General features: G+C 46.7%; 6 protein-coding genes and 1 non-coding gene across 22 annotated transcripts; 4 read left to right on the top strand and 3 right to left on the bottom strand.

The window, feature by feature from the left end:
- Nucleotides 1-31,878: 31,878 nt before the first annotated feature.
- On the bottom strand, nt 31,879-62,703 carry TEKT5 (tektin 5). 3 transcript variants are annotated; one of them, XM_088657425.1, is made up of 8 exons: nt 62,109-62,703; nt 50,628-50,711; nt 48,864-48,934; nt 47,992-48,135; nt 47,331-47,553; nt 41,768-41,922; nt 37,063-37,312; nt 31,879-32,014 (listed from the first exon to the last, which is right to left on the bottom strand). In XM_088657425.1, exons 1-7 carry the CDS (start codon nt 62,673-62,675, stop codon nt 37,096-37,098), a joined length of 1,461 nt encoding a protein of 486 aa, XP_088513551.1. In that variant the 5' UTR covers nt 62,676-62,703; the 3' UTR covers nt 31,879-32,014; nt 37,063-37,095. The 3 variants fall into 3 exon arrangements, with proteins under 3 accessions (XP_088513551.1, XP_034987380.1, XP_034987379.1); XM_035131489.3 differs by lacking the exon at nt 31,879-32,014 and adding an exon at nt 34,423-34,554; XM_035131488.3 differs by lacking the exon at nt 31,879-32,014 and having other exon boundaries at nt 36,910-37,312; nt 62,109-62,700.
- Nucleotides 62,704-65,999: 3,296 nt separating this feature from the next.
- Nucleotides 66,000-78,683, top strand: NUBP1 (NUBP iron-sulfur cluster assembly factor 1, cytosolic). The gene is made up of 11 exons (XM_035131491.3): nt 66,000-66,071; nt 66,164-66,268; nt 67,433-67,566; nt 69,965-70,033; nt 72,385-72,417; nt 72,800-72,890; nt 73,779-73,933; nt 75,618-75,728; nt 76,634-76,736; nt 77,219-77,302; nt 78,522-78,683. Exons 1-11 carry the CDS (start codon nt 66,026-66,028, stop codon nt 78,572-78,574), a joined length of 984 nt encoding a protein of 327 aa, XP_034987382.1. The 5' UTR covers nt 66,000-66,025; the 3' UTR covers nt 78,575-78,683.
- Nucleotides 78,684-79,015: 332 nt separating this feature from the next.
- On the bottom strand, nt 79,016-99,463 carry TVP23A (trans-golgi network vesicle protein 23 homolog A). Of its 2 annotated transcripts, XM_035131492.3 has the most exons (10): nt 99,390-99,463; nt 98,425-98,546; nt 96,923-97,030; nt 92,033-92,112; nt 86,846-86,990; nt 86,028-86,117; nt 83,642-83,770; nt 82,250-82,378; nt 80,642-80,732; nt 79,016-79,205 (listed from the first exon to the last, which is right to left on the bottom strand). In XM_035131492.3, the coding sequence occupies exons 3-9, from the start codon at nt 96,932-96,934 to the stop codon at nt 80,673-80,675; spliced, it is 645 nt and encodes a 214-aa protein (XP_034987383.1). In that variant the 5' UTR covers nt 96,935-97,030; nt 98,425-98,546; nt 99,390-99,463; the 3' UTR covers nt 79,016-79,205; nt 80,642-80,672. The 2 variants fall into 2 exon arrangements, with proteins under 2 accessions (XP_034987383.1, XP_088513552.1); XM_088657426.1 differs by lacking the exons at nt 80,642-80,732; nt 99,390-99,463 and having other exon boundaries at nt 98,425-98,564.
- A 1,982-nt stretch (nt 99,464-101,445) lies between these two features.
- CIITA (class II major histocompatibility complex transactivator) lies at nt 101,446-148,537 on the top strand. Of its 6 annotated transcripts, none has more exons than XM_088656943.1 (20): nt 101,636-101,749; nt 103,685-103,724; nt 110,321-110,422; nt 112,757-112,867; nt 115,021-115,080; nt 115,196-115,252; nt 115,748-115,789; nt 117,788-117,919; nt 126,924-127,061; nt 129,602-129,670; nt 130,589-132,272; nt 132,442-132,615; nt 135,528-135,599; nt 138,626-138,706; nt 140,478-140,570; nt 140,675-140,758; nt 141,604-141,687; nt 142,977-143,060; nt 144,817-144,936; nt 147,663-148,537. In XM_088656943.1, the coding sequence occupies exons 2-19, from the start codon at nt 103,694-103,696 to the stop codon at nt 144,890-144,892; spliced, it is 3,174 nt and encodes a 1,057-aa protein (XP_088513069.1). In that variant the 5' UTR covers nt 101,636-101,749; nt 103,685-103,693; the 3' UTR covers nt 144,893-144,936; nt 147,663-148,537. The 6 variants fall into 6 exon arrangements, with proteins under 6 accessions (XP_034987827.3, XP_088513069.1, XP_088513068.1 ...); XM_088656942.1 differs by lacking the exon at nt 101,636-101,749 and adding an exon at nt 103,092-103,260; XM_035131936.3 differs by lacking the exon at nt 103,685-103,724 and having other exon boundaries at nt 101,446-101,749.
- Nucleotides 148,538-149,703: 1,166 nt separating this feature from the next.
- On the bottom strand, nt 149,704-158,944 carry DEXI (Dexi homolog). Of its 5 annotated transcripts, XM_088656947.1 has the most exons (4): nt 157,726-158,481; nt 152,629-152,650; nt 152,110-152,247; nt 149,704-151,235 (listed from the first exon to the last, which is right to left on the bottom strand). In XM_088656947.1, the coding sequence occupies exon 1, from the start codon at nt 158,337-158,339 to the stop codon at nt 158,064-158,066; it is 276 nt and encodes a 91-aa protein (XP_088513073.1). In that variant the 5' UTR covers nt 158,340-158,481; the 3' UTR covers nt 149,704-151,235; nt 152,110-152,247; nt 152,629-152,650; nt 157,726-158,063. The 5 variants fall into 5 exon arrangements, with proteins under 5 accessions (XP_088513073.1, XP_088513074.1, XP_088513071.1 ...); XM_088656948.1 differs by lacking the exon at nt 152,110-152,247 and having other exon boundaries at nt 157,726-158,911; XM_088656945.1 differs by lacking the exons at nt 152,110-152,247; nt 152,629-152,650 and adding an exon at nt 152,785-152,917.
- A 3,863-nt stretch (nt 158,945-162,807) lies between these two features.
- Nucleotides 162,808-260,751, top strand: CLEC16A (C-type lectin domain containing 16A). 4 transcript variants are annotated; one of them, XR_009558548.2, is made up of 24 exons: nt 162,808-163,244; nt 169,257-169,385; nt 170,744-170,877; nt 172,114-172,262; nt 173,628-173,733; nt 176,243-176,366; nt 177,973-178,147; nt 179,962-180,015; nt 182,000-182,113; nt 186,882-187,092; nt 188,845-188,950; nt 189,456-189,556; nt 195,259-195,381; nt 198,358-198,467; nt 199,994-200,038; nt 201,278-201,328; nt 201,819-201,947; nt 206,241-206,361; nt 213,319-213,470; nt 215,105-215,309; nt 217,018-217,185; nt 243,944-244,084; nt 251,603-251,729; nt 259,575-260,751. XR_009558548.2 is itself a non-coding variant. In XM_035132315.3 (24 exons), the coding sequence occupies exons 1-24, from the start codon at nt 163,165-163,167 to the stop codon at nt 259,898-259,900; spliced, it is 3,177 nt and encodes a 1,058-aa protein (XP_034988206.1). In that variant the 5' UTR covers nt 162,808-163,164; the 3' UTR covers nt 259,901-260,751. The 4 variants fall into 4 exon arrangements, 3 of the variants coding, with proteins under 3 accessions (XP_034988206.1, XP_034988210.1, XP_060138642.1); XM_035132315.3 differs by having other exon boundaries at nt 251,607-251,729; XM_035132319.3 differs by lacking the exon at nt 251,603-251,729.
- On the top strand, nt 194,442-194,515 carry TRNAI-GAU (transfer RNA isoleucine (anticodon GAU)). Its single transcript has one exon. It is a non-coding gene; the product is annotated as a tRNA-Ile (tRNA).
- Nucleotides 260,752-285,336: the final 24,585 nt, after the last annotated feature.

Genomic DNA, 285,336 nt, shown 5'->3' with positions numbered 1-285,336 from the left:
CTGAAGAATTGATGCTTTTGAATTATGGTGCTGGAGGAGACTGTTGAGAGTCCCATGGACTGCAAGAAGATCAAACCTATCCATTCTGAAGGAAATTAGCCCTGAGTGCTCACTGGAAGGACAGATCGTGAAGCTGAGGCTCCAATACTCTGCCCACCTCATGAGAAGAGAAGACTCCCTGGAAAAGACCCTGATGTTGGGAAAGATTGAGGGCACTAGGAGAAGGGAACGACAGAGGATGAGATGATTGGACAGTGTTCTTGAAGCTACGAACATGAGTTTGACCAAACTGTGGGAGGCAGTGCAAGACAGGAGTGCCTGGCATGCTCTGGTCCATGGGGTCACGAAGAGTCGGACACGACTAAACAACAACAACAATTATTTATTTTAAGATGGTTGGGTGGCGCCTTGCATGCCTCCTTCCGGCAACTCTTGCAGCCCAGCTGGTGCCAAACATCTTGCTCTGCTTTCCTATGGACCACATCAGCAAGGCTGAGAGAGTTTCAGTTTGCCTAGGCAGCCCAGGACCTCTATATACAGTGCTCACGCAACGGATGGGGTGAGTTCCCGTTGCTCAGTCCCAGCTCCTTTCAACCTAGCAGTTCAAAAGCACCTCAAAGTGCAAGTAGATAAATAGGTACCACTCTGGCGGGAAGGTAAACACCGTTTCTGCGTGCTGCCCTGGTTCGCCAGAAGCAGCTTAGTCATGCTGGCCAGTGGCCACATGACCCGGAAGCTGTACCCCGGCTCCCTTGGCCAGTAAAGCGAGATGAGTGCCGCAACCTCAGAGTCGGACTTAACTGTCAGGGGTCCTTTACCTTTACTTTTCTTTTAAGGTTAATATGGCTTGGCCAACGCTGTGGCTCAGCAGCTGATGTTGAACTCCCATCATCTCTGACCATCGGCCGTGCTGGCTGGGGTTGACGGCAGCTGGAGTTCACCAACATCTGGAGGGCACCTGCACTCATGAATGAATGAATGAATGCCTTGCCACTCCTACAGTGTCCCCACACCTTCTGCACCACTCAGAATGCATTTCCTCCTGCCATGTAGACAATAGGCGCATCGCACATGCTTTCCGTTCCCACCCCTCCTGTTTCAGCCACACCAAAACCTTCTCTTCCCCTTCTTTTCTTCTCTTCTCAGGCTAATCCTCCTGCCCCAGTCCAAACATGCCTCGGATGATCTCCTGGCTTAAGTGCCCTTCGATCACATTCCTTCTGTACGTGCTTCCCCTACGCAAACGGAACGGGTGCCAGCACAGCAGAAGCTGGTTCGCCAAACTGGCTTTGCTGCGCGAGCAGAGAGGGCTTGCCTGTTGGGAAAGTAGAGGGAGAAATCTGTTTTGGTTTGATTTCACAGAATCATGGAATTGGAAGGGAATTCAAGGGTCGTCTAAGCAATGCAGGAATCTCAACTAAAGCATCTCAGCTGAAGATTTAAGATGACCCTCTCTAACTCACCTTTTAAAAAATGGTATGCAAGCCATAACGTAGCCACCCATTCTCTGAATATTGGGGGGGATCCTGAGGGCCTGGTAGCATGGCTTGGAGGGCCACACTTGGCTTCTGGACCTCCAGACTTGTGAGATATATTCTCAGCACCTTGAGAGACTCCCCTCACTGAAAACAGACCATCATCCACCTGGTCTGAGTGCTCCATGACAAACTCCCGGAAACGTTGGTATTTGTTTTAGCCACCTGGCTTTGCCTTGCACTATCAAACTTTCACTTAGACGTGTTCCGACAACTCTTTCTCTTTCTCTCCAAATCCCACCCTAAAGCTGGCAGAGCAGATGAGGAGCTCCCTCTGGCCGCTTGCTGGTTTGGACAAACATCGCTATCACCAACTGCCTCCCATGCAGATAGAGAGCCCTGTTGGGTCAGACCAAAACAGTGCAGATGGAGTGCTGTGCTTTGTGCCAGCTGTGTGGGGCAGGCTGGCAAGCTTCGGAGTCCCACAGAAGGCCCTACTGCTGAACTCAAAGTTGAGTTGGGGGTGGCCCGAATGCATGGGCGTAGCCAAGGAGGGGCAGGGGGGACAGCAGCCCCCCCAAATCAATACAAATCTAAGGTTCTGGCCCCCCTAACAAAAGCCTTCCATCCCAACAAAAATCCTGGCTATGTCCATGTCCAAACATGATTGTCATCGGGGTTCCAACTTGAATAAAATATTGAGGGGGGCAGGTAAGCCTTGCCCTGCACAATCGATCACATGACACAGTGCATGCACACCATTTGAATGCCAATGCCCATCAACTTTGGATGGGGGGCCCTCATATATTTTATGAGGGGTGGGGAGCAAAGGGACCTTGGCCTCCTATGATTGTCATATAGGGCACCCTGTTGCCATGGGGTATGGTAGTTTGTAGTGCAATTAAATATAATAGTGTAAGAAGATCCTGGTGGATCGGGCCCATGGCTCACAATGTCCAGCATCTCTTTCCTCACAGGGGCCAGCCTGATGCCTCCAGGAAGCCCCCAGGCAGGTCTGCAAGGCTGCAAGGCTACCCAGCCATCCCATGGAGCTGAATGTTTGAAGATCTAGGGCAGCGGAAAGGAAGGACTTGTTCACCTATTGCTGCAGGGAACTTATGGCCCAACTTTTGTAAGAATACTCTCAGAATCAGGCCCAGCCCAACCGTCCACAGAGGGAGAGAAGAAAGCCGGTTGCAAACAATAGCCTGTCTTTTCAGTTTCCCCACGACAAAGACAGATCCTCCAAGTGTGCCAATTTTCCATGGGTGCTCCTGATTTAGCGAAGGCATTCCGGTTTCTGATTTGATCCTGGAATGTGCTGCTTATCCTTAGGATGTCCCTATTTTCACTGGAGAAATGTTGAAGGGTATGGAGTTATCCAACATCTGAACCATCTGCAGGCAACCCTGTATAGCAGTGGTGTCCAAACTTTTTTCAAAGAGGGCCAGATTTGATGAAATGAAGGGCCGCGAGGGCCAACCAAAGGGCCAACCGAAGTTGTTAACCTTTTTTTTTTTTAGGATGTTGAGTTTCTTTTAGGATTGAAGTTGTTGAGGGGTTTTTGTTGTTGTTGTTGTTTTAGGATTTTACCCCAGGAAATAAACTGCCGCACGGGCCGGATTGAACCGACCAGTGGGCCGGATTAGGCCCCCGAAACAGACTTTGGACATGCCTGCTGTATAGGGAAGGGCTTTTTATTTTTTTATTTTAAGTGTTTAATGTTTTCTAATGTTTTTATATATGTTGGAAGCTGCCCAGAATGGCTTGGGGGCAACCCAGTCAGGTGTGTGGGGTCTAAACAGTAAACTTATCATTATGGAATGGGACGTCCCCATTTTCATTGGAGAAATGTAGGAGGGTACGCGGAGACCCCTTTGAATTTTCACTGGGAAGACACCAAGCGCTTTAACCAACGGATGATGTCGCAGCTTGTTGGCTCTCGGATCATTACCAGCCTGTAAACCCAAGACACCTCCTCTGACCACACAGCCACAGGTCCACGCCTTCCAGGATGCAGGCTGGTGTTAGCTTAAGCAAAGTTAATCCCCGGCAGCTCAGAGCAGAGCCTTCCCTGGCCAACTTGGAAACAAGACACAGAACAGGTCGGCCTGACACTCTGTGAGTTACCTGGCCTGACTCATCATCGCTTTGGGCAAGGGAGCCATAAAACCACCTCTCTTCTACCCCACCATCCCCCACCACCACCGCCTCACCTCAGCCAAGCTCTTCCCAATGCCCAAACCGGCTTGGCAAGTGCTGGAACAGGTTCTTTTGAGGGTGCCTCCAGCCCCTCCAGGTGCAAGGAAGGTGTGGCTGGCCAGGTAGGAGGGTGGCAACTCTGCAAATCCTCCCCCCCCTTGCTTCAAAGCTGGGCGTGGCAGAGATGAAGGAGAATTCCTCCCGAAAATATGCAAGCTCCAAGCATAGAGGAGCCTTCTGCTACACCCGCAAATCTAGGCCTTGCTCAATAGCGATTTCTCTCTTGCCAGAGCTGCTCCAGTCCTATTTTTCACACCGCCTTGCAAAAGACTAGGATCACCAAGCGGTTGCAGACTGAGAAGGACGGCCTCCACCCACCGCATTCTGGAACCGGAAAAGCCACAATTTTGCAATGGCAGCAAATGCAAACTCTTGCATATCGCAAGCTTAGCATGGGCAACTCTGCCAATCTCGATTTCTTCCACATTATGCAGTCTCTGGCTCTCTGCAGCTCTGCATGAATTTGCAATGGATTTTTTTTTTAACACCCTCGCAAAAACTCATCTTCAGCAGAGTGTGAATTTCTCGCAGCCTACACAATTCTTTAATGCTGTCTTGCCAAGCAGGAAACACGTTTTTGCAAACGTCTCGTGCATTTTATCTCGTGTGAGGAGGCAGTGCGGTATAGTGGTTAGGGTGCTGGACTAGGACCTGGGAGACCAGGTTGATATCTCTTTAATAAGCCAAGGGGTTATGGGAATTGTAGTGCAACAGCGTCTGGAGGGCATCAGCTTCCTATGATGATATATACAGCTCCATGTTCCCTCAACCTCATTGGAAATGTCCTTTCATATGTGGTGGACTTATAAAAGGGTAAAAAAGTATTGGGAAATGATCCATAATTAATTGGAAAAAAATGTTTAAAAGTACTTTTCCAAAAAAGGAGAGTCCTTTTTGATGGGGATAATTCAGACAGAAATTCCCAGGTGTCAAAAAAGGTGATTTACGGTATGTATGCCACTACTGTGGCCTGTGTTTTGTTAGCCCCAAAATGGAAAACAAGCGAGGTCCCAGGCAAAGAAGAATGGCAACTTAAGTTGACAGAATATGCACAGCTTGGAACCTTAGGCATGTGGGCCGGATGCGGCCCAATTGCCTTCTAAATCTGGCCCCTGGATGGTCCGAGAATCAGCGCGTTTTTACATGAGTAGAATGTGTGCTTTTATTTGGGTTATTTGTGGGGGCTGCCTGGTGTTTTTACATGAGTAGAATGTGTGCTTTTATTTAAAATGCATCTCTGGGTTATTTGTGCGGCATAGGAATTCGTTCATTATTTTCCCAAAAATATAGTCCGGCCCACCACATGATCTGAGGGACGGTGGAGCGACCCACGGCTGAAAAAGGTTGCTGACCCCTGGAATAAGAGAACGGGAAGAACATACAGAAACATATGGAAAATGTTTATTGAATACATGGGGGAAACTTGAAAATGTTGGCAGAATTAAGATAAATTCAACAGTGTAGATAAGTTTTGATGGATGCAATAATGGAATAATGAATGGTTTAGTTTATGTAAAATATGAAGGGAATTATGATATGCAAAATGAATCATGGAAAGAGAAGAAGGGAAGTCAGTGATACTTTAAGGATGTTTAAATGAGTATTATAAATGGTAAAACAGAAAATTTAATAAGAATAAGAATATATATATATACACACACACAGAGAGAGAGAGAGAGAGAGAGAGAGTGTGTGCTTTTTTCTAAAAAAATATTTAGGGGTACTTTCATTTTGACTCAAGAAAATCACCATTCTATAGTTCAAATTGGGAAACAGTAAAAGGACAAAAGGACAAAGATTCACAAAATGTTTAGGGGTATGCATACCCCTGGCACACACACACACACCCATAAAAAAGCACTATCTATCTACAGTATCTATGTATCTATCTATCCATCCATCCATACACAGCTCCATGAAGGAGGGATGGAATACCCCATGTGGGTGATCCAGCAAATAATGTCCAGCATAGAAGGCAAAGGGTGGAGCTTTTTCCACTTCAAACTTATTTAGCTTTTTTTAAAAAAAAAATCCAGCTGAACCAGGTGAAGATGAAAGCAAATGTCAGCCTGTTCGCCAACAATCATTCCACTTAATTTGTTTGTTTTTAAATAGATCTCTTAAAAAAAAAAAAGTAAGGAGGATTTCTTTCACTCTTCACATAACACCCTACCCATCCTTCAGGCCAAAACAGCAAAGAGCTTTTTTTTTAAAAAAAAAAAAAAAAGTACGGTATATGGCTTCCTCTTGTAGAACCTGCATTTCCAAAGAAACACCTTGATGGTTCCTGTCTAACCCGCCGTCCAATCTCACCGTGACGGATGACTTTGGGTCACTGTTGTACATCATCGGACCTCCCCACAGACTACCTGTTTATTGAGCGTTCAACCTGATCTGCTTGCACAAAGCTGTGTTCGTGCAACAAAATTTATATGTACCAGTTGGTTGGAGGAAAACCCCAAGCGGTTTACAAAGAATGTTACAATTATCAATTAAAGAAGAAGAAGCTTAAAACCATTTGATACATGCAAAACACCATTAAAATTAACAGCAACAGAAGGCAAAAACACGTCAGCACCTACATGCCTGGATAGGCTTGCCTAAACAAAAATGTTCTTAGCAGGTGCCTAAAAGGGCACAGCGAAGACGCCTAGTGCTGCCACACTAAGTGATCGATTGATTACAAATGTGGAATGTGGCACCTAGGGCAATCCCCGTTCTGCAGATTGAAGGGATCAAATGGGCATATACGGGGCAAGGCAATCCGGCAGGTAAACTGGTCCGAAGCCATTCAGGGCTTTACATACCAATAAGGTAAAGGTAAAGGACCCCTGGATGGTTTGTTGTTGTTTAGTCGTTTAGTCAAAGTGTTGGTGCTGACCTTTAAAGCCCTAAACGGCCTCGGTCCTGTATACCTGAAGAAGCGTCTCCACCCCCATCATTCTGCCCGGACACTGAGATCCAGCGCCGAGGGCCTTCTGGCGGTTCCCTCACTGCGGGAAGCAAAGCTACAGGGAACCAGGCAGAGGGCCTTCTCAGTAGTAGCACCCGCCCTGTGGAACGCCCTCCCACCAGATGTCAAAGAGAAAAACAACTACCAGACTTTTAGAAGATATCTGAAGGCAGCCCTGTTTAGGGAAGCTTTCAATAGATTATTGCATTTTAATGTTCTTTCCTGTTGGAAGCCGCCCAGAGTGGCTGGGGAAACTTAGCCAGATGGGTGGGGTATAAATAATAAGTTGTTGTTGTTGTTGTTGTTGTTGTTGTTGTTGTTGTTGTTGTTGTTGTGTCCGACTCTTCATGACCCTATAGACCAGAGCACACCAGGCACTCCTGTCTTCCACTGCCTCCCGCAGTTTGGTCAGACTCATGTTCGTAGCTTCGAGAACACTGTCCAACCATCTCGTCCTCTGTCGTCCCCTTCTCCTTGTGCCCTCAATCTTTCCCAGCATCAGGGTCTTTTTTCAGGGAGTCTTCTCTTCTCATGAGGTGGCCAAAGTATTGGAGCCTCAGCTTCACGATCTGTCCTTCCAGTGAGCACTCAGGGCTGATTTCCTTAAGAATGGATAGGTTACGTCCCGTCAAAGGCGTCTCTTGGGTTACGGCTCTCATCTCACTTTCAGGCCGAGGGAGCTGGAAACCAGAGCACACGGAAACACCTTTTACCTTCCGCCGCAGCGGTATCTATTCATGTACACTCACTGGTATGCTTTTGAACTGCTAGGTTGGCAGGAGCTGGGACAGAGCAATGGGAGCTCACCCCGTCACGGGGATTCGAACCGCCGACCTTCCGATCAGCAAGCCCAAGAGGCTCAGTGGTTTAGACAACAGCACCAGCCGCGTTTATATACCAATAGTAACTCTTTGGCCCAAGGTTAGCAACATCCTCTGTTGATTGAGCATGTGTTCTGATTTATTTACAGGGCTATGTTCTGCTTCTGCCGTCAGAGGAAACCGTAGAAGGCGAGAGGGTTGTTGTTTTCATGTGCTGCTAGAGGGATTCCCACAGGAATCTGGTTGGCCACTTTGAGAACCAGACGATGGACTTGATGGGCCACTTGCCTGATCAAGCAGCAACGCCTTCTGTTCTTACGAGAGGCCATACGACGTTGTGTCGAGCAAACGTTATATCACACTTTCCTGTCACTTTCCTGGTTGAAAAACGTCCAATTCTGGGAAGGAAGTGCGATCGGCTTTAATTGTGCTACCTGAATTTGCCGGTGAGCGACGAAATTCCACTCGAAAACAGCGAAAGTCTGGCGATGACCTGAGCTAACACCGCCACTAGCCCAAATGCAGAGGGTTGTTAAATAAAAATAAATCAAGGTCATTCCCTTTCCCAAACGCTGCCCCCCTAGTTCGTGATTGTTCATCTTTTCAAGGCAGCTGTCTCCTTTGTAATCACTGGCCAAGCTCAGCGGAATGTTTTGGAGTCTGCTTTTAGAAAGTTAACACGGCTTGCAGTATTTGGGGGTGTATATAATTAGTTTTCCATTTATTCTAAGCTTGTTCTTTAAGGCTGTCACCTTTATTAAAAAAAAAGTTGTCCTCTATAGAGTTTTTCGCGACAGCTCAACAGGCAAAAGCCATTCTACCTTCTTAGGTAAAATATTTCCGTCCCGCATTACTGTACAAAGATAAAAGCCTTGCAAAGTGGCTAAGATTATTGTTGTTGTTGTTGTTGTTATTTATTATTTATGCCCCGCCCATCTGGCTGGGTTTCCCCGGCCACTCTGGGCGGCTTCCAACAAATATAAAAATACATTAAAGTATCACAGATTAAAAACTTCCCTAAACAGGGCTGCCTTTAGGTGTTTTCTAAATGTCAGGTAGTTGTTTATCTCTCTGACCTCCGATGGAAGGGCGTTCCACAGGGCGGGCGCCACTACCGAGAAGGCCCTCTGCCTGGTTCCCTGTAGCTTTGCTTCTCGCCGTGAGGGAACCGCCAGAAGGCCCTCGGCGCTGGATCTCAGTGTCCGGGCTGTTGTGCTCAGGCTCAGCTTTGGGGCTTCCTCTGGGCGTCTGGCTGGCCGCTGTGAAAACAGGAGGATGCGTGAAATGGGCCACTGGTTTTTCTGATGTTCATATGTATAGCAAAGACCCAGACGCAGCCAACGAGAAGACCAAGCTGAAAGCCATTCAACAGCAGCCATTAAAAAGAAACCAGTACTGTGACAGAACGTGGGTGCCACACTGACTCTCTGCCAAGTAGTAGCAGGATTTCAGGGGTCCCAGGATTTATGCCCCTTTGGAGAATTGAAGATGCGGAGGAGACTGTCGCAGCTTTAAGAAATATAATCTATCCACATATTTACACCTTCAGACTACATGGAGGAAGTCCTGGTCTTACAGCTTGGTCCTCTTAGAAGGATCTTTTTCTCCACAGCAGGGCACCCTGGAGTCCAAGGCATCTCTCCCAGCCAGCCTTCAGCCAGCCTGCCCAAGATGGATCCTTGTCTTTCTTCTTCCTTCTTCTTCTTCCTTCTTCCTTCTTCTTCCTCCTCCTCCTCCTCCTCCTCCTCCTCCTCCTCCTTCTTCTTCTTCTTCCCAACACACCTTGCTAAAGACCCTTTTTTCCTGTCACTTCGCACCCAGTTACCCTAAAGTCTCTTTCAGCCTTGTTAAGTTTTAGTGTATGAACATATTGATGAAGTCCGTCCCTTGAAGAAACTGTACCAGTGAAACAGGGATAACACAAGCTGGCCGCCCGTCGGAGGACAGACAAGGACGCCTGAGAGACTTGAGCACCTTATTAAACTGGACTTTTTGCACACTGAATGTTGCACTTTTTGAGCCTTATCCACCTCTTCAGAGACATTTGCATATGTGTTATGTATTCCATCCCCTCCGGTTGTACATATATATGACAACTCTTAGCTGTCCCATGCAATGTAAGGAGGAGGGCATGGGAGAATGGAGGTGGGACAATGGTCTGATGTGGTGTAAGGCCTAAGAATAGTATTCCTCCATATATATTCCTGTTCTCCCCAATCCCACCCAGCCACCCCTCTGCCTCCATTAATCCAACGTGTCTCCCTTGCTTGTGTTCCCTCAGGGGATGAGTTATTTCTGCCGCATTATCCTTCAGCTGCTTTATGGCGACACCACACACAGGTCTCCACAGCAACAAATTTACAATGTTACAGGAGCAACTCCTTGACTCCTGGAGATAAATCAAGGCCCCATTTGAGGGCCGCGATCCTGTCGCCAGGCCACCACGAGCTATAATTTTCCTTAGCCACAAATCAAGTGAGGCCGTTTACACCCAAGTAATCTGTGGTTAAACCACTGAGCCTAGGGCTTGCTGATCAGAAGGTCGGCGGTTCGAATCCCTGTGACGGGATGAGCTCCCGTTGCTCACCTTGTGGAGATTCCGCAACCAATCCTCCAACAAATAAAGGCTATACTACTACAGTGGTAGGGACGCGGGTGGTGCTGTGGGTTAAACCACAGAGCCTAGGGCTTGCCGATCAGAAGGTCGGCTGTTCGAATCCCCGTGACAGGGTGAGCTCCCGTTGCTCGGTCCTAGCTCCTGCCAACCTAGCAGTTCGAAAGCACGTCAAAGTGCAAGTAGATAAATAGGAACCGCCACAGCGGGAAGGTAAACGGCGTTTCCATGTGCTGCTCTGGTTTGCCAGAAGTGGCTTTGTCATGCTGGCCACATGACCTGGAAGCTATACACCGGCTCCCTCGGCCAATAATGCGAGATGAGCGCGCAACCCCAGAGTCGGCACGACTGGACCTAATGGTCAGGGGTCCCTTTACCTTTTTAATCCTGTCAACTAATGGCTTGGCAGAAATGGTTTTCCCGGAACACACCACGGCTGAATCTGTTTGTCTTCTGTGGCAGTCTGTGGTTATTGTCAGCACGAGAGAATTCACAGGGACGTCAAGCTGGGAGATGGATGGTACCCAAGTTTGCCAAGGAAATCCAGCTAACACTGTGTAGGAATCAGTCCTTTGGGTGGGTTGTTGATCGGGATGCGGAAGGAATTTGCTTTGAGTTCTCATTCTCAGAGGAAATTCAGACCTGCTGAAAGAATATGCAATAGCAATGATACACTCTGTCCTCATTTCATATAACATACTGGAATATTTATACAAAATACTTTTAAGTACTCACCAATGAGTACTCACTTCGAAGTGAAGAATGTTAGAGTTGCTGGAGCTTTTTTAAGCTATGGTTTAAGTTTCTTGTTCTTTATTTCCATTGGTGAGTAATTAAAAGTATTTAGTATAAATATTCCAGTACGTTATATGAAATGATGACAGAGTGTATTATTGCTATTGTTTTTGAAGTTAGAGTTCGTTCCTTTGAAGAAACTGGAGTCCAACCAGTGAAACGGGAAGACTTCCAGCTAGCAACCTGTCAGACAGACGAGAAGAAGAAGAAGAGTTTGGATCTGATATCCCACTTTATCATTACCCGAAGGAGTCTCAAAGCTGCTAACATTCTCCTTTCCCTTCCTCCCCCACAACAAACACTCTGTGAGGTGAGTGGGGCTGAGAGACTTCAAAGAAGTGTGACTAGCCCAAGGTCACCCAGCAGCTGCATGTGGAGGAGCGGAGGCTCAAACCTGGTTCACCAGATTACGAGTCTACCGCTCTTAACCACAACACCACACGAGGACAACTGAGGAACTTTGATTTAAACAACATATCCATGAGTGTTCATTTTGTACAATCACCAAAACACGATATAGGATTTCAAAGTGAACTTCTGCACTTTAGAGTTGACTATCCTTGGAATGTATGCCATAGGCCAGGCAAGTCCAACAGGTAGATTGTGATCTACCAGTAGATCACTGGATGTCTGTGGTAGATCACTGCTAGATCACTGGCACCCCTAAAAAAAGCTCACCCAAAATTTTCCTCCTCCCTAAAAAAAGCTGAACTATGACTTGAAGCCCTAAACAAAAATGGGCCTCCCTCCCTCCTAAAAGAAGCTCAACAAGTTTGATCTAAACCCCCAAAAACGGGGCTTCCCTTCCTTAAAAAAACTCAACAGCTTTGACCTGAACCCCCAAAAAGGGATAGATCACTCCCAGTTTTTAACTCTGTGAGTAGATCAGAGTCTCTTGGGAGGTGGCCACCCTTGCCATAGGCTATAGCCATTTAAGTGATTATTGTTAGCTCATGTTATTTTCTGTTACATTTTTGTAATAATACATTTCATATTTTTCATAGTTTTTTGCGTTTTTTGTTTATTTTGGATTTGGTTATTATTTCCATGATTGTCTGTTTGCTATTGGATAGAAAGAATATGCAAGGCAACCTGCTTTCTCCACTTTTCCAAATTTTGCAAAGTAGTGATTGTTCTCCAAACAAGCAATGTACCCCCAAAACCTAGTTACAGGGTATTATGCATAAAATGCATCTATTTTAATGAAAGCTATGCCATATGTTGGAGATTTGCTTGCAAAAAGATGGGTCCATGCAGATAAATCCGAACTAAAACGCTGACAAAATTTCATGAGAATTTAAAAAAGAAATTACAAGCTGATGCAGAACTGTGGCATGCTGAAGATTAAGAAACGGAGGGGAACCAGAATGGATACATTTGACCATTCCTGGTTGTCAGAGCCTTAGTGAAATCCATGGTGTAGACAGGAGATTAAATACTAGGCACGCTGATTTAGAAGAAATAAATCCCAATCTGTTCAATGAGGCCTGTTGTTGTTTAGTCGTTTAGTCGTGTCCGATTCTTCGTGACCCCATGGACCATAGCACGCCAGGCACTCCTGTCTTCCACTGCCTCCCGCAGTTTGGTCAGACTCATGTTCGTAGCTTCGAGAACACTGTCCAACCATCTCTTCCTCTGTCGTCCCCTTCTCCTAGTGCCCTCAATATTTCCCAACATCAGGGTGTTTCCAAGGATTCTTCTCTTCTCATGATTTGGCCAAAGTATTGGAGCCTCAGCTTCACGATCTGTCCTCCCAGTGAGCACTCAGGGCTGATTTCCTTCAGAATGGATAGGTTTGATCTTCTTGCAGTCCATGGGACTCTCAAGAATCTCCTCCAGCACCATAATTCAAAAGCATCAATTCTTCGGCGATCAGCCTTCTTTATGGTCCATCTCTCACGTCCATACATCACTACTGGGAAAACCATAGCTTTAACTATACGGACCTTTGTAGGCAAGGTGATGTCTCTGCTTTTTAAGATGCTGTCTAGGTTTGTCATTGCTTTTCTCCCAAGAAGCAGGCGTCTTTTAATTTCGTGACTGCTGTCACCATTAATTTCGTGACTGCTGTCAATGAGGCCTATGCTCTTCTAAATGTGTTGAGGATTCCAGCCAAAAGGAAACTTTCTGTTTCTGCTACTGCTTTTACTTAGATTCACAAGGGGGGGGGGGCAGATTTTCAGCCAAGGAAGACGTTTCAGCCAACCCAGTGCAATTCTGCAAGACCTTGTAGGGATGTCCAGGTAGATGTTGACCTGCATCTACGGACCAAGGAGGTGGATCAGGGTCAGGGAGCAAATCTTGTCCCCCAACATCACTGTGCGCATCACCCCTTGCAATCAGTCCCCATACCAAGTGGGGAAGACCCACAGGGGACGTCTACCTGGGTTTGCTTGAATGTGAGTAGAAATGTCCATGCAATCGGGGTTCCCGATAAAACAGGTCCCCTGATTGTTTGAGATGAACATGAGTAGAAGAACCCTGGTTGACTTTCCCTACTTTCTCGGGGACCAAGGAGGGAGAACGATGTGCACAAGGACCCCAGGGGAACGGGGCTTCCATGTCTGCCTTTGCCTCCTCCACACTGACTGGCAGAGGCTCTCCTGGGTTTCAGACTAAGAGTGTCTGCCAGCCCTACCTGCATCGAACCTGGGAGCTTCTGCATGTAAAGCAGATATGCTCTACCACTAAGCTACCGTATTGCCCTTCCTTTGTTCATGGGTGTTTTCAAGTCTTTCAACAAGGGCTGATGCAACACCTCGCTCGGTGCATGCAGGGACAGGCACCAACCCTCAAGCACCACAGAGCTGATTGAGAGCCTCTCTCCTTCTGTGAAGAACACATTTGTATTCTACTTCGCCACCTAGTGGAGATTCCACAACCAATCCTCCAACAAATAAAGGCTATACTACTACAGTGGTCTCCTGCCAACCTAGCAGTTCGAAAGCACATCAAAATGCAAGTAGATAAATAGGAACCGCTACAGCGGGAAGGTAAACGGCGTTTCCATGTGCTGCTCTGGTTTGTCAGAAGCGGCTTTGTCATGCTGGCCACATGACCCAGAAGCTATACGCCGGCTCCCTCGGCCAATAATGCGAGATGAGCGCGCAACCCCAGAGTCGGTCACGACTGGACCTAATGGTCAGGGGTCCCTTTACCTTTACCTTTACTACAGTGGTAGGGACGCGGGTGGTGCTGTGGGTTAAACCACAGAGCCTAGGGCTTGCCGATCAGAAGGTCGGCTGTTCGAATCCCCGTGACAGGGTGAGCTCCCGTTGCTCGGTCCTAGCTCCTGCCAACCTAGCAGTTCGAAAGCACGTCAAAGTGCAAGTACATAAATAGGAACCGCTACAGCGGGAAGGTAAACGGCGTTTCCATGTGCTGCTCTGGTTCGCCAGAAGCGGCTTTGTCATGCTGGCCACATGACCTGGAAGCTGTACACCAGCTCCCTCGGCCAATAACACGAGGCTCCCTCGGCCAACAACGCGAGATGAGTGCCGCAACCCCAGAGTCGGTCACGACTGGACCTAATGGTCAGGGGTCCCTTTACCTTTACCTTACTACAGTGGTACCTTGGTTTACAACCATAATCCATTCTGGAGGTCCATTTGTAAACCAAAACAGGTTGTAACCCAAGGCGCGTTTTCGCCAATGGGGCCTCCAAAAAATGTTTGTTCGTAATCCAAAAAAAATTGAGTTGAAATCCAAAAAAAGTTTGCAAACCAGGACACACACTTCCGGGTTCAACATGTTTGTAATCCAAAACATATGCAAACCAGACTATTTGCAAACCAAGGTACCACTGTATAAGGTTGTGCTACCAACCTTACTGTATGCTTGTGAAACGTGAGCCACTTACCAACACCATCTCCAACTCCTCGAAAGATTCCATCAACGGTGTCTCCGAAAACATTTACACATCACTTCGAAAGACAGGCGAACTAATACCAGTGCACTGGAAAAAGCAAAGATCACCAGTGTCAAAGCAATGATTCTTCAACATCAACTTCATTGGACTGGTCATGTTGTGCAGATGCCTGATTGTCGTCTTCCAAAGCTACGACTCTATTCCGAACTTAAAAAATGGAAAGCGTAATGCTGGTGGTCAACAAAAAAGGTTCAAAGACTCTTTCAAGGCAAATCTGTAAAATAAATAAATAAATAGTATAAACACCGACAGCTGGGAAACACTGGCCTGTGAGTGCTCCAGTTGGAGAACAGCCTTTACCAAAGGTGTCATGGGCTTTGAAGATACTCGATGAAAAGGTGAAATGTGCTAAGAGGAAGGCACGCTTGGCAAACCCTCACCGTGATCAATTCCAGCCCGGAAACCTATGTCCCCACTGTGGAAGGACGTGTGGATCCAGAATTGGCCTCCACAGTCACATTCCACGGACTCACTTTTAAAACTGTGTTTATGCAAGACAATCTTACTCAGCTAGGAGGGATCACCAAAGAAGAAGTCGTCCGCCTCGTTTAAACCAACTTTCATGCAAAAACGCCGATTTCCGATGGGAAAGGAAAACGACACATGAAGTTTCGAGTACTACGTGATGGGTCTTGTGGAAGTGAATCTCGCAACGTGCTTCTTCGCCCTGGCTTTTGACCCTTGTGGTGCAGGTTTTTAGGATCCACCTTTTTTTTTGTAGTTGCAAGCTGCTTAAAGCCGTTTTCAATATTACGTGATATAGTATCTTACTATCAGTGTTACATTTTAATGGTCGTAACTTTCCTAGGGGTCTTAGCGGAAAGGGCAGGCAATAATAATAATTAATTCCGAAAAGGTTCTCTGAGGAGACTGGCAATTACAGGCGATATGTGTGGGGTTTTTAACAGTTCTGTGACAAACAGAAATTCAACAGGAGAAGTCCCTCCTCCCCTTACTTGCTCAAGGAAAATATTTGCCTGCTGAATATATTACTTCCCACACAGCTGTTAGAGGCCTGGGAAGCTAGCCAGGAAGCAGGAATTGGGGGGGGGGGGGGGGAAGGCTCATGCTGGCAACCCTGTTTTATAAATACTGTATAAATGGTAAATATTAATGCTTTCAGATTAACAACTGCCAGAGCAATTTCAGACACTGGATTTGCTCTGTAGCTTTTGCTGTGAGTAAGCATAGGGATGTCAATTGTAATTTATTTTGGGGTTTTTTGTTTTGTTTTTTAAAGCAATCCACAGTCCTCAGGGATAAGCTTCTGTTACGGCCACCATCTCTTTATTTGCAACCAACAGACCATTTAAGCAATTTTATGACAATTGACAATTGGTAACATCAATGGGGTCACGAAGAGTCGGACACGACTAAACGACTAAACAACAACAACAACAACGTCAATAAAGATGTGCATTAGTGCAACTGGAAAACACACAATTATAATGCTAAACAACATGTGTGTGTGTTCATGGATCAAGCAATCATAAATCACATTCAAAAAATTTGCCATTTGCTCTCTGACTGACGTATTCCCTTTGTCCTGACCAAACCTCAGCCTTACAGCCAAGAATCACGGGATCGTGAGGGACCCATCAGGTGACATCTCAATTAAGACTGTGTAAGTGTAACAGGAAGAATGCTGAGGGCATCTGAAGGAGCCCCTGAAGTAGATTTTGGCCTTTTGCTTGCTAAGCAATGACAAAAAATATATTTTAAAATGTTTTTAAAATACCCTTTGAATTACCACCATGTCCATGTTAGCAGACCTTGCAGCTTGGGTGAATTAGATTGGAATAATTGCTTTCAGTTTCTGGGGTTTAAAGGCTTTATTCATGCAGGAACTATTTGCATGATAGGTAGAGCTGAGAGAGAGAGAAACAACAACAACAACACACATATTGTCTCAACAAGTTGGGAGAGAACAATAAGCAAAATGGCTCAGCTTTTAAGATTGGAGTTAACTTACAGAGCCACAAACAAATGCTAGATAGATTGCTGTACACAGAGTGGTTTAAAGTAACACATGCATTAACTACAAACACAACAGAAGGAAATGCTATTGCATTTCTCCAACAGTCCAATGGCAGTGAGTTAACTTTGCATCGCTTGCTGGGCTTTTCTTTTGTTCATTCTGAATAAACCAGGGTCAGTTTCATTGGGCCAACCCCAGTTTTGAGTATAATGAGAAATGGAGAAAAGCTTCTGTCTGTCTTCTTTCTCTACACCGTGAATCATTTTATAAACCTCTAGCATGCCCTGCCCCCTGTGTCCTTTTATTCTCAGAGTGTTTAATCGGGGGGGGGGGAGCGGGGGGAAGAGAGGAATTGCTCCAAGATCCCTGATCCTTTTGGCTGCCATGCTTTGCACCTGTTTCAGCTCCAGAATATCCTTTTTTTGAGATAAAGCAATCAGGAATGCGTACAGTATTCCAAGTGTAGTTGCAGATTTATTTTCCATCTCTTTCCTAACTGATCTCCAACGTGGAATTTTCTCCCTCCATGCCCTCCAAGGCCCATAGCAGCCACTGAGTTGATATTAGCCTCCTGCTCTTCAGCCAAAAAGACTTGCAGAGAATCTGTTAATATAGTCCCTGTCTGCAGGCTTACAGTCGAAATAAACACAACACGCCAGGGGAAAAGGTCAAGGAGGGAAGGCGGGGAAAGAAATCAAACCCAGACACCATTTCTTTAAACAGTAGTTGTTATAATGAACAGCTGGCACAGTTCAGAGGCAGGATGTGCCAAATGGACCTGGTTTTTTGGGGGGGAAAGTGATGGAGTGAACCTTTTGCTTCTGCTTCCCATCTCTTCCACCAAGATGGTCCGATGGAATGACTGCCCCCAGGTGAAAGGAGAGAGGAAAAGAGGCCAGATGGAGCTGGCCTGCCATGAAGAAACTGACGGAGGTTTAAGATACCATATTTTTCGCTCCATAAGATGCATGGGCGTACCCAGCATGGGGCAGGGGGGCAGCTGCCCCCAGAAGCAAAAAAAATGTGGTATTAGGAAGTCAATACAGAAAGCTCTTGCCGTTTTCCAGTGTCTGTGAGCACAAATACTGTTACCATAGTTCCTTAGATGTCGCTTTGATGAGGCTGATTGGTTTTATTATCCCGCTAATGCATATGGAGAACGGAAGCTGAGAGCTCAGAGTTTACCTAGGGCTATTAAAGCGTTAATGGCTAAACCGCCCCTTGCCTTGCCTCCACTTGCCTTGCCTTTGACCCAGGCTTGTTCTTGCCGCGGTGACAAGGCGTGCCCCCGGCTTGCCCCCCCCCAGTTTTCATCCTGGGTACGCCCCTGATAAGATGCACTTTTTTCCTCCTAAAAAGTATGGGGAAATGTCTGTGCGTCTTATAGAGCGAGTGTGTGTTCCCTGGAGCCGAATTGCCCAGGGGCGAAAAGTAGATCGTGCTTTTTTTTTTTTTAGAAAGAGGTAAAGGCTAACAACATGAGTTTGACCAAACTGCGGGAGGCAGTGGAAGACAGGAGTGCCTGGCGTGCTCTGGTCCATGGGGTCACAAAGAGTCTGACACGACTAAACAACCAAACAACAAAAACAAAGGCTAACAAGAGGGAAAGTGGAAGCCACTCAGCTAGCAGCTGATTGCAAGAGATCGGGGAGGGAGATAACGGACACTATCTCCCTTCCGCCCCGCCCCCTTGCCCAGGCCTCCATTGTTGAATGTTCTGCAGAGGGAGGCTGTTTGTTTCCCCAGCAATATGTGACTGGCTGATTGGATTATCTGGCTGATTAGATTATCAGAAGCTGCAGAACTGTGAGTTGAACAGGACTTTTTCCCTTTGCAAAGTAAACGCAACAACTTTGAGCTGATCCTTTAAAAATGGGGTTTTTCCTCTTTGCAAAAGAAGCTGCACAACTGTGAGCTGATCCCTCCCCCCAAAAATGGGGCTTTCCCCCTTTCCTCCTCTGAAAACTAAGTGCATCTTATGGTCAGGTGCATCTTATGGGGCGAAAAATACGGTATTCTGATGGCTTTATCACCTTGTGCGTTCTCCGCCTTGGGCTCCTCCGGGAGGAAGGGTGGAAGACGGTTCAGAAACTTAATCCAGCGCAGAATTCATTGACCAACCAGGTTGCTCAATGGAGCAAGACGGTTTGAGCATTTTACACCGATCCTGGTCCGACTGCACTTGGCTACCAATTAGTTTCCAGCCGAATTCAAAGTGCTGGTTTTGACCTATAAAGCCTTAAACAGCTGAGGACCGCAATACCTCAAGGACCGCCTCTTCCCATATGAACCTACCCGGTCCCTGAGATCATCTTCTGAGGCCCTCCTTCGTGTGCCTCCTCCTCAAGAGGTCCGGAGGGTGGCAACACAAGAACGGGCCTTCTCTGCAGTGGCTCCCCGTCTGTGGAATGCTTTCCCCAAGGAAATTCGCCTGGCGCCTTCATCACACACCTTTAGGCGCCCAGCAAAAATGATCCTTTTTAACCATGCCTTTGGTTGATCTTATTGACATCCAACACCGTTTTAGAATGTAGCTTTTTTGGGGGGGGGGTATATTGGGTTATTGCTTTTGGTTTGATTTTATATGTTGGGGTCTTGTTGTCAACCGCCCTGAGACCTCTGGGTATAAGGCGGTGTATAAGTTGAATAAATAATAGTAATTATTTTTATGTGCAATTCTCACGCCACTGTTAAAGGCGCTTTTTCCTGCTCAGCTGGCAGCTCTTCTGAATGTTGTCAGAAGTACAGGAGCATGTGGCCAGCTGCTAGCTCTACGCCCTCCCTAAAGAGAACGAAACCACGGCTGTGGTGGGTTTCGAATATTCCAAATGGCAGGGCACCGGAAGGGAAGCACGGCAGGGAGGTGGGTAGGAGGAATCTGGCCTCAGCTGTGTTTCCTGATTCCCCCCCTGCTTGCCTCAAGACAGCCTTGCACTGGACTGGCTTCCCCTTGAGTGGGCAGAGTTTGTTTGCGATCAGAAAGATAAAACGGGGAGCCCGGAACAGGATGCATAATAGGCTACAGCTGTGAGTCAGCTTTGCTGTTCCACTTAAGGATGCGAGGGGAGTCCCGCTGGAACGGCTGTCTTGCTTCCAACAGGAGCCGGCCAGGTGCCCACAAAGCGGGGCTGGAGGGCAGCTTGCCCCATTGAATCTGGCATGCATAAGGTAGACTGCCTCTGAACATGCGGACATTCAGCCCCTGTATATCATAGCTGCCAAGTCTCCCGTATTCCCCAGGAAACCCCCGTTTTTCCGGCTGTTCCCAGCCGAAAAAACAGATTTTTTTGTTTCCCCCCCCCAGTTTTTTCTGGCTCGGCGGCCATTTTGGAACTGGGTGGAGCATGCTCAGAAGCGACTTTTGATGCTGCTTTGTCCAGTTCCAAAATGGCGGCAGCGCTACTTCCGGTCTGCAGACTTCCGGTCCAGTCCCTTATTTCTCAGGCCGGAACTTGGCAGCTATGCTGTATATTGGAGAGGGTGGCTGTATTTAAGTTCTTGGGTGTTATCATCAAGCAGGCTATGAGCTGGAGAGCAAATACCACTGCTCTGGTAAAGAAGGCCCAGCAGAGAATATATTTCCTCAGACTTTTAAAAAAAGAACAAGCTGAGTGAGAGACTGCTGGCGTCCTTCTACCGAGGCGCTATAGAGAGCATTCTTACGTACTGTATCTGTGCTTGGTTTTCCAGCTGCACAGTCATGGAAAAGAAAGTGCTCCAGAAGGTCATAAACACAGCCTGAAAGTTTATCGGTCATCCTCTCCAATCTCTGGAAGAACTATACAGTTCCCGTTGTCTTTTAAAAAGCAAATAATATTTTGCAGGATTCATCTCATCCTGGATATAGTCTTTTTGCACCGTTGCCTTCGGGCAAGAGATACAGAACAATTAAATCAAGAACGAATAGATTAAAAAACAGTTTCTATCCAAGAGCTATAACCATCTTAAACGCTGCAACTAAATAATATGCTTACCTTCCAAGTCCCGGACTGCAGAATCCGGGACCGGCAGCCGTGTGACACCGGAAGTTGCGTCGACGTAACTTCCGGTGTCGCTTTGCCCTTCTATGGGCACCAAAAATGGCCGCCGCCGGCTTTGAAAGTCGCTTCTATGCATGTCAGGAAGTGCGTCGACGCAATGTCCGGTGTCGCTCCGCCCATCTATGGGCACAAAAAATGGCCACCGCCGACACTGGAAGTCGCGTCTATGCACTTCCGGACATGCGTAGATGCGACTTTTGAAGCCGGCGGCGGCCATTTTGGGTGCCCATAGAAGGGCAAATCGGAAAGGAAAAAAAAGGCCACCGGCAGGAGAAAATAACGGAGATAAACGGGAGTCGAAGTGATACGGGGGACCACCGGGAAAAGGTAAATAAAAACGGGGGTTTCCCGGGGAAAACGGGGTACTTGGCAGCTATGAATATGATCTTGGGGAGTTGTGATGGGTGTGTGTGTGTGTGTGGCTGTAATAGTGTTTTTGTTTTGTTTTTTATGGGATGACATTCAATTTTGTTGTACTACTGCAGTATGCACAATGACAATAAAGTATTTATCTTATCTTATCCATTGTGAAGTGGAGGTTTGGTGCAAAGAAATCCAATTGGGCCTAGAGAGGAAGGAGCTACTACCGATGTAGCAGCTAAAAAAGCCAATGCAATTCTGGGCTGCATCAATAGGAGTATAGTATCTAGATCAAGAGAAGTAATAGTACCACTGTATTCTGCTCTGGCCAGACCTCACCTGGAATACTGTGTCCAGTTCTGGGCACCACAGTTCAAGAAGGATACTGACAAGCTGGAACGTGTCCAGAGGAGGGCAACCAAAATGATCAAAGGCCTGGAAACAATGCCTTATGAGAAACGGCTTAGGGAGCTGGGCATGTTTAGCCTGGAGAAGAGAAGATTAAGGGGTGATATGATAGCCATGTTCAAATATATAAAAGGATGTCATACAGAGGAGGGAGAAAGGTTGTTTTCTGCTGCTCCAGAGAAGCGGACACGGACCAATGGACTCAAACTACAAGAAAGAAGATTCCACCTAAACATTAGGAAGAACTTCCTGACAGTAAGAGCTGTTCGGCAGTGGAATTTGCTACCAAGGAATGTGGTGGAGTCTCCTTCTTTGGAGGTCTTTAAGCAGAGGCTTGATAGGCATATGTCGGAAATGCTTTGATGGGGTTTCCTGCTTGGCAGGGGGTTGGACTGGATGGCCCTTGTGGTCTCTTCCAACTCTATGATTCTATGAATCTACCGCTCCAAGCTGTAGTGAATCTTTGCTGACTATATAATGACAGGGAGGTGTACATTCAGGAGTATTCAGAGCCTGCTGGATCAGGCCAGTGGTTCATCTAGTCCAGCATCCTGTCCTCCCGGTGGACAACCAGAATCTCTATTTACTAACTTACATCTTGCCTCCTTTATATGTGCTCCTCCTTCCGGCAACTCCTGCAGACAAGCTGGTGCCAAACTATTTGCTCTGCTTTCCTTTGGCACCGCCTTCCATCAGAGAGTACGAGAGGGGAATCTTGACATCTGGGCAGCCCAGGACCTCCATACACACTGCCCAGATTTGATCCCCAGGGAGGTCCCTTTGGTGCTGCTACTGCAGCGGCTGGACTTCACCCCTGGAGGCACGCTCCATTTTCTCTCGAGACAGACAGATGCCAACAATATCCCACCTTTCCCACTGCTGTGACTCAAGGCGGCATACCGATAAAAACAAGAACTGCTAAAATTATAGGAAAAGCCGTAATTAAAAAAGAATAAACATTGATAGAATTAAACCAGATGCTCATGGGAATCCCATAAGCAGAACCTTTGCCCAGGAGTAGAGCTCTCCCCGCCACTGATTCATAGCAACCTACATTGGCTCCCAGTACATTTCTGAGCACAATTCAAAGTGTTGGTGCTGACTTTTAAAGCCCTAAACGGCCTCAGCCCAGTATACCTGAAGGAGCGTCTCCACCCCCATCATTCTGCCCGGACACTGGGGTCCAGCTCCGAGGGCCTTCTGGCAGTTCCCTCCCTGCGAGAAGTGAGGTTACCAGGAACCAGGCAGAGGGCCTTCTCGGTGGTGGCACCCTCCCATCAGATTTCAAGGAAATAACTACCAGACTTTTAGAAGACACCCAAAGGCAGCCCTGTTTAGGGAAGTTTTTAATGTTTTATGTTTTATCGTATTTTTAATATTTTGTTGTAAGTTGCACAGAGTGGCTTGGAAAATCCAGCCAGACGGGCCAGGTATAAATATTATTATTATTATTATGATCATGGGTGCCTCATGATATTCTTGTAAAGAAGCTGGTAAAATGCGGGCTAGACAATACTACCATTCAGTGGATTTGTAACTGGCTTACTGACCGAACCCAAAGGGTGCTCATCAATGGCTCCTCCTCATCCTGGAGAGTAGTGACTAGTGGGGTGCCACAGGGTTCTGTCTTGGGCCCAGTCTTATTCAACATCTTTATCAATGACTTGGATGATGGGCTTGAGGGCATCCTGAGCAAGTTTGCAGACGACACCAAATTGGGAGGGGTGGCTAATACCCCAGAGGACAGGATCACACTTCAAAATGACCTTAACAGATTAGACAACTGGGCCAAAGCAAACAAGATGAATTTTAACAAGGAGAAATGTAAAGTACTACACTTGGGCAAAAAAAATGAAAGGCACAAATACAGGACGGGAGACATCTGGCTTGAGAGCAGTACATGTGAAAAGGATCTAGGAGTCTTGCTAGACCACAAACCTGACATGAGTCAGCAGTGTGATGCAGCAGCTAAAAAAGCCAATGCAATTCTGGGCAGCATCAATAGGAGTATAGCATCTAGATCAAGAGAAGTAATAGTACCACTCTATTCTGCTCTGGTCAGACCTCACCTGGAGTACTGTGTCCAGTTCTGGGCACCACAGTTCAAGAAGGATACCGACAAGCTGGAACGTGTCCAGAAGAGGGCAACCAAAATGGTCAAAGGCCTGGAAACGATGCCTCATGAGGAACGGCTTAGGGAGCTGGGTATGTTTAGCCTGGAGAAGAGAAGGTTAAGGGGTGATATGATAGCCATGTTCAAATATAGGAAAGGATGTCATATGGAGGAGGGAGAAAGATTGTTTTCTGCCGCTCCAGAGAAGCGGACACGGAGCAATGGATTCAAACTTCAAGAAAGAAGATTCCACCTAAACATTAGGAAGAACTTCCTGACGGTAAGAGCTGTTCGGCAGTGGAATTTGCTACCAAGGAGTGTGGTGGAGTCTCCTTCTTTGGAGGTCTTTAAGCAGAGGCTTGACAGCCATATGTCAGGAATGCTTTGATGGTATTTCCTGCTTGGCAGGGGGTTAGACTGGATGGCCCTTGTGGTCTCTTCCAACTCTATGATTCTATGATTCTATTATTGGTATTCAGAGGCACACTGCCTCCGGGAGAGGAGGGAGAACGTAGCCATTGTGGCGAGGAGCCACTGATCCTCTTCTCCACAGATTTGATTATTCTCTTGCCAAGCCATCCAAGTTGGTGGCTACCCCTGCTTCCTGTGGCAGTGAGTTCCGCAGTTTATTTGCACGAAGAAGCCCTTTTCTCCACCCTGGATCTTCCAACATTCAGCTTCCTTGGATGCCCATGAGTCCTGGTGTTAGGAGGGAGGGAGAAAATGAGAATATAATCACATGGCCCCATCTCCATTTGGAAAATGGGCGGTGTGGGAGGTGGGCTCTGAAAATGGAGGGCATCCTTCCCTGCGCCTTCTGCACCGTCATCTCCACCTCCTTGCAAATGGGCACTAACTTCTCTCCCAGGTCCTGCCACCTTGGGACTCTTCAGAAGCTGGAACGCGGCCTGGTTTTAGAGCCTACTTGAAGGACCGGCCGTCCTCCTTCACTGCAAGCCTTTGTTATGCCCAGCCCACCCACCACAGCTAGTGCTCTGCATATTTGGTGGCAGGAAGACAGGGTGGCAAGAGGTCCGCTTTGTCCAAACGCCAAAGCCAATGACGCCAGATGACATTTTGCAGAAGGACAAACCTAGCAAAGTCTCTCCACCCACCCTGGCCATTCCTCCTTCCCTTCTTCTGTCTCCAGCACCCACTACGGGTAGGAAACTTTTGCACACACACACACACACACAGAGAGAGAGAGAGAGAGAGAGAGAGAGAGAGAGAGAGAGAGAGAGAGAGAGAGAGAGAGAAAGCTCACTAGATCCAACACAAACAGCTGGATGGGGAGACCTTTCTGCATTTTTGTAGATGATCTATTTTGCATGCTGACGTCCCCAGGTTCGGCCATGCATCTCCAGGTTACAGCTGGGAAAGCTCCATTCCTGAAAACCTAGAGAGCCACTTCCGGTTCTTGCATCAAGAATACTGGACTCGATGGAGCCTGACTCAGCATATTGCACCTTTCTGCTTTCAAAGGACAGGCAGTTCTGACCTGCAGCACCCAGTCCAGTCACCCCATTGAAACCAAGGCGTGGCAGTTATTGTCGCTGGCACCTGTCTGCCTTGAGAGACAATGGAGTGCGCCTCCGGGGGTGAAGTCAAACCGCTGTGTTAGCAGCGCCAGAGTGACCACCCTGGGGTGCAAGCCTGGGCAGTGTGACTGGAGGTCCTGGGCTGCCCAGACAACAAGACCTCCCTCTCTGCCTGGCTGATGGGGTCCTAAGGAAAGCAGAGCAAGACATTTGTCACCAGCTCAGCAGCAGGAGTTGTTGGAAGGAGGCATACAAGTTGCCATCCAACCATCTTAGGGACTCCACTCCGGATTTGTGTAGGATTTACTCCTGAGCCTTTTCTTCTCTCAAGGATACCCTGCAAAGTAGCAGAAGTTTAGGACCAGAGTTTTTCTTCTCCTACATGGGCGTACCCAGCGTGGGGCAGGGGGGGCAGCTGCGCCCCCTAGTAGCAGGGCTGGCGCAGCCGTGGGCGAGAGTGGCGCTGCCCGCGGGGCTGGTGGGCGGAGGTGGAGCAAAGCCCGGCGGAACGAGAGTTTGGCGTTCCCGCCCACCGCGCCGCGCCCTTCCTCCAGCTCCCCGTCGCACCCTCCGGCAAGGCCAAGCGCGGCAGGGAACCAGAGTGCGACGGGAAGCTGGAGGGTGCGGCACGGCGGGCAGGAACAGCGAACTCGCGCTCCGCTGGGCTGTGCTCCGCCCCCACCCCCGCCTCTGCCCACCAGCCCCACCAGCAGCGCCGCTCTCGCCCATGGCTGCACGCTCCACCGGGGTCCTGGCCATAGTGCACCGGGGGCAACCCAGCGGGCCAGAGCGAGCGCCCTGGCTGTGTGCTGTCAGCGGAGCCCCGGCGCCTCCGACTGCAAAAAGCTTCGCGGCGCCTAGGTGAGACCGGAGTCAGTTTCACCTGGGTTCCATAGCCCCGCCCACGTTCCCACTTTGTGGCCCCTCCCATGCCTTGGCCCCGCCCCTTGCCCCCCTAGTTTTGATTCTGGGTACGCCCCTGTTCTCCTAGATGAGCAACCTTCCCAGGTGGACGAGCCCCATCGGCCCGTCACTCCCACCTACTCTTGGTCTTGTTCGCCAGAGCCTGTCTTCACATGCAGGGGAAGTCCATAACCCACTGAGGGTTTGAGACCGAATCAGCTACCCTCACCTGGTTTAGCTGACCAGTCAAAGCCTTTCCTGGGGCATGGCCACTGTTGCATGCTGGCAGCTTCTAGGATCCACAGGTGAGAGCTGAGTGCAGGGTAGGGACCAACCTACCCCAGAAGGAACACAAAGTGTCTCTCACCAAAGGTACAACCCCATGGCACATAATGTCACTATTAATTTCAGCGCAGGCAGGAGAATTTCCCTGCGGACTGTGCTGTATGTTGAATGGCGGCACCTGTATTTTCCAACTCAGTTACCCAAAGGTCTTTGGCCCAGCCGTTCCTGCTACATCAAAACATCAAACAACACCTCCCGTCTTCTGGAGGGTGGGGAAAGAATCTCCTGTCTGCCTCACTCATCTCTCCACGGACGATGAATTTTCTATTCTGTCTCGGACCGAAGGGAAAAAGAAAGGGGGGGGGGAGTCTCAAAAGATCAGAAACAAGTTGCAGTTCAGTAAATAAATTCTCTAGGTATTCCTGGCAGCAATGGTTCCTTGGACTAGAAACGGGTTAATGTTACAAGTTGAAACTCCAAATGTGGTTTCCTTGCTTTCTCCATGGTACCAGGTCCTTGCCAGGCTCGGCTGATTCATTCCTTCTGTACGGAGCGTTCTGGGCCCTTCCCTCTGGAGTTTCGAACACCAGTCCACCTTTTTTCTGAGCACCAGCTAGAGATGAGTTCAAATATTTGGCTCCGCTTGAAGGCCTAAACAGCTCTGGGAGAGAGAGAGAGCTTTCTTCATCTGTGGCATAGAAACAATCCCTCCATCGTTAATTTATGGCCTGAATCGAGGAGGCTACCTTGAGCTCCGGCCCAGCTCTCTGTCTTCCACGGACACTGTGTTCTTTCTCGACCTGTGCCTTGACATAAGGAGAGTTGGAGAAGAGACAGGAGCACAGTTTTGCATCCACAGCAGTTGCTAAGGGTGGGCAAGAAATCAGATTTGGTTTGTGTTTCCGCATGAACCAACTCTCCATTCATAGCTGCCAAGTACCCCGTTTTCCCCGGGAATCCCCGTTTTTACTTACCTTTTCCCAGTGGTCCCCTGTATCACTTCGTCTCCCGTTTTTCTCTGTTATTTTCTCCTGCCAGCGGCCATTTTTGGTGCCCATAGATGGGCGGGGCGACACCGGAAGTTGCATCGACGCACTTTCGGTCATGCGTAGAAGCTACTTTTGAAGCCGGCGGCGGCCATTTCTTGTGCCCATAGAACGGCAAAGCGACACCGGAAGTTACGTTGACGCAACTTCCGGTGTCACACGGCCGCCGGTCCCGGATTCTGCAGTCCGGGACTTGGAAGGTAAGTCTCCATTCCTGGAAGGAAAAGCAAACTGAAACTTACCCTTCTCCGAACTTTGCAATGCTTCCTTCTGGTCAAATAAAAAAAAGAAAATGGATACAAACGTGCATATATAAATGGTGAAATGTGCATAAATAGGATTAGAATAGTGCAAAAGGTATATTGTATTCAGAGAAGTTTCATTCAAGATGTGTGCATTAGGAGAAATGCTTATGGTGAGAACTCTTAAAACTATTTTAAAAAAGCAAATGGGCAAAAATGTGGTGAACTGAGCTTAAGATGGCTGGAGAGGAAAGGAGAAACTGAAATTGACAGATTTGCGTATTCCTAGTAGATGCGGGTTATAGTGAATGGTGGGAACAAGATCAGCTATTGAAAATGCCTACACTGCGGGTGGAGAAGTTCAGGTCCGTTCGTATCTGTACGTAACCGTATCTGATGTTCATTTCCTGAAACCATAATGCAGACTGAATCACAGAATTGTAGAGTTGGAAGGGACCCTGACGGTCATCTAGTCCAACCCCCTGCATTGCAGGAATCTCAACTAAAACATCCATGATAGATAGCCACCCAAACTCTACTTAAAAACCTCCAAGGAAGGAGAGTCCACAACCTCCTGAGGGAGTCCATTCGACTGTCAAACAGCTCTTAGTGTCCAAAGCAGGAGAAAACACGCTTGCTCCCTCTTCCATGTGACAGCCCTTGAGATATTTGAAGATGGCTATCCTGTCTCCTCTCAGTCTCCTCTTTCCCAGGCTGAACATACAAGCTCCTTCAACCATTCCTCATGTGGCTGGTTTTCCAGGCCCTTGATCCTCTTGGTTGCCCTCCTCTGCACACGTTCCAGCTTGTCAATATCCTTCTTAAACTGTGGTGCCCAGAACTGGACACAGGACTCCAGGTGGGGACTCAGCAAGGCAGAAAAGAGTGGGACTCTTACTACCCTCGAAACACAGCCATCATTCAAAATGTGCACATCTCTGAATTTTTCAGTCCACATCTCCAGTCAAGTAACACGTACAAACATTTATTTGTTTCTTACATTTATAGACCACCTTTATCTTCCAAGGAGCTCGAGGTGGTAGACATGGTTCTCCCTCCTATTTCCATCTTCACAACAACCCTGTGAGGTAGGTTAGGCTGAGTGTGAGTGATTGGTGAAAGGTCTCCCAGGTCATAGGCCAACAGTCTCACTATTACACTGTGCCGATATACGCTAGGTGAGAAGCTTGCATCAAAAAGCATGAGCTAGTGAAAACAGCACACAAAAGGCAGTTTAAGAACTTGCGCTTGAGCTTGCTTTTTTCCTCCTTCCTCTCCTCCCATTTTCCTCGTGTGCTGTGCCTTTTCCGATCCCAAGTCTAAGCAAAAGCTGCTCCACAAGTCTACAGGTGAAACATTTATTTCAGTAATGCAACTTATTATTATTTTCTCTTTTAATTTTGACAAATGCTTTCTTTTGGAAATTCCACAGTAATAAAACAAATAGTTACAATAATACAAAAATAAACATCGCTATTACATTTCATTAATTACGTTCCATTTACAATTGACCCACCTAATGACAAATAATTACAATTACAACAAATAAAGGCTTGAGATATCTTGCTTTGCATGTCATGCATCTATCTCATATATTGGTTTCACCTTTTAAGTTGCATTACTGAAATAAATGCACTTTTCGACGATATTCTAATTTTCCAAGTTTCACCTGTATTAGCATAAGTACCATGGATAAATCTTAAAAATGGTGGACGCCTTCCTGAAATCTTAGAAGGCTGCTTCTAAAACTAGAATGCAGCAGCCGAACGGGGCTGTGAGGATCAATGGTCTGACTCCCCGTGAGCACGCCGCAGATGGTAGGTTGGATTTATCTTTTTTTTTTTGCATGGAGGTGTGAAGTATTTGGCAAGCGACTGGGGGCGGGGGGAGCCCGGCTACGAGCTCTCCACGTTCCAGGAGACTTCGCTTGCATCGAATGGGTGTTAGCTCTGCAAACCTTAGAAGAATGTTCTGTATGCAGGAAGTCTGACAACATTAAGAGGAATCTTAATTGCTTATTTTGTCCCTTTCCCTCCCTCCTTGCCCCACGTGGCCGCGAAGTGACTACTTGTTCCAGAAAGGGGAACAAAATGCCACTTTGTCCTCCGCTCAGACCCTGACATTGCTGAGGAAGGGAAAGAATGCAGCCAGATTATGGAAGAAACAGCAGTCCGCAAAGACTATATCTGAAGGCCATCTCGCGATGGCACTGCTTGGCTAAACCTGGACGGGTTGCTAGCTGCAAGAAGCACTGGAAGGCTTTGCCCGCATGATCCAGACTTGACTGGGGACTGGGGGAGAAACTGGATTTAGTTCATGCTTAAAAGCCAACCTATCTATCTCATGCTTTCTGAAACACAGCCATCCTTTTACCTAATTTTGCAACGCAGTTCTCCAGCCAAGCACCGTGTGCAAAAATGACTCTGTTATAACGGAAGTAACATGCCAAGATGCAGTAGATCGGGCAGAATTCCTTTGCAAAAAGGTGTATATTCTAGGGGAAATATTCGCCAGCATGCTGGTGAATTTTCACGAAGTCTTTTCTTCGGGGGGGGGGAGGCAAACCGATTCGGGGATGTGGAGAACTGAACCTGAAAATGGGAAAATGGCAAATGGAGAAAAACTGAAATGGACATGTTTGCCCATCCCCGGTTGTAACCTAATCAAACTCGAATGTATATGTGTGAGTGCGCATGCACACACATCGCTGTGCCATCTGTGTTGAATAAAAAATCAGAAGGATTAGAAGGAATCAGAGGCTATTTTGCTGTAGGTGTAGATATGAAACTCCTCATGAAATACTCTGGACATTTTTTGTGTTCATGTTGGTGGGGAACAAACTTGCCAAAGTGTTTATTTAAAAAATGAAAACCCTGCAAAAGAAGTTTCTAGTCCTCATGGCTGCAGTGTCCTCTCCCACTCCCCTTCCCACACGTTATAGCATGCTGCTTGGGGAAGCCTCTTGAGCCTGAGGCCTCCAGTGTGGGTCACAGACCCTCTCAGCCTATTATTCACCAGGCCTGGACACCATTTGTCTTGTCGGTCTGGTCCTCCCTTCTTCCTATTCCATCTACTCAAGCTCCTGTCTGCCCTGCACATTAAAAAACAGTATCGAACCACTTGAAACAGCTGTGGCTTCCCTCAAAGAATTCTGGGAGCTGTAGTTTGCCAACAGCGCCGAGAGTTGTTCATAGACCCCCTTTGCTTCTCACGGAGGTACGATACTCAGTGTGGTTTATCGATCAAACCCTCTTTCCAGGGAACTTGGGGAATTGCAGCTCTGTGAAGGGAACTCCGGGTGTGGGTGTCTCCGAACAACTCTCAGTGCCAAACTACAGCTCCCAGGATCCTTTGAGGGAAGCCACAACTGTTTGAAGTGGCATCATAGCGCTTTAAAATGAACCGAAAGGGCCTCACAGGGCTCAGCCTGAATATTTGCAAATAGATTAATGAGCAGGCACCATAAGAGTCTCCGGGATTTCGCCCTCAGAAGGAAACTAATCCTGTAAAGATTGCCTTGTTTTTGGAAGGGGGGGAGGTGATGAAACGGCCCTTTGAGTCCAGGGACGACGACAACAACAACACAATAGTTCAGGATTGTGTGCTTACAAATGCCACAGGATCATACAGTACCCCAAGCCAGGTGATACTCCTTTGCCTGCAGCTGAGATGGCAATTTCAGGTGTTGAGCTGGTCGCCGGTGTACCATTTTGGCCCGAATATAAGTCAGACCCGATTTTTTAATATATATAATAAATTTTTATTGTGGTTTTATAATTGCAAACTCCATATATCACATACCAGTTATCCAATCCTACCTTACCGTTACATTTACAATCTTCTCCCTCCCCACCCGACTTCCCTCAACTTCCTCTTCTGGTTTGTCACATTGTTTGTTATATTCTGCATGTATATATATATATATATATATACTATTAGGTGTTGTTACAATGTCGTCTTCCATGTTTAAACTCAGTAAAATTGTAAAAGTTTATTCAAATCCTGCCAAGGAGCCCATTTCTTTTTGTTGTTTCTGCAAATAGGTTGCAAACAGCTCCCATTCCTTTTTGAAGTCACTGTTATCTTTTTTCATGCAATTTGTCTGTTAACTTTGCTAACTCTGTGTGGTTCATCCATTTTTCTTGCCATTGTTCTTTCGCTGGTATTTCTCCATACTTCCAGTTTTGAGGTTTTAAAGTTCCTGCCACAGTTGTCGCATATAAAAATAAGCCACACCTGAATATAAGCCACACCTGTAAAATTCAGGGGGGGGGAGGGAAAAATACAATACCCAAATATAAGCTGCTCCCTTAAAATTCCGCAGGAACTCACACCCGTTCCGTTTTACTGTGTGTCTGTTTCAGCAGCGATAGCATAAAAGCCAATTTTTGTAAGGTCGCGAATTTAAGCCACACTTTTAACTTTTCACGGTCGGAATTTGGAAAAAAAAAAAGAGAGGCTTATATTCATGCCAATAGGGTAAGTTGTAAAGAAGGAGGTGGGGACTTGATTCTGTTCGCATTTTGTGATGGATTTATCCGATTTGCCTTTCTTGAAACCAGATAAGAAGCGAAACACAGTCATCCTCCACAACTTGCGCTTATCCAAACTTTGCGATGCAGTTTGCCACCCAAATCAAAGGTGTGCATTTGTGGGGAAATGTATACAGAAACGAACACGTCAGAAATTACATTGGGAGAAATTTCTTGCAAAAAATCCATACGTACAAGTGAGTCAAAACCGCATAGGAGAAACGCCGAATGATTTCAGGAGGATTTTAAAAACAAACTGCTGCAGAAATATGGGGAAATTAATTTAAGACTGGCAAATCGGGTCCTCCCTAACCAGAGGGCACATGTTAATAATAATAATAATAAATATTTATACCCTGCCCTCCCCAGCCAGGGCCGGGCTCAGGGCAGCTAACATCAAATATAAAACAGTTAATTAAAATACAGCTTAAAAACAAGATTAAATACAACATTTAAAATGCAGCCTCATCAGAAAAGGAAAAAGGTGGAGGGGTTCAAGTTGATTCCAGGCCAAAGGCCAGGCGGAACAACTCTGTCTTACAGGCCCTGCGGAAAGAAATCAAATCCCGCAGGGTCCTGGTCTCACGAGACAAAGCGTTCCACCAGGCCGGAGCCAATGTTGAAAAGGCCCTGTCTCTGGTTGAGGCTAATCTGACTTCCTTAGGGCCTGGAATCTCTAAGGTGTTGCTATTTACGGACCTTAAGGTCCTCCGTGGGGCATACCGGGAGAGGCGCTCCCGTAGGTACGAGGGTCCTACGCCGTGAAGGGCTTTAAAGGTCAAGATTTGTGTTAGCAAATCGTCAAAACTTGTAAGGTTGCGGATAGGCTCTGGTTCAGGTTATAAGGGTGGCAGAGCGGTCTGGACATCCCTGTGCGATGGCTATTCCGTTATAGGAATCCTGGGACTCTTGGTTGGTCAACCCTGAGAGGGGTTGTGCCCAGAGCCAGGGTCCTGGCTGGTGGACTGGCTTGACCCCGCTTTCCACTTTGCCGGGTGTTCACCCAAGGCTGACCTATGGTTGGTGCCCAGGGTCAGCGCTGCCTGCAAGAGTGCAGGGAGCTAGTCGAACCAGAGCCTATGCAACCACTCACTTTATTGTAATCAATAAAGTTGTGGCCTAAATTCTGCCAAAAACCAAACCTAAAATTTGAGTCTTGTCTGAATTTATTTGAGGGTGGTTAAAGGGTCTACAAGGAGAAACTGAGAGAACCAAAAATGGCAGATCTTTCCATCTTTCCATCCCTACTCATGCCTTAAGATGACCCTACAAATATGGGGGTAGAGAGGGAGAGAGTTTGACTTTGCAGTGGTTCCCAGCAAAATAAGTCGTCACTGCTCCCCAAGCATATTGTTGTCGATTTGGGGGGTGGGAGGTAGGACCCCCTTAAACCCTAGAGATCAGGGCCGTCTTAAACGCCCCTGCTGCTGTGGTGCGCCGGATCTCTCCGGCGCCCTCCCGCCCTGTTTCCCAGCGCGGTGGGCGGGTGGGCGCAGCAGTGGGCGGGCGGGCAGGCACAGCGCGATCTCTCTGGCGCCCTCTCGCCCGGTTTCCCAGCGCGGTGGGCGGGTGGGCGCAGCGCGGCTCCCACAGGTGCAGCTGCGCGGCGGATCGGCCGGCCAGCGGGCGGGCGCAGCTCGTGGCGCCTTTCTGGCGGGCCGGCGCCATGGTGCCCTGCGCCACCGGGGGTCTACCTAGAGCCGGGCCTGCTAGAGATTAATAAATGGCACGATTTTGATTATTCGGGATATGAAGGGAGAAATACAAGCTGCAGAGGAATTCCTGGGCTAGCCTATGCAAAATGACCTGGCCAAGCTAGGGCCATCAAGAAACAATTGAGGGCCATTGGCAAGGCGGGGGAACTGTCCTCCCCTGCTTGCCTTGAAGTGTGAACAAAGACTGGGGGTTCACAGGAAAAGAGAGTATCTGGAGCTAGGTGTTCTGGAAAGGAGGAAGAAAGACTGGGGACTCAACACATTAGTAAAAAAAGAAGAAGAAGTGCTTTGAATGCGTAATAAACATGCAACACCAGAGGGCGCTGGAGAGCAAAGAAAATTTCTTGGTGACTTTACATAGCATTTTGTTATAATGATTTCATTTCTGACTTTTTTTCCTGTGCGTAGATCCACCCTGGGGTCCACTTTGGGCAGGCTGGCTGCAGAGCTGACTGGCAGAGATGGACTCCAGGGCTGCCCAGCTGTGGGAGGACCAGCTCCTCTCGAAATGACCATTATGTAAGATCTGGACTCCCTCCATGCAGCCTGAAGGTGTAAACAGGCGAATAAACCATATTTCTTAAAACTACGACAGTCCCCGCCGTGTCTAAATTCTCCAAAGGAACACAAACCCTGGGCGAGTGCCGGGAACCCCTTGGAATTTTGCTGCCACCCACACTTTTGTAACATTATGGAATCCATTTGCACTGTAAGTTTGGAATGCGCAGTATCTGAACTTGGCGGAGGCCCAGCACAGCATCTCTTTTCAGAAATTTAAAACAGACGGTTTTAGAAATGAAAGTAAGGCTATATATAGAGACTCGGAGGTGGAGGCCTGGGGCAAGAGAGTCTCTTTCAACAGGGCACTGGAGGAAACAATGATCTAATGACAGGTTCCCTGTGAGTATGTTCCTGCGTGACATATAAGGATTTGACTTTTTGCTCTGCGCTGCCTTTAGATCAGAACGGGGGCGGGGGGAGGGGAGGGGAGGGAGGTAAGCGCTGAATTGCTCTGTGTTTCTGCACGCCCCGTCGCAGGCATGAAAACAAGTCTTGGAAGACGACATTGCTTTCTGCACTTTGTCTGGGCAGACTCAAAGGGGGCGCCTCCTGATTCTTGCTATTTATGGGTGGGAATCAACCGCACATTGGCAGAACCAGCGGGTTTCGGTGCTTTTGTGCATCTAATAAACTTCCCCACAAAACTGGTCTTTTGGCAGTAACTAAAGGGATGGGGAATTGCCACACACACAAACCAGAATCAAAGCTCAGCAGAGAGCCAATGTTATACAATCTCTCCGTAAACTTCATGCAAACAAATCCTGATGGATGCTCAATAAACCATCCATCTTGGAAAACACCATAGTTGATTTTATTATTAATAAATGTCATCCATGTTTTCCCCCCTTTAATGTCAACTTTACCCCCAATAATTCCCGCCTCCATGCTAATAGTAAGTTCTTCCATCCATGTCCATATGTGATCACATTAAAATATTCAATTTCCAAATGTTCCACAATTCTTTTCTTGCTAAAAATCCTTTAATTCGCACCCAGTGGACTGTGATCTGGAAGACCAGCATCCAAATCTCAGAGATGAAGCTCATTGGATAGCCTTAGGCCATTCGCTGCTCACATCCAAACCATCCATTTAAAGCACATGGCGTACTCCCCAAAGAATGCTGGGAACAGTAGTTTGTCAAGGGTGATGGAATTCTAGCTCTGTGCAGGGCAAACTACAGCCCCCAGAACTCTTTGGGGGAAAGCAATGCACTTTAAATGTATGTTGTGGATATAACCACCGTCTCTCAACCTAGCCTACCTCGCAGGATTGTTGCGAGGATGAAAATGGGAGCGGAAAAACCACGAACACTGCCTTGATCTCCTTGGAGGAAAGGAGAGGTAGAAATGTAATAATACAACAAAGGACTTGACTATACAGCTGCAAGTATAACATTTTAAGTATGTTTTGAGTGCATTATACAAATTTCTTATTTCTTTCATGATCCCTCGTAGCCAAGTAAGATTGTCTTCCATGAAAACGGTGTTAACAGTGAATCTGTAAGTGACTGGGGGCCAATTCTGGATCCACACATCCTTCCATAGCGGGGACATAGGTTCCCATAGGGCAGGAGCTGATCACAGTGAGGGTTTGCCAAGCATTATACAAATGTGTCACTAGATGGTGATGGTGAGTTAATGGCAAATTCAATATACAGCGGTACCTCGGTTTTCGAACGTAATCCCTTCCAGAAGAGTTCTGAAACGTTCGAAAACCGAGGCGCAAAAGGTGGCCTGCAAATTTAATTGAGAAAATTGAGAAAAACACAGCGGTACCTCAGCGGAAGCCATTCAACTTCCGAGGCACATTCGAAAATGGAAGCATTTACTTCCGGGTTTATGACGTTTGAGTTCCGAAACATTCATCAATGGAGATGTTCAAAAACCAAGGGACCACTGTATATTTTTAAAACTCCGCTTAAAAAAGCATTTTCACAGCGGTTTTTAAAATATGTGTCTAGATTCTGCCAAAATAACCAAATAAAAAAATGAAGCTGGGACTTCAAAAATCTGCACCGCACAGGTGGCGTTGCCTCTTGTCGCGTCCCAAATGCCCTTTCTTTGATCAAAGAGCCCGGAAGCTGAGGAGGCAGTTGGGCTTGCCAGCCCCCTGCCAAGCAGGAAACACCAAGAATGCTTTGATGGTGTTTCCTGCTTGGCAGGGGGTTGGACTGGATGGCCCTTGTGGTCTCTTCCAACTCTATGATTCTAGGACAGAAAGGTGAGCCCCAGTGCCCAATTCTTTCCCAGGATGCATTGCGTGCACTGTAGCTCCTCCCACAGCAAGAGACCCCTCCCCCCCACCTCGCATTTCCCCCCCAGCAACAAAAACCCGCAACCCTTTTTTCTCCGGTTTGGTTTCTCTTATGCTTTATTGCCATCCAATTTCTTTCCTCTCTTTTGTTTCCTTTGTCAAGCTGGCTAATGGAGGAAACAAAAAGGGGGGGAAAAATAGCAATGAAACGAGCAGAACGGTCTCCCATCATTTGCAAACCTTTTATGTCAGAGCAGAGGTCGGCGGGCAAGCTCAGGTGTAGCCGACCAGGCGGGGGGTGCTGGGGAAGGTCTTCCTCATCCCCATGCACTTCTCTTTGTCGATGAAAAGGGAGTTGGCTTTCACCAGCAAGTCGTGCTCCAGCTTGGACTTGTTGAGGATCAGCAGCTGGAGGGTGTCGTGAGCCTCGCGCAGGCGCAGTTTCAGGGTCTGAAGCGTGTCGTCGATGGTGTAAACCTCGTTCACCAGTCTGAAATTGGGGGGGGGGGGGAGAGAGAGACACAGATACTCAGAGCCTCAGAAACATTTGTGGGGGGAGCGGTTTGCAAATCCTTGAAGGACGGGGCGAATGAACCAAACACCGGCTTCCGCCTAAACGTGACATCAGCAACCCAGAATAATAACCCCTGCCGGATTTACGTATGAGCTAAACAAGCTGTAGCTTAGGGCCCCACTCTCTTGGGGGCCCCCCAAAAAAAATTAAAGGAAAAAAAGAACTGGTTGTACATTTCCAAAATATAAGATAAAAAAAACAAATCAGAAAAACCGACATACAGCAACAGTGTTTTGTGTTGTGTAGGCTCCTATGGTGTAAGTCATGGGCCCTGCCTGCTAGCCTGCTCCCTAAAATATCACTGGTTTGCTCCTTTCTATATATAGGGTGCCTACATTCTGCATGGAATGGTAGCATGGCAACATGTGCAAATGGCTTGAGATACCTATTAGGTCCATCAATTACCATATAGCCTATATTCAACAACAACAAAACAGCGACAATTTGTTGTTGACAAAGGACAGCTGGACATTACCTTCAGTAGCTTAGGGCCTCATCAAACCTAAATCCAGCCCTTATTTATTTATTTATACCCCGCCCATCTGGCTGGGCTTCCCCAGCCACTCCGGGCAGCTCCCAACAGAATATTAAAAACACGATAAAACATCAAACACAGGCTGTGCTGCCAGATCAGAGCCCTGCAGCCCTTCCCTATAAATAATAACAGAACCTCCAAGTGTCCCTATTTTCCAGGGACAGTCTCAGATTTACAGAAACCGTCCCCATTTCTGATTTGATCCCGGAATGTCCCGCTTTTCCTTAGGACGTCCCTATTTTCATCAGAGAAACGTTGGAGGGTATGGAGCTTCCTGCAGCCAATCAGAAGCCAGGCTTTGGTTTCTGGGCATTTTGGAAGTCGGACGGACTTCCGGAACGGATTCCGTTCGACTTCCAAGGTACGACTGTAATTATGATAATAAGCCACCAATCTGACTGGGTTGCCCCAGTCATGCTGGGCCCGGCTTCCAACAGATATAAAAGCACTGTAATATCTTTTTATGGGGACCCAGGTGGCACTGTGGGTTAATCCACTGAGCCTAGGGCTTGCTGATCAGAAGGTCAGCGGTTCGAATCCCTGTGACGGGGTGAGCTCCCGTTGCTCGGTCCCACCTCCTGCCAACCTAGCAGTTCAAAAGCACGTCAAAATGCAAGTAGATAAATAGGAACCGCTACAGCGGGAAGGTAAACGGCGTTTCAGTGTGCTGCTCTGGTTTGCCAAAAGCGGCTTTGTCATGCTGGCCACATGACCCGGAAGCTATACACCAGCTCCCTCGGCCAATAATGCGAGATGAGCGCGCAACCCCAGAGTCGGTCACGACTGGACCTAATGGTCAGGGTCCCTTTACCTTTTTAATATCTTTTTATATCTGTTAGAAGCCACAGATGGGTGCCCTACAATTATTACAGTATTATTATTTTTCTGAAACCTTGGAGAGCTTCTGCCAGTCAGTGTAGAGAATACTGAGCTAGCTGGACCAAAGCTCAATATAACAAGCCTGCTTGCCGAGTTCCTATTGTGTGCCGGTGTGACACTTCTTTTCTTCTCTCTCTTTTTTGTCCCTGCTCTTGCAGAGGACGGAGCAGATGCTGTGTTTGCAACTCTGCTATAAAACCCCTTTGATGCTTAGCCAGATCCTGTAAAATGCTTTGTGCTGCTGGAGATTTTATCACTCCCACTCACTGAGGCTCATACAGGTGCACTAGGAAAAGATGAGTCAACTCTCTCTCTCTTTTTTGGAGGGGGAGGGTGGCTTCGAAAAAACGATTTCGGCAAAGAGCTTCTCCGACCCTTAACACGATAGGCTGCCAGCGCCTGGTGTCAAAACATCCTGTATCTCCCAACTTTATGAGAAGGGAAAACAGGGTGGGGATGTACACTGGGCCCCTTTGTAACTAGAAAAAAAAACCCAAAGAGAAATGGAACAGAAGCATTGAAGAAACATAGGACACGGTTAGCCAACATTGTGGTGCCATCTGTATATCATTGGATTTCAACTCCCATCAGCTCCAACCAGCATGGCCAATGGTCAGGAAGCGTCTCCACCCCCATCGTTCTGCCCGGACACTGAAGTCCAGCACCGAGGGCCTTCTGGCGGTTCCCTCACTGCGAGAAGCCAAGTTACAGGGAACCAGGCAGAGGGCCTTCTCGGTAGTGGCACCCGCCCTGTGGAACACCCTCCCACCAGATGTGAAAGAGAAAAACAACTACCAGACTTTTAAAAGGTATCTGAAGGCAGCCCTGTTTAGGGAAGCTTTTAAAGTTTAATAGATTATTATATTTTAATATTCTGTTGGAAGCCGCCCAGAGTGGCTGGGGATGAAGAATAAATAATAAATTATCATCATCATCATCATCATCAGGGATGATGGGAGATGTAGCCTACAACAGTCACACCCACGCCAAAGCGGAGGATTTCTCCCACAACAAAGAATCCTGGGAACTGTAGTTTGCTGAGGGTGCCCCTGGGAACCGTAGTTCTGTGAGGAGCAAAGTATAGTCCACAACACTATTCTATGAAATGCACAGAGAAACACTCATGGAGCTATCGGGGCAGTCGTACACGATCACCCCTTCAATACTATTTATTTATATTTATTGATAAAGATCTTTATATGCTTCTATATATCACAGCAGTTTACAGTAATCATAAAATTGTACAATAAACATCATAAAGAAGGTTTAAAGCAGGCATTAACTAGCCATTGTGAAAGGATGTGTTCTTAATTGCCTGCACTGGCCTGGCAGAATAAAAAAGCTCTCAGCAGGCGTTTAAAAGTTGGCAGGGAAGGGCGACTTCTGCACCTGCAAAAGTTTTGGAGCAATCACACTGCTTCATTTCCAACCACTCCAACTCCTGCAACTTCTTGCCGAAGTCCCATAACTTTTTATTGCGCAAATATTCTGGTTTATTCATGTTCCACTTTTGTTACGCTATAGCTCGTCCAGACAGTAATAATCTACTAGCATATTTGGAAGCGTTGCATAACAAACATAAAGCAGAATAAATCCACCATTATTATTGGGCCCATCCACACTCCCGTTTATCCCATGATTTCTTAGCCAGGGGTCCAAACTCTTCTTTCTTTTGGTCCTGCCCCTTTCCCTGGGAAAACCCACGGTTTGCTGCTGAATTGGAACAAATAGGGGTTTTCTGTATATTGGCATGTGTTCCAATTCAGCCATAAACCATGGGAAAGCAGTGGGATGAGAAATGATGAGAAATCACAGGACAAACAGCAGTATGGACAGGGCCCTTGCATCAAGGACATCTTGCATAATATTCCTGCAATAAAGCTGGTGGGTGATGGTGTCCTTAAGTCATGTAAACAGAGGTCTAGGAGACTTCACTAGGGACCACCAACTGGTTTGACCACTTCTACCGGCACTGTGTTTCTCAAACACAGGTCCCTAGCTGCTGCTGGACTACAGTTCATACCACAGCTCCTGCTAGCTAGGGGAGGAGGAATGGGGGGCGGGGGGCGGCGTGCCCCGAATGTCACCACTGAGGCGGCTGACAAAATGCCAGGCGGCACTCACCACGGGGCCTGCAGTGCACCTGAGCCACCCATCTCTCCTGGGAGTGACGCAGTGGCTTGGGCACCCACAGGATCTGCGCTGCCCCAAATGGTCCGCCTACTGCCTCCCCCTCAGCTGTAGGGCAGCTGAGTGGGAGGAGGCAGGCAGACTCCTCAGAGGCCCCGCAGAGCGTCCTGCCCATAGCTGCCAAGTCTCCCGTTTTCCCCGGGAAATCCCCGTTTTTCCAGCTGTTCCTAGCTGAATTTTTTTTGTTTTTTCCCGGTTTATTCTGGCGTGGCAGCCATTTTGGAACCGGGCGGAGCATGCTCAGAAGCGACTTTTGATGCTGCTTTGCCCAGTTCCAAAATGGCTGTAGTGCGACCGCCATTTTGGAACTGGGCAAACAGCATCAAAAGTCACTTCTGAGCATGCTCTGCCCAGTTCCAAAATGGCGGCAGCGCTACTTCCGGTCTGCTATTTCCGCCCGGTCCCTTATTTCTCTGACAGCAACTTGGCAGGTATGGTCCTGCCCCAGGTCACCCCACCCTGCAGGCAGCTGGCCACCCCAGGCGCCCAATTGGCTTGCTCCGCTGCTGCTAGCTAGGGATGATAGAAGTTGTCGTTCCACAAAAGGTGGAGGGGACCCAAGTTAGAGAAACGCTGATTACAGAATTCCATCTTGTAGAAATAGAAGCAAAAGGGAGTTCAAAGACGGCATCCAAACCAACTCCCCGAATCCTGTAACACTAATAATCCTCGATGCGATTTGCATCACCAGCAAATAGATCTGGAATGTGGTAGCCCTTCAGCCGGCAATATCTGGAGGGCGGGAGATGGGGGGGGGGCTCACTCACTTGTACTGGGGTACGTCCCGGCACAACTCCATATTTGGTCGCCATGTTCGGGCTTCAAGGCGTGTCTGGGCCACCTTGAGTGGGCTCTCCTTAGCCATTATGGCTCTTTCCAGCAACATTATTGTATTTTCTGTCTGAAAGATTTCTTGCAGTGTCTGAAAGGAGAAGGAGGAGAAGAAAATGATAGGGTTGTTTCGCTCCCCCCTCCCCCACAGTGCTTTCTACCTCCTTGACTGATGCGACATTCGCCACCGTCCTCTGGTGTCAGGCTTCAGGGAATCCAGCCAAGAAGCAGATAAACGAGAAGAGTTCTTACCAAGTTTTTTATTCAATAGTCACAGAGAGAGACGTAGAAATGTCAACTTAGACAATGGTGTTGCTCCAAGTAAAGTCCCGCCCCCTCCGTCTTCTCCTATTCTACATCACCCCTGCGCCAGCTGATCTGTGCTTTCTGCCTTTGAGCTTTCTGTTCTCCTACTCTCAATGCCCACTGGGTCCGGGGGGGGGCATCAGGAATGCTGTCTAAAGACACTGAGTCTGTCAGCTGCCTCTCCCCTGGTGCTTATTCCTCCTCCTGCCCCTCTCCCAATATTTCCCAACTTCTCCCTTCTGCAGTCTCTGAGCTTTGACCTTCTGCAAACCACTGTTGTAAATCTATGTCACCACCATTCCTCAGTCCAGTCCAGTCCCTGACACCTGGGGCCATTCGAATGGGAAGTATTTCTTTCTTAGGGCTTCTTTGGAAAGAAATGTGCCTGGGGGGGATGGGGGCAGGAGAATACAGTGGTACCTTGGTTTTCAGACAGCTTAATTGTCGAACAAATTGGCGCTCGAACACCGCAAACCTGAAAGTAAGTGTTCCGGTTTGTGAGCATTTTTCGGAAGCCGATCGGAAGCCACGCCTTGGTTTTTGAATGGTTTTGGGAGTCAAGCAGACTCCCGGCATGGATTAAGTTCGAGAACCAAGGTACTACTGAACATCGGAATGGGAAATCTGCGTGGATGGCAACCACCACGGCAGCATGAATCAAGCCCTCCAGCTTTTAGTTAAGTTTTATGGTTTTAGCTCCATTGTTTAAGATGCTTTTAAATGTTCCACGGCCCACCTTATTTTACTTTACATTGCAAAATTCGGGGAAATACAAGTTTCAAAAGGGGGCTGCGTTTTGGTTCAAACTCAGACGAGTTCGGCAGATTTGAGATTAGATGTGAACCGCGTCAAATCTCTCCCCCGTCCCTAATTCAGAATCGCAGATATGTCCGCCTTTTTGGCCCTCTTGCAAAGGACCGGTTTGTTCCCATGGGGCTTCTGCAGGAGACCTTCCTGCCAGATGGTGCCCCCAGAGGAAGAGGATAACTGATAACGGAGCCAGGAATCTCCTCCCTTGGCAGCCTCCGAAACAAAATATTGTTCGAACCTTTATGTGAACTCCCAAAGCAAACACCGCCTCGTCTTTTAACCCACAACTCGGAGTTTAATAGTATGTTTGGTTTTAAGGCCATCCTGCCTTCCTGGCTGCTGTCTCCTGTCTTCTTCCTTTTCCCCCCGCTTTGAAAGTATAAATAAGAATCGGGGAGAAGCTGGGAGAGGGACAGGGACTTGCTCTGTAGAGGAACTACCCTTAACACCTGGCAGAAACTTGCTACAAGTGGCCTTGGATTGCACACTGTGATTTACACATTGGTCCAGATTAAACTTGCATCACTTGAAAGGACTTGAACGGATTGGTGGGGGAAGTCACCAGATTCTATTGCACCAAACTACATTGTTTTGTGGCTATATTCCGAGAATTAGGAAGCAAATCTCTCTCTCTCTCTCTCTCTCTCTCTCTCACACACACACACACACACACACACAAGCACACACTCCAGAGGCTGGGTGGAGATCAGTTCATATATATATAGCTGCCAACCGTACACCCATCTTTTGCCGAGAATAAGTACGAGTCTGCCCTCTGGCATTCTTCACCATTTCTGCAAATCCCCACCACCACACCTCCATCGTAGGCAGGGACAAAGTGCAACTTGCAGTCAATTTTTATGGTAATGCCCCTCGTTTTAAAATATTCTGCAATGGGTGAGTGCAGCACATTTCATTGAGGTGTACACCCAGGATATTTTGTTTTTGGTTTGTATTATTTCAACGAAGGAAGAAGGGAGGTCGAAAAACGACAAGGCGAGCAAGAAAGAGGTAAAAAAAGGGGGTGGGGTGGGGGGAAGCAAACAAAACGACCAGAACAAGAGGGGTCAAGAAGCCGAAACAGGAGATTTTAACTTCAGAGAAAAAGACCCGTGCCAAGATTTCAAGAGGCAGGGCAGATCTGGAGAGGGCTGAGGGTGCAATGCCTCCTCCTCTTTGCTTGTGCATCTCAAAAGCAACTTCTCACCCCCCAATCATATCTGCCAAGTCTCCTGTTTTCCCCGGGAAACCCCCGTTTTTCCAGCTGTCCCCAGCCGAAAAAACGGATTTTTTTGTTTTTTCCCCGGTTTATTCTGGCGCGGTGGCCATTTTGGAACTGGGCGGAGCATGCTCAGAAGCGACTTTTGATGCTGCTCTGCCCAGTTCCAAAATGGCTGCAGTGCGACTTCTGGTGCGGCAGCCATTTTGGAACTGGGCACAGCAACGTCAAAAGTCACTTCTGAGCATGCTCCGCCCAGTTCCAAAATGGCAGCCGCACTACTTCCGGTATGCTAATTTCGGTCCGGTCCCTTATTTTTCAGAGAGGAACATGGCAGGTATGCCCCCAATATCTCTCTCTACAAAAGGTGGCCAAGGGAGCTCAGATGCAGACAGAGCCACGAGGCAGAGACAGGTGCAGGCATAAGAAAAAGGCTGGAGTGGATCTGCAGCTTCTGCCTGCGGATAAGGCAGACTCCTCCTTCCTTACTGCCTGCCGCTGCTGGAGCTCCCAATCACCCCCATCCCACCGCTGTTTCCAGAAGCTTTCTTCTCTCTCTCTCTCTCCCTCTCTCGTTCTGTTGTTCCCCACCCCCTGTACACAAGCGTTCACCTTATACAAAATTCCACACGGAGCAAGAGCTGTAGCGTCATGCATACACAAAAGGGGTGCGTCCTCAGTGTGACTAAGGAACCACCTAGCAAATTTGGCATTCAAATTGGGTGGCTAAAATGTGTCAAGTGGTATTCGAGATGAGGGAGGTTAAAGAATGCTGCTGGCCTGGGCTCTCCCACTCCCAACAATCCATGGCTTCGTTGTTTCAACTGTGCTATTTTTTGTTGATTGTTTTTAAGAGAACAATGACTGTAGCAACTATAAAAATTGAAAACAAAACACATAAATATATCCACCAGTGTTACAGAGTCCATGCATCTTGCTTGGTGATTCTATATATTGTCTCATTAAATGGGCTTGTTATGCATAAAATATAATCTTCGTATTCGCGGCATACAGATTGCAGAGGCAATTTGCACCAAGGAGCCTCTTCCAGAAATGGCACCTGTGGCGCTTTGACTCGGTATTCATGCTTTCTCACTTCCAGTTGATCTAGCTATTAATTCCATCGAGGTGTATTTAATTTTTTGCACCAACTTTGCAGGAAGGTTATACGGCATCCACAGTTCCTGCGACATTTGTCGTGATTTGTTTTAACCTTCTCCCTCCTGCGCACAAAAACGTTTTTTAAAACAGGAAGGGTTTTTTTTTAATGGGGGGAGATGCTCATTGAATATAGGTAATAAGAGTCAATATTGGGTGACACAAGATTATCAAAGATCTGGAAACCAAGCCTGATGACTTTACACTTGAGAGTGCTGGGTATGTTTAGCCTGGAAAAGAGAAGACTGAGAGGTGGCATGATAACTATTTTCAAATATATGAAGAGCTATCACATGGAAGGTGGAGCAAGGATATTTTCTGTTGGCCAGGGCAGTAGGAACTGAACCAATGGACCCGAATCAAAAGAAAGAAGATTCTGACTAATCATTAGGAAGAACTTTCTGATAGTAAGAGCCATTTGACAGTGGAACGGACTCTCTTAAAAGGTGCTGGACTCTTCCTCCTTGGAGGTTTTTAAGCAGAGGTTGGATGGCCATCTGCTAGGGATGCTTTAGCTGTGATTCCTGCATTGCAGCAGGGGGTGGAAATAGATGGCTTGTGGGGTCCCTTCTATGAATCTATAATTCTGTGTCTTTGCCTTAGAGAAACAGCGTCAAAATCATGGCCAATACTGAACAAGTTTTACTTGAAACCAGCAATTCACTGTCGTGCTGTCGCAATTCACTGAGCCTGGAGAGCTCAGTTGGTTAGAAACATGGTGCCGATAACGTCAAGGATGCAAGTTCGATCCCCGTAAGGATCAGCTGCATATTCCTCCATTACAGGGGGTTGCACTAGATGACACCCCCAGGGTCCCATTCCAATTCTATGTGCCTCCTCTCCCACACTGGGAGCAAAGATGGAGCAGAGGATATGATAGCCACACCTCCTTTTCATGTCAAGCCCGTGCTACCCAACCTTAGTGTTGCTTGCCACATTTCCCGTGCTCATGCCTTTTATGACTGCCCATTGTTGAGTCTTGTCCGGGTTCTGTGGCATGGTGACATCACAGTGCAGCTTGGGTGGTCTACACATCCCTGAGCTGACGAATCCACAAGGCCAGCTCACTCAACTGAAAGGACGGCACCCACCCTGCCAAACATAGCAGCCTTCAAAAGTTATCATCTAGGACAGCTGCCCCCCACTGCAACATGGTAGGAGAATCCTTGGTCATGGCCCTCAAGGCCTCTTTTGGCTGCCCTCTCCAGCCTTCATGCTGCCTTCCCAAAGCCCGGTAAGTGAGTCCTAGAGTTTCCCTCCTCCTTCCCAAAACCTAGCTAGAGTTTGCCCAGCTAGGGAAAAGATGTGGGAGAGCTCTCTTCTTCTTCTTCTTCTTCTTCTTCTTCTTCTTCTTCTTCTTCTTCTTCTTCTTCTTCTTCTTCTTCTTCTTCTTCTTCTTCTTCTTCTTCTTCTTCTTCTTCTTCTTCTTCTTCTTCTTCTGTGATCCCTCGTAGCTGAGTAAGATTGTCTTCCATAAACACGGTTTTAACAGTGAGTCCGTAAGTGACTGTGGAGGCCAATTCTGGATCCACACATCCTTCCACAGTGGGGACATAGTTTTCTGGGCAGGAGTTGATCACGGTGTGGATTTGCCAAGCGTGCCTTCCTCTTAGCACCTTTCTCCCTTGCGTCCTGAGTTTGAGCGTCTTCAAAGCCCATGACACCTTTGGTAAAGGCTTTTCTCCAATTGGAGCGCTCACAGGCTAGTGTTTCCCAGTTGTCCATGCTTATACTACATTTTTTACAGCTAGTGAAAGGAGGTGTGTTTATACAGCTAGGGAAAAGAGGTGGGAGAGCTCTAGGGCCACCAAAACAAAGGATCATAGCAGCTGGGCAGTTTCGTGTTGGGAAATATTGGTGGTATTCACTGGTTTGGTTTCCATTCTGGACCCACGCAATTTCCACTCCTGCCTCCATTTCCACCTGAAGTCTCTTCCATCCCCAGCACACAGCAGAGAAGTCTCTGCTTAACCCGCCCAGCCTCTTGAAGACCAATGCCCTCCTACCTTGGCCAGCTGTGCCTGCAGCTGGTTCTTGGAGTCCGCTATTTCCGAAATGCGGGCGTCAAAGGCTAAATTCGTGTTTGTCCACTGCCTCCACATATCGTCGGAAGTGGTTTCCAGGGTGTGGTCTGCTTCGTTGCAGAGGGTGGCTGTGTTAGCACGTGCGTTTTGTGAATACCGGATGTTGTCATCGCTAAACTTGGCCCACGTTTCGGGGACCGTCACTCTGCAAGGTATAAGAATCAGGTTACTGCTTAATAAACTGGCACGACGTCCAGTGTTCCAGGGTGCTGTGGGACACTACTCAAAATAAATTACGTGCTTTTTTTAAAAAAAGAAATTTATATATCCATGACATCATACAATTTGTAATTATACAAAAGGATTTTGTATAAAAATTTCTGCATGTTCAAAGGCCGAATTCACAAACACACTAAGTGTATCCACTTGGAAGCAAAAATGTTGTGGCCTTCCCCCCTCTGAAGCTTTGTACAATAGGTACAACTGCTCATATTTGGAAATCCAGGAAGTTTACTTTCTGTTTATTAGGATTGCTTTCGCACTTGGATTTTAAGAGGTGCGGGCTTGGTGCCTGCCATATAACCAGCATGCTCAATAACCCACTCTAGTAATGGCTATTATAAGCAGAGTGCCCCAGACTTACGTTCCATCTATTTTTTCCACTCCGTGGTAGAAATTGATGCTGTCGGAAGTGTTCCTCAGGTTATAGCACTTCTCATCGATGAAATGGGCAGAGTTCTTGTCTCCAAGGTCCCTCTCGAGAGCATGTTGGGCATCTCTGTTAACACTATGTAGGAGGATGAGGATTTCTGTTATAGCAGCATATTTACAATTTTAAAGCATTTTGCAAGAAAGAAGAAGTCTTGGAAATTCCATTTCCACATTCAAAAACCGTGGAAACAAGCTGTCATAGCTGCCAAGTTTTCCCTTTTCTCGCGAGGAAGCCTATTCAGCATCAGGGAAAATCCCTTAAAAAAAGGGATAACTTGGCAGCTATGCAAGCTGTGGATTTCAGCTGAAAATATGGGCGGAATGTGCCTTTTACCAGGCAGAATCTGAAAAGGTAAGGAAGATTCATCAATATTATTGCCAGTAAATGCCTTACCAGTTGGATTTCTGCCTGCTGCTGAAGTTATAGAAACCCCATGGGGGGTGAGGTTAAAGAAAAACCCAGTAGTACCAACAATTATGCTTCCGTTTTTTAGCAGCAAGGAAACTTTTGCCGTTCCTCCCTTTGAGGGTTGGGTGTGACTTCCTGGGTAGTGTTGTGAATTCTGGGTCCATTCCAGATGGTCGGGCAACCCAGGAAGGTTAAAGGGCTTTTGCTGTTGAGAACTGATGGCTGTCCATTGGAGAACTATACACTAAAGGAGGATTTCTCGAGGCAAAGGCTGCTGAGCTCTAACTGTGGCTGAGACATCGCAAATGCCCAACTCACCGACCACCTTTAAAGGCCATGTGTATTTTGTGTGTGTGTGTGTGTGTGTGTGTGTGTGTGTGTGTTTAAAAACTTACTTAATTTGTTGTTCAATCCTTTCTGCAAGCTTCCTCATTCTTTCTTGGCATGCTCTGATCAGATCAACCTCCTGTAATGGAAAATAGACACCTGCTGTCATTGATCCTGCAAAAATGCAGGCTGAAAGAGCATCCTTTATCGGACATTCTCAACATCCACCAAGCCTCCCTGCCCTTCCCATTGTTGCTGTTGTTTGGTTGGGATGTTGTTGCTTTCTTGGGGAGAGGGATTGCCTGGTTCTTTAAGTTTGTGTTTTGTTTCCTTCCCAGGCTGGAGATGTCTTGCCTGTGCTTTGAAGGGGGTATGTTGAGCACCTGTGTTTCGTGGTACCCATGACAGTTTTGTACATTTCCAAATTTGTCCCCAGACCCCAGAAATCAGGGGACTGGTGAGCAATGGGAACGTGAACAGATTTCTGATTGCATTCTGCTTCTCGTACTACAAAAGTTGCTTCCCACACATGTCTTCCTCAGTAGGGATCTTAGCACGAATGAGTGATTTGTTGAAAGCTAGTCAAAAAATTCCTGAACCAGGCAGTTTGATTCTACAGTTTGAATTGAGACACACAGGATTCCTCCCCCACTACAGCTGTGCATCAAGGCAGCAAAAGAGGTTTAAAGACATGTGCCACCTTGAACATCTTGGTAGGATAGAAACGCAATAAAAATAAATGCCCATTGAGGGAGGATAGCACATCTCAAATGTGATAAAACGAGTCCAAGTTCTCCATCCATAAATCATTTGTCCTTAAATTAAGTTTTTTAAATATGTTTTGATTTTTGCTTTAATGGACTAACTCCGGTTAAGAACTTAATTTGTTCTGGAGGTCCATTCTTAACCTGAAACCGTTCTTAACCTGAGGTACCACTTTAGCTAATGAGGACTCCCGCTGCCACTGCACCGCAACCGTGCGATTTCTGTTCTCATCCTGAAGCAAAGTTCTTAACCCGGGGTACTATTTCTGGGTTAGCAGAGTCTGTAACCTGAAGCGTCTGTAACCCGAGGTACCACTGTAAATTTTATGTCAGTTTTGGTTTGGGCCAGTTTTCCTAAACCTGTTTCTGGCGTGAAAATAGCATAATGCTGAAAAGAATCTAATCCAGCTAAACTTTAGACTTCCGAGTAACAATGCACAACCCCCCCCCCCAAAAAAAAGGAATTTAAATGCACTTTGGCGATAGGGAAAAAGCTTTAAAACCTGGCCTTGGCTTTTCCCAGGGTATACCTGTGATGTACATCTCTTGAGCTTTTAAAAAATAAAAATAATTAAGGAACACAACTATCTCCTTCTATGTACTATAGTCTGGCTTTAGGTTCAAATTGTGCTTGGCTTATTCCTATGATTTTTTACCATATTAATTTTGGACCTTAGGTCTTCTCTGCCACCAGATCGCGGTTCCCAGGTCTTAAGATGCAAGACACTAGCATTTCTTCTGTTTGGTGACAAGTGTAAACACAGCACGACCATATGCCGACAAAACAAAAAGCCCTAAGTCACAAGCCATAATTGTTTTGGGCTTACTCCTAAATCCCCCGATCCACTCGCCCAGGCTTCATGAATCCACTTGCGGGTTGTTGACCCAGAGGCTGGACAATGCTGCTCTGAAGTTTCAGGTCAAACTTGGACTTCCCTGAGCAAGATATAGAGCCAAGGGAGAAACCAAGAAATGGGTTTTATCAAGAAAACGGAACACGTGTCTCGAGTGCTATTTCTGGCTGCCTTCTGCAAACTCATTCCCCAAAGCCGGCAAGGCTTGCTGTACCTGGATGAGATTCTTTTCCACGTCATCATGGACCAAGTCGATCCCCATCCGTTTCTCCCGATTGTATAAGCATTCCAAAGCCACCTGAAAGCACACAAGAAAACCAGGGGTTCAGATAACTCCTTCAGAGGGGTAAAGACTCGTGGGGAGTCTTTGGGAAAACATTGCAAGGTGTTTTTCTTTTCCCGCATTCAATCTCCTAATAGAGGAAGAAAACTGTTCCAAATTTTATCTGTGAATGGTTAACCTGTAACTAAACCATGTGGATGAATGGATGTTGATTTGTTGCTAGGACCCAAAGCGCTGGATGATCAAAATGGCAATTAGGAGACCCATTAGCGGCTAAATTACTGGACTTTCCCCCCCTCTGGGTCAGCCTAAGGACACACAAGGAATTTTACTTTTTTTGTTGTTGTTAATTTTGACACACAAAAAACTATTTGACCCACCCTTCCCCAAACTGAGGTGTAGAACAGCGCTGAGGCTGCAAGCCTAACCCTACTTATCTGGGAGTAAACCCCATCAACGAGACTTATTACTCTTTTTAAAAAAATAAAATTATTTTGCAATAATGTAGAAACAAACAAAAACAATAGAAAAAAGAAAAAGAAGGAAAAATAACATACATACATAAAGAAAAAACCCACAATAAATACAGAAATACATATATACATCTTATTTTTTACAATTTGTCAACCTAAACTGGTGCTCTGCCGAGCCTGTGACTTCCTTCTGTTGTAAAATTTAAGCTGGTTCCTATGAACCCAGAGGAATGGATCTTGACCCAGGGAGAGCTCAAGGATCCAGGCAAGCAGACGAATTTAAGCGTCTCCTGCCCACCAAATAACAGAGACCAAACCAGGACTTACGAAGCAAGGCACTTTTATTTTTGCTGTTGCAACAGGGTCCTTCCTCTCACACAGGAGAACAAGGAAGGAACCCCAAACAAAGATGTCTTGCCCTTAAAAAGAAATTTGAAATTGGTTTCAGCCCACCCCCCAGAAGCATCATCCATATGTCACAGAAGGGGTGTAGCCCAAGACCCCCCTCCCTAGATTCATCATAGGTACATCATGAAAGGGGAGGTCTGGTGGCAGTAATCTGAGCAGTCTGGACCCTGCCCCCTGCCCCCCAAAACCTAATCAACAAAATTGAGAGATATTTACATTTCCCTGTTTCCCAGCCAAGTTAATCACACCCTTTTGTCTGGCAGTCAGGTATCAGGATGCCAGGGATTATCACTTTAATTCCTGAGACAATGAGAAGGTTCCCCCCACCCCACTTCTTCCTTGCAGAGGAACACCTGGTCAGAGAGAGAGTCAAAATGGTGTCAGAAAGGCCTGTCTTCCTGTGCTGCTTCAGACATGTGCCTGTACATTCATGTACATGTTTTATGAACAATTATTATATATATATAGATATGACCTCAAAATTCTTATAACAATTCCCCATTTGGGGCTATAATTTTTCTTAAAAATTGTTGCCCCACAAAAGAATAACCAGATGTGTTGTTTTAGTACTTTGGGAGAAGCATTTCTCAAAAATGGTCTATGTATTACACTTAACAGGATGGTCCACCAATATTGACTGGAAAGTGCAGTTTGCTTGTTTACCCTTTTGTGTGTTCTCAGGTGTCAAAAGCTAGCTCTCCTCTGGTTGCACACCTCCAACGTGGCACAACAGCAACAATCCCTGGTGAATCCCCTTAGGGCTTTCATATTGACCATGTCGCCTGGCACTCACCATAGCTGCCACAGGTTTGGACATGTCATGAGAGAGATGCCTTTGCCTTGGGCTTTCTATGGGCCTTTATTATAGGCTCTGGCCTTGCACTGTAGGGAGTTGCCCAGTTGCTCTTAAAGGAAGAAAGCTACTTGCACCTTGGATACACTTGCCCAATTAGAACTGAAGCCAAATTAAAATTTATACAGCCCCATAAAACATGTCCAAATTAGTCAAATTTAACTCTAAAAGGGATCATTCCTGTTAAATCAAGACATAAATACCTTCATTTATCTGGTGTTTCATGGATCTTGGAGCTTATTCTTGGTAAAATGAGTAAAAACAAATTTAAAAAATGTGTAGAGAAGGTTGGCACACTGCAGAGTGCCAGGTGGGACAAGAAAATGTGGTCATAAGTTGATCTAATCTAAATACTGAACTATGCAATATCCTGATCCTTTAAAAGGCATACAATGCATGGCAATAATACAAAAAAAAAACATTGGGACACTATACATTTTTTTTTAAAAAAAAAACCCAACAATTAAACACAAAATTGGTTCACCTCCCCCTCCTTGTGGAAATAACATACTGTCAGACATAGTTCAATGTTTCTGTCGAATATCACGCAACATAAGACCTAATAATTATATATCAGTTGTATGTCTTGAGGCCATCATGATCTTGAGACAATTCCGGCTGCTTTTAAATCCTAGGGCACAGAGTCTTGAGGTCAAGGAGAGAGAATGTCCTTGCAATTCACTTTCCCCCTTTGTCCCAAAGTCATTTGACACATTTCAGTGTTCCTATATAACACATAATGCACAAAACCTTCAAATTATTAATTATACGCCACTTGTATATCTTGAGGCAATCAGGTGAACTTGAGATAATTCTTGCTGCTTTTGCATGTATCTCCAACAAGGGGGTTTTCTTGTCTGCCTTCGAGTCACTGGGAGGAAGTTAACAGTACTTCTATAACAGCACTTCTAAACCTTGCTGAAACGTTATAGCTTTCTAGGTCCTCCTTCTTAGGTTGTGATCAAAGAGAAAAAATGTCAATTTGGTTTCCTGTAAAACATCCTTTTGAAAATAGGCCTGCAGGGGGTTGGGGTCTGAAGATATAATTAGTTAAAAAATAATAATAATAAATAGTATAATAATGATAAAGTCAAGAAAGGGGAGAATATTCTAGAAATTTCTTCTTGGGAAGCTGCAAAGAATATAAGATCATAGTTAAGCATTTTATTCATCTAAATATTATTATTATCATTCATATTTAATTACTGCTGTTATTGTCTGCTCAGTCAGTTTAATTTACTTCACCTAGTTTGGCTGTGGAGGAAACAAAGGACAAAAATTTTGTTAATTAGGACACAATCGATAAGTTATTAACATTTTCCTTATGTGGTTCTGAATTCTCTTTGAGGTTCACGTATCTTGTTTGAAAGGGATTATTATTATTATTATTTACAGGAAAGAATGACTTAGATGCTACATTTGTATGTACAGAAAGAAAAAGTAGAAATACCAAAAAAAAAAAGATACAAAAATAAAACAAAATAAAATTTAGATTACCACTCACACAACAATTTTTACCTGGTTATTGTTAGAATAATTTCATAGACATAATGGAAAAACTGATATAATAAATGGAAGCAGATTATTTATAAGCTAAAGAGAAGCGCCAAAGAGAAATGAAATTACTGTTTGTATCTCCTCACTCCTCACTTTTTTTTTTTTTTGCTGTGGAAGAAAAGAATTGGCAAAACACTCAATCATTGCTACATTAGAAAAGGGAGGGTTATATTAACATAGGGTAATGCTTCGGGGTGAAATGCAAATGGGAGATAAGTATCCATCCTGAGTACCTGCTAGGAAAGAAATGGAGCCTTTTGTTTGCATAGTCTGTCAACTGGTAGACAGCAATTTTCTATGAATTTCCAAGTGTGGAGGGGCTTGTTTAGGTGGCGTCCCCCCCCCCCCATTGGGAGATAATTTTGCATTAAGGTTCTGAAAGAATTTCTCCACACCCTGAATCTCAGTATTCTGCTGGAAAGGGAAAATTATTTCATGTGAAAATCAGTCAGGAAATGTTCCTAAAATGTACAGAGTTTTGCATGTTGAACTGGAATTGGCAGCTTCTAAACAGTTGATGGTTCTCAATGGTTCTTTATCTATTTATTTTTACATAAGGAAATTTAAATTTAAGTTTCATGTGCAAAGCATAACCTTGAACCTCTTAATTAATTTATAAACTACTCAAGAGACAGACTTATAGTAGTACTCTGCTATTTATACCTGTGGAAAGAATCTGGCATGTTAAGATTTTTGGAACTTGGCAACCACTTAACCTTGATGGACCAGTAACACACATGAGGTTGTTTTCCCTCAGTGGTTCAAAGCTTTACATTAAGAAATTTGAATAATATTTCATGAGCAGATTATAACCTTTTCGCCCCTTAGTTAAAACCTCATTTTTCTCCTCTATTTTCCTCTTCAAGCTGACATAGCCTCTGTGCATGTACAGAGTTCATGATTCGGCAGTCTATTGTACCATTTTTTAAAGTGCTGCACCTCTTGACAAAATTACCATCTGAATAAAGGAAGGGAAGGGGAAAGAGTAGATTTTAAAATAGGGTTAGATTTTACACAGAAACTCACTTTTCAGTGCTTACAAACACATTTTCTCTCCCTCCTTTTTGCAAGTTTGGAAAGGGTTGGAAGGGATCTTGAGTAATCTAGTCCACCCCTTCTGAAATATGGGGATCTCAACACTATCACTGCCCTTAGGATACACATACATTTGAGTACAGACGCCTGACTGGGAAGGAAACACAGGCTATGCCCTATCACGGAAGCACATGTGTGTACTAAGGGAAAAATAAGGAAGGGGAAGATTAAAAGTACCAACGTTATATAGAAGCCTTTAGCAAACCTTAAGATTGGATAAACAGTTTAAGAGGGAATTTACTTCCTTACTAAAACCATTCTGTCCATTTGAATCAAGGTTAAAGTGACTCAGATAGACATTTGCTGGCTATGGATCCTCTACTTTTAATAACATTTCCCTAGAAGGAACACCATATTCCATAGTCACATGGTGAAACATTACATACAGAGCACATGGCTCCCTTGTGACACAGACCTTAAATATTGTGAGTTCACAAACAAACATTTTCAAGGTTACAATCTCCCTTTTCCCTTCCCGCTCCCCCTTTCTGTACAGAAAGGGGTAGGTATGCACATACACCCCACTTTTACTCTCTAGAGAAAGATTGGGAAATGTTCAAGACTTTCATATGTGCTTAAACTTTAACCCTTAATAGAGAAAGTGATAAAAACTTATATAATCACTCCACAAAAACAACAATTACACTCTTGTTCCAACTCTGAAAACCAATAATCTTTCCTTGCCAGAAAGCAGAGCTGGGCTGAATTTCAACCCATCACCACATCAGACACATTGCCTTTCACATAGCTCTAAAATGGGGGTTAGAAGGGACCCTGAGGTCATTTAGTCTAACCCTCTAAGATACAGGATTCACAAGATTTGAATGAAAATACCAACTTTATATAGAACCCTTTAGCAGATGAGTTTTTTTCCTTAAGAGGTGATATCAGGAGCCCAACACAATTGAAGTTAAAACTAGACTCAGATAGACAATTCCTGGCTAAGGAAGCTCTACTTTTGACAAACAATTCACCTTTATAGGAATAGCTGTTCAATTTTCCTTTAGTCAATATTCCTCTAGTCACTTGGAGGAAGACTCCCTTTTAGAGCCTCTCTCAATAACAAACATTTGCACACCTCATGAAGTGAACATTTTCAAGTTTCAAAATATTTTCAAAGCATTGAGCAAGCATTTTCAAACTTACTACTCTTATTTTCCTTCATCCTGCCCCCTCTTTTTACTTTTGGAGAGGAAAAAATGGCCTTCTACAGCCTCTTTAAAACAAACCTTTACACACTACCTCCACTCTTTTAAATATTTGCCATTGTTTTTGGGTTGATCAAGCCCTTACATAAGATTATTTAAGCAAGCTTGCCTTATTATTATATTATTTTAAACTATGCATGCTTTAAAAAAGGCAGTCTGTGGGTGTCATGGCCAAATTTTACACAAACCCCTAATTTCCTAAACCTGGATTATATCTCTCATTTACTTTAAGGGGAACAATGAACTATAGCAGACACAAGGATCAGACGCACATACACTTCACAGACAACACAGACAACATGTAACATGCAAACATATATAATTTTATACCATAACATACTTTGTAGGATTCCTCACAAAACTTTTCTCATTCAGAGTTCACCAGGGTTAATTTTAAAGCGGAGATTCACTGTATGTTAAAGGAACCTCCTGGTAGCCATTTCCCCTCATCTGGGTGGTCCATAGTAAAGCGGACCCAGTGTTTTTTTCTTACAAAGTTTTTGCAATTGGTTCCCTTCAAGCTTGTCCGCCCCGGGGATTTCGTGCCAATTTAAGAGAACGAATTGGAGTGGACTTTCATCCTCAAAGTCCTTACCGGAGCCAAGCCTCAGTTGTGCTTTGCCTCGGTTGGGAGTCTGGGAAAGGAATTCCTTAGAGTGGGTTGCACCCATTTTACTTAAGCCTTTTTATACTGCAGTTCGGGTCCCCGACCCTGTTCCTGGACACTCTTAACTTCCCGAGTCTATGACTCACCCCCACGTCCTAGTGGTGTTCCTGCCTGCCGTTCGCGTGCACTAACTACTAGGCGGCCTGGTGCAGCTAAAACCCTATTGGAACCCTCCCACTGGTCATCAATTGCCTGAGGGTTCCACAGCAACTTCCTGCCTCTTACAATCTAATAGAAAGACTACCTGCCCTGGACGCTTGCCCACGCAATGCCGGGTGGTTAGCCTTGGAAGGAAGGTTTTTTGAAAAGAACGGGTGACCTTGCGATCTAGAACAACCCCGTCACTTCCCGGTGGGGATCGGGGGTGTCTAGGGGCGGCTTCACCCGAAGATTAAGAGCAGAGGAATAGGAAACAGAGCTGGGATAGCCAGATTCCCAGATTGGTAGAAAAGCGACAGTTTGCTCAGACTTCTGCTCAGTTTGGCAGAAGGGAGCTGGGACAGTCTTTCTGAGCTCTGCGTTTAACGTAAAGACTGTTGCCCTGGACCTCAGTTCTACCTTGTAACTGTGCCTGGCAGCCTTGCTGCAACTAAGGTCCAAAGAGGAGAGTAGAAAAGGATAGTCCAAGTGGAGAAATAGATTTTTAGTTGCTGTGGTTCTTAGCTCACCCAAGGTGTCCCCTTTTAATACTCACGACCGATCCTTTCAGTCGAATCCCGTTGTCTCCAGCTTCCAACTGGTTCCTGAAAAAAAACAGCCTTGTCCCTTTAAACGTTGCTTCGTCCTGGGGGTCCCGCTTGGACTCTCAATTACTACCAAGTGCCTGGGGTCCTGAGGTTGGTTTACCCCCCTGCAAAAGAGGCAAGGGCGCGCTGGGCTCCCCTTCCTCAGTGAACCCGGAGCTCAAGGCAAAACTGGGTCCCTTCGTGGTCGCCAAATTGTTGTAAAATTTAAGCTGGTTCCTATGAACCCAGAGGAATGGATCTTGACCCAGGGAGAGCTCAAGGATCCAGGCAAGCAGACGAATTTAAGCGTCTCCTGCCCACCAAATAACAGAGACCAAACCAGGACTTACGAAGCAAGGCACTTTTATTTTTGCTGTTGCAACAGGGTCCTTCCTCTCACACAGGAGAACAAGGAAGGAACCCCAAACAAAGATGTCTTGCCCTTAAAAAGAAATTTGAAATTGGTTTCAGCCCACCCCCCAGAAGCATCATCCATATGTCACAGAAGGGGTGTAGCCCAAGACCCCCCTCCCTAGATTCATCATAGGTACATCATGAAAGGGGAGGTCTGGTGGCAGTAATCTGAGCAGTCTGGACCCTGCCCCCTGCCCCCCAAAACCTAATCAACAAAATTGAGAGATATTTACATTTCCCTGTTTCCCAGCCAAGTTAATCACACCCTTTTGTCTGGCAGTCAGGTATCAGGATGCCAGGGATTATCACTTTAATTCCTGAGACAATGAGAAGGTTCCCCCCACCCCACTTCTTCCTTGCAGAGGAACACCTGGTCAGAGAGAGAGTCAAAATGGTGTCAGAAAGGCCTGTCTTCCTGTGCTGCTTCAGACATGTGCCTGTACATTCATGTACATGTTTTATGAACAATTATTATATATATATAGATATGACCTCAAAATTCTTATAACACTTCCTTCTCTACATTGGTTTTTTCCTGTACTGTATCCTCTTTATTTCGCTTTCCTACATTTACCTCTGTCCCTTTTGCCTTATACTCTCCCTATGATTATTATGGTCAGAGATTTTTATATTGATGATTGCCGGCATTATGTCAAACCTGTCAGTATTTTCAAATCTTTGCAATACTTTTTTTACATATTCAATAAATTTACTCCCAATCCGTCCAAAACCTTTGAGACTTATTACTCAGCAGACAGATATGGTTGGTATGGCACTGCTAGTTATGTATCCAATGACTTTTACACTTCCTAGATGCCCCAATGCTGCTGTCATCTCAAAAAAGAAGAAGAATCAAAATATGTATTTTTCAGGGAGATACCTTTTAATATATATATTTATTTAAATACTTGTCTACATGCATCCCCCCCCCTGAAAATTCACAATTAATGTTTATTTTCCTCTTCCATATCTGGCCTTAATATTAAGTGGTGACGCTTAGGGAAGAATTGTACATCTTCAGGTTTGTCCAACAGACATTCCAGGCACTTCAGCAATGAGCCAGCAATCAGGTCCCCACATTTCCACATCAGTTTGCAATTCATTTGTTTTAAAAGGTCTTCGTGAGAATTCGTCTGTGTTGTGGTATGAATTTCTCCTAATCGCCACATTTATTTATTTTTGTACGCAATTTTGCCTAATGCACAGATTTTTGCAAACCAATTCCCCCAATACAAATGTTTGTATGCTGTTTTTGCCAAGCAGTACCCTAGCCCGATACAGGGGACCCAGGTGGCACTGTGGGTTAAACCACTGAGCCTAGGGCTTGCTGATCAGAAGGTCAGCGGTTCGAATCCCCGCGACGGGGTGAGCTCCCGTTGCTCAGTCCCAGCTCCTGCCAACCTAGCAGTTCGAAAGCAGGTCAAAATGCAAGTAGATAAATAGGAACCGCTACAGCGGGAAGGTAAACGGCGTTTCCATGTGCTGCTCTGGTTTGCCAGAAGCGGCTTTGTCCCCTGTCAGGCTTGAAGGGGACTTGCAACCTGTCTTGGCTGCTCTACCCAAAAGAAAACTTAGCCGCATCTGTTTGAAAAGAGAGGCTAGTACACCACCTTGTGGCCAGTTTTAGACTCAAAGCAAGACCGGACTAGGAAGAGTCAGGGCAAGGGTGCTACCAGCCCTAACCGCTGCACGTCACTGTCCAACAAAGCCTGCCTTTTACTCTCTGAATTTTGGGACCTGTGTGTTGTGTGTTCTTTTCTACAGCTTTAGGGAAGCTTGCACGCTTTTTTGTTCCGAAACCAAAAGTTCTCAACAGTCGGGTTAAGGAAGCGATCCTCGAGCGCACAGACAAAGCATCTTGCAAGGCCACATGGGGCTGTCTTTGAAGATAGTTTAGAAACAGTTCTTCAGTTGTCTTTGCTCAGGGCTTCCAGCAACAGGGCTGGTTAAGTGATTCTCGTCCGTTTTCTTCCGTGTGCCCCTAATATTATTTGTCGTTCTCGCTGCAACAACCTGAGGGTGCAATCCAAACCTACACACATCCACAGTGGTACTTTATGAAGCGGCAGAGCAGAGAGGGGACAGTAGGATTGCTTTGGGAGCCTGGAGCTGGCGCAGCAAATCGGTGTCCGACAGTGTCGCTCAGTGGCAGGGAGATTGGGATCCAAGATCCCACAGATCTCAGGCTGGTCCAGCCCCACACCCACCTCTGGATATACACCCCATCTGGAGGCTTTCTGCCAGCTACCACTGGTGGGCACCCCATCCTCAGCATTCCTGCCCACCGGCACATATTGCAGACGAAGGGGAAAGTGACATCTCTCTCCATGAATGGCAGAAAGCCAGCTTAGTTGAAGGAACACTCAATTCAAATCTCCCCCTTGCCCTGTGCAAAGTGGGTCTGGGGTGCCGTGTTAAAGGTAAAGGTACCCCTGATCATTAATGGTCCAGTCGCGGACGACTCTTGGGTTGCGGTGCTCATCTCGCTCTATAGGCCAAGGGAGCCGGCGTTTGTTCTCAGACAGCTTCCGGGTCATGTGGCCAGCATGACTAAGCAGCTTCTGGCAAACCAGATCAGCACACGGAAACGCTGTTTACCTTCCTGCCAGAGCAGTACCTATTTATCTACTTGCACTTTGATGTGCTTTCGAACTGCTAGGTGGGCAGAAGCTGGGACCGAGCAACGGGAGCTCACCCCGTTGCAGGGATTCGAACCGCCGACCTTCTGATCGGCAAGCCCTAGGCTCTGTGGTTTAGACCACAGTGCCACCCGCGTCCCTGGGGTGCTGTGTTACGTGACTACAAATGGCTTTATCTCAGTGGACCTGTTCTGGATGGCGTTTTTAAACAAGATTTGACTGCAGTTGCTTGTGACCATCTAGATCAGGCATGACCAACTCTATAGAGGCTGCGATCTACTTCAAGTATAATAAAACTGGCAGTGCCTATTGTCATTGCCCATAGTTCTTGAGCTTTTTTTAGGGAAAGGCACCAGAGTTGTTGAGCTTTTGGGGGGGGGCACTCCCTCCTTTCCCCACTCTGCCGCCAGCGCAGCAAATACAACCGTTCTAAGCAGCGCCGGCGGAGGGGCGCACAGCAATCCCTAAGGAGAAACCGGGTGATCACTTTTATTACTCCTGCAATCGACCAGGAGCACCATGGCGGTCTACAGGTTGGACATTGCTGATCTAGATCATTGCTTTTAGATTATTATTGTTTTTAGTGGTGTGGTGGTTTCTTACTCATGCTTGATTTGTTGGTTATCTCGTTTCTGCTGATTGCCTTGATTGCGGTTTTATGGAAAGGTAAGGTATCAGAATGTTGGAAACGAGCAGTGCTATTTTTCTAGACAAAGAGGTGACAGAATTCACCATGAACAACCTCCCTCCTTTCTTACAATGGCCATGGCACCCATCTGAGAGGTGCCGGAACTGAGTTGAAATAAAGCCCTGGAAACAAGCAACAAATTACAGTACTTCCAAAGGCTTTGCAGCATGACTGCCGTTTTGAAGATCCAGGAGTCGTGCTGTTTTGATATTAGAAACAGGGAATGGTTCCACTGAGGGAGGGAGGGCGAACCACCACTTTGGCCACAGAGGTTGCCCAGGAGAAAGCCAAATGGCTTCTCAGCACAGTTACATACCAAACCAAGAGTGTTAAGGAAGTTAAGAACACCCCTGTTGTTCAGCCCAGACCCTGAGGTCCAGCTCCGAGGGCCTTCTGGCCGTTCCCTCACTTGCGAGAAGTGAGGTTACAGGGAACCAGGAAGAGGGCCTTCTCGGTGGTGGCACCCGCCTTGTGGAATGCCCTCCTGTCAGATGTCAAAGAGAAGAACCAACGATACAACCTTCTGTAGGCATCTGAAGGCAGCCCTGTATAGGGAAGATTTTAATGTTTCATATTTCGCTGTGTTTTCATATATGCTGGAAGCTGCCCAGTGGGGCAATCCAACCAGATAGGCGGCGTGCAAATATTATTATTATTATTATTATTATTATTATTATTATTATACCTGCAGTGGCCCCTGGGCTTCATCCGCAGCACATTCCAGGCGCCTCTTGGCTGTGTCCAACAAGCGGGTGTCGGACAGCAGCCGTTCGAGTTCATAGGTCAGCTCGGACCTCCAGAAATCGATGTCCGCTAGCCTCTGCCCGATATTCTTCCCGGAGTCTTCCTGCTGCTGCCGTGTCAGCTGGTCTTTGTCCTGTACCAGCCTCCCGGTGTCGGCGTTCAGTCTCCCGGCCCAGTGCCGGTAAGCCTCCGAGCCTTTGATCTGGAGCTGGTTGGCTTTGTACCAGTCGTGGGGGCTGTAGCGAGCGAACAAGGAGGACCGCACTGACGGCAGGATGGTGGGAGGCCGCAGTGGGGCGCAGAGGCGCCCCGCTCCCTCATCATTGGGCCGGAAGGCGGACACTTTGTAGAACAAGCTGGGGCGCCATGAGTTCAGGTAGCGGTAGCCTGGCAGGTAATAAGACTGGTAGCTGTCCTGGCTGATGGTGGTTGGGGCCACCTCTGGAAGCAGGCAGCTTTTCCGAGGTCCGCAGTAGCTGGCAGTCTGCGTAGTGCCAAGGAATTCCATCTAACTCCCTGAACCAGCCAACTCAACCTTGCTTGGAGGCCAGGAGCATGAGACAAGCCAGAGGCTGCTACCCCTTGCACTGTGACTCAGTGGCGGTGTCACAGAAGATTAGTGAGGGCATCGTGGCTCCAGCAAAGGGGTCCTGCAAGGCTCACTCAGCCTGCCTGTTTTGTTTTCTAAAAACATATGTATCTTTTTTTAAAAAAAAACAAACCAAACCAGAAATGGCAACTCAAAACACGAGGCAATAAGGTCTGGTGTGGCATAATCATTACAAGTGCGTCTAGTGTACAAGAAAGTCACTCCTGGATCAAATCTTTCCGGGGGGGGGGGAGGTTTAAAACCTGGCAGGCACTGTGCTGAGGCGAGTTGCACAGATGAGGATGGTGGGAGCCTCCCCCCTGCTCCCGATCCGGATCCTGAATCTTCCCAGGATCAGGGGTAGAGTATAGATTTGGAACAGTGGTTCGCAGAGCGACATAGTTCAGAAGAGAAGACAAAGATTGGGAAGAATTGGGTGGTGAACAGCTAGGAGGAGAAGAACCAGGAGAGAGAGTGTTAACAGATTCCGGTTCGCTGGAAAGTATGCAGCCAATCGGTCCAAGGTCACAGAGAATAGAAAATGTAGCTGCACAGAAGGCACAGTGGTTGCGAGAGATCAGTTTGCAAGATGAAGAAGTGACGAGGGTGACTCGGGGGGCAGGGAGTAGATGTAAACATTAACTGGGAGCACCTTCACTCCGAGAATGGACTCTTTGTTCTTTCACTGTGATAATTAAAATCTCTTCAAATGGTTGTTGTTGTTTAGTAATTTAGTCATGTCCGACTCTTCGTGAACCCATGGACCAGACGCAGGGGCCCCCAGACTACGGCCCCCGGGCCGGATGCAGCCCAATTGGCCTCCCAATCCGGCCCGCGACGACCCCTGCCGCCCGCTGCCGCCGCCCGCTCTAACGGCGCACAGCGCGGCGTCGATCTTCCAAATCGGGGAAAAAAACGCCGAAAATCCTTTGTGCGCATGCGTATGGGCCTCTCCCGACCCAGAAGAGGTCATTTCCGGTGCACTTCCGGGTCGGGGGAGGCCCATACGCATGCGCACAAGCGATTTTTGACGATTTTTTTCCGACCGTGTGTGTGTGCGCGCATGCGCATGGGCGCGCACTCCCCCGCCCTCCAGCCCGCTGCGCGCGCACTCCCCTCCCCTCCGGCCCGCCGCGCGGTCGGCGCGGTGGGCACCGGCCCGAAGCCAAGTAAGTCTGGGGACCCCTGAACCAGAGCATGCCAGGCACTCCTGTCTTACACTGTCTCCTGCAGTTTGGTCAAACTCAGATGGGCAGGGTATTATTACTATTATTATTATTCAGGAATAATATGATTGCCTGGCCTCGCTTTGCCAAAGCAAAGTTCTTTGTTGTTGTTTAGTTGTGTCCGACTCTTCGTGGCCCCATGGACCAGAGCACGCCAGGCACTCCTGTCTTCCACTGCGTCCCGCAGTTTGGTCAAACTCATGTTCGTAGCTTCGGGAACACTGTCCAACCGTCTCGTCCTCTGTCGTCCCCTTGTCCTTGTGCCCTCAATCTTTCCCAACATCAGGGTCTTTTCCAAGGATTCTTCTCTTCTCATGAGGTGGCCAAAGTCTTAGAGCCTCAGCTTCAGGATCTGTCCTTCCAGTGAGCACTCAGGGCTGATTTCCTTCAGAATGGATAGGTTTGATCTTCTTGCAGTCCATGGGACTCTCAAGAGTCTCATCCAGCACCATAATTCAAAAGCATCAATTCTTCGGCGATCAGCCTTCTTTATGGTCCAGCTCTCACTTCCATACATCACTCCTGGGAAAACCATAGCTTTAACTATACGGACCTTTGTCGGCAAGGTGATGTCTCTGCTTTTTAAGATGCTGTCTAGGTTTGTCATTGCTTTTCTCCCAAGAAGCAGGCGTCTTTTAATTTCGTGACTGCTGTCACCATCTGCAGTGATCAAGGAGCCCAAGAAAGTAAAATCTGTCACTGCCATTACTTGGGTGCAAGTTCATTCAATGAGAGTCCCATTGAGCTATGCAGAAGTCACTGTGTTTTGAGAAAGAGAGCTGGATGTCATTGGCAAATTGGGGGCACCTCGCCCCCAATGGCCGCTCCTAGTGTCTTTGTGTATAAGATATTAGACGGCACTGGGGATAAGAGGGTCTTTGTGTGGTTTTGTGTGGTTTTTAATATTGCTTTTTAACATGAATAATAATTACAGTCATTGCAACCAAGGGGACCTTAGGGGTACAGGGCAGGCAATACATTTCAACCATGAGTTATTTTAATTGTAAAGGTAAAGGTAAAGGGACCCCTGACCATTAGGTCCAGTCGTGACCGACTCTGGGGTTGCGCGCTCATCTCGCATTATTGGCCGAGGGAGCCGGCGTATAGCTTCCAGGTCATGTGGCCAGCATGACAAAGCCGCTTCTGGCAAACCAGAGCAGCACACGGAAACGCCGTTTACCTTCCCGCTGTAGCGGTTCCTATTTATCTACTTGCATTTTGACGTGCTTTCGAACTGCTAGGTTGGCAGGAGCTGGGACCAAGCAATGGGAGCTCACCCCGTCACAGGGATTCGAACCGCCGACCTTCTGATCAGCAAGCCCTAGGCTCAGTGGTTTAACCACAGCGGCACCTGGGTCCCTATTTTAATTGTACTAGGGGAGAAATGGGCAGCTCTTTTTCTTTTGCAGTATAATATTCATACAATTAAAAAAAGTTCCAGTAAATTTTATTTTATTTCCTTTGGTTATTTTCACGTTTGTGTGTGTGTGTGCTTTTAATGCTAGCACGACCCGTTGTTTTCAGCTAGGCTCGTCTGGATTAGTTTTAAGAACAACGTGTGAGCGAACGTCCACGTGTCACGGGAAACACGCAAAGCCGCTCGAGTTCTCTCAGCAAACTCGCACAAACTCACCTCGGCGCCATCCAATCGCTAACGCCAGATCAGGCCACGTGACACGGCGACACACACACACACACACACACACTCTCTCTCTCTCTCTCTCTCTCTCTCTCTCTCTCCCCCCACCCTCCCAGCTCGCCTTCTTTCAGTGCTATCCCCTCGCACGACGACCCGCCATTAAGCATACGCATGCGCACCTTTGCCGCGGGCCATCGGGAGGGGGCTCCGGGATGCCGCTGCTCCTCCTTCCTGCTGCTCGGGCCGTAATCGGAACGAACGTCACCGGCTTAAGCTCGGGGAGGACCCATTTTTCGAGCGCGCTACCGGAAGTGGGGAAAGGGGGACTCCTTTGAAGGTGGCGCTCATCGCCGGAAGTGCCTGTGTTTGTGTTTTCGCCCCGTATCTCTTCAGCTGGTTCTGCCATGGCTGCGGCGGCTGGGCCGGCCTTGCTGGACGTGCCGCCTCAGGGTGAGGGGAAAGGCAGGGGTAGGCGGTGGGGGGGGTGCTCTTCTCCGGCTTCCACTAACGCGGGGCCTTCTCTTTCCTTTCGCCTCTCCCAGAATGCCCAGGCACCGGCAGCGACCAGGCGGGCAAGGCCGCGGCCTGCCAGGGGTGCCCCAACCAGGGCGTGTGCTCCTCCGGGGGGCCCGTGGGACCCGACCCAGGTAAGGATCGCATGGAACCGTGGAGTTGGGAGGGGGCCCGGGGGGCCATCTAGTCCAACCCCTTTGCAACGAAGGAGCCTGGTATGTTTAGCCTGGAAAGGAGTGGGCTGAGAGGAGATAGGAGAACCCGCTTCCAATATCTCAAGGGCTGCCCCACGGAAGACAGGGCAGGCTCGTTTTCTCCTGCTCCGGAGGGTAGGACTTGAACCCATGGCGACAAGAAAGGAGGCTAAGGCTCAACATCTTTCTGGCAGTAAGAGCTGTTTTGGCAGGGGAACAGTCTCCCTCGGGAGGTGGTGGGCTCTCCTTCCTTGGAGAGCGTTTTAAGCAGAGGTTGGATGGCCGTCTGTCATGGAGGCTTTAGCTGAGATGGACTGGATGACCCTTGGGGGTACATTCTAACTCTGTGATTCTATGATTATACAGTGCAGGAATCTCAACTAAAACATATAATCTCAAGCGGGGGGGGGGGTACTGCCAGGCTGCTTCAGACGCAGGTTTTCTAAATTCCCTTCCTAATAAACCTCCCTCCCTCCCCTATTTTCTAAAAAGAAGCACAAATGTTGTAACCTTTTCTCATAGGAGAGCCACACTATCCCACTTGGATCATGTACTTCTTCATACAGCACTTAGTCAGGGGTGGTGGCCACCAACTAGAGTACTAGACAGATTCATGGAGGAGGATAAGGTTATCAGTGGGCGCAGCCTCAGGGGTTGGACGCACTGGTCCTTCTCGACTGTACTTGCTGAAGTCCACAGGAGGGTGAAGGAGAGTGCCGTTGTGCCTGAATCCTGCTTGCTAGCTTCCCATTTTGTGAGAGCAGAATGCTGGATTAGATGGGCCATTGGCCTGATCCAGCAGGCTCTTAATGTTCTTGTTTTGGTTTCCCTTTTCTGATCTCCCCCCCCCCCCATTGTGCAAATGTGGCAATGGGCAAAGCTTCACCTGCTGACTTTATTTGGTACCCCATGACTTGTACAGGCATCTATTAGAGCTGTAGCATTATGAATATCTTTTAGCAGAAATTAATCTGCAAAGCTGGTTAGGTAGTTGATAGAGCTCCCTAGGAAATCAGCACCTTCATGCTGCATGAGGGAATAGATTCTGTTTAGAATGGCATCCTTCCCACACGAATTCTGTGCTTTGCCTTTTTTCTGCCTAAGCTATTGAGGAAATCAAGGAGAAAATGAAAGCTGTGAAACACAAACTGCTGGTGTTGTCTGGGAAAGGAGGCGTAGGGAAGAGCACATTCAGTGCTCACTTGGCGCATGGCTTGGCTGAAGATGAAACCAAACAGGTGAGTGTGATCCTGTTTATACCTTTTGTTTGTTTTTGAAGCCCATATTGTTCAATTGCAAATGGTGACAAAGGAGACCATTCATCTCTAAATATTGACATGGTTGCAATAAGTGATTTAAATAAAAGTAGTTTCAGAAATAATGTAGCTTCGGTTTAAAATGGACAAATATTGTATTTTTCTAGGGCGAAACTATTTATTTTTTATTTTGTTTAAATATATTTGTTGATTTTTGCAACAACACAACATAGAAAAAACAGAACAAAAACATAATACGTACACAACATAACAAAATATCAACATTACAACAAAAACAACAATATTTCCAATTTTATATCACGTATCTTTGTCGACTTCCTCCATTCCCTCCCAACTGCGTTTCTTTATATCACTTCCTTAGTAATGCGAAACAATTTATTATGTTGTTTTATAATTCATTTGTTTTGTGTTGCACAGGGCATAGTATACAGTTCTCCCAACCCCTTTTTAAAATCCTCACAACAACCTTGTGAGAGGGCTTAAGCTGAGGGGGTATTACTAGCCCCTAGTGCAGTGTTTCTCAACCTTTTTTGGGCCACGGCACACTTGTTCCGTGAAAAAAATCACGAGGCACACCACCATTAAAAAAGTTTAAAAATTTAACTCTGTGCCGCCCTATATTATAATTATGACTGTAAGAAACACTTGCCAAATATTGCTTTCCGGCGGGTCAGCGCTGTGTATTGGCGGCCGCCAGGCTCGTTTGCACTGAGCTTTGGGAAAGAGGAGGAGAAATATTGCTTTCCGGCAGGTCAGTGCTGGTTATTGGCAGCCGCCAGGCTCGTTTGCACTGAGCTTTGGGAAAGAGGAGGAGAAATATTGCTTTCTGGCGGGTCAGTGCTGGTCATTGGCGGCCGCCAGGCATGTGACAATGCAAATCGCCCTTCTCGTCGCCGCACGTCGCGGCACACCAGCCAGCTAGTGTGCCGCGGAACAGCGGTTGAGAAACGCTGCCCTAGTGAGCCTCACAGTTGAGTGGTGGTTTGAAATATCCCCATTCCTAATTAATGCTCCAACCACTACTCTACCCTGGTTCTTAAATAGTTCATTTTGCTAATAGCGATAATGGATGTACCTGTAGGAACTAATGGAAAATATTCCAGAAAGTAGATGAAGAGTGAGCCTTTATTCATATGTTGTATTAAGAATATTGCACATGTTTTTCCTTGTCCTATTTATGTGATATGACAGCCAAACATAACTTTGGAAAGTAGACACAGGTGTTAGGAACTTTTGGCCCTCCAGATGTTCCTGAACTACAGGATGTTACTGAACTACAGTTCCTATCCTCCCTAGTCATTGGCCGTGCTTGCTGGGACTCCTGGGCGTTGTAGTTCTGCAACATCTGGGGGGCTAGAGTATATTCACCTCTAGTATACATTTTTGAAAAAAGTTTACAGCCTTTGAATAACTACCAATTAACTGCATGCATGTGTGTTTGTGTAATCTTACCCGGATGAAGAGCATATCTCTGTCTACTCACATATACTACACTGAAATCAATGGATCAAATAAACATGCAGTGCTACCTCGGGTTAAGTACTTAATTGGTTCTGAGGTGCTATTCGCACCCCAAAAAGTACTTAATCTGAGCAGCGATAGTGTGCGAAGCACCGATAGAGCGCTTCTGCGCCTGCGCGAACCACACAGATCGCTTCTGCACATGCGCGCGCGGCGGAACCCGGAAGTAAACACTTCTGGATCCACTGAGTACTTAAACTGAAAGTACTCAAACTGAAGCGGACTTAACCCGAGGTATGACTGCACTTGGAACTGGACTTCACATCGCTTCGCTATAATTCACTTTGATATTCCTAGTGTTTGGAATTTTTCATGTATACCAGGGATGGGTAACCTTTGGTCCTCCAGATATTGGGCCCCCAACTCCCCATCAGCCACAGCCAGCATGGCCAGTGGGGCAGGGATGATGGGAGTTGACTGAATAGCATCTGGAGAGCCACAGATTCTCTATTCCGGATACGTAATCATGGCAAGGTCATGCTTCAAGTGCCGGGCCTTAAGTTGCCAGAAATGGCACCATCCGTCACAAGAGGGAAATGCCAGCAGGCTTGGGGGAGTCCCTAGGTTTGCAGTACAAAAAATATTTTGGGGGGGAAAGACCTAAAGGGGGGGTTACCTCAAAACAGCCCAATGAACATACTTAGTGATCACAGTGTGCTGACTTACTGCTGGGGAGAAGGGGACAAAAATGTCTGGTGGAGGGTGTTTAGTAACTTGGAACAGGGCACGACCGTCCACAGCTCTGAAAAACCCTGGGCAGACATGCAACGTTTTGTTGCAAGTCATGCTTGCACACTTCTAACTTCCCCTTCCTCAACTTGCTCCCAACTCCCTCCAGGTTGCCGTGCTGGACATTGACATCTGTGGTCCATCCATCCCTAAAATCATGGGCCTGGAAGGGGAACAGGTATGATATGACTTCATAAATGGAAGAAAACACTGTGGGACCACCGCCATGTCTGATCTGCCTGGTCAGATGTTTCTTTAGGGTTTTGTTAGACTTGGAAGTGCGTCTGCCCTGTAGCTGTCTTCGGGAATAGGTACCGCTGCAGCAGGAAGGTAAACAGTGTTTCCATGCACTCTGGCACTCCTCATTCTGTTCTGTTGCACCAGAAGCGGTTTAGTCATGCTGGCCACATGACCCGGAAGGCTGTCTGTGGACAAACGCCAGCTCCCTCGGCCTGAAACAAGATGAGCGCCACACTCCATAGTTGCTTTTGACTGGACTTAACCATCTAGGGGTCCTTAAAGGTAAAGGGACCCCTGACCATTAGGTCCAGTCGTGACCGACACTGGGGTTGCGGCGCTAATCTCGCTCTATTGGCTGAGGGAGCCAGCGTACAGCTTCCAGGTCATGTGGCCAGCATGACAAAGCTGCTTCTGGTGAACCAGAGCAGCACACGGAAACGCCGCTTACCTTTCCATTTATCTACTTGCCCTTTGACGTGCTTTTGAACTGCTAGGTAAATTTATAAGCCAAGATTTGGGCTGAATGAGCATAGGGTTCCCTTTCAGCTTTGCTTCAATGGTTCTTTCAGCAGGGAACAGCTGCTTAGACTGCACAAAATTGGTGATAAACCACTACCATTTAGCTTCTGTTAAAATGCTCGAAAATGAAAAATGACTTGGGAGGAGTCTTGATGAGTCTCTGTGCAGGGTTTGGCTCACCAGGAGCCTTTGTTAGAATGAAAAAATGTGGTTTATGTGTGGGGGGGAGTAGTATGTGTTTATGTTACTAGGGTTGTCTACACGTAGTGTCTCTACCCTGTTTATGAACAGGTGCTGCAGTCTCTGGCTCTCTTTTTCTCTGCAAAATATATTGTGTTGCAAAGATCCAGGCCTGGAGCGAGCCTCAGGGAGTTTACATGTTAAGTTCTGTATTACCACCTACCTTTTTTCCAGTAACGTTTTAAAAACTCCCTGTCACTTGCAAATTGTGAGCAGCAGCAGGGTATTGAGGTTCTTATTAGATAACTGGTGTGCTTGTTCTATGCATACTAGCCCTTGACCTAAGTTTGTGCTGGTGGGGGGAGGCCAGAGGTAGACGAGGACGAGGACAATTGGGGATGGGAGCCAAAAGGGATTTATTTTTATAAAAGTATTTCCAACTGGCTTAATAGTTTTTTAAAAAACAAACAAACTCCGTGAGCTGTATGTACAATATGGAAACAATAGCAATTAAAATAAATAAACAGCCTAAAACTAATAAAACAATATAAAAGCAAGTAAAACAAATTTAAGGGGGCCTACACACATAAGAAAGGGTCCAGTCTTATAGTCAGGGATAGCCTGGGCAAAAAGTCTTTACAAGACATCTCCAGCAACTGCTTCAGGTTCGGCAGAGGGAAGGGCATTCCACGGAACAGGGTAATAGCAGAGAATGCCACTAGAGCAGGCATCCCCAAACTTCGGCCCTCCAGATGTTTTGGACTACAATTCCCATCTTCCCCGACCACTGGTCCTGTTAGCTAGGGATCAAGGGAGTTGTAGGCCAAAACATCTGGAGGGCCGCAGTTTGGGGGTGCCTGCACTAGGGGCTTCACCACCCTATGGTATTCTGTAGGATATGGTGCCACAAATAGAATTTGCCCAGCTGATCTGACAGGTGTATACAGCAGCAGGCAATCTTTCATGTAACCTGCTAAAAGTGGTTAAGGGGTTTATGTTTTAACAACATGGCCTTGAATTTAGCCCAGTAGCTGATGGGCAACCAGCGCTGTCCCCTCCGTAGCTGTGGAGTGTGTGTGTGTGTGTGTGTGTGTGTGTACGTGCTCCATTCAGAAAAAAACTGCAGCATTCTGCACCAGCTGCAGCTTCTGGACCAGTCCCAAGGGAAGCCCCACGTAGAGTGCTTTAGACTACAGTCACGAGGTTCCCAATCCAGGCAGAGCTGTGGTAAAGCCCTCTGCAAACAGTCTGTCCAGACACCTGGGAAAAGCAATGTGTCCCACTCTTGGCAGCCCACTTCGTGGGGAGAGGGAGGGAGTAAAAAGGGGTGGCCCCACCCATTGGTGCTATTATTTGTTTATTTGATTTCTCTACCTCCCTTCGTCTCAGAATCACAGGGCAGTTTACAGTATAAAAACAGGAAAAAGAAATGCATACCAAAATAACAAAAGCAACATAATCCATGCACACCCACAGTTACTTTGCTAGTTTTGCCTCCACCCAACACTCATACAGCCCCTAATGGAATGCAGCCTTTGAAAGAAACCTGCTCCCCAGACATACACTAACATAAAATGTTTACTTTTTCAGGTTCACCAAAGTGGTTCTGGATGGTCTCCAGTGGTGAGTTGTTGTTTTTTAAAAAAAATCATGTGAATACTCTTCCTGGTTCATGGAGGCAATGATAATGGCACCTTTCCAAAAAGAGAGAGCGAGAGAGAGTGTTGGGGGTGGGCAGGGGAAATAATCTTGTTATGTGCAGTGCCTCATCTGTGTTGGAATGTATTTTGATGCTGAACTTCCTGAAGCTGCCTACTGGCTGGTTGTATGCCAAGTGATTTGCATCAGGAAAACTAGGCTGGGTACCAGAAAGTTCAAGTTTTCACTTTGTTTATACACACACAGACATCTGTGCTAGAAGTGGTAAGACAACCACAGCTGCTTGTTGAGTTTATTTAATCTACACTGTCTGTTTTGCCAAACATGTATGTTCTTTTGCTTGTAGTACGTTGAAGAAAACTTAGGAGTCATGTCGGTGGGATTCTTACTCGGCAGCCCTGATGATGCTGTTATATGGAGAGGACCAAAAAAAAATGGTTTGTATCTCACAATGATCTGTACCAACACAGACTTGCCTCATAGAATGCAAGGGATTGAAGTTCAATTAGCTCTGTGCTTATTTTTTAAAGCCTTAGTTCATAACATTTTAAGTTACTTTCACTGTTTGATAGGAACTGGCAACATTTCTGGTGCTTTGCTTGCAGGCTGGTCACACAGAAAAGAAAGGAAGAGGGATTGTGAAGCTGCAATGTAGAGTCACACTTGATAAAATATGACTTCTGTCAGCTCATGGTAGGGATGAGTTGGGGCTAATAGCATTGTGGCTTTAAGGGTATTTTTTATTTCTTTTAATTTATGAATAGCATATCTCGAGAGAGGCTTTCAACAGAGTTCACAAGGTAGCTGACACACACAAAAAAGTTTTAAAACCAACCAAAACATCTTCAAACTAGAAATCAAAGTAACTTAAGTAACAGTTGCATTATCTATTCTAGGAAGTAAAAAAACACTAACCCTGTTTCAAAATTCAGCATTTTCTATGCATTGGGTTTCAGCTCCACCAATTACGAGCTGAGAACCTGCATCATCTGGCTTTGTCTGTTTGCTTACGCACATTGCTCCAGTGCTTCTTAAACCACTCCAGAAACCGGGGGGGGGGGGGGGGAGAGATCAGATGTTGTTTCCAGACCACCTTAAGTATGCTTGTCAGAATGGAACTGTGTAGAGTTCTAAGTTCAGTTCCCTCCCCCACTTCTCTTTTTTTGCTAGTGCATGTTACACATGCTTTTAGACCTCTAACGGAGACAGCAAACACCTCTGAGACACGATTCTCATTTGAGCCATAGAAATGTTGGCAGCTGCGATACAGTTTCAGGGGGCTAAATATAAACACCCAACTTTAATCATGCATGTTATGTTTCCAGGAATGATTAAGCAGTTTCTCCGCGATGTGGACTGGGGTGAAGTCGACTACCTTATTGTAGATACACCTCCAGGAACATCGGATGAGCACTTATCTATAGTACAGTACCTCAGTGCCGCCAACATAGACGGGGCAGTGGTAATCACCACCCCTCAGGTAAGGTACACAACTTTAGGGGTTAAAACTCAGAGATTTAGCTGAGTAGGAGACTCACGGCGCATTCAAACTTCCTATGCCCAGCAAGTGTGGGTCTGAGTGGTTTCCCACTTGTCCCAGGCATGGATCTGAGTGGTTTTGCCTTTGCCCCAATGCTTTTCCCCTGGAAAACACACTCTTTAGCGCTAAATCGGAACCAACAGCAATCTGCAGAAAACCCAGTTGCCATTTGTTCCAATTCAGCGATAAAGATTGGGCTTCCCCAGGGGGAAAGCAGTGGGGCAAATACAGGTGGGGATAAGCCCTAACTAAATGACTTTTGCTCAGCTCCACCTGTCTCATTTTCTTTTTCTTTTTTGGAAACTTCAGTAGGAGGGAATGCTTTGATTTCACTGTGTAAAAACTGGGTGTCAGACCCAGATTGAATTCGTATAGTAACTAGTTCTCTAGTTCAATATAAAAATAAGGTTAGGATTTCTGTCAGAACAAGACACCTAGAATACAATAAAAATGTTAAAACAGTGCAAAAGGTGGGAGCATAATGGGAGGGAGGGCGGGCTTGCTCTTCTGCCAGCGAGAGCCAGTGTGGTGGTGTGGTTAAGAGTGGTAGACTCGTAATCTGGGGAACCGGGTTCATGTCTCCGCTCCTCCACATGCAGCTGCTGGGTGACCTTGAGCTAGTCACACTTCTTTGAAGTCTCTCAGCCCCACTCACCTCACAGAGTGTTTATGGTGGGGGAGGAAGGGAAAGGAGAATGTTAGCCGCTTTGAGACTCCTTAAGGGTAGTGATAAAGCGAGATATCAAATTCCAACTCTTCTTCTTCTTCTGCCGACTGCGCTGTAGGAGCCAGGTGCAGTCGGGTTTTATATGTTGCTGGCGGACCGGAGTGGAAGCATCCGGCTCACAGTCTACCAGCGAGGGTACTCCCACTAGTGGGCCCCTAATTGGCACGTTCTAATTGAAGGATTTGGGCAGGCAATCCTGCCCTGCCCTGCAGCCAGCCGGATTCTAAGTGGCTGGGCTGGGGGTGGCGGCTATTTTGGCTGCTGGGGATGGCGGCTGACCAACGAGGGGCGACAAGCACCGCCCACCCAGAAAGAGGGTAACCAGCCATTCTCTAATCTCAAATACTGCTTTAAACCAAGAATGGGAGGAGTTGTGCCCCCCCCCGTGCTGTTTGTGCTCTAACTCCCATCAGCCGCAGCTGACATGGCCAGAGGTCAGGGGTGGTGGGATTTGTAGTCCAGCAAAATCTGGAGAATATTGGCGATGACGGGACTTAACAGTTTCGCAACAACCGGACGACTTCAGACTCCCATCCCTGCTCTCAGCGCAGAGCTGTCACAACTAATAGCGTAGTCCTAACCAATATGCTCTGTTGAATGCATTGGGGCTTGTGGGTAAACAGATTGCAGCCTGAGTTTATCCAAGGGGAGGCTGTAGGGCAATTGCCCTCTGGGAAAAGGGCTTTAGGACAGACTTCACATGTCCCTATGGTAAGAGAAGGCTCAGCTTTGTCATTTGGCTCCCCTTTAGTTGTGCAAAAAGGGCCTTTCAACGAGCTGTACAGCATCCCTGCGAAATAGGCTCTGCTGTCTCATTATAATAAAGGGGGGAGTATCAAACAGATCTGGGGAACCTGAATCAACATTCTGTTGGGTTACTGTTCTGTTTTTAAATAGGAAGTTGCTCTTCAGGACGTTCGGAAAGAGATAAACTTCTGCCGTAAGGTGAAGCTGCCAATCATAGGAGTAGTTGAAAATATGAGTGGCTTTATTTGCCCGAAATGTAAGGTAATATTTCTTGCATACATTTAAGCATGAGAATTATTCTTGCTCTACCGGGTGGTGCTGTGGGTTAAACCAGTGAGCCTAGGGCTTGCCAATCAGAAGGTCGGCGGTTCGAATCCCCGCGGCGGGGTGAGGTCCTGTTGCTCAGTCCCAGCTCCTTTCAACCTAGCAGTTCAAAAGCACATCAGAGTGCAAGTATAAATAGTTACCACTACAGTGGGAAGGTAAATGGCGTTTCCGTGTGCTGCTCTGGTTCGCCAGAAGCAGCTTTGTCATGCTAGTCACATGACCTGGAAGCTGTACGCTGGCTCCCTCGGCCAATGACGCGAGATGAGCGCCGCAACTCCAGAGTCGGTCATGACTGGACCTAAAGGTCAGGGGGCCCTTTACCTTTACCGGGTCGTTAAGCATCAGAAGAATGTCTCCCTTAAGCTGTTTTGATGAGATGCTACCCTGCATTTTCCCCAGCTTTATCGCGACTGTCACACAAATTATTGGTGTTATTCATTCACAATACCTTCCACATTCTGACAGGATTTGGATCCATATTCCCCAGGAGTTTTGCGGCCCCTGCTCAAGGCTCATTGAGGCAAACTTGAGTTGGCCCCTAATACCAAGGATGTTTCAAGATATGCCCCCGTTTCTGTCTGGCTGAGCACTTTGAGTGGCAGGACTGCAGCCCTATCGATGTTGGAGTGGGAAGTGTTAGGAAGACAGGAAGCTGCCTTATACGGAGTCAGATCATTGGCCCGTCTAACTCAGTATTGAGGATTATAATCCAGATGGATTTGAAGTGTATTAGGCATTATAAGACTCACATCTGCTGACCGAAAGCTTACAACCAATCTCTCTTTTTCTTTCTTTTTGTATCTGCTGGGTTCATGTTTAATGGCATCTTCATTTTACAGAACGAGTCGCAGATATTCCCCCCGACAACTGGTGGCGCAGAGGCCATGTGCCACAGTTTGAACGTGCCTCTCCTGGGCAAGGTGCCTCTGGACCCACAAATAGGTAATGCCACACATTGAAGCACCGTCCGAGCTTGCTCACAGTCTCACAGTCTCGTTATGCTGAATATATTCAGTGGGATTTAAGTTGCATGCAAACAAACAGTGCATATCTCTTTATTGCAGGGATAGGGAACCAGTGGCCCTCCAGAAATTATCAGGCTCCGGTTCCCATAAGGCCGAACCCACATGGGCAGGGGTCTCAGGGAATTGTAGTTTAATGGGTCTGGCAGTAGCAGCCGGCATAGAGTTAGCAGCTGTAAGTGGGGCGAGAGGCTGAATTATGCCACTTACTATCATACAGTGGGAAACAATTTTCCAGCTACATCTGGAAGTCTTTCAAATTTCCCATCCCTCTTGTGCTGGGTTCTTTGCAACAAAAATGCAAGTGTGGGGTGGGAGAAAGACTGTATTGAGCTAAACACTGCCATCCGTCTTTGTGTCCTTTGTTTGACTGGGGTCTGCTTGTGTCTTCCGCCGGGCTAGGAAAAAGCTGTGATGCGGGACACTCGTTCTTTTCCGAGGTACCGAATTCTCCAGCTACGTTATCCTACAGGAGCATCATCCAGAGTGAGTACAGTATCCCAGAAAGAGGCTGCAACCGAGAAACTTTTGCACTCCTCCATATTTTTAAGGTGCCCCCACAAGCGACTCTTGGTAGCTCCAAATGGATGCTTTCCATGTTTACCATGATGGGCCCAGCCAGCCAAGTCTGCTGCTGAAAGCATATGAATGGCTGGGAGCTCTCGTTCTTTTCTAATGGCATGTCTAGGATTCTGTGCACAACAAGAACTAGAAGTGACTCATACCTAGCCTGAAAGGTGTTAAACACCTAACCGAGTAAGTCACAAGTTACTAGGTTTTCAGTTCTAGATCTGATTCCCAGATCTGATTCCCCGCTGCCAGTTCCTAATTAAAATGTCCCCACTTTGAGAACTAAAGAGGCATACTTGGGACCCTCGTACCTACGGGACCGCCTCTCCTGGTATGCCCCGTGGAGGATCTTAAGGTCCACAAATAACAATATTTCGGAGATCCCAAGCCATAAGGTGGCTAGATTGGCCTCAACTAGGGCCAGGGCCTTTTCAGTGCTGGCCCCGACTTGGTGGAACGCTCTCTCACAGGAGACCAGGGCCCTGCGGGATTTGTCATCTTTCCGCAGGGCCTGCAAGACGGAGCTGTTCCACCTGGCCTTTGGGCTGGACTCAGTCTGACCACTATGTTTTTCCTCCCTTATGGTTTTGATTTGGGCCATTTTAAAATGAGACTGCAATTTTAAAAAAAAAAAATTAAATCTGGGTTGTATTTTAATCCACATTTTAATCGATTGTTTTTCTTTCTTTTACATTTTGTTGTGATCTTGTTGATGTCAGTCGCCCTGAGCCCGGCTCTCGCTGGGGAGGGCGGGGTATAAATAAAAATTTATTATTATTATTATTATTGATAATATTATTATTATACTTCACCTTGTGAAAATTCATACTTCTGTTTCAAAATGAGCTGACATCAGTGGAGGCAGCTCTCCCATGACGGAAGGTGACTGCTGCAGTGAACTCTGCAGCTAAGGATGGGCAGAGTGAAGGGGTACATTAATGCTGGGGCCCAGGAAATTCTCCAGGGCAAATCCTCCAATGACCACAGCTCCACTTCTGGTCAAACACGGCTTGCGGTGGAGAACGCCCAGTGAATTGTGCTGCATGCACTGAGAGGTGTGTGTTTGCATTTCCAGCCTCCAGGCCAAAAACCTGAGGCAGCATTTTGATGCATCTTGCATTGTGTCTTTCTGCAGGAATCCAAGACTTCTGTAGCCACAACCACCCGCAGGAAGAAAAAAATACCTGAACAGCAAACTTTGGAAGGGTCCATAGGAAAGCGTTGATCGCCTTGAGCCTGTCTGTATAGGAATATATAAAGCCTTTGTTTTGCAAGCAAATAAAAAAAATTTGAGTAATGTCCTGGCTTTAGTCGACTTTTCCTCCCTGTCTCCTCCCTTTTGGACAGCGGCACAGCATGCCTGTTTCAGAACGTATACACATGTTGCAAGTCTGCTTCTGATTGCTAGATGAGCCTTAAGGGCTGTTGCCTTCATCAACAAAGTCCTTGAACATTTATTTATTTAAGAAAACCTGTACACCACTTGGTTGTGTAAAAGAAAAAGCCATTTACAAAGAACATAAAACAATAAAGTTATTGGTAAAAACAGTTTTAAAACTACTATTTAAAATAATTAATTTTAAAACTGCTATTTAAAATAAGCTAAACTAAAATTAAAACACACATATCTCAGTAGAAAGTTCTTTTATTTAAAAACGTACACCTCTCTCTTTAAGGAGAGTTTCTCACAATCATTTCTCTGTTCTGTTTCAGCCTCCTTAGTTTTGTTTTCAGTAATTGTCGATGAATAAAGTTGTTGGGGATGATCCATATTTAGACCGCAGGTTCTCTTGACTGCCAGTCTTTCTCTGTGAAGGATCTGGAAGATCAGAATACATTTAAGAGTTAGAATTTAAATAGCAAATGTGTTAGTGTTTGTTTAGGGGGGGGGTTCTGTGCTGTGGACTAGCTGCATTGTTTCTTAGTTTGTGAACTGGAACATTGCCACATTAAAGAGTAGGGAACCCATCCCACCCCCAGGCCCATGAGCAAAGTCTGCCCCCCTCCATGTCTACTGCTAGTTCCCAGGAACACAGGAAATTGTACAGAGTCAAACCAACAGTCCATCAAACTTTGTATTGTCTGCATGGACTGGAAGCAGCTCTTCAGGATGAAAGATGCGTCTCACCTAGTCGTGCCTCGAAATGCCAGGGATTTATGCAAACTATGCTCTACCACTGTCATCTGCCTCTAGAATCAAATATTCTAGTCCTCGTGATTTCTGAAGGGCTCAAGGAGAGAGGAAAGTTGCCGCACACAGATTGATGCCACTGGTACTGTCTACTCTGACTGCCAGAGGCTCTCCAAGGTTCCGGGCAGGAAACCTTGCCAATTGGATAACTAGTTAGTGCTCCTAAACTACCTCTCCCCCCTAAGCGCCAGAAAGAGGTTGTTCCAAAGTTCACACGCTTCTTTGTGGACCGCTGCCCCGTCGAAAAGCAGCAATGGAGGGTCCCACACTCCCAGTTCTTTGAAGAGAGAAGCTGGCCAGCGGGAACATGACTGACTAGGAAATGAAATCTGAATTGGACCGAATCCCTATACCATGGGTAGGCAAACTAAGGCCCGGGGGCCAGATCTGGCCCAATCGCCTTCTAAATCCGGCCTGCAGGCGGCCCAGGAATCAGCGTGTTTTTAACATGAGTAGAATGTGTACTTTTATTTGAAATGCACCTCTGGGTTATTTGTGGGGCCTGCCGGGTGTTTTTACATGAGTAGAATGTGTGCTTTTCTTTAAAATGCATCTCTGGGTTATTTGTGGGGCATAGGCATTTGTCCATCTTTCCCCCCCCCCCAAAAAAAAATATAGTCCGGCCCCCCACAAGCTCTGAAGGACAGGGGACTGGCCCCCTGCTGAAAAAGTTTGCTGACCCCTTTCCTATACGATGCTACGGCTCTGTTTAGGAGGTCTGTTGACAGTGTGGGTCAACAACGCCCTTTGGAACTGCAGACGAGCCTTGACTGATGGCTCCCGAGGCTGGTTGTGCTGACGGGTTTCAGTTCCTCCTCCACGACCAAAGTTGCCAACTTTTGTGCTAGGGATGAGTTGGACAGAGGGGAATACCAGAATCTCTGATAGAGGAAGAGACTAGAATAGCTTGCAAAAGAGGGGCGGCAACAGGGGGCTGGGTGTGTGGCTGGTGCCGTTGAGTGCAGCAGATAGGAGCTGGGAGATGGTGTTGCATCTGGGCTTTTCAAACAAAAAGCAAATGGTCTTCCTTTAGCACAAGAACAGTGCTATCAAATTGTTCCTACCGGTAATCAGTTTTCCCCACTTCTTTCTGCTCTAATGGTTTCGTGTCCCCATGCCCTTCAGGACGGTCTTCTGAAAATCCTCCGGCATTTCCTGCAACATACGCAAAATGTCTTGTGTCTTTGTCATGGCAGCCCAAGCCCCCTTCCAAAGTCTCTGTTAGATTGCATCAACTATAGTCGTGCTCAGTCAAGCCCAAACTGAAGAACGCCGCAGCTACTGCTTTTCCTCTCCTATCCAGCCTTGCTTGTTGGTCTCTTGACTATACAGTTGTACCTTGGAAGTCAAACAGAATCCATTCCGGAAGTCCGTTCGACTTCCGAAACATTCGGAAACCAAAGCACGGCATCGGAAGCCGCAGACAGGGCCGGCCCTACGGCCAGGCTGGGTGGCGCATTGTGCCCACCCGTAAGGGGGGCGCTGCGCAGCTCCGCCCGCCGCAGAGCTGCGCCCCTGGCAGCCGCGCTGTGCGCGGTGCCCGGCCGGCCAGCCGCCCACCGTGCTGGGAAACTGGGCAGGGGCGCCGGAGGGATCCGTCACACCATGGCACCAGGGCGCCAAATATACTTAAGACAGCCCTGGCCGCGGAAGCCCCTTCGGACGTTTGGGTTCCAAAGAATATTCGTAAATGGGAACACTCACTTCTGGTTTTCCGACATTTGGGAGCCAAAACATTCGACTTGTAAGGTGTTCCAGGATCCAAGGTATGACGGCATATCCCTTTGTGTTCAGGTTGTATTGATTGAGAAAAGGAGAGAGAGAGGCTGCCCTCTTCTGCCCTGGGCCTTTTTAAAAGGAATGCTACACATTCTATTCTATTCTATTCTATTCTATTCTATTCTATTCTATTCTATTCTATTCTATTCTATTCTATTCTATTCTATTCTATTCTATTCTATTCTATTATTTCAGGACGCTGGTAAGGACTCTTAAGAGGCTAGCTAAGGTCACTGCGTTTCAAAGAAACTTGTCTGACGAAATCGGGAAGCTCCTCTCTTAGATTCTATCCCTCACTCAAGAAGCTCAAGAATTGGAAGGGACTCACATGCTTAGAATAAAAAGATATGAAGGGATATAAAAATAAAGAGTGGAGATATAAGATAAGAGTGATAGAGGAATACAGGAAAGACAGAATGCATGCAGAGAATATATGTAAGTGATGGATTATACCTAGAAAATTGAAGCCGAAGTGAAAATAGAAGTCGGGTAAATAAAGGAGGGAAGCTTGTGGGGGAGGGGGGGTAGGTGTTGGGGGGTGACTGGTATTTGGTGAAATTTTGTTTTTTGTTTTTTTGTTTGCTTTTATCGTTATTATTATTATTTATGGATATTACGGATTATTCTTTATGTTTATTGGTTTACAGATTATTTGTTTATTGTTTATGTTGAATTGTATAAAGATTGATGCTCAATAAAAAAAAAAAAGAATTGGAAGGGACTCAAGGCATCATGCAAACTCAAGCCCACCAACCCACAGCAATGTTGTTAGTCTATTTACTCTTGACATATCAAAATTGCAATCTGCACTTCCATTCCTTTGTGGTGTTGGGCGTGGACCAGCCATCCCTCACCTTGACTCAAGGCTGGCCAAACAGCCAGCGCTAACTCACCCTCTGGAACATCTGTTGTGCCGGGAATCTCGAGGTGACCTTGTGGGTGGTTTGCGAACCTCCTAATTTGCAGTGGATGTAGCCGTAGAGATTGGCAGCTTGGAGGCAGATGCCAGCTATCACAAGAGCCTGCAACAAACAGCAAACAGAAGCAGGTTGGGATGTTTATAAGCAAGTGCGTTGGCGATGCACAGAATGCACTACTGAGTGGGCACATCATCATCATCATCGAGACAGAGAAGTAGGTACACCACCTTGAGCTCCTTGGAGGAAAAGGTGGGATAGAAATGCAAAAAACAAATTATCTTCTCGGATATTTTGTTGTGAGTTACTTCTCCATCTTGACTAGGGATGGATAGATCAGTCAATTTCAGCTCTCGGTTTTTCCGTTTCCCAATATAAAATTCAGTTTCCCACATTTTGCAGAAATTTGCAAAAGTGTATGAAATCCTTGTGAATTTTCCAGCAGCATCTTGTTAAGAATTTCTCCTAACAAACACAAATGCAGTATTGACGAATGCACCCATTTTTACAAGCAATTTCCCCTGTATTATTATTATTATTATTATTATTATTATTATTATTAATTAGATTTATATACTGCCCTTCATCATAAGATCTCAGGGAGGTTCACAGAATCGTATCTATAATATTCATGAATATCTTCATATTTATGCACACTCTCCCCTAATATCAATGCATTCTTGTAAATGTTAGTTGGGCAACTGCATTGCAAAATTCAGGTAGGTGCAAATTTCAAAGGACAGCTGTGTTCTAGGTCAGTGCGAATTTGATAAATTGTCTTTAATTGTGTACTGAGTCAATTTTTTTCTCCACCCCTAACCTTGGCTACCTTCCTAGATTGAAGAGACTTCTGTGACTCTGTTGCTTTTCTCCTTGATGCAGATCCCCAAGTTTTTCCATCAGAAGCTGGGTAGCGAGTTATGACTGTTCTTTCACGAGCTATGACATGGGTAGGCAAACTAAGGCCCAGGTGCTGGATCCGGCCCAATCGCCTTCTCAATCCAGCCCACGGGCGGTCCGGGAATCAGCGTATTTTTACATGAGTAGAATGTGTCCTTTTATTAAAAATGCATCTCTGGGTTATTTGTGGGGCATAGGAATTTGTTCATTCCTCCCCCCCCCCCAAAAAAGATATAGTCCGCCCTCCCCCAAGGTCTGAGGGATAGTGGACCAGCCCACGGCTGAAAAAGTTTGCTGGCCCCTGTGCTATGATCTGGGTGTGAAGAGCTATAGCCAATATTATTTATCGCCTCCTATTTATCGGCTTGTATCCAACAAAGTCATCCCATTCATGCAACAAGCCTTCCTCTCCATCCATGCCCCACCTCTGTCCCCTGGGCTCTTGTAAACTTTTGTCCAGCCCCTTACCAGCCATTTCAGCTTCAAGGAAAACAAGGTGCTAAAGAAGAAAAGCGTCCAGATGACCGGGCAGATAATCAGGCCCAGCCAGAATATCCGGGCTTCAACTTCGGTGGGGGCAGCTACGGTTGACGGGACCTATGGAGGAGGAAAATGGGTGAAAGAGAGGGGTGGGCTACCATCAGCTGAAATCTCTGCAAAAATGACGCAGAATTCAACAGAAATGGGAACTTCTGCCATATACAATCTAATTCTGGGAAAACAGATTCATTTCCTCATTATCGGCAATAAACTTCCTTAAAATTTGGTATCGTGTCGGTGGGTATGTTGGTCCCATGCATTTTTAAAAAGGCCTTTTCCCATTTACTCAAGAAATATTGGCTGCGTCATTGTAATGGTCACTGTGGAATTGCATTTGATGCTCATTTTACATTTTGATACACATTGCTTTCATTTGCACATGGCTTGGGGTCTTTAAGAAAAAACAAACACCAAGCGATATTTTAAATGAAAAACTGCAATAGATTTCCAGAACCCTCACACCTGGAATCACTTGACATCAGGTACGGGACAGATGAGCGTGGTTTGGGGGAAATCGCCAAATGTGTAAGCAGGGAGAGGGTAGGGTTGCCATATTTCAAAAAGTAAAAACCAGGACAACCCAAAAATTGTTGAGCAGATTTGGAATTTAGAAGACATCTAAAGGCAGCCCTGTTCTGGGAAGTTTTTAATGGTTGATGTTTTATTGTGCTTTTAATATTTTAATATTAAATGTTAATATTTTGTTGGGAGTGGCTGGGGCAATCCAGTCCAGCCAGATGGGTGGCATATAAATAGTTAACTTATTATTTTGTGGACCACCCTTGCTATACACATAAGCTGTCGTAAAAATTCCAGGCCTAAATGAGGCAACTGTTGCTTGGTTTCCCCCATTTTGGATGGCTTGTCTGCATCCAACAGTGGTGTAGTCAAAAACCTAATTGCATATTATTTGAAGACAGGGCCGTCTCTACGCCTGGGCTGGGTGGCGCAAGGCGCCAGGGCGCCTGGCCACCAGGGGCGCGGAAGGCGCGCCGAACAGCTGGTGTCTGGGAGCAGCTGCTGCCGATGCCCCCACCCCCATGGCGGCCGCTCCAGGACACGGCGGTGGTACGCGGCCATTGAGCTTCCTCCATGAAGCAGAATCAGCGAGACTCCTGCCTAGAGTGGCACCACGCGCTGCTGGAAGCTCAATGGCCGCGCGCCGCCGCCGCATCCCGGAGCGGCTGCTGGAGCGAGGTGCCAAGGAGGGGCTGGTCCAGGGCGGGAGGCCGAGCAGCCCCCTCTGCGGGAGGTGGGCTCTGTGCCCAGGCCAGCCCCCTGCAAGGTGGTCACGCCGTCCAGGCTCCGCCATCCTCCATCTCCGCCCCTCAGCCACGTGCTACTGCCACCATTGGGGGGGGCGCCGGAGGATTCTTGCACCACGCGCTGGATACCCTTAAGACGTTACTGTTTGAAGAAGTCCTTTCTTCTGCCTGCCACCTGTTAGAGGACTCTAAGCAATAATATTGTGGCGGGAGGAGAAAAACTTATTTCCATCCATTTTCCCACCCCACTCCCCAATTCTTGAAATTACGAACCTCTTCCTGTGCTTTCCCTGTATGTTTTAGACCAGTGGTTCCCAAAGAGGGGAGTAACTCACCCTGGGATGCTTGGCATTAGCTAGGATTACCTTGTGAAGAGGCAAGGGGGCAGCAGGGGGCTGCTGGAGATGTAAATGACCATCAGATTTCGAAAGGCTGGTCTCACTGGATCACATCCATCAATTTTGTCAAATTAATTAAACGGTCTCAATTAGATTGCGAATGAATGTGAACTCCATTGTTTCTGCTTTGAATCTTACTGTGTTATTATCTTCCTTGGCGGGTTGTGTGAGCCACTACAGTGGAACCTCGGTTTACGAACACCTCGGTTTGCGAATTATCGGTTTGCGAACGCCGCGGATCCATCTGGAACGGATTAATTCACTTTCCATTACTTTCAATGGGAAAGTTCGCTTCAGTTTATGAATGCTTCAGTTTATGAACCAATTGTGTTCATAAACCGAGGTACCACTGTATTCTGAATTATGCTTTTTAATAGGGATGGGGGGGATTTATGGAACCAAGTGCGGGGTGTCTGAAAATGTTTGGGAACCACTTTGAATAATAGAATTGTAGGCTTGGAAAGGACCAGGAGGGTCTTCTAGCCCAACCTTCTGCAATGCAGGAATCTTTGGCCCAACTTGAGGCTCGAAGCCACAACCCTGGGAGATTAAGAGTCTCAGGATATACTGACTGAGCTATTGCCCGTTGCAACACATGCTCCACTGGCAAGGGCCCTTCTATGCTCTGCAAAAGACAATGTAAAGGAATACCTTTTTCGCTTCGTACACCCAGTGGCTCTTCCCGTCCTCATCGATCTGGTTCCACCATCGCAAACCGACCAGCAGCCTTCCAGTGACGTTCTAAATGAGAGGGTGAAAAACAGCCGAAGCGTCATCTAGAGAGACCTGTATTTTTGGATCAGGATGCCAGGCTAGCTGGGCCCCTGGCCTGATCCAGCTTCGAGGCTCTTCTCATGTACTTATGCCACAATGAAGGCAGTGTTGGATCGTGCCCACTGGGACTGGTAGGGCAGAAGGCAGGAGGACCAACAGTAGGTGGCGCCAGAGTCAATGCCTGACGGTGCCAACGGAGTCGGGTTTTGTCCCTGTCCTCCTCCCTGCAGAGCATTACAGGGGCAACCCTGAGACTAAGGAGAGGGGAGATGGCAGACTGTTTCGCGCCACTGGATGAAAGACAAAATGGTGCAATAATAATAATAATAATAATAATAATAATAATAATAATAATAATTTATTTATACCCCACCCCTCTGGCTGGGTTTCCCAAGCCACTCTGGGTGGCTTACAACAGAAAAATGAAATAAAACAATTAAACATTAAAAGCCTCCCCAAACAGGGCTGCCTTCAGATGTCTTCTAAAAGTCTGGTAGCTGTTTTCCTCTTTGACATCTGATGGGAGGGCGTTCCACAGGACAGGCGCCACCACCGAGAAGGCCCTCTGCCTGCTTCCCTGCAACTTGGCTTCTCGCAACGAGGGAACCGTCAGAAGGCCCTCGGTACTGGACCTTAGTGTCCGGGCAGAATGGTGGCATAATGTTAGAGTTGTGAGATGCCCAGAGCGTCTTTACCTTCACAGACCAGAAGTCGAAGGACAGGAGGAGGAGAATGAGGACGAAACAGGCAATGAAACTTTTGCTGAACCAGTCGCAGACTAGGTAGGTCACGATGGCACTCACTCGGAAAAAGAGGTGGAAGAAGGTGGCCAGAGGGTGCCTAGGAGAGAATGATCCAGAACATATGCTAAGCTGTTTTGTGTTGCATCCCGGAAGTCAAGACCCAAGTTTGGGGCAAGTGCTCTCTGGTGACAGAATCCCAGCAGACAGTTAAAAATCGCAAAATATGCAGCCAAGTAAAGCATGAAAGTATAGGCGTAAAACATTTTAAATGCACCTTTCCAGTGAGTGCCACAGTATCCCCCTTTAAAGGCCTTTTCCAAGCTAGCCTAGAGAGAGATTACACGTTTGGTAAGTCATAAAATTGTTTATAATAATAATAATTTATTATTATTTATACCCCGCCCATCTGGCTGGGTTTCCCCAGCCACTCTGGGCGGCTTCCAACAGAAAAATACAACACGATAATCTATTAAACATTAAAAGCCTCCCTAAACAGGGCTGCCTTCAGATGTCTTCTAAAAGTCTGGTAGTTGTTGTTCTTTTTGACATCAGATGGGAGGGTGTTCCACAGGGTGGGCGCTACTACCGAGAAGGCCCTCTGCCTAGTTCCCTGCAACTTGGCTTCTCGCAACGAGGGAACCGCCAGAAGGCCCTCAGTGCTGGACCTCAGTGTCCGGGCAGAATGATGGGGGTGGAGACACTCCTTCAGGTATACTGGATGGACCGAGGCCCTTTAGGGCTTTAAAGGTCAGCACCAACACTTTGAATTGTGCTCAGAAACGAACTGGGAGCCAATGGAGATCTTTCAAGACCGGTGTTATGTGGTCTCGGCGGCCGCTCCCAGTCACCAGTCTAGCTGCCGCATTCTGGATTAGTTGTAGTTTCCGGGTCACCTTCAAAGGTAGCCCCACGTAGAGCACATTGCAGTAGTCCAAGCGAGAGATAACTTACTTATAAAGTTCTTCAAAGGTCAAATCCATGTGCTTTTCCATTCAGCAGTCAAAAAAATATGCACAGGCAGTAAAACATTGCTTAGTTACAAAAGGTAATCATTTCTAAACTAATGGGAGAGAAAGAAATGTTAGTTTCAGACTCCATTCTGGTCTGAAACAAAAGAGGTTGGTGAAAGCCATGCGGCTGGAGCGACCACCTCAGGACTCCTTACATACTGAAGTCTATATGGAGGGAGAGATAATGACTTGGATGATGGGCTTGAGGGCATCGTGACACCAAATTGGTAGGGGTGGCTAATACCCCAGAGGACAGGATCACACTTCAAAATGACCTTAACAGATTAGACAACTGGGCCAAAGCAAACAAGATGAATATTAACAAGGAGAAATGTAAAGTACTACACTTGGGCAAAAAAAATGAAAGGCACAAATACAGGATGGGAGACACCTGGCTTGAGAGCAGTACATATGAAAGGGATCTAGGAGTCTTGGTAGACCACAAACTTGACATGAGTCAACAGTGTGATGCAGCAACTAAAAAAGCCAATGCAATTCTGTGCTGCATCAACAGGAGTATAGCATCTAGATCAAGGGAAGTAACAGTACCACTGTATTCTGCTCTGGTCAGACCTCACCTAGAGTACTGTGTCCAGTTCTGGGCACCACAGTTCAAGAAGGATATTGACAAGCTGGAACGTGTCCAGAAGAGGGCAACCAAAATGGTCAAAGGCCTGGAAACAATGCCTTATGAGGAACGGCTTAGGGAGCTGGGTATGTTTAGCCTGGAGAAGAGACGGTTAAGGGGTGATATGATGGCCATGTTCAAATATATAAAAGGATGTCATATAGAGGAGGGAGAAAGGTTTTCGGCTGCTCCAGAGAAGCGGACACGGAGCAATGGATTCAAACTACAAGAAAGAAGATTCCACCTAAACATTAGGAAGAACTTCCTGACAGTAAGAGCTGTTCGGCAGTGGAATTTGCTACCAAGGAGTTTGGTGGAGTCTCCTTCTTTGGAGGTCTTTAAGCAGAGGCTTGACAGGCATATGTCAAGAATGCTTTGATGGTGTTTCCTGCTTGGCAGGGGGTTGGACTGGATGGCCCTTGTGGTTTCTTCCAACTCTATGATTCTATAACAAAGGCTTGGTGATGGTGACCAATTTCCTCCCAAGGTAGGAAGTGATGGCAAAGGCTAAGCCTGGCAGGACAGCTTACTCTATGGTTTAACCCCTTCACACACTAATTAGATTCAAACATGCTTGGCTTTTATGAAGCTGGAACCCTACACTTTATACCTCATCCATCTGGTTCAGTATCGTATACACAACCTGATGCTCCTGTGTTCCTGGCAGGTGTCCTTCCCAGGTGTGTGTTGAGATGCCATAGATTGAACAGGGAATGTGTGCTTTATCTGCAGCCTACAGCCTCCCTCAAGCATATGTGTGATGTGATTACCTGCTGATTCACACCTGCATGCTACCTCCAGTTATAGATCCTACAGTATTGCAGGACTTACTTTACAGTGAGGCAGCACATTCTAATGAAAGTGTATGGCTGCTGGACAAGGACTGATGGGAGATGGAGTCTAAAACACTTGGAGAGCGCCAAGTTGGCGGAGGTTGGCTTAGCACCACCTTGGCCTTTTCCTCCTCTGTCTTGTGTCTCCCTCCATTGCACAGACACCTCCTCTGAAAGTCACTGGACATCTGATGGGAGGGTGGGCGCCACCACCAAGAAGGCCATCTCCCTGTAGCTTCACTTCTTGCAGTGCAGGAACCGCCAGAAGGGCCTTGGAGCTGGACCTCAGAGGCTGGATGATGAGGGTGGAGAGGCTCCTTCAGATATTCAGGTATCATAATTAACATGAACTTTCTGTCTGAAAGAGCTGCTTGACAGTGAAACAGACTACCCCGGAAGGTAGTGGAGCTCAGAACTGGAGGTTTTTTAGGCAAGGATTCTTTATTTGTGATTCCTGCCTTGCAGGGGGTTAGACTAGATGAGCCCCGGAACCTACGATTCTTTGAATTATATATTGATTCCATCTTAGTCATTCGAACCACTTCTATTACATTTAACGGACTTTGGGCAAAAAGGAATTGGAATGTAATTTCATAAAAATGATGATGCATGGAAACTGTTAGGTACTAAGCTTGGATCCTAGAACAATAGGCAGGTAGGATCCTAGTATGCAACAACTGATTGGCTTGCAGGGGGAGACCAATCAGGCACCAGGAAGAAGTTAATCAGCCTATTAGGCTGGTAGGATCGTAGAAGGCAACAACTGATTGGCCTGCAGGAAAAGACCAATCAGGCTCCAGGGGGGAAGCAGAATCAGCCAATCAGACGGGTCTCATTGTGTAAATAATGTATATAAAAGCTTGAGGTTTGGGGGGCATTTCATTCACTATTTTACAAGCGGCAATAAAGACCATGAAGTCACTACAGGACTCCGAGTATATTTCAGAAACAGTTAAAAGCTCTACTTGCAGAGAACTTGCAACAGCCACACTTGAGATCCCTTTGGTGTAAAGAGACAGAATCGGAAGCGATGGGTTTCTCATTTCCTCATAGATCTGTATGTTCTGTCTGGTGTTGTTTTGAACAAAAGCCTGGATTTCCCCTTTGTGGAATATGGTAAAAAATGAAGTTGCACGTGGAGTCAAATAAGCAGTTGTGGTTTAACAACAACAACAAGAGTTCCCCAGCTGGCGCCTCTTTGTCCAGCCAGTCCTTGACAATGCCAGGTGGGACACGGGTGGCATTGTGGCCTGAACCACTGAGCCTCTTGGGCTTGCTGATTAGAAGGTCAGCAGTTCGAATCCCCGCCATGGGGTGAGCTCCCGTTGCTCTGTCAACCTAGCAGTTCGAAAGCATGCCAGTGCAAGTAGATAAATAGGTACCGCTGTGACGGGAAGGTAAACGGCGTTTCCGTGCACTGCTCTGGTTTCCGTCACGGTGTCCCGTTGTGCCAGAAGTGGTTTAGTCCTACTGGCCACATGACCCAGAAAGTTGTCTGTGGACAAATGCCGGCTCCCTTGGCCTGAAAGCGAGATGAGCGCTGCATCCCATAGTCACCTTTGACTGGACTTAACTGTCCAGGGGTCCTTTACCTTTACAGTCATACCTCGGGTTACGGCCGCTTCAGATTGCATTTTTTCATGTTAAGAACGCGACAAACCCAGAAGTATTTACTTCCAGGTTTCGCCCCGCGCGCATGCGCAAAAGCGCCGCTCTAGTTACAGACTTTTGGGGGTGCAAACGGCACCCCGGAACGGATTGAGTCCATAACTAGAGGTACCGCTGTACCTATCATACAGGCTTCAGCGATGCTACTGCTGCTAGCTCTTAGCAGGACATTGCTAGGGATTCGGCACAGCTCAGTCACGATCGAAATTGCAGTGATTAAGAGGTTTGCACTGAACACCCTGGAAGTGATTTTGGGATAAGTTTGCAATGAAATGCTGGTGAGTTTTCACAAGGACTTAAACGGAAATCCACAAAAGGATACGGAAACATGAAATGAACCTGGAAAGTGAGAAACTGACCCGTTGGCCCATCCCTACCTATCGTGAATAATTATGACTCACAAACACACTTTTCTGCAATTAAATTTTGGAGGGGTGGTGTCGTGGTTAGAGTGTCGGAGTAGGACCTGGGAGACCAGGGTTCAAATCTCCAAGCTCAACTTCTCAGCCTAACCTACCTCACAGAGTCGTTGTGGGGATTAAATGAGGAGCATGGGAACCACGTACATCCCCTTTGGGTGAGGGACATTGGAATAGAAATGCAATGAGTAAAATCAATAAATACAGACCCTCCAATGACCCTATTTTCTAGGGACATCCCTGGTTTAGAGAAGCCGTCCCGGTTTCTGATTTCATCCCAGAATGTCCCGCTTTCCCTTAGGATGTCCCTGATTTCACTAGAGAAATGTTAGAGGGTATGGAGTTATCTGCCCCCTGAGCCATCTGAAGGCAATCCTATAAAGGGAAGCTTTAAAAAAAAAGTTTAATGTTTTATTATGTTTTTTTATGTACGTTTGAAGCTGCCCAGAGTGGCTGGGCCAACCCAATAAGATGTGTGGGGTATAAATAGTAAAATTATAATCGTGGAATGGGACGTCCCTATTTTCATCAGAGAAATGTTGGGGGGCATGCAAATAATAAAATTCATTTACTTCGTTTACCTGATTTTTGCTTTCCTTAAGGCCAACTCCTCTTCGTTTCCGAAGTCAAGAGACACATCTTCAGTGTCGTCTGCTAAAGTCTAGGAAAGACACACGAGCACACACGCATTTTTTTAAAAAGTACTGATCAAAGGAAGGATGTAGTGGAAATTCCTTCCTTTGCAGTTGATGCCATGCATGAGCCCCTTGCCCCAAAGATGTTTTAAAATAATGTTTGCAAAAAACAACAACCCAGAAGCTTTCCCTTTGGGAATTATAGGGACAGAACTACCCAAGCTGTATTGAAATTTATTCATGTATGCGACTACAGCGGCAAGAATGTTACTTGCCCAGAAATGGAAAGAATAAGAAGTCCCAGCGAAAGAGGAATGGATACAAAAACACAGAAATAGCAAAACTTACCGGAAAAATAAGAAAACTAGATAAACTTTTTTTTATAAAAGAATGGAAAGGGTTTATTGAATATTTACAAACAAACTGTAAACGGATAAGAATATTGGCAGGATTATTGCAATAACCTGCAGTTTTATAAGAGTATATATTTAAAGCAGATGAATAAATGAGCAAATTAAGAGTTAATTTGGATTTGCAAAAAATAATTTAAGGAATTGTGGGAAGAAGGGGAAGGAAGTCAAATTTTGATATGTTAAAATGGTAGTAAAAATATTGAAATGTATAAAACTATGAATTAAAGAAAGTACAGTAATGGAGGAAAGGGCTAGCGACGGCTACTAGCCACAATGGCTTTGCTCTGTCTCCATAGTTCAGGCATCCCCAAACTTCGGCCCTCCAGATGTTTTGGACTACAATTCCCATCATCCCTGACCACTGGTCCTCTTAGCTAGGGATCATGGGAGTTGTAGGCCAAAACATCTGGAGGGCCACAGTTTGGGGATGCCTGCCATAGTTGGTGGCAACCATGCCTTTGAATACCAGTTGCTGGAAACCACATGAAAGGAGAAGGGTCTTGTGCTCAGATCCTGCTTGCTGGTTTGCCACAGGCATCTGGGTGGGGACTGGGAGAACAGGATGCTGGACTCGGAGGGCCATTGGCCTGATCCAGCAGGCTCTCCTTGTGAAACTGCCTGTGAGAAAGCATTTGCTCAAGCAGAATCAATGTGTAAAAAAGAAACACACCCAAGCTGTTGTTCACAGCACATCCAGGAATTCAGTAGCTGGGAATCCACAAGCAGATCTCCTTTGGCCTCCAGCCAGAAATCTGAACCTCCTGGGAAATTAGGAAAGGCCCTTTTTCTTCACAAATGGTGTTACTACATTGGGAGTGGCTGAAATGAATCTGAATCTTGCATGGCCGCAGGAGGTCCAGTTCAGGGGGGAAGTCCAGCCAGGCATGGGATGTCATCTCCAATGAATGTTTTCCCCAGCAAACGGGGGAATTATCTTTCCAAATGTGGGAAAGGGAGGGAGGTTCAAAGAAGGCGGCACACGCAGAGGCGTAGCAAGCCCACGTGGTACCCGGTGCGGAATTTTTTTTGTCACCCCCCCCCCCCCACGCAGCTCTGGCTCTGGTGAAAAGTGAAAAACATGAATTGCAAAAAAACTAGAGCTTACAGAACAAAACCGACTTCAGATATGAAATCAGCATTGAAAGAACATATAAGAACAGTTGAAAATTCTCATGCTACGCCACTGGGCACACGGCCAGTGTGAACCCCCTGAAACATTGCCCCATCATGTTTTTGCACAAAGCAGACAGGAAGCTTAAAATGGGTGGGTGGGTGGGTGACTTTAGGAGGAAATGGAAGCCAGTAAGTTGAAGGGGACCAAACAATGGTCCCGGACAATGATGCTCGGTTGCTCTAGTCTAGGGCCTGAGGTAAGGAATCCTGGACCTGCCAGACTTTGCTAAATTACAACTCCCATCATCCTTAAACACTGGTCCCACTTGCTGGGGCTGGTGGGAGTTGTAGTTCAGCAGCACCCAGAGGGTCAAAGGTTAAGGGCAGGGCCCCCCATACTACGTCCCACGGGCCAGATACGGCCTGATGGACTGATTTATTCACCCCCGCTGCCCGCTGCTGCCACCTGCTCTTACCGGCGCGGTGGCCCACTTCCGGGTCACCGGAGGACCGGAAATAGTTTACGCAAGTGTAATTTCTGGCGCACTTCCAGGTCAGAGGAGGCCTGTGCGCATGTGCACCGGAAATAGCGCGTGCACACGCATAGGGTTGTGTACTCCCCCGCCCTCCAGCCCGCTGCGTGATTGGCGCTTCGGGCACTAGCCCGAAGCGCGGTAAGTTTGGGGACCCCTGGTTAAGGGCAGGGCCGTCTTAAGCCCATCCAGCGCCCTGGCGCTAGGTCCCTCCAGTGCCCCCCTCCAGAGCCTCTCCAAGGGCCCGGGAGTGCCAAGCGGACCGCGGCAGCAGCGGGAGGCCACCTCCGAGGACTCTGCGCTACACCTCCTTCTCATTTCCCCAGGGCTGGGTTCCGCTCAGTCAAGCTTCGCCACCAGCGCACGCACCGCGGGACCAGCAAGAGCTGCTTGGGCGCTGTGCGCACGCTGGTGGCAAAGCTCGACTGAGCGGAACCCAGCGCTGGGGAAACGAGAAGGAGGCGCAGCGCGGAGTCCTCAGAGAAGGAGAGAGACGCGGCGCAGCCTCTCAGCTAGTGAAGCGCAGTCCTGGCCAGATTGCTGGAACCCTGCACTCACTTGGCGCCCTTCCAGCACCCTCCAGCGCACAGTGCCGTGGTTCTCCACGCCACTAGCCTCTATGGCTAGGACGGGCCTGGTTAAGGGCATAAGAAAAGTCTTCTGCATCAGGCCAGTGGCCCATCTGGTCCAGCATCCTGTTCTCATAATGGCAGACCCCCCTCCAAGTATCTCTGCTTTCCATGGACAGTCCTGGATTTGCAGAAGCCATCCCAGTTACTGATTTGACCCTGAAATGCCCTGCTTCTCCTTAGGACATCCCTATTTTCATCTGAGAAATGTTGGAGGGTATGGAGCTATGCGACCCCCTGAGCCAAGGAGATAGGAAACTATACAAACTTTAGAAGGCATCTGAAGGCAGCCCTGTATTGGGAAGTTTTTATGTTTAGTGTTTTATTATGTTTTTATATATGTTGGAAGCCACCCATAGTGAAAGCAAAATCTGAGGCAACCCAGTCTGATGGGCAGGGTATAAATAATAATGTTGTTGTTGTTGAATAGGATGTTCCTATTTTCATCAGAGAAACGTTGGACGGCATGCAATGGCCAACAGTGGGAAGATCACAAGCAGGACTTGAGTTCAAAAAGTACTCTCCTCTTTTTTTTAAAGTTTAAAAGATCACTTTATTTTTATATTAAAATTACAGAAAAAATGAAACATTACAAAATAATATAACACAAACATAACCTAACCTAACCTAACATAACATAATTAAACATAATCCAACATAAAGAAAACATAATCTCCAATCAATACATAAGAAGGTCAAAAAAGAGAGAACCAACGAAAAAAAGAGCAGGAAAAAAGAGGGGAAAGCATCTGAGGTAAGAAAATGGTGGGAAATGGGGGAAAGGGGAAAGGGGGGAAAGGGGGGAAAGTGTGAGAGGAATGTGTGAAAATTGTATAAAAAGAAATAGGGAGAGGGGAAAAGGAGAAAAGGAAAAAAGGAAATGAATGAAAAAGAAGTGAAATAAAGTTTAAAAAGATAAAAATAATAAAAGTAAGGTTTTCGACTTCCAAACATTTAAGATCGGTTCCATCTCATAAATTATCTCTACCAGGCTTTCCCTTTTCATTGGCATCTAAACCATATCCAATTCCTTTACAATTTCCATTTGTCTTACCAACTTGTGCATTTCAATCTAAACTCTCCTCTCTTGCGGCTTCTAGCAACTCGTATAATTCTTTTAAATAAACTGCTTCCCTACATCTATCCTAGCTCAATCAATCAAAAGAATATATGACCAGCTTGCTGGGTCAAGCTGAAGACCCAGCAAGTCCAATATCCTGTTCTCACGGAGGCTGACCAAATGCCCACAAGGGAAACCAGTGAGCAGGATCTGAGCACTCCCCGCACTTGCGATTTCCAACAAACCGATATTCAGAAGCATGGCTGCCACTAGTTTTAGAAAGACACAGACTTGTGGTTAGGAAAGTGACAGGAAATGGGATGAGACGTGTGTGGGATGAGCAAACAATTAATAGGAAGATTTATGAACTGCAAAAAAAAAAAGTCTGGGGAGTTTTATGGTGTGTTTTTTTTAGCATGGGTTTGTCGTGCCAGCGAAACCGAGCTCTTCAATCCACTTCAGTTGCGCAAAGCTAAATTTCCAGGAGGCCCTTGAATTCCTTCTGCAAAGTGGAGGTGACCAAAGTTAAAATATTTAAAGAGGCAGCCCAACGACTGTTTCACAATGTAAGTAGTTTTACAAAGACACAACTAAGAAAGCTGTGCATATGTTTGTTTGTTTTTAAATCATGGCCGTTCCACAGCAAAAGCGACACAAATTGGGATTTGGCTGGTCTTCCCGTCAGAAATTAGAGTTATTTAAAGGCAACTTTTGCTACTTATAGCTGGTTCATTTAAAGCACACTCACCCAGTAAAAAAGAAAAGAATCATGGGGGTTGTGGTTTACCCCTAGCAGTGTTACGAATCTCAGCACGTGAAAAAAAAACTACATTTCCCAGGGTTCTTGGAGGGCGTACGTGCTGCAAATGAATGTCATGTACACAGCCTTATTCCCAAATGAGGCTGCCCTCCTTTTCACACTGAAAGCCTTCCCAGCTCACACCAAACATTTCCACACTGAGGTTCCGCAGCTTCACTGTCACACCTATCCACCCTGTAGGCCCGTTGACGACAACAACAACCCATAATATTCCCCTTCCCATTTGACACTCTCCTGCCCACGGCCCCCTGCAGCTTCATCACCTCACCTGCTTCATCATCGCAGCCTGGGTTCCTTCCTTCCCTCCCTTCCTCTTCTCTGTGGCTCTGCGGATGTGATGTGATGCTCAAGCCACCTTCTCCTTCCTGGCCGGTTGCTATGGAGACGGGAGTGCAATGATGCAGAGAGATGCAGGAGAAGAAGGCAGGTTGGGCAGGCTGGTGGACGTAGCCAAGCTGGGTTGCAGGGAGGGGCAGGTGCCCTCCCTAAATCAATAAAAATCAATAAAAGGACATAGCTAGCTGAGGTTCTGCCCCCACCCCCTGACGAAAGGCCTGCTACCACCCCCCACCACAAAAAACCTGGCTACGCCCGTGCTGAAAACTAATAGGAAAAGAGGAGAGATCGAAGGAAGGTGTTGTGCAGGGAGGAAGAAGGACAACGCTTGGAGCAGAGTGGGAGGGTTTGCCTGGATTTGGGGGGTGGGGTGATGTAGGGCAGTTAACTGCCATCAGATTACGAGCAGCTCTGCGAAAGGGCAGATTTGGGGACTGTATAATGCTGACGGTTGCCTCTAATTTTAAAGGGCTTTTAAAAAACAGTCCATTAAGTTCTTATAAATATCTTTATTAGGTTGCAGCCAACACCAGTCCTACTCAGAGTAGCCCTCTTGGAAATGATAGACATGGGTCCCACAGGGTCATTGATTTCCGAGTAAAGTTTAAAGGTAAAGGGACCCCTGACCATTAGGTCCAGTCGTGACCGACTCTGGGGTTGCGGCGCTCATCTCGCTTTAAAGGCCAAGGCAGCCGGTGTACAGCTTCCAGGCCATGTGGCCAGCATGACTAAGCCGCTTCTGGCAAACCAGAGCAGCACACGGAAACGCCGTTTACCTTCCCGCTGGAGCGGTACCTATTTATCTACTTGCACTTTGACGTGCTTTCGAACTGCTAGGTTGGCAGGAGCTGGGACCGAACAACAGGAGCTTACCCCGTCACGGGGATTCGAACCGCCAGCCTTCTGATCAGCAAGCCCTAGGCTCTGTGGTTTAACCCATAGCGCCACCTGCGTCCCGAGTAAAGCTTACCTGGCAACAATCCAGAGAATGTTCCGCTTTTTCATGAGACACCATGCAGTGATATTCCTCAGCACATTAACCATAAAGCATTATGATTATTCATTCATTTATTTATTTATTCCCTGTCCTTCACCCTAAGGTCCCAGAGAGGGCTAGGAACAATGAGAACACCATGGTGTTGCTTTTAAAAAGGGGGGGTTCAAAAAAGGAAATATAAACATCACCCCCTCATAAAGAGACGCTTCCCTCCCCAAAAATACAGAGTTCCAAATTTTCAAATGTGAGTCTGCTGGGTGCCACTGAAATGGATGTTCTGCGGAGCATGCGATGAAAGGGTACCATGTGTGTATTAAAATCATCCTCGTCTCTCTCTCTTCAAAATAATAAAAAAAATCCTTCCAGTAGCACCTTAGAGACCAGCTAAGTTTGTCATTGGTTTGAGCTTTCGTGTGCATGCACACTTCTTCAGATACCTGAAAGGCTGCCTTCAGATGTCTTCTAAAAGTCAGATCGTTGTTTATTTCCTTGACATCTGATGGGAGGGTGCCACCACCGAGAAGGCCCTTTGCCTGGTTCCTTGTAGCTCTACTTCTAGCTGTGAGGAAAACACCAGAAGGCCCTTGGAGCTGGATCTCAGTGTCTGGGCTGAACGATGGGGGTGAAGACACACCTTCAGGTATACTGGAAAAAGCAGGCTATTCCGGGATCAAATCAGAAACCAGGACAACTTCTGTAAATCTGGGATTGTCTCCCGGGAAAATAGGGACACTTGGAGGGTCTGGACAAATAGGTAACAAAACGCAGCAGAAGTCAAACCAGTCCAAAACTAGCCATTTCCCTTGATTATCTAATTCCAGAAAGACAGGCTTGCTCCTGAATCAGGCTCACTGCTATGCTGGACATAGTGCAGCAATTTTTCCATTGAGTCTCCCTGCCCAAAGAATCTGGTTGTTAGTTACGCAAGCGTAGGATAAGGGCCACACACACACAAATCCACATTTCACAAAAATAGCCCCACTGTTCTTTAAGGGAGGGGCGGAATAATAGCTGAGCTGCCTCCGCTCACTAGGTTGTTTTGGTTTTTAAAAGGACTTTTTGCTTTCTGGTTATTTGCAAGATCCGTTTGCTTAGAACAGGCATCCCCAAACTTTGGCCCTCCAGATGTTTTGGACTACAATTCCCATCTTCCCCAACCACTGGTCCTGTTAGCTAGGGATCATGGGAGTTGTAGGCCAAAACATCTGGAGGGCCGCAGTTTGGGGATGCCTGGCTTAGAATCATAGAATTGTAGAGAGTCATCTACTCCAACCCTCTGCAATGCAGGGATCTTTTGCCTAATCTTTTGCCTGAACACACAACCCTGAGATGACGAATCTCGTGTGTTACTGATTGAGCTACCAACAGGGCTTTTGGTTCTTGAAATATTTTAATCGCTGACCTCTGAAGCCGAAACTTGCCTTCCGTGTTTATCCAAGCGGTTGCCGTGCCAAGCATCTACCTGTTGATCTGGGAGGGAAGCGTTTTGCAGAAAACAGAGCGGAAAAATCACGTGACTTCTGAGAACTCGGCGGCCCCATTGTTATAACAGAAGGCAATATACAGCAGGCTAAAGGAACTATTTTTGGCAGATACCTCTGGCAACCTCCCAGTTTCAGAAAGCTTTAGAAGTGAACCGTGCCAAAGTTGCCTCTGAGCAAGGAAGTCCATTCATTTTGCTTTGGAAGCTGAATCTATTAAATTTGCATCTCCTGAAACAGAATGAGAACCAAAACGTAGCCGTCATATGCATACCCTCCAACATTTCCCTGATGAAAATAGGGACATCCTATTCAATAATGATGATGATAATATTAATAAGAATAATCATTCCATTTTTATACCCCACCAGTCGGTCCAGGATTGGTGTAATATGCTCAAACCTTCTTGCCCCAGCGAGGAAGCTGGGTGCCGAATTCTGCACCAGCTGAAGCTTCCGAACCACCTTCAGAGACAGCCCAATGTATAACACGTTGCAGTAATCTATGCTAGAGGTTACCAGAGCATAGGCAGCAGTTTTCGAGCACAATTCAAAAGTGTTGCTGCTGACCTTTGAAGCCCTAAAGGTCAGTAGACTCTGTAGACCAGAAGGAGTGTCTCCACCCCCATCATTCAGCCCAGACACTGAGGTCCAGCTCCGAGGGCCTTCTGGCGGCTCCCTCCCGGCGAGAAGTGAGGTTATAGGGAACCAGGCAGAGGGCCTACTTGGTGGTGGCACCCGCCCTGTGGAACGCCCTGCCTTCAGATGTCAAGGAAATAGACAACTATCTGACTTTTAGAAGACATCTGAAGGCAGCCCTGTTTAAGAAATTTGTTAATGTTTTGTGTTTTATCATGCTTTTAATATTCTGTTGGGAGAAGAAGAAGTTAGGCTTTCCCTGTCCAGGTAGGGGCACAGCTGGGCTACCAGCCAAAGCTGATGGAAGGCACTCTATGCCACTGAGGCCACCTGAGCCTCAAGCGACAGCAGAGGATCCAGATGTTGCCTCCAAGTTACATACCTGCTCCTTCAGAGGGAGCGCAACCCTATCACTATAGACCTAACAGTAGACAGTGGTACCTCGACTTACGAAGGCGATCCGTTTTGTGGCGCTCTTTGTAAGTCGAAACCTTCGGATGTCGAAGCGTCCATCTTGCGCATGCGTGAAGCGTGATTTTGCGCTTCTGTGCATGTGCGGACTGCGCGCGCTGCTTCTGCGCAGGCGCAGAACACGCGCACGGCGAAAAGACTTCTGGGTTTGCCGACTTTGTAAGTCGAAACCTTCGGAAGTCGAAGCATTCGGATGTCGAGGTACCACTGTATCTGGCTCTGGTGCCTCGAAGCTTTGAAATCCTGCCAGTCCAGCAGGCCGACAACCTCTCTGGCGCCCCTTCTGGTTTCATGCCACTTTAAGCAATCATGGCTTCTTCTCCCATAGAATCCTGGAAGTGTGTAGTCCATTAAGGGAGTGCTGAGATTGTTCGGAGAGACCCCTGTTCCCTTCCCAGGGTGGCTTAGGAATTAATCCCTCTTCCCAGGGGATGTGTGGAATTGTAGCTTGGATAGGGGGCTTCCCTACAACTCTCAGCATCCTTAACAAACTATGGCTCCCATAATTCTGGGGGGGGGGGGTTTACTATGAATGTGGCCTAAATATGGTCTCAGCACACCATAGATATTGGCAGTTTTGCTTGCAACAGCTTTCCTCCATGGTCTGTGGTCTTCTCATGAGCTTCTGGTTGGTCACTGTGAGACCAAGACGGGGAACCATATGGATCCTGAATTCTGCTTCATAGGTGTCATGCATGGTTTGAAGATATTTTTTTGCTGCACAAGCATTAAATCAAAACATTGTGGTTAGATTGAGTTGGTAGCCGCATTCATAACTTCAATTAAATGAGGAAATGCCCTTGCAAGAGTCCTGAGAAACTCTCTTTTTCACTTCAACTTTTTGCGTGTTTTCTTTTTCATGCATGCACAATAAGTGTCAACAATCCAGTCTGTCTCAAATCCTTTTCGCACCGTTGACATCCGCAGCATGGATCTCTTCGGGAAGATCTTGCCAGGGGTGAGAGGAATTGTCTGTGACGCGTCGCCCACCCAGATTCAGGCGCTTTTAAACCTCATGTTGGAAGGAGGAGTCATATCCAAGGAATACTACCAAACGCTGCTCCACGAAAAAGACAGAGAGGATCTAGCAAGGAAGATTTCGTTGACCTTGGTGGAAAAATCAGCCATGCAATTGAGCCAACATGGTGCTGCGTCAGCTAGAAGCATGAGTAGTAAGCTTGCTTTTTCTTCCTTTATCATACACTTGCTCGACATTTTCAGTGCAGAAATTCTGCAGTCCATCAGTTCTCAGTTCTGCGAGCGATGGAGTGGACTATGTGTCTTATTTATCAATAATCATAATAATAGCAGCAATAATAATAATAATTTATTTATATCCCGCCCATCTGGCTGGGTTCCCCCAGCCTCTCTGGGCGGCTTCCAACAAAAGATTAAAATACAGAAATCCATCAAACATTAAAAGCTTCCCTAAACAGGGCTGCCTTAAGATGTCTTCTAAAGGTCTGGTAATTGCTGTTCTCTTTGACAGTCCTTTCTTCCAAAGGCATTTCTGGGCAAAGGAGCCTTTTATTTTAAGGGTTACCCAGTCCGGTAAAGGAAAATGACCAAATACTTAACGGACTGAGAAGGAGAGGGGGCTGCCGGCTCGACCTCCCAATGGTTATATCCCAACACCTCAAGCGGTAGCGTAGCAAGGGGGTGGTAGGGGCGGGCCACTCTGGTTATCTCCTGCTTTGACTACTGCAACACACTCTACGTGGGGCTTTGACTCGGGAACTACAACTAATCCAGAATGCGGCAGCTAGACTGGTGACTGGGGGCAGCTGCCGAGACCACATAACACCGGTCCTGAAAGACCTACATTGGCTCCCAGTACGTTCCTGAGCACAATTCAAAGTGTTGGTGCTGACCTTTAAAGCTCTAAACCAGGCATCCCCAAACTTCGGCCCTCCAGATGTTTTGGACTACAATTCCCATCTTCCCCGACCACTGGTCCTGTTAGCTAGGGATCATGGGAGTTGTAGGCCAAAACATCTGGAGGGCCGCAGTTTGGGGGTGCCTGCTCTAAAGGAGCGTCTCCACCCCCATCGTTCTGCTCGGACACTGAGGTCCAGCTCCAAGGGCCTTCTGGTGGTTCCCTCCCTGTGAGAAGTGAGGTTACAGGGAACCAGGCATAGGGCCTTCTCGGCAGTGGCACCTGCCCTGTGGAATGCCCTCCCATCAGATGTCAAGGAGATAAAGAACTATCTGACTTTTAGAAGACATCTGAAGGCAACCCTGTTTAGCGAAGTTTTTAATGTTTGGTGTCTTACTGTGTTTTAATTTGCTGGGGAAAACCAGTCAGATGGGTGGCACATAAATAATAATAATAATAATAATAATAATAATAATAATAATAATAATTCCATCACTTGGGGGTAGGGGTGGTATGCAGCAATAATAGTTAGTCATTCTGTCGGAGTTAATGTGGGAGTATACCGCAGGCTTCTTGGCAAGATAAACTTGCATCACAAGCTACAAAATAGGACCGAAAGTGAAAATAAAGCACACTCCTGCCCACTTTCACTTTTGCCCTCATGAGCTGCCTGTCGCGTGGATGGTGAACCGAAGGTCTCATGTGGGGGTCTCTTTTTATTCCTGGGGTGGGACTGAGGCTGAGGTTTCGTGTGCTGCCTTGACATTCAAGGGGCGAGAGAGGAGCATAGGACTCTCCCTGTGTCCGGTAAGTTTCTGGCTTTGCAAGGCCTCCTTGCAGGAAGGACTGTGGGTTCCTTTGCAGCGAGGCAGCCTAGGAAACTAAATCTGGCTGCCTTCAAGCCTTCAAGGTTGTGCAACAGGTGGCATATTTCGTGTGTGAGGCAGGGAGGAGGAGGATGCTTCCTGCTCTTGACCGGTGGTGCCAGAATAAAAGGGAATTTCCTTTTTCGTCCCCTTTCCGGGATTCCCCCAGTATTGTGATGGCCAGTCTCAAACTCCCAACTTCTGGGTTGCAGAGAGAGAGAGAGAGAGAGAGAGAGAGAGAGAGAGAGAGAGAGAGAGAGAGAGAGAGAGAGAGAGAGAGAGAGAGAGATCACTTTAATTACAGTTCCTCTTCTGTTACACGACTGCTTCTTGAGCATCTCAGTTGTAAAATCTGCACCTTGCAGGTTTTCGGAATGGGACCATTTGACAGCCAGCTGCTCCAAGGTCAGTTAGTTTTCCTTCTCTTTCTCATCCTCTCCAAATTTCCTCCTTTCTCATGAGCACTGCCTCCTTTTCTCCTCCTGTCCCCTGCTTTGCCTACCGGAAAATCTTTGGGTGCAGGGCAGTGCTGGTTTGGGGGGCTTTTTTTGCTGTTGCCTCCTCTGGGAAAGTCTATTTGAGCCACAGCAAATTCAAACAGCTGTTACTTTGCTTTCTTGTCCTCACCTGGGAAATTGCTCTCTTTATTTTGCACCCGGTTTCCTCCCCCCCGAGGCATGGTTGCCTTATGATGCGGTTTGCTAGATTTGTCTCCAGGTGTCTCCAGGTAGCGGCTTGGTCCTGCGGTCCTGTTGCTCAGATCCTGCAAATGGGGCATTGGCAGACTGGGTGGGGTTCTTTCGGTAAGCTTGTTGGCAAGGCCTGCAGCAGGCTTTGGGAGATTAGGGAGCTTGGCATGATGCCAACAGTGGGACTCACAAAGATGCAAAGGACTTGGTCCGATCGTAAGCACTTCTTTCCTCCGCTGTCACCACTGGGACCCCAGACATACAGTGGTACCTCAGTTTATGAACACAATTGGTTCCGGAAGTCTGTTCATAAACTGAGGCGTTCATAAACTGAAGCGAACTTTCCCATTGAAAGTAATGGAAAGTGGATTAATCTGTTCCAGACGGGTCCGCGAAGTACTCAACCTGAAGCGTACTTAACCCGAAGCATGGGTGTAATTGGTTCCGGAAGTCTGTTCATAAACTGAAGCGTTCATAAATGGAAGCAAACTTTCCCATTGAAAGTAATGGAAAGTGGATTAATCCGTTCCAGGCGGGTCCGCGGAGTACTCAGCCTGAAGCGTACTTAACCCAAAGCATGGGTGTAATTGGTTCCGGAAGTCTGTTCATAAACTGAAGCGTTCATAAACTGAAGCGAACTTTCCCATTGAAAGTAATGGAAAGTGAATTGATCCGTTCCAGATGGGTCCGCTGCGTTCGTAAACCGAAAATTCGTAAACCGAGATGTTCATAAACCGAGGTTCCACTGTACTTCAACTATGGATGGGTAGCAGTGCTCTCGAGTGCTCTGCTTGCATCCAGAGACCCAGCGGGAGGATGAAGGGCGCCACAAATGAGTCGGGCTGGTGAAGGGGCTCCCATGCCGCCGCCCCCCCCCGGACCCTCGGCCGCTGCTCGATCTGGCCGACTTGTTGGTGCCGGGCCAGCTTATCAGGTTCACCCTGGGGGAAAGGGTTAAATCCAGTATAACAGAGGGAAGGGAAATACAGGAGGGCGTTTTCATGCCAACCATGTTGTGTAAACACTGCGTAAATCTTGCATGGGTGGAGGGTCCGCTGGTCGCAGCATGAGCAGATTCCATCTGGAAGGCGCCTTGCTGTTTTTCAGGTTAATAATAATAATAATAATAATAATAATTTATTATTTCTACCCCGCCCATCTGGCTGGGTTTCCCCAGCCACTCTGGGCAGCTTGCAACAGAAAAATAAAATTAAATAATCTATTAAACATTAAAAGCCTCCCTAAACAGGGCTGCCTTCAGATGTCTTCTAAAAATCTGTTGTTTCTGATACGTTCTTCTAAGAGGAGGGTGAGGATCAAGAGTATGCTAACATGACTTAGCTCCCTCCTCTTAAATTTATGGCTCCATGCTTATCCCCCTCACCTACCCTCAGTTCCTGTTTCTCAAAGGTTGTGAGGGGGGATATGATTTGGCTAAATGTATGGGGAGTCAGAGAGGGCTTGTGTCATGGGACCCCCAAACTAAGGCCCGGGGGCCCGGAGGCGGCCTTCTAAAACCGTCCTACGGACAGTCCAGGAATCAGCATGTTTTTACATGAGTAGAATGTGTGCTTTTATTTAAAATGCATCTCTGGGTTATTTGTGGGGCCTGCCTGGTGTTTTTACTTGAGTAGAATGTGTGCTTTTATTTAAAACGCATCTCTGGGTTATTTGTGGGGCCTGCCTGGTGTTTTTACATGAGTAGAATGCGTGCTTTTATTTAAAATGCACCTCTGGGTTATTTGTGGGGCCTGCCTGGTGTTTTTACTTGAGTAGAATGTGTGCTTTTATTTAAAATGCATCTCTGGGTTATTTGTGGGGCATAGGAATTCGTCCATATTTTTTTTTCAAAATATAGTCCGTCCGTCCCCCCCCCAAGGTCTGAAGGACAGTGGAGCGGCCCCCTGCTGAAAAAGTTTGCTGACCCCTGGCTTGTGGGCTTCCTTAAGACACCCACCAATAATTTGAGTACCGGTACCATCGTGTGCATTGATGTTGCACTAACTGAAGCCAATCCTTTGTTGTGTTTCCCTTTTTTTCCCCTCCTGGCGGTGAGCCAATGAGTCATTTACCATGATAACAAAGCTTCAGGAACTCATATGATTCAGCAAAATGGCAATCAGAGCTACGGGCGTCCTGCTGATAAGGAAACTTGTTGCCCGTTGTGGGTTTGGGGAGCGAGGCAACAATGTGAGCTGAAAGCAAACAGCCCTTTTTTGTGGGGGTTGGGGTTGGGTGAGCACAATCCAAGGGGGCAACACCAACCACCAAAACACCAGGTATTCAATTTTCATTTTTTTTTAAAATGGCATAAAGAAGAACATGCAAGCGGGATTCTAAGCCAAATGGCTCAGTTTATAGTGGAGTGGTCCAGCCTTAGGGATGGGAGGGATGTTTGATTCATTTTGCATTTAAAGGCAGGTTTCCCTAGTTTCTGCTTTTCCAAACAGTATGCAGCCTCCCATCCAAATTCGCGCTTCTCCAAATTTTGCAGTGCTGTTCTCCAGCCAAGTTAAGTGTACAGAAATGCGTCTGCTGGAATGAAGTGTGTCTGTGCATGCATGCAATAATGAGAATAATATAAAGCACTGTATTTGAGGAAGCTCAAAATAAATAAATAGATAAAGGTAAAGGGGCCCCTGACCATCAGGTCCAGTCGTGTCCGACTCTGGGGTTGCGGCACTCATCTCGCTCTATAGGCCGAGGGAGCCGGCGTTTGTCAGCAGACAGCTTCCGGGTCATGTGGCCAGCATGACAAAGCTGCTTCTGGCGAACCAGAGCAGTGCACGGAAACGCCGTTTACCTTCCCGCCGGAGCGGTTCCTATTTATCTACTTGCACTTTGATGTGCTTTCGAACTGCTAGGTGGGCAGGAGCTGGGACCGAACAACAGGAGCTCACCCCATCGCAGGGATTTGAACCGCCGACCTTCTGATCAGCAGGCCCTAGACTCTGTGGTTTAACCCACAGCACCACCTTGCTCGGCCTATTGGCCTTAGGAAGGGAGCTACCCATAAGACTTGGATGCCTGCCTTTTATTGGTTTTGCATACACACACACACACACACACACACACACATGCAGAACCAATAAAAGATTTGGGGAAGTGGGGAGGACACCACCAGGCGCATGCCCTCCAACATTCCTCATATGAAAATAGGGATATTTCTCACTCTAAATCTCACACGATAAAACATCAAACATTAAAAGCTTCCCTAACATCAAACATTACAAGTCTTCTAAAAGTCAGGTAGTTGCATTTCCTTGACATCCAATGGGAGGGCGTTCTACAGGGCAGGCGCCACTACCGAGAAGGCCCTCTGCCTGGTTCCCTGTAGCCTCACTTCTGGCAGGGAGAAAACCGCCAGAAGGCCCTTGGAGCTGGACCTCAGTGTTTGGGCTGAACAGTGGGGGTGGAGACGCTCCTTCAGGTAGCCACGGGCGTTTAGGGCTTTAAAGGTCAGCACCAACACTGTGAATTGTGCTCGGAAACGTACTGGGAGCCAATGTAGGTCTTTCAAGACTAGTGGTATGTGGTCTCGGTGGCCGCTCCCAGTCACCAGTCTAGCTGCCGCATTCTGGATTAGTTGTAGTTTCCGGGTCACCTTCAAAGGTAGCCCCACATAGAGCGCATTGCAGTAGTCCAAGCGGGAGATAACCAGAGCATGCACCACTCTGGCGAGACAGTCCGCGGGCAGGTAGGGTCTCATCCTGCGTATCAGATGGAGCTGGTAGACACCTGGGCACTGAATTGACCTGCGCCTCCATGGACAACCTCATTCAGGACCAGGGAGTCCTCCATACCCACCTGCAAAGGAAGAGGGGACTTTGAGCTCATTTAGCACCCTGTTGCAATGCTTCCTGTTATACCAGTCCTAAGTCCTAAACTGGGATCCCAGAAGCTGCTTGGATCTTCAGCAGGTGATTCTTCAGCGAGACTTTCTTGTCTTATTTGGAGCCAACTGCTACACAAGCTACATTACCAAAAAAAACACTCAAATCGAAACGCAGAAGCTTGTTCCTGTTAACGGCAGCAGTTTGGCTGTGGGTTGAGGGAAGGGAAATGTCGGGGGGGGGGCAACACACCAAAGTGGTTTCCATCTAGTCCGGCATCCCCTTCCCCCACGGTGGCCAGCCAGGTGCCACCAAAACTCATGTAGGGAGGCGTATCACATGTTGCGACCACAACCAGGGCATGGTCTGGAGGCAAAGGAGGCCACCTCCGTGCTAATGTTTGCAGCGTCCTCCTACAAATGATTAAATGGGCACGGCATTTCATGAAGCTAGCTAATGCACCGGTTTTGCTCAAGACTGTCAGGGCTTCAAGGCTAGTTGGCCACTGTTTGAACCTCTACTGTTTGGCAGTTAAATGCAAAGCCAGCTCTCAGACCTTACAAGTGTCCCTGTTTTCCAGGGGCGTCCCTCATTTAGAGAAGCCGTCCCAGCTCCTGCCAACCTAGCAGTTCAAAAGCACCTCAAAGTGCAAGTAGATAAATAGGTACCGGTACAGCGGGAAGGTAAACGGTGTTTCCGTGCGCTGCTCTGGTTCACCATGACCTGGAAGCTGTACGCCGGCTCCCTCGGCCAATAACACGAGATGAGCACCGCAACCCCAGAGTCGGTCACGACTGGACCAAATGGTCAGGGGTCCCTTTACCTTTACCTTTACACATCTTATTGGGGTTTCTCCAGCACTCTGGGCAGCTTCCAACATATATAAAAACATAAGAAAACATTAAACTTTTTTTTTGGGGGGGGGGGAACTTCCCTATACAGGATTGCCTTCAGATGGCTCGGGCGTCGGGTAACTCCCTACCCTCCAACATTTCTCTGATGAAAATAAAGACATCCTAAGGAAAAGTGGGACCATTCCAGTATTGAATCAGAAATAAATAGTAAAATTACCATTTTGGAATTGAGTTCCTATTTTCATCGGAGAAATGTTGGAGGGTAAGAGCTCTTAAATGGAGAGCAAGAGAGATTGCCACATTTCTTTTTTAAAAAAAGAACTTTAACTTGGAAAAGCTTATTCATTGTTGGATCCCAACCAATCAGGGATCATGCCCTGAATGTGATGTTGTGACAGATTACTGCTGAGGTAGTACAGTGCAGTGGTCAGAGTGCTGGAAAGCCGCAGGTTCAAATCCCCCGTCAGCCATAGAACATTGTTGGCTCACACTGAGCCCAGGCACTCTCATTGTCAGACAAACCTACCTCACAGGGTTGCCATGAGGGGGAAGGGGGCAGGAGAGCCATGCAAATTTCTCTTTGGATGAAGGCTATCTATTAGATTATCCATGCCAACGATACCAAGTTGCAAGCATTTACTATACACACACACACTTCCTGTTTTTGAGCATGGGGGTTGGCACTTCCCTTTAAAACACTGAGCATTGAGGCACATCAGCACCTGTGTTTTGAAAATGCACACAAACTTGCTCCTTTTTTGTACAATTCTGACCTTTGGTAGAAAAAACCCCACCCCAAATGTGGGCATTTTTTTGAGGCATGTGAATACCTGGAGCTAGCTAAATTAACAGACTGGATAAGTAACAAACCTAGAAACAGAACCAGGATCCAGTGGGAATGTCTAAATGAATATTTAAGGAATTTAGGAGTGGGGAAGGAAACATGGCTGTGTCTAGAATAACTGTGCAGGGTAAATGTATAAAAAGATGCTTAAAGTATTTCTTCTCTTTGTATATGTAAATGTGATTGCTATCTAGAGGACAATTGTATAAAAGTACTGAAAGGTTTATTTCTGTGTTCAGTGCGGTGGAAGTATCATAAGATGTAATGAATGTAGGTAAGAGAGGGCTGTTGATTCAGTCCTTCTTTTTCTTTTCAATCTTTCTTTTTTCCTTCTTTCCCCTTTTTTAACTTTTTACCTTTTTCTTTTTTCTTTCTCTTTCTTTTTTCACTCATCAGTCTTTTTGGGGATTTTAAATTTATGTAAACATTATAAAATTGAAGCTATATATTGTATATATATGTATGTACTGTTCTTTGCAATAATAAAATTTAATAAAAGAAAAAAGAAAAGAAAAAAACCCACCCCAAATGTGGGCATTTTTTGAGGCATGAGAAAAACACGAGCTAAACAGAGCAAGTCCTAACTGGTTTCAGCACTAATATAGAGGAAATGAAACAAATTTTATTAAGTAAAGGGGTGTGTGTGTGTGTGTGTGTGTGTGTACGGGTGCGGGAATTTGGAAGCATGTGGAGCGCAAGGGGACCTGTGAGCCACGCAAATGCCAGAAGTGGCTGAATCATACATCTTTCGTTTTACTGATGATGGTGGCGATGCTTTCAGGTGACACCATGGACCCAGGCGTCCTGGCTGGGAAGAGCTGCCTGGACCTGCTGTTCAGTGACATCGACATTCCGGTTCTGTATAAGCAGGTAGTGGAAACAGGTGAGTTCCCCCCCCCCCCCAAAGGCGGCATGAAAAATAATCCCTTGCTTGTTTTGTTTTTTTCATCTGCCTGCCGCCCCATAATTTTTTTATCGTGAAAGCTGCAAAAGACACATCGAGAGTCAGAAAACGAAGGGGACACGATGAAAGTGCAGAAACAATGGAAGAGGCCTTTCAGATAAGATATCTTTATTGTCATTGTCCCCTTGCGGGAACAACAAAATTACTTTCAATGAAATTTCTTTCCAGGGCAGTTCTGCCTGTCTGCATCTAGGAAATAAACCCATGTTGGCTGGCTTGGGGTACATTGCAGCTGCTGCCCACATAAATACTCATCCTTGTTTTCCCAGTCCTTCTGCACTGACCAGTCTTCTTCATCCTCTATTTTGGACTGGTCAATGGCTGGTGAAGGGTGGCACAAGAAGTACCGTACTTTCCTGTGTATAACATGCCCCTCTGTATAAGATGGCCCCTATTTTGGGGGACTCAAAATGAAAAAATGGGGGGGATTAGAATCATAGAATCATAGAGTTGGAAGAGACCACAAGGGTCATCCAGGCCAACCCCCTGCCAAGCAGGAAACACCATCAAAGCATTATTAACACATGCCTGTCAAGCCTCTGCTTAAAGACCTCCAAAGAAGGAGACTCCACCACACTCCTTGGGAGCAAATTCCACTGCCGAACAGCTCTTACTGTCAGGAAGTTCTTCCTAATGTTTAGGTGGAATCTTCTTTCTTGTAGTTTGAATCCATTGCTCCGTGTCCGCTTCTCTGGAGCAGCAGAAAACAATCTTTCTCCCTCCTCCGTATGACATCCTTTTATATATTTGAACATGGCTATCATATCACCCCTTAACCTTCTCTTCTCCAGGCTAAACATACCCAGCTCCCTAAGCCATTCCTCATAAGGCATTGTTTCCAGGCCTTTGACCATTTTAGTTGCCCTCCTCTGGACACGTTCCAGTTTGTCAGTATCCTTCTTGAACTGTGGTGCCCAGAACTGGACACAGTACTCCAGGTGAGGTCTGACCAGAGCAGAATACAGTGGTACTATTACTTCCCTAGATCTAGATGCTATACTCCTATTGATGCAGCCCAGAATTGCATTGGCTTTTTTAGCTGCTTTTTAGATTCCCCCAGAGTTCTTGAGCTTTGTGGGAGGGGGGTTTGCCCTGACTTGTTGAGCTTTTGGGGGGGGGATCGTTCACCCGGCTGGCCAACGCTGACAATACCACACATCGCAGAGGCAAAAAATACCTGCCCACCAGCAGCCGCCAATCGCCCGCCCAATTGCCGCAACAACAGCCAATCAACAGCAGCCCTTGTCGCAGCCACCAATCACCAGAACAATAGCCGCTAACCATCTCCTACTCGCGGCAGAGCAACCAATCACCCGTCACCACTCTGAACTACCCATGTATAAGACAACCCCAATTTTTAAACATTCTTTTTGCTGGAAAAAGGCCTTGTCTTATACACGGATAAGTACGGTACTTTCTGGGATCCAGAAACCCAAAGCATTCTCTGAGGGCAACCTCTGGCCAAATCAAATATTTTTGAGCTGGTTTTTCCAACTTGGTTCTTTTTTAAAAAAGCAAACAACAAGACTTTAAAGCAAAATTATGAGAGCGGTGGTAGGAACTGGGTGGAAGAGGGGTGTTGAAGGAAGGTGTACTGTATTTAAACCTCTGCCTTGACACGTCTTCCTAAATGCCCCCCCCCAAAAGCAGCAATGGGTCAAGAAAACAGTGGGGGTTAAGCAGGTACCCTGCCAGTAGGAATGAAGGAGAAATTTGGTTCAGCTTAAACCTACCCAGTTTGCATTTTCCAAGATGTTCCACAAACTGCAACACAGCCAGCCTTTGAAACTTTAACTTCTCTGAATTTTGCAATGCAGTTCTCCAGCCAAGAAATATACAGTATATTAAAATGCATATACAAGGGTATGGTGTGTGCGACAACGCATATACTAATGAAAGTTACATACAGAAATGCATTATATCAGGGGGAAATCCTTGCAGAAACGTGTATATTCAGGGAAATTACATACCAAAGTGTGCCTATTAGGTGAAATTTGCCCCTGCGTGCAGCCCACCTGTCAATTGTGTGATGTTCTAGTGGCATCTGTGATTGGCAGGTGAGTTTCCATGCTGACCCACAGGGTGCGGCCAGATAATTATCTGGTCCTGGGAGCCTGAAAAGTTTCTCATTTCTATGGGCTCTGCAGCTATTTAAGGTGTTACTGCGGTTGGTGCTTTGTGTAGTAAGATAAAAGCAGCGTGGATGTTTTTGTGCACTATTAATGCCTCTTTCGTTTTATTTTTTTTAACTAGAACCTGACGATCAGGAAAACAACCCTGATCTCTTTTACACAGTGGAAAGTAATGAGAGTGGAGAACAAGTCTGCCTGTGTGCGGACACTGGAGAGGCCTATGATAAAATAGGTAGGAAGCTGGAATTTCGAGGATGGAGAGGAGCTGGGTGAGGCCTGGCTTGCTGGTTTGTTTGTTAGATATTATTAAATTTGTATACCGCCCTATACCCCCAAGTCTCAGGGTGGGTCACAGCATAAAATCAGAATGAATGAATGAATGAATCTTTATTTGCATCAGCCACCGGCATACCTGCCAAGTTGCTGTCGGAGAAATAAGGGACCGGGCCGGAAGTAGCAGACCGGAAGTCACACTGCAGCCATTTTGGAACTGGGCAGAGCAGCATCAAAAGTCGCTTCTGAGCATGCTCCGCCCAGTTCCAAAATGGTCGCCGCGCCACAATAAACCGGGGGAAAACAAAAAAATCCGTTTTTTCAGCTAGGAACAGCTGGAAAAACGGGGATTTCCCGGGGAATACGGGAGACTTGGCAGCTATGGCCATCGGTCATAGCAATAAAATGACAATACGATATACAAAGAATAAAAATAAAAAGTCAGTTATATAAAATACATTTTAGGGTTTTGAATCAATACTCAAATAGTGGATCTTATTCTGATTGCCCCAGCTAAAAACCTTGGAACCCTTTGCTGTCACCTGCTCACCTTGATCTGCCAAGAGAAAGGACACTGGGGCAGTGGTTGGGCGACCCGGAATGGACAATAAAAGAGGGGCGATGAACTCCTTCGCCAAGTCTTTATAAAGAGTGCAAGCCAGAAGGGCATGCGCCACCGATTTGGTACTGCCATCTCCGCAGGGACATAAGCATTTTTCATGTGGAATCTGTTGGAATCGTCCCTCAAGTACAGCCGAGGGCAATACATTCAGTCTTGTGAGAGTAAAAGCACATCTGTATTTTAGAATTGCTATATAAAATCATAATATAAAACCACAAAATACATAATAAAGAAAAAGACTAGACCTCCTTTTAGATCTTCTTGTTAGGATGTCTTGCAGTCAAAGGCTTTGAAAATGGTGGTGTGGTTTTTAATAAACAAAAACAAACAAACAAACAATACGTTATGGTTGCACAAACTACTCCTTTCCCCTGACCCAGGGATCACTCACCACAGATCTGGGCTCAAATCTATCAGGGAAGAGCTGGTATATATTTGGGGTTTTACCCTAATTAAACATAGGGTCAGAGGAAAGAGAGGCAGCTGACCAAGAGCAGCGGGTGGCAGGGTTTAATCCTGTGGGAGTCTTCCTTCGCAAGCATCTTCCCTGCAAAGAGGTCACAAAGGAGCTGGGATTTTATTGACTACTACATCACTTCATTGGTACTCCACGCAGCTCAAACCTTCTTTTGGGAAGGCAAAGCCAATTCGGCAGGCCTCTCCTAAGCCTTTTCACTGCTTTTTCTTTCTTTTCCCACTTGACCAGTGTGGTGTAGTGGTTAAGAGCGGTAGACTCGTAATCTGGGGAACCGGGTTCGCGTCTCCGCTCCTCCACATGCAGCTGCTGGGTGACCTTGGGCTAGTCACACTTCTCTGAAGTCTCTCAGCCCCACTCACCTCACAGAGTGTTTGTTGTGGGGGAGGAAGGGAAAGGAGAATGTTAGCCGCCTTGAGACTCCTTCGGGTATTGATAAAGCGGGATATCAAATCCAAACTCCTCCTCCTCCTCCTCCTCTTCTTCTTCTTCCTCAGCAATGGCTCCTTCTCCTTTTGCCTGACAAACCCAGATTGCTCTGAGCCCCCCCCCAACCCGATCCATGACGATCTGGGACGGTCTCCACCCAACTTGGGTGACACCCCATCCACACACACACCCTTTTCAGGGCTTCAGCTGAATCTAATGCACAACCCTAGTCAATAGGTTTTGTCCCTTCTTTTTTTTAAAAAAAAACAAAACCGCACTTTTCTGCATTTGCAACCCAAGCAGTGTACAGAAGCCTCGGGTGCTGATTGGACGAGCTGCTCTTATGTCACAGAAGGGTCTCTGGTGCCCATCCAGGTTTTGCTGGACTATAACACCACCCCCGCTTCTAGCACCCCTGATGCTTGGCCATGCTTGCTGAGGCCGATGTCCAGGGATGCAAGGAGTTGTAGTTCAGCAACACCCAGAAGGCCAAAGGTTCGAGCTTTTATTTCTAGAAGAATTCACCTGTATGGCTTCTCACTTTGCTTTCTTCCCCACTTTTTTTTTTAAAAAAAACACAATTTAGCTTCCTTGGCAGAATACGTGCTAAAAGACCAGCAAGAAAAACCTGAGGAAGATCTGTTTGGTAAGATTCTTGTATGCATGACAGACTTCAGTATTTTCTGTAAAGGTCTTGATGCGGCCTTGTCCAATCATGAATAAACAACCTGCTCTTCCCTTCCTGATTTCAAACCAAACAGGAAACTTGGTTCTAGATGAAGCAGCGGCTGAAACCCCAGGGGAGGCCGAGAAACGGGGTGAGTTTTATAGCAGCAAGGAGGAGAATCGGTGGGGTTCGCGCGCCAGCCGAGGGCAGGACGTCTTGCAGTTCCTTGTTTATTTCAGGCTTTTATTTTAGGCATTTATAACCAGCCTTATGCAAATAGCCTCAAGGCAGCTGACAAAAGCAGAACAGAATGTATGAAAATGCATGAAAGCAACATGTTATAACAGGAGACGAAAAACCTCATGATAGTTATTTTTAAAGCAGGTGTAAGGAACCATTGACCTTCAAGATGTTTGCTTATTTCCTAAGTCCATAGGGGACTAGAAGGGCTCTCAGATTCTGTCCTGGCACCCATCCCCACCCAATAGGAATGTAATTTAAAAGCAAACAGAAGTCTGCAAATTTCAGGGATTCTCCCAGGTGTGTGGCTACTTCCATCCCTGCCGTTCTGGCCGAGAGGGGTCACACCTGCTGAAGTCATTCTTCAAGGCACTGTGCCTTCAACTTCCTTTCTTTCCACCCCCAGGCAGCTGCTCTGATCCTCCAGAGCCCAAACGCAGGAAACTCGGTGAGTTGGGGATTGCGCCGATAGCTGGGCACCGCAGCGAGATAGATGTGCCTAGCCATGGCAGTGTAAAAGAGCTTGCTTCTCCATTGAACATGCACAGCGGAACTTTCCTCTCCAAATCTACGTCCTCTCTGCAAAGAAACGCACACACAATGTTCTTATCTCGTTTTCCTGTTGCAATTATACTTGCAAATGGCGGGTGACTAAGTCGTGGGATAGGAGGCGGAAAATAATCCCAATACTGGTAAAGGGAAAGAGAAAGGAGACCTGGATGGTTAAGTTCCGTCAAAGGTGGCCATGGGGTGTGGCGCTCATCTTGCTTTCAGGCTGAGGGAGCCGGTGTTTGTCCACAGACAGCTTTCCATGTCATGTGTCCAGCAGGACTAAACTGCTTCTGGCGCAACAGGACACAGAGTTCACTCCATCACAGGGATTTGAACCGCCGACCTTCCGATAGGCAACCCCAAGAGGCTCAGTGGTTTAGACCAGGCATGTCCAATCGGTCAATCGTGATCTTCCACGTAGTACGTTTCCGAGCACAGTTCAAAGTGTTGGTGCTGACCTTTAAAGCCCTAAATGGCCTCGGTCCAGTATACCTGAAGGAGCGTCTCCACCTCCATTGTTCTGCCCAGACACTGAGGTCCAGTACCAAGGGCCTTCTGGCGGTTCCCTCATTGCGAGAAGCCAAGTTGCAGGGAACCAGGCAGAGGGCCTTCTCGGTGGTGGCGCCTGTCCTGTGGAACGCCCTCACATCAGATGTCAAAGAGAAAAACAACTACCAGATTTTTAGAAGACATCTGAAGGCAGCCCTGTTTAGGGAGGCTTTTAATGTTTAATTGTTTTATTTCATTTTTCTGTTGGAAGCTGACCAGAGTGGTTGGGGAAACCCAGCCAGATGGACGGGGTATAAAATATTATTATTATTATCATTATCATTATCATTATTATCATTATTATTATACCAGTTGATTGCGGGGCGTCTGTGGTCGATCCTGGTCGATTGCGTGGTCCTGATCAATCTCCACAAAAATAAATACAACTTTTGGTCTTCCTCCCCGCAATAAGCTCAACAACTTTGGTCAATTCAATGGGTAGATCACTGCCAGTTTTTTTATATATAGTGGGAGTAGATCGCAGTCTCTTGGGAGTTGGACATGCCTGGTTTAGACCATAGCACCACCCGCTTCCCTTTAATGCCCATATATTTCACATCTGGCAATCAATGTGCCCCTTTGGTTTCACATAGTACTTGAGTAAATGAGTCTAAAAAGCCTGGGACACACATTTTCACGGTCTTCCAGCAGCTATGGCGGCTCATTTACCAGAAGTCATGTATTTAGCGTTAACTAAATGGCAGGGGGCTTGGCAGGGGGTTGGACTGGATGACCCTTGTGGTCTCTTCCAACTCTATGATTCTGTGATTCTATGAACTCTGGAAGTGTGTACAGTGGTGCCTCGCAAGAGGAATGTAATTCGTTCCGCGAGTCAATTCGTTTTGCGAAACATTCGTCTTGCGAATCGCGGTTTCCCATAGGAATGCATTGAATTTTTTTTTTTTGCCCATAGGAACGCATTAATTAAATTTCAATGCATTCCTATGGGAAACCGCGATTCGCAAGGCGGATTTTTCGCAAAACGAATTTGTCTTGAGAGTCACCATCAGATCGCAAGGCGCATTCGTCTTGCGAAAAATTCGTCTTGCAGGGCATTCGTCTTGCGAGGTACCACTGTACTCGATTCTGATTCTGAAACTAAGCCTCCTGATGCGTATTGCGCTCATGTGCACGATCGTGCGTGAGCATGCATAAGTGGCGGGGGGGGAGGGAGATGCCTGTAATGTCATAAACTGGCTGTGATACATTTTTATGATACAGCGGTATAGAAACGTTTTTTAAAATAAATAAATTAGCCAGCCCTGAGCCTGATAGGAGCCTGGAGATGAAGTTGCACCAAAACTGCCTCCCTGTTTCATCGTTCTGCTTTTGCTTCCTCGCTCAGGGCATCCACCGGCTCTCTGCGTCGTCAGCGGCAATTGCATCACTATCCCTCTGAGCTGCTCCCCAGCTGACACTCTCTCGCCGCCCGACTTCCACATGGCGTTTTCGGTGACCACCATCAGCCCTGCCTTTGGTATGAGAAGCGATACTTTTGCAGGTTTGCGTTCTGCACCCTTTGGGATTATCAGTACAGAGGTACCTTGGTTCCTCAAACGCCTTGGTACTCAAACAACTTGGAACCCAAACACTGCAAACCCGGAAGTAAGTGTTCCGGTTTGCAAACTTTTTTTTGGAAGCCGAATATGCTCCGTTTTTGAGTACTGTGTCCAGTTCTGGGCACCACAGTTCAAGAAGGATACTGACAAGCTGGAATGTGTCCAGAGGAGGGCAACCAAAATGGTCAAAGGCCTGGAAACGATGCCTTATGAGGAACGGCTTAGGGAGCTGGGTATGTTTAGCCTGGAGAAGAGAAGGTTAAGGGGTGATATGATAGCCATGTTCAAATAGATAAAAGGATGTCATATAGAGGAGGGAGAAAGATTGTTTTCTGCTGCTCCAGAGAAGCGGACACGGAGCAATGGATTCAAACTACAAGAAAGAAGATTCCACCTAAACATTAGGAAGAACTTCCTGACAGTAAGAGCTGTTCGGCAGTGGAATTTGCTGCCAAGGAGTGTGGTGGAATCTCCTTCTTTGGAGGTCTTTAAGCAGAGGCTTGACAGGCATATGTCAACAATGCTTTGATGGTGTTTCCTGCTTGGCAGGGGGTTTGACTGGGTGGCCCTTGTGGTCTCTTCCAACTCTATGATTCTATGAGTGCCATGCTTCCAATCTGAGTGCCACACTTCCAATTTGAGTGTTACACTGAGGTATGTCTATTTTAGCTTTTTATTTTGCGTTTTTGTTCTTGTGGCTCTTTTTTGGGTGACTGTGTGGAACCTAGTTCAGCTACTGCTTGATTGATTGTGTGACTGCAGTACATTGTTTATTGCTTTCATTTTATGGATCAATGGTCTCGTTAGATAGTGAAATTAATGTCAAATTGCTGTTTGAGGGGTTGTTTTTAACAGTCGGGAACGGATTAACCCATTTTGCATTGCTTTCTATGGGAAAGCGTGGCTTGGGTTTTGGAACGCTTGGGTTTTGGAACGGACTTCTGGAACAGATTAAGTTTGAGAACCAAGGTACCATTGTATTTTAAAAAAGAAACCCACAACTGCGTAAGACATGTAAAAAAAATAATCAACACCAACAATAAGCTCAAAGGCAACCAAACACACTTGTCAGCATTCTATATGCCCGGGCAGGCTTGCCTAAACATAAGTGTTTTTAGAAGGCACCCCCTGCCTGCTGTCGATAGGCAGGGAGTTCCATAGTGCAGTTGAAGCCATGCTAAAAAATAATAGATTTCTTGCAAATGTGGAACGAAGATTATGTGGCACTTCTAACAGTGCCGGTTCTGCAGATTGAAGTGGTTGAATGGGTAAATATCAGGTAAGGTGCTCTATAGTAAATAAAAACTACAGATTCCTATGGAGAAATCATCACTGATACAGGATGTAAGTAAGGAGCAAAACACAGCCTTGTGTCCATCTGGCTTTTTTTCTAGGTGTTTGATGGGGAATTTGATTGTTTTGATGGGTGTTTTAATGGGGAATTTCTGCATCTGGGGGAAAAATCTGCTGAACCCTGGTGATTTAGGGTGGTGTGTATATATTTGCCATGGCAATAGCATCTCTCTTGCACTCTGCAGCCTCCCCAGATAATAATAATAATAATAATAATAATAATAATAATAATAATAATAATAATAATAATTTATTATTTATACCGCGCCCATCTGCCTGGGCCTCCCCAGCCACTCTGGGCAGCTTCCAACAGATTAAAATACAATAATCTATTAAACATTCAAAGCTTCCCTAGACAGGGCTGCCTTCAGATGTCTTCTAAAAGTCTGGTAGTTGTTATTCTCTTTGACATCTGATGGGAGGGCGTTCCACAGGGCGGGTGCCACCACCGAGAAGGCCCTCTGCCTGGTTCCCTGTAACTTCTTGCAACGAGGGAACCGCCAGAAGGCCCTCGGCACTAGACCTCGGCCACTAGTCCGGGCAGAAGGATGGGGGTGGAGACGCTCCTTCAGGTATACTGGACTGAGGCTGTTTAGGGCTTTAAAGGTCAGCACCAGCACTTTGAATTGTGCTTGGAAACGTACTGGGAGCCAATGTAGGTCTTTCAGGACCGGTGTTATGTGGTCTCGGCGGCCGCTCCCAGTCACCAGTCTAGCTGCCGCATTCTGGATTAATTGTAGTTTCCGGGTCACCTTCAAAGGTAGCCCCACATAGAGCGCATTGCAGTAGTCCAAGCGGGAGATAACTAGAGCATGCACCACTCTGGCGAGACTGTCTGCGGGCAGGTAGGGACTCAGCCTGCGTATCAGATGGAGCCGGTAGACACCTGGAGACTGAATTGACCTGTGCCTCCATGGACAGCTGTGAGCCCAAAATGACTCCCAGGCTGCGCACCTGGTCCTTCAGGGGCACAGTTACCCCATTCAGGACCAGGGAGTCCTCCACACCTGTCCCCAACAAACAGTACATCAGTCTTGTCAGGATTCAACCTCAATCTGTTAACCACCATCCATTCTCCAACCGCCTCCAGGCACTCACACAGGACATCCACCGCCTTCACTGGTTCTGATTTGAAAGAGAGATAGAGCTGGGTATCTGGATGCCTTCACCTCCTGATTTATAAAACTTCCGTGGGCGGAGTTACATCATGGCTTCTTCCCCTGGGCTTTAACTGAAGTGCGGGAAGCCAGGGAGGTTGAGTACTGAGCGCCTTAAACCAGTGCACTCCCTGACCTTGTTTTTAAGGAAGGCCCTTTCATTTTAACTTAAAGGTAAAAGGACCCCTGACCATTAGGTCCAGTTGTGACCAACTCTGGGGTTGTGGTGCTCATCTCGCGTTATTGGCCAAGGGAGCCAGCGTACAGCTTCCGGGTCATGTGGCCAACATGACTAAGCTGCTTCTGGCGAACCAGAGCAGCACATGGAAACGCCGTTTACCGTCCCGCTGTAGTGGTACCTATTTATCTACTCGCACTTTGACGTGCTTTCAAACTACTAGGTTGGCAGGAGCTGGGACCGAACAACGGGAGCTCACCCCGTTGCGGGGATTTGAACCGCCGACCTTCTGATCGGCAAGCCCTAGGCTCTGTGATTTAACCCACAGCGCCACCCGTGCTTAGATATACAGTGGAACCTCTAGAATTATGGAAGGCACCACATTGAGCCGCATGAAATGGAAGTCCATTCTGAAGAAGTGTGCATGCACACGAAAGCTCATACCTAGATAAAAACTTAGTTGGTCTTTAAGGTGCTACTGAAGGAATTTTTTTCTAGTGGAACCTTGGTTTACGCCTACCTCCATTTATGAACGCCTCGGTTTACGAACGCTACGGACCCAGAAGTGCTGACATCTAGGTTCCGCGGCGCTCGGATGCGCAGAAGTGATGCACATGCACAGAAGCGCTCTATCGGCGCTTTGCGCACACACAGAAGTGTGCCTTCGGCGACCGAACGCCTCCGCGGAACGGATCGCGTTCGCAAACCGAGGTACCACTGTATATACGGTATATATAACTTTTCCGGTGATGGTGCCTTGGGGCTTACTGGAAGTGTGGGCACCCAGGGAGGCTACAGGGTGCTGGCCACCAGAGAGATTATCTGCAGAATGGTGGGAGGGGAACGGAAACGACACTCCCAGACATCCCTTGGCCACCTCAAAAGTAAGGTAAGCAGCACAAGAAACACTTGGCACTCCCATCTCTGGGGATTTCACTGAAATTTCCTCTCCCTTCTGACCATGACTCTATTTCTGTCCCCATTAAGTGATGGAGGCATTTTTGGCACGGCACCGGTTTCATCGCAGCATGCTGAAGCGGTGGAAGAGTTTGGAAACTGGAGTTCCCGCATCAGTTTGGGATTAGAGTTACAGCGTCGTGTAAGGGGTGGGAGTAGGGGTGGACGGACACTTTGCTTGGAGCACTGGACCCTGATGGCACCAGCCCAAGCATGTGTTATCTGGATGGCGAGAACAAATCCCCGGGTGAAGCCGATGCAGAAGCGAAACGGCTGCAAGATCAGGTTGCATAGGAAGCTGCCTTCTTTGGAATCAGACCCCTTGATCCATGTAGCTCAGTGTCAGATACAATTGGCCTGAAAGTGAGATGAGCGCCACAACCCCATAGTCGCCTTTGACTGGACCTAACCGTCCAGGGGTCCTTTACCTTTTCACCTTTACGCTCTCCAGCAACTGCTATGCAGAGGCAAGACGTCATAAACTAGTTTTGTTCATTCGCAAAGCACTTACCTAAAAAGAGCCGCGCAGCATCAGGTTCATAGACCGTCTAGTCCAGTGTTTCCCAACCTTGGGTCTCCAGCTGTTTTTGGACTACAATTCCCATCGCCCCTGACCACCACTAGCTAGGGATGATGGGAGTTGTAGTCTAAAAACAGCTGGAGACACGAGGTTGGGAAACACTGATCTAGTCCAAACAGTCTGTTTGCACAGTGGCCAACCAGGCGTCCTAGTGGGAAGCCTGGAAGCAGAATCCAAGCACAAATGTGATTTCCAGTAACTGGTCTTCAGAGGAATAGCTGCCTCTAACAGTGGAGGGAGGATGTGTATCTTTGTGGTGGGGCATTAAGAGTGTTTGTCGACCACAGCAAATTATGGCAAGTTCTTAAAGAAATGGGAGTGCCTGATCACCTCATCTGTCTCCTGAGAAATCTCTATGTGGGACAAGAAGTTACAGTTAGAACTGGATATGGAACAACTTATTGGTTCAAAATTGGGAAAGGAATACAACGAGGCTGTATATTGTCTCCCTGCTTATTTAACTTATATGCAGAATTCATCATGCGAAAGGCTGGACTGGATGAATCCCAAGCCGGAATTAAGATTGCAGAAAGTGAGGAGGAATTAAAGAACCTTTTAATGAGGGTGAAAGAGAATAGCACAAAATATGGTCTGAAGCTCAACATAAAAAAAAAAAAACCAAGATCATGGCCACTGGTCCCATCACCTCCTGGCAAATAGAAGGGGAAGAAATGGAGGCAGTGATAGATTTTGCTTTCTTGGGTTCCATGATCACTGCAGATGGTGACAGCAGTCACGAAATTAAAAGACACCTGCTTCTTGGGAGAAAAGCAATGACAAACCTAGACAGCATCTTAAAAAGCAGAGATATCGCCTTGCCGACAAAGGTCCTCATAGTTAAAGCTATGGTTTTCCCAGTAGTGAGAGCTGGACCATAAAGCTGGACCATGGAAGTGAGAGCTGGACCATAAAGAAGGCTGATCGCTGAAGAATTGATGCTTTTGAATTATGGTGCTGGAGGAGTCTCTTGAGAGTCCCATGGACTGCAAAAAGATCAAACCTATCCATTCTGAAGGAAATCAGCCCTGAGTGCTCACTGGAAGGACAGATCCTGAAGCTGAGGCTCCAATACTTTGGCCACCTCATGACTCCCTGGAAAAGACCCTGATGTTGGGAAAGATGGAGGGCACAAGGAGAAGGGGACGACAGAGGACGAGATGGTTGGACAGTGTTCTCAAAGCTACGAACATGAGTGACCAAACTGCGGGAGGCAGTGGAAGACAGGAGTGCCTGGCGTGCTGTGGTCCATGGGGTCACGAAGAGTCGGACATGACTAAACAACAACAAGATCAGGGAGGGGTTTTGGAATGCTAATGGAACACTCTTGCAGGCCCCACGGCCTCCTCCGGCACTGGAACAGCTGCGCAGTATTCCTGGGAAGGGATCCTGGTGTTCTGGGACTCACAGCTGCAATCTTGTGAGCACCCGGTCTAGCAGAGTAAAAGCAGCGCAGACGGCGGTGAGGAGGTATCTGGACATACCTACTTTATTTCTACTCATTACAGATTGTAAGGTAAAGGTAAAGGGACCCCTGACCATTAGGTCCAGTCGTGTCCGACTCTGGGATTGCGCGCTCATCTCGCATTATTGGCCGAGGGAGCCGGCGTATAGCTTCCAGGTCATATGGCCAGCATGACAAAGCCGCTTCTGGCAAACCAGAGCAGCACATGGAAACGCTGTTTACCTTCCCACTGTAGCGGTTCCTATTTATCTACTTGCATTTTGACGTGCTTTCGAACTGCTAGGTTGGCAGGAGCTGGGACCAAGCAACGGGAGCTCACCCCGTCACAGGGATTCGAACTGCCAACCTTCTGATCAGCAAGCCCTAGGCTCAGGGGTTTAACCCACAGCACCACCTGGGTCCCAGTTACAGATTGTAGAACATAACAAACATGTATGAGAGGAGCAGCCCTCATACAGACATCCTGTCTTGTCGCAAGACAGAGCAGAAAGAAAAAGTACAACGGTACCAGAGATGGAAGCCACACAGACTGCCTTCCTTTCTCAAGAATCACATGATCCATGCAATTGGAGGAGTGAAAGGCTAATAAAAAAACCATGCCTCCTCGCTTGCTCCTCTGGAAAAGCAGAACCTCAGATCACTTTGGGACCTTCAAGTAAGGTATCTCAGGGCATCAAGGATGTTTAGAAGTGTTTTGTCTTCAGTCTGTTGGACTTCTACTTTTCACCTAGCTGCTTTTTATTTATGTAAATTATTTTTGTCATCATCTCTGGGTCCGAAGTCCGCTACCCGTAAACAATATAAAGCAGCCCATTACGCGATAACTGGAAACGGCTCGAGAAAACAAACAAAACAATGGGCAGCATCAGAGAAGCAGGAATTGAAATCCTGCTGAAACTAGGTGGGTCTGGATGTTATCATTCAGCTTGGGGTTGGTGCCAGAGTTAGACTCATAGGCTCATAGAATTGTAGGTTTATTTAACACCAGTTAGATTAAATCAGATGAACAAGGAATATTCAGTGTTATGTTGGGAGGGGATGCCAGGAAACTGGGAATTATCTTCACATCTGGTGGGGGTGTAAACATATACTTAATGATAAATTAACATGTGCCATTCAGGTAAAACGGGGAATAGGCAGGAGGAATGATTTTGAGGAGATAGGGAGGGCGTTTGTAGAATTTGTACTGTTAAAATGGAAAGGGGTCGAAACCATCGCAAGAGGTGTTGACATTTTGGCAGGTTGGATAGTGCGGTGGTGCAGTGCACATTTATTTATTTATAATTACTTTGTCAAAATAAATTAAATTAAATAAAATAAAATCATTATACCTGAAGGAGAGTCTCCACCCCCATCGTTCTGCCTGGACGCTGAGGTCCAGCGCCGAGGGCCTTCTGGCGGTTCGCTCACTGCGAGAAGCCAAGTTACAGGGAACCAGGCAGAGAGCCTTCTCGGTGGTGGCACCCGCCCTGTGGAATGCCCTCCCATCAGATGTCAAACAACTACCAGACTTTTAGAAGACATCAGAAGGCAGCCCTGTTTAGGGAAGCTTTTAATAAATGTTTAATAGATTATTGTATTTTAATATTCTGTTGGAAGCTGCCCAGAGTGGCTGGGGAAACCCAGCCAGTTGGGCGGGGTATAAACAAATAAATAAATAAGATAAATTGTAGGTTGGAAGGGACCCTCAGGGTCATCTAGTCCAACCCTCCTGCACACAACCGTCACTCAGTGGCCTCGAACCACCAACCTGCTGCTTAACAGCCAGGCGCCCTCACCCGTTGCACCGCCTGAGGCAGTGAAAGCACTCACATATACATTCTGCATTTCCAGGCAACCTGCCATTTGGGTTTTGCCATTTATCAGTGCCATTCTTCCAATTCCTCATTCAGCTCTACGTAGTTTCAGGGTAGCCACCCTGAAGGCCAAGAGGGTAAGCAAGTGAGTGTGAAGGCCCAGGGACCTCATGAGCACCCGAGGGAGACTTCAGGGCCGCCACTGCACTGACAGTCACCCCATCGGCAGCCCCTGCTTCCCACACTGCAGTGCAGTGGCAACCCACGGCAAGGTGGGCGGCTTCATTCCGAACCCTGTGTTGCAGCTGAGGAGCTGGACTGCATCTTGCTTCAAGGCCTCCTTGCCAAATCTATATATATAAATGTAAAAATGGTGAAACTGTGGGCTCCACTTTTCTCGGTAACCGCTTGACCGATTGCCCTGAAATTTGGACACAATGATCCATGCCACTTCCCAAGTGTTCACAGAACCTCAGATGCCTCACATTGCATACCTGCGCAGGTACAGACCTGCTTTTCCACAAACTGAAACAGCGCCCTCAAGTGGCGTTATTCCCTCAGCTCCTCCTCCTACACCCCCTCCCTCCCCATGGAGTCTATGCCACACCCAAAAACCCCGCCTCCTCCATGAGAGTCCTAGATCTCATCGGAGACACCCGACAGCAGCGTCTTGAGCTCCTACCACTGTCCTCAACTTCTCTGGAGGGAAGAGGGGACGGGATAACTAATAGATCAGAATAGGGTGGGGGGATTCACAGGGATACCCCTGTTTAAACATAACACCTGTAAAACAGGGGGACTCTGAAGCTCAGGGGGATCTGAAGGGGGGCTATTACCCTCCATTTCACAGACTAACACACAGCAACGCGTGCAGGGCCAGCTAGTGCATGATAAAAGGGAGATTACTTCATGGTTGCCAGCTGGCACTCTCAGCTACTGCCGTGTAGCAGCTCTCCTCCTGCTTTTCTGGACAGCTCCCCACCACACAGATGGAGAGGGGCAACAATCCTTGCAAGGCGGGCCCTGTGTCACTTAATGCAGATGGAGTCCAGAGGAAAAGGAAATCCTGAATACACTTGGTTGAGGAAATGGGACAAATCAGTGTATAATTTGAGTCGAAATAAACAGAGCGATGGCTTTGTCTTCATTCCTTCCTTCTGGCCTTGTAAATGGCAGGAAGACTTGCAATCAAACATACAGGGAGAGTGTGTGTGTGTGTAGAAACTCCCTCAGAACTACACTGCAAATCAGAGCACGTGAAGATCCTGCCAGTCTGCCTGGTTGCTAGCTGACTTTAACGCTAATGGAATTAACCCTTGAGTTACAACCAGAATGAGCCCTGTTGTTGCAGTTGTAGCAGCAGGGGCAATGGGTTGCTTCTTCAGAGGATTGTTGGTGAGCTGATGTTGATGATCAAACCCCTCTCTCCACGTTTGCAGAACCTCTTGCAAGCCCCAACCTGTACTACTGCCCGCTCGGCGTGGAAGATATTCAGGTAGTCTTTGCCTTCGAGCCTCTCAATCAGCGCGTGAATATTCTTGCTGAGCCAGAAGGTGCCGTCATTAATGCCTGTCCTGGTAAGCATCGTGATTTTTGCTGCAATTGTCCATTATTTGCACCCCTCTCCCCCCTTGTTATTTCTCCCCAACTGCTGTTGGTTGCAATATCAGCATCTGGACTGGGGGGTGACCCTTGTTGGGAGAATTGCATGAGAGGCTAGGGTTAGATGTCCTTCCATTGGGGCTGTGGCCCTGATCTCTAAAATAAAATTTAAAATCCTCCCCACTTGCAAATGCAAAGGTATGATTAAGGTTAAGTTCCCTTTGGCTTTTGGAAGACATTCATCGAGTGCAGATAGAATAGAATATCTTTCCAATCCTGCTGAAAGCATCAGCTGCGCTTTCCTCACTCTCTGCTGCCCCCCAGAGGTTTAGTGCTGTGGCAACATAGAATGTGGGTGGCGCTGTGGGTTAAACCACAGAGCCTAGGGCTTGCCGATCAGAAGGTCGGCGGGTCGAATCCCTGTGACGGGGCGAGCTCCCGTTGCTCGGTCCCAGCTCCTGCCCACCTAGCAGTTCGAAAGCACGTCCAAAGTGCAAGTAGATAAATAGGTACCGCTCCGGCGGGAAGGTAAACGGCATTTCTGTGCACTGCTCTGGTTTGCTAGAAGCAGCTTTGTCATGCTGGCCACATGACCTGGAAGCTGTACGCCGGCTCCCTCGGCCAATAATGCGAGATGAGCGCCGCAACCCCAGAGTTGGTCACGACTGGACCTAATGGTCAGGGGTCCCTTTGCCTTTAAGCTTTACTCAGAAATCAGTGACCCTGTGGGACCCATGTCTATCATTTGCAAGGGGGCTACTCTGAGTAGGACTGGTGTTGGCTGCAACCTAATAAAGATATTTATAAGAACTGAATGGACTTCTTTTGTTTTTTGTTTTTTAAAAGCCCTTTAAAATTAGAGGCACCCGTCAGCAGTATACAGTCCCCAAATCTGCCCTTTTGCAGAGCTGCTCCTTCAGTTTGATAACAAGTGTGAACCCACAGGCTAGCCGTGCTCTTTCGCTGCTGACAGGCCCCATGCACTATTGGTTTATCAGTCAAAAATGCCTCCAGGGGACCATGGGATTCCAGGTAAAAAGAATCAGTGGTTCGTATCAGATTTTTGCTTGTGCGTTTAAAACCCTTTGCTATTGCAATGCAAACACGGGTGCAGGGTGCATTCATGGAATCATAGAACTGTGGAGTTGGAAGGGACCCCAAGGTTCAAGCAGCTCAGACCTCTTTACACACTGAGCTTCTCAGGTAGATAGAGGCACAGCAATTGATTACCTTCTTCCCAAGGTAAAAAGGTAAAGGAGCCCTGGGCAGTTAGGTCCAGTCAAAGGCGACTATGGGGTTGCAGCACTCATCTCGCTTTCAGGCCAAGGGAGCTGGCGTTTGTCCACAGACAGCTTTCCAGGTCATGTGGCCAGCAGGACTAAACCGCTTCTGGCGCAACAGGACACTGTGACGAGTGCCAGAGAACATGGAAATGCCATTTACCTTCCCGCCACAGTGGTACCTATTTATCTACTTGCACTGGTGTGCTTTCGAATGGCTAGGTTGGCAGGAGCTGCGACCGAGCAACGGGAGCTCACCCCGTCGCGGGGATTCGACCCGCCGACCTTCTGATCGGCAAGCCCAAGAGGCTCGGTGGTTTAGACCACAGCGCCACCTCATGTCTGTCCCCAAGTGAATGACCTAGCTAAGCCTGGGAGGACAGCTTACTCTATGACATTAACCCCTTTATGCATTAACTAGTGTTGTTCAGCCCGTTTAGAAAACGGGCGCTAGAGGATATGTGAGAGGGAGCACTCTCTCTCTCTCTCTCTCTCTCTCTCTCTCTCTCTCTCTCTCGTGCGCTCTGCACTCTGCTGCGGGGCGCGCCAGGAACGCAAGTAAACAAACTCGCTATCCCGTCGTGCCCCACAGCTGAGTGCAGAGAGGGAGGGAAGGCCGTGGCCTCGCCGCTCCTCTTACGGGCTCCTCCGTCGAGCGCGCGAGGGGAAGGCGCGAGGGGAGGCGGAGTCCGGCGCCTGGGCCTAGCCGCCTCCCTCAGCCATAGTGCGCTTCGTCGCGGGCTTCGCCTACGACGACGATGGGGAAAGCCTGGCCGCCGGAGCCAAAGCAGCAGGAGCCGGAGCCCGGGGACTGGGAGGCTTCGGCGGGGGTGACCGGCTGCCCCGTCAGCAGGAGCGCCACTACCAGCTCAAACGGGAGGCGACAGGAAGGAGACCTATCCTCGCTGGACGCACACACGTGCGCGCTTCCCCCCCCCGCCAACGCTCAGTCCAGCCAGGAGCGGCGGTTGACAGCCGCAGGGAAACGGTAGGTGGGGGGGGGAGAGCGCGCGCGTGTGTGCGTCCTGTCTCTCCGTCCAATCCCTGTGTCCCTGGGGTACATGCGCAGTACCCCAGGGACACACGGGACAACTTGGACGCAGGGACAACTTGGACATTATTATATAGGATTAGGCTAAAGCAAGACTTAAGGCTGGGTTTCCCACGGTGGGGGGGGATGTTACAGGGGGTTTACAGGCCTGCTGTGTTTCAGTCTGCTCCCCTTTGACTCATAGATGTAGCTGTGGTTGACAAAGGACCTGGAGCCCCACCTGTTCCTTCAGAGCAAGCTCACAAACGACCAGGTGAGTGATGCTGCTTTTTAACCTGTTTCAATGCCAAGGGCCGGTGCTGCAAGCCAGGTAATTTGAGAGCAGGAGAGGCTCACTTGTGGCCACAGATCCCTCATCCCTGTTTTTGAGGAATGTCTTCAGAAGTTCCATTATTCACATCAAAACCACGCACCCGCCAAAACCTGACAGGTAAAGGCCGAAAGATGGGCAAAAAAACAAAAACACCCACACTGAGGGATTTTTCCTGCTGCTGGTCTGGTTCATTCAACATTTCAGAAAGCCACGTTTTCCACCTTAAGAATGACAAAGAATGGATGAAAGGAAGATAAAAGAAGAGCTGCTTGCAAAAGGATGGTGGACGCCCTGTTAAAAAAGACTCTGCACATAAGGTCCATCTGGAAGGATTTTATGCCGCTTGGGATGATTTTTATGCAGTTGTCAAAATGCTTGGCAAGTTCATTTGAAAAAAAAAATTATTTGCAGTTTTGGTTCACCCCTTCCAAAAAGGGATTAATTCTCTTCAATTGACAATTCATTCCCGTGGTCCTCAGCATTTTCTTTTTCAGTCTTCAGAATTTTACAAGCTGCTCTGCTAAGGGGACAAAGAAAACATTAAAACAAACACACACACATGCACAGTGTGATGTGAACATTTAGCTCACCCAGAAATGATAGGAACCACTTTCAGGTGTAATATGGACTGTTTTGAATTAGTTCATCTGAATTAGTTCATTCCAAGCATCCCAAGCATTTTAGGTAGTTCTGTCCCTATAATTCCCAAAAGAAGAACTTCTGTGTTGTTGTTTTTATACAAAGGTTATTTTAAACATCCTTTTCATTTCATTGTATATCATTTCCCAGTATGCTTTAACCTTACTACAAGACCACCACATGTGATAAAAAATAGCCTTCTTTTCTTTTTAATCCTAGGCCCTGTGGATGCGTTTCGCAGGAGGCTAAAAGACCACTTCCGGGAGACATGCCAATTTGCGCCCATGGAGCGAGAGTTCGCCCTGGACCGCCTTTACATCGAACGCGACTTGGCGCTGTGCCTCGTGGAAAGCAAGAACGCCGGGAAAAATGCCGACCTGAGGCCCTGCAACCTTAGAGAGAAAGGGAAGGTTGCGGGGAGCAGCCAGCTCTTTCAGCTGCCGTGGAAGAACAACCAGGGAACCAAAGTCATCGTCGTCTTGGGGAAAGCCGGAATGGGGAAAAGCCTGCTGGTCCAGAAGATCTGCCTGGACTGGTCCAGAGGCCTTTTGCCCAATTATGGCTTCCTTTTCCGATTCGATTGCCGGATGCTGGGCCTCCTCCCTGAAAACCGCTACAGCCTCAAGCAGCTGCTGTTTGAGCTCTCCGCTGGGCCTCAAGATGGCGGTGACGACATCTATAGGCACGTCCTGCGGTACCCAGAAAAGGTCCTCCTCATTTTTGATGGTTTTGAAGAGCTGAAGGACCGGGATGGCTTAACACCTGGTGTGGACAGCCTGCCCCACAAGGAGCCCTTGGATATTGGAGGCATCTTGGCCAGTATCTTCCAGAAGAAGGTTCTCGGCGGCTGCACGGTACTGCTAACCTCCCGCCCCAAGGACAAGTTGCAGCAGCATTTATCGAAGGTGGACGCGGCGCTCGAACTGGCAGGGTTCTCCACGCAGCAAGCCGAGTCCTACATTGCTCAGTACTTCGAAGGATCGCCCTGCTGTGGCGAGACGGTGGCTTTGATCAGGAACTGCCCTTACCTATTCAGCCATTGCTACACTCCTGACCTGTGTCGGTTCGTTTGCGAGGCTGTGTCTGAAGTGGGGGGCAAGGAACTGCCTTCCACGCTTACCGGCCTGTTGGCCAAGTTCCTACTCCAAAAACTGATGCGTTCCTCAACCCCCAAGCACCAGAATATCGCCGCTTTAGCTCAGGTGGCCTGGTCTTCCGGAGAGGACCACCGGAACGCACTCATGAGCTACAACTTTCCGTCCACGGAAGTGAAGGAGTTTGCTCTCAGCTGCGGACTGGTGGCCCCCCTCGCATTCCCGAAAGACTCGAGCAGCGGGAAAGAGGAATGTGGCTATGTGTTCCCTAGCTTTGTGGTCCAAAATTTCCTGGTTGCGCTGCATTTGGTGCTGGCTAAAGAGATCAAGGACAAAACGCTCACCAAATACCTCCGGCTGCTCTCCAAATCCAAGAAGTTTCTCTCCTCTTGGAGCTTGGTACCTTGTTTTTTGTCCGGCTTGCTGTTTTTAGGGGGCAAGCTGAGCTCCTCTGTCCTTTTCAGAGAGGAGGGGGAGATGGACACCAAGAGAATGGCCACCAAGAAGCAGAGAAGCTTCTCGAAATACGTCCGGAAACTCATGGAGCGTAATTTGAGTCCGGACAAGCTCCTTGATCTCCTCCACTGTCTCCACGAAGCGGGAGATCCTTGCCTTTTGAAGCAAATGGCTTTAGAACTCAAGTGTGACCTCTCTTTCTTGGGGTTTGCTCTCACGCCACCCCATGTCTACATTCTCCACTCTGTCATCAAACAAGCCAAAAGGAAGTTTGCTTTAGATTTGAGAGGGAGCGCCATTGACTCGGAAGGATTCAGACAGCTGGTCACCCTGAAGAATGTTGCATCGTTCAGGTATGTTTGGGGTGGTGATGTTCGTGGGTGTTGCACGTCAGCAACGGCCAAGCTCCTGGTCATGGGGCCCAGGGACCCATTGAAGTCTGTGGAGTGGATTGCCTGAGGTTCCCCATCTTTCGCACAGACGGCGCTCTCAACCTCAGTGTGGCATGTTGATTCTCTGCAGGGCATCCCTCAGCGATGCAGTCCGGCTCTGGAGGCAGTTGTGGGAAGCCGAGGAAACAGACCAACTGCAATCTGCCGTTGAGAAGTTTATGGTTGTTCCGTTCAAAGCCAAGACAATGAGGGACATTGATGATCTCTGTGCTCTTGTCGACATGCAGGAGAAAATGACCCAAAGGTAGGAGGGTTTTTTTTCTTGTCATGGGAATTCTAAGGTCATATATATACAAGGCAAACACATACATAAGTATATAAATCATGTGTCTGAAATAGTACAGGAGAACAATCCTGAAGCCATTTTGCCTCTCTCAAATTGGCCTCAAATATTTCTCTGCAAGGAGGAAGGAAATGGGAAAAGCTTTCCCATTGTCTTTGGACTATAGGGGCTTACACCTCCCTGCCATAGCTGCCAAGTCTCCCGCTGAAAAATGCAGGATCAGCAGTGGCGCAGCACCGGAAGTCGCTTCTACGCATGTCCGGACATGCGTAGAAGCAACTTCCGGTGCTGGCGCCGCCCGATTTCCAGTGTCCATACATGGGTAGCGCGGCACCAGAAGTTGCTTCTACGCATGTCCGGACATGCGTAGAAGCAACTTCCGGTGCCGCTCTGCCCAATTTTCGGTGCCCAGGCATGGGCAGAGCGGCACCAGAAGTCGCTTCTACACATGTTCGGACATGCGTAGAAGTGACTTCCGGTGCCGCGCTACCCATGTCTGGGCACCGGAAATCAGGTGGCGCCGGCACCCAAAATGGAGCCTCCCTGGCAGGTAGGAAATTTACGGGACTTTTTCCAATCCGGGCTGCCAGCGGGAAACAGTTTAAAATACAGGGGTTTCCCGTGAAAAACGGGAGACTTGGCAGCTATGCTCCCTGCAAATACAGTCTGGCAAGCATCTGTTAAGCTGAGCACACTATTGATATGCATAAGAGATTCGGGAACTAAGTATTTACCCTCTCAAAGAAATGGCCAGGCTACCCGGAAAAGGCAATCAAATAAGGCATTATCAGGTATCCTGGCAGACAGGAGAGAAGCAACACACTCAAATTTCTGCTGGGGACCACCTCTTTCTGTGATGTATATATGACGTTTGGGGGGGGGAGGGTCTTGAGCTGCAGGGTAAAAAGGTAAAGGGACCCCTGACCATTAGGTCTAGTCATGACCGACTCTGGAGTTGCGCCACTCATCTTGCTTTAAAGGCCAAGGCCAAGCGCTCATCTCGCATTATTAGCTGAGGGAGCTGGTGTACAGCTTCCAGGTCATGTGGCCAGCATGACAAAGCTGCTTCTGGAGAACCAGAGCAGCACATGGAAACAGGGTAGGCAATTTCAAAAGTCTCTATAAGAGCTTGCACACCAATGTTCTGGGTTCCTCTCCTACCTCCCTGCGTGGGTGAGCACCCTGTTGCAACAGTTTAATGAATATCAGGCTTACTAGCTGCTTTGCTTCTCAATATTCTCTGGTTGGCCTCTGTTCTTTTCTCCTACCAAAAGAGAACCCACATAAGGACTCTATACGGGCACTTGGATACCCCATAAGGGGGAAAGGAGCAGTTTTTTTCTTATAACATTCTTTTTTTGGTCAGTATCACTGTATCTAAATGTATATTACTGTCAGGGACTGGACATCGGAGGAGGAATGGTGGAGACTGCCTCCCCCTCCTCCTGGACCTTCCCGAGAAGAGGAGGACAGTATAGATTTAGAACGGTGGTTTGCAGAAGGGCATGACTCTTAAGACAGAAGAGGGACAAAGCTGGGAGATAATGGGAGAAGAGGAGGGGAAGCAGCAGAGAAACAGCAGCTGGCTGACACATTATCATTAGAAAGCATTCCTGGCCCCGCTTCCAGAGGCAGAGCTAGCTGCTCCAGCACCCGGTGTGACTCACATCCTCTGCACCTGGGGGCAGGGCCAGGGGGATGGGGCAAGCGTCCCAGGGCAGCAGGGCAAGCATCCCAGGGGGCGCCGCCGGCAGCGAGTGTCCCAGGGGCCGAGACGCCCAGGGGGCAGAGTGAGCCATGGCCGGCGGGGGGGGAGGGAGCCACGCCGCTTTGCCAGCAGCCTGCCTTCCTTCCTTCCCTCTTCCTTTTGATAGCTCGGGGGAGGCTTCCCCTCCCCCCGGGAGCAGCCCGGGAGCAGGGTGCAACAGCGCGCTGCCCACCCACGACTCCCAAGCCTCCCCTGAGCTATCAAAACAAAGGGGGAAGGGGGGGAAGGCCACCGGTAAAGCAGCGCAGATCCCCCCTTCCCCCGACGGTTCGGGGTAGGCTTGGGAGTCACAGGCGGGCGGTGCACTGAATGTCAACCCCCTCTGTGATGACACCTGGGGCGGACCGCATCCAACTGCCCTCTTCCCCTCGGACCCAGGGGGCATTGAAAGTAGGGGAACAGAAAGCTCAGAGGCAGAAAGCACAGATCAGCCAACATAGTGATGACGTACCATAGGAGAGACGGAGGGGCTTTACTTGGAGCAACGCCATTACCCTAGAGACGGCATCTTACGTCACTCTCTGTGAATATTGAATAAAGTACCTTGGTAAGAGCCTCTTGTTTTTCCATTACTGGCAGCCTTCTGCAAGGGAGGGGGGGTCTGTTTCCCTGAAGCCTGACAGGGAAGAGTAAGGGGCCAAGACAGACAGGGGCCAAGACAGACAGAGTAAGGGAATTGGAGTCCAGCAACAGCCTTGCCCCACAGTTCAGCCTATAAATTAGCCCCTGTAGTGAAGGAATCACCAACATAATGGATAAAAGGTCAGATAAGGACCTGGAAGAGACCAGGTTCGAATCCCCCTTCGGCCATGACCTACCTCTCAGGGTTGCTGTGGGAATTAAATGAGGAGCAGAGGAGATTTGTGCATGCCGCTTTGAACTCCTTGGAGAAAACAAGTGGGATATAAATGTGATAAATAAATGCAGTCCATAGCAGGGTATAGCATACCTACAATTTCTCCTGAGACAGCCCAAGACGCATGGTTTACTTTACACCCTAGAAGAAATGCGTTCTGGGGTTGGGGTTGTGTCACCTTCATCTTTTTCGAAAATATTCAAGCCCTGATAATATATCTAACCAAATTCTTATTGTTGTTTCGTTCAGCGAGGCAGAATCAGCTGGTGGTAGCATCCGCCTCCTCCCTGCCGTCGCAGAGCTTAAACAATTAGAATTCACGTAAGTAAGAGAGGGTTTTTAAAATGGATCTTTTGGGGGTGGAAATATGTACAGTTTTCTGGCAAAGAGCGTTTAAAGAGATAACAGAAATCACTGGGTTAAAGCTGACCAAAAGTCCAGAGGTAGCACTATTATCAATTTTTCGATGGGCTGGAAGGTTCGCAGGCTATGAAGGACTTGCTCACAAATTTATTGACAGCTGCATGAATTATTATAGCTAGGAAAATCACATAGAATTTTCTTTTTGCTCTCCAGCACCACCTAGTGTTGCATGTTTATAACGCATTCAAAACGCTGTTTTTGGCTAATGTAGCTGAGTCCTGAGACCTAGGATTGTTACAGGAAATACCTGCTTGAAGGGGGGGGAGTGTCCTAGTTCTAATCAGCTACGGTGCAGAGTGCAAGGAGCCATTCTTGTTCTTGCATCTCAGCGGCAGAAACACAAATGATGTCGCTTCTCACAAGGGAGGCCTGGAGAACGAAGGGGAAGCGAGGTCAGCAACCCTAAGTGCATCTGTCTAGCAATGGAGGAAGTTCAGTAAATCAGTCCAGGGAGACGGGGAGTTTCCTATCTTCCCATCCCATGCAGGATTGCGTTGGGAATGTCCCCTTGCCTGAAACCTCCAGTGAGCCACTGCCAGGCAGTGTACAGTGGTACCTTGGGTTACGAACTTCATCCGTTCCGGAAGTCCGTTCTTAAACCGAAACTGTTCTTAATAATAATAATAATAATAATAATAATAATAATAATAACCGGTCCTAAGAGACCGACATTGGTTCCCAGTACGTTTTCGAGCACAATTCAAAGTGTTGGTGCTAACCTTTAAAGCCCTAAACGGCCTCGGTCCTATATACCTGAAGGAATGTCTCCACCCCCATTGTTCAGCCCGGACACTGAGATCCAGCTTAAAAACTTAGGGAAGTTTTTAATCTGTGTATTTTGGTATTTGTTGGAAGCCACCCAGAATGCGCGGGAAACCCAGCCAGATAGGCGGAGAATAAATAATAAATAATAAATATATTATTATTATTATTATTATTATTATTATTATTATTATTATTTAAAATACAATAATCTATTAAGCATTAAAAGCTTCCCTAAACAGGGCTGCCTTCAGATGTCTCCTAAAAGTCTGGTAGTTATTTTTCTTTTTGACATCTGGTGGGAGGGCGTTCCACAGGGCGGGTGCCACTACCGAGAAGGCCCTCTGCCTGGTTCCCTGTAATTTGGCTTCTTGCAGCGAGGAAACCGCCAGAAGGTCCTCGGCGCTGGACCTCAGTGTCCGGGCTGAATGATGGGGGTTGTTATGTACTGAGCTGAATCCAAGAACAATAGGATTCAGAATCAGCGGGAGCTACCCAATCCAACTCCAGGTGGAAGTAAATCCGCAACCTGATTGGCCTGCTGGAGCAGCCAATCAGGCGGCTGGCAGAAGTGAATCTGCTACCTGATTGGCCTGTAGGAGCAGCCAATCAGGCTGCAGGCAGAAGTCAATCCATAATATAATTGGCCCACAGGTGTAGCCCTGAAGTAGCCAATCACGCAAGGCCCATTGTGTAAATAATGTATATAAGCAGATGGTTTGGGGAAAAGAGCCATTCGTCTTCTCTTCTCCTCCTTGATGACTATGAGCTGAATAAAGAGCATGAAATTCACTCTTGACTCCGAGTATATTTCAGGGGTGGTATACTGGACCGAGGCTGTTGAGGGCTTTTAAGGTCAGCACCAACACTTTGAATTGTGCTCGGAAACGTACTGGGAGCCAATGTACAGGTGAAACTCAGAAAATTAGAATATTGTCAAAAAGTGCATTTATTTCAGTAATGAAACTGTCAGGGAGCTGTTGCGGCTACTCCCGAGTAAAGATGCTCCAGTCCGTTGTGTCTTTAAAGGTTTTATTGTGCATACTATTTACAGTGCAGAGATAGCAGAAAATATGACAGCCTAGTCACTCTCAGAACCTGGCAATGGCTTCGGGGCCAGCGTAATAACCGGGGCATCCTGAAACGCCGCCCCTTTGCCCTGCGTTTGGGTGCGCGCCTCAATTCGGGCACCGGAAGGAGCGGTTTCCCTTCTTCCCCTCGCTGGCTGGGACGGTGCCTGGGCTCCAACGCCTCCCTGAGCCGTCCCTCTTCCCCTAGATGGTCAGAGTGGTGCAGGGGCTCCGATACGTCGCTGAGCCCTTCGTCCACCGTCTGTTCCCCAGAGCGTTGCCAGGGCTCTGATGCCTCGCTGAGCCTTTCATTCCGCTTTCCCCTGACCCGCTGCTAGCGCTGTCGCTGGGCGAAGTGCTGGTCAGAATGATGGGGGGGGGAGACTCCCTGTAGGGAGTCCCCCTGACAGCAACTTATTATTTTTTATTTTTTATTTTAATTTTTACATAAGCCTTCTTTTGGAAACTCCACAGTAATAAAACAAATAGTTACAATAATACAAAAATAAACAAAAAATAAATACATTTCATTCATTCCATTCCATTTCTAATTGACCCGCCTAATGACAAATAATTACAATTACAACAAATAAAGGCTCGACATATCGTGCTTTGCATGTCATGCATCTACCGTATCTCATATATTGGTGTCACCTTTTAAGTTGCGTTACTGAAATAAATGCACTTTTCGGCGATATTCTAATTTTTCGAGTTTCATCTGTAGGTCTTTCCCTAATGAGACCTCCTGTTGCCGGTGCCCTTCCATTGTTCAGCTTCCATTCGTAGACTGAGGTAAAGTTTGCAAACTGGGACGCTACCTCTGGTTTTGCGGAGTCCTTAAACCGAATGGTTCGTAAACAGGGCCGCTCTTCAACCGAGGTACCACTGTACTGAGTTAGAGGAATTGATGGTCCGATGTGGTTTCGAGATACTGTTTCCCCTTCTCCCGCCGCCTCTCCAGACATGTTTGGGGATGGGACTTGACTCAGTCCCTTGGAAGAGGCAGAAACGAACATTGCCGGCTGTGCTTTGAGACATCTGGGGGCAGGGGGCGGGAGGCACCAACAAGTTATTTTCTTCTTTGCTGTGCAGATTGGGTCGTGTCTGTGGCTTGACGGGCTTCCGAAAGCTGGTGGGGATCCTGGGCACATTTCCTGCCCTGCAACATTTAGAGTGAGTGGCAAAGCGGTGGGGAGAGCTGAATGGGAGCCATGCCTCCAGTTGACGCAGATGGAAAACAAGATATACGCAGACATCGATAAAAGACCAAAAGCTGTCACAACTCCCTCTACATCACCACAATATTGTTATACGTTTAGGGTAAACCCTAGAAATGAATAAATGCTAGGATTTGGGTTATTTGTGATATGGACGTGCAATGCAAGCTGCAAAGGAATTTCTGGGCTAGCTGATGCAAAACAACCTCCGTGAGGTGCAAATATTTCTATAAACAACCTTCACATATACAAGGAGATTCAAAAATGTGTGCAAAATCTCATGCTCAAAGTCTTAAAAGTCCAGTAGAACGTGCAATAATCAAGTCCGACCATAAAGTGCCATGATGTATCTTTGAGAATTGTGAGCTTTGGCGGTCTTGTTAAGCCTTCACATATGAACCTTTGAAAGAGTCCCCCCCCCCCTGAGGAAACCATTCCTGTGAAACGGGAAAGAAGCTGGCCACCCGTCGGATAAGAACATATGGGAAGAGATAAGAACGCATGATACATCATAGCACTTTATGGTCAGACTAGATTATTGCACGTTCTACTGGACTTTTATGACTTTGAGCATGAGATTTTGCACACATTTTTGAATCCCCTTGTATATGTGAAGGTTGTTTATACAAATATTTGCACCTCACGGTGGTTTACCTTTTCATGGTTTCGCCAACATCAACCGTGTTGTCTGTTGTTGCTGATGCAAAACAACCTGGCTGAGCTATCAAAAGAATAATTGAGGGACACTAATTCCATATAAGGGAACTCTGACCCCCTTGCCCCAGGTGTCAGCAGAGACTGGGTATTTGGAAGGTTGCCAGGGTAACTGCTCGGGGGGGGGGGAGGCAAGGGCTGCTGGGAGGAAGAAGGAGTGAGAAGGGCATAGGTCCATCTTTGGGGGAGGCTGGCTGCTGGCGCTGCTGCCTCTGAAATGACCATGGACACAGAGCCTATGTAGGTGCCTGGGACGCGGGTGGCGCTGTGGTCTAAACCACTGAGGCTCTTGGGCTTGCCAATCGGAAGGTCGGCGGTTCAAATACCCATGACAGGGTGACCTCCTGTTGCTCTGTCCCAGCTCCTGCCAACCTAGTACAGTGGTACCTTGACTTACGAAGGCGATCCATTCCGCGGTGCTCTTCGTAAGTCAAAACCTTCGGATGTCGAAGCGTCCATTTTGCGCATGCGCGAAGCGCGGTTGTGCACTTCTGCGCATGCGCGGACCGCGCGCACGGTGAAAATACTTCCGGGTTTGCCGACTTCGTAAGTTGAAACCTTCGGAAGGCGAGGCATTCTGATGTCCAGGTACCACTTTAGTTTGAATGCACACTAGTGCAAGCAGATAAATAGGTACCGCTGTGGCGGGAAGGTCACAGTGTCCGTCACAGTGTCTCCAGTTGAGCCAGAAGCGGTTTAGTCGTGCTGGCCACATGACCCGGAAAGCTGTCTGTGGACAAACGCCGGCTCCCTCAGCCTGAAAGCGAGATGAGCACTGCAACCCCATAGTTGCCTTTGACGAGACTTAACCATCCAGGGGTCCTTTCCCTTTTCCCTTTACCAATATTGGCATTATTTTCAGCTCTCCTATCCCACGACTTAGTCACCTGCCATTTGCAAGTCCCTTACCTTTACCGAAGGTGCCTGGGACCCGGTGGGCTCTTGCCAACGCTCGGCAGGGAGGGGGGGAGGCACCCAGCTTTGGTGACCATCTTTCCCTGTCATTTTTGCAGCTTGGATTCTCCCAACGAGAACGAGATCGGAGACGAAGGAGTGTCTAGCCTCACCAGCGTCCTTCCTCGCTTGTCCTACCTGGAAACATTAAAGTAAGCTGCCTGGTTTAAGGCGGGAGAAATGCCACCCTCGCCGTCACCCTTGTCTCCAAAGGAGCTAAGTGCAGGTCCTGAACTTTGCAATGCTTTCTTCCTAGCCTGTCGGGGAACAAAATAACAGACCTGGGGGCAGAGAAGTTAGCCAAAGCGCTTCCGTCATTGCGTTCGCTGAAGACACTAAGGTGAGGGCTGCTCTGTTCATCTTTAGCAGGGGTCGGCAACCATAGGGGTCGTTTAACCGGCCCATGGACCCTTGCCACCCGCTCGGTTGGCTCCTGTGTGCCACGCTAAACCGGCATGGAGCAGAGTGGGGACCGCCTTCTGCGACGCTGGCCAGCTTCCCTGCTCCTGCCAACCTAGCAGTTTGAAAGCATGTCAAACTGCAAGTAGATAAATAGGTACCACTCCAGCAGGAAGGTAAACACCATTTCTGTGTGCTGTTCTGGTTTCACCAGAAGTGGCGTAGTCATGTTGGCCACATGACCCAGAAACTGTACGCCGGCTCCCTCAGCCAGTAAAGCGAGATGAGTGCCGCAACCCCAGAGTCGTCCGCGACTGGACCTAATGGTCAGGGGTCTCTTTACCTTTACCTAAGGTGCCACAAGAGTTTCTCCTGTTTTTGTTCTTTGGGAGTAGGGGCTGGAATAACTTGTCTGTGCTTGTCTGGGGCTCTGGCGCCACCTAGTGTTGGGCTCCCTGGCTCCTCCCCTACCCGTTCCAATGGGAACCAGCCTCCACCGCTCTTCTGAGGGTGGGAATTATAGTCCAACAATTTCAAGAGGGCTACAGTTTCTCCATCCGTGACCTAATCCTTTCCCCAAACATATCTGACCTTCTTTATTTAAAAATGTCAGCTCCATTGGGCACGCCGGACTCTGTGTTTGTATGATTTGTTACTTGAAGATGGACGGAGGCTTTCGGATGGGTTAGAAACACACGTACGAACAGAACTTTCTTGCAAAGCGATGCTCTGCCCTGCTTCCTTCTCAGACGGATCCACATTCACACTTGCCTTTGTTTCCTGCAGCTTGTACAATAATAACATTGGAGATGCTGGGGCAGAACATTTTGCCAGAGTGCTCCCAGAGACAGCTTCTTTGAGAGTGCTTGAGTAAGTATAAAACATTTGGCCACGGAGACTTAGAAAGAGCCAGGTTCAAGGTACTTTCACAATGGTTAACCGGTGTCTGTTTTTAACTTTACAGTATAATGGCTTTTTAGTGGTTTTGTTGCTGTAAACGGCTTTGATATTTTCCCACCTCTGTGATATAGCAGTATACAAATATTTTCATAAATACTGCAATATGCTGTGTGGCGTTTCCCACAATTCCTTCCTTCCTTCCCTACCCCTTCCTTCCTCTTCCCCCAGAACCTGCCCATGCCACCCCAACCAAAACCTCATTGCATGGATGCAGGTGGCGCTGTGGTCTAAACCACTGAGCCTCTTGGGCTTGGCGATCAGAAGGTCGGCAGTTCAAATCCCTGCAACGGGGTGAGCTCCCGTTGCTCTGTCCCAGCTTTTGCCAGCCTAGCAGTTCGAAAGCATGCCAGTGCAAAGTAGATAAATAGGTACCGTTGCCGCAGGAAGATAGATGGTGTTTTCGTGCGCTCTGGTTTCCAAGTGGTTTAGTCCTGCTGGCCACATGACCCAGAAAGCTGTCTGTGGACAAACGCCGGCTCCCTCGGCCTGAAAGCGAGATGAGCACTGCAACCCCAGAGTCGCCTTTGACTGGACTTAACCGCCCAGGGTTCCTTTACCTTTTACCTTTTTTTACATGAATCACAAACCATCATTTGCTGCAGACGTCTTTCTGTCTGGGCTTTCCCTGTCGCATGAAATCAGGCCTCTGCTTCTATCTGTACGATTCCCACCCCCCAACAATCACATTTTAATGTTTCTAACTGCGTTTCTGACTACTGTTTTTGATTTCTTTAATTTATACCCCACCTTTTCTACCAAGGAAGTCAAGGCGGCGCTACGGATGCCTTAGTTGAGATTCCCGGAGAGCAGGGGGTTGGGCTGGATGACCCTTGGGGTCCCTTCCAGCTCTACAATTCTACGATTCTCCCCCTCCTCATTTATCGGTGGCTGTTGTTTTGCTTTCATGTCACTGTTTGTTGTTCTTATGTTATGAAACGCTTAGGGTTGAAAAAAGGGGAAATGTGGGGGGGGGGTTAAGCATCTCTCTCCTCTCTCTCTCTCTCTCTCTCTCTCTCTCTCATTCTCTCTCTCTCTCTCTCTCTCTCTCTGTGTGTGTGTGTGTGTGTGTGTGTGTGTGTGTAAATATTTAAAGCAAATGTAGTAAGGAGACACAAGACCACCCTTCTACTGCTGAGGTTTAGCAAAGCAGAGGAGGAGGCCCCTTTACGCTAACAGCTGGCATGCTTGTTTCTTTCCAGCATCCATTGCAACAAGATAACTGCTGCTGGAGCTCAGCACCTGACGGACAGCTTGAGAAAATGCCCCCACGTCCAGAGTGTGGCGTAAGTCTTTGCCTGGCTTGACATCCCACCTTGATCACCCAACACACTCAAATGCTCTCAGCTGGGTGCGGTCCCTGGTCATATCCAAACCATGCATTTCGAGCAGTATGATACCCCTTTCAACAGCCATGGCTTCCCCAATGCATCCATTGGACCAGTGGTTCCCAACAGGTGGTCCGCGGACCCCCCAGGGGTCCGCGAGCTATGCCAGAGGGGTCCGCAAGATGCTATTAGAATAAAAAATATATTAAATATATTTCGTATGATAACAGATTTTTTGTTTTGGCCGCTTCCTGCATGAGCAGAGTCTAGCGCAAAACTAGAATTAGATAGAGGCAGTAGTTCTGCTGTATGCCGTTAGGTGGCGCTTTACAAACACTACTGTTTTGCAAAGAGGCAGCACGCGCATTCTACTAACGCTCACCTCCCCAAGATGCTTTGCGCGCGTCGGCTTCATTTGTGCGCTACTGCACAGGTACCCTGTCTTCTCCATTCCCCTCCCTCCTCCCTGGCGCGCGCTGCCTCTTTGCAAAACAGTAGTGTTTGTAAACAAAGCGTTGTTTTTTGCGGAAGCTACAGTTCGCGTAGTTAAAAATGGACCGTTGGTTAAAAAGTGGATCGTTAGAACGACAAAGGCCTACAGATGAAGAGGAAGAACTGTAAAAAACGTATAAATATAAAATATAAAAAGACTCTTAATTTGGCTCTCACTTTTTAATTTTAGGATTAGGAATTAATGGGGGTCCTTGTCACAATAGCGGCTCGATGAGGGGTCCTTGAGAAAATTTTGTTGGGAACCCCTGCATTGGACCACAGAGCCTCTTGGGCTTGCCGATTGGAAGGTTGGCGGTTTGAATCCCTGCAACGGGATGAGCTCCCTTTGCTCCTGCCAACCTAGCAGTTCAAAAGCACACCAGTGCAAGTAGATAAATAGGTACCACTGCGGTGGGAAGGTAAACGCCATTTCCATGTGCTCTGGTTTCCGTCACGGTATTTTGTTGTGCCAGAAGCAGATTAGTCCTGCTGGCCACATGACCTGGAAAGCTGTCTGTGGACAAACGGCGGCTCCCTCGGCCTGAAAACAAGATGAGCGCCACACCTCAAAGTCACCTTTGACTGGACTTAACCGTCCAGGGGTCCTTTACCTTTACCATTAATACACAAAACCCATGATTGTGAATCTTTTCTCTATATTATCTGGATTCCCATTCTTTTCTGCCGGGGTCTCTTCTGTTTTTTGCATATCTTACCCCTATGTGTGCGTGCGTAATTTTACTAATAATGGTGGGGGAGAAATGCAATGCAGTTAAATATTTGAAGGTGAACACATTTTGCCAATTGCATGAACTGAAACACAGCTGTTTTCGAAATCTTTGCTTCTCCAAATTTTGCAATGTGGTGCCAAGTAATGCGCAGAAAGATGCATGCACCAGGATAAAGTGTACATAAGAATGCATATTAGTGAAAAATAACATAAAAAGGCATTGCATTGGGAGGAAAAGCCTGTACTAGGGCAACAGGGCATGCAAAGCTGTTTGTATTAGCAGAAATTTGTACTGAAATGCTGATGATATTTAATGAAGACTCTGAAAGAAATGCAAACTTATATGGAAATGAAGAGATCTGAAAATTGGAAATATGAAAAACTGAGAGAAACTGAAATCCACAGATTTGTATATCCTTACTCAAGATAACAGACTTCAACAAAGCAAATCTCCTTATTCTGTTTTCCTTTCTTTAACCCCTCCCCCTTCAGGCTATGGAACCCCACTATTCCCCATGGACTTCTAGATCATCTGCGGCAGCTGGATTCCCGAATCAGATTACTCTAGATCCAGCAAAACCAGGGCCAAACAAGGTTGGGATTTTGAAATGCGTAAGTATTTTGAATCAGTATTTAGGATGTTCTTGGCTCCTACATTCTCTGCCCTCCTGTAAAAAGTGATAGTCCCTCTTAAATGAAATATTCCTGCTGATTCTCTCCCCCCCCCCCCAGATTCTGCAGCTGGACTAAATTGTGTCCATATATTTAATTTGAATGTTATTTATGTTTATATAGACTAGGGTTGCCAGACTCAATAGAGGACAGGACTTCTGTGTCTTTAATTGTCCTGCTCTCTTTTGAGTCTGGAAACCTTAAAGAGAAACCAGCAGACCCTTTGTTTAATTTCCAAGCAAAGGGCCTGCTGGTTTCTCTTTAAGGTTTCCAGACTCAAAAGAGAGCAGGGCAATTAAAGGCACAGAAGTCCTGTCCTCTATTGAGTCTGGCAACCCTAATATAGACCTGTGTCTGAATTCTTTAATTCTGCTAGCACTGATCTAAGGCCCAATCTGCTCTATACACCCAGGTGGTGCTGTGGTTAAAACACTGAGCCTAGGGCTTGCTGATCAGAAGGTCGGCGGTTCGAATCCCTGTGACGGGGTGAGCTCCCGTTGCTTGGTCCCAGCTCCTGCCAACCTAGCAGTTCGAAAGCACGTCAAAATGCAAGTAGATAAATAGGAACCGCTACAGCGGGAAGGTAAACGGCGTTTGCATGTGCTGCTCTGGTTTGCCAGAAGCGGCTTTGTCATGCTGGCCACATGACCTGGAAGCTGTACGCCGGCTCCCTTGGCCAATAATGTGAGATGAGCGCGCAACCCCAGAGTCGGTCACGACTGGACCTAATGGTCAGGGGTCCCTTTACCTTTACCATGTCACTTTAAATTGTCATGGCTTCCCCCAAAGAATCCTGGGAAATGTAGTTAGTTAGGGCCTTGTTTGGAGACCCCTCTTCCCACCACGGAGCTACAATTCCCAGAGTTCTCTGGGAAGAGGGAATGAATGCTAAACCCCCCTGGAAAATGTAGCTCTATAAAGGGAACAGAGGCTTCCTCACATCGCTCAGCACCCTTATCAAACTACACTTCCCAGCATTCTATGAGAGAAGCTGTGCCTGTTTAAAGTGGTATCGTCGTGCTTCAAAGGAGGGACCTGAACGCGGAATAAATTTTAAATGGGTCTGAAAGCAGATCAACTAAAATGAAAATGCATTACTATTATTTTTTAAAATGGTTCAAGGTATTATTCCACCCAGTGCCAGATTTATATACAAACTAAACAAGCTATAGCTTAGGGCCCCACTCTCTTGGGGGCCTCCCCAAAAATTAAAGAAAAAAAACCTGGATGTACATTTCCAAAATACAAGATAAAAAACAAATAAAATAAAACCTACATATAGCAACAGTGTTTTGTGTTGTGTAGGCTCCTATGATGTAAGTAATGGGCCCCGCCTGCTAGCCTGCCCCCTAAAATATCACTGGTTTGCTCATTTCTATATATAGGGTGCCTACATTCTGCATGGACTGGTTGCACGGCAGCATGTGCAGATGGCTTTAGATACCTATTAGGTCCATAAATTACCATATAGCATATATTCAAGACAAAAACAGCAACAATTTGTTGTTGACAAAGGACAGCTGGACATATCAAGGGCCCCATTACCTTCAGTAGCTTAGAGCCCCATCAAACCTAAATTGGGCCATGATTCCACCTGTTGAAATGTGTAGTGCAGATGGGCTCTGCCTGAAGGAGCGTCTCCACCCCCGTTGTTTGGCCCAGACACTGAGGTCCAGCGCCGAGGGCATTCTGGCGGTTCCCTCGCTGCGAGAAGCAAAGTTACAGGGAACCAGGCAGAGGGCCTTCTCGGTAGTGGCTCCCGCCCCGTGGGACACCCTCCCATCAGATGTCAAGGAAATAAACAACTATCTGATGTTTAGAAGACATCTGAAAGCAGCCCTGTTTAGGGAAGTTTTTTTAATGACTGATGTTTTAATGTATTTTTATTCTCCTGTTGGAAGCCACCCAGAGTGGCTGGGGAAACCCAGCCAGATGGGAGGGGTATAAGTAATAAATCATCATCATCATCGTCGTCGTCGTCTCTGGTGCCACCTACAGTTGGAAGGCAAAGTTGGAAATTGCTTCCATTGCCCCACCCATTTCCCCTTTTAGCCCCGCCCAATACAGGCATTCATTTCCCAGGAGGCTTCCCAGGAGGGAATGCCTCTCGCTGGCCACTGCAGGTCTAATGCAGCTCTTCCTATTTCATCTTGGCCCCTTCGAGAGGCCTTAGCTAGAAAGTGTGTTTGAGTTGTACTCAGCTAGCTTTTGCTCAGAACAATCCCATGGAAAGCAATCGACCTAGCTTAGTCATGTTCATTATATTTCAACGGGTCTGCTCTGAGTTTAACGTCAGTTGGGACGGCACCCCTTAGTCTTTTCATTGCTTAGCACCGGAGGGAGAAGATCACGTGAAAACATTGGCTTCAAAATGCAGACTAGGGGGCTTTAAAAGAGGATAAATGGAGGAGAGGGCTACCGGTGGCTACTCGCCCAAAAAGCTACATATCTCTGCCTTCATGGCTGGAGGCAGGAATGCTCCCAAATAAATGCCAGATGCTGGAAACCACAGGAGGGGAGAGTGTGGCTCTCGCACTTGGGTCCTGCACAGAGGTTTCCCGTCGGGGCGTCTTGAGTGGCCACTGTGAAATCAGGATGCAAGACTCTTCTGATCTTATGCCCTTAAAAGCAAGCCAGAAAAGATGTGTGTGTTTATGACTTGACAGGCACATCCTTTCGAACGGAGGATGAGGAGCTTGACATTTTGCATGGAGTGCTTCATGAATGAAAATGGGAAACCGACAACACCACCTACGGAGGCCTCTGGTCCTGAACGCATGGATTTGGGAAATAGCTTGACACGGTTTTGAGGAGCCACAAGAGAATGCAAAGTGCAGTTTCTCCAAAATGATCTTTAGCAGATGAATACTGTGGAGCAGTGCAATGTCTTTTTGTATATACAGTGGTAACTTGGTTCTCAAACTTAATCCATTCTGGAAGTCCGTTCCAAAAACCAAAGCGTTCCACAACCAAGGCGTGCTTTCCCATAGAAAGTAATGCAAAATGCGATGATTGATGAATGGCAGATGAAGTTGATAGAATATATGGAGCTGTCTGAACTGACTGGGAGAATCCGCGACAGAGGAAGAGAGAAGACTGGAAGAAATTTAAGACATATCTGGAAAAGAATTATAAGATAAAAAATGGGTAGCAAGGGAGTGGAAGTACAAAGAAGCTATAGAAGCATTAGTTTAAAGAAGTAAGGAGAAAGACATGTGTTTTTTAAGTATATAAGATTTAATGTATAAGAGTAAAGAATTATGAGAAGAATGGAGTTGATAATAATTATATGATGTTTGGTATTAGAAAAAGTGAAGAATGTTGAAAATGAGAGCGCTGATATAGTTATTACTAGAAACGTGGAGGGAGGGAAGGAGGAAGTCACTGATACAAGAATTATATTAGTAAAGGATGTAAGAAGTTTTTTGTATTTTTATGTTTCTGATGTATTTTTATTTGTATCTTTCTTTTCTTTTTAGTGTGTTCTTTGTTTGTATTTTATTCTGTATTCTTTTTTTGAAAAACCAATAAAAATGATTTTAAAAAAAATTAAAAAAAGAAAGTAATGCAAAATGGATTAATCCGTTCCAGACTTTTAAAAATAGCAATTTAACATGAATTTCACTATCTAACAAGACCATTGATCCATAAAATGAAAGCAATAAACAATGTACTGCAGTCACACAATCAATCAATCAATCAATCAATCAGTAGCTGAACTGGGTTCCACACAGTCACCAAAAACAAACAAAAAAGAGCTACAAAAACGGTAAATAAATAGCAAAAACAGACAGCCCTCAATGTAACATTCAAAATGGAAGTGTGGCACTCAAAACAGAAGCATAACACTCAAACTGGGAGCATAACACTCAAAACAGAGCATGTTCAGCTTCCAAAAAAAGTTCGCAAACCTGAACACTTACTTCCGGGTTTGCAGTGTTTGGGTTCCAAGTTGTTTGAGTATCAAGGCGTTGAGAACCAAGGTACCACTGTACACACATTTCTTATTGGACCATTGTAGATTTCCCATGCCCCCTCCCCGTCTCTCTCTATGAGTCATTTCAACACGGTTTTACGGTGTGTACAACCTTCAGTAAATATTCTATTCTAAATATACTATTCTCAATAGTAATACAGAATTGTATTGGAAATAAATGCACGAGTGATTATAAGAGTGGAAAAGGAAGTCGGAAGAGTGCGGAGGGAAGTGTAGGGGGGAGGAGGAGTGAAAGGGCGGGTAAAGGGGAATTAATATGTATGTACATGATTGATTTTACCATTGTCTAAATTTGTTTTCTTTTTGTTGTATATTTTAAAGATTCGAAATAAAGTCTTTTTAATTATTATTTTTTTAAAAAAAACCTTCAGTAAATATGCACGTAATCTTCAATAAATGTGTGTTGAATCTTTTAGGCAACCTCTTTGCAAGCGCCTTCTTTGTTGCAGAGAGGGCTATTTATCCTAGAAACATAGCTGGGGCCGCAAATCCAACCGCAGGCAGAATGCAGATAATCTACTGCTATCCAAGCTCATCTTAAAAGCCTCTAATGGAGGCGGCAGCACCTTTCAAGGTTTCCTCTCAACCCTTCTGCTTGTCATTGGAGCGCAAGGGCTCGGGTCCCGCTGTCTGGGGCGACACAAGATAACAGCAAGAAGACACGGGAACTGAAACAGCATCACAGATAAATGAATGTGCAACACTCTCAATCAGTTGACCTGCATATTTGTGTATTTGAAAGAGGCTGGTTATCAATATATTGCTTTTTACATTATTATTTTTTTAAACTGCATTTCAACACTAGGCAAAATAACGTGGTAATTAACAAGACTCCCTTCCTTCCCCAAAATTACAAAAATACTTACAAAAGCAATTCTTTCCCGTAACACTGTGTGGCAGACTCCCTGCGATTCTCTTCATTTTTATTTGTTAAAATGCGACGTTTTGTGGGTTATGAAATGTGTTCCTGAAGCTTAATGGGATAAGGGTTTTTCCCCCCCTTTCAGAAAAGTGTGACCTGTTCTATAGCTCATCAACAGCAAATGCAGATTGTCGGCTGGGAGGTTATTACGATGGCAGAGGAGATCCCGCATGTTTTAGGAAGGGTGCAAACTGGAGTCCCTGTGGGCTAGTAACAACTCCGGGTGCAAGTGAGGCAACCGACCGCTCATGTTCCCACATCAAACTCTCCCCTGCTTGTAGAAATCTAACATGTCAGGGAGAAGGCTCCTTTAACGACACGCAAGCTTTCCATACACAGACAAACTTTGACGTGGCAAAGAATATTTTAAAGCAGCCATTCACGTGCATTGCAGAGTTGTACTGGTGATACACAAGGAACGCACTAGGTCCTGAATCGAAGGTGGCTACCCTCGTGAGACCGGGCTGTGCAAACTGGGCCCAGGGCCGCATGCAAGGTTGTGGGAACTGCCAAAACCAACCCTCTTAACTGTGTGCAGACGGTGCAATAATTATGTGCCAGTGCTTTCTTGAGATCTCATGGCGGTTTTTCCAGCACCCCTTAAAAAAAACAAAAAAACAGGTATTGGGAGCCTTCCAGATGTGGTTCAATGCCAACTCCCGTCAGCCCCAAGCAAGCATGGGGTGGTGGGAGTTGTAGTTCAGCAACATCTGGATGGTTGTAAGTCTCCTCCACCCACCTAAAGCCATGCCCCATCCTGCTCCATCAACCACTTTAGCAGGCGTGGGGAAAATCTTTGGCCCTCCAGATTTTGCTGCACTGCAGCTCCCATCATCCCTGGGCATTGGCCGCGCTTGCTGGGGCTGATGGGATTTGTAGTTCAGCAATATCTTGGGGGGGGGTCCAAAGTCCACCTCCCACCACACACCTGCACTCAGGCTTCTTATCCTGACAGTACCACCCAGCTCAAAATATCGGCATCGACTTCTCCTTCGTTCCCCGGAAGTTTGTGACGTGTGATTGGCAGCTTGGTTCACCGTTAAAAATGACCCGACAGTGTTTCATGTGACTTGGAAGCCCTTCTGGAATCTCTAAGCAAATTCTGATAGCTGTGCACAATCAATTTCCTGCAGAATCATGGCAAATCCCTGAAAAAACAAGCAAATACTGAGGACATCCTCAGCCAGGGTGTTCGGAGCCCACGTTGCTCTGGAAGCGTTTCCTCTCGTGGAGGTGGAAGTTCACGGCCGTGCTGCTGTCTTGCCCCGTAATCTGGGGCTCCCAGCTTCTTTTTCACATGTGCAGAAAACGTGTGCAAATCTGGATTTCAAAAAAAGGAAAAGGAAACATTACGCAAGAGAAAAGCGTGGCCGGGGAGGGGACGGAGCTGGATAAAATTAAGCAGGAAGCAGGAAGAGATTTCCCTCCCTCTTTCACAGTGCTCAAACCCCGATAGGTTGCATCTCAATGTTAGTCCCGTTCAGAGTAGACCTATTGGAATTAATGGAGACTACTAACACAAGCGGGACCCAGGTGGCGCTGTGGTTAAACCACTGAGCCTAGGGCTTGCTGATCAGAAGGTTGGCGGTTCGAATCCCCACGACGGGGTGAGCTCCCGTTGCTTGGTCCCAGCTCCTGCCAACCTAGCAGTTCGAAAGCATGTCAAAGTGCAAGTAGATAAATAGGTAAACGGCATTTCCATGTGCTGCTCTGGTTTGCCAGAAGCAGCTTTGTCATGCTGACCACATGACCTGGAAGCTGTACGCCGGCTCCCTCGGCCAATAATGCGAGATGAGCGCGCAACCCCAGAGTTGGTCACGACTGGACCTAATGGTCAGGGGTCCCTTTACCTTTACCTTTACCTTTACTAACACAAGCATCTGGTTGGAGACTGAAAACAGGGTGCTGAATTAGAAAGCCTTGGCTCCAATTGAGCAGGGCTCTTCTCCTTTCCTAATACACATTTGTCTCGTAGGAGTATAAGAAGCTGCCTTATACTGAATCAGAGTCATAGAATTGTGGGGTTGGAAGGGATCCTGAGGGTCATCTAGTCCAACCCCGTGATCTCAACTCAAGCATCCCTGACAGATTCAACCCCCAAGGAAGGAGAGTTCACCACCTCATGAGGGAGTCCGTTCCACTGTCAAACAGCTCTTACTGTCAGAAAGTTTCACCCTGATGTTTTGTTACCTACACTGACTGGCAGGGTATCAGGCAGGGGTCTCTCCCAGCTGTTTGTGGAGATGCTGGAATTTGAACTCGGGACCTCCTTCATCAGAAGCAGATGTTCCACACCCCAGAGTTATGGCCATTCCCCAGATAAAGCAAGATCCTACAAAAATCAGGGCGGGCCATTTTAGGATCTGAAACATAAATGTTTGCACATTTCTGCAGTGAGTGGGTCTTAAAAACACATTTTTGGGTGTGAGGAATTGAAACCTGCTATTATTTTTGCGATTGGACAATACTTAGCTTAGCAAGTCTAAATCTGATGAAGAAGCACATAAACCACTTTTGGAAAACCAAAGAATTTTAATTATTGATTGATTGATTGATTGATTGAATTTATATACCCCCCCTATCCCGAGAGAGTCTCAGGGCAGTTCACAGAATAAAATCAAGATATAAAACCAAAGTTTGCCTAATAAAAATAAAAAACAGCAACCCAGTACCCCCCCCCCAATGAAAAACCACATTATTATTATAATTTTACCTTCTGGAAATGCCAGGTAATGCTAAAGAAGAAGAAGAAGAAGAAGAAGAAGAAGAAGAAGAAGAAGAAGAAGAAGAAGAAGAAGAAGAAGAAGAAGAAGAGAAGAAGAAGTCGTTTGTATTGATTTCTATGCAGTTTTATGCACATTTTACTTACCAAGAAATACTAAATTATATTAATTTAACCAAATAATCTTTTGAATCCCCAAGTCATGTTACAACTTCTTAGCACCCCTGATTTACCGAATTTGAAAGTTAAGCTATTCAACACGCCCTGATCCCGTATGGGTCTGAAAAAAAAAGTTGAAATAGGAAGTTAGGAAACTATCCTTTATCGAGTCAGACAATTGGTCCAACTATCCCAGAACTGACTGGTAGCACCTCTGCAGATTTTCAGACAGGACTCTTTCTCCCCACCCTATTTGGAGATGCTGAGGATTGAACCTGGGACCTTCTGCATGCAAAGCACATGTCCTACCCACTAAGCTACGACCCTTCCCCAAGGCTGATGCCAATTATCACAGGTAATGCAAGCAGGAGGGACCCAGGTGGCGCTGTGGTTAAACCACTGAGCCTAGGGCTTGCTGATCAGAAGGTCGGCAGTTCGAATCCCTGTGACGGGGTGAGCTCCCGTTGCTCGGTCCTGCCAACCTAGCAGTTCGAAAGCACGTCAAAATGCAAGTAGATAAATAGGAACCGCTACAGCGGGAAGGTAAACAGCGTTTCCATGTGCTGCTCTGGTTTGCCAGAAGCGGCTTTGTCATGCTGGCCACATGACCTGGAAGCTGTACGCCGGCTCCCTTGGCCAATAAAGCGAGATGAGCGCCGCAACCCCAGAGTCGGTCACGACTGGACCTAATGGTCAGGGGTACCTTTACCTTTACCTTTAATGCAAGCAGGTACTGTATTATTATGTATTGTTTTCATATTCTGCCGTTCCTACCGCAGGAACCCATAAAACGTTTTGCCCAGCTTCCTCAAGGCTGAGCGGTCAATAGCATCTTCTGTTTTGAAACCAGATCATCTCCTGCGCTTGCTAAATCTGTATGACATTGATGGATTCCCGAGGCGCAAGGCATTGCCAAGCCAAAGCCGCCTGCTTTTTATATACCCTGCATTGCAACAATTGCCACAGCTTTGGGCAGCGACAGATTCCTTTTAATGCTTTCCGTTGGGTCACCGGCTTTCTGCAAAGTCAGTGCATTAATGGTATTTCTGCTCAAGTGGCCAAACGTGCACTTTGTGACTCAGGACGAAGGGAGGGGGTGCTTTTGGGGACCTGTGAAGAGGAACCAGGAAGTGTGGTGCTCGGCTCCCAGCCCCACCCCACACCGGGGCCACAGTGTTGTGCAGTTCAGACAGTGCCAGATTTATGTATAAGCTAAACAAGCTATAGCTTAGGGCCCCACTCTCTTGGGGGCCCCCAAAAATATTTAAAGGGGGAAAAAACTGGATGTACATTTCCAAAGAATGGATGCTTTTGAATTATGGTGCTGGAGGAGACTCATGAGAGTCCCATGGACTGCAAGAAGATCAAACCTATCCATTCTGAAGGAAATCAGCCCTGAGTGCTCACTGGAAGGACAGATCCTGAAGCTGAGGCTCCAATACTTTGGCCACCTCATGAGAAGAGGAGAAGGGGACGACAGAGGACGAGATGGTTGGACAGTGTTCTCGAAGCTACCAACATGAGTCTGACCAAACTGCGGGAGGCAGTGGAAGACAGGAGAGCCTGGCGTGCTCTGGTCCATGGGGTCATGAAGAGTCGGACACGACTAAACGACTCAACAACAACAACAACAACATTTCCAAAATTTATATATATATATAAATGTAAAGGGGCCATGTTTGGGACTTTCCACTTTTCTCGGAAACCGCTTGACCAATTCTGTTCAAATTTGGACACAGCGTCCAGTACCAATACGCAAGTGACAACATAACCTTTGATTCCACACGTGCCAAACCTTTGGCAGGTAAAAATGGAATTTTCTCAAAACAAACATAGCGCCCTCCATATGCAGGACAGAGGAGCATTGTATTGACAAGTTAACCCTTCCCCCCCCAATTTGGTGTAACCTTTGTTGGGGGGGCAATTGTGGGCGGGGCCAGAGAGACATAATGGGTGGAGCAACAGATGTAACTTTTGCTACTGCTACATTCCAGCCGCACAACACTTAGAGGCATCTTCAAGCCTCTATCCAGGCAGGCAAAAAGCATCCGAGTTAAAGGACAACATCCCAGGCAGGCTAATGAGGAACGGCTTAGGGAGCTGGGTATGTTTAGCCTAGAGAAGAGAAGGTTAAGGGGTGATATGATAGCCATGTTCAAATATATAAAAGGATGTCATATAGAGGAGGGTGAAAGGTTGTTTTCTGCTGCTCCAGAGAAGCGGACACGGAGCAATGGATTCAAACTACAAGAAAGAAGATTCCACCTAAACATTAGGAAGAGCTTCCTGACAGTAAGAGCTGTTCGACAGTGGAATTTGCTACCAAGGAGTGTGGTGGAGTCTCCTTCTTTGGAGGTCTTTAAGCAGAGGCTTGACAGGCATATGTCAAGAATGCTTTGATGGTGTTTCCTGCTTGGCAGGGGGTTGGACTGGATGACCCTTGTGGTCTCTTCCAACTCTATGATTCTATGATTCTAATGGACTTGAGGAGCGTCCATTGCAGGGGCAGTGAGGGGGGTAGCCCAGGTTTGGCAAGCCAAGCTCACGGGCAGCGCCAATGGTTTTGCAGGCACCTTTGCTGGCCTGCAGAGAAGGAAAAGTTCCTTCGCAAACACGGTTTGCACCCCCTTCAAAGGGGGTTCATATAAAACCCAACCAGCCAATCGGCACCCCTTTGTAATTGTCACCTGCTGTCAATGTGGTGGTGGTGGTGGTGTGGAGGATGGTCAGGATCTGGCCTACGGGCCAAATAACTGAAGTGACAGCCAGCATGGTTTTCTATCCGTCCTGGATCCAGAGAACTCCATTTCCCGGTTAAGTGTTCACGACAACGCTCAATACAAATCAGTGTGCTTAAAAAAAAAAATCTAATTGTGCTGATACAGTAGCTGCATATGGGAGGAAGATCTGAACCTCATTCGTTTAAGGCTCAAACTGCTTTCGCTGACATTTTAAATGGCTCCTCTCTCCGTATTCTGGAGAGATACCAAGAAATGTGATAATATAACTCAAGTTTTAAGGTAAGGGGGAGGGAGCTGAGGGGCGGCTAGCAAGGAGGTTGGGAGGGTTAACGGTGAACAACCCTCCCAAGAAAAGGCAATGAACGCAGGTGCTCAGGCAAACAGTCCCTTCTGGGTCCTGACTTACATTATCCCACCAGCACCACCTTGCTTTGATCTGCTGCAACTGCTTAGGGTGTGCTTTAGCAGCCCTTGGTCTTCCCGTCTGTGAAATGGGAGCAACAGAGGTCTAACTTGTAGATCTGGTGCAGGTGCTTAAGATATGGGGCTTAATTGCAGTTACTAAATGAATAAATAGCAAGCACCATGCTGAACTATGTCCATTTCTGCTGACGGAGCAGATCCTGAGCAACAAACAGTACCGGTCTGAGGGTATGGTAAGTTTTTCACGGCATCTGAAACCGGTACCCAGAGTCTGGGTAGCAAAGGGAGAGAGAACTCCTTTTGGCCTTGACTAGATAGAAACATCTGGCAGGTTTATAAGATAAGGTCCAAGGTGGTTTTTTTTTTTTACTTCAATCTGAGTTTAATCTTGCCTCTCTCAACCTGGCACCCTCTGGACTACAACTCCCATAAAGGCCAGCCACCATGTCACCTGTGACAGGGCCACAGCTCAGAGCATCTGCTTTGCATGCAAAGGTCTCCGGCCCCATCCACTCGCTCTGCATAATACTCATTCTGCATTTGCAAGAAATCACACTTTGGAACTCCCTGCCTATTGACGGCAGGCAGGCAGGAACCCTCACTGCACTCTTGGCACCCGCTGAAAGCTTTTTTGTTCAGGTAGACGCGGCTTTCCCCTGGAGAATCCTGGGAACCGTAGTTTCACCACACCAAAGCTACGTGTTCCCAGAAACCTTAACAAACCACAGGTCCCAGGATTCTTTGGGAGAAAGCCACACACTTTTTAAGGGTGTGCGGAATGCATGGTGCGCATCTGCACTGTGCACACAAAATACCCTTGCCGACTGTGTTGGGAGGTGACGGGGTTTTGCAGAAATGGGTGCCCCAGCCCCATCTTATGGGTGGGTTAGGAATGAGTGAAACTGTGCAGGCAGCCTTTTTTTGGGGGGGGGGGGTGTCCTTGCATTTTCATGGCTGGTGTTCATGTCAGATTAGAGGCATCACACAGTGGAGAGTGCTCAGTGCGAAACATTCCTGAGACAGAAGGTTGCAGGTTCAGTCCTTGGCATTTCCAGGGATTGTCCCCACTCTACAACCCTGGAATGCCACTGCCAGCCAGTGTAGACAATACTGAGCTCAATCTGACTCTGTATAAGGCAGCCTTTTATAGGAGGAATGGGATTTCGTAGAATCGTAGAGTTGGAGGGGACCCCCCCAGGGTCATCTAGTCCAACCCCCTGCATTGCAGGAATCCTGCCCACAGCCATCCCAGGGTGGGCTTGAACCACCAACCTCCTAGTTAACAACCAGACACAGGGACCCATTGTGCCACGAGGCTTCTTTCTTTGTGTCTAGGGATTGGGATAGTCGATGTGGAGCGCCGCTGCCAGTCCGTGTCGACAATACTGAGCTAGATGGACCGACAATCTTACCCTTTCTGTGTTCGACAGCGGTTGGGGGGAGCACTCAGCAGTCCCTTCTAGTGCAACCTGGGCGAGTTTTGGACCTGCTCTCTGCCAAGGGGGAAGGCAGGTAAAAGCAACAGCTCAGATCGTCACAGAGGCATGCCAATATGTACGAAAGCCTCCGCCCTCCAGGCGTTGCAAACTACAACTCCCATCACCCCCCAGCCAATGCACCCGTTGTTGGGAGTCGTAGTCCAAAACCTGGAGGGCGCCAGCTTGGCAGAACTCTGATATAGGATCATGTGCCTGCCCCCAGACCTTTCCAACGTGCAACTTCTTCCCCTCTGCACAGCTGGATCAAAACGTAAAACGCCACTTACTTCAGTGCCCCATAGGGACCATGTCCGTCCGTGCCAACTCCGACCCCCTCTTCCTGCTGTGCCGCCGTTTTGCCTTCCTTTAGCATGGCACCCCCCAAAAGTCCATGGCCCTCTCCCCAGTCTTTCTGGCTCAAGCAGAAAACCCACGACTGGGGCAGGCGGGGTAGAGAGGCTCCTGGCATCCCTGGCACCTGCCCAGCTTGGCTGCTCCTGTGCCCCCCCATCGCAGTCTACAAAGGGTCCGTCCAGTTGTGCCAACATGTGGATGCAGCAACGCTCCTCTTACCAGCCGGTGCCAGTTTCTCGAGCCGGTGCCCTTTCGGGGAGGGGCCCCCAAGTTATTCCCAGTAGCCGTCCAGCACTTCCACCTCGCTGTCCAACTCGTAGAGACCCAGAGCCGGGTCGGAGACCACCCCGAGATCCACCAGGGCCTGGTCCATGTCCTCGGGCAGGAAGACGATTCCGACGTTGAGGGCGATGTACTCCAGCAGGAAGGCGTAGTAGAGAATCAGCAGGTTGACGAAGAACAAGCCCACGTAGAACATAGAGGGCGGCAGCGGGGGCGGCGCATGGGGGGCCCACGGCTCCAGCTGGGTGCAGGCGGCAGAGGGCATCCAGCGTGGAGGAGGCCCTGGCACAGCGGAGGCTGGAGGCTGGAGGCAGGCAGCAGCCAAAGGCAGAAGGAGATCTCCAGGAATCAGAGAGCCCAGCGCCCTCGCCTACCTACCTACCCACCCCTCCCTGCAGCAGTCTGCAAACGGAAGAGGGCGCCCCCCAACGATGCCCTGTCTGTCCTCAGCCCACCCCTCCATGCCAGGGCGCCCTCTGCTCCCTCTCCTTTCCAGCCTCTGCAAATCTCTACATCCAGAAGCGGGCGGTGCAAGCGAGTAACTTCGCCCCGCAGCCCCCCTCCATGCAACTGGCTCCCCCCCCCCAACCTCACTTTTCAGGCCTCAGATGCGCCGCAAGAGGGGGAGGCTTTGCAGAGGCACCTCTTCCACCCCCCCTCCCGCCCGCTCCTCCAGTCTTCAAAAAAAGCAAAAGCTCGCTCCCGCTCCGTTTTTAATGCAAGGGGCTCGCTGCTCCTCCCCGCTCAGCGCAGCCCCCCCTTTTCTTCCAAGGGACCCCCCTGCGCCTTCCTCTCTCTCCCCGCATCCACACTCCTCGGACGCATCACTTCCCTCCGCGTAGCAGAAGCAGCTGTTCCCCGCAAGTGCCCAGCGGCCCGCCTCTCCGGAGCGCGGATTGGCTGGCGCCAGGGAGGGTGAGTGACAACCCCCCGCGGGGGGGGAACTTGGAGTGGGGGGATTCCCAGTAGGTTGCGGCCAGTCCTGTTAGGTAGGCGCCTGGACAGAAGTGTAGAGTTGGAAGGGACCCCGAAAGTCATGTAGTCCAACCCTCTGCAATGCAGGTATCTTTTACCCAACCTGGGGCTCGAACCCAGAACCCTGAGATCAAGAGTCGCATATGCTGCCGGTTGAGCTATCCCGGATCAATTGGGTGCTTCGTCCCACTGCACTCCCTGGGACTGACTCCCAAGTCAATGTGTCTGATTGCTGATTCCTGGCTTCCCTTGGCAGGACCTGAGTTTATTTATTTAAATCATTTATGGACCCAGGTGGCGCTGTGGTTAAACCACTGAGCCTAGGGCTTGCTGATCAGAAGGTCGGCGGTTCGAATCCCTGTGACGGGGTGAGCTCCCGTTGCTTGGTCCCAGCTCCTGCCAACCTAGCAGTTCGAAAGCACGTCAAAATGCAAGTAGATAAATAGGAACCGCTACAGCGGGAAGGTAAACGGCGTTTGCATGTGCTGCTCTGGTTTGCCAGAAGCGGCTTTGTCATGCTGGCCACATGACCTGGAAGCTATACGCCGGCTCCCTCGGCCAATAATGCGAGATGAGTGCGCAACCCCAGAGTCGGTCACGACTGGACCTAATGGTCAGGGGCCCCTTTACCTTTACCTTTACCTTGCTAGGATAGTGCCGGATTTACATATAAGCTAAACAAGCTATAGCTTAAGGCCCCACTCTCTTGCCCCCCCCAAAAAAAAACATCAAAGGAAAAAAATTGGATGTCCATTTCCAAAATATAAGATAAAAACCAAATAAAATAAAACCTACATAGAGCAACAGAGTTTTGTGTTGTGTAGGCTCCTATGATGTAAGTCATGGGCCCCGCCTGCTAGCCTGCTCCCTCAAATACCACTGGTTTGCTCATTTCTATATACAGGGTGCCTACATTCTGCATGGACTGGTTGCTTGGCATTTGTTATGTGCAAATGGCTTTAGATACCTATTAGGTCCATAAATTACCATATAGCATATATTCAACCAAACAAAAACAAAAACTGCGACAATTTGTTGTTGACAAAGAACAGCTGAAGAAGAGTTTGGATTTGATATCCCGCTTTATCACTATCCGAAGGAGTCTCAAAGTGGCTAACAATCTCCTTTCCCCTCCTCCCCCACATATAAAGGACATATAAAGGGCCCCATTACCTACCTTCAGTAGCTTAGGGCCTCATCAAACCTAAATCCGGCCCTGTTCCTATCCCCAGCTTTTCCCAGTGTAGAGATAAATCGATGGGAAATATGTTTTCTTGCTTAATTTCTTGAGTGCCTGGTTGGTATTTGATTGTGGATCTCAAGGCTGAGAGTGAGTGACTGGCCCAAGGTCACCCAGGGAGCTTCATGTCTGAGTGGGGATTTGAACCCTAGTCTCCCAGATCCTAGCCTGACACTCTAACCCAGGGGTCAGCAAACTTTTTCAGCAGAGGGCCGGTCCACTGTCCCTCAGACCTTGCGGGGGGCCAGACTATATTTTTTGGGGGGGGGGAATGAATGAATTCTCATGCCCCACAAATAACCCAGAGGTGCATTTTAAATAAAAGCACACATTCTACTCATGTAAAAATACCAGGCAGGCCCCACAAATAACCCAGAGATGCATTTTAAACTAAAGGACACATTCTACTCATGTAAAAAACCCCACTGATTCCCAGACCATCCGTGGGCCGGATTTAGAAGGTGACTGGGCCAGATCCAGCCCTCGGACCTTAGTTTGCCTACCCATGCTCTAAGCCAGGCATAGGTAATCTTGGCTCTCCAGATGTTTTGGAACTACAACTCCCATGATCCCTAGCTAACAGGACCAGTGGTCAGGGATGATGGGAATTGTAGTCCAAAACATCTGAAGGGCCGAAGTTTGGGGATGCCTGCTCTAAACCACACTGTTAACAGTAGTTATCAAGGCAGCAAAGTCCTTCCCTGTTTTAAGGTTTCTGTGGCAGGCTGTTGTTGAAGGTTTAAAGCAGAGCTGGGGGCCTCCTGCTATCCTTCCTAGGTGTTGCTGAACTTCAGCTCCCATCAGCCTCCAACAAATTTGGCCATAATCATAGAATCACAGATTTGGAAGGGACCTGGAGGGTCATTTAGTCCAACCTCCTGAAAAGCAGGATTTTTTCTCCCAATGTGGGGCTTGAACCCACAACCCCGAGAGATTAAGAGTCTCTTCCTCTATGGACTGAACTATTCAGGCGTGGCTGGGGCTGATGGGAGTTGGAGTCCAGCAACATCTAGGAAGGTGAATGGGGTCTCCAGCTGTCTCTCTCAGTCTAACCTACACTGCAGGATTGTTGTGGGGATTAAATGAGGAGGATGGGGGGAGCCTTGAGCTCCTTGGAGGCAAAAGGTGGGATGCAAATTATATATCAGGCATCCCCAAACTTCGGCCCTCCAGATGTTTTGGACTACATTTCCCATCATCCCTGATCACTGGTCCTCTTACCGGTAGCTAGGGATCATGGGAGTTGTAGGCCAAAACATCTGGAGGGCCGCAGTTTGGGGATGCCTGTTATATATAGTCCCCCTCAAGAATTCTGGGAACTGTAGTTTATCCTTCACGTAGCTGCAAGGTCCAGGACCCTTCACAAACCACAGGGCCCAGGATTTTATTTTATTTGTTGTGTGGGGATACAGTGTGCTTCAAAAGTATTGTGTGTGCACATCAACCATCTTCTGCAAACCACTTGGAGGGTTTCTTAAAATCAAACGGTATATAAGTTTTGTTAAATCAATCAATAAACCCTTCCTTATTTAAAGGTCCTGGAGCAGGGTCAGTATGTAAAAGGAAAAGGAAGTGCGTCAATTCATCCCTTTCTTTAAAAAGAAACTGTAATAGCTAATATGTGTCATTTTGCACACACACACACACTTTGCTGTAGAAGGAACTGAGGGGCAGATGGGGCTTGTCGACCTGGGAAGGTAACCCATCTAGGAGAAGAAGAACTCTGATCCTATACCTCTGCTGTCTCGCAGGACATCTTCAGGAGAAGAAAAGGCTCAGGAGTAAACCCTACACAAATCCGGTGGGGTCCCCAAGACAGTTGGATGGCGCCTTCTGCGCTTCCTCCCAACAACTCCTGCAGCGAAGCTGGCGCCAAACGTCTTGCTGCTCTGCTTTCCTTTGGACGGAGAGGGGAGTCTTGTCGTCTGGGCAGCCCAGGACCTCCATGCACACTCTGCCCAAGGCATGTACCCCAGGGACGCGCCACTACTAAGGCAGCGGTTTGACTTCACCCCCAGGGGCTCACGAGACAGATGCCAACCCAAATAAAGGTGGCGCCCAAATAAATAATAATTGCAAATAAAATAATAACAAAAACCACTCCGCTAACAATTGATTACGAACCGGTATTTATGTCAGAGAGTCGTAGAGCTGGAAGGGAACCCGTGGGTCATCTAGTCCAACCCCCTGCGATGCAGGAATCTTTTGCCCAACGATTAAGAGCCTTCCTCCAAATCAAAGCAAATAAGCTTATTCTTGCATTACCAATTGCGGATCTTTCCAAATAAAACCGCTGCATTGCTTTCCGAATTAATTACGAATTATTTCCAAAGAACCGCACCGCTTACTATTCATTTCCTATGGGGAAGAACCCTCCCCCGCCCCTCCCTCACCTGCCTTTAAGGCCCCGCCCCTCGCGCAGGTCACAAAGACCCGCCCCCTGCCCTGCGCCGGGGACGCAACCTTCCTCGTCCCTCCCACTTCCGGGTTCCCCCCTTCTGCGCGGGGCACGCTGGGACTCGCAGTCCCCTGGCCCGCCTTCTACGCATGCCGTAGCGAGGATAGCGGCGGACAGAGGCAAACTACGTTTCCCGGCGTGCCGCGCGCCGCGGCTCCGCTACCGGGTCTGTGCCGTCGCCTCCGCCGGGGCGGAATGTCCGAGGGTGTGCGTGGGGGCGGGGAGGGTGCTGGGTGTCCTTCCGCCTGAAAGGAAGAGGAGGAAGAGGAAGAGGATGGCGGCGGCCGAGAAGGAGGATGAGGCGGCGGCGACAGCCGAGGCCGTGAGGCGGTAGCGAGAGAGAGAGAGCTGAGAGCGAGAGAGAGTGTCCGAGCGCGGCCCTCCCTCCGTCCGTTTTTCTCCCCGCGCCCCCTCAGGATGTTCGGGCGGTCGCGCAGCTGGGGAGGCGGCGGGCACGGCAAGGCCTCGCGGAACATCCACTCGCTCGACCACCTCAAGTGAGTTTACGGCGGGGGGGGGGGAGGCTGTGAGGGAATCATATGCCGGAGGGGGGAGGGGCCTCGAGGCAGGTGGGCTCAGGTGGACTCGCCTCCCAACTGCCTTTGGGGCTCCTCTCACGCGGGACCCGCTATACCCCCCCCCCGAAAGGTCTTCGCTTATATACGAACGCGGTGAGTTAGTCGCGGAATTCAGATATCCAGACCGTGTGCAGCGCCGGATTTAGGTTTGATGAGGCCCTAAGGCAGCTACTGAAGCTAATGGGGCCCTTTATATGTCCAGCTGTCCTTTGTCAACAACAAATTGTCGCTGTTTCGTGTCTTGAATATATGCCCTCCAACAATGGCTGTCCCGCGATTTCTGCTCCCTAAATCTGGAGATTGCCCTATGTTTTGTTAATCCAAATAGAAGAGCTGCATCAACTGCTTAGAGAATCTCCAGATTTTGGGAGGAGAAAGTATGGGACAGCCATTGTTGGAGGAGAAAGACTCATGGACGGGGGGGGGGGGAGGGAATTAAAGGAGGCACAATCTACATTAAACCAAGGTATGGACAAGTCCTTAATGCCACTTGCTGGGAAGATAGAGAGTGCTGTTGTAGATTCAGGTAGGTAGCCGTGTTGGTCTGACGCAGTCAATATATATATAAAAATAAAATTGCCCAGTAGCACCATAGAGGCCAACTAACTTTGTTCTTGGTATAAGCTTTCGAGTGCATGCACACTTCTTCAGAGTGCTGTTGTGTTCAGGTTCTTCCTGCTATCTTCCCACTGTGAGAGCAGAGTTCTGAAGTAGATACACTTTTCGCCTGATCCAGCGGGCTCTTCTTGCATTCTCATGGCTGGATGGACTGACTGGAGTGACATGATTTGTATTAAGTTTATGAGGTGCCTGATTAAAAATCAAATTCTCTTGATATACACAGTAAAGGAGGCCAAATTAAAAGGAAACCGTGCAACAGCTCAATAAAACCATAAATCAATAAAGCCAACCCAGCAGTAGGCAAGATCCAGCCATAAGGTGCATCATAGCCAGTTGCAAATTAAAATGCCAGCAGCCAGTTCAACTAAACACAGCACAGGTTGCCAGTCCAATTGCCAGTATTCTGCAGAGGCAAAAATAATATGAACGATGTTAAAGCAATGGTGCCCATCAGATCAATGACCCATCTCGCTCAGCGTCTCGCAGTGGCCTGCGGGAAACCCACAAGCAGAAGCTGAAAAATATTACAGATCTTTCTCTAAGTAACATTTTGCTTTCCTCATATTTATTTACCTATTTTATTTATAGAGGTGCCACATACCGTAGCAGAAGTACTCTAGGAAGCCAGCGATGTGGCGTTAGAGTAGGACTTGGGAGATCAAGGGTCAAATCCTCACCCAGTCATGATCTGGGTGACCTTGGAGGCAGTCACAGCCTCTTAACCTACCTCACATGGTCGTTGTGGGGATTAACTGAGGAGGGGTTTGAAAGGAAAAGGTGGGATCTAAATGCAATAAATAAGCTCTTCTGCTTACCTGCTTTAGAAAGCTGGAAGGCCAGCCAGATGGAGAGGTCAGTCACCAACCTGGCATCCAGAGATCTCTATGGGGTCACAACTGGACCTGTGCCAGTCGCAAAATGTGTCTAACATGGAGAGGGGTGCACCACTTCTGATACTGGAGGGATTATATAGCTAGACTGATAGCCTTCTCTAATTCTCTAAACATGAGTCTGACCAAACTGCGGGAGGCAGTGGAAGACAGGAGTGCCTGGCATGCTCTGGTCCATGGGGTCACGAAGAGTTGGACACGACTAAACGACTAAACAACAACAACAACAATCCTCTTTTAAGCCATCTAAGTTGGTATCCATCACCGTATCTTGTGGGAGAGAATTCCATAGTTTATGTACCATGTGAAGAACAACTAACTTTTGTCTGCCCAAAATCTTCCAATGTTTAGCTTCACTGAATGTCCCCGATTGGATTCTAGTATGTAACTTTTTTTGAATAAGGAAAGTAGAATACAGTTTACTGTTTTGTGTTGAGAATACAACACATATTTTGTGTGTGTGTGCAAACGTGTGCATGTTTGTATATATGTATATGCACACACATACACACATGTGTAGTGGTTAAACTGTTGATGAACCTCACTTGGCGACCTTCATCCAGTCACTCTTACTCAGCTTAACCTACCTCGCAGGGGTGTCGCAAGGGGGAAAAAAGGGAGAGGATGCAGCTATATACCCAGTCTTCAGAGCCTGGGAGGAAAGCTGGGATAGGAATGTAATGTAGTGAACATAATTGTATTGCAGCCAGCTAAGTCCTACTCAGAGCAGAGCAGACCCACTGAAATTAATGGACCTAAGTTGATTAGGCCTGTTAACTTAAATGGGTCGACTCTACCATCCATTTTCATAGCACTTTACAAAGTATGAGAGGGCATCTCACCGACCTAAAAACAGCTACAGGGGAGATGAGTGTTCAGGGATGGAGGTGGAGGCAAGGGTAAATTGAGAAATGTTATGAGTTCTACTTCAGTACCAAACAACAAGCTAGTGCCATGAGAACCTTCTAGTTTAAAATTTGACACAAGGAAGAGGGAGGAGAGGGGAAATAGAGGCAAGGATGCATGTTTCATTAAATGTAATTATAAAATGTAATTATAATGTTGCATGTGAGCAGAGGGGCGTGTATGTGCACGCTTCATGATGACCTTGTGCATGTGACAGGCTTGTTTTGATGTTTGTTTCCTTTTATTTGTGGTGGGTGTTGGTGTATTAACTAAACAATGTTAAGCCTCTCCCTTGCTGGTTGTTTATTTACACACTCTGTGATAATGTAGGCAATATGTTGACACTTTGTATGTTCATTTATATTTAAAAGATTCCTCCCCCCTTTAGAATTAAAAAAAACCCCACCATAATAGGCAGCTTACAAAATTAGATGAAGACAAAAATAGCAATATGTCAATCTGGTAAAACCCTACCAGGAATAACAACCGCAAACCAAGGAATGGTGTGTGCAATTATGGGCACACATACATAGATGTGTGCATTCTCCTGGACTGTTTTTATATTGATAGGCAAGTGTGTGTGTGTGCACAAACTCTCTCTTTCACTCTACATAAATACTCTACATAAATTATTATTATTATTATTCATTTATTACTTGCCCTTCACCTTAAGGTCCCAAGGCAGGTTGCAACAATTAAAACACAATATTAAAAGAAGTTTAAAACAACTTGCAACCACAGAAATAAAGTGGGACCTAAAAATATGCATCTTGAATGTCAGGAGCCAAGGTAAAGAGGTGCCTCTTCAGCATTCCCCAAAAGCTGTATCACACACACACACACACACACACACACACACACACACACACACACAGAGAGAGAGAGAGAGAGAGAGAGAGTATATTACATATAATTGTCTGTTGTTATTGTTTTAAAAAAAGCAGCTGACAAAGCAGAAGCAACTTGAAATTATTTAGCTATTTTGGTGCCTGCCTTAGCCTGTAGTACGACCGATGAGAAACACAAATGGATTCCCCTCCAGGTTCTGGGAATCAAGGTGGTGTCAGTCACACCACTGGATTCCAAAGCAGAGACAGATGATGAAGTGTTTACTTTTGAGCTCCTCTCTCTTTTGACATGCCAATTTTTGAAACCAATTCCATCTTGATAGGCCTTAAAACCTGTCTGAAAGCAGCTTTGCTGAATTGTCATCCGCATGAAATCTGTGTGTGGATTTCTGGGTTTGGTCCGGTGGGGATAAGGAGATGGGTGCCTTGTGTATGTGGTGTGGCCTGGTGTGCACTCAGGAGGAAAAGATATATCCAGGATTTGACCATCTGTGATCATGCGGGTTCTGTTTTGCATGGGTTGTAGTAGTGTTCAGTATAGAATATTTGTTTATGTCTTTGTTTAGGACACTAGAGTTTAGTCACCTGACATGGTGAGACTGATACTTGATTGTGAGTGTTGTAGAAGGCTGAAAAGCCACTGAGAATCCTGTAGGGTGAAAATAAGGAGGGTGAACACATGCGGATTGATGATGTGGGTACAGAGTGAGGCTATGAGCTATTTCTATGCAAGATTCAGAAAACAATTCTGACAAAAAATTGTGCTGGGCACATTGCTGACTCTTGGCCTCAGTTTTCCTTCTCTGTGAAAAAAGAGCCCTAACCCATATCCCTTTTCTAAGGCCTTAGTGAGGGTGAATGACTTGCCTCACAATCTTGTGAGTCCCTTTATGTGGGCATTGATTCACTTGGGTTTACCACTAAGAAAATATGCCTGGGGATTGCAGCCTCATATTATCTTGATGCAGGAGAAGTTCTTCAGAGCATTTCACAAGCATTTTAAATAACTCCTAGTGCAGTTGTTTGTTTAAGGTGCTCCTTGATTCATCAGAGTCGACTGACTGGTTCCCAGATAGCTATGCCTGGCTTCACAAATGTATTGAAGCAGCCTAAAAAAATTGAACTGTTCGTAGACAATGGACAATTGAAAGCACTTCACACAAGAGAGAATAAGCTCCACTGTCTTTGAGATGTAGGGATGGGTACCAACTTTGAAAGCTTGACAGGGACTGGACAAATTTGTCATGATAGCGGAGTGTAATTTTCCATGTTCAGAGGTGGTATACTTTGCATCTCAGATGCTGAGGACAAACAAAGGGGAAAAGCCATGTCCTGCTTGCGAGCTTCCCAGAAGCATCTGCCTAGCCGCATTAGAAACAGGATACTGGGCCAGGTACATCCTTGGCCTGATCTATCACAACAGTTCTTGTGTTAACTCCTTAACTGTCATAATCTACATACTGTATCTATAAGTTTTACTAAGGCTTTGGATAAACCTAATTTATGATTTTGTTCAGTGTCTTGGCAATGGAAGCTTGGAGCTTGTGTAAGAAATGTAGTCTGCATCTTTGTAATAAAGTGGATTAGAAGTTCCACAGAAATGAAAAGGGCTAAAAATAGTGTCATGGTTAGTGCTGCAGGAGGTGTGGTTAAATCTGGTTAAGTAGAATCATCTGGTGCAGTTCTCTTAATTTGTCATATGAAATACTGGAATTGATTTTCCAAATTAAAAAGATCAGCATGTTGTGTAGTCATAGTCCTAAATAACACTTTTTGCCTGGAATAGATCTGCCAAAGCATTGAGTACAGATTTCTTGAGTCTTTAGGGCACAATAAACATCTGAATTGTGATTGGAAAACCATACTGTGGTCGGTGTGGTCCATTGTATGGGACCTGTTGCTGTGAGCAGCAGGCTTTGAAAGCGCAAAGATTTCCTTGGCAGACAAATATGTATGGGACAGGCTCCCTAAAAGTAGAATGTTTGTACCATATTTAGTGTAGTTTAATAGCTGATGCTTGTATCGGTTATTGTTAATTTTTATTGGCTGGAAATGGGCTGCTCTTTCCACCTGGAAACCACCTTAAAACAGGATGTGCAATTGTTTTTGCAAAATAGTGTTTCATAAGCAGGGGTGGAAAACCTTCAGCCCTCTGGATGTTGCTGAACTACATCTCCCATCAAATCCCAGCCAGCATGGCCAGATGCAAATTGAAGTCCCAACAGCACAGGGAGTGCCTTTGTTCATTTGCAAGTACCTCGACTTTGTTCATTTGCAAGTGGGACCTCGACTTACGAATTTAATCCATTCCGAATGCACACTCGTAGATCGAAAACTGTGTAAGTCGGGTTTCCCATAGGTAGGAAAAGCAGTTTTCCATGGGAATGCATTGGAAACGAAAAAATTCGTAAGTCGAGGAAACCGCATCTAAAAACTCATAAGTCGAGGAAACTGCATCTAGCCGCGAACGGGTTTTCCGTTTGGATGTCGGATAAATCGTAAGCGCACGGCCACTTTTTCCGCTCGTAAGTTGAAAACGGATGTCGAGGAGCTTGTAAGTCGAGGTCCCACTTTAAAGTAGCAGAGCCATTTCAAATGGCCGCACTTCAACACGCTTGTTGCAATCAGTGTTTTCATATCTTTTTTATTGTTTGCTTGTCTTTCAGGTATATGTATCATGTTCTGACCAAAAATACCACTGTGACTGAGCACAACCGCAACCTGTTGGTGGAGACTATTCGATCTATAACTGAGATCCTAATATGGGGAGACCAAAATGACAGTTCAGTGTTTGAGTAAGAGCTTTTAAGTGTTTGCTTTTGAATATAGAATATAACAGTATGAAATATAAGCTGGTACGCCACTGATGCAAGGGAAGTAGTAAAATGGGGGTGTAAATCCTACCTATGCGTACTCAGAAAGTCAGTGGTGCTAAATCCCAAGTAAGCCCATGTTGGACTGCAACCATCGTGCCTTGATTTAAATCAGTGATGTGCAGCCCAGTGCTCTGTTTACTTCTATACGGATGGGGGAACCTATGGCCCTTCAGATGTTGATGATCTCCAGCTCTCAGTAGCCCCAGCCAGCATGGCGCAGGTTCTCAATGTCTGGTTTAAGAAGTCCCATTGTGGTTTAATGAGCTGCAGGCTGCATTTAGAGCTGCAGCCTCAAATTGCTCACAAAAAGTAGTTTCTCATTGGTACCTCATACATTTTCTAAGCTGTGATGGACGTATAGTACATATTGGCCTGGTTCACATGCAATGTTAAATCATAGTTTAAATTTAGACTATGGTTTACTAGGAATTTCAGTGTGTTTATGCACACTGCTTAATATTGTCCTATTTGCTCCTTTTCCATTCATGTGCTTGCCACACTGGGAGGAACAAACCAGAGAATGGGCTGATTGTGTCGAACAAACCTTGGCTTCCAATAGTAGTGCATTTGGAGAAAAAACACAATTGCTGGTTCACATGAAACGCTAAGCCATTTGTTTTACCCCATTGTGGCAAAGGCAGGAGCAAATTGCACTACTGAGCAGCGTTCACCAGCATGCTGCTCATTTGTGTTAAACCACAATTTACTTTAAACGATAGTTTAGTGTTGCATGCAGACCAGGCCTTAGTAGGCTCTGCTTCTTTCTGGTGATTCTGCTCTATGTTTTGCATCTGTTTTTGTGTACTACACAACTCTTCAGCATTGCCCCAAACTCATCCTTAACTCAAAGTAGTAAAACTTTTGCTCCATGCAGATGGTGTACCTTTGCCTGTTTTACCGACAGCTAAGTGAGGCTTGACATTTGCCAGGCGATTGTACCAAATGGCATCTCCTGGAGCCAAAGACCAATTCCCTGTGCCTGTGATGACTCGCTGGCCTCCAGTTTCCAGCCCATAATATAACATAGAACCTATTTTTAAATCTTTACTTATTTTTCCCATTGAAAACAATTACACAGAAAAAAGGTGCCTAAACACAATGGCCATGTTTCAACACCAGCAATGGTCCCACAGTCTTAAACAGGACTTGCTCCCTAGTAACCAAAATGTAATGCAATACAGCCAAAATGTAATGCAATAATCTTTTTAAGGATTGATTGATTTCCTTCATGTAACAAACAGCAAACAAATCACTAGCAACTTTCAATGTTGTTCTAGTTTTTTCTTGGAGAAGAACGTGTTTGTGTTCTTTCTGAACATTCTGCGTCAGAAGTCTGGCCGTTACGTGTGTGTGCAGCTCCTGCAGACCTTGAACATCCTTTTCGAAAACATTAGTCATGAAACGTCTCTCTGTAAGTATGCATGCCTCCATGTTGCCTTCAACGAAAGCAGCGTAGTTTTGATTTTGCAGTACTAAACCTTTGCTGCCTGCCTTTCTCAAGTGGAATGGGAGGAGAGGGCTAAGTGTCCTTTTTCCCAGGTCAGGAACTGGGAGGTGCTACTTTGCTGTTCTGAAGTTTATGAGTTTGCAACTTGCACTGGATGGTTGTTGTCTGTTAGCTGGGCTACAAATCCTGTTGGTTGAGATAGGGATGGCAACCAAGGCATGGAGCAATCCATAGCCGTAATCCTATGGAAATGGTTCTGGTTGACTTAATATTATTAAACTGCTCTCCCTGACAGTTTATTGGGTCACATATTTCATCTCCTTCACCTCCTTCCTACCCAATCTAAATCTGAAAAAGATAATAACTTGGTTTTCATAGACCTAGGTTCCTGTGGTCAAAATAAATAAAAAACCACCTGTCTGTTTAGAGCAGTAGATAGGAAGCCTTCATTCTGAGGAGGTAGGCGGGGAAATGGAATAGAGACACACGGAACTAGAATAGAATAGAATAGAATAGAATAGAATAGAATAGAATAGAATAGAATCATAGAGTTGGAAGAGACCACAAGGGCCATCCAGTCCAACCCCCTGCCAAGCAGGAAACACCATCAAAGCATTCCTGACAGATGGCTGTCAAGCCTCTGCTTAAAGACCTCCAAAGAAGGAGACTCCACCTAGACTCCACCTACCGGTAGGAAGGAGTCGTATGATAGAAGCATTTAGAAGTTTGTGTATGCAACAAAGGCTGCTCCTTACATTGGAGAAAAGTACGCTATTAGGGAGATGAGACATATTCTTTGCTATGTCTTCACTTTAAAAGGGATCTGCTACTAGGTTAAAGTAGCTTATCTAAAATTAGAGGGGGGTGAAGAAACAAGATGGCATCAAAAACTCATGTGCAGACTTTTGAATGTGCTTCTAGCAGGTTGATTTTTTTATTGTTCCCATTGTTGCTGTTTGGCTTCCAGCCTTTCTGAACTTGGTGCCCTCCAGATGTTTCTGGATTGTAACTTCCATCCACCACAGACCACATGGTTCTATTGACTGGGGCTGAACATCTTGAGGGCACTAGGTTGGCAGAGGCTGTTCTAATTGGATGCTGGAAACATTGTTTAATAGAACAATTTGTGTGAATCTCTTCATTTTTGTGCAATTTATAATGTTTGTACTGATTATGAATGTGTCCCCCCCCCCTCTGCAGACTATTTGCTTTCCAACAACTACGTAAATTCTATCATTGTGCACAAATTTGACTTCTCGGATGAAGAGATTATGGCGTACTACATTTCGTTCCTGAAAACGCTTTCTCTGAAACTCAACAACCACACAGTTCATTTCTTTTACAATGAGGTAGGCAGAGGAACCCCTTTCAACTTGAAAATAAAAAGTTTCGGCTGCAGTGGATCTATGAAATGTGGGTGGTGGAAATGAGGTTCTTAAATTGGCCCCGCAGCCATGAGGGTGGTGACCAGGCAGGGGTCAAGAAGCTAAAATCTGTTTAGAAGGGTTTATTTTAAATACCCCTGCTAAATACTCATGAATGCGTTTCACTTTGTGAAAGATGTAAGTGCAGTAGCAACAAAGGGAAATCACCAGCACATTATACCTGAATGATTTTGAGGGAAGGGAGAAGTAGGGAGCAATATATGAAAATATTAATATGGCAACACAAAATAGAACATGAGTATGCGACTTAGCTATACTTCACTCGGAAAAACATATGCAGATTTAAATTAACTACAGCTTAGCTAGTCAAGGGTCAGTGTAATCTTGGACTGGGAATCTCCCCCCCCCCCAATGTTGCTGGGTTCCAGCTCGTATTATCTCTGGCCATTGGCGTTGCTGGTTGGGCCTGATGGAATTTGAAATCAAATAACTTTTGGACGGCCACAGGTTTCCCCAGTCCTGATCTAGCCCTGTACTGTTGATGGTCTTTAAACCAACAGACTGTGGACATTAGGAGCTATCTCCTTGGACTCGAGCAAAAGTCTGTCCCACGAGATACTTCTGCAGCAGTGTTTCCATGGAATGAATTTTCCCCCTGCTTTTCTTTGTTCTTTATCTGCTTCTTGCCAGGAGAGGGCACCAGAGCTTAAGCAGTCTGACTTGGCATTATATTAAATGTCTCCATCTTATTGTTTGTTTTTCTGTGGAAAAGGCAACATGTTGATCATTAGCTACAGCTGCTTTCACTCAGCAAAGATAACATTGCAAGCCTGTCTTTACTGCAGGGATGGGGAATCTTCTCTGGCCCCTTCATTGCCCTGTCCCTTGTTGGGCCAAACTTGCACAGGTGAGCAGAGCTTCCCACCTGTCAAGTCTCCCGATCATCACAGTTTTGAAGCCCAAATGGTTGGGACTGTAGATGAGTTTTGCTGAGGGGCTAGAGAGGAAGGGCTGTATTTTTTGTATGATAAAAAGAGAATTGATTTTTCACTTTTTTTAAAAAAAAAAGCTGCTCGCACTATGTCTTGCACTGCTGAGTGTTGCTGTTACCATTTATTGTTCATCAGTTGCACCTTATTTTATTGTTATGTTAGCTGATCTGGAAATTATTATTATTTATGACCCGCCCTTTGCCCTAAGATCCCAGGGCAGGTTGCAACATCGAAACACAATATTAAGAGTTTAAAACAATTTACAGTTGTATTGAGGGACAAGGTACAAATACATGAAACAAATTAATTCACTGGACTTAACTATCTTCTCTTTCAGCACACAAATGATTTTGCCTTGTACACTGAAGCCATTAAATTCTTCAACCACCCGGAAAGCATGGTCAGGATTGCTGTTAGAACAATAACTTTAAATGTCTACAAAGGTAGGTTTTCCTAAACTTGTAGCCTTAGAACAGCTAGTACTTGGGTTACAGTGGGGTTTTTTTTGTAAATAGTGAGGCTTGAATGCAAATGTGAAAATAAGACTTAACTGTTTGACAAATTTACTAAACGAGAGAGAGAGAGCAAAGCTACGAGTGTTCCCACTTTTGAAGCTTTCATCTCTAAAAGAAGAGTTCTACCGAGTTGTGTCTCAACAGTGAAAAATAATTAAAGGGTTCTATAGAAGTTGTGCCTGTAAGAGAAATTCACTGTGAGCGCCACCAGAGGTCATTCTTTGCAAGATCATGCATGCGTGATACATGCTGAAGAATGTGCAAATCCTTGTGCAAATGGGGAACATTAAGTTGCATGATCAGAATTTCTTTCTTTGAATGTTGCGTGTCTCTCTTCCTTTGTTCATCAGTGAAGAAAATGTCAGTGTGCCGTAGAATAGAATTGAGCAAAATATTTCCTGTCTCTGGAAATATGAGCCATGCTTATCCTTGCTAAGTCCTAAAAGATGCTAGAAGCTGAGAGGGACCCCTGAATTAGGAATTCATTTTGAATGAGCTAACTTGCCTATTGAGGTCCCATGGCCAAGTTCCAAAGAATCAAGCAAAAGGGCAGGGGGAGTACTTAGGGCTGCCCCCCCCAAGCTACTTCCTCTCTCCTTTGGATACCGATAATAAAATAAAATGCCAAGTGCTGAAGGATACATTGAAGACCCTGAGTGTCCGAAATACCTCAGTAGATCCTGGGTTTGTTTTTTTCTTTGACGCTATTGCACCAGCAATACAGAGCGATTTTACTGACATTTAAGTCTGCAAATTGATGCATCTCTGCAGCGCCTGCATAAACATTTGAACAATGTGAAATAACTTCCATGCCCCTCTGGAGATTTTAATCCTGCATCTCTTCTGGTCTTGCACCTGCATTTCTCTAGGTCTTCCCTTTCCCCACCTTTCGGGAAACTCTTCAAAAATTAAGCTGGCTATTTTTAGTTTGAGCTCTAGCAGTTAACATCACTAGAAAGTCCTTCTAAGAAGTGCTGCAGTTGCCCCATACGCGCTATATATGTAAACAGCACATGTTCCCAAGTTCACCAGAAGATATTTGAGGAAGGAAAAAAGAACAGCTGATGTGTAGTAAAATGCAGGTTTTGTAATTGGTGGAATGTTTTATCCAGCGGTTTGAGTGAAACAGCATAGCGGGATCAAGTTGGAGCTATAAAGACACGGGCGGGCTTTGCATTCCATGTCCTAAATATTGTAGATCAGAGGATCAGGGACGCGGGTGGTGCTGTGGTCTAAACCACTGAGCCTCTTGGGCTTGCCATCTGGAGCAGTTCCAGGCGGGAACTGCTGCTAATCCCTTGCAGCTGAAACTGCAAAGGATTCGGTGGCACCTTTAAGAGCCTTAAACTTGGCCCTCCCAAGCGTCTCAGTCTGGCCCTTGGGACTCCCTCCAGCCATAGCCTCATCTCTGATCACCAGCCTTGCTTTGCAACCTCCTTGAGTACTTTTGTTCAGCTGGAATGTGTCCCTGAACTCCATTAATGCCTTTTGCTTACCTGGGTGGAGGATAGAGAGTGTGTTGGCGGAGAAACTAGCTTACTGTACAAAGTTAAAATTTACACCAGTTGCTCTGCACACTTCAGCCTTTGGCATGTGGCCCCAGGAAGGTTACCTAGAAGGGAATGCGGCCCCTGGGCTGCAGTAAAGGTTCCCGCACCCCTGCTTTAAAGGCTCATGCCTTACACCGCAGCACACACTTTCGTGAACTAGAGCCTGCATTGGCAGGAAGTTTCTGGCAACCGCTGCCCCCCGAGTTGAGTTTGGAGGCTACCATGCCATGTCACTTGGGAGGTGGGGTTGTAGCATGCACACAGCATGGTTTTCTACTTCTGTCTCCTCCTAACCTCTCTCTTCTGGTCTAGATGCTTCGTGCTTTAGCTACCGAGCCCTTTGGAGGATGTCTCACCATCCCAGTTCCTAACCCTGTTAACCATTGTCTGTTTTTTCCCTCCCTTTCTTCACTGATGATCCTGTGTTCCTTAATGCAGTGTCATGTAAGTCTGCTAATCACTTTGACTTTCAGCCTTATTGCTTTTATTCTTGCACTTTTGTCCAGTTCTCTAGAAAGTGAGAAATGACTGGTTTCACCTGCCTGTTTTCAGAATGATGCAGGAATAACTTAAATGCCACTTTTATGGACTTGTTTAACCTCACGAGGGATGATATGGAAAATATGATGAACTGTGATAGATACTTAGGTATGAAATAAATCTGGTTTGGGCTTGTGCTACTGAAGGCCAGCCTATTTATTGAAAGGGATTTTTTGGGTTGTATCCAATACTAGTCATACTCAGAGTAGACCCATTAAATTAGTGGACATGACTAACTTAGGTCCATTAATTTCAATGGATTCTGCTCTGACTGGAATTTATTTGCTGTGCATTTTATTTCTTTTTCGAAATGGATCTTTTAAAAGATTTCTCCCCTCCCTCTTAAGTGGACAACCAGCCTATGCTGCACTACATCCGAGACAAAACTGCCGTCCCGTACTTCTCCAATCTCGTCTGGTTTATTGGGAGCCATGTGATTGAACTGGATAACTGCGTGCAAACGGATGAAGAGTAAGCCCTGTTTTCTAACTCTCGTTGTAAGGAGGGATGTCGCCTGATCTGAGGAAGCTTAGTCCGTGGTATTAAATCTGCATACATTGGCATATGCATTTAAAAAAAAATCCCAGGAGGAAAGGAGAGAAGGGAGCTTGGCGCTAGTGGCCGTTCCATTGTGGCAAATGGGGCACTGTCCCACCAGCCTCCATCTCTATTCTTCCAAGCCCACCTTTCCAGTTAACTGCAATAATGTATTTTTTTAGAGAGGTGGGGGTTATTTATACAATTTCCCCCCCGCTTTATTCCCTACATAGGTGCTATTTCTTTTCTTTTTATTCTGCCTTTTTGTGTCTTGTTTGACTCTGTGCACTTGTAATTATGTACTTTTAGTCTTTCAATAAGGAATAATAATTAAAAGCCTACCTTCCTGATTATAACCAGCCCAGGTGGTGGGAACTGCCTTCCTCCTTCTTTGTCTCAGTTTTGTTCTTGTAGAACAGGGAGGAGGATAGGGACATTTTTATTAATTGTTATCATTATTTATTACACTTATTAGTTCCTTTTTATTTTTATATTTCAGCTTAATGGCTTTGAATGGCTTCTGTTTTATTGTTTCAAATTTAGCGGGGTCCTTTCCCCCCTCCTCCCCCTTCTGTCCAAACAGACAGAATTTCCCTTAATGTTCTAGCAATAGACTAGCTAGCACCCTTTGACACTGACTCAGGATTATATATTCCTGCTAGAAATTAGGGAGTGTAACCTCTTCCCAGCAGCTGTTGGCCCTCTGCATGGTTGCTAGAGGCTCTGCGCCCTTGGCCTTTGGCCATGGGGCAATTAACTGCTGTAGAAAAGCTCTGCTTACAAGGGAAGGGATGGGACTTGTCCAAGCCAGCTATCTCTTGTTCTCCCATTAAAATTCTTATGGGATGCGTTATAAAAAGCACAGCCAGCAGCATACTTACTCATTGTGAAATAAGTTGTGTGGCACCCTGTCATCTTATTTTTAATTTTGTTGGACTGGATGATCCTCGGGGTCCTTTCCAACTCTGTGATTCTATCATTCTAAGTAAGGGGCAGTTCAAGCATGTCACAGGCAGGGCAAGTGAGCAAGAATCAACTTAAGGGACAGTTTATGGGAAGAGCTCAACTTTTGCTGAGCAAAAAAATACTTCTGAATAAGTTGAAGTACAGTCTTGTTTTTACGGGATGAGCGCTGATAGGTTTTTATGAGGAAAGAATGGCGGCCGCTCCAAGGGAGCACTTTTAATTCTGCTGATTGCGGAGGAACAGTTTCTCCCCAGCGCTAAAGAATCTTCATATGGAAAACTTTGCAGGAGAGTTGGGGGTTGTAGAGGTGAGAAGAGGCAGCAGAATTCTTCCTTGACATCAGGCAGGCCCCTTCACTGTGTTCTTTTTGATGCCTGCTAAATATATTTATGTTTAGGCAAGCCTATATGGACATGTAGAAGCCAGAATTAAAACACCCATCTTTTTAGCTGATAGTTGATCTCAATTAGCTTTTGACTGTTTTATCGATAATTCTAATGTTCTATTTTTTGTTTAGCAAACCACCTAGAGGTTTTTATTACAATCAACTGTGTCTTTAACTCTCTCTTTGCAGGCACAGAAATAGGGGGAAGCTTAGTGACCTGGTAGCCGAGCACCTTGACCATCTTCATTATCTAAATGATATCCTTATCATTAACTGTGAATTCTTAAATGAGGTGCTCACAGACCACCTGCTGAATAGCCTTTTCCTGCCTCTCTATGTGTATTCATTAGTAAATCAAGATAAGGTAAGGCATTAACCATCTTTTAGCAACTGAGAGGTGTCCTTTTAATTGTTGAAGGTAGTGTTACAGGGACTTAATTGTCAGTTGCAGCTTTAAGGCTGCCTGAAATAATTCTGTTGAAAGAGCATTTCTCTTAGCTATAAAGGTATAGCTGAAGACTTCTACAGTTCTTCTTTGCTAAACCTTGCACAGTTAGCCTTGTGTAACTGTTCTGGAGAAAGAGAGCTGCTGGTTCACATCTGTTACATCACCTCATTGTTTACAAGAAACCTGTTTGAACCCTTTCGCTTTCAGTGGAAAATAAAGGAGAAATGGATTCTTGGAATAATGATTAGGAGCCATCTGCAATTTTCCCTCTGCAGAAGTTGCGACAGAATTAGTGATAGGACATGACTGCTCTTTTACCAAGAAACACTGGTGTGTGTTTTTTCCAGCAACACACACTGATGGGGTGGTTGTTGTTGTTTTGTGGGCAAATACCTGGGAAGCCTCTGCTAGGAAAGTGATGCCGGCTGTCTCTTATAAAATCGCTGTGTCTTTGTTGTTGTTATTTTCCTGCTTCTTCTGAGCCTCTGGCTTTTAATTCCCCAGAGGGGCAACTGTATGTCTGCCATAGACTTCATAGCATGCACCCAGCATTTATGGATGCTGGGGGTCAACAACAACCACCTTGACCTTCACCTCCTGAAGGCATCTCTTTGGCTTCTGCTGGAAATGCCATTTAATAAATGAATATCCTGTCTTTGATGTTGGGGCAGGCGACCTGTTGCCCCCAGGTGCTGTTGGACTCCCAGCTTCCAGCAGCTAGTATGGGCTATGGTCAGGGCTGATGAGAGCTGCAATCCAACACCATCAAGAGGGGAAGGGCCATAGCTCAGCGACAGAGGATCTGCTTTGTATGCAGAAGGTCCCAAGTTCATTCCCCGGCATCTCAAGGAAGGACTCTGCTGGGATCCCTGCCTGAGAAACCTTGGAGAGCTGCTGCCAGTCAGTGCAAACAATACTGAGCTAGATTGGTTTGACTTACTGTAAGGCAACTTTTCCGGTCTTTCTCTAGTGGAGGTTCCACAGCCCTCATCTAAGGGGATCAAGATTCTCTCCCCACTTTATTTAATGACCCCACTAGGCTGCTTCATTGTCACCTGGTGGGCTTCACTATTTGAGCCCAAGTTTGCCCAATCTTAGTCCGAGGTTCTAGTGTTCAATACTAGAAGCAGAATGCTGGACTCAGTAAATGGTTGTTTTGATCCATCAGGGCACACCTGAATTTTTAAAGAGCAAAATTGAACTTCCATGTTCAGGTGCAGTCTAGCTATGGATAAAAGATGCTGGGAGCAGACAGCATTGTGGGAGGGAGGGAGCTCTGGGCTTCCTGGAGAGCACTGGTTGGCCACTGATTGCAGTAAGGTAGTTCTTCATTCTGCATGTGATCTGGCAGGCTGTGCTTACAAAGGACCAAATGTGGGCTTGCACACTTGCGCTGTGCTTCCCACTAAATAGTCTGAAGCAGCCAGCTATGTTGCTGAACTCAGCCTAACTAGAGAAATACTCGGCCACAATCTTTCAGATGAACTGAGACAAATCTGTTGAGTGCAGCATCTGTGCACAGTATTTGCATCATAGAGGTGCAGAGAAAGAGGGTTGTGATGGCTGAAGATCTGAGAGTTATAGTCCAAAACACCTGGGAGTTGTAGTCCAAATATTCCCCAAAGTAGCTTGGAGATTTTGCATATATATGTTTATTTCTGCATTGTAAACTGATACTAGCTGCTAATTGAACACACTCACCACTTTTCTCTTGACCATTTGCTCCTTAGGGTGGAGAGCGTCCGAAAATCAGCCTCCAGGTTTCTCTGTACCTGTTATCGCAAGTACGTCTTTAAGTATCCATAGTTGGTATTTGGGGTATTGCTGAGAATTTCAGTAATTTTGCGTGTGACTCGGTGATAGCACCAATAATACGTATGGCAACTATGTAGTTGGTCATCCCTTGGACATTTACCATTGTTATCCCATGGATGAAAAAGGGTGAGCAGATAGATAGACAGACAGGGAGATCTAGACTTGGGGACAGCTTGCAGGCAGGGGAAGAGCAGTTATGGCAAGGCCGGGTTTGCCTGGGAAAGGGTTTGCCAAGGAGCCAACATGCAAAAAGAACATTGTGGAACAGCCCGAAAAGGACTGCACCACTACAGACTGGGGGGGGGGCGCTTCTCTAGTGGACAAACAAGAAAGATTTCTTTCAATTACAGTATTTTTCTGTGTATAAGACTAGGTTTTTTATCCCTAAAAAAGTAATGTTAGGGATAAAAGTAAAGACGCCCCCTAATTAGGACCTAACCCTAACCCTAACCCCCTAATTAGTAAAAATTAGGGAGCGTCTTATACGGGCCATCTCTCCCCCCCCCCATTTTCTTAAATATGAGTTCCCCAAAATAGGGGGCGTCTTATACATGGGGGCGTCTTATACACGGGAAAATATGGTACATGCTGAAAGCTGATTTCATAATGATAATAGCAATGTTCAAATGGCTCCTATGCATTTAGCTTTTAAGTAAGAATATCACATACAATGACAAAAATCCACCAACAGCATACAAATCAATATAGCTAACCTGATCCAAAACACACCCACACACACACGAAACAAAGACCACTACAGCCAACCACAAATGAACAACCACACCCTAGGCCAACCCCAACCTCTCTCGCCACCAAAGGAACACAAGGGAACAACAGAGAACCTGCACAAAGCGATGCTGGCAACCCCCCCCCCCACATATATTAAGTAAAATAGAAACATCGTCACCTGACCCCTCATCTACTTCTATCCCCCTCTTTCTTCCCAATGTCTCAACAAATGAAACCGATTTGTAAAAATGTTATGAGAGACATTGCATATATTTCTGTAAATCAAGAAAATCTTTAATAAAAAAAAACAAAAAAAGTAAGAATATCACATGACCTCAAGGGCATTACCCTGAAACTTAAACAATCATACCTCGGTTTAGGTACGCTTCAGTTTGAGTACTTTTAGTTTAAGTACTCTGTGGACCGTCTGGATCGGATTAATACACTGTTCATTACTTTCAGTGGGAAAGTTCGCTTCAGGTTAAGTATGCTTCAGGTTAAGTACAGACTTCTGGAACCAATTGTGTACTTAAACCGAGGTACCACTGTAAATAAAACAGTAGATATTTTAAATAATTTTTCCACTACCCCAGTATCATAGAATCGCAAAATTGTAGAGTTGGAAGGGACCCGAGCATCTTCTAGTCCAACCTCCTGCAATGTAGGAAGCAACAAAAAAACAACAACTTTTGTTCCAGGGAATGTGAATGAAGCAACCGAAATGTGTGTTGCTTCGTGTATGTTGCTTAATTTTAGTTTTCATTCAGGTTTTTTTGTGGGCATCTTTCTGCCGTTGTGTGTTATTTAAGTATAGGTTCTTGCTTAAACATATACATAGGCATATACAATGATTCATGAAACACCCAACCCACTTTAATGTAAAGCTACCACCCTGCCAATAAGACTTTTCCTGATGTGCTAGCTTTCCACTGCAGGGGATTATTGATTTGGAGAAGCCTTCAACTATGTGACACGTCTCTCCCTGCCCTCTCAAAAAAAGGGGGGGGAGAGTAAATCTACAACCCTGCGCAGTCCTGTCCCAGGACTTCATTGTGCTCTTATTACATATTGGAATTGGCACCCCCAAAAATGGATCTTGAGGGGAGTGATAGTAGCCACACAGACAAGATGTCAAAAAGCTGCTTGGGGCCCTGTGAACAACAGTTGCTTTGTAGGTTCCATCCTGACATTTTCTTTTCTGCTTCTCTGCTGCCTCTTCTACAGGTTTTCCTGATCATACATCATGCGCCTCTGGTCAATTCCCTGGCCGAAGTTATTCTCAACGGAGACCTGTCAGTGTTTTTTTCAAAAGTTGAGCAAGACATCCAGAAGAGCTCAGTAAGTGAAAGGAACACGTGCGCCTTTGCATCAGCAACCCCAGGGGGCCCTGGGTCAGGGTTTGTGCACCTGTTTTTGTTGAGCAAGAATCTGGGCATGCGAGGGGGATGCTTAACTTTTGCAGGTGGCCAGGCCGCTTGCATTTGGTAGACCTTGTTCTGTTTAAAAAAGAGAGAGAAGGGGGGGGAGGGAAGTTGTGAGAATGTTGACCTGATCTTGTATGTGAACTGAAATATTAAAAAGATATCTGTTACACATGAAAACAATATTGTCTTCGCAGCACATTACCTCATGCTACGTCTCGCCCATTTGTCTTCAAGTGGGTTCTGTTACTAGGAAATCTGTGGTCAGAAACTTGTGGCCTTTTTCTGCTGCAGCAGTTTTACTTCCACCGAAGCTGTTTTGCAGAATTTTCTCGGGCTTGAGGTTGTTTGTTTTAATTGATTTATTTCAAACTGTGTCTGTGTGTGGTTGGGGAAGGTGGAGGTTACGCAGGACTAAACATTGCCTTTTTTTTTAAAAAAAAGTTTTTGTATGTAAATGTAACTGTTCAGAAAACCGAAATGTTCTATTGCTAATTCTGGATGTCCGTTTCCTATCAGGAGACGTGAGAAGAAAATGAAGAAAGATGCTCTGTACCTGCTTCACAATCTGGGAACTATATTGTGCACCGAGCAGCGTTTGTTAAGTAGGGCAGCGGAGCCTATCTGCCTCAGCCAGCACAGTCTGGAAGGTGCTCAGGTGGCCAGGACTCCAGTACAGCCTTCATTTAGCAAAACAGAAAGTGGGCTTGCTGCTGTAGGACAGTGAGTGGGAATGGTGTGACGTTGGACTGTTAAGCACAGTGCTTCTATAAAGTCCCTCACCCATTTCTCTCATATATATTTTCTGTATATCCTGGTACATAATTGGAAGGCGGTGAAGCTATGGCCCTGCAGAGACAAATGATGTATCCCAGGGATGTCCAACAGGTCGATCGCGATTTACCGGTCGATCCCCGGGAGGTTTTGGTAGATTGCGGTCGATCGCTGGCTCCTCCATCTGGCCTCTCTCCGCCCTCTAGATCACTATACCGGAAGACGTAGTTCTCGCTGCGAGGCTGACTGTTTCATTAACAATCTCCTGGTGAGCGCCTTCGCCCTGATCCCTCCCCAAAATGGGATTTCCCTCCCTAAAAAAAGCTCAACAACTTCGACCTGGACCCTGTTTTTAATAGTGTGAGCAGATCACAGGCTCTTGGAAGTCGGTCGTCCCTGATGTATCCCATTTACTGCATATTATTGCAGTTGCACTCTGCGTGGGGCAACCTTGAAGATGACTCAGAAACTTCAGCTGGTCCTCGGGGCCACCCCCAGATTGTTCACTGGAGGCTCAGGTGGCTGAGAGTTCCTCTTTCCAGATCTGGACCTTTTTGCGCAGAGATGGCTTAGCCTCTGTTTTCAATGCTCATGTAGTATTCACAGCAGATTGCAATGCACTCATGCACTCTATGTGGGGCTGCCCTTGAAGGTGACTTGGTGGTCAAAAATGCTGCAGCCAGATTACTGACTACGGTTCCATTTAGAACCCATGTAATCCCAATTTTAAAGCAGCTGTAATGCGTTTGAGTTAGTCCATGGGACTATTTCAAGGTGCTCACATAATATTTAAATCATGAAACGACATAGGCCCCAAATACCTGAAAGACCACCTCCTTTCCTACAGGCCCCATTGGCTGTTAAGATCAACAAAGGTCGAGAGCTCCACTGTCCTCAGATGTTTGGTGTGTGTATGACCAAGCAGAGGGTATTAATTTTGGCAGCCCCTAAGATGTGCAACTCCCTCCACACAGAGGCACTTTCACTAAATTCATTGAATGCTGAAAATGCACCTCTTAACCTGGACCTCTTGTCACTTGAGATGTATATTTGTAGGACCCACCCTCTTGTGATTGCAAGGGTTGACGTTTGGATAATTAGCAGTAACAACAGCAGCAGATTCCCCCACCTCCCCGCAAAAGCTGTTTGTCTCCAAATAAGAGAAACTTGTCAGAAGAAAGAGGAGTACAACCCAAACTATTTTGTGTGTGTGTGTGTGTGTTGTGAAACCTCTGCGGCAGGTGTGGGGAACCTCTGACTCTCCAGATGTCATTGGATTACAGCTCCCTTCATCTCGATAAATTTTGACTGCTGGCTGGGGCTGAAGTGAGCTGGAATGAAGCAACATCAGGAGGATGACTGCTGTGCAGTTTTTGGCACTGATTCAGTGGGACGAAATGGAGCCTTCCCCACTGTAAGAACAGATGCAGCAGCTATGGAGGGGGGGGGGAGAAGAGCAGAGAAGCAAGGAGTCAGCCCTATCTTAATGGGAGTCTTCTGTTAGTGTGTGGCATTTACAAGCAAGGTGTCTGAGCAGCATAAGTGGTGGGCTTGGACATGACAGTGAATGCAGAAAACAAGTACTGCATCTGTGCCTTCTTGGAGGTTTCTTCTTGAATCCTTTGTAGTGATAACAGTTTTGAGTCCAGCGGGAGAATCATTTGTCATCTGGAAGCTGTCTTACACTGGGTCAGACCACTGGTCCTTCTGGCGCAGTATTGTTTACATGCACAGGATGTGGCTCTCCAGGGTTCTAGACTAAAGCCTTTTACTTGGAGACGTGGGAGGATTGAACCTGGCAACTTTTGCATGCGCCCTTCTCCCCCCCCCCCCCGTTTTTTACACTTCACAGGAGCAGCTTGGGAGCCACTATTTATCCCTATGAATAGACACACACATTTTATTTCGTAGCAATTTGCATAGCTCAGGGGTAGAGCACACTGGTGTGTAGAAAGCCCCATGTTCAACTCCCAGCATCTCCAGTTAAGGAAATTTGGAGTAGCAATTCTATCTGTGATGCTGGAAAACCTCTGCCAGTGAGAATGGGCAGCAGATGTCTGTAGAAAAAACAGAACTCATGCATGCAACAACATCTTTTTTTTAAAATTGCATATGTATTTCAATCAGGCGGAAGCTTGGTGAATTGCACCTACAGCTAGCTCTTTATTTTTCTTCTTCAGAGCAGCAATAACTGTTTTCTGGTTTTGCTTGAAGTGTTCAGGTGTTACAGAGGAGCGTGCTTGCCTTGCTATGAGATGTTTCAGAAACCTGAGAAGTGTGATTGTGTTCCCAGCAAGGGGAGGTGGCACAATGGGGTGGTCTCGCTGCTTTGCGGTTGTCTTGGGTCAGTGAGTCATGTGCCTTCACAGTATACACCGGATGACATGAGGCAGAAGTCACATTCGGCACTTACCTTCCTTCCTGTCAGAATGGTTTCCACTTGCTTCCTGCCTGAATCGGATGTGGCTGGTTCCTGCTCTTTTCTGCTTAGCCTACTTTCTCTTCTTCCTGTAACCTAGAGGTGGTACTTAGCTTGCATGGTTTGATTTCTTATTTTTCCTAGCAGGCGTCCCAGCCCAAATGTTAAAAGTGCATGTGTTGGTTATAATACACCGTTCATTTTATAGGTGGAATTCCGACTTTGCTTGAAACAAAACACAGCCGTGGTTAAGGGGAAATGCTGGCTGCGTTTGAACATCATGCTAAACTGCAGCCAGGAGGAGGTAGTCAGCTGCATTTAGCTTTGCTTTCTGGTTGGTTTCAAAACAAGCCAACTTCAAACCGTGGGCTGTGAAACTGGTTTGTTAAACTTAACTGCATTTAGTTACAGGTAGGTAGTCGTGTTGGTCTGCCGTAGTCGAAACAAAATAAAAAAAATCCTTCCAGTAGCACCTTAGAGACCAACTAAGTTTGTCATTGGTATGAGCTTTTGTGTGCATGCACACTTCTTCAGATACACTGAAACGGAAGTCACCAGACCCTTATATATACTGAGAGGGTGGGGAGGGGTATTACTCAGAAGGGTGGTGGGAATGGGTGATTGGCTGATAGGTGTGGTAAACCTGTTGGCGACTGTTAACGACTGCAATTGGTCTTACAGGAAAAAGCAAGGGGTGAGTTGGTCTCTAAGGTGCTACTGGAAGGAATTTTTTTATTTTGTTTTAACTGCATTTGTTATGAACCACAACCCCCAGTCTAGACCACCTAAGAAGCTGAGACTCACAGAAAGCAAAGCTTAAGTGCTCATCAGGGATGGGGAGTGCCTGAGCCCAGGGGTAAGGCTATCAGTAGCTACTAGCCACAATGGCTATGTTTTACCCCCAGTGTTGGAGGCTGTATATCTCTGAATACCAGTTACTCCTTTAGACGTTGCAGGGAAAGAAGCAATAGGCGGCTGATGGATCTCACAATTCCCTCTTCTAACCTTTACCTGGCTCCATGCTTCAGGTAAGGAGCGAGTTGCCTAAGTGCTATCACATCTCGCCGTTTTGGGCCAGGAAACCTTGTTTGGTTCCAGTTGAAGTTCTAGACAGAGGATGTTTCCAGATGACCTGTTAATTGAGCATTCATTCTGATGTGTTTGCATGGAGGCCAGATAACGTTGTGTTAAGAGTTATCCCACATTTTGCAGTGCATTTTTCTGTAACTTTCCCTATCACACAAGTCTGATATTTGGGGGAAGCAGGCTTGTTGCTCAAGACCTCCCAATCAGCTCTTAAGCATTCAGCTTGAATTTGCTGGTATGTGATTGAATTCCACCCAGAAATAATGACAGCCTGGATGTGCCCACAGTGCAAATTCTGGCATGATAATGGTTTTCAGCAAGCCAAAGTTGGGCTGCCTACATGTTGCTGTGTGGCTTTGTAAGGAAACACCTGGAGTTTAACGCTTACCTTTGTCAAACGTTTTAGATCAAGACTGGTATCAGATGCTTCATTAAACCTACGGAGACCTTAGAAAGATCCCTGGAAATTAATAAACATAAGGGCAAGAAGAGGCTGCAGAAGAGGCCTAATTATAAGAATGTTGGGGAGGATGAAGAGGAAGAGAGGGGGCCAGAAGAGGCCCAAGAAGGCACAGAGGGTCTGTCCAAAGGCATCAAGCCCACTGGGGAGAGCGAAGGTAAGCATGCCAGTAAATTAAAACCACAACCAGTAATTCACCAATTCCTACTGGGGTTTTATCTTGTGCATATTGGAGATACATTGTGTGGCTTGATTTGCAATGGATTCTCCTCTGGAGAACAGAACTTGTTTCCCATACTGTCAGTTGGCCCTAATAAAGGGAATGCACCTTGGTAGCTCAGTCGGTAGAGCATATGACTCTTAATCTCAAGGTTGTGGGTTCAAGCCTCATGTTGGGCAAAAGATTCCTGCATTGCAGGGGGTTGGACTAGATGCCCCTTGTGGTCCCTTCCAATTCTATGATTCTACTAGTTGACCCTCCCGCGCATTGCTGTGGGTTATCCCTGTGGCTGCCCCCACCCTGTGACGATCCATGACGCGTTGCTGTGCCTGACTCAGGGTCATAGCCGTCAAGTTCTCCCTTTTTTTAAGGGAAATTCCCTTATGCTGAATAGGCTTCCTCACGAGAAAAGGGAAAACTTGACATCTATGCTCAGGGTCAATGTTTCCCAGGAAAGGGGGAGGATGTGTCCGTTTCCCCCCGGACTATTCCCCCCCCCCTGGTTGTGTCTCATCCCTTTGTTTACTCCCATCCTGTAGCGACCCATGAGATATCCTGTCCCCCTCTCCCCCACTCTGTGACTCCCCCCACCCTACGTCAGCCCATGACCTATTTGGGCCGCTCCTCCCCCCCCACCCAGGGCTCCATTCGGGATAGTATTTAAAGGGCTGCAGAGCTGAGGCCTAGTCTGTAAAGTGGAGCCAAGGCCTAGTCTTTAGGTTGTAAATTAGAGCCGAGGCCTAGTTTGTAAAGTAGAGCAGAGCCCAAGTTTGTAGGATTTAAAGTAGAGGCGAGGCCTAGTCTGTTGGCCTTGGCTTGGGCTAGTATTTAAATGCAAGTCGAGGCCTCTGCTCTGTATCTCCATTCCTTGGCCCCGTCCTGACTCTGTGGGTTGTCTGGTAATGGCCGCCTTGGCGGTTTCAGTTGCTCGGTTGATTACATCATTATTTGGCGCCGCCCTTCAGAGCTTCTGCTGGTGATAGCGCCAGTTATTTGGGCGCCACTTTTTTGTGTGTTTAATCATTATTTTAGGTATAAAAGGTGTGCTTTTTTGGGGGGGAAATATGCCAGATCCCTCCCTGGTGGGCAAGGTACGCTTTGTCCTAATTTGATGCAATTTGGTTCAGCGGTTATGGAGGAAGGGTGTTACATCCGTGCACGCAGTGGGAACATTTTAATATATATAGATGACAGATTGCCTTGTGACCGATGCTCGATATGGAATTCTGCCTCAGGCACCCTATGTTTATTGCTTGTAACACTTTTGTGAATCGTCTAAGTTGGAACACTTTCTCTTGCAGAGCTATAAAAAAGTAACATACAATTCACCTTTTGTTTGCTATACCTCTATGTAAGGTGAAGTGACTTCAGTTGTACATGGTCTACTTTCCTTCTGTCTACCCCCTCCTCTTTTTTTTTAAAAAAAACCTAGAATCTCTGTGAGCCATCATCATGTGTTAAGTTTATAAATCAGTAGTTAATAGGACCTATTCACTGTTATGATGTAGCAACTCTGTTCTAAGTGATCCTGAGTGCTCTTTCTTAAGAAAAGCATTATTAAGAAAAGACCAGCAGCCTTTGCAAGAATTCCAGTGGGCAATAGATGAGCCATTAACTTCTGACTACCCCTCTAACAAGTACAATCTCTCTAGAAATGTTTCTAAATGAGCTGCTGCTGTTTCTCTGCAGAAATTGAGATGGTCATCATGGAGCGATGCCAGTTGTCTGTCACTGAGCAAAACATCACGGACGAGGAAAAGAGCGCAGCCGCTTCCGAAATGTCAAATTGGAACAGGTACGGGGGTAGATTTGGCACTTGAACACTAGGTTCTCCAAGTGATGCTGGGATGGCCAGCTTCAACCATCTCTCACTCGGGGCCATTCTGGCTGGGGCTGATGGGAGTTGGAGTCCAGCGACGACTTGGTTACCCCTTCCCCACTTGTAATATCTTTCCTGCTTTTCCTCCCTCTGCCAAGCCGCTATTTTAGCTAGTGCCGCAGTTGAAGGCCAACTTGAGGCCCACGTCATGTCCAGCGCACCTTCTAGTTTGAAGTGCTGCCTCTTGCATTTAAGCAGCCTGGTGGTGTTAAGCAACGCTCCTGAGTTTCTGAATGGAGCTGTTCAGTCCCCTTCCTGGGAAATCTATGGAGTGGGGACCTCTCCTCTTGCCCTATGTAAAAGCATTGTGTACATTGAGGGTGCGCTTTAGTTATAATTTGCAGGTGGTAGGGTCCTGATAATTGGCTGCTGGAGTGTCGTTCCCCCCCAAAAAACCCACTCATCACCCCCTTTCTTCCAGGCCTTTCCTTGAGATGGTGTATAATGCTCTGGAATGTGCTGAATTTGATTACTACGCCCTCTTTGTGCTGTGCCTCCTGTACGCCATGTCTCATAACAAAGGTAAGACTGAGCCCAAGAGTGGAGTTTCAACTTCCATCAGCTCTTGCCAGCATGGCCAACCCTCGGGGTGTGATTGGAACTGTAGGCCAGCCTTTTCAGGGGTGTTGTAAAAAGCTCATGATCTGGGTTTGGTCATGACAAATTGGTCAAAGCCAGCACTTTGAATTGGACTTGGAAACTGATTGGCAGCCAGTGCAGTTGGGCCAGGATCGATGTAATAGGCTCAACCTATCTTGCCCCGGTGAGCAAGCTGGCCGCTGAATTCTGCACCAGCTGAAGTTTCCAAATCGTCTTCAGAGGCAGCCCCATGTACAGTGGTACCTCTACTTACGGATTTAATGCGTCCCAAACGCACATTCGTAAGTCGAAAAAAATTGTAAGTTGAATCCCATAGGAATGCATTGGGAGAAAAAATCCGTAAGTCGAGGGAACCCTATCTAAAAATTCATAAGTAGAAAAAATCCTATCTAAACCGCATCCAAGATGGCGGACGGAGCTCCGTTCGTAAGTAGAAACTTTCGTAAGTAGAGTTATTCGTATGTAGAGGTTATAACAAGTTGCAGCTATCTAACCTCAATGTTACTAGAGCATGGGTAGGCAAACTAAGGCCCGGGGGCGGATTCGGACCAATCGCCTTCTAAATACGGTCCAGGAATCAGTGTGTTTTTACAAGATTAGAATGTGTCCTTTTATTTAAAATGCATCTCTGGGTTATTTGTGGGGCATAGGAATTGGTTCATTCCCCCCCCCCCAATATAGTCCACCCGCCCCCCCCCCCCAAGTTGTGAGGGACAGTGGACAGGCCCCCTGCTGAAAAGGTTTGCTGACCCCTGTTGCATAGGCAACTGAAGTTAGGCTACCCCTGTCCAGATAGGAGCGCAGCTGGGCCACCAGCCCAAGCTGATGGAAGGCGCTCTGCGCTGCTGAGGCCACTTGGGCCTCGAGGGACAGCAAAGGATCCAGGAGTACCCCTGCCACTTCTTTAGAGGGATTGTAACCTCACCGCTAACAGTGCCTCAGCCTTATCTGAATCGAGCTTCAGTTTGTTGGCTCTCATCCCGTCCATTACTGAGGCAAGACAACGGTTCGGCACCTCCACTGCCACACCTGCAGGCGTAAAGAAGAAGTAGAGTTGTGTGTCATCAGCATTTTGCAGACAATGTAGAGAGACATGAACACCTGAAACCACATACTGTTGAGTCAAACCCACTGATTCATCTAGCTCAGTACTCTCTAGGCCAGTAATAGAGAGTCTGTGGCCCTCTAAATGCCTTTGGACTTCCATCAGGCACCGCCAGTGTGGTTGGTGGCCAAGGATGAAGGGAGTTGTAGTCCTCACAACACCAAGAGGATCACAGGTTCTCCATTCTGGGTCGGGCAGCTTCTCTCTGAGAGGTCTTTTACTCCTCAACCACGACCTGAGATCCTTTTTCATTGGAGACGTCTGCTGTGGAACCACAGGGTTGGTTGGCTTCCCTGGGGGGCCCTTGTTGGACTGTAGCTTCTGTCACCAGGCTTTGGCTGTGGTGGCTGCAGGTAATGGAAGCTGGGGTCCAAAATCAGCCAGCAAAACACATGTCCTTTGAGCTGTGTATTGTTCTCCACAAATGGGGAAGGGCTGGCTTGATCTAATCCAGACTTTAGCTTTAGAATTCATGGTAAGTCCCCAGCTTTTGTGTGGTGAAGAGTGGTTTTGTGTGTATATCGGATTAAAAAATCCCCGGGAATCTATGACATAATCTGTTCTTACTTACATTTTTCCCATGGATATTATTGACAGAGTATTGTGGTAGTTGAGCTGCAGACAAAACAGTAGAATTTTCTGAACAGTCTTTTCTTGTGTGTGGCCCTCTCCTGATTTTTATTTCAGTAAACATATGTATAAAACGTCAGTTTCACTTCATAGGTGTTCTTAAGATTGGAGCAGCCAGTCCCTCATTTGTGCAGTGTAGGTTGAAAATGATTTTACTGGCAATGCTTTGCCAGTTGAGTTCAGGATTGGTAGGCATTAAATGGAGAGGAGCAAATTGCCCTGCTTTCATGACTGAAAGATTTCTTTGGCTACATATAACTACGACAATCAGCTTTTTGTGCACAGGCCTTAAATATTACAAAAGCTTCCTGCTGTACCGTGCGTTGTCAAGCAAGGGTGGCATTTTGAGACAGCCTCTTCTGAGAAATTGGCTTGCTGCGTTACAGGAACAGCTTGCTATATTATGTTGCTTTAAATTACTTGCAGGCTCAAACAAGCCAGTCGTTCCTTCTGCCAGCTCCATTCCTCAAAAATTGTGCATGCCTACGTGCTGTGCTGCAATGTTTGTTGACCTCTTCAGGTCTCGGACTCAATTTTCACCCCAGCCTTCTGCACAACACCCCGTTTCCCTGTTACTTCTGCCTGCCTGCTTCTTTCTCATTCACCTTTCTTGATTTGGTTCCAGCCTCCATCCCCTTTTTTCTGTTTGCCCCGCCTTACCTTGTCACTTTAAAAATAAATAAATACAAGAAACAGTGCTTATGTCTCCCAGCAGTGTTAGAAACTCAGATATATAAACTAGGTGCCAAATGGCTCCTTAAACCAGGGTTACAGTTGGCAAAACAGAATGTCTAGTTGCCATTTTGGGGCCACACTGGTCAAAAGTCATATTTTTCAATATGACTTTTTGGCTTCTGGAATTCATTCTGTTTGTGCAGATAAAAATATAACAGGTAGGATTCTACAGTCAAGATCCAAGGATCCCCCGATATGCACCTCCAGATGGTGGAGACGTCAGGCGCCATCCTGGTGCCCGGTCACCATCACTTGGTCGCAAGTGGCCGATAGGCAGGTGCAAAATGCGTGTGACGAATATCAAACGTTGGCCCCCAGTGTGACTCACCTGAAGTTGGCCCACAACCCATCATAGCAGCCTTGCTTAACCTTGTGTCCTGAAGACATTGAACTCCAGCTCCCATCAGCACCAGCTAGCACACTCAATGACCAGGGATGCTGGGAGTTATAGCCCATCAACTTCCAGTTGGGGAATGCTGTGCTATTGGAATCTTACACACCTCCTCAAGAACATAAGGAGCAGCAAGGGATAGTCAGGGTTGATTCCTTCTTTCCTTGATGTGTTTCTGCAAGGAGTGGAGAACCTTCTGGAGCGGGAAGGCTCACTGGCTGCGATCAACCTAACGCAGCTCCGCTGGGAAGGGAAGATTAGGTGGGGTTGTTGGTGAGGGACAGGGCAATATCAACAGCCTCACCTAGCAAGGGAAGGAAGGAGGTTGGAGGAGACAGCAAGGTGGGCTGTGCAAGAGGACAGGCAAAGAGGTAGGAGCACCCCTGAAAAAGGAGGTTGATGGGGGTTCCAGGAAGCTCCCATGCCTGCTAGGTAAGACCCCAGCCCTCTCTTCAGCTTCACTCCAAAGCAATGTCCTTAATGCCTAGTCAGGTTTCCCCTGAATGAAAGTGCAACCATCTGGGGAAACCTAATCTGATGAAATTTGAGACACTGGAGGAAAAACAGGAGTTGGAAGTAGCTGTACCAGAGCTTAGGACACCACAGTATTCCTATTGGAGAAAGGAGTGGTCTGGGGAGGGGAACCCTTCTTTCTTAGGTTAGATGCTGTTCACTGCCTTAGGTTCCTTTTTTTTGTGTGTGTCTGCCTGTCTTCAAAGTAACAGCAGCATCTCACCAAGGCTTTTATGTTGTGCTTGCCTTGTTCTGTTGATGCTTAGGATCAACATATACTACTGATGGTGGGGGTGGGGTACCCTAGCCTCTTAGTGTGTTGAAAAGACTAGTGGATCTTGAAGTTGGATCAGGGAGGCCCAGATCTAACTGGCTACTCAGTTGTGAATCTCACTGGGTGGCCTTGCTCACCCACCTCCAAGTCTTGTGTATCCCTCATCCTAACTCCTTTTGCTGCATTTTTGGGTCAGGATAAAACAGGATGATTCCCCGTGTACACCGCCACCCTGAGCTCTTTGGAGCAAAGGCTGAGATAACAGCTGTGATGAATCGGCAAGGGTTAGACCTGATCAAGCTTGTTATGCTAGTGCAGGCATCCCCAAACTCAGCCCTCCAGATGTTTTGGGACTACAGTTCCCATCACCCCTGACCACTGGTCCTGTTAGCTAGGAATGATGGGAGTTGTAGTCCCAAAAAATTTGGAGGGCTGAGTTTGGGGGTGCCTCTGCTAGTGGATTCTCAAACCACAAGCCCATAGGCTCATATCCAGCTAAGCCCTACTCAGAGTTGACCCACAGCAGTTAATGTGCCTAAGTTAGTCATGTCCATTAACTTCAGCTTTGAAGCCGTGCAGCTAGACTAGACTGAAGACATATAAACTCCAGACGATTATCTCCATTCACAAGTCTTGTCATGTTACTCAAAGTTTATACATAGATATTCGGATAGATGAGTGAGAGCATATCCTTATATGAGATGTAATTTCCGCTTAGCAGTTGGATTAACATGTTATTTTAGTGAGCTGCAAACAAGCGTCTTGATACCTTGAGACCAGTCTTTGGCCCCCATATGCACCATGCATTTAAGGCAGTCTCATACCTCTTCAAGCAGTTGTGGCTGCTCCCAAAGAATCCTGGGAACTGTAGTTTGTTAAGGGTGCTGAGAGTTGTTAGGAGGCCCCCTGTTCCCCCGTACAGCTGCAGTTTCCAGAGTCCCCTGGAAAGAGGGATTAATTGTTAAAGCACTCTGGAATTTGTAGCCTTGTGAGGGCAATAGGGGTCTCCTAACACCTCTTAGCTCTTTTAACAAACTACAGTTCCCAGGATTTGGGGGATGCCACAGATGTTTAAAGTGGTATGCTACTGTTTTAAATGTATAGTGCAGATGGAGCCCTAGTGGAATATGCTTTACTCATCTGTGAAGTTTTTACTAGAGCCTGGGTAGCTCAGTTGGTTAGAGCATGGTGCTGATAATGCCAAGGTTGCAGGTTCGATCCCTGTATAGGACAGCTGCATATTCCTGCATTGCCAGGGTTGGTCACTAGATGATCCTCGGGGTTCCTTTTAACTCTACACTTCTGTGTTCCCGTGGTTCTATTGAGAGTTCTGATCAGTCTTTGCTGGCCTAGCACAAGGCACCTTCCGTCTGTTGTAGGATTTCAACTTCCCTTCAAACTGGGTGAGATATTCTTTAGGGTTTGTTGCTGGGATCAAGGCTTAACTTGGGGGATGTGTTATCTTTACTGTTATCTGGCTTGCTAAAAGACCACATTGGTGGGGGACAGGTGAGACCTGATCCACTCATTCTCCTCCTTTTAAAAATACTTGCTGACCAGGCAGTGCCCATCAAGACAGTTTTGCAACCCCGGCAGTTGTTACCAAGGTTGTTATAAAGATTTTGCTTTGGTCTTATCAACCCTGCAAAATCAGGAATTGGAAGCGTCAAGAAAGCGTGTAAACTAAACGTCCCAGGGAGATCTCCGGTGCAGTTGGGTGGTTGAATTGGTGGTGGTGTTCAGGGCATTTTGTGCCTCTAAAGACTTATGGGGAGCGCTGGGGGGGATTTTAAATGCTTTTATTTCTGTTTCTCACTGCCTCGTCGTCTTTCAAACTCTATGTGTGGGCAACTTGGGAAGCTGGTGCTTTCCTAAGGCCTGGCCGCCTTTCTTAATTACTGGCTTCATGGTTCCTTGGAAGTGTGCTTTGGCAAACTGTCACACAGCTGCAATAAACACTTTTTCTGTCTTCAAAGGAATCGAGCCAGTCACGCTGGAGAGAATTCAGCTCTCGGCACAGGATGCTGAGGAGAAGACCTCGTACAATCACGTGCTCGCTGAGAGGCTCATCAGGATAATGAACTATGCCGCTCAGCCAGGTAGAGAGTTTTTGTCAATCTTCTTTTTTGTGTGCTAACAAGTGCTGAAACCAGGAGTATGCAAAGCACCATCCTTTGTGAGCCAGAAGGGCTTTTGCTATAGGGTAGCCATTGTCGGCCTGTTGCCCTCCAGGCATTTTGGAACTACACCTCACAGCAGCCTTCAGCAGGTTGGCAAATACTCCTGTAGGACAGATTTATAAGCCTGTAGCCTGCTTTGCTTTCAAGACAGGAACTCCGAAGCTGTGTTTGACGATGGAAGCATGAAGCAGCAAGCCAATGTCAAAGGAGTCTTCAAACAGTGACCATAACTCACATCGGCAGTAGCAGAGAACAAGAAGTCGTTGACTCTCATTCTCTAGAGGCAAAGTCTTCTTGTGGGAATGTAAAGAGATCAGTTGTTTAACAGAGTATGTTGCGGGCAGAATCCTACCAGAGCTCAAGGGGAGCAATTCCAGATACAGTGGTACCCCGCAAGACGGAACGCCTCGCACAATGGAAAAATCGCAAGACGAAAGCGTTTTGCGATTTTTTAAAAAGACTCGCAAAACGAAGTCGTCTATGGCCGTGCTTCGCAAGACGAAGCAGCGTCGCAACGGGAAGGGAAGCTGCCACCACCGCTTACCTTTAGGACCCCGCCATCGGGCCAGGGGTGACGTCCACAGCCGCCGCTTCTGCCTCCTGCAGCGGCGCGGCGCTCATGGCAGCTCCTCCCCGGTAGGCTGGCGGGATCCAGCAGGAGCAGCAGTGGGGCTTGCCAGGCGGCCCTTGGCAACAACAGCGGCGGTGCCTGAAGGAGTGGAGGCTGCGGCGGGAGGAGACCCCTGGCCCTCCTCCTGCTTCCTCCTCCCCAGAGCCTTAAAGACTTCCGGCCGTGGCGGGTGAGTCGGCGCCTTCCCCCCCCCCCCCCGCTTCTTTTTTGCCCATAGGAACGCATTAATTAAATTTCAATGCATTCCTATGGGAAACCACACTTCGCAAGACGAATTTTTCGCAATACGAAACGACTCGTAGAACGAATTAATTTCGTCTTGCGAGGTACCACTGTACAGTGCAGCCACTTACAGAAAATGTCTCATTGAAAAGGGATGTGTCTGTGTCCGTGTGTGTTTGTTTGTTTGTGTGTATGGGTGTCTGTCTATACAGCTTGCTTCTCCAAGTCCTGTATTGAGCAAGAAAGAATTTGGAATAGGCGGCAATGCTGACATCCCGGATCCTTTCTTCTTTGCGTCTTTTCAACGAGGCGTTTGCTATCTGCTGCCAAAGCAGAAAACAATTGTGCAAAAGAAAAGACCTTGCAAGTTCAGCAAATTTGCATAATTTATACAGGCATGGGATTTATACAGCTTTGAGTCTGTTGTTAACCGCATGGACCACGCCAGAGGTCGGGGTAAGCTGCCGCACTCCAACTGTACCCAGACTCCAGCTGCCTTTATCCCCAGCCAGTGTGGCCAATGATCAGGGCTGATGGGAGTTGGAGTCAGCAGCTGGAGTGCCGGGGGTAGCTGCCCCTGCAATACACAAAGCACAGCTCATGGGACTGCCTAGGCAGGTGATGAATCTAAACCCCGAGCCTTGATATTCAGCATGGACATGAGATTCTCTCCCCGCTGCCAGGGAAGCTTCTACTTTTCATCGCATGTGGGAGCTCTGATCTCAGGCCCTTCCAATTAGGTCATGAAAGGCTGACCCGGTTCACATGTAACGCTAAACCAAACCATGGCTTAGCGGGAACACGCGGGCGGGCGATTCATCCTGCCCCAGACAAAACTGTGAGCTGTAACCAGAGGTTTTCTGGTTTGCTTGGAAGAGAGACAAACCACGAGCCTGTCTTAAGCCAGCCCACGGCTTAGATTGCTGCAGTGCATCGACAGAAGGACTGGAGGAGGAGCAAAGCCACCATGATCTCCTCTCTGGGAGCCTGCTTATTCATGTGTTTGTGTAGTTTGGCCTAGCATTATGTGGGAACTGAACCATAGCCTTTTAAATACCCCCCAGGTATCCCAGTGCTTTCCACCTGCGTTTGAAACCTGCTGCCTTACTGTCTCAACTGCTGCTTTTTTACTTGCGTTAAAAGTGGTTGAGAACGGCAAGGGGCGATATAAAATATTTAACTCATTGATGTAAACACCTGTTATTAATAATAATGACAACAACATTATTCAGCTAAAAGAGGCTCTCAGAGCTGCTCATAAATATCAGTGACAGTCCCAACCATCAGGTTCATAGTCTTAGAGATACAGTCAAACCTCGGTTGTCAATCCATTCCGGAAGACTCTTCGGCTTCCAAAAAGTTTGGCAACCGAGGCGCGGCTTCCAATTGGTTGCAGGAGCTTCCTGCACTCAAGCGGAAGCCGCATCGGATGTTCGGCATCTGAAAAACGTTTGAAACCCGGAGCATTTACTTCCAGGTTTTCGGCGTTTGGGAGTCAAAACGTTCCAAAATGGAGCTGTTCGAGAATCGAGGTTTGACTGTACCTCGATTGTACTGACTGTACTTTGATCCTCTGTTTTCAAACGTTTCGGAAGTTGAACAGTCTTCTGGAACAGATTATGTTCAAAAACCAAAGTTCCACTGTACAACAGAAAAAGAAAAGAGACGAGGGGGGAGAATGCGGGGGCAGAGTTAGAAGTTATTAGTCTCAGTGAATCGTTCTGTTAATCTCTAGAGAGCGTGGCTGCTTTGGCCAGATTGTGGGTTTGGGTTTGGTTTGGACTAAGCTGGATAGGCTTGCAGACTACTGTAGAAGAGAAACAACAGTTCATTCCCAGTTCTTTTTTATGCTCCAGTGTTTGTTTGAGTGCAAGAAGTGTTTTGCATTTTGTACTTAAAACATGCCACAGTGCTGAGATACTTGAATTTGACTAGTGGTGCTAAAGTGCTGGCCCGTAAAGCTGTGATGTCAGCAACTCGATCTCAACAACGTAATGAAGTTTTTCCTAACTTTTTCCTTCTCTCCGCTCCCCAACATACAGATGGGAAAATTCGCTTGGCTACGCTGGAACTAGGCTGCTTGCTACTGAAGCAGCTGGTGATGTCCAAACATGGTAGAATTATAAAGGATGTTCACCTCGCCTGTTTGGAGGTGAGTGTTTGCGGGGTTTGGACACCTTTTTCCTCTTAACTGCTGGTATGAAAGTGTCAAAAGTCCTCTGATTGCGAACAGTCCATCTTTATGAGTAGAACTCTGTCAAGGCAGCAAGCATAGTAAAACGATGAAATAAAATTTCCAGAATACGTTCATTTTTTTAAAAAAAATCTAAAACACTTTTTTTTTGCTAGCAGTTCTCTAAACCAGCGTTTGATTGGGCTAGAATCCATGCCAACACATAAACAGAACTGAGAGCAAAGAGTTAGGAGTCGAAGAAACTGCTACAGCTCTGCCACCAGGGTGTGCCAAATCTGACTGCTTTGTTCCACGTCATTCCATTGGTCGGTCTGGTCTCGTTTTGCCTAGTCTGGGTGTCAGCCCTCATCATGGTCTTGGGAAGGGAAGGGGTAATTTCCCAATCCTGAGAATATTTAATCAGTGATTCTAGGGATTGAGCCTAGGATTTACTTATTTTATTGTATTTATTAGATTTATATACTGCCCTTCATCACAGGATCTCAGGGCTGTTCACGCGATAAAAATACAGGGCAAAAGCACAAATAAAGAGTTAAAATGAAAATGACACAATGTATGAACACCAATGGAAGGTACATGTTAGCACCTTCCTCTTAATATGGGCAACCCTCCTGTTTACACACGTCTAATGCGTGTGCAACTGTGTATATGCACATCACGCTGAACCCAGATACGTTGACATCACTGAAATGTCACTAAAAGGGCAGAACGGGGTGTTTGCAGGCTTTTTTGATAGTTTTCAATTATATGCAATTTCACGGATGCATGTGGTGCTTTAGAACGTAACCCCTATGTAAATGGGGGCGGCGGAGCTGAACACGTTAGAACCTTTCTGAAACAGTCTGGATTCTGCCCATCTCCTTAGGTAGGGGTAGCTGACATGGTGCTCTCCATACATAGATGCCAAGTTCCGGATTGAAAAATCCGGGATCAGCAGCGCCGCGGCACCGGAAGTCGCTTCTACGCACTTCCGGACCTGCGTAGAAGCGACTTCCGATGCCGCTGTGCCCATTTCCAAAATGTCTGCAGCGCCAGAAGTCGCTTCTGCGCATGTCCGGAAGTGTGTAGAAGCGACTTCCTGTGCCGGCGTGGCACCAGAAGAACATCGCCGCCGGCAGGAGCTCCGTAATCCAGGGGAATACGGGGTATTTTGCCATTCGGGACACCTGCAGGAAACGGTAAGGAAATACGGGGGTTTCCCAGGGAAAACGGGGTACTTGGCAGCTATGTCTCCATATCTTGTTGGACTCCAACTCTCGTCATCCCTGATCATTGGCTGCACTGCCTGGGGCTGATGGGAATCCCGCCCCCACAAAGTTGGCTACCCCTGCACTGGAGAGTGCCATGAGAAGTCCTTCTCTTTCTTTTAACTGGCTTTCCAGGGGGGAAGCAGTGGTATTGAGGAAAGACATTTGCTGCTTTTAAAGCCTTATTAAAAGCTGCCCGCCACGAAGTAGAACTGAGCCGTTTCCTTTTCTTTCTAGGGCGCGAGAGAAGAGAGCGTTCACTTGGTGCGGCGTTTTTATAAGGTATTCTCGTGCTTTCTAAGTTTCCCTAACCTCTTAATATAGGGGAAGATAGAGGGAGCCAGCAGAGAACCTTTTAAAGTATGTGGTTGCCTTTTCATAGCTTAATAAGAATAGAACCTAAGACACCACTTACTGGACAGGAATTACGTGGTGCTTTCACCAGACTCTGGCAAAGCCAACACGGTGGACTTCTCTAGAGGATGTTCGGCTACAACTACCATCATTACTGGCTATTGGTCATGTAGCCTGGTGATAATGGGAGCTGTAGTTCATCAGGGCCTACAGGGCACCGCGCTAGGTATCCCAATCTAGACCAATGGTGGGCAATTCTGAGGGCCAATGAGCCGCGTATAGTAAACAACACCATCTTTGTAGCCTTTGAAGTCACCTCATAAACCTTTAGCTGGTAGAGTTGCTAGCAAGTTTCTACCATAAACTATACTGGTTTATGAGCACAAAACGGAAGTGCTGCCGCTGCCTTCAGGCAACTTTTTCCGCCCCCCCCCTACCTATTTTGGTGGTGGCCCCCAATGACTGGGGTCATTGTGCCGCTGCTGCTGCCTTGCGTGTGAGTCAGCCCTTAGCTGACTTCTTCCTATTTAAAGGTCTGGAAGCTTATAAACAGGAAGATCAGCAGAAACACCCTCTTTGCCAGGCACTCAAGCCGTTTCATAGCGATGACCCGTTTCCAAAGCTGTTTTGTTTAATAAAGGCCAGGCGCCATGTTTTCCCACAAATTAAGCAAGGCACCCGCCAAGGTGGGTGTTTAGGAATCGCAGCCTTGACAGGGGGAGATAAACAGCTGACAGCTTATCCAGATAAAGGGAAGCTGTCGCTCTTTTCATTCCTAGTTTGGTCAAAAGTGGTCCTTGAAGAATGGGGGTAAGGTGGGAAGAAGAAGAAGAAGAGGAGGAGGAGGAGGAGGAGGAGGAGGAAGAGTTTGGATTTGATATCCCGCTTTATCACTACCGAAAGGAGTCTCAAAGCGGCTAACATTCTCCTTTCCCTTCCTCCCCCACAACAAACACTCTGTGAGGTGAGTGGGGCTGAGAGACTTCAGAGAAGTGTGACTAGCCCAAGGTCACCCAGCAGCTGCATGTGGAGGAGTGGGGAAGCGAACCCAGTTCACCAGATTATGAGTCTTCCGCTCTTCACCACTGTACCACATTGACTAATGAGAAAGAAGCAGAGGGAATGTTTATGGAGGGGCAAATGCATTCCTCTTGTTTCCTTTTAAAGGGCGAAGAAATTTTTCTGGATATGTTTGAAGATGAATACAGAAGCATGACTGTAAGTAATTCATGAAATGGCCGTGTGGATGGAGAGGGGCAAAACTGAACGTGTCTCATCTTAGAGTTCCACGCTTTAAAGTAATAATCCAGAGCCTAAACAATAAGTGTTTGTGGACATGTGCAGAAATGTTTAAAAACCGTTAATTAAATATTCATAACTCATAGACTTAAATAATGTGTGAGGTTATCAGAATGCCACAGCATTTGCTTATCATGCATAACAATGTCTTAGCAAGGAATGGAATATCAGCACAGTGGTAAATACGGCAAATTAGCATTTGGTCTGACCTAGCAGGCTTTACAAGATGAAAAGTTCCACATACACAATTTTTTGTTGCCTGACATAGTATAGTTAGTTACTTAGTTAGTTTTTATTATTAGTTACCTGTCCGCAGGAAGAGGGTGGGGAAATAGTATTAAAGGTATGGCTGCTTTTAAGGTTGTGCTTGGGATTATGTCACATGTTAAGTGTGAAATTCCTTTCCCAGCTTAAGCCCATGAATGTCGAGTACTTGATGATGGATGCCTCCATTCTGCTGCCGCCAACAGGAACCCCTCTCACTGGGATTGACTTTGTGAAGAGGCTGCCCTGTGGAGATGTGGAAAGAACGCGGAGGGTGAGATATTTTTTAATTGAGTACATTTTTATCCCCCTTTCCCTCCCTCAAAGGAGCTCAGGAGTGTGGGTGTGTGCAGCAGCTTTCCCCAATCTGGTGCCCTCCAAGTGTCTGGGGCTGCAGTTCCCATCAGCCCAATTCAGCATAGCCAGTGGTCCACAGTGATCTGGCAGGCAGTGACAGAGAACTGCTCTGTTGTTGGCATCTGTCTGTCTCGGCAGAAATGGACCGCACCTCTGGGGTGAAGTCAAACTGCTGTGTTAGCACCAGAGTGACCTCCTTGGGGCGCAAGCCTGGGCACTGTGTATGCTCAGACAACAAGACTCCCCACAGGTAAAGGTCCTGTGTGTGTGTCTGGAGGCGGCTGGAGGATGGATGGCGGCTAACAGATTGAGGTTGAATCCTGACAAGACAGAAGTACTGTTTGTGGGGGACAGGAGGTGGGCAGGTGTGGAGGACTCCCTGGTCCTGAATGAGGTAACTCTGCCCCTGAAGGACCAGGTGCGCAGCCTGGGAGTCATTTTGGACTCACAGCTGTCCATGGAGGCGCAGGTCAATTCTGTGTCCAGGGCAGCTGTTTACCAGCTCCATCTGGTATGCAGGCTGAGACCCTACCTGCAGACTGTCTCGCCAGAGTGGTGCATGCTCTAGTTATCTCTCGCTTGGACTACTGCAATGCGCTCTACGTGGGGCTACCTTTGAGGGTGACCCGGAAACTACAGCTAATCCAGAATGCGGCATCTAGACTGGTGACTGGGAGCGGCCACCGAGGCCACGTAACACCGGTCTTGAAAGACCTACATTGGCTCCCAGTACGTTTCTGAGCACAATTCAAAGTGTTGGTGCTGACTTTTAAAGCCCTAAACGGCCTTGGTCCAGTATACATGAAGGAGCGTCTCCACCCCCATCGTTCTGCCCGGACACTGAGGTCCAGTACCGAGGGCCTTCTGGCGGTTCCCTCGCTGCGAGAAGCTAAGTTGCAGGGAACCAGGCAGAGGGCCTTCTCGGTAGTGGCACCCGCCCTGTGGAACGCCCTCCCACCAGATGTCAAAGAGAACAACAACTACGAGACTTTTAGGAGACATCTGAAGGCAGCCCTGTTTAGGGAAGCTTTTAATGTTTAAATTTTTACTGTTTTGTTGGAAGCCGCCCAGAGTGGCTGGGGAAACCCAATCAGATGTGCGGGGTATAAATAATATGTGGTCCGCTGATGTGGTCCAAAAGAAAGCAGAGCAATACATTTTCCCCCAGCTTGTCTGCAGGCATTGCCAGAAGGAGGCATAAAAGGCGCCATCCAACCACTTTAGGAACTCCACTTCAGATTTACATAGCATTTACTCCTTAGCCTTTTTGTTCTCCCAAAGATATCCCAGAGATTTAGGGTCAGATCTGTTGGTCCCGTCCGCCAGAGCCTGTCTTCGCACGCAGGAGAAGTCCCTGAGGGTTTAAGTCCCATCGGCTACCTTCACCTGGTTTAGCCAGCCGGTCAAAGCCGTCTTCCAGGGTGTGGCTGCTGTCGCATGCTTACAGCTTCTAGGAGTCACAGGTGCGAGCTGAGAGCAGGGTGGGAACCAAAGGTGGGCAAACCCCCCCAGAAGGAGCACAGTATGTCCCCCACCAGAGGTACTACCCCTCCCCTGACACCCCATAAGACTTACACCACAATATGCTAGCTCCAGTACTGAAGGCAGTATGCCCCTGAATAACACGAGAGTGCTATTGCTTGTGGGCTTCCATGACTAGTGTTGGTTCCCACGGTTCAGTCCTTTCGCCAGTGGGGGTGGCACACAGGATGAATCTCCGCATGATTGGCTCCAAACTTGCTACCGACTCGAACATGGACCATGGGGATACCGGAGAATAAGCAAGCATGTGAATTAGCAGCATTACCACTCCTCCCTGCAATGGGGAACAAGATTCCAAGGGAGCTTCAGTCCCCCGGCAAGGGTGTATCTGGACTGACATAATTAAAAATGGTTCCTGCCGGGGGGGGGCAGGGGAGCCAGGCACACTGTGATCACTGCCAGTACCTCTGTCTGCCCACCTCTGCTTTCCAGCCTGTCCTCATAAGAGCTGGCATAGGGCAGAAGGGACCGTGGCTGCACTGCCCTTGGCATCCTTCCTTCCTGTAGAAGCTGCCACGGGGGTTTGGTGTTGTTTTTTTTGCAAGGGTTGGCTGGGAAAGAGCTAAGAGAGTGTTGGTAACATTAGCCGCTGCCATGCCATGGGGTTCTGTTGATCAACCAGAAGGGAGAAAAGAAGGCCACACTTCTTACTCTCCCAGAAAGCCCCACATTTGCTACAAAATTTGGGAGCAACACATCCAGCTGTTCTGAAATGGATGTGTGTTTGGGTTGATAATTTCTGGCATTTGACTTCTTGGTGCAGTCAGGCCCTAGATAAACAATAAGCCAGATTGTTACGGAGGTGTCCCCACCACCACCTAGAGATCTTTAGAGAGGTCCCATGTTGCTCTTTGAACAGACAGGTTTAAGCACACCATTTACATTTTCCAATTGCTTCCTGGCACCTCTCTGATAACATTGCCAGAAGCGAGGATCTGGAGATGCTCTGAAAAAGAAAACGCTTCTGTTTGTCCTAGTAGGGTTTGTTTGTTTGTTTGTTTCTTAAGGCGTTTGCTGGATCAGCAAACCATGTTCTTCTGACTGTGAGGCTCCTGGTGAGCTGAACAACCTGTACTCAAATAACCTTTCTTTTGGAGCTCTAGCTAGGAAATTGATTTGTTTCATTTTCTGCAGAAGACACAATACCACGTAGATGTGCTTGCTTCCGTTGTATTGATGGCACACTCCAGTTTAGGCCGCTTTCATCCTTTCAGCGTACATAGAATTGCTGTATCTTCGGGGAGGAAGAAATGAATTAGCCACAACATCTTTTTTTCTTTTTGGTTTTGAGAACTTTCTTGGAAATACCAGCAATCAAGACGGCCGTTCTGAGCTCTTCTGTTTATTCTGCCTTGTCACTTCGGAGACACAGGATGTTATCTCTTATCTCGTTTGCTTGCACTTCTTGGAAAGCCAGGGACCCTTTTTCCTAGAACCGAACTTTGATTCCTTTTGAGGCACTTCTGATTAGCTAGCAGAGTTGTTTTCTGAAGTTCAGAAACACTCTTCTTCTTCTTCTTCTTCTGTGTGAGCCTTGGGCTATTCCATCCTGATTTCCAAAGCTAATGCGCTTATCTTTTAAAGCGGGCAAAGCTAGACCAGCTGTTTGAAGCTTTCTCCTTAATCTGTCATCTCTCTGCAGAAACAAGTGGTGGTGGTAGCCTTCCTCTTCATGCCCAAAATTTGTTCTTAAAAAAAAGGGTTGCATTCCATTATTGTTGGTTTTTTTGCATTTTGTCTATAGAAAGCCACAAACCACTTCCTTCTTGTGGAGACCTTTAGGGCTTATTGCTTTGACTAACTCAGGTGAATGCTCCCTTTCCTAAGTAAAAATGAGCCTGGTCGAGGTTATTAAGGCTGAATGTATGATGTGAGGCTTTCACCAGAAGGTTCTGGGAAACTAGAATTGGTTTCAAAGGAAACTGCCAGGCCTGTTAGCTGCAGAAAAAACAAGGTTCAATTAAAGACAACAAACAAACAGGTTCACTGGCTGCCAATGAATTTCCAGGCCAGTTCTAGATACTGCTGTTGATTTTCATATATTATCTGGAAACAGAAAGCATAAAAAACTACACTCTCCTGCAAAAAAAAGGGAACCTACTCATAGTTAAAGATATTCCCTGGAGTCCCTGTATCGGGTCCCTTCATCAGACCCTTCAAGTAAGCCTCCTTTTTGGCCAGATGAAATCACCATTGGGTGATTATTTGCCTCCTCCTCTTCCACTGCTAGGGCTGCTAAAAAGAAATATTTATTTCCAGTAAAACAAAGCCAGAGTAAGGAATGATTCTCCATTATCCATTAGCCTTCGCCTGGCAGGGCTTTGTCTAAGATGGGATAGCAGCAGTGCCACATGCTTCTTGTAAACATTAGAGGAGGAAAAAAACTGGGATGGATGGTGGTCAGGAATCCCATTGCTCCCCATAGGTTGTACAGTGGCATTAAGATCTGTGCGCTATCAGCAAGCCCCACTTGCCTAGGGAACAACTGGAAGCCCATCCGATTGTTCCTCTGGAGCCACATCCTTACTTTGCCTCTCACATGTATGATGTTGTGTGATGTCAGGTGTGGGGCCTTGGTATGGGGGAAATGTCCTCAGTGGCCAAGTTGCCCACAGGCCAGAGGTCCCCACCCTAATAAAGAACCAGCTTTTCTCACTTGTGTTTTCAGGCAATCAGAGTCTTCTTCATGATGCGGTCCCTGTCGCTGCACCTCCAGGAGGAGCCAGAGACTCAGCTGCCGTTGACGAGGGAGGAGGACTTAATTAAAACCGACGATGTCCTAGACTTGAGTGAGTAAACAGTGGCATCTTAATAGGAAGGAGGACAAAAGTGTGTTCTCCAAAGAAAGCCATTCAAAGCCTCGGGGAGAAAAATAAGGATTAACAAGAGTAGTGCTGAACTGGAATGCCTAGGCTTCTTGGTCCTGTTGGAGTTTGCTAAACCCCTCTTTTTTCTCACTCAGAAAAGGGAGAGGGGAGTTTTTGCAAGAATAACTTGAGTTCCCTGCTCTTCCAAAGACTGGGCCTTTGCAAAGCTGCCCACAATGCATAATAAGATCCCTAAGGTTTTCCTTTGTCCCGGAGAATGTTTGGAGCCTCCTAGTTGAAGAGGTCAAGCTTAGAAGAGACTTGCAATTTTTTTGGGAGTGGGAACAAGTAAAGAATATTGGGAGATCTCCACACCTCTTTACTCTTTCACCCCTAGTCTCCACGCATCTCCAAGAGCTTCTGGAAGTGACCAGGTTGTTGAAGGCTGCCATATTATCATCCTGGCTGCCTAAGTTGAGTTCAGTGGTGATGCAAATGGCGAAGCAGTTCTTAAAGTGAGGGGTATCTGGGCTAGGAGAAGAGGGCTGGTTTCCCCTCACAAATGGGCAAGTAGAGGCATTTTTTATTTGTGAGGGTCTTTATCTTTGTTTTTGACGGGAGGGTTAAAAAACCCTGTTGCCTGAAGTAACAGTAACTGGAAGTCATGAACACCCAAAATAGCCATACGACATTCTGGTAATGCCCCGCTCTTTTGTTATGAAAATAAATTGCGTTTGCTGGGAAATCTAGAGTCCTTGTTTCCATCTTGGCACATGCAATACATATTAATAGAAAATGTCAGTCATATTTGGTATTTCAAAGAATTAATCTTACTGTAACGGCTGTTCTGTGCAGTTGAGCCTTAAGTCAATTCATCCGACCCTCCCTTGGCCGGCGACATTGAACAAGCCCAGCTGCTTCAGCTCACTTGAATAAAACAGCGATGAAGTTGTGAGAGATCTCAGTTCTACCCACCCCATTGCATAGGTTTCTGAAAGAGGCATTGGTACTCCCAATCAAAATATCAGGATCTGTAGCCACAGTGAGCATGTGCTATTCCTAGATCAAAGAAGAAGAGGAGTTTGGGTTTGATATCCCGCTTTATCACTACCCAAAGGAGTCTCAAAGTGGCTAACATTCTCCTTTCACTTCCTTCCCCACAACAAACACTCTGTGAGGTGAGTGGGGCTGAGAGACTTCAAAGAAGTGTGACTAGCCCAAGGTCACCCAGCAGCTGCATGTGGAGGAGTGGGGAAACGAACCCGGTCCCCCAGATTACGAGTCTACCGCTCTTAACCACTGTACCACACTGGCTCTCAAAGCCTGCTGGAAGTCAAATTCCATGGGTGATGTTACTCGCACTTGGAAGCCGACCCATTGAAATTAATGGATCTAGATAACATTGTATGGTAAATAACTTGGGACCAGATTACCTGAGGGGCCAGCTTGCCTCTTATATCCCCACTTGGCAACTGCATGCCTCAGATGGGGCACTGCTGAGAGTACTGCCTGTCCCAGAGGTATGCTTAGCCTGTACTATAAATTGGTCCAGTCCTCTGGAATTGGTTACCAACTGGAATTACACAGGTGCCCAACATCGTGATGTTTGGATGCCTACTGAAGACGGTTAGTTTCACGTTTTTCCTGAGATGTGACCTAGTCATATATGAAATACTAAGTGTAAATGCACAGGAATGGTTTCGTTGTTTTAAGAATTTGTATTCTTTGTATTTTATTTTTGCTGTACATCACTTTGGTGTCCTTTGACTCGTCAAGCAGTTCATAAATTTGTAAAATAAATAAATGTCGGTCCACTGATTTCAGAGGGCTTGCTCTTGAGTATGACTTTTATCATCCCCATGCTAGGAATTGCTAGGAAAGGAATAGAAAGTACTGTAAATGAAACAGCCAGTGTTTTAGTGCCCTTATATAATTCTATGTTGCAGCTACCTTTTGAAATACTGTGTACAGTTCTTGTCACTCTGTCTCAAAAACAGCACCCTAGTTGTTATTTTTTAAAGATATTTGAAATTATCTCAGGTGGTTGGCGTACTTTCCCAGTGAGAAAAAGGGAACATGTTTAGAGAAAGTGGATAGAGAAAAGTTTTTATCCTCTCTCAGAACACTAGAACTCGTGAACATGCAGTGACGCTGCATGCTGGAAGATTTAGGACAGCATTCATGTAGCACAGTTAAACTGTGGCTCTCTCACAGGAGACAGTGATGGCCACCAACTTGGATGGCTTTAAAAGAGGATTAGACAAATTCATGGGAGAGGGGGCTATCAATGGCTTCTACCCACGATGGCTCTGCTCTGCCTCCACAGTGGGAGGCAGTAAAGCTTCTGAATGCCAGTTGCTGGAAACCACAAGAGGGGAGAGAGCTCTTGTGCTTCACTCCTGCTTGCAGGATATTTATAGAATTTTGCATGGTGGAAATGAAGGATGAAGATAGAATTTTCTCCCCTCCCTCTCATAATTCTAGAACGTAGGATCCTCCATTTAAATGGACTGGCAGTAGATTTAGGAGAGAGGAAAGCACTTCTTCACCCAACGCAGGACGGATTTGTGGAATTTGCCACCACAAAATGTGGAAATGGGCAAGGGTTTAGAAGCGGAGTTGATGCATGCATGCGTGTGGGTGTCAATGGTTCTGAGTCATGATGGCCTTATGAAACCCCCAACTTCACTGATGCAAATTCGCCCGGGCAAATTTTTATTTAATAAGCTATGAATGAATAGCTTGCACCTACACACAGCTGCATTCCTGCCTCTTTGTTCTCATGGCTCAAGGGACTGAACAAGCCAGCTTCCTGTTACATGCAAACCAGTTAACTATGGCTAACAGCTCTCCCAACAAGTTGGGCTATGAAGCCATGATTTTTAAACTAAGAGCTGAATCCTGGCTTGTTCAGCCAGTCGTGTGGGGGTGGTGTGTGGGGTTGTGTGTAAAGGCTGCAAAGCTCTGTGCACCTTTGCACAGCTTGCTCTTGCCATGTCTTACAATGCTAGGGACCAGACTATGAGAAATCAGGGCGGCATATGTTGGAATGCCGGACATGGGAAACTTAACCGTGGGAAATGGTAGTTGTTTTGCTTGTGGGTTTCCCCAAAATGTGTAACTGCCCACCTTCAGAAACCAGGAGACCTGGACTAGATGGTCTCTGTTCCTCTGATCCTGCAAGTCAGTTCATAATGTTAGTTGCCAGCGTTCTGGGAGACTTCAAAAAATAAATACAGGTTCAGTACAAGACCCAAAGATGTGCACCCACAGTCCCCTCACGCCCAAAGAAGTTTGTGTTTCATAGAAGCACCCACCCTCCCTCGATGTTCCTCGATGTTATCAGGGAATTCTGAAAGCAGATGGTCCTTCAGAGTCGTTTGGAAGCAATCCTGCTTAATGGGATCTTGAAGGGTTTGAGTGTTCATTTTGCGCCTTGGTTTCCTTTCTTGAAGCCTGTGTTGAGGTATAATCTTAATAGCCATCATGGAGCGTATTAGTCGGTGATCTGTCCAGCAGTTGTCGAGCTCTGGTAAGGAGCACATCACGGCGATCTTTAGCATGGACAATAACATAGTCTTAAGAGGTGTCAGTGGTTTGACCGATGATGCCTCCATGAAGTTTTAAATTTATTTTTCTGTCGAAAGAGTGTGTTGGTAATAACAAGGTTGTACACTGCACATATTGTCAAAAGTAAGATTCCGTTCTGGTTGCTGTTGCCAACTCCTTCTTTCCCAATAGTCCCAGGCCACAGATCAAAATCTCGCCCAACTCTTGCATTAAAATCACCCAGGAGGATAATTTTATCTTCCTTAGGCGTCTCTGATAGGACAGTATCCAGCTGAGAGTAAATTTTTTCTTTAATGTCTTCATTGGCATTCAGTGTTGGTGCATAAGCGCTTAGAATAGTAGCCTGTTGGTTTTTGGTGAGCTTTATTCAAAGGGTTGAGAGTTGCTCATTAATGCCGGTAGGGACTTCTGACAGGAGCTTCACAAAGTCGTTTTTGATAGCGAAGCCTGCCCCATGTATTCGATGTTCTTATTCAGATAGATCTTTCCAGAACATTGTGTAGCCTCCTTTTTCTTCCTTCAGTTGTCCCTCGCCTGCTCTTTGAGTCTCTTGAAGTGCTGCAATATCAATGTTAAAACATCACAGCTCTCTTGCAATGATGGCAGTTCTGCGTTCAGGACGCTTGCTGTCCGTATATTCCATGTTCAACGGATGTTCCAAAGTTCAATTGTCTTTTACGACCGCTAGGTGATGACCCCACTGGGCGCTATAATCCAGTCAGGGGAAAGGGGAGGCAAACTATGTTTAGGGCACCTTTTCTAGCCCCTCCCCCTTTTTGGGGTGAGCAGAGTGGATCCTAAAAAGGGCTGCTCAGTCATGGATACAGCTGCCAAGCTGCTCAATTGCCTCGTTCCTTGAGTCAGACGACTGAATCTGTATCCACCGTTCATGTGCCGGTTCATGACTAGGGGCTTCCAGATTTCACGATCCTGCCCCCGTTACCATTTGCCGATCGCCATGGGACTTTGGGGGTTTGGGTTGGGTTTTTGGAAGATGGCAGTGCATGAATTTGTTTTATGTGTGTAGATCAGTGCAAGCTGACCAACGCACAGTCTTCGCAGTAGGGCTCTGTTCCGATGGCATGGAATAGTCACGACAAACCAGTAGATTCCTATCTGTTGCAACCTTCATCTGCCTTCACAGCCGTTGTAACATACTGCTTGTCATCACCCGCCTGTTCTGCCATTGAGGACTTCTTGGATCATTCTTTGCCTATCTCCCAAACGAGCCCAGTTTCCCTCAACCACCACTTTCTTTATCTATTATCCCTCTTGCCTTTCGGTTGCCCAGTGCAGGGCAGTTGTACTTTCCAGGGGGGAGGGCAGATCTAGCCTGGAGGTTATAGTTATACAATTTTAGCAGTCAAGCTGGAAACACAAGTTTGTTGCTGCTACAGGGGGAGCGTTGAAATGTGTTGGAGTCAACACTTTGTTTCGCAATGTGCTAACAACATCTGTCACATCTGTTAGCACAAGACGTGGAGCATGACTGTGGAATTGCCGTTTGGAGAATAGGCAACACATTGCCAATTAGATGTTATTTAGAGAAATGTCAAGGCTGAATTGACACCATTTCTTATGGTCCTAGGAATTCTGTGCATTTCAGTTTTTAGCCTTGGTTCTGTCAGGAAATGAACTCCCTGTGCAGAATTTAAGTAAGCAGCTTGTAAACTAACGGGAAATGTGATTATAATCTATCTGTCAGGTATTTTATATGGGTGTTCTTAAAGCAAATTGCAAGATTCTTTTTTGGCTTTCAAATGGAATGGTGTCGTCGTTTCCTGCATATTGATTGTTTGATTGGTACCTGCCTCCCCCTGCTTCATTGATGCAGTTTAATGTATATTCCTGTAACCTTCCTCTGTTTTTATAGAACAATCACAATTGAGCTATGAGGCATTAAAGTGCATTTCGCAGTTCAGTTTTCCAATGTCTCTTGTCTAAACACACACAGTTCCCCAGCCCCCTGATATTTTTTGCCATTGCAAAGATTAAATATCAGATTGGTCACTTTTCCTGGAAATTCACATTATTTATAGTCTCTGGAGACTAGCCATTTCCCCCCACAGAGATTTTGCTGTAGGTTTAGATGGGGGGGTGGGGGGAGAGAGAGATGCATTCATTGGTCTAGCCCGGACTTTACAATACTTTACATCACTTGGGGACCAGTTGGAGATGGAGGTTTTTCTGTGGCACCTCCTACTTGTGAGCTTGCATCCCCACCCAAAACGCTGCTCCTATACATGCAGAGCGTGTTTACTGTTGCTTGGAGCACCAGATGTCCCTTAACGAGGAACCAAAAAATATGTAGTTTGGCCAGCTTACCCCTCCTTTCCAAGGAAATGGGTGAACACTTAGCTTGGTTGTATTGCAGAAGGCCAAACACATTATTTCAGTCAGTATGTAATGCACCTCTCCTTAATAGGAAGGGGATGCATCAGGACATTTTGGACTTTTCAGTTAAGAACAAAAGGCAAGTAAGAGGAGACGTGATTGAGATATATAAAAATGTGCTTCTTGTGCAGGAACTGGACAGAGAAAAAACTTTCTCCCTCCCTCACGGTACTAGAATTTGTGGATATCCAGAGAAGCTGAATGTTGGAAGATTCGGGCCAGGCAAAAGAAACTGCTTCTTTGCAAAACACGAGTTAAACTATGGACTTTGTTTCCACAAGTGGTAGTGGTGGCCCCCAAGGTGGATGGTTTTTAAAAAAGAACTAGAAAAATTAATGGAGGGTGAGGATCTCAGTGGCTACTAGCAGCGATGGCTAGACTCTACCTCAACCGTCAGAGGCAGCTAGACTCTGAATACCAGCTGCTGGAAATCACAGCAAGGGAGAGTGCTGTTGTGCTTGCTTCCAGGACAGCTAGCGTTACTGTGTGTGGTTCTCTGCATGGGGCCTTAACACACAAGGGATTTATTCCCAGAAAAGCATCATTGGAGCCGTCCACAACCTATTGTCCACCAAGATCTCTCCTCCACGAGGGGAGACTTTGCGGGCGGGACACACTCCTCGCGGCAAGCAGGGGGGGCGTGTATCGACCTCCTGCTGCAGCCAATCCCTGCTGCCGCGCCAAGCCTCTGGCTGGCCAATAGGGCCGACCTGGGGGCGGGCTTTACGGACATTTAAATCTGCGCGGCAGCAGGGGAATCTGGAGGGCACAAGGCTGTATTAAACAATGTAGCAAGAAAAAAAGGCATGCAGTAGATTGGTGTAAATGTCTACAAAACTACAGGTAGTTGAAAATATGAAAGCACTACCATCAAAGGTACCTTTTGAGAATATTGTTTTCTAGGAAAGCAATCAATTGCCTCTGATGATGCTTCCTCTCCTCCTCCTCCTCCTCCTCCCCCCCTTTCCATTTCAGATAACAGTGATTTAATTGCCTGCACTGTGATCACAAAAGATGGCGGTCAAGTCCAGAGATTTCTGGCGGTGGATATTTACCAAATGAGTTTGGTGGAGCCGGATGTTGCTCGCTTAGGCTGGGGAGTGGTGAAGTTTGCAGGTCTTCTCCAGGTGAGTGTAAAAGATGGCAAGATTTAAACCAGCAAGTAGAATGAATCAAACCTTGTGCTCTAGGGGGATGAGGCATCAAAACAAGGTGCATCCTTGGTCACCAGTGGCGAACAAAGATTGTCTTCAGGCAATGAGGCATGGTTTGGGGCAGACACAGGACCTTCTGAATTGTTTATGTGGCATTCACTGAGTGGTAAAGCATCTACTTTCCATGCCGAATGCCCCAGGAAGGGCTGTGAAAGATCCCTGCCTGTATTCCACAAAAGCCTTTGCCAGGCCAGTGTATACAGTACTGTTCTTGATGGACCCAATGGTCTGGCTCAGCTTCCTATGTTCCTGGGGCAATAGGCAGACTAACTTCATTGAGGCTTGTTCCAGCAATTTATGTCCCAGTGGAATTTATGTCTACCTTGTGTGTCGCAGAACACGTGATTTAAATACTACTAGGGATACCTTTTCAGAACAGGGTTCTGTGAGAAAGCATTGCTATGATTTTACGGAAGTTCCTTTCTGCCACACTTTCCCTCCCTGTCAGAGTAATATTCGTTGCTGTTGCTGCCTTGGATACCTTAATGGAAAACTCTTTGTTTCACATAAGTTCATTAGTAACAGTGAATGCCACAAATGCGGAATCAGGCATACTTGACAGTTTCAAAGCTTTGTTTACTAAACACATGTAAAATGGATTAGATCACTCTCCACGGCATTCAAACAAATTTTCCAGTGCAAACTGGACATTTTCAGGTGCAAATTGGCCCGATTTGCATAGGAAATTTTTTCCAGGAAACCCACTGCACTGCATGCACACTGCTTGACACCAGTCCTGACCCATGCAAAAGCTGCCTTCCCTCCCCCCCCCCATGGGGTCAGCTGTGAGTAATATTCTGGAGGCAACACAGACGCTGAGGAGAAGAGTTGCCTATAAAAATGTACTGCAGTGCTAGGAGGCTTCCTGGTAACATTATCTAGTGCAGATGTCGCTGGACTCCAACTCCCATCAGCCTAGGTCAGCATGGCCAGTGCTCATGGACGATGGGATTCGTAGTATAGCAACAGGGTCAAATGTTCCCCCATCCCTCCTTTAGCGGATCCCAAAGAAGCTGGCGGATCCATCTCTCACGGCTCAGTCAGCTGGACTTTGAGGAGTGGTTCCCACTCAGAAAATTCCTTTTAAACCTAGGCATACTCAGCGGGGAGTTAGACTGACACAGCTAAAACAGGGCGAGTCAGGACTCATTTCATATGAGGCTTGGCTGGAACCTCAGTCTCTTAGCTGGTTGCATCTGTGCCTGTGTTTTGGCAAGGACTCTTCTCGTCCTCAGTGCCCCTTGAAATGTGAAGCAGCCTGAGCCACACCACTCAGTCGGTCTAGCCCCTCTACATTGAAAGATGCTGCTAGACAAAGGCCTTGCAGGTGGGAGATGCTGGGAAATGGGACCCTGACCCCCTCCTACATTGAACATTTTGAGCTCTGCCATTGAGCTGTAGTAGAGCCCATCCAGTTCTGTTCTCTCATACCTTGCTAGGCTCCAACTTTATCCTTGGGTGAGCATGGTGCTGTGACAAGAAACTGGGTCTTAATTCTATCTCTGCCACAAACATTCTTCTTCTCTACTTTCCCACCCCCACCCCAGGATATGCAGGTGACCGGAGTGGAAGACGACAGCCGTGCCCTGAATATCATCATTCACAAGCCAGCCTCCAGCCCCCATTCCAAGCCCTTCCCCATCCTTCAGGCCACCTTCATCTTTTCGGATCACATCCGTTGCATCATTGCGAAGCAGCGCTTGGCAAAAGGCCGCATCCAGGCTCGGCGTGTGAAAATGCAAAGAATAGCAGGTAACTCACACTCTCCGGATAAACGTACCGTGTTTTCTTGCCGCTCGTAAAGTTGCAATGCTTTACAATGGGGAAAGCGAACCTCAGGACCGGGGCCAAATGCAGCCCCTCAGGCCCCTCTTCCTGGCCCTTGGGACTCTCCCTAGGTTACACCTCTCACCGGCCCTTCTTTGCACCCTCATCGGGTGTGTGTGCCTGCCTGGAATACGTCATTGAACTCTGATCATGCTGCTTTGCTCCCTGGCTGGAGGAGGATAGAAAGGGTTGGGTGAGCAGAGACCCATCTCCTTGTAGGAAGGTAAAATTTGCCTTCATTGTTCCGCCTGCTTTGCTTCTGGCCTTGTCCACCACTGGCATGCGACTCTGAAAGGTTGAACAGAAGAGAATGCTTTTTGGGGGATGAAAAAGGCTCCTCATCCCTGATTTCTGGGTTGGTAACTGAAAACAAAACAAGCATTGTATAGAAAGGGAGAACAATGTTGCGTACTTGGTAAAAGTCTCTTCTTCTTTCTTCTTTGGCGATCACTCATAGCCGAGTAAGATTGTCTTTTGTAAACACGATTTTAACAATGAGACCGTAGGTGACTGTGGAGGCCAATTCTGGATCCACACGTAATAGTGCTCTGTTCATACCCGCAAGCTTAAGTTATTTACTCACATGCTGTTGCACAACTTTGTTCACTTTAGTGGAATTGGCACAAGAGGACTGCCCAGTGAACTGTGTCCCGTGAGCTAGAGCCACTTGCCCCCTGCTGCCCTTAACAGCCCCCAAATCTGCTGCTTGGCATTAAAAGTAAAAATAGCAATAAACTTAAAACAAAACATGCACTGTCATTCTACATGTTCATTAATTTCAATGGGCCTACTTTGAGTAGGACTAGCATGGGCTACATGCTAGCATTGGATACAACGTTAACATCATTCGTTTTGTAAACTTCCAAAACACTCCACATTGATTCTCCAGTACCAAAAGGCACTGCAAAATTGTCATCTTTCTCATATCAAAAGTTGGCTTTTTCCAAAAATTTGTTCCCTCCCCATTATGTACTGTTTTGCTTGTTCTTGGCAATTGTCTTCCCGCAAGGGTGATGCGGGAAGCCTGTGTCCCTCCAGATGTATTTTTTGGCTGGTTGCGATTCTCATTAGCTCAGGCCAGCGTGGCCGGTGGTCAGGGATGAGCAGTGCTGTAGCCTATCCGCACCTGCAGGACACCACATTCCCCATCCCTGACTGGAGTGAATTCTTCCCATCCAGTGTGATAATATCAAAACTCCCATTGCGTGGAAAAATATGCAACAGTCTGAATTTGGAGAATTGTCACAGCTGCAAGGACCATTTATTTATTTATTTGTGAATCGCATCCCGAGGTGATTTACAAGGGAATAAAATGTGTGAAACAGTTACGTATAGGAAAAGTTAAAATACTTGCATACACAAAAGTGATTGAGCGTGTTTTACAGACAGAAGCTTTAAAACCAGTTTAAAACAACAGTAGTGCATACGTAAAACATGTTGCAGAGCCAGTGCAGAGATACCAACTGGGGGATAAAGATCTCCATTTAGAAAGCTTACTACATTTTGGTAACCCAGGGATAGGGAATCTGTAGTCCTTCAGATGTTGTTGGACTACAACTCCCATCATCCCTAGCTGAGGTTCCAGGTTCTTCAGCTGATGTAGATTTTTGAAATGTGTCTTGTTTAAACCCAGCTCTCCTAGACCTTCCGGTCCAACCTTCAAACGAAGTGATGGGCTTTGGACACAGCTCAGCTTCTGCATCTCAGCACCTGCCGTTCCGGTTCTATGACCAAGCCCGACGTGGCAGCTGCGACCCTACCGTACAACGCTCCGTGTTTGCATCTGTCGACAAGGTCCCAGGTAAGCCCTCCCTGGCTGGCACACTTTATTTTATTTTTAAATAATTTTTATTGGATTTTTCATAAAGAAAAATACAAAAAGAAAATACAACATAGCTTCCTCAAATCTTGTTTCTTCAATATTCTTCACATATAAAAAAGAATAACAAGAAAATACCTATATTCATAATAAAAAAGAAAGAAAAAAAAGAGAAAAAATATTATCATGCTTTTCAACTTTAATTCTAAACATTTCGGACTTCCTCATTCCCCCTTATTGAGTTCTCAATAATTCACTAGTTATTGCAGTTTCCTATTCTAACCACCCTTTCTTTCATCCCTAATATAACTTCTTTTTAACCATTAACCCTTCGAACTTCAAATTGCCTTTATTACTCAATATTCTCAACCCTTTTACCCAGAAATATTCAGACTTAATTGTGCTCTTTTACACACTTTAAATAAGGTCCTCTGTGATGAGATAATCAGCACCGTGGGAGAGAGAAGCTTGTGCCAACGCAGATTACTGGATTGATTTCTTTTGCTGCTGCAAATAAATAATAATGATTAATATAATTTTAAACTCTAAGGCATTATAGAAATACAATGCATTCCACACATGGCATGTATAATCCTGCAAGATAGGCGAGTTGTATGTTTCAGGTGGGAGAAGCAGAGGCAGAAAGGGAGAACCTTGCCCGTGACCCTCCAAAGTCTATGCCAAAAATGAGATTCAGATTCTTCACACAATCCTTCACAGCTTAAGCCAGCTTTGCCAATCTGGTGTCGCCCATGAACTCCAGGCAGCACAGTTTGAATGCTCTTCTTGATACTTTGAAGGAAGTGTATTGCAAGGCAATAAATAAAAGCTCTTGTTGCCAAAAGGAAAGCCCATCTTTATCTAGCACCTCTATGGTAGGATTGCAAGAGATGGGAAAGTGTTTATCTTTAAATCTCAGCCCCAACAATTAAACCAACTCAGCCTTTAGCTGAGATCTTGACCAGTTAAACCGATTAAAGCTTGAAAAAAAGATAGATTAAGGCCTAAGATTAGCCAAATTCAAATTCAGAACAGTTGAAGTTGTTTCCCCGAATCAGCTGCAAGTTGGCTGTGTTCATGTGTGTGTACCGAGCACATAAAATCACAAAAAAGATTGAAAACAGTACATTTGCTTATAGAGGTCACGGCAGCCATCGCGTGGAAACTGCCACTCTGTGGCTCTCGGCGAGTGTTGTGCAGCTAATTTTATTTATGTCCTAATCCCACGCGTTCGTCTTCTGGTATCTCAAACCAGTAACCTCTCAAACCACATTTACTTGGGAGTTAGCCCCATTTACTTGTGCTTCATCCCAATTCCAAAGAAGGGCAGTGCCAAAGAATGCTCCAACTACCGCACAATTGCGCTCATTTCACACGCTAGCAAGGTTATGCTTAAAATTCTACAAGGCAGGCTTAGGCAGTATGTGGACCGAGAACTCCCAGAAGTGCAAGCTGGATTTCGAAAGGGCAGAGGAACCAGAGACCAAATAGCAAACATGCGCTGGATTATGGAGAAAGCTAGAGAGTTCCAGAAAAACGTCTACTTCTGCTTCATTGACTATGCAAAAGCCTTTGACTGTGTCGACCACAGCAAACTATGGCAAGTTCTTAAAGAAATGGGAGTGCCTGATCACCTCATCTGTCTCCTGAGAAATCTCTATGTGGGACAAGAAGCTACAGTTAGAACTGGATATGGAACAACTGAGTGGTTCAAAATTGGGAAAGGAGTACGACAAGGTTGTATATTGTCTCCCTGCTTATTTAACTTATATGCAGAATTCATCATGCGAAAGGCTGGACTAGATGAATCCCAAGCAGGAATTAAGATTGCCGGAAGAAATATCAACAACCTCAGATATGCAGATGACACAACCTTGATGGCAGAAAGTGAGGAGGAATTAAAGAACCTTTTAATGAGGGTGAAAGAGGAGAGCGCAAAATATGGTCTGAAGCTCAACATCAAAAAAACCAAGATCATGGCCACTGGTCCCATCACCTCCTGGCAAATAGAAGGGGAAGAAATGGAGGCAGTGAGAGATTTTACTTTCTTGGGCTCCTTGATCACTGCAGATGGTGACAGCAGTCACGAAATTAAAAGACGCCTGCTTCTTGGGAGAAAAGCAATGACAAACCTAGACAGCATCTTAAAAAGCAGAGACATCACCTTGCCGACAAAGGTCCGTATAGTTAAAGCTATGGTTTTCCCAGTAGTTATGTATGGAAGTGAGAGCTGGACCATAAAGAAGGCTGATCGCCGAAGAATTGATGCTTTTGAATTATGGTGCTGGAGGAGACTCTTGAGAGTCCCATGGACTGCTAGAAGATCAAACCTATCCATTCTTAAGGAAATCAGCCCTGAGTGCTCACTGGAAGGACAGATCGTGAAGCTGAGGCTCCAATACTTTGGCCACCTCATGAGAGGGGAAGACTCCCTGGAAAAGACCCTGATGTTGGGAAAGATGGAGGGCACTAGGAGAAGGGGACGACAGAGGACAAGATGGTTGGACAGTGTTCTCGAAGCTACGAACATGAGTTTGACCAAACTGCGGGAGGCAGTGCAAGACAGGAGTGCCTGGCGTGCTATGGTCCATGGGGTCACGAAGAGTCGGACACGACTAAACGACTAAACAACAACAAAAGCACTAGATTGCCAGTGCTGCAGTGCAGCCTTTGTATATTGTTTGTGTATTTACCCAGGACACTATCCCTTTCCCACACAGGGCTGCTTTTATCACCAGCTGCCCTGTTGAAAGGATCCCGGTGACATTTTATAACATTGATTTTGTTTATTTTTCTTTTTTAAAGTAGCTTAACGCTATTTGTAAGCTGCCTTGAAATGTATATTAAAATACAGGATATAAATATTTTCCCCCCGAAATAATATTTTTTATAATAAATCAAATAGAATTTGGGCATTTGGGAGGAACCTAAAGGGTCATCAAACCTCCTGGTTGGGATATGTCATTGTTGAGTGTGTGTGAGTGAATGTGTTTGGGTTAATTGAGGTGCAGACATGTGTTAATAGATGTGGATATTGAGCGACTATACTGAGTGAACGAAATTCTGTGTTTTGGAGTTTGATACATTTTATTATTTATGGAGGCTGATGTTTCCCACACTGTTCAATCTTTAATATATTACATAATCTTTTACTTTGTAAGCTGCTTAATTATCTTTTCTGATGAAAAGGGGTGCATAAATACTACTACTACTACTACTACTACTAATAATAATAATAATAATAATAGCTCTTTTTATATTGTGTATGAGTATGTGGGGTTGCTCGGCATAGATCTTATTTGCATCATTCTGTGACAGTTCCTGTGTTTCCAATCTGTATTGCATCCTGGGCAGAGTAAAAGTTTTGTAAAGGCTGTTAGGTAGGCATGGCATTGAGAAAGTGGACAGAGAGAAGTTTTATCCTTCTCTCTTGATGTTAAGAGGACAAGACCATCAAATGAAGCTGGTGGGAGATTCAGGGCAGACTAAAGGATGGAGTGCACACCTGAACTGTGGAATTCACTGCCACAAGATGTAGGGAATTAGGTAAAATAATGGAGCATGCGGCTATTGATGGCTACCAGTCCTGACTGCTGTATGCCTCTGGCGCTGGGCACTGCAAGCAGAAGAGGGGTATTTTCTGATGTCCTGCTTGTGGGATTCCTATGGGAGCAGCTCTGGACTAAATAGGCCTTTGGTCAGATCCAGCAGGGCTCTTCCTCTTTAAGTGCCAACTTGTTTTGCAGAAGCGGTTTCAATGTCAGCATTGCTTCCAGTGAAGCCCCATCCTGAGCTATGGTGGCACCTGGAGGAGTGATTTATACATGGTCACCTCGGTAGAAGGCCTGGTCCCTTTCTGTTCTGCTCTAGAAACATTTATTGAAGGACATGGGACTGAGAAGAGGGAGCCCATGCACCTTTCCCCAGCGATCGCTTTTACGCCTCAGGTCAAACCTGCAGGAGAGTAAGCTGGCAACTTGCACGCATTTAACTTGTGCACATTCAGCTTTATGTGTGTGGCATAAAATAAAAACTAAAATGGGGGGCAGGAAAAATGACCTTGGCAATCCCACCTGCCATTGAACCCAACGGGTTTTGACTATATATACATGATTTTGGTTGATCCTACAGCAAACGTCTGAGTCACTGACTTGAGCTACATTCAGGTGCGGCTGCTGTTTCAGGGTCTGCCTTGAGCCGAGAGTGCAGCGAGTTGTGTGCGCTGTTTGCTTCTACTGGTTTCTTTCAGTGGAAGTGACTGGCCCTTTTTAGGAGGAAGAACGTTGCATTAGCCAAAAATAAAAGTCAAGATTGCTGTTAACTTTCGTTACTGCATTTGTATTCCACCTTGTCTCCAGTAAGCTCAAGGTGATGTACATGGCTCTCCCTCCTCCATATTTATCCTCCCAACAACCATGTGAGTGAGCTGAGACTTGGTGGTTATTAGGTGGTCTTCATGAATTGTAGAGATCGGAGACCTGGTCTCCTAGATCCACCTTTTGCTTCAGATTTGGGGTGTAACTGGGACAGGAAGTGGTAATGTCCAGTCACAGTGAGGTCTGGCAGTTCCCCACCTGCAGCGGGTCTGCTAACCCTTCACCAAGGTCAGAGATGACTTCCTCCCACCCCGCTTCCTGCAGCATGCATCTCACCAGTGCTGCAACCAGCAACTTGGCACCTGCATTTTTGAAGCTCAGTTTTGCCCTGGACTTTTATTTCCTCTGTGATTTCTAAACCCACCTTTCCTGATCCTTTCTCTATAGAGGTTTTTTTGAGGAGGAGAGTCGTGGCATGGTGTCCACTTGGCACTGCAGGAGGGGCAGTTCTGATATACCGTAGGTTTAGTTGTACTGCTGCTTTCTGAACTAAGGCATGTACTTCTCAGCCCTGGGTAAAAGGGACTGACAGCATCAAACATAATGTCTACACTGCTGGCAAGTGCTCTTTGAGAGATAAAATAGCGTACCTAGCTGGTTAAGCCGTCAACTGAAGCCACGAGTGATGTGACACAGTGGAATCATGGAAAAAGTGCAGAGCATGATAGCTGGATGCAAAAACATTGACTTCTTAAGAAGCGGGCCGGGGGGGACGGACGGGACACAGCAGCTCTGTGGGCTTCACAGATATGCTTGAAAATGTGTGGGCAGTGTTTGCTAAAAGAAGCCAGAGAAGCAGCTGAATCATGATTTTGGTGAACTAAGTCGTAGCAGGTGGAGTGGGTGTCTTCAGCCTCTTTGCCTTTGCCACGAGACTATCAAAACCAGACGAAATGCATGCAAACTGAAAGCTGGGCAACTTTGCAGAGCTGATACAGGCAGCTGATTTCAGTTCTTTGTCCTGGCCCAGAACTTCAGTGGTGTGTGCAATTTGCACAGCCCTGACAGCAATCAACAGCCCGCTCCAGACCCTAACCTGCCTGGCCCAACAAAACATGATTTAGGGCTGGAAATAGGCAAGGTACAGTACTCTTGCACCTCTTTCCTCCTCCTCCTCCTCCTCCTCCTCCTCCTCCTCCTCCTCCTCCTCCTCCTACAGCCGAGCACTTTTCTCATTTGTTAAACCAAAGTTTTCCGCGTTATGTCCAAAGTGATAAACCATGGTTTAAGCCAGTGGTGGGTAACCTCCAATTTGCAGTCCTGCCTATTGGTTTATTTATAAGCATTGATTAACATCTTAATACTTCAAAAAATCTCTCGGTGGTCCTAAGTGGAAGAGGTCCTAATTTGGCCCATGAGGACAGTGTGTAAGAAGCAACGAGTCAGGACTTGGTTCAGTTGCTGAAGTGTTTTGCTCTGCACTTGCTCAAAGGTTTCCTCTATTGGCCTTTCAGAAGTGTGAGCGTTGGCTTAAGGAAAATCCTGCACATAAGACTCTCCATACCACATGGTGCATGCTTTTGCCCCATATGGGAAGGTGTGGTTTAGGAAGTTGTGCCAAGCATAGCTGCCAAGTACCCCGTTTCCCCCGGGAAACACCCGTTTTTACTTTCCTTTTCCCAGTGGTCCCCCATATCACTTCATCTCCCGTTTTTCTCCGTTATTTTCTCCTGCCGGCGGCCATTTTTTATCTTTCTGATTTGCCCTTCTATGGGCACCAAAAATGGCCGTCGCCGGCTTCAAAAGTCGCATCTACGCATGTCCGGAAGTGCGTAGACGGGACTTCCAGTGTTGGCGGCAGCCATGTTTGGTGCCCATAGATGGGCAGAGCGACACCGGAAGTTGCGTCAACGCAACTTCCGGTGTCACACGGCTGCCAGTCCCGGATTCTGCAGTCCGGGACTTGGAAGGTAAGGTGCCAAGGTCCGAGCAGATTGATTACATGAGAGTAAATCTCTTTTGCAAGCAGGGGCACGAAGGAAGAAACTTCCCAAAAGTGACCAGGCCCACCACCAACACCACCATCACCACCATCACCACCACCACTTCCGGCTTCTTATCTGGAGGAAGAAATAGTCGAGACAACCCGCTGTTGATATTGTTGGAGGAATTCTGCAGAGTGGGAAGAATAAATAGCCGTTCTTTAAAAACAGAACAAAAAAGCCTGACTGGAAAATTTGATATGTACCGGAGACTTGGAACAGTGAAAAGCACAGATTGCTTTCATTAAAGGAATTGGGCAGTGGATAAAATTGGTGGGGGTGGGGGGGAAGAGGTTGGGTAAAGGCAGAGATTAGAAAATACAGATATTGGGTTATAAATTGTAGGCTGGGGACAAGGACCAGTTGCGGAAAACATAGGACAGAGTTGGGATGTCTGAAACTGTCTACAAAACAATGGCACATTCTGCCTGCCCAAGCATGTGTTCTGCCACTGAGCCGTGGGTCCTAAGCATGGCATGAGACTATCTGGCCCACACATTGTTGCCTGCTCTGAATGCCTGCCGCTTTCCAACCCTGCATCTTGTTTCCCAGCCCTGCTTCTGAGCCCCTCTTTAACCCTGCTGTTAACAATGCCATGATTTTAAATTGTTCTGCTGCCCTGCCCTGAGGAGTACAGTCATAGCGACTTGAAGACTGGCGGGGTGGGGTGGGGAGAAATTATGTAACTAAATCTGCTACTTCACAAGAATTTACCAAGCTGCCTGCCGGGCTGGGATACTTTAAATATCCTCATTCTCATTAATTGTGATCGTGTTGCTTTTAAAAGAAAACAATTTGAACAGGGTTGTGGCTGGGCGCATTTTTAAAAATTGTGAACAGGAACCCTTTTCTTTTCTTTCTTTTTTTTTGCGCTGGCAGCAGTGTTGCACAAGGCTTCCACAGAAGTTATAAAAGCCACCATAATTCATATGGCAGGTGCTTGTCAAAGTACCTTTGCACTGCCCAATCTCTACGTGATATCCAAATAAGCTCTTCCGAAGAAAAGCCGGACACGGACAGAATGTTCTCTATGTCTTTTGTGTAAGATAATAACAATTCCTGTTTCTCAATTAGCATTGCATGTCACTGGGTTTCATAACGCTTGGCTTTATGGTGTTAGGTTGCAGAGTGCTAATCACCTTTGAAGTTAACTGAAATAGCTGCCTAAGTGGTCCGTGTGTTAACAGAGGTTTATTTTTCCTAGTACCATGGAACCTGCCTGGACTCAATCATAAATGAACAGCGCATTAACGTGGTGTTTAGCAAAGCACTTATTGATCTGCCTGGGTAAAATGCAGAGGTTAATAGACAGACAGGTCACCTGGCTCCAGTTTTCTTTCTGCCTTTCTTGTGCAAGGCCACCATTAAAGAGCAGAAGATGGGCTGAGGCTGTCTTGAGTTGCTTGCTTTGGGACATACCTTACCCTGACACCATCATCTCACTTGGCTGCGGCCGTTGCTTACTGATCTCCTGCCTGTCTTTGTTGCTGTTTTGTAACTGGGCAGCGGCACCAGCTCAAAATTTCACTGAATCATACAGGGAACGCTTTCATTGGCTGCCTGGCAAAAATCGTCAATGGGAGTTTTCTCAGTGTCAGAGAAAGGTACATTTAGGCCAAAGCAGAGCAACGGGGGTAAGCGTGAATTTGGATTGCCGTCATCATTCAGACAAATGGAAATGCCAGTCCTCTGTGGTGCAGGGAAAGGAGCGTTTAAGGGAAATACCACATTTTTCCGTGTATAAGACGATGCTTTTTGCTAAAAAAAAAATTAGGCAAAAAATGGGTGTCATCTTATACACAGATAGTGAATGCAGAGGGGGGAATGTGTGATTAATGGCAGCAGCAAGCAGGAGATTGGCAGCGGCAATTGAGCGGGTGATTGGTGGCTGCGGCAAGACCTGTTGGCGATTGGCTGTGGTGAGATGGGCAGCTGATTGGCGGCTGTGGCAAGTGGGTGGGTGGGTGGGCTGCTGGTGGCGGCAAGCGGGCAGACGATTGGCAGCTGTGGCGTGGTGTGCGATCGACAGTGGCTGTGGCAAGCGATTGGCAGTGGTGGTCAGGCGGGTGAGCGATTGGCGGAAGTGACCTCCCCCACCCCCAAAAGCTAAACAACTTAATTTCTTAATTTGGGGTTTTAAAAAATAGGGGTCTTCTTGTACATGGGGGTGTCTTATACATGGGAAAATGCGGTATGTTCTGCTGCTCCCAGACTGTTGCTGTTTTGCGGGTGGGATTCAGTCACCTACCGGCAAATTCCAGCTGCACAGTTAAAGTGGATCTGGCAGGCTTGTGCAACAAACCTGCTTCCAAAAAATAAACAGTAAAGTAAAGCCTGGGAAAACACAGAGAAAAATGCACTGGAAAGTGGGAGGTAGTAATTGCTTGATGTGATGTCATATAACCACCCCTTAAATCCAGAATGAACCCTTGGTCAACAGTTGCTGTCATATATCCTCCTCGGAATCGTTGTACAAACAAATCAGGATCAATGCTTAATAATGAGGTTGTTGGGAAGCAGCTTGTCTGGTGATGTGCATGAACAGAAGCGCTGAGTGGGTAGGCTCCCAGTTTCTGGGGCAGATCTTAGGGCAGTGCACTGCCAAAGACAAGGCGCTCTGTGTAGATGGTTCAGAATCTGCCTTTGGAGAGCCTGCCTTTGTAGGTTTGCAGCTGATAAGAGGAATTATGCTGGAGGAAACAAAAGATGTCTGAACTCCTTATAGGTCGGAGGACCATGGTGCAGATCTCCCTGCTGAGAAGGATTCTGAACCATGTTTGGTATTAGCCAAAAGCCACCGAGCAGCGGTTTCAGTTCAAGGCTGCAAACTGGCACACTCCCCTTTTTAACTTGATCTCTTCTGATGGGCCCCTCCTCAGATAGGAAGCAACAACTTGGTCTCTGGTCCTGCAGATTCTGTCTCTCTTCCCTCCCAATTGTTCTGGTGCTACAGAGACCTCCTCTTTGGACCTTTGCCCTGCACCTCATGGATCCACCACCAGCTAGGCTGCTGGGTGTCTAAACCACTGAGCCTCTTGGGCTTGCCGATCAGAAGGTCAGCGGTTCAAATCTGTGTGACGGGGTGGGCTCCTGTGGCTGTGTCCCAGCTTCTGCCAACCTAGCAGTTCGAAAGCACATCACTGCAAGTAGATAAACAGGTACCGCTGCTGTGGCGGGAAAGTAAACAGCGTTTCTGTGCGCTCTGGTTTCCATCACGGTGTTCCGTTGCGCCAGAAGCGGTTTAGCATACCTGTCAAGTCTCCCGCTGAAAAATGCGGGATCAGCAGCGGCGCGGCACCGGAAGTTGCGTAGAAGCAACTTCCGGGCCGCTCTTCCCATGTGTCTTGGTGACGGCCATCGCCATGCGGCCACCACCAAGATGGCCGCCGGGCATGCGTAGAAGCGACTTCCGGTGCTGCTCTGCCCGATTTCCGGTGCCCACACATGGGAAGAGCGGCACCCAAAATGGAGGCTCCCTGGCAGGTAGGAAATCCGGGGGATTTCCGGGATTTTTCTCCATTCGGGAGAACAGCGGGAAACGGATTAAAATCTGGGGGTTTCCCGCGAAAAACGGGATACTTGGCAGCTAAGCGGTTTAGTCATGCTGACCACATGGCCCGGAAAGCTGTCTGTGGACAAACATTGGCTACCTCTGCCTGAAGCGAGATGAGCACCACACCCCATAGTCACCTTTGACTGGACTTAACTGTCCAGGGGTCCTTTACCTTTTATCAGACTGTTCCCCAGGAGCCAGCTCTTATTTGGGAGATTCCGCTGCACCAGTCTGGAAGTTGCAGTGGCGTTGGGAGAACCCTGTTCCGAGCATTCTGTGTCTTCCTGGTGAGCCACAATGAAGGTGGCAAAGATCAGATATCCGGAGACTACTAGATGATGTTCTAGAAGACAAGTCTGTTCCTGGAAGCAGTAAGAATAATCTGCAACAGGAGAGAAAATCTGTAAAAACACCCAACACCACCACATACACAACCCAACTTAGACCCTTCCACATTGCTGCATTCTTAGATGTTAAAAGTTGGTGCTGTCAAGATGATTGAATGCAGAGGACCAAGCTGGCATTTAGTGCACGAGACCAGGAGATGCCCCCCTTGGGCTCCCCTCCCATTCTTGTCAGTGAATGAACTCAGAAGAGTCAGCACCGCAGTGCATTTTTATGTGAGATTTAATAGGCAATTAGAGTAAAGTGATAAGGTCTAATTGCCTGCCGTTAAATTTCTTGTTTTGAAAGCCGAGGGGGTGGGAGGGGGGGCATCACTTAAGCAGGAATTCTAGGGCCTATTCCAACAGCATCCTGTGTCCCCGGGATGTGACTTCCAGAACTATTCTTGCAGAAGTTATTGCCTACAGTGCAGCAGGGGAAGGGCACACGCACAGACGCCACCTTTGCTGAAGGTATCATTTGCAGACTTAAGAGAACACACAAACCTTCCCTTCTTTCCTCCATCCCGTCTGCCACTGGAGAACTCCCAGCCCGGGGGGTGGGTGGGTGGGTGGGTGGGAGGGTTGCAGCCTTAAACCCCTCTTCCAAATTTCAAACAGTCTTTGGCCTTAATTGATTTCGTAAGAACTTAATAAGAAGCCTGCTGGATCAAGCCAAAGGGCCATGGAGCTGAGCATCCTGTTTTCACAGTGGCCAGCTGGATGCTTGTTGAAAACCCATAAGCGGGACCTGAGAAAAACAGCATTCCCCCCCCCACTTGTGATTCCCAGGAAGTGGTATTCAGATGCATGCTTTCTGCAGCGGTGGAGGTAACTAAAAGATGGTGGTGATGGGAGAACAGGAGTTGGGAATTATTATTATTATCAGTACCCTGACTACTATTACTATTATTTTATTTTTATTTCAGGGTGGGTTACAACAATTTTTTTAAAAAGCACAGCAATCAAACCTGTTAATAAAATAAACACCAATCAAAGGGAACTGAGTGGGTCCTAAAAACATACAGGCGACTCCTCTTTTGCACAGGATTGTACGCTTGTGTGGAATCGCGTGGAATTGGAAACCCAATGAAAAAGTCAGCAAATGCCTTGCTCCACCCCTGCCCGCCCCCATTCCGGCCTATTAGTGATGTTTCAGTTACACCTTTATGATGTTTCCGTGCACATAACAGTTGCGCCTAAGACGGGAGTTGCCTGTATGTCTCGAGCATCAAAGGCCCAAGTAAAGAAGGGCCTATTCAGCATACCATGGAAGCAATAAAATGAAAGTGCCAAATGTACCCATTTGGGAAGGGAATCTCTCAGTTTAGCGCCCCCCCCCCCGAGAATGGCATCTTCAAGGCTGGCAGCACCTCTTGAACTTCTGGGGCTTGTGCAGAACTACCAAGAAGCCCCCCTCTGCCAGTCTGAACGCCCAGGAGGGCCTGGAAGGCATCAGGCAGAGAGACGGAGAACATAGAATGGTGGTGGCTGGCAAAGCCCAAGAGAAAGAAATGGCAGAGCCTTTGTCCCCTGTCTTAGCTCCAGCCAACCACTGAGGACTTGTGCCTGCCTGCTGTCTGCGATGCTCCCTACTAGCCATGGGTGTGGAGGCAGGAGGGCTTTGCAGCCTGGGGAGGCTGAGGTTTGTTCTGGCTGCTCAATATTTTTTCTGTTGGGGTTTGTTGGTAGAGATTATCCCCACCCACTCCCTCCCTGATAGGCGCAGTGGATGTCCCCAAGCAGAAAGCGTCACTTCAGAAATATAGGCACTGGTAGATGTATGAATGAAAACCTCTTTGGCAGCCTTCCATCCCTTGTTCAGAAATGACTGTTGATACCTTAATAGAGCCAAGTCACAGGTATGTTGGGAAGCTTCTTTAAGCTTAAAAGCCTTGCAGTGCCTTTTAAAAGATCCTTGTGAACGAGAATCTCTTTTTAAAAAATATATATGAATAAATCTGGATGTCATTGATGACTGCCTTCCTCTGGGCTTGGGCAACCAGGGTTGGAAAAAAAAGTTTATGAATGAGATAGCAGCAAGCGGCAGCTTCGAAGAGGACATCAGCCCTTGCCCTACTGAAGTTTGGTGGTTCCAGTCCTGCTTGTTACTAACCTCGCCTTGTAAAATACACATGGGGCTCCTCAGATCCTAAATGCTGCCTGGGGGAAAACTGCCAACTATTTACAGCCCTGCTTGAAAGAACTAATGAAGGCGGGTCAGTGATTAATTCCTCCCATCAAACTAGCAGTGTTGACTAATCAAGTACAAAACTAATGCATTTTCAGGAAGGCGCCTAGCTCAGTGATGGAGCACATGCCTTCCAGGGGAGGAAAGGTCACAGGTACAACCTCTGGCATCTCCAGGTAGGACAAGCAGAGACTTGCTGCCTGAAACCCTAGAGAGCTGCTGCCAGTCAATACTGCAGACAATACTGAGCTAGGTGCACTAATAAGACAGGTTCCCATCTCCCTAAGATGGAGTGAAAGCTTCCTATTTGTGTGTGTGTGTGTGTTACGTATTGGTTCTGGGTGCATCTTATACCTCTACTTGCCTTATTTTTCTCGTTCCTTGTTTGTCTCCTCCAAGAGCTCTTTGATGCAATTTGCCGGGGGGGGGGGGCTCCCTCAATTGTTCAGCAAACACCCAATTCCAAGCTACTTTTGAAACCCCGTGCTCATTTGCTCAGACCAATCCCTCCTCCTGCCACTGAGAGATTTGCCTTCTTGAGAAATGTTGCTTACCTTTCCAAGAAGGGGTGGTTTGGAAGATGAATTGCCTTTGCCTTTGGACGGCCTTTGCCTTCTAAACCAGGGGTAGCCAGCAGGGTTGCTATAGATCTTGTCAACCCTGACTACTGGCCGTGCTCGAAGGGGCTGGTGGGAGTTGGAGGCGGAAAACATCGGGAGGGCACCGCCTTGGCTATCCCTGCTTTGAATCATGTGCAGCACAAGGCAGGGCCCTTTGTCTTTGCATGGTTAGTGGTGAGTATGGAGCTTCAAAAGTTTTGCAAAGTGTGCTTTCATGTTTTGTTGATCCAGGTGTTTTCATTCCATTCATCAATGTTTGGTGCTAATAGAACCAAAGCTGTTTCCTCCTTGCCATATATTGTTTGAAAACGTTGAAAATGCACAAGGGCTTTGTTTTGAGGTTTGAACTTCCTGCTCTCGAGGCTTAGTTTGCTTCCAGTTCTTGCTTGAAACTCGGCCTCCTGTTACTGGTACCCTGTTGTCTAAAGATTCCCATTTGCCTTCCTGTAAGTTGTTAGATAAATTTGCAGCTTGTACCTTTGCCAGGAATCACTGCTTGGATTGTGGCGTGACCTCAGAACTGCGCCTCATGAGAGAGAGAGAGAAGATCATACAAATGTTAACAATCATTGTGCATCTATTCATAGGGAAAAGGCTTCCTGTGTTTTAATGCTCAGAATGCAAGGTGTTTGAGGATAGACCTCTGGTGCTTGAGGGGAACGAAATATTTCCACCCTATTGAGTCACAGAGACACCCACATTGATCTGATTCATTATTATTTGGATTGATATTCTTCCCTATCCTGAGAGCTTAACGTACTTGTGAGCCTGTGGCTCTTCCAAAATAAGACCAGGCAAGTGAATTGCACGTTTTCAAAACAAAGCAGTTGCTCTTGAAGGCATGGGTTTTTAAGGTAGAAAACAAATGCTTCCCCCCCCCCTTATGGGTCACTGACTGGTATGCTTTGGGGGGTAGAAGTGTGAGTTGTGATTTTCTTGTTCATTCCCAATTTTATGTGGCTTATTCTGATGAGAAACTGGCTCATTTTGGATGATCCAATCAACATTTACGCTGCCCCTTTCCTTACATTTTCAAAGCACATCCTGTACATCAGATAACAGCCTGAAAGGTAGGCCACTAATAGCACCCCAAAGTTAATGATGTGGTTGTGATGCTGAAAGTCGTGTACCTTAGGCAACCTAGTGAGTTGTGTGGTTGTTTTCGAATTTCTTACCCACCTTTCACCATAAGAACCCCAGACGGATTGCAGCAAAATAAAAATGCAATATTGAAACCAGTGCAAACAATTTACAAACGGGGAGGGGGGGGGAGCCAATAAGGCAGATGCAGAAGATTCATTTGGATAAATCAGAGCCCAATCTTGCGGATCTGGGAAAAAGCAGAATATTTGCAAGAAGTCTGAAGCAACAGGTCGCTGTTGCTTCAAGTATGACCAAGGGAAAGGCATCCTAATATAATAATAATAATAATAATTATTATTTTTAAAAAAATTGGATTCCTGCATATAAGACTACTTTTTAACCCAGGAAAATCTTCTCAAAAGTCGGTGGTCGTCTTATACGCCATGTTTTCAGGTCACTAAATCTTAGAGCTAGACCCACGGAAGATCTCTTGGCACAGTTGGCATCACCATTTTGCCCAAACTGAATTGAGGTGGCAAAGTTCCAAAGTTGGCAGCCCTATTATTATCAGTGCTTTTTTCTATTAAAAAAAAGTTTAGGGGTACTCTCATTTTCCTACTCATATTGAAATACTGCCCCTCAATGAGGCCAAACTTAGATTCACAAAATGTTTAGGGGTATGTGTCCCCCTGTGCCCCCCCCCGAAAAAAGCACTGGTTGTTATTGTTGTTGTTGTTGTTGCCACCAAGTTTAAAGAGCCCAATCATTGTGGGGAGGGCAGCCTTAATTATCTGACTGCACTTCCCCAGAGCCCAGCGCCTTCCCATTTGCAGAGAAGGTTGCATTAGTGGAGATTATATATATATATATATGAGTTGCAACTTGAGCGCAGATGTTTGTTGAACCTTTTCAAAGTTCAGGCCTGCCAGGCCTCCTGGAACTCTCTGTCCAAATTACCGTAACAGCCTAGTTCTGGGGACCGAGGGGTTTGGTTTTGGATACTCTGCGATTTATTTGCCTGCTCTGTGTGGTGCGTCCAGAGCTAGCAAGCATCCTCTCGAGTAATGTTGAAAAGACAACTCGGCAATCAGCAGGAATGCGGAGGCCCCCAAGGGACTTCTTCCCTTTCTATGATTTTTAAGAAAAAGGAAAGCAGAGAGGCAAGAAGCCATTTTGGCTCCCTTCCCCTCCTTTCCAAGCTCAAGCCAACCAACATTGCTCTTGCAAATTCTGTGCTGCTCTGGAAAACGTGTTAACATTCATGGGCCGGCTGGCCACCAACAGCCCTGCTTCCCTCTTGGGTGCTCAAACGCATGAGGCCTTCAACTTAGCAGGTGGCATGTGTGTGTTTTGCTAGGAAGGTGATATCTGTATGGGAGTTCTGTGCTAAGAAAAGCTAAATTCTGTAATTTTATTAACCCAGTGCAAGTTTAAAATGACACAGTCCTCTCTCCACTCACTCACTCACTCTCCCACCCACTTACTTGGTTACTGTTTTGCATGATTTTATTTCCATTTCAATAGCCAAGGGAGAGAACAAGTAGGTGTGCAATGGGCAGTACAGTAGTTCTACCCCTGACCACTGGAATCCCTGCTCTGCCTCCCTGTTTGGCTTCTAAGATTTCAGCAAGTGCTGCCCAACAGAAAGTGCTTAACACGTCTTCTCAGCCACGAGGGTGGGAAGCTTGCTTGCATTCTCCCCCCCCCCAAAAAAAAATTCTCAGGAAGCTGAATTTCTTGCCTTCTGCACTCCCATGGGATTGTGGCCTGTGCACAACCCCCTGCTCACGGTGGAGATGCAAAGCATGAAGAGTTGAGGCTGAAACTTGTTGTTTTATTAACCACCGCAAACTTTCCACTAGGCTTCCTGAGAGCAGCAGACTGCACAGCTGCTCCCCTAGGGGGAGTAAGAATTTTCTCCAGAAAACGACTAGACATGGAAGCAGTTGCAGATTTAGGAAGGGAGTGTGGTTGTTTCTTTTAGATTCTTGACATGGCACATGTGACTGGCTGAGTTACTTATTTTATTCATTCGATTTCTTGCCTGGCTTTAGCCATGAGGTCCCAGGACGGCTTGCAGTATAATCATAGGTATTTTAAAAAGTAGAACAGATAACAATGATCAAGAATAAGCAAAACGGTTCCACAGAACAGAAATAAGGTGGGTGCTAAAAATACACACCTCCCTGGGTAGCTCAGTTGGTTAGAGCGTGGTGCCGATAATGCCAAGGCTGCCGTTTCGATCCCTGTACGAGACAGCTGCATATTCCTGCGTCACAGGGAGTTGGACTAGATGATCCTCAGGGTCCCTTCCAATTCTACGATTCCAAGTATCGGGAGCCAGGGTGAAGAGGTGCATCACTGTGAGCACCTTGAACTGGGCCCAGAAACAAACTGGCAACCAGTTAAGTGTGGGCAGAAGAGCTAGGAACAGTTTGTGGGCGAGTAACTTGAGTAACTTATCATTTAGCAAACCTGCTTTGTTCTCCTTTAGTCAAGCTCAACTTCTGTATCCAAAATAGATTCTCAATAGCCTCAGGTGAGGGAGAAGCAGAACAGCCTCTTCCTGTGACTCTGGCAGTATTGCATTTTTGGGCTACCTCTGAGCATATTTGGTGTTCTTCAGTTGTCCCTTGATGGTGGTGGTGGTGATTTAATTTACCCCTCTCGCCAGCGGCCAGCCTGCTCCAGCTGATCTCATGGCCTCTTGAAGCAACATGGTGATTTCCCCCATATCGACCAATATCTATCTATCTGTCAGCCACCGTGAACTAATGTACAGTGATGCTTTTTGTGCTCCCGAGGTCTTCCTAAACTACATGTTTGTTTGACTGCTTCAGAGAAACTGTGGTTTTTAAAAGGATGGTATTTTCTGGCAGGCCCAGGTGCTGTTTCCTGTTGCCGATATTTTTTTATAAAATAATAATAATAATAGATTTTGCATCTCTCTTCAAGTAATGTTGGCAAAGTTTCCATTGACCCATCATTGCTGAAATACCCCCTTCTTCAGTCACAAATCACTTGGAATAAGGACTGAGGATCTTAAATCTAGGGAGTGTCTTCCTCCAGGTAGGGCTGGGGGAGGGCCTCTGCCAGTCAGTGCAGACAATACTGGGCAAGATGGACCCAGTGATTTCCCCACTTGTTCTTGCAGGGGCTCAAGTTTGTCTTCTAATTTCTCCAGAGATCCCTGTTGTCTTGTGCAGGGTTGAAAGGCAGCAGCAATTTCTGTCTTGTCCTGGGTTCATTGCTATTTCTGTTCTGCTTCCACTGAAACTTACATCGTTGTCTCACTATGCAAGGATTTACATAATTAATTTTGATGTATTTCGGTGGAAGGGACATGTCAAAAACTTACGTATGCAGAAAATAAGCATGCAATTACAAAGGGAAACATAAAGTGAAAATCAAGTATAGTCAGAATACATTGAATTTAATGTCAGGTGGGATTGCCAAAGTCTTTTTTTATTGCCCCCCCCCCCCAAACAGCACATAAACCTGAATGCACCTAAGTTAAATGCACATAAGTTTCAGGCTTACTGTAACATAATTTTTTACCATAATTATTTTAGTTTGCAAACTAAACCCCCTGCCCTGACAATAGCAAATGCCACTTGTAGTTGCTTGCATGATTACCATTCGTGACCTTGCACAAATTGCGGGAATTTCCATTTGCGATGGAATTTCCCAAGATTCCTAATCTTAGGTCAGGGTCAGTGGGTGCTTGCAATACGGAAAGGCCTCCATTTACTTTCTCATTCTTCCTCAAACTTGGTGCCCCCTTGCACATTTGTACAGGGGCCAGAGCTCAGTGGCAGAGCAAATCCTTGCATGCAGAAGGGTCCCAGGTTCAAGCCCTGGCAACTCCAGTTGTTGTTCTTCCTTCCTTTGTTTTTTAAAGGATCCAGTAGCAGGTGGATGGAGTGAGAAAACTTTTGCTGGAGCTACTGCCAGTTAGTGAGATCATTAAGCAACCCAAACCATTATTGTGCGCCCTGAGTATTGGGCAGCTGCAGCGGTGGGCTAAATGCCTCTGGTAAAGCACCAGACTCAGTCTCGGGCTTCATATCTTTAAAAAAGGGCCTCAGGTAGCAGATCATGGGAGAGACCTTCCCCTGCCCTGAGAACAACCCACCCGCCTTGCCCCAAAGAGCCACTGTCAGTCAGAGTAGACAGCACTGGTTTGATTAGATATGAGGGACCTTCAGGTGTCCATATGCCGTTCCCTGCAAAACATGACTTACTTTTCAGTGAAGGAAAATAAGCGTTCATTCTGTTGAAGAAATACTATTGAACGAATCTCCACTTCAGTAGTTTTTATTTCTGTTAGGCAACTCTCCCCCATGATCCTTCTGGTGACAACGTTTTCAGTTTCATGCATTTCATGTGCCTTGCTATTCTCCATCTCTTTATTGCTTTTATGGCTCATAACTGGGGATGCGCAGGCAGATGTAGGAGGAGCTCATGGCTACAAAAAGTAAGGATTGATTACTGTACTTGTCGGGGGGGGGGAGTAAGCCTGTTTCTTGTGCCAAATCTTCATAGGGAGGATGTCAGTATCTTAAAATAATATGTGGCTAGGAGTATTTAAGGATAAACTGGGTGCTCAGACACTGCATTGCTTTAAACTGCCCCCCGCCCACTTCAAACTCTTTTTATAAAGACTCATAGACAAGCCTTCCCCAAGCTGGTGTCCTCCCAGATGCTACAACTCCCATCAGCCCCAACGCGACCTGTCAACTGGGCAGATGGGAGTTGTAGTCCAAAACACAAGGAGGGCATCGGGTTGGAGAAGGCTGTTGTGGCAGAGCCTGGAAGACATGTGTGGCACCACCATGGTCACATGCCTGGTTGTGGCGTAGAGTCAGTTCCCATGTGTATGCCTGCCTGCCCAGCTCATTAGACTGCAGTCTAGTTGCATCACGTTCAGGGGTAACATTCCAGAGGCAGCTCATATTTGCAAAAGTCACATATAGCCCCAAATGACTTTTTTAAAAAACAACAACCTGGCTACTAGCTGGCATGGGTTGGGGGGAGGCCGTCCCTATGTTTCTGCTGCCTTGCCTCACTCCTCCACCAACAGGAGGAGAGAAGAAGGATGGAGGGAAGCAGAGAGAGTTGCAGGCAGAAGAAAAAGGCTGGAATTGATCTGGAACGGAGCTGTAGCCAAGCACCAGTTAAATTTGTGTGGAATGCGACTCGACTATAGAGAATTGCATTGTGATGCCCTCCAGGGTGGCACTTTTGCATTTGATACGCTTCCTGTAAAAAGTTGGTCCTGAAAAATTGTTGGTTCTGAAAACATAACTTGCAGGCAACCACTGAACCCCAACAACTTCCTAGCAAGCTCACCAAGCCTTTTCCCTCACCTCCTTTGCAGCCTTCGTCTCCTTTGCTTCCTGCTGGCAAGTGGTGGCACTTGCCTCCCAGCTTTGACTGCCAGTTTCCCTACAGACCGGACCCGCAACCTCGTGAGCTTCACGTTAACCTCACTTGTTCTCTGACATTGTGCTCTGTTTTATCGCCTTTCCCAACATCTAAACTTGGGATTCATTGAGATGTTCGGTATTGACTGAGATGCAGCTTGTGTGTAGGTTTTCTTGAAACAAGAGATGCTTGGAAAGCCCCTGGCTGGTTATTATATCACATGCAAGGTGAAATAGAGGCACCATAAAATATATACTGGGCTTGTCGCTTCCTCTTAGATAAGAATTAGCTGTGACTTCATCCTAAATGAGGAAGGCTTTTGTGCAATTCAGAATCGAGCATTGACGTGCACAAGGACAAAATTTCGCTCCTGCATCTCTTTTTGTGGCTTTCTGGGTCAGCCACACCTGCTGCAGATGAGCGTTTTGCACTTTTGCAGAACTGTGAAACCAGGCAAAGTGTGGTTCCTTTGAAAATCTCTCTGAAATTTAATCCATTTCTGAATATGTAAAGTGAAGTACAGTAGTAAGGAAGTATTTAATTGCAACTCTCTGATTCCTCTTCCTCTCCCCCACCCTACCCAATTATGTGCTCTTTTAAAGCTCCTTTTCTCAGCCCATTTGTCGTGAGTTCTGGGATTCAGACCATACCCAAAAACAAATACATATTTTCTTAAGAAAAAGAACAAGCGCCACTGTCTATAACTGCACCGCAGAGTTTATTCCAATCTGGGATAGTTTAGAGTCTGGGTTGGCTTTCGTAAACCACCAGGCGCCATTGAGCATATCCTCTGAGTTAATACCTCTACAATGGTTTTGGCTTTTATATATATATATATATATATATATATATATATATATATATATATATATAAAAAAGAAAGCATATTTTTTTTTGCAAGTTGTTGATATATGAATAAACAATGCCTTAATAGGGAGCAGATTCGCCAGGGTCTGCCTAGTCCACAAGCCTGGAGCCATGGCGCTTCTTTGTGAAGCATTCCTGGGTGGGTTGGGCAGGATGCAGAGAACCAGGGAAGCAGTTCTTGTGATCTCTGAACAATCATATTCTGTGCAACACAAAACACGTGGTGTGGGTCTGCATCTCTGAAATGGCTGGTTTTCTCATGGGTTTTATCTAAAAACATCTGCCATGAAACCTTTCAAGTCACTGGAGCAGAATGAAGTGACCTTCCTGATCATGCTTTAGCATCTCCCATGCTCAGTTCGTGCTTGCAGGTTTGGCATTTACCAACTTGTAAAGCCCTGCTTTACTTTTAGCTAGGCATACTTAAGAACGTGAGAGCCTCTTGGATCAGGTCAAAGACCCACCTAGCATCCTGTTCTCACAGGGGCCAGCCATTGCTTCTGGGAAGCCCAGGAGCAGAATCTGAGCTTAATAGCACTCTCCCCAATTCCCCCATTGATAGTTTTATCCTCCATGGAAAGGTACTTTATTTTGTCTGTCCCGATTCTTCCAGCATTCAGCAGGTATCCATGAGTTCTAGAGTTATATGAGAGGAAGAAGAGCCTTTCTCTCTGCGTTTTCTCCATACCATGCATAATAAGAAAACGCCTTCTCCTAAATTGAATCAAAGTGCTTTTAAGAAGGACCTAAAACTTGTTCCTGGCTCTATTGCCTAGGCCATTGCCGTGACGAGGGCATGTCAAAGGATGGCCACATTGGCTGGCTGCCCTGCAATCACCAGATTTTTTCTTTCTAATGAAGACATAGCAAAACTTGAACATATGTATTCTGCAAGATAGCGCTGGGGCTAAGTGGGAAGTGAAGGGTCAAAAGAATCTATTGTATAAGGTAGCTTCCTATGTGCTTATGTGTGTGGCATCACACTGGCACAAGTGGTTGAATTGACTGGCTGAAGATATCTTGCTGGCTGTGATTGCAAATCTAATCCTTTCCATCCGCTTGTTCATTTCAGTGCGGTGTTTGTAGAATGCTTTGCAGGAAGTAGATTGTGTCCGTTGGTCGGATTGGCCCCATCTCTCCCATTCTGCCAACCCTAGTTGCTATTAGTATTGCTATTAATGAACGTGGTGCTTTACAAACTGCAAGCGGGCAGGTCGCTGCTGCAAGGAGCTGGCAATCCGAAACGCTGCTCGACTCCATCGCTTATATTAATGGCTCCAGGAAGGGTGCGGTGAGGGGTGGGGGAGTGTGAACCAACAGACTCCTGCTGCTCCTCACTACCTCCCAGTGGTCCCTGAAAGAGCTGGTGTTCTCAATTCCTTGAAGTATTCAAAAGCCAGAGGAGCAAGGACTGCCTTACAGTTCATGCCCATGTTGCTGGCAGGGCACCTGCATCTCAGTCTACAAAGGACGGGGGATATCCCTTGGCACAGATTCCTCGTAGAGCAGCTGTAAACTATGGAGGAAGTGGAGACGGAGTCACAAGTCTGGATGAGGCGTGATGTGCTCCTCCCCTCCCCACCCACCCCCTCTTATGAAAATAGCAACTTGGGCATGCTTCGTAGAAGCCTTCTCTGACCTGGTGCCCTCCAGATGTTTGGAACTATAACTTGTTAGTCGGATTGGGAAGTGGGAAGTGACGAAGACAGGATGTTTGTGTTACTGTGTTTTCCTGAAGTGGGACTACAGTGGTACCTCGGTTTACAAACACAATTGGTTCCGGAAGTCTGTACTTAACCTCAAGCGTACTTAACCTGAAGCGAATTTTCCCATTGAAATACAGTGGTGCCTCGCTAGACGAATTTAATTCATTCCACGGGTCTTTTCTTATAACGAAAAATTCGTCTAGCGAATCCCATAGGAATGCACTGAATTTTTTTGAATTTTTTTTTTTGCCCATAGGAACGCATTAATTGAATTTCAATGCATTCCTATGGGAAACCGTGATTCACTAGACGAATTTTTCATAAAACGAATTCGTCTAGCAAGGCAACCTCCGCTCGAAAAATCCTTTCATTAAGCGGAAATTTCGTTAAGCAGGGCATTCGTTAAGCGAGGCACCACTGTAATGGAAAGTGGATTAATCCGTTCCAGACAGGTCCATGGAGTACTTAAACTGAAAATACTCAAACCGAGGCGTACTTAAACCGAGGCATGACTGTATTGTCCTTTGTTCTTTCTCTTTGCTGTCTGATGCTAGAGAGAGAGGGAGCCATGTTGCAGTGCTCCGTGTGTGTGTGTTTATATGTAAATAAATGTAGATTAGCCAAATGCTGTGCTACTGAGTTCTGTTACAAAATTGCGCACACTCTGTGGATCTGTAAGTGTGCTGATATCTCCAAGGCATCAGTCACTGTGATGTTGGGGCTGGAGGAAGCTTGTGAAGCTCCCGAATGATCTACCAGGAGGGAGAGAACATGCCAGCCGGGCTTGTGTCTCTACCAGGGTCCTACTCGAGAGTAGGAGATCCTGACATAACTCCCATAAGCCCCAGCCAGCACAGTCTTGCCCACATGCTTTTCAGGCATGTATTCATAGTCCCATGACCTACAAATGAGTTTAAAAAGAAGACTCAGCAGCTGACATTACCAGGAACCCGAGTCCTGTACCCTGTGCTACAGTATCTTGTTCTCTGGAATCGCAGGAGTTGCACAAGCTCGGTCATCTCATCATGTTTCCTGGTCATTTTGGCTCCAGGCAGCTAATCATTGTTAAGATACTCCTGTGCCATTCCTTTGGGACTCCTCAAGGGGATCCAACAAGCTGCATTCAGCAGGATATGCCTGTAACTTACCTGAATGCACAACACTGCCTTGTAGGGAGGCAAATAGCTTTTTATTGTATTTAGCCATAAGCAAGGGGCAGGCTGCGGGCTGTATGTGGCTCTGCAAGGAGTTCACGTTCCTCTCTCCCTAGGCCATGCCCCATCCTGGCCCTGCTGCGTGCTCCCCTGGACTGAGTCTGCCTGTGGGAATGCATCCTTTAATTGTGCTAATGCCTCTTCCTTACCTGGATGGAGGACAGAGCGGGCCTGTGTGTGGCTTCTATGGCTGGAATGCAAGCTACTGTGCAAGAACCGCTTCTGTTGCTGCACTCACCTTTGCACCTAGCTGCACCCTATTGTCTTCAGCCCCACCCACCACCGGCATGTAGCTCCCAGAAGTCTACCCATAAGGGAACGTGACCCTTGGTCTTAAAGATGTCCCCCTCCCCAGTTGGTGCTGGTGCCCATTGGAACTGGGAGGTGGGAGCCCAACAGTTGGTGGCGCCAGAGCCGATGGCAGACAAAGCCAGCACATTCTAGTTCTGCCCCCGTCCTCTCCCCCCCCCACAGAGTTCTATATACATGGGTATGAAAGAGGAGGGAGCTGGGGGGCGGGGACTGGCTAAGGATGGTGGGGCAGTGCCCCATTTGCCTGAATGGACCACCCAGCACCTGGATAGGCTATTTCGGTGAAACACTGGTCCTAGTGAATGCTGGAAGTCACTAGGGGTGCCAATGAAGCAAAACATTATCTTACACCAAGTCCAGACTCTCAGTCTATCCAGCCCAGTTTCTACAGGGTCACAGGCAGAGGGAGGCCACATTTTCCATCACCAGCTGCTCCTCATCCTTTTCAACTTGAGATGCTTCCATGAATGGAACCTGGGGCCTTCATGCAGAGCTCTGAGCTGCCAAGATATTCGGAGTGCACTTTGGGAGCTCCCACAACTAGCCACTGTTGGGAGGCACAATGCAGGGTTGGAAACTCCCCCAACTGAACAGGTGTCAATTTGGGACTCCAGCAGAGCATTGGACAAAGAAGAAGAAGAAGAGGAGGAGTTTGAACTTGATATCCTGCCTTTCACTCCCCTTAAGGAGTCTCAAAGTGGCTAACAATCTCCTTTCCCTTCCTTCCCCACAACAAACACTCTGTGAGGTGAGTGAGGCTGAGAGACTTCAGAGAAGTGTGACTAGCCCAAGGTCACCCAGCAGCTGCATGTGGAGGAGCATGGAAGCGAACCCGGTTCACCAGATTATGAGTCCTACACCACACTGGTTGCTTTCATATCCCATAGCCCTACCCAAGGAGCTGAGTTGGCATATATAGTTCTCCCATTTCATAAAGTGAAATGCACTTTGTAAAAATAATTTTCCTTCATTTCACACACCCCCAGCCCCCGTTCAGTGTTAAGTGGCAGGGGTGGCCCTGTTTCTTAAAGGGCCACCTCTCATCTTTTTTAAAAAGGAAAAGGAAAAAGGTCATGTTGGTAAAAGGATGCGCCTCAAGTGTACACCTAAAGAAACATGAAAGTGTGAATGCAGCTTACATCTGTTTCCACACACAATTGACTTGTGTCGCCTGCCAAGGACATGCTGGTGGGTGAGCCAGGCTTTGCTGCTGTGTAACGTGTGGAATGGATTTAAATGTGGCAGCCTCTGAGGTTTCACAGCTAGGCTGCCCAGCTCCAATCTTTGGGCATTCCTCCTGTTTGCTTGTACCTCTTCCTGGTCGGTAGGCTCAGGGATGAATGAGCAGCCTTCGTACCCAAGAATGGGAGCTTCCATTTGCTTCAATTGAAGGCTGTAGTTTGGGAAAGAACCAGACGTCTCCCAGAGTCTTTTCAAGCTCTGCTCAAGGGAATCCTGGAATTCCTTGGAAATTTTCTCATGTCAATCTGCATAATGGGTTCTTTCAGCGCTGTTTCCATTTATCACTCTTCATTTTCCTGTTTAAGGGGATCAACAAGTTTGTTCAAGGAAAATAAAATGGGGAGTCACACACTTAAATAAGCCACAAGTACTGTTTATCCAGGCATTTGATGACTGAAGGACACTGTTCCTGGCAACCCTGAGATCACTGGCTCAGAGAATGATTCTAACTGCTTTTAGAATGCTTTTAAAAAGTGTTTTGTAATTAAAGCGTTTGCCCCTCGCCTCCCTGGGCTCCTCTGGGAGGAAGGGCAGGATATCAGTTGAATAAACAAGAAATAAATAAAATTACTTTGAAATCCAATAAATCTGTGGCACCTTTCTCAGCAAGGGGAGGGGGGGTTTCTGCTGATCCACACATCCCTCTTTGCTTTTGTGGAGGAGGTTAAGAAGGCAGAGCAATAGCTTGAAGTGCCACAGGGAATGGGATTTACAATATCTGTGGCTTTGCTTCTGCGGAGGAAGGGAACTGTAGCACAGTGGGTAGGAGAGAGCATCTGCTCTGCATGCAGGTGTCTGTTCAACCCCCAGCATCTCCAGGTAGGGCTGGTAAAGATTCCCTGCCTGAAGCTCCGGAGAAATGGTCCAGGTCAGGGTCAGGTAGCTCCCCATTTTCCTCTCAGTTCATGAGGGGTAGGGAGCATTGTGTTTCATTAACTAGTCTACCCTGCAGGGCTAGTGAGAGCACTTTGGAGATAAGAGATGGGCAGCACGAGCGAATGGGGTATGTCGCCGTCTCCTGCAAAATGTAGAGGGTTCCATGTCAGATGGTGATATGGAAAGGGTTTTTTCCCTGGAGGGGGAAAAAAACACCCCAATGTACTAAATCAGTGTTGTGAGCTTTCAGCCTTTTCTCAGCGAAAATCACATCTTTTCCCATTTCTTTAGTAGGTTAGATTCATTTCACGGAGGAAGAGGAGAGGTCTCTCCACATTTGTTAACCGTGACTTCTCTGTAGAACCTCCAGGTTCAGAGACAGCCTGCCTCTTGGCTACCAGTTGCTGGGGAGCAATGGCAGGAGAGGTGTGTTAGCTTCAAGCCCTTCCTAGAGGCACCTGGTTGGCCAGTCCAGGCAACAGGGGGCTGGAACTTTTTGGTCTGCTCAAGCTGCAGGGCTCCTGAATGAAACCTTCATGTTGTCCAGGGGCAGTGTCTCTCCCAGTGGATGCGTACAACAGGGGGTGTTCTCTTTCCTTCCCTGTCCTGCTTTCAGGCTTCCTAGAGGCATTTGCCTACCCCACTGCAGGGAGCAGGATGATGCCACTAGATGGATCACTGGGCTCTTCAGATGTATCCCTTAATTTACCCTAACAAAGCACTGAACCTCATGCAACATTTCATGGCTTTCTCTTGTTCCTGTTGGCCAATGTAGCTTAGTTTTTCTCATTCCAGCTGATGGCATCGGTCCACAACACATCCATTGTCCCTGTCCTTCTGTGAGGAAGTGCTTTTGCATTTCTGGCCAGCTTCCCTCTGTGTAAACTCTTGCTTTCTCTCCCTTGCAGGTTTTGCCGTCGCCCAGTGCATCAACCAGCCCAACCCCTCGCCGCTTTCATCTCCATCCCCTTCGTCCAGCGGGAGCACCGGGCACTGTGACTCCGCCGCCAGCTCCACATCAATTCCTTCCATGGTCCAGAGCCCGTCAGGTATTGAAGCCTCTTGCTCTTAGCTCCTGTAGGCTGTTTTATTAACTCTGCTTGAACCCACCTGCAGGTTTTTTAAGAGACTTCCTAATCTAAATATTTTATCTCCTGTTCGTTAAACTTGTTTTGGAAAGGGCACCCGGGTGGGGGGGGGGGAGTCCATACAAAACTGGGGGAGAAATTATACGAGATTTTGTTTTCCCCGGTTGTGGCTTCAGTCCTGCAAGTCAGGCAGGTGGGGGTGAGCTGGCAGACCATTCTGCACCACTCTCTTGGTTCAAATTGTATGAGACAACAATATTGCTTGCGGCAGGATCCTGCGTTAAAACGCTTTGTGCTAATGCTTTACTTCTTTGCCTGCTGGAGCTCAGACCATTCCAGAATCCACACTCCCCTGACTGAAAATCCTATTCCTACGATCCCAGATAACTTAAGATCTGGCACGGCTGCTCAGCAGTAAGACAAAGGTGCTCTGCACATGCTTAAAGGCACTGTGTGTTATTTCACACATTCCTCGACACTGAGAACAAGTTGGACTCCTGGTTGCAATAATCCTGCTTGCAAGTCCTGCTGCAATAATAAAGCCGGGGGGGGGGGTCAAATTGATCCTTCTGTCCTTTGGCACTTGTGTTTATTTCCTGGTTCTATTTCCATTGAAGTGATCTGACTGCTTAATCTAACTGTTTGTGCATGGGGGTGGAAACTAAATTTCAAGGTCATCTTTTAAGGAATGGTCATGGTGCCAAACAAGATGCCCACCCTAGATATAGTTCAGGGGTGGAGAACCTACAACCCTCCAAATGATGTTGAACTGCAGCTCCCATAATCCCTGATTATGTTGGCTGGGGCTAATGAGTCCAAAAATACCTTGTGGTGGGGGCACAGGTTCCCCATCCTTGCTTTTTAAGGAATTGAGTGTTGTTGGCTACCAAGGACAACTGCAAAATATTTAAACAATTTTTTTTAAAAAAATCCTTCCAGTAGCACCTTAGAGACCAACTAAGTTTGTCATACCGGTAGGTATGAGCTTTCGTGTGCATGCACACTTCTTCAGATACCAAATATTGCTTCATTCACTTCTTCAGATACCAAATATTGCTTCATTCACTTCTTCAGATACCAAATATTGCTTCATTCCTCATATATGGTAACCTTTCCATTTTGTGTGTGTAGTTTTAACAGCCTGATCTTAGATGCAAGTCCTGCTGTAGAAATTTTGAATTGTTCTATCCTCCTTTTTCCTTCTCTTCCCCTCCCATGAGTAACTTCTTTTGCAGGGATACTTGCATAAAACCTCCACACGCAGCTCGCCCGTGCCATAGTGAGCACACCTGTATTTCATGCCTATCATAAACTCTGGAAAAGTACCGACTTGTCAAAAGCAAATGCTGGCCTGCCTTCATACAAATGCATTTGCTGACAGGCTATTGATCTTCTGTTGAGATTTCCAAGGAAGAAGAACGAAGTGATTCTGTGTTTTTTTCCCCTGCCCTAGGTACTTTCACCTTTGTGCAGAAGTTCCTCCTCCCACCCTAGCTTTATTCTCCCCACACACACTAGATAGACGGCACTGATTTGGACTGCCAGTGGGGTGTTTGCTCCACCACATGTTTCGCCTAGCTGTGTGGGTCTTAATTCAATTAAAGCCCCCAGATGGGCAAAAAAAGGAGTGGAGTCAGCTGTTGCTTGTTGTTAAAATCTATTTCCAGCAATTACTGGCAGCTCTGTGTGACATTAGCAGTCTTTAAACACACGGCTAACAGTTTAAATTCTAAAAAGCGGAGTACGTATAGTACCATTGGGAAATGAAAGCTCTGCCTTCAGAGGGATTGATTTATTAAAGAACTTGGATGCCTTGGAAAACCACAAACTTGGCGATGAGGAGTTAACTTTCCAAGCTGCGCCATTGCCGTGATGGATATGAGATGCTCAGACAATCGACCGGTTTCTTCTTCTTCTTGGTTCCAGGTCACAAATACTAATCTGCAGTGTCTGTCTAGTGTCCCTCTGCCCCTTGGCTGCATCGTGGCAACTTTCATCCCGACTATATTTTATTTCATTTTATTGTGTTGGGTTTTTTAAATTCTGTTATCTGTTCCACTGAGAAGCAAGGGCCTTACTTGTAGAGGCTGGCCACACCTCCACAGTTTCACTTAAAAATGTGAAATTTGGTTCTGCTCTAATCACCTGGAACCTAAACTAATGCTGGAGGCAGCAATGCACCCTTGAATATTACAAAACCTGGTTGAAAGCAATATTGGAGAGGGGGAATAAAACCCATGGAGCTGAGAAGCACGGTTTGTGCTATGAAATTGAGGCTGTTACAGTTCTACTTTATCAACGCTTTGATTTATTTTAGGAACAAAGGTTTTTCTACTCCAGAAGTAAATGTTTCTTATTTATTTCTTTATACAAATATTTATCTACTGCTATTCATAACAATTGAAACTTTTAAATATCACATGAAACAATATGATAGAGAACATTTTAAAGTTACAGTCAGAAATCAGCTAACCATTGTGGAAAGGTGCATTCTTCATTGGCTGCATAATAAGCCTGTAAGGTTTTCAGCAGGTGTTTAAAAGCTGAAACAGAAGGCACACTAAGGACTCCCATTTCTTCTTGTCATTAAATGAGCCTTGCCAACTCTGGAAGCAACCAGTGATGTTAGCTAACTTTAGAAGCTTTTGTCTTGGGAAGTGAGGAAAGTCCCTTCTTAGTACAAGGGTGCCAGCTGCAAACCTAAACAGGTGTGTGTGTGTTTTTACGAGCACTTTCATTCAGATCAAAGCACGTTCCCCAAACTACTTTTGCCATCAACGCAATTCATAATCTGGGAGCCGCTGTGCAGTCCCTTGGCCTCCGATATCCGAACGAGGTTGCTAAATTAGTGAAATGACTTTGTCTGTGGGTTAAGCAATCCTTCCTCCTCCTTGTCCGCAGCACTGTCATTGACTGTGCCTCATGCAAAAGGCACAGATGAGATAAAGCTTTCGCATTACTTCTGACGGCAGCCGGGAGCTTGCCCAACTCATTAAATAAGCAGCCTGCAGTAATTCTGACGGGTTCTTACGTCATCCCAAAGCTTACTAAGAGCTCTTCTACACTAAATGTGACCCCTCACCTTTCCACCTTTCACCAGAAGCATTGTCCTCCAGAACCCTCCCAGCTCATCCTGCGCAATAGACGCCAAAGAACTGTTGCTAAAATGTTCGAATTAGTTGCATTCTTTGTTTCATCAGTACAGCAATATCTTCCTGCCTTCCTTTAACCTTTTGGGGTAACGTGCTACAAGTGTTATCCATAGCTTGCATCCATGACTCAGATAAGGAGCTCAGGAAAGGGCCAGGGCACTGTTTTTCCTTCTTCTTTTAGGGAGAAAAGTTGGTGTTTTAGGAATTTCACAATGTTGGCATTCCACCACCCCCCCACACCCTTTAAAATGCATGTGGTTATGAAGAACTTCTAAGCTTCTTGCCTGTTTAAAAGGGACAGCACAGAGGAAGGCTGAGAGGGTTATACAATGTCACGTTTGGGATGTTGTCTGAAACTTCGCCTTTCTGCCCTTGTCTGGATTGCCCAGGGCAGGCAGGTCATCTGTCTTGCTTCTGAGCCCCCCAGCTTCTGAACAATGGAGTCCCTAGGGTAGTGTTTCTCAAACTCCCACCCCCGCCTGAGACACACTTTCAGAATAAAAACTTGCTTGCACCAGACTGAATTTTTTATTTACAGTGGTACCTCGACTTACGAACGACTCGACAACCGAATTTTCCGACTTAACGAACAGGGCAAATGGCTGCACGCTTACGGATTTCTCGACATCCGAAGAGAAACTGCGCCGATTTTAGCTAGGGCTTTTTCGACTTACAAATTTTTTAGATGGGATTGCTTCGACTTACAAATTTTTCCATTTCCAATGCATTCCTATGGGAAATCGCGTTTCCAGTGGCGCTTTTCAACTTACGAATTTTTCGACCTACGAAGGTGCCTCTGGAACAGATTAAATTCGGTTGTCGAGGCACCACTGTATAAGGAATACATCAGAAAACGAAAAGAAACAACTCCCAGCAGTGCTTGATTGATTAACATAGAACACAACTACTTTATAGTATAATCATGGGACACCCAGAAAGTATAAAACAATGCAGCTACAGAAGAACATGGATCATTCCCAAAATATAATTATAAATGGGCCTCTTACATATGTACCTAAAGTATGCATACAAACTCAATGAGATGTATGAGTTTGCTTTTGCTGGGTAATCTCGTTTATATATTAGGTCTAATTTGAGACAAACAAGCTCTCATCTCCTCATCAACACAAAGAAGCCTTTCTCTTCTCTGGCCTTCCATATTGAAAAACCCTGTTCACAACAATATGCCTTGGAGAACTGTAGGAAGAATAGCCAGCACCCTTGAAGAGAGGCGTGAATATACTGTTTCTGGTTGTATATCCAAATTATTTGGATACCATACCATACTGCACTGAAATGTTTAAATGTTTCTTTGATCGCCCTTGAATCTCTTTGAGAACCACTGCCCAGGGGCACATGAGATGAGAATTCTGGACTGAAAAGGCACAGAGGGAGAGGATCATATTAGAGCTCTGCTGAAAATTTCTCAGCCATGAGAAAAGAAATTGCATTTCAAAACATATCAAAGGGAAGATCAAGAAATGGGTGAAATTCTGAAGGGTGTGTGTGTGTGTGTGCCTGGTTTATATCAAGCTCGCCTGCCGTTTGGGGTGGCTGAAGGGTGCTGGAAGAGTGCCTTTTCTCTCCTCCATCTCACTGAGTGGTCTGTGCTCCTGGGGAATATTGCCAGGAGGAAACTCCTTCCACAATAGCTTTTTCAGGCAGCCCGGGGAGGTGGCAGAGTGTTAGAAAAATGTTTCCCAGGAAGGGGAAAAAAGGAACACGCCACCCTCTGCCACTTTGCTGCAACATAGTAAGCTCAAATCCCAGCACCCACCGAAATTCTGAAGTGTCCTGAGAATGAAGGCTTAAAAAAAGAGATTATCTAGGCTTTTGGGCTGTTATTAATTTATTAGTTGGTTTTTTTAATCAACAATTTACCACATGGTCCCAGGGTGGGTTTTATAAAGTTTGTATACTGCTGGTTTTAACTGCTCTCCGCAATATGCATAGTGTTGTTTTAATGTAATATTATTGTGAGCTGACTTAGGCTGCCTTTGCAGGTAATAAATTTGGGGGGAATGATAATTTTAAACAATTGTATCTACTTAGATCCCCCCCACGTCATTTCTGGTTAAGGCAAACCATCATCTTGGTCATTATTACCTATTATTAATATTGTTGTGATTTCATTTCTTTTTCTAGTCCACCCCAGGATAGCTAACAATAAAATGCAACGTTAAAACCACAGTGTGGATAGATGACCCTCGGATAGATGACAGTTCCTTGAATCTGTTATATAGTAAGATATGCAATTCAGCAGTAGACTGCCTTGTAGCCCACTGGTAGAGCACCCCCCTTTTATGCCAGAGGTCTCAGGTTCCACCCGTGGCATCTCCAGGCAGCACTAGGAAAAAGCCCAGTCTGAAACCCTGGAGGGTTGCTGCCAGTCAGTGTAGACAGTACTGAGCTAGATGGACCAATGGGTCTGACTTCGTTATAAAGCAATGTTCTATGTTTTTGATATGCTGCAAAAGCTGGGGAAAGTATTAAGCTGGCCCCTGAATGAGAATAATGTGCCGGGCAATCTGATCACAACAACGAGGGAGTTCCCTAGCCAGGGTGCCGCCACAAAGAAGGCCCTGCTTCAACCACTCCCCTACCCACGTCCCATTCACCAAGGGTACCACAAACAAGGGCCTCGCTGGCAGAACTCACAGCCCAGGCATGCTGTGAGAGAGGCAGTCATTCAGCAACTTTGATCCTTTGGGCCACTCAAGGCTTTGCATGCTACTGCCAGCGCCTTGAATAGGACCCAGTCACTGCATCCAGGATTGCTGTAATGTGATCCCATCATCTTACTTCCCCTAAACCACAAACAGGCAGCAGTGCCTTGCACCGGCTGCAGTTTCCAGACTGCCTTCAAGGGAAGCCCTCTGTTCATTGCAGTAGTCAAGCCGGGGGGGGGGGGGGCTTACCAGAACACAGACAACTGTAGGTGGGTCATCCCCATCCAAGAAAGTAAAGTATAGTCAGTGGCTATCAGAATGTGCTCGGATCCTTGTTGCGAGTTTCACATAGGCATCACTGAGAGCAGGATTAGATGAGCCATTGACCTGATCCAGACGAGCTCCTCTTAACGTTCTTATGACGACTGTCACCACTATTGGCACGTTTATCCCTGCATACGTAATACGCTACTGAGTCTCCCAAGTGCTAAGCTGGGACCCAGGCAGACACTTTAGGCGTGTGGGGCTGCCATATTGCAGTCTGCCATTGCCAGTCTCCCTCAGCTTCCAGCAGAGTTTCTAGTGTGGTTGGGAAAGGCTGCTGCTGCTGCTGCTACTACTACTACTGCTTGGGACACACAAATTTGACTCCTCCCCCATGTCCTGTGTTGTGCTTCGAGTCTGAGCTCCAACCCTCTGTAGGAAACTCGTTCCGTCCACACAACCCTGGTTCTTCCATCATAGCCGAATCCCACACATGACGATGTTTGTTGCGCCTGTTGTTCTGTCTTGTTCTTCCACCGAAACGATGTTTATCCAGAAATCTTCTATGTTTGCAAAATTCCGCCGTGTTCTGTCTTGTCTTCCCTCCCTGTTCTTTTTTTTCCTTTTTATTGCTTCCCATTGGATCTTCTTTTTTCTTTTCTTTTTAAAGAAAAAAAATGTGCTGCACTTAGCTTTGACTGTAATCCAAGTGCTGTATTTTACAGGCTTCCTTTCTCGAAAGGGTAGATTTATCTGACATCCTAATTTATCGCTCGCTCTGGGGGAGACGGAGCATCCTCCGGCAATTTATTACCATTAAGTGGGACGGAATATTGCTAACCCACGAGAAATCTGTAAAAAATTGCTCTTGCCTCTTTTTTAAGTGGGTCGTCAAGGTTCTCCCCCCCCCAATTGTTTTGAACCCAAAAGCGTCATCCTTGCACATTTCCTGTGTCCTTTTCTGGCGCCTAGCTGCTGTCATCGCCTGGCAATCCTAAGTCGAGCCAACCTGAACACGTGGTATTCTTGAGGACGGTTTGTGTACTCGGTAACAGGCAAACCTCTTCTTTGCCTCTCGAGGCTTCTGAAGAGAGCAAGACAGCAGGATGCCAGCTGTTTGTGAGCATGTTTGTGGTGTTGGTGATGGTCGTTTTGATGTTTACTCTTAACACAGCCTCCCTGCAACCCCCTGGGGCACCTCCTGATCTTTTTGGATCGCAAATCCCGGCCGGCAGGCCTTGTGGCCCGAAACCTCTGGAGGGCACCGGGTTGGGGAAGGCTGCCATAACATGTCTTCTTCCTTCCTGTCTCTGTGATTCCCCACCCCTAGCCCTCTCCCCCACCCACCCAATTGTTAATGGCTTCATGTGATCTATTGCTGTGTTTTCCTCTAGTTAGGCCTGGCAGGAAAGGACGGCGGCGGGTCTTCAGTCTCTCGGAGGCTGACAATCACGGTGGACACTGGGTTTAGGCCTTCCGGCAGCAGCTGCAGCAGCATCAATCCTTGCAAAATCCCTCCAGGCAGGTTTCTCCTTGGATGTGTGTGTGTGGTGTATGGCTCCCTCCCCTTCTCCCTCCCCTTGTGCTCCTCAAAAAAAGAGATTACGGGGCCAAGTGAGTGTTGCTGCGATCCCCTTCCACGCATGCAGAAACAGCCAGCTGCTGTTCTCAGTGCATTCTCTCACATCCAGGGGTGTGTAGAGGCCTTTTCTACCCTTCCAGGAGAATTCCCCTGCAAGGGAGCACCTTCCTTGGCTCTTCAGCCTGGCTTCACCCCACAGCCACCCCCTTGCTTCCTTCCTTGAAACAAAGAGCAGCTCCTTCCACTGGGTTGTGGGAAGATACCCTGGGCCTCCAACAAGGTTCAAGATGCAGGACTCTTGTGTCTTTTGGCTCTTGGGTAGCGTAAGGGTCTTACCTGGCACCTGAGCAGTCGGTGGCTTAGCGTTCGGCAACTGGGAACTCACCTGTCAGCAGGTGATCAAGGGATGCAGGTGGGAGTATTTCTGCACACACACACACCCGCCATAGCTTCAAGCATCGGTTCAGATAGGCGAGAATGAACCCCAGTTCTAAAAACCTTTTAGCAGGAATTGGTTCAGGCAGTCTGTGTTCACAGCATGACCGATTTGGCGTTCTGTGTTTCCTTTCAGTTTTTTTTAAACGTGTAAAGTCTGTGTTGCCGCTTTCTCTGTGTGTTGGACGCTTTTTTTGGCTCCCTTTCTTACAGTATTGTTTGCCACCCGTCTTTTATTTGCAGCCATTGTCCTTCGAGGCCATGATCAGTTTGCTTCCCCTCTGTATATTTTCAGATCTGCCTTTTCCTTTCAAAGTGGGGGAGCCTCCTTAGGTTCTCATGAGAATTTGAGGCAGACACCCCTCCCATTTCCCCAGATCATTTAATGCCTAACTCAGGGCATGGAGAAACCATGGCCCTCCCGATGTTGCTGGACTACAACTCCCATCACCCCTGACCATTGGCCACATTGACTGGAACTGAGTCCAGCAACATCTGAAGGGCTACAGCTTTCCTATCCCTCTCCATACGGTAATTTGTCTAGTGCAGGCATCCCCAAACTTCGGCCCTCCAGATGTTTTGGACTACAATCCCCATCATGCCAGACCACTGGTCCTGTTAGCTAGGGATCATGGGAGTTGTAGGCCAAAACATCTGGAGGGCCGCAGTTTGGGGATGCCTGGTCTAGTGCATCTTGCCATTCAGGTGCTGTTTGGTCCAAGTACTGGTGGCAGTGGCAGGAGCTTCATTTATTCACTTTTCAGGGGCATTTCTCTTTACACCAAAGTCAAAGCAAGTAAGGACAAGCATTTCAGGACAGAAAAGGCACATAGGAAGCCTCCTTCCGCGTGCATTTTTGACGTGTGAAGACTGACAGTGAGCCATATGCATCTTGCAAACCTCCCATTAGGCCCCCTGCAGACCTTGCATGGCCGTGAAAAGCGAGGTGTCCCTTGGATTCTGTCACCCACCACCACCAGTCCCACTTCGCAAACAGAGCTCGTCCAATTCTATCCCATTATTCTAGCGAAGGAGAGGGCTGGTGTGACTATATAGCCTGCTGCATCGAGGAATGACAGCCAAAGATTCCCCGGCCTGCATCTTCGGCTCTCTTTGAATTGCGGAGGGCGAATTTTACTTTACAGGGAAAGCTTCAGTCGATAGCATTGATCAGTCAATTAATCCTCATAGCCCAACTGAGAAGTGCTATAGAGATTGTGCTCATTAATTACTCAATGTCTCTCGGCTTGCCGGCATATCGGACAGCAGAGACTAGCATGGTCCCAGCGGGTACAAATTCCAGTAGTGCAAAAGAAAGAAAGCTGTCAAAGCTGTCTCAGCAGCAACCCATCTTCTCCAGCCCCCCCCCCAACAACATGGTGCCCTCCAGTTTTTATTGGATCACTCCCCACATCATACCTGACCATTGGCCATTCTGTAGCTAATGGGAATTGTCATCCCAACAAAACCTGGGTGGCACCAGTTTTGGGAAGGCTGATCCACACCCAACACTGAACTGTGCAGGGTGATTTTTAAGAGACTGTTGGCTGAGGGGCACGTTCTTACACAAGCCTAGAAAATGCTTCTCACCATACACATTCTGTGATGTCCTTGCCCATCCTAAGGCCCACAGTGCAGCTTGGGAAGAAGAGTGCCCAGGATCTCTTCATTGTTACATTTCTGCCCCACATTTACTCCAAGGAGCTCAAGGTGGCACACACTCGTCTCCCCATTTTATCCCCACAACAATGATTTAAAGGCTGTGAGACTGTGGCTGGCCCGAGGTCAGCCAGTGAGCTTCTTTTTTTTTTTAATAAACTTTATTGAGATTAAAATACGTACACAAGCACACAAAAAAATACAAAGAAAACAGACATAAAAAACAAAGAAAAGAAAAAAAGGAAAAACAAATAAATACATAGATATATAAATACAAAGAAAAACTAACGATATCCAGTTAAAATTATCAATAGCCATAACAAATAATAATAATCAATCACAATTCAAATAATAAGTAAAACTAAATCATAACCTAACAAAAATCATAACATAACGTAAAGCATAACATAAAAATTCATATCAAAACTTAAATCAAAAATGAAAGCAAAATCTGTATTCTGATGTGTAAATTTAAATGTAGATTAACCCAAATATTAATACCTGTATCTTCTTGTAATACTTATGTTCCATAAATTCATATGTGCACAAGATATTCATACATAATCACCCTTCACCTGCTAACCGACTTCCGCTTGTCCTTTTCCCGGGTTAATAGCTTTATGTCTTTTTGCATTGAAAATAAAGGAAAATAAAGGAAGCCAGTGAGCTTCATGGCTGAGTGGGGATTTGAACCCTGGTCTCCCGGGTCCTAGTCTGACTTTCTAACCCCTATGCTACAGATGGACTTGCTTGTACAGTCTGGACAGTCCAGGCTTGAAGGAAACAGCTAATAATAATATACCCCACCCATCTGACTAGGTTGCCCCAACCACTCTGGGCAGCTTCCAACAAATAAAAAAGACAGTAAGACATTAAAAACTTCCCTATACAGCACTGCCTTCAGGTGTCTTCTAAAGGTTGTATAGTTACAGTGGTACCTCGATTTTCGAACATAATCTGTTCCAGAAGACCGTTTGACTTCCAAAACGTTCAGAAAACAAGGTGCAAAGGGCCGTCTGCAATTTCAGTGGAGAAAATTGGGGGGGGGGGTACTCAGCGGAAGCCATTCGACTTCTGAGGTGCGTTTGAAAACAGAAGCAATTATTTCCGGGTTTTCGGCATTCGAAAACTGAAATGTTCGGCTTCCGAGATGTTCAAAAACCATTTAATTTAATTCATTCCGGGGGTCTGTTCTTACCCCGAAACATTCGTATCCAGAGGCGCCTGTTCTGCACATGCGCGCACTGTGGTAGCCCGCTTCTGCGCATGCGCGAGCGGTGGTAGGGTAGCCCGCTTCTGCGCAGGCGGCAGAAACCTTTCCGTTACTTCCGGGTTTGCCACGTGCGTAGCCCGAAGCATTCGTATCCAGAGGTGTTCGTAAGTAGAGGTACCACTGTACTCATTTCCTTGACATATGACAGGAGGGCGTTCCACAGGGTGGTTACTGCTACCAAGAAGTCCCTCTGCCTGGTTCCTATAGCTTCACATATTGCAGTGAGGGAACTGCCAGAAGGCCCTCGGAGCTAGACTTGTGCAGCCAGGAAGAGACTGGCCATACCCTGGTCTCCTAATTAATATCTTTCCACTTCCAGAAACAGGGCCTGGACTGACAATTCGCGTGGGCTCAGTTTCACAACACGTAATTCTAATTCCCATTCTTCCTAGTGTTTCCCCCCCATGGGCTTTAGAAGCCACAGAAGCTGCCTTATTCCCAGGTCAAGCCATTTAATGGTCCACCAACCAGCAGTGGCTCTCAAGAGGTTCTTCTAGTGCTGAGGATTGAACCCGAGACATTCTGCGTGCGAGACGTTGTACCACTGGGCCGCAGCCCTTCTCCGTTCATTGTTATTTCCTTCTCCCACTCCACCTACCAAGAGAATTGAACTGGCTCCACTGGGCCAGACCATTCTCCCATCTAGATCTACTCCAGCTGGCTCTCCTGGGCAGAGAGAGGCCTTTCCAGGGATGGAACCTGCTGTCATTGTTATTTTAAACATTAAAAAAAATGTTCTGTCACAACCTCCCCATTACTGAAAACTGGCTGCAGTTTTACTCCCTCCCAGCTGACTACCTTCATATGTTTGCATTAGCCAAGCTCCCTTGTTTCTGTGTGTACATAACTCCTCCCTCCTGTTCTTGTGGAAACCCCCACCACCACCTCCAACAGACTGTACAGAATCCCAAGCCAGAGAGGAGACATCCAGGGGACTTGCGATCCGCAATCTTCTGTTGCCTCCTTCCCTCTGAGCCTCTGCCATCAGGCGTCCCCACCACTTTGCCAGCACAGACTGAATTGGTCTGTGTTGTATTTGCATTTTCGAATTTTCGAAGGAAATGCTGGTGTTGCTGTTGTTGGTTTCTCCCCCTCGCCGACTCTTGAGTTGAAGCAACTCTGCTTTTTTCTCCTCTCCCTTCTTTTTTGGCACACGCCCTGCACCTTTAAGCAGCAAAAAAAAAAAAAAGACCCTCTTAGAGGGGTGACCCCCCCCCCCCGCTGCATATCTACTCTCCAAAAATGTGGGAAGGATTGGGGAGGGAGAGAAAGAGCAATGGGTGTCACCATTTCCTCTGCAGCTTTTGGTCTCTTTTCCCCCCTTTTCTTACAGAGCCGTGGTTTGGGGCTGCCAAGCAAAGCAAAGATTAAGTTATATTTCCCGGACATTAAAAATATGCATTGGCTTGAAGTCCTCATCTGCGAAAATAAGCATAACCAACCCTTTACCCATGAAAGGAACTGCTGTCTGTCATTTCTCGTCCACCCAGCCCTCTCATTTTCCCCACTGCACTCAAGTTTAATTCTCAGCTTCCCTCTTCCCCTTTCTTCCACTGCTGGTTTTGGCTTTGTAGTGTTGTTGTTTTTTGAAGTTATGCAGCACCCCTGCCTGTCTGTAGGATTTCTGTTAATTCTGCACAAGCAAGAGTCCCGTTTGAGAATGCAAAATCCATTGTGCCCACCACTCACTGCATTGCTTCGAGGGTCGTTCTGCAGATACCTTGTGCTGAAAGGGAGACATTGGAGTCGGTTTGCATTCGGCCAACTTGCCCAGTCCGGCCTTCTGAAATGATATGCAAACCGAGGCGCTGCCAACCGTTTGAAATTTGCACTTCTCTGAATTTTGCAATGCGGTTCTCCTCCAGCCATCTAATGCCTTCAAGAATGCATATGCTGGGGAGAGATGCCCATTAAATTGCACACGATAGTGAAAACAGCATACAAAATGCATTATGTCAGGGGGGCACGCTTGGTAGAAATGAGTGTATGCGGCAGACTTGCACACCGAAATGTGTGTATTAGGAGGAAATCGCACTAAAAATGCTGGAGAATGTCCGTGAGGAATTTTTTTTTTATTGCAAACTGAGAGTCGATAAGCTTTTAGAATAAGAAAGTGAATGATGCTGTCAGAACAGCAGGGTAAAAATATTTTTGTGGGGAGTGATAAGAGAGTGCTTTCTGAGGTCAGTGGGGTCCCCAGCTCTTTTAGAGGGCAGCAGTGTAGCATGATGCACTTAGAGGAGGTTATGTCTCCATCTGAACCAAAACGCCTGGAGCAGTTGTCTCTTGGGTGTCACAAAAGCTGGGGATATTCTGCAGCAGTTGCACAAAGAGAAACATTCAGGGAAACACAGCTACTGAAATTGCCTTGCTTGGTGCAGCTATTTCCCTCTATAGTCAAAGCTCACCTGTCCAGGGCTTCTTTCACCCAGTTTCTTTCTTTATTCTGGACAAAGCCATCCATGCCTCGGTTGCTGCTCTTGTTTCCCTGAAATCTGTCTCTTTCTGCCCGAGGGTCCTTGTGCCCAGAAGTGCCTGGAATTGGGGGCTACGTCTGTCACTGGACGCCCACAGGGGGTCTGATCCTTCAGGGATTGCTCCCTGAACAGTATCTTCAGCACCAATCAACGAAAGAGGGCTGAAAGCGAGATTTTGCAGGGACAATCAGTAAATCTTCACATCCCGTCACTGTTTCATTTTCTTCTACGCCTGCCTTACGATTTTAAACTTCTCAGAGAGGAAAGCAATGCCTGGCAGTAAGGATGATAATAACAGTATCACAGAAATAACCACAAAGCAGCAAGAGGCATTAAAATATTATGCTGCAAACAAGTCAGCAGAGGATATTAAGATCTTGCCTAAAAATGCAAAGCCTTACCACGCTGTATTCTTGGATAGGAGGACTCTCAGATGAGAGAGCTCTACTTCCTCTTTGGCAATCACTCGTAGCCGAGTAAGATTGTTTTCCATTGAGAAAGGTTTGGCTAGTTAACAGTGTTTCTCAAGCTTAGGTCCCCAGTTATTGTTGGACTACAACCCCCATCATCCCTAGCTAGCAGGACCAGTAGTCAGGAATGATGGGGTTTGTAGTCCAACAACAGCCGGGGACCTAAGTTTGAGAAACACTGGAAGACCCCATGGGTCAGCCTTCCCCCAGCCTTGGCACCCTGCAGATGTTTTGTGCTACTACTCCCAGCAGCCTGTTGTAGCGTGAACCATCTGGAGAGCGCCAGGTTGAGGAAGTGTGCTGTAGGTGGACCCGGTGCCTCCCCTAGATGTGATCCTTTCCTGATCTCAGCAAACAAAAAGAGAGAACAGTTGCAAATCAGAGGAAGATTCCTCTTCGTTGCCGGAGGGGCAAGGTCAAATTTTCATAGTCTTTTTTTTCCATTTAAATTTTTTTAAAAACCCTTTGAGAGTGGGATAGGTTTTTAGAAGAAGGGATTAAATAACGCTGTCAAAACAGCAGGGTAAGAAGAATTTCGTAGGAAGAGATAAGAGAGGGAATGAGGGAAGCCCGAGAAAGGCAAGGCAAGCAGAGTTTGCAAGTAAACACTGGAAATAAGCACTGAGTTGGCAAAATTAAAACCACAAATGTTGAGTTTTTGGTATTTGCATGAAGGTTCTGCAGAACTAACCCTTCTTCCATGCTGTTTTGTTGTTCTTGTTGTTTTAAGCTACAGCAGGGCCTGGTTCTTGCCACGGGTGCAACGTAGTCAAGTAGCACTTTCCACAGGTTCACTAGGACTAGATCTGCACCCAAAGGTCCGGGTCAGTGTAAGGCGGCTGTCTGTGTTGCTAGGGAGGCGTGGGGAACCTTGTGCGACCTTTGGCCCTCCAGATCTCACTGGACTACAAGTCCCATCAGCCCCAGCAAGTGCATCCAAAGATCAGGGATGATGAGAGTTGCAGTTCAGCAGCATCTGGGATGCCAAAGCTCCCCCTGCACCTAAACTAGCTCATCATTGAACCCACAGGTGACCTGACACCAGACTGTGTCTGGACTGAGATTTGAGCCCAAGCCTCCTTTTTGCCACCCTGTGAAATGTTGTTCATTTGCACAATATTATACTTTTACTGCCGCTATGCTCCACTTTTTTTCTCCAAGGAACTCAAGATGGTGCACACGGTTTCTCCCTGTCCCCATTTAATCCCCACAACAATCCTGTGAGGTAGGCTAGGCTGAGAGGCAGAGACTGGCTTAACGTCACCCAGTGAGCTTCATGGCCGAGTGGGGATTCGAACCCTGGCCTCCCAGGTCCTAGTTCAGCTCCCTTTGCCGCATTGATTTCCATCTGAAGAGGCAGCCCTTTTCAGTTAATGATAACGCTTGTTACACCCAGGCATAATATCCTTCTCTCTCTCTCTCTCTCTCTCTCTCTCTCTCTCTCTCTCTCTCTCTCCTTCACCTGAACAGATGACCCAGCAGCCACCGAGCAGCCTCAGGCATCCTCCTCCGGCCACTCGCCGGCAGCGGACGACCCTTCTGCACACAACTCAAAGCCTGGCAAGAACCTGACGAGGAGCACAGAAGCGGAAACGGCCAATTTATCTCCCAGCCTCATTCCTGCCCCGCAGCCCACCATCTCCCTCATCTCAAATGACAGCACGGACAGCTTGAGCGTGGAGTCCCTGACGCTGGTCCCACCCGTCGACACGGACAGTATTCTTGCCGTCGGCGGCAATCAGCCCCCAGCTGCAGAACCAAGTGTTTCCACAGAGACCGATGGACAACAAACTTAGCCGTGCGTCAAACCGTGGCTCAGAGCGTCGGGGACGCAAGCAAGCAAGCACTCTCCTTGTTCCCGCGAGCAGTTGAGCCAGCAGAGGTTTCCCTGGCTGCTTAGCGACGTCCCTCAACCCTTGACCATCTGCGTCTCTTGATGGAAATTCAGCGTGCGGCGTGGGCTTTTAAAAATAAAGATGGGAGGAACCGCAAACTTCAGTGCAGGACTGGCCTTGCACGCTGGTGTTGCAGGGAGGGGGGAGGAAGGAATTTAAGGGAATTTGTGACGGACGGTATTTCGGAAGTACCTGGCTGCTGTGCTTCCTCTTTTCTGTTGCTCGTTTTTAAAGCCACTGGTCACAGTCCCACTTGCAAAAGCCATGACTGCAACCGAGCAAACTAAACTGTGTTGTGACCTGAACCAGTTTTTTGTCTGTGCGGTGCTTTTCCACTTCATTTGGAGGAAACGGCCGCAGACCAAGCGACTTTAGTAGGGGGGGGCGGTGTGTGGGTGTGTGTCCCATTTGGGCAAATCTTCCTTCTAGCCTGCTGAGTTCTAGTTTTCGTTTTGTTCGGAGGCATGAGCATTCTTCTGTTGGTAATCTCAGCCAAGCTGGCTGCTTGTATTTATAGCACTGTAAAACTTTAATATCCAACTTGTGTGTATTCTGTGTCTGAAATAATTTTAACTTGAAGTTGTACGCACATCTGTTGGCGGGGGGTGGGGTGGATTTGCAAGCAAACACGAGAAATCCGGGTCTTTGGCATAACTCTAAAGGGCTTTATTTGGAAGAACACATGGGGGAATTGCGGGCAAAGTTTTGTGTAAGAGATTTCAGAGGAATGTAAAATATTTTAGCATACTGGTGTCCTGGTTTATTTTGTGGCTTCTTTGTCGTCGTCCTTGGTGCTCTCCTGCCACGGCAGCCTTCAGAAGGAGTTTTGTTTATATCCTCATCAATCCAGTTCACATCCCACTGGCATTAGTTTCTGGGTACCACCATGCATTCTACTCAATTCTCAAGCAGGTAAAGAGGACAGGGCCTGCCCTACCATTAAACAGAGTCAGGCAGCTGCCTCGGGGGGCAGATGCTCAGGAAGAACAAGCAGCAGCCCCTCACTTGTCCCCCGAGACCTCTTAAGGTAGCCAGTTACTCCAGTGAAGGAAGTTGTTGTCACCAGGGTTGAAATAAGCTTCAAGTGCCAGTTCAGTTGGATGATGATATAGATAGAATGAGAAGGCAAGGTCTAGTCCTTTGCTAGCAAATTGTTCTATTATGTTTCACACCTGTAAGGTCCTAGCAATGTTTGGGATTCAGCAATTGAGTCCCATAAGCAGAAGCCCTGTGCAATGACTTCTGTTTACACAGCAGGGCTGCCCCCCTGTGTGCCCCCCAAAATTGGGAAGGGAGGGGGGATTGTTTTATCTGGCAAGCTGCAATGCTTGTCCTGGCAGAATGATAGACATAGTGCAATGTAGAATTCCTCCCAGCATTAAATCAGTTAAATTAACAGTCAAGAGCAGGGGTCAGCAAACGTTTTCGGTCCACTGTCCCTCAGACCTTGTGTGAGGGCCAGACTATTATGGGGGGGGGGATGAACGAATTCCTATGCCCCACAAATAACCCAGAGATGCATTTTTAAAAAAGGACATATTCTACTCATGTAAAAACACGCTGATTCCTGGACTGTCTGCGCTGAAGGAAAGGTTTTTTCCAACTGCTGGCTCTTCAATATTTCAGTGACACAATGTTCTTGGAAAACGAGCAGGTGCAGGATCGTGTTCCATGGAGAGGGGAACACTGTGAACTGCTTTTGGAAGGGTGCCTTCCTCCCAATAACCTTCTGTCTGGGAGATAGAGAAGGCTGCATCACAGCAGCTGGAGAACCCAAGGGCTTCATTGTTCATTTTCCTGCCTCCAAGCAAAGATCCGGTAAATTCAATGAAGTCATGCTGACTTCCTTTTGTAGCATACAAGCTTATTCTCAACATATTCATGTTTTCCTCTTCTGTTTGAGACCGTTACAGCTGCTCCCAAAATTTTGCACCTAAGATTTGTGCCCCAGTCAACAAACAAACATTGGGAAAGGAGTACTACAAGGCTGTATATTGTCTCCCCTGCTTATTTAACTTATATGCAGAATTCATTATGAGAAAGGCTGGACTGGATGAATCCCAAGCCGGAATTAAGATTGCCGGAAGAAATATAAACAACCTCAGATACGCTGATGACACAACTTTGGTGGCAGAAAGTGAGGAGCAATTAAAGAACCTTTTAATGAGGGTGAAAGAGGAGAGCGCAAAATATGGTCTGAAGCTCAACATCAAAAAAACTAACATCATGGCCACTGGTCCCACCACCTCCTGGCAAATAGAAGGGGAAGAAATGGAGGCAGTGAGAGATTTTGCTTTCTTGGGTTCTATGATCACTGCAGATGGTGACAGCAGTCATGAAATTAAAAGACGCCTGCTTCTTAGGAAAAAAGCAATGACAAACCTAGACAGCATCTTAAAAAGCAGAGACATCACCTTGCCGACAAAGGTCCGTATAGTTAAAGCTATGGTTTTCCCAGTAGTGATGTATGGAAGTGAGAGCTGGACCATAAAGAAGGCTGATCGCCAAAGAATTGATGCTTTTGAATTATGGTGCTGGAGGAGGCTCTTGAGAGTCCCATAGACTGCAAGAAGATCAAACCTATCCATTCTTCAGGAAATCAGCCCTGAGTGCTCACTGGAAGGACAGATCGTGAAGCTGAGGCTCCAATACTTTGGCCACCTCATGAGAAGAGAAGACTCCCTGGAAAAGACCCTGAAAGATGGAGGCCACAAGGAGAAGGGGACGACAGAGGATGAGATGGTTGGATAGTGTTCTCGAAGCCACCAACATGAGTGACCAAACTGCGGGAGGCAGTGGAAGACAGGAGTGCCTGGCGTGCTCTGGTCCATGGGGTCACGAAGAGTCGGACACGACTAAACAACTTAACAACAACAACAACAACAACAAACATCTAACCATTTTTTTTTTGCCCTCTAGGGTTTTGCAAACGGTTGCAATGGCCTTTCACAACCAGGCATCTTCCTCCTGATTTATAATAGCTTCTGAAAATACTTTGTTAACGCTGCCAATTCCACCACGTATACTTAAAATCTGCCCCGTTCCCTTAAATCTCCACGAAGTGGCATCTAGGGTGCTCAGTGTACTTCTGATCGCAACTGGGGTATAGCGCTAGAGGTTTGGTTTATTTAAAAATGTGTTCTCCAGCAGCCGCTTTCACTCTGTGGGTACACTTGAACTGAATATGAATTCAAGAACTGTTCTTGGAAAGAGTCCAAGTGAGATCTAAAGGGGACTTATGATGCATGGCGTTCATTTAGCAAAGTTAAGTACCCAACACATCATTGACTTTAGAAGATGCCTTGCAGACCTAGACCTGGAGCTACTATCTTACATAGGGGCAGACAGAAAAGATTTTAGGGCCAAAAATAGCTACGCTGCTGTTCAAATCAATACAACCCAGCTTGTAAAGTTATGATGTGGTAATTAAGCTGTGGAATGTGATTGATTGCTCCCGGGCTCCCGAGCCAGTTGGCTCTCGAGTAAACGACCAACACTTCAAAAGTACAATAATTAGCCAGTAATTGAGTGCCTTGCCACAGATAGTAAAGTAGGTTTGATTCACAAAACCAAAGGGAAGCTGTGGAGAGTCTTGCCCTTTTCGTCTTGCTTGCAGAAATGGCGCAAAGTTGGTTCTAGTTTGAGCCTGTGTTAGGAACAGATATGAAAACTAGGAGCCAAATGGCACCTTACACCTACCGGTAGGTTATTGGCGCAGCAATGGAATGGCTAGGTGCTTTTTTTATGTAACAAGAACACAAAGCTAAAAATGAATGAACTGCAGCTAAAATGTTATGTTCATTTTTCACATGGTCTAGTCCAGGGGTCAGCAACCTTTATCAGCCGGGGGCCTTCAGACCATGTGGTGGGCCAGACTATATATTTGGGGGGGGGGGCGATGAACGAATTCCTATGCCCCACAAATAACCCAGAGATGCATTTTAAATAAAAGCACACATTCTACTCATGTAAAAAAACACCAGGCAGGCCCCACAAATAACCCAGAGATTCAGTTTAAATAAAAGCACACATTCTACTCATGTAAAAAAACACCAGGCAGGCCCCACAAATAACCCAGAGATGCATTTTAAATAAAAGGACACATTCTACTCATGTAAAAAAACACCAGGCAGGCCCCACAAATAACCCAGAGATGCATTTTAAATAAAATGACACATTCTACTTATGTAAAAACACGCTGATTCCTGGACCGTCCGTGGGCCAGATTGAAAAGGCGATTGGGACGCATCCGGCCCATGGGCCTTAGGTTGCCTACCCCTGGTCTAGTCCTTCCCCTGCCCCCCCCCGTATTCTTAAGAGGGCCTCTTCTCCAGTCTCTAGAGAGTAGCTGGAAGTGGGGAGGCAGGAAAAGGCCCTCCTTTCCTTCCACTCTGCAGTTATAATCCGAAATCTTAGGCGCAGTACTGCACCCAGAGCTCAGAAACTGCACTAAGCAAAATGCACCTAGAACAATGGGAGTTTCGAACACTGGTGTGAGCCCGGAACTTACTTAACATAAGAGCTCTAGACTAAAGCCCCGTCTAGTCCGCCATCTTGTTCATACAACGGCCAACTGGATGCCTTTGGGCACTGTCCCCACTGTCCTGGCGACTGGCATTCAAAGAGTTGGAAGAACATAGCAGTTTCTGAAGCTTCTGCATTGAGGGCTACCACATGGAAGATGGTGCAATCTAGTTTTCTCCATTTTCTTTCAGCTGCAGCATTGGTGTGTGAAATGCGGTATTAGCCACCCACCTTATGGGCAGGGTGTGTGTGGCTCCTGAGATAATGTTCTCAGAATTAAGAAACAGACTTCCTGGCTGCAAAATGCCCCAGAATCAATGCAGCCGGGTGGAAACCAAGCCTTATTCAAGATTGAGGTTGAATCCTGACAAGACAGAAGTACTGTTTGTGGGGGACAGGAGGCTGGCAGGTGTGGAGGACTCCCTGGTCCTGAATGGGGTAACTGTGCCCCTGAAGGACCAGGTGCACAGCCTGGGAGTCATTTTGGACTCACAGCTGTCCATGGAGGCGCAGGTCAATTCTGTGTCCAGGGCAGCTGTCTATCAGCTCCATCTGGTATGCAGGCTGAGACCCTACCTGCCTGCAGACTGTCTCGCCAGAGTGGTGCATGCTCTGGTTATCTCTCGCTTGGATTACTGCAATGCGCTCTACGTGGGGCTACCTTTGAAGGTGACCTGGAAACTACAACTAATCCAGAATGCGGCAGCTAGACTGGTGACTGGGAGCAGCTGCCAAGACCACATAACACCGGTCTTGAAAGATCTACATTGGCTCCCAGTACGTTTCCGAGCACAGTTCAAAGTGTTGGTGCTGACCTTTAAAGCCCTAAATGGCCTCGGTCCAGTATACCTGAAGGAGCGTCTCCACCCCCATCGTTCTGCCCGGACACTGAGGTCCAGCGCCGAGGGCCTTCTGACGGTTCCCTCGTTGTGAGAAGCCAAGTTGCAGGGAACCAGGCAGAGGGCCTTCTCGGTGGTGGCGCCTGCCCTGTGGAACGCCCTCCCATCAGATGTCAAAGAGAAAAACAGCTACCAGATTTTTAGAAGACATCTGAGGCTTTTAATGTTTAATTGTTTTATTTCATTTTTCTGTTGTAAGCCGCCCAGAGTGGCTGGGGAAACCCAGCCAGATGGGCGGGGTATAAATAATTTATTATTATTATTATTATTATTATTATTATTATTATTATTATTAGGCTTCCTCAAACTCTGCCCTCCAGATGTTTTGGCCTACAACTCCCATGATCCCTAGCTAGAAGGAACAGTGGCCAGGAATGATGGGAATTGTAGTCTCAAAACATCTGGAGAGCTGTGTTTGAGGAAGCCAGTTTATGAGGAACGGTTGAGGGTATGTTTAGCCTGGAAAAAAGGACATAGAATAGCCCTCTTCATTTATCTCAAGGGCTGCCACATGGAAGATGGAGTAAGCTTGTTTTTTGGCAGGACCTGAACTATTAGCTTCAAGTTACAAGAAAGGAGATTCCGACTAAACTTCAGGTAGAACTTTCTGACAGTAAGAGCTGTTCAACAGTGGGACGGTCTCCCTCAGAAGGTGGTGTGCTCTCCTTCCTTGGAGGCTTTTAAGCAGGGCTTGGATGGCCATCTGGGATGGATGCTTTAGCTGAGACCCCTGCATCGCAGGGGGTTGGTCTAGATGACCCTTGGGGTCCCTTCCAACTCTGCAATTCTATGAATGGAACTGTACAGCTGCATTTCTTCCAACGGGCTGCTGCTCTGCCAGCCTCTATTGCAGATCCTCCAATTTCGAGGCTTTTTCTCTCGTTCAAAGTGTAGCTTTTCAGCACAGGAGACGGGAGTTCAAATCTGTCCACAGCCAGGAAGCCTGAATGGCTGGAGCTTTCCTCGGAAACCCACAATTGATGCCACCCTGAGCACTCTGTGCTCAGAACAGAGGAAGGAAATGACTGCTTCGCACGCAGCGTAGTCAAACGGTGGAACTCGCTCCCTGGGAGGCAGGGACGGCCAACCTAGATGGCTTCCAAAGACGAGTAGACAAATTCACGGAAGAGAACTTTCTTTGCCACCACAGGTGGAGGCAGAAATGCCGCTGAATGCCAGTTGCTGGAAACCACAGGAGGGGAGAATGTTCTTGTGCTGCTCTTGTCCTGCTTGTGGGTTCCTCACCGGCAGAGTCTGGCTGGCCACTGTGAGAACAGGATGCTGGACCCAAAGATGCTGGACACAAAGAAAAAGAAAACATCAACTATCCTCAACCTATAATTCATTAATTAATCCAATTCTAAATTTATTTTCCCATCCATCTCTAATTCTTCCTTTAGCCTCACAATTTATATCCCCAAAATTTTCCATACATTCAAATATTATTTCTTCTATCATAATTACATTCAACCACTTTTATCTAGTACCCCCCCCTTTTTAATGCATTTTTCATTTACAGTCGGTTATAGTTATTCCAGTTACCGTATTTTTCGCTCCATAAGACGCACCTGACCAAAAGACGCATCTAATTTTAGAGGAGGAAAGGGGGAAAGCCCTGTATTTGGGGGGGGGGGATCAGCTCACAGTTGTGCAGCTTCTTTTGCAAAGGGGGAAAGCTCCATTTTTTTTAGGATCAGCTGAAAGTTGTGCAGCTTCTTTTGCCAATGGGAAAAGCCCCGTTTTGGGGGGGGATCAGCTCACAGATGTGCAGCTTTTTCTCAAAGGGGGAAAGCTCCATTTTTTGAGGATCAGCTCAAAGTTGTTGAGCTTACCTAGCAAAGGGAAAAAATCCTGTTTTTATGGAGTTCAACTCACAGTTCTGCAGCTTCTTTAGGAAAGAAAAGGGAGCCATTTCTACAGTTTCCAGACAGATAATCTAATCAGCCAGTCACATGTTGCTGGGGAAACAAACAGCCTCCATCTGCAGAACATTCAACAATGGAGGCCTGGGCAAGGGGGCAAGCCGGAAAGGGAGCTAGCGTCCTTTATCTCCCTCCCCGATCTCTTGCAATCAGCTGCTGAGTGGGTTCCTTTCAACACCCTCTTTCCCTCTTGTTAGCCTTTAGCTCTTTTTTTTTTAAAAAAAAGCACGATCTGCCTTTCTCCCCTGGGCAATCTGGCTCCAGGGACCACGCATTTGCTCCATAAGATGCACAGAATCTCCTCTTACTTTTAGGAGGAAAAAGTGTGTCTTATGGAGCGAAAAAATACGGTACATACATCACCTCCTAACCCTTCTCGTCTAGACTTCCCAACCTCTCTTTCCCTGACATCCTTAACCCAGTCTCTCTGGTTTGCTGCAATTCCTTGAGCTTTCTAATCCTTCCCTCCTCTCTTTTACTCTTGGTTGTGTTTACTGGTGTTCATACATTCATCAGTGCCGGTATTTTTGTCCATAGTAAGGGGCACAAAGAAACCATTTACGTTGTCAAATCACATGTAGTTCAGAAGAATTCCTTCCTCTGAAATTTTAAATGTTTTCCGCACAGTCATAATTGTATCATCTGCTCCTTTTATCCCAAAACTTAGGAAGTGCAGGACATTGTAAAAACATTCTGACTCATAATTCTGACCTATACCTCTGCTAACCAGCTCTCTGTTGTTGTTGTTGTTGTTTTAGACCATGACTCCCTTTCCCCCCTGTTGGTGTGGAAATCTGAGACAGCTCACTCTCAAAGCGTGCTCACTCCCCACCCTAACCCCAGGCCACTAGGTAATTCCACACTCTTTCTGTCACGGGATCAGGCAGGAGGAAAACACATCTTGGGGAAGGGCCATAACTCACTGTTAGAGCATCTCCTTTGCATGCGGAAAGGTTGACTCCCCGGGCATTTCCAGGTATGTGAAATCATGAAGATCCATTGCGGCACAGCAGTTTGGACCAAAGTTTTCCGAACTTTTCATGTTGGTGACACACCTTTTAGACATGCATCCTTTTGCGACACAGCAATTCAGTTTTACCAGCAAATCGGAGGTTAAACTAACCCCTTTCCAGCCCTGGGAAGAGCATTCATGTGACACACCTACACACTGCAGCGCGACACACAGTTTGGAAAGCTCTGGTTTGGACAGTGCTGAGCTAGAACGCCCAATGGTCTGATTCAAGGCCTGCTTCCCACATTCCTTCTTTTTTTTTAATCATATTTTTTTATTAAGTTTCCCCCCAAAAAATCAACACATACATTTCAATACCTAGTAAAACATTTTTTCTTTGTTATTTTTGTCAACTTCCCACCCCCTTTTCCATGGTGTTTTTTGTTGTTGTTTTTAAAGTATTTTTTATTAAAGATTTCTTGAATTACAAAGGTGTGTGCAGTGTCTATCATATTTTTACATGTATCATTTTTGCAAATCAGTTTCATTTGTTAAGACACTAAGAAGAAAGAGGGAGAAAGGTAGATGGGGGTGGGAGGGTGGATGGGGGTGGGATTAGGTGACGATGTTTTTGTTTTGCTTAATATACGTAGGGCTTGATTTCAGCTTTGTTTGTGCAGGTTCTCTGTTGTTCCCTTGTGTTCTTTTGGTGGTGAGAGAGATTGGGGTTGGCCAAGGGTGTGGTGGTTCATTTGTGATTGGCTATGATGGTCTTTGTTTTCATGTGTGAGTGGAGTGGGTGGGTGTTTTGGGTCAGGTTAGCAAGGCCAGTGCGTCCATTAAGGTGAACTAGGCAGCTGCCTAGGGTGCCAAAATGGAGGGGGCGCTGACCAGCCTGCCCGCCGCCCACCTGAAGCCGCTGAGTTCAGCGCCCCTGATGGCCAGGCGCCCTGGCGCCTTGCGCCACCCAGCCCGGGCCTAGGGACGGCCCTGGAGGCGCCCTCTCCACTCACTCGCTCAAGCCGGGCCTACCCCTCCAGCAGCTAGCGTGCCAAGATTGGGCTCCAGAGGAAGCAGGGGAAGGCCGCGCCAGAAACAGGGAAGACCGCTAGCTGACAAGGTAAAGAGACTGCTTTTTTTTACCCCTTCCTCTCACCAACAACCAAGGAACTCTCTTTTTATTTTTTATTTTTTTCCCTACTTTTTAATTTTTTTCTCTTTTCTCTTTTTCTCTTTTTTATTTTTATTTTTTATTTTCATTTTCATTTATTTCTTTATTTCATTTTTTTATTCCACTTTTTATTTTTTCTAAAAAAGGTCAACAACTCTGGGAAATGGGGGGGGGGGCGCCAGAGGGTGATCTCGCCTAGGGCGCAAAAAACCCTAGCACTGGCCCTGCAGGTTAGCCATACTGATTTGTATGCTGGCAGTAAATTTTTGTCATTATCTTGTTGGGCTGTGTGTGTGATAAAGGGGAACAATACCGGGGTGAAGGCATCCTCTTCTATTTGTCCCCGTGTCAGTTTCAGCTTGATGGTTTTCCATGGTGTTTTAATCCCTCTCTGCAGCACCCTGTCTTCTATATCTTAACATCACCACTATATAAGTCCTCCTGTTGCTCATAGTTCAAATCCTGCTCGCGTATTCATCATAGAATAATATCTCCTTAAATAGTCGGGAAAAGGCTTCGATTCTTCCACGAAACCTTTGTCTTTGGGTTCTCCTATTTTGATTAACTTTGCCTGTCCCGCACAATCCATTGCCTTCCTTATCTATTCTTCTTTGGTCTGCTTCCCACACGCCTATCTGTTTCTCAAATCTGCAGAAAATCAAAACTTTTTTCCCACCAAACTGTTACACAGGTGTGAAGGAGCAATTCACTAGGGGAGGAGGAGAGATGACTAAAGCAGGGGTCCCCAGACTTACCCGGCTTTGGGCCGGACAGCAGGGGAGTGTGTGCGCAGCGGGCCGGAAGGCGGGGGAGTGTGCGCCCGTGCGCATGCGCACACACACTTACTGGTGCGGTGGCGCGCTTCCAGGTCGGAAAAATTGCTGAAAATTGTTTGTGTGCATGCGTATGGGCCTTCCCCCGACCCGGAAGTGCACCGGAAATGACCTCTTCTGGGTCGGGAGAGGCCCATACGCATGCACACAAATGATTTTCGATGCTTTTTTTCGATCTGGAAGCTCACCGCCGCACTGCGCGCTGTAAGAGCGGGCGGCGGCAGCGGGCGGCGGGGGTCGTCCAGGCCGGATTGGGAGGCCAATTGGGCCGCATCTGGCCCGTGGGCCGTAGTTTGGGAACCCTGGACTAAAGTATCCATGGTGATCAGTTCCTCATAAAGTGATTACTGTGTGAGGACTTTTTTAAAAGAAAAAAATAAAATACCCAGGGCTTGCTTAGGACAAAGTTCACGTAACGCCTGCTTGCTGTTGAGTCACACCCAGTGGTCCATCAAAATCCAAACTGGGTGGGTGTGACCCTTGGATTTCAGACAAAGGGTTGTATCACACATTAGTCATACACAGAGCAGAGCTTTCGAAACCATTGGCCGAGACTAAACAGGGATAACAACAGGATTTGACCTACTTCACAGGGCTGTTGTGAAGATAAAAGGCGGGGGGGTAATGTGCCCAACCTCAGAATTCTGGGAAATTTTGATAATAGAATCATAGAATTGGAAGAGACCACAAGGGCCATCCAGTCCAACCCCCTGGCAAGCAGGAAATACCATCAAAGCATTCTTGACATATGCCTGTCAAGCCTCTGCTTAAAGACCTCCAAAGAAGGAGACTCCACCACACTCCTTGGGAGCAAATTCCACTGTCGAACAGCTCTTACTGTCAGGAAGTTCTTCCTAATGTTTAGGTGGAATCTTCTTTCTTGTAGCTTGAATCCATTGCTCCATGTCCGCTTCTCTGGAGCCGCAGAAAACAACCTTTCTCCCTCCTCTATATGACATCCTTTTATCTATTTGAACATGGCTATCACATCACCCCTTAACCTTCTCTTCTCCAGGCTAAACATACCCAGCTCCATAAGCCGTTCCTCATAAGACATCGTTTCCAGGCCTTTGACCATTTTGGTTGCCCTCTTCTGGACACGTTCCAGCTTGTCAGTATCCTTCTTGAACTGTGGTGCCCAGAACTGGACACAGTACTCCAGGTGAGGTCTGACCAGAGCAGAATACAGTGGTACTATTACTTCCCTTGATCTAGATGCTATACTCCTATTGATGCAGCCCAGAATTGCATTGGCTTTTTTAGCTGCTGCATCACACTGTTGACTCATGTCAAGTTTGTGATCTACCAAGACTCCTAGATCCTTTTCACATGTACTGCTCTCAAGCCAGGTGTCACCCATCCTGTATTTGTGCCTTTCATTATTATTTTTTGCCCAAGTGTACTTTGCATTTCTCCATGTGAAGAAAAATAAGCACCTGTCACACCCAGTGCCGGATTTACAGATAAGCCAAACAAGCTATAGCTTAGGACCCCACTCTCTTGCCCCCCCCCAAAAAAAAAATTAAAGGGAAAAAACTGGATGTACATTTCCAAAATATAAGATAGAAAACAAATAAAATAAAACCTACATATGGCAACAGTGTTTTGTGTTGTGTAGGCTCCTATGATGTAAGTCATGGGCCCCGCCTGCTAGCCTGCTCCCTAAAATATCACCAGTTTGCTCATTTCCATATACAATGGTACCTCGGGTTACAAACGCTTCAGGTTACAAACTCCGCTAACCAGGAAGTAGCACCTCAGGTTGAGAACTTTGCCCTAGGATGAGAATGGAAATTGTGCCGCCGCATACAGCGGCAGCGGGAGGCCCCATTAGCGAAAGCGCACCTCAGGTTAAGAACGGTTTCGGGTTAAGAACAGACCTCTGGAACGAATTAAGTTCATAACCCGAGGTACCACTGTACAGGGTGCCTACACTCTGCAAGGACTGGTTGCATAGCAACATGTGCAATTTGCTTTAGATACCTATTAGGTCCATAAAATACCATATAGCATATATTCAACTACTTCTTCTTTGGCGATCACTCATAGCCGAGCAAGATTGTCTTCCATAAACACGGTTTTAACAATAAGTCCGTAAGTGACTGTGGAGGCCAATTCTGGATCCACACGTCCTTCCACAGTGGGGACAGAGGTTTCCGGGCAGAAGTTGATCACGGTGTGGATTTGCCAAGCGTGCCTTCCTCTTAGCACATTTCTCCCTTGCGTCCTGAGTTCAAGCGTCTTCAAAGCCCATTGCACCTTTAGTAAAGGCTGTTCTCCAACTGGAGCACTCGCAGGCCAGTGTTTCCCAGTTGTCAGTGTTTATACTACTTTTTTTTTTTAAGATTTGCCTTGAGATAGTCTTTAAACCTCTTTTGTTGACCACCAGCATTACACTTTCCATTTTTAAGTTCGGAATAGAGTAGTTGCTTTGGAAGACGATCATCAGGCATCCACACAACATGACCAGTCCAACAAAGTTGATGTTGAAGAATCATGGCTTCAACACTGGTGATCTTTGCTTCTTCCAGTACACTGATATTAGTTTGCCTGTCTTCACAAGTGATGTGTAAAATTTTTTAGAGACACCGTTGATGGAATCTTTTGAGGAATTGGAGATGGCATTTATAAGTGGTCCATGTTTCACAAGCATATAGTAAGGTTGGCAGTACAATAGCTATGTAAACAAGCATTTTGGTTTCCCTGCGTATGTCCCGGTCGTCAAACATTCTGCATTTCAATCGGGAGAAAGCCGCACTCACAGAGCTGAGGTGATGCTGGATTTCGGCATCAATGTTGGCCCTTGTGGAAAGATAACTGCCTAGGTAGGAGAAGTGATTGACATTTTCCAATGTTACACCATTGAGTTGGATTTGTGGCGCTGCAGAGGGTTTATTTTGTACTTGTTGGTGCCGCACTTTGGTTTTTTGGATATCAGGATGTTGAGTGATAGGTTAAGCTTTTTGTAAGCTTCTGCTAAGATATTTAGGGTGGTTTGGAGGTCATCCTCTGAGCTTATATTCAACACAAAAACAGCGACAATTTGTTGTTGACAAAGGACAGCTGGACATATAAAGGGCCTCATTACCTTCAGTAGCTAGGGCCCCATCAAACCTAAATCCGGCCCTGACCACACCAGAAAAAACAGCGCCTGCCTCTTTAAGAGCCCCTTTAAGCTGCAATGTTAAGTTGGCCTGGTATTTACAGAAAAACACCAAAACCAAGCCTCATAAAATAAGCGAAAAATTCACCTGTGTTTTAGTGCAGATGTAATAAGCACATGTTTGTATGCATATTTACATTCTTGCTTTTTTTTTAATAAAAAAAAAGCATTTTGGTGCATCTCACTTAGCTGGAGAGCTGCAGTGCAAAATTTTCAAACTCAAATGAGGGCTTTCTTTTTGGGGGAGGGGAAGGCCTGAATTAAGTAGCTTCACCTTTAAATGCATAGCGAGTGAAATTTCTCCTTGGTTCCTACAAATTGTACAAATCGAGAAATAAAACAATTAGGAGTGACTCTTTTCTTTAAAAGCATAGAGGCAGCAGGTAGGTCTCAAAATGCTGTTTGGGTTGCCAGCAAAACCGGGCCACCCATGAGGCCTCATAAACCGGTTGCCTTGGGACAGCTGGGAGGGGCAGCAGAATGAATGAATGAATTTTCATTTGCGTCAGCCATCGGCCATAGCAATAAAACAACAATAGTATATACAAAGAATAGAAATAGCAAGTCAATTACAGTAGAACCTCTACTTATCACCGCCTCTACTAGGGCCCGATCCAAGTTGCGACCGTGGCAAACCCGGAAGTAAATACCTGGTTTGCTGTGATCTGCGCATGCGCAGAAGCAGCTTCTGCCGTTTGCACATGCGCCGAAGCGGCTGCCGCCATCTGCACATGCGCACAACGGCGCTTCTACCAGCTTCTACCCGTTTCGGCTAAAGGACAGGCCGCCAGAACGGATTATGGTGGTAAGTAGAGGTTCCACTGTATATAAAATACATTTTAGGGTTTTGAATCAATAATCAAATAGTGGGTCTTATTCTGATTGCCTCGGCTAAAAACCTTGCAACCTTTGCTGTCACCTGCTCATCTTCATCTGCCAAGAGAAAGGACACTGTGGCAGTGGTTGGGCGACCCGGAATGGGCAATAAAAGAGGGGTGATAATCTAATTCCTCAAGTCTTTATAGAGAGTGCATGTGACACAGATTTGGTACTGCCATCTCCACAGGGACATAGGTGTTTTTTGTGTGGAATCTGTTGGAATCGTCCTGTTATGTACTGAGCTGAATCCTAGAACAATAGGATACAGAATCAGCAGTCTGATTGGTCCGCAGGAGCCACCCAATCCAACTCCAGGTGGAAGTGAATCCGCAACCTGATTGGCCTGCAGGAGCAGCCAATCAGGCGGCTGGCAGAAGTGAATCTGCAACCTGATTGGCCTGTAGGAGCAGCCAATCAGGCTGCTGGCAGAAGTCAATCCACAGCCTGATTGGCCCACAGGTGTAGCCCTGAAGTAGCGATTCACACAAGGCCCATTGTGTAAATAATGTATATAAGCAGATGGTTTTGGGAACAGAGCCATTCTTCTCTTCTTCTCCTTGATGACTATGAGCTGAATAAAGAGCATGAAATTCACTCTCGACTCCGAGTATATTTCACGTCCCTTAAGTACAGCCGAGGGCAATACATTCAATCTTGCGAGAGTAAAAGCAAGAGGCAGCAGATCTGGGCCTGAAAGCCGTGTGGCTCTGCCACTGCTACCACCACATACACACCCTGTGGGCCTTCCTCAGGGCTTCCTTTTCCCTGCCACCTTCGCTGGACTTGTCGGCAGCGGTGGAGGGGGCATCATATTCTGTGTTGCCTCAGGCGGCCAAATGTCCTGGGCCGGCCCTGGTTGCCAATGTCTTTCCAGGCCTGGAGCAGCTTTCGAAATGCATATGCCGAATGATGGATGGAAGAGCAATTCTGGGTTTCCCGCAAAATGTTTTTGTCAAGCCGCTGCTACTTCCTCCAGCTGTTTATGGGTAGCAAGGCCATGCCGGTCCATCTACAGTCAACTCCCAAATGCAAAACATTTCTAATGATGCCTTTGGAGGAACTCCAGACTGGGTTTCTCTGGAAGCAGCTGTCAAAGGTCGCAGGGAAATGTTCTCCTGAAATGCAGCTTCCCAGTTTGAGCGTGGATTGAATCAGCCCCCCCGCTCATTACCAACGGACAGGTGGCTCTCAAAGGACTGGGGTGTAGGCTGTTGTTGTTGTTTAGTCATTCAGTCATGCCCAAATCATGACCCCAACCATCTCGTCCTCTGTTTTCCCCTTCTTGTGCCCTCAATCTTTCCCAACATCAGGGTCTTTTCCGGGGAGTCTTTTCCAGGGCCGGCTCTAGGCCCGCCTCCAGTGCCGCAGGGCACCAGGGTGCCAGGCCACCAGGGGCGCTGCTGCGCCCGCTGAGAGGCGCGGCTGAGGCTGCCCCAGGCGCGCCTCCGCTTCAGCAGCTTCAGGCCACTCTCCGGAGGTGTGCGGGCAGGGGCGTCGCAACAGGGGACAGGCTGCGCCCCCTGGCCCAGGGCCGGCCCTACGGCAGGCTGGGTGGCGCAGTGCAGTGGCGCTCACCCACCACGCTGGGAAACGGGGGGGGCGCCGGAGGGATCCGTCGCACCACGGTGTCAGGGCGCCGGGCATGCTTAAGACGGCCCTGGTCTTTTCTTCTCATGAGGTGGCCAAAGTATTGGAGCCTCAGGTTCAGGGTTTGTCCTTCCAGTGAGCACTCAGGGCTGATTTCCTTCAGAATGGATAGGTTTGATCTTCTCACAGTCCATGGGACTCTCAAGAGTCTCCTCCAGGACCATAATTCAAAAGCATCAATTCTTCGGCAATCAGCCTTCTTTATGGTCCAGCTCTCACTTCCATACATCACTACTGGGAAAACCATAGCTTTAACTATACGGACCTTTGTAGGCAAGGTGATGTCTCTGCTTTTTAAGATGCTGTCTAGGTTTGTCATTGCTTTTTTCCTAATAAGCAGGCGTCTTTTAATTTCATGACTGCTGTCACCATCTGCAGTGATCAAGGAGCCCAAGAAAGTAAAATCTCTCACTGCCTCCATTTCTTCCCCTTCTATTTGCCAGGAGGTGATGGGACCAGTGGCCATGATCTTGGTTTTTTTGATGTTGAGCTTCAGACCATATTTTGCGCTCTCCTCTTTCACCCTCATTAAAAGGTTCTTTAATTGCTCCTCACTTTCTGCCATCAAGGTTGTGTCATCAGCATATCTGAGGTTGTTGATATTTCTTCCGGCAATCTTAATTCCAGGGGTGCAGGCAGTGGGCCCCAAACACCGGAGAATTTGTTTCTATCAGAGTCAGGGTGGATTTGATTTAAGTCAAATCAATTTAAATCACTATTTAAATCACTAGTCAGAAAGACTTGATTTAAATCACTAGAAAGACTCGTTCTTGCTGGTATAATCTTAAGATTTACAACCAGGTGAAGGTTTCATTTTTGGAATGATAAATTTTCAGAGTAGTTTTTACAGTTCTATTAAAAATTACTGATTTGGTTATACTATGAGAAATACTTTGAGAGATACGGTAATTATGAAATTATTGTGAGGTTTAATAAGTTCGCTGTTCATATTTGGACAACCTTTCTGCTGTACTTTGTTGAAAGGAGAAAAATAATTATTTACTTAATATCCATTTAAGCAATTTAATTAACTAAAGCAATAACATTATAGCATATGTATCCATGTTTGTTAACTGATGTGGTTAAACAATTTTTATTATTATTAACACCTTAAACTGAAAAACTGAAAACAAATCCTTATTTCCTGATGAATAGCCTTTGGAGCATAATGTAACTTAAATAGAAAACTACCTTTAGAAAGATTTTCCCTCCAAAAGCATTTTATTTTAAAAATCCAATTTAAATAGAAAAAATCCAATTTAAATAGAAAAAATCCATTTTTAAATTAAATTAAATCAATGATTTTTGGCCACCCTGAACAGAGTTGAAGGAATTTTAGGACCACATCCCTTTGTTGGTGCTGACCTCCCCATTGATCATCATCAATCAGTAACCCAGGTGCTTCTAGCCCAAAGATGGAAGGAAGATAAAATATCTACAAAAGAAGAGTGGACAATAAAACTGATGGACTATGCAGGGATGGCCACAATGACTGGAAGAAAAACAGAAACCAGGGTGACAAAAACTTCAATAAAGACTGGGGGAAGTTTAAACAATTTTTTTTAAAAAAAACATTCCTTCCAATAGCACCTTAGAGACCAACTACTATGTTTGTCATAGGTATGAGCTTTCGTGTGCATGCACACTTCTTCAGATACACTGAAACAGAAGTCACCAGACCCTTATATATAGTGAGAGGTTGGGGAGCGATATTACTCAGAAGGGTGGTGGGAATGGGTGATTGGCTGATAGGTGTGGTAAACCTGTGGACGACTGTTAACGACTGCAATGGGTCATACAGGAAAAAGCAAGGGGTGAGATGGCTAAAGATAGCTTCATCATGTATAATGAGATAAGAATTCAATGTCTTTATTCAGACCAGGCAGGGGCGTAGGAAGATGGTGGGGGTGGTGGGCCCTGAGTGACGCGATCCCAGGGGCGCCATCGACGCTGCCTGCCCCACCCCCAAAACGTGCACCCTGCCCCTGCGCATGGAGAGCCCCGCCCCAAAACGCATGCCCCACCCCTGCGCGCGGTGCGCCCTGCCCCAAAATATGTGCCACGTCACTGCACACGGCGCGCCCCACCCCAAAATGTGTGCCACGTCATTGCGCATGGCGCGCCCCATACCCAAAACACCCGTCCGCCCCGCCCCCAGAATGCGCACCACGTCACTGGGGGGCAGCGCTCCGCCGCTGAGACCAGATCTCTCCATGTTTTTAAATTTGGTAATAAGTGGCAATTCAGCAACTTCTCTTTCCAGTCTACCACCCATTCCCAATCACCCATTCCCACCCCCCTTCTGAGTAATACCCCTCCCCACCCTCTGACTATACATAAGGGTCTGGTGACTTCTGTTTCAGTGTATCTGAAGAAGTGTGCATGCACACGAAAGCTCATACCAATGACAAACTTAGTTGGCCTCTAAGGTGCTACTGGAAGGAAAAAAATTTATTTTGTTTCAACTTTGGCAGATATTATAGAAGCCCAAGCATTAAAACACAATGCTTGTTTGCAGTACAATATAATACAAAGGATAAAACTTACACAAAGGTTGTGCAAGATAAAGCTTTCATTTTAATTACAATTTTTATCTTACGTTGTTATCTTTTGTAGCACAGAGTATTATTTCAAATACTCTGTGCTACAAAAGATAACAACGTAAGATACAAATTGTAATTAGAATGAAAGCTTCATCTTGCACAACCTTTGTGCAGAAAAGCCAAATAAAAAAGCCTGTTCCTAGCTTATTTGCATCCGCCAAGGAATTTTCCAGGGGCCAATCTGGTGTCCTAGAAAACTAGAATTGTACAGCTGGGACCACGGGGGTCATGTATTCCAACCCCCTGCAATGCAAGATTCTTCCACTCAAACCCATTCTTCTTATTGTTATTTATTAAATTTATATACCGCCCAATTCCCCGCAGGTCTCAGGGCAGTTCACTCAGGATAAAACCACCATATGAGAACACAAAATATATAATCAAAAAATAAAAGCAGAAACAACCCACGACCCCGAGATTAAGTCTCATGTTCTACCACTTGAACATCGTTAATCCGTTTCATTCCTCTTGACGAACTTTACATTCAAAGAAGAGACGACCCAACATTTTGACTATTTTGCCCCTACAGGGACACCACAACCCTCGTATGGGACACCTAGATAAGGACCTTCTAATATGGACCTCCCCATCCAGGTGAGCAGCAGCGACCACCCAAGGAAGGCAGAGTCTGCATCATATACTTCCTATCTTACCTTTAAGTACCGTATTTTTTGCTCCATGAGATGCACTTTTGCCCTTCTAAAAAGTAAGAGGGAATTCTATGCGTCTTATGGAGCGAATGCGTGGTCACTGGAGCCGAATTGCCCAGGGGCGAAAGGCAGATTGTGCTTTCTTTTTTTGAGAAAGAGCTAAAGGCTAACAAGAGGGAAAGAGAGTGTTGAAAGGACCCGCTCAGCAGTTGATTGCAAGAGATCAGGGAGGGAGATAAGGGAGCTAGCTCCCTTCCCTCCCCGCCCAGGCCCCTTGCCCAGGCCTCAACTGTCTGCAAAGGTTGGCTGTTTTTTTCCCCAGTGACATGTGACTGGCTGATTAGATTATCTGTCTGGAAACTGTAGAAATGGGTCCCTTTCCTAAAGAAGCTGCACAACTGTGAGTTGAACCCCATAAAAACAGGATTTTTTTCCCTTTGCAAGAAAACTCAACAACTTTGAGCTGATCCTTAAAATGGAGCTTTCCCCCTTTGCAAAAAAAGATACACAACTGTGAGTTGACCCCCCCCCCCATGGGGCTTTTCCCATTTGCAAAAAAAAGCTGCACAACTTTGAGCTGATCCTCAAAAAAATGGAGCTTTCCCCCTTTGCAAAAGAAGCTTCCTCAAATATTTAAAGGGGGGGGCAAAGGCACCTAGGCCTCTATGAGTTGGTTGCTATGCCTAGGACAATTCAAGAAAGCGAAACTAGGTGCGTCCTATGGTCAGGTGTGTCCTATGGAGCGAAAAATACGGTACCACCCTTCCCTCAAGGTGGGGGTATGTGGTTCTCCCCCCTCCCCATTTTCTCCTCACAGCAACCCTGTGAGGCTGAGAGGCAGTGACCCCAAGAGGCTATGATGGCCCCAGGGATACCCAGTGAGCTTTGTGGTTTAAGGGGGACTCAAACCCTGGCCCCTGAGGTCCTAGCCCAGCGCTCTAACCATTACGCCACACTGACTCTCACATTACGCTAGCGAATTGACTCATGCGTTCATGAATCAAGGCTTCCCCTTCCACACTTTATCAATTGTTTTATCTCTTCGACAACCAAAAAAAACCAACAACCGTGTTTATTTTGTCGCCGTGGGAACGTTGGCATCAGGGTGACGGAGAGGATATTGTCAATATCCCCTGGCTTTCTTCCTCTTTTCATTCTGTTTTGGCGAAGCCGGTTGCTATTTGTGTGGCAGACATGGGAGGGGATGGGAGAGAGAAGGAACCCTTCCCCTGAGCACTTCTGAGGAAGACTGGTGCTTATTAAGAAGAGATGAAAGCAAGAAAGAAGCTACAAGCTAAAACCCGAAAGAAACCCGCTGAATAATTGCTGCTTGCGTCATTTTCCTTCTCTGTGTTTCATGTGCTTGGATACATCAGGTGGCTCCCCAGGGTAGGCTCCAACAACATGGAGAAGGCCTCTGGATCCCAGCTCTTCCTGCATTCCTTGCAGTCAGTCACATAGCTGCCAAGTACCCCGTTTTCTCTGGGAAAACCCTGATTTTACTTACCTTTTCCCGGTGGTCCCCCGTATCACTTCGTCTCCTGTTTTTCTCCACTATTTTCTCCTGCCGGCGTCATTTTTTTTCTTTCCGATTTGCCCATCTATGGGCACCGAAAATGACCGCCGCCGGCTTCGAAAGTCGCTCTACGCATGTCCAGAATTGTGTAGACGCGACTTCCGGTGTCGGCGACGGCCATTTTTTGTGCCCATAGATGGGCGGAGCGACACTGGAAGTTGCGTTGACGCACTTCCTGACATGCGTACAAGCGACTTTCGAAGCCAGCGGCGGCCATTTTTGGTGCCCATAGAAGGGCAAAGCGACACCGGAAGTTACGTCGACGCAACTTCTGGTGTCACACGGCTGCCGGTCCCAGATTCTGCAGTCCGGAACTTGGAAGGTAAGGTCAGTCAATGTTTATTACGGCAAACAGCCAGCATATTAAACCAGAAATTCTCCATAATTCTCTACATAAACAATAAAAACGACTGATATGGGGTTTTAACAGTCAATATACTAATTGAATATACAATACTTAAAATACAGGTCCAGCGGAATAAAACACCATAAAAGAATAAGAGATTTAACTAAGAACTGTGGCAGCAATATCACCATCGGAGGGCAGGACAAATTGTTATAATATGTTATTCAATAAAAGAGATTTACGTTTTTTAATAGCTAAGGTGCAAAATTTGGCCACAGCGTAGGATACTGAGCTCAAAGAATCTTCCAGAAGGAATTTGCGTAATGTTTCCGGGGGGGGGGATTCCAGATAATATTGCAAGGGTGTGAATTTTGATAATAGAGGTAAAATGAGTCGTGATTGTTCTTCGCTATAAAATTCACAGAATAAAAGAACGTGAATAACAGATTCCACCTTGTTGGACATGCATGGACAAAAGCGCTCTTCAATTGGTATACGCAAGAATTTGCTGTGTAACACAGCTGAAGCCGTCGCCCTTTCCATCAGTCCCAGCTAGCATGGCCCATGGGCAAAGGATGATGGGAGATGTAGTCCGGCAACACCTGGAAGGCCACAAGTCAGGTTGCTGATTCACTACCACCTGGAGCTGGATTGGGTGGCTCCTGCAGACCAATCAGACTGCTGATTCTGGATCCTATTGTTCTAGGATTCAGCTCAGTACATAAGAGTCCCCCTGCCACATGGGGACCTCATCTGCACCATACGGAGAAAGCAGTTGTCGCTGGCATCCATCTGTCTCGAGAGACAATGGAGTGCACTTCCAGGGGTGAAGTCAAACTGCTGCGTTAGCAGCAGCAAAGTGACCTCCCCGGGGTGCGAACCTGGGCAGGGTGTATGGGGGTCCTGGGCTGCCCAGACAACAAGACCCCCTTTTCAACCTTGCTGAGGTGGTCCAAAGGAAAGGAAAGCAAGATGTTTGGCACCAGCTTGGCTGCAGGAGTTGCCAGAAGGAGGCGTATATGGCGTCATCCAACTGTCTTCAAGACTCCATTCCGTATTGTGTAGGGTTTACTCTTGGTGTCATCCAACTGTCTTCAAGACTCCATTCCGTATTGTGTAGGGTTTACTCTTGGCGTCATCCAACTGTCTTCAAGACTCCATTCCGTATTGTTTAGGGTTTACTCTTGAGACTTGTCTTCTCCCAAATATATCTCCCAAGGCACCAGAGATTTGGGATGAGAGTTTTCCTCCTCCTAGGTGGGCTACCCGCCCCTCACTCCCCTCTAGAGCACTTGCAGAAACTGCTTTCTTGACCAATCTCCAGAGGCGCTTCCTGCCTCCGACATCGGAGGCAGAACATAACCTTTGTTTCTTTGCATTTCACATTTCATTTGTAATCTGCCTTTCAGTATTACCACACACAGGGCAGTTTACAACAAAATAGACAGGAGGAGTAAGCATGGACCAATGGTACCAAGTTGTATGGGAAACGGCCCTACTAGAAAAAAACTAACCAGTAAGCTGAAACTGACACGGGGACAAACAGAAGAAGACACCTTCACCCCAGTATGGTTCCCCTTCATCACTTATACAGCCCAACAAGACAACGACAAAAACTTACCGTCAGCATACAAATCAATATGGCTAACTTAATCAAAACACCCTCCCTCCCCACTCACACAAGAAACTAAGGATCACCACAGCCAACCACAAATGAACAATCACATCCTAAGACAAATCCCGACCTCTCTCACCAACAAAGAAGCACAAACAAACAACAGAGAACCTGCACAAACGACGCTGACGCCGAACCCCTACACTTATCAAGAAAAACAGAAACATCGGCAACCCACCCCACCCAACTCCCCATCCCACCCACCTCTTTCCCCCCTTCCTCAGAATGTCTCAACAAGTAAAATTGATGTGTAAAAATGATACATGGGGGAGGGAATATGAGACATTGCGCTACCTTTGTAACCCAAGAAAATCCTTAATAAAAATACTTATATATAAAAAACAAAATAGACAGGAAAGATCAAACACATAATAACAATCTGATCCAATACAAAAAGGTCACAATAATCTAAACAACTTATATCAAATAATATTATATTATATGTAATCTATTAGAATTTAATAGTAAACAATAAAATTAAAGACCAGCAAATAATAATTTAAAATGTTGCACTTAGCAGTTGCAATAAAGAATTACTGAACTATAATCAATAAAAACAAGTCACAATGCATAAAATAGCACAAAACATACAAAACAATGTAAAAGGGTCATATTGAAGGACAAGGACACACAACTTATAATTTTCTTTTTTAAATATGAACTCCCCTTTGAATTGAATTTATTACCGTCCCAGACCAAACTCACATACCATATTAAACAAATCAGAGACACAATAAAAATAAGTTTGAATTAACAATCACTATAACGATAAGCAATACAGTTATGGCAGCAGTTAAAATATGGTTTAAGTCTTACTCTCTACAGTATTTTCTAAAAATTGCTCCTAAGGCCATAGACTTTATAATAGCACAGCTTGTTCCCTGAACTCCCCTTCTCTCTTCCCAGCTACTTCTGCTGTTCTCAAAGTCATGGTTTGGGAAAGGCTCCCAGGGCTGGAGAGAGGGGCAAGACAGGTGGGAAAAACCATTGCCTGGTGGCCAGCACAAAGTCTCCCTCTCCTCCCCTTGTGGCTAATAGCCGCTGATAGCCACCTCCTCCATCAATTTGCCTAAACCTCTTTGAAAGGCATCCAGGCTGGTGGCCATCACTACACTGGGAAATCACTCCTGGTTGGGCGTGGGGAGGAGACAAGTCAGGATGACCCTAGATGCTGTCTGCATGAGTCACTCACTGCTCAGGGCTAGATTCCCTGGAATCCAGAGCCTTGCTCCAAGCAGTAACTCATGCGGGGTCTCAAGAGGGTGAGTAAGTCTTACCTTTCCAAGATTACAAAAAGTTTGGGGGCATGACAGAACAGTGTGCCTACTATCTTCGATGACTGAGGTGGCAGAAGTTTGTGACTTGGCAATCTGAAGTTTCAGGAAAAAATTGTCTGACCAGCTGTGATTCATCCTGAAAAGTTGAGTGTGTGGACACTCAGAAAAACCGGGGGGGGGGGCTGACTGTTAAGCCATTCTGGAAACTGAAGCTCTGTGAGGAGAGTTCTCCTAACAACTGTCAGCACCCTTAACAAACTACAGTTCCCAGGATTCTTTGGGGAAGCCACAGTCGTTCAAGTGGTTGTTGGCATCCATCACTCTCAAGAGACAATGGAGTCTGCCTCCGGGGGTGAAGCCAAACCACTGGAGAATCACAGCGCCTGCTGTGGCTGCAGAGACCGGTAACTCATAATGGCTGCCTCCTGCACATAGTCTCCCGTTTTCCCCGGGAAACCCCCGTTTTTAAAGCCATTTCCCACTATCATCCCAAATGGCAAAATATCCCATAATTCCCCTGGATTTCTTCCAGTGCCACTCTGCCCATGTCGGGTACCAGAAATCGAATAAGGCCAGATTTTTGCTTTTAACAGGCTCTGGGCAGGGCCTTCACTTATCAGCCTCCTTCCGCTGTATTTCACCTACATCTGTTATCAGCTCGAATCTGACTCCTCTGGCTTTTCCTGAGAAAAGAGTTTTGTTTATTGCTGGTGATAAGAGAGGCACATTCTGAGCTGGCCAAGTTACTGGGAAAGAGAGGACACTGTTTGCTTAGATTTCCTGTCTATTGTTGAACATGCATGGCTAGTTCTGGGGCAGCCGGATAGCTTGGAGTGATTCTGCCGTTCTCTGTTGTGTGTGTGTCCTGAGGTCAACTCATTTCTAAGGGCAATTTCTACTCCTGATCTACTTTTTAACCCTTTAACCCATTACACGCCATACCATTAAAGCTCATTTCCTTCTTTAAAAAAAACTTATTGACTTATAATTTGGACTGTTTGATCATATTATAATTTGGAATGGTTTTAATGTGGTTTAATTTGCATTGTTATAATGTGTTCTAAGCAAAAATCTGCTCTTATTCCCTTATGGGGTACACAAGAGCCTTATTGGGTTCTCCATTGGTCGGAGAATATATAACAGAGGCCAACCAGAGAAGTTTGAGAAGCAAAGCCTTTATTTGCTGTTGCAACAGGGTCCTTCCCCTCACGCAGGAGAAC

Source organism: Zootoca vivipara, chromosome 13 (genome assembly GCF_965207765.1).
Source record: "Zootoca vivipara chromosome 13, rZooViv2.hap1.1, whole genome shotgun sequence".
Taxonomy (NCBI): Eukaryota; Metazoa; Chordata; class Lepidosauria; order Squamata; family Lacertidae; genus Zootoca; species Zootoca vivipara.
This window is presented reverse-complemented; position numbering and strand designations above follow the sequence as displayed.

Bases quoted from the DNA above. Each gene is read 5' to 3' on its own strand.
- CIITA (XM_035131938.3), top strand. From the start codon at position 103,412: ATGCTTCCTGCTCTTGACCGGTGGTGCCAGAATAAAAGGGAATTTCCT. The intron at 103,725-110,320 runs GTCAGTTAGTTT...CGATGCTTTCAG, and splicing joins TGACAGCCAGCTGCTCCAAG to GTGACACCATGGACCCAGGC. The intron at 138,707-140,477 runs GTGAGTGGCAAA...TCATTTTTGCAG, and splicing joins CCTGCCCTGCAACATTTAGA to CTTGGATTCTCCCAACGAGA.
- TVP23A (XM_088657426.1), bottom strand. The intron at 86,991-92,032 runs GTAAACGAAGTA...ATTCTCTCCTAG, and splicing joins TTAAGGAAAGCAAAAATCAG to GCACCCTCTGGCCACCTTCT. The intron at 79,206-82,249 runs GTGAGTTAGCGC...CTGATCTTCCAG, and splicing joins CACAACAGATGTTCCAGAGG to ATCCTTCACAGAGAAAGACT.
- CLEC16A (XM_035132315.3), top strand. From the start codon at position 163,165: ATGTTCGGGCGGTCGCGCAGCTGGGGAGGCGGCGGGCACGGCAAGGCC. The intron at 176,367-177,972 runs GTAAGCCCTGTT...CTCTCTTTGCAG, and splicing joins TGCGTGCAAACGGATGAAGA to GCACAGAAATAGGGGGAAGC. The intron at 215,310-217,017 runs GTAACTCACACT...GTTTAAACCCAG, and splicing joins GAAAATGCAAAGAATAGCAG to CTCTCCTAGACCTTCCGGTC.
- NUBP1 (XM_035131491.3), top strand. From the start codon at position 66,026: ATGGCTGCGGCGGCTGGGCCGGCCTTGCTGGACGTGCCGCCTCAGG. The intron at 66,072-66,163 runs GTGAGGGGAAAG...CGCCTCTCCCAG, and splicing joins GCTGGACGTGCCGCCTCAGG to AATGCCCAGGCACCGGCAGC. The intron at 70,034-72,384 runs GTATGATATGAC...TTACTTTTTCAG, and splicing joins TGGGCCTGGAAGGGGAACAG to GTTCACCAAAGTGGTTCTGG.
- DEXI (XM_035132088.3), bottom strand. From the start codon at position 158,339: ATGCCCTCTGCCGCCTGCACCCAGCTGGAGCCGTGGGCCCCCCATGCG.
- TEKT5 (XM_088657425.1), bottom strand. From the start codon at position 62,675: ATGGAATTCCTTGGCACTACGCAGACTGCCAGCTACTGCGGACCTCGG. The intron at 50,712-62,108 runs GTATAATAATAA...GTGTGCTTTCAG, and splicing joins AAGCCCAGGGGCCACTGCAG to GTGGCTTTGGAATGCTTATA. The intron at 48,935-50,627 runs GTACAGCAAGCC...TTTCCATTACAG, and splicing joins TGGAAAAGAATCTCATCCAG to GAGGTTGATCTGATCAGAGC.